We start from the raw sequence: 288358 nt of genomic DNA on the forward strand, positions 1-288358 counted from the left end.
CTTTATTGATTCAGTCACTTCTAAATGAATTTTCACATGTACATCAAAAGATGCTGCACTCATTGTAAGATAATCATTAGTGTCTCATCGCTTGAAAAATTATCTGTAGACTGAGGGTTTTAATTAGGTTTTTTAATGTTAAGTCCATCTTGCTTCATCTTTAGCCATCATCTCCAAACTTTCTAAGCTTTCTTATGTAGAATTTTATTGCATGAGATGGCTGGTCTACTGCTAGACTTTAAAGGTATCATTTAACATTTTATATATATATGCTTTTTTCAGGTACCTTCACTCTGGACTTGTGTTGCACCAAATGAGAATATGCTTTTACTGAAAAATGTATGACTATTTCACTTTCTCAACTGTAAAGTTTTGGGGTTTTTTTTGAGGGTAAATATTATTATAGTTAAAATACCATTCTGTGAACAATATGTAATAATTGTCTTTTCCACCAGTACTGGTAGAGCTATCAATTTAAATTGACTTGGAAAAAAATGAAACAAAGTTAAAAGAAACCAAACCAACCAACCAACCAAAAAAACCCAATAAATAATAAAAGTAGACTCGCTAAGTTTGATGCAGAGTGCTTGGACTGTTTCTTTTTATGACCTCTTAGCTGTTGGGCATTCTCATCCTTTTGTGATTAAAAAGTGCTGTCGTAGTAAATGAGAAGGAGTAATCAATAGAAGATGGCCTATAGCACAGCACACTCAAAATCCAATCTAAAAACTCTCACAATTCATTATATTCTTATATATCCCCATGAACACTATTTTAAAGTTGATAGGCATATATTTGTTTCAGAAACTATGGTGCTGTACTGATAGTACAAAATAGTTTGTTTCTCTCATTGGAACTAACTGTGAAATTCCTTGTAGAGTTTCCAAAAGGATTGTGGATGCCTGCTTCAAAATGTATTGACATATTCAAGTTTATTGGTGGGCTGTTTGAGCAGAATGGTTGGCCGTCATTTATTATTGGCAGATGGAATTGATATCTCTGTGTTACAGATTATCATCAACTCAAACCTTGTTCTGTCCTGATTCTTCAAGCCTAAAAGATACAGTATAGACTAGGCTTACATTCATTTGTTTTAAATGTCTTGAACATTCACTTTTTTATTTCAGTTTTTTAATGATCTTATAGCTGTCTTAGTGTGTTTAAATAACCAAATAATTGCTAAATATTTCTCTGGTAAACTGATGAGGGAGAAAAATAATAAAGAAGATACACAAGAACCAGAGGATCTTATGATAATCTATTTTTATTTTTCCTCATATTTAGTGATAGAAGTGTGAATTGATCTCACAAAGTTAAAGAAGTTAGTGTTAGCCAGTTCAGAGATAAAATAATATGGCTTGTTTTGATGGTAGCTGAATCCAGTGAACCTCACTAGATGCAAGGTGGCAGCTTCTCTCTGTTTGCAGGCAGTCTCTACCAGGCTACTTCCCAGTAGGCACACACGTATACGGATACAACCACACGTATTGCAGGGACATCCAGCCATTGCAGACACCTGCAAAAACACAAAGAGCATTCATAAACATGAGCAAGAGGAGCCAGACAAACCTAATGACCTTTTTCTTGTCTATATGTGTCAGGTCTTCTTTATTCCCTGACTTATCTCCATTTTGCTGGTCTTGTTTCTTGTTGATTCATCTTGATCCCTCTGCATCTCCATCCCTGTCTACCCTAAATTAACAATTTTTATGTAATTACTTCCACACAATGGGTCACCACAGTACCTATGATACCACTGGCTTTACACTCTCTATTTGATAAAATCAGATCATTTTGTTCATCTAACTGGGCAAATTATTTGTATTGTTTTGTCTAAAATGGTGTTTGTAGTTGTTATTGTTGCTAATTGGAGGAAATAGGCAGTTGCCTTAACAATGGAAACAAACTTTGGTAACAACAGAATTGTTCATGTTATTATTCAAGTTTTATTAACCCTTTAAGTGAAACATTAGTTAAAATGTTATTCTAAAAGGCTTTAAAAATATTCTGTGTGACATTTAGGGTATGGAGCTTTGTTCTCAATCTAAACTGCAGTAGTGTGATTTTTTTTTAATATCTAATGTCTTTGAAATACAGTGTATTCTTTATAAGCAAAAAAAAAAATACTGTTTAAAAAGCATGAAATGCAGATGTTTAAAATTATGCAAAATGCTTATTTTGACTCAATGGGTGTTCCGATGGATGATGATGCAGACATTTAAATTTCATAAATGATTGCTTTTCAGAATCACTGTTAATGGAACTGAAAAAATATCAGTATCTCTCTATTTTAGCCTTGAGGAGTACACAAGGTCTAGCTTGAGATGCAGTTAGGAAAAGACTTCTATGAGGAATTATATATATGTTAATAGTAACCCATTTAAATTCAAAATATTTGTAGGAATAATCCACCTATTTCATTTAGTAGTGGTTATGTAGAGATTAAAATTTTTAAAGTGGGAATTAGAAGGGCCCAATAAATAGGTAATATGCTTGTAGATAGCGGGAAACTTCTTAGAATGTGAGGCAAAGTTGAGCATTCCTAAGCAGGTTTCTGTTGAAAGTGAAAGGATAGTATTTTTGAAAGTGAAAAGTCTAAACACATGAAAGAGGAAAAGCTCAGACATAATATTGCAGTACTATGTTTAATTCAAATGAGAAGAGTTTGATGTTTACTATGTGCATGATGTCCCCCCTCTCCCTCCAGTTAAGTCATGGGGATGACACCAGGAGGGAACTCATAGACCACTGGATAAAATTTGAACTCAACAAAAATGGAGCTTACAACAGGCAATGGCACACTTGAGAGTGTCTAGGTACGGATTAAGTGACAAACAAGTAATGCAGATGTCATTGTGGGAGTTACTTATAGACCACTTAGCCAGGATGATGACACTAAGGAGTTTTCTTAGAGGGACTAAGAGACACCTCCAAATCAAGTGCCCTTGTCCTTATGGAAGACTTCAACTTGCCAGAAGTTAACTTTTGACCATCACACAGCTGGCACAGTCAGGTCTGGAAGATTCCTAAGGCATTTGGATGATGACTTCATGATCCAGGTACCAAGCGAGCAAAGTAGGAAAAATGCCTCATTGATTTGTTGATGTTAACAGAGTGGGTCTGATGAGCAAAATGGAGATTGGTGCTTGTCTGGTCCACAGTGACCACAAAGCAATCGAGTTTAAAAGCTCTGTTGACAGAAGGAAAAGTGCCAGTGCCAACAAAACTTCAATGCTGGATATGAGAGCAGACTTGAGGCTTCTCAGGGAACTAGGGAGTGAGTTTCCCTCGGAAAGTGCTTCTGAAGATGCTGGGATCCATCAGTGCTGGTCACCTTCTTAAGGCATGAGACCTGGCAATTCCAAACTGTCCACAGCCAAGCAGGTGAGTTGCAGAAGGCCAGCTTGGCTGACCAGGAATCTTTTTTTTGGAGATAAGGCAAAAAAGGACAGAATATGGCCAGTGGAAACAAATTCAGGTGACAGGTAAGACACACAAAGATGCTGCTTGACAGTTGAGGGAGAAAATTTGTGTGGCCACAGCTCAACTGGAACTGAAGCAGGCAAGAACTAATAAAAAAGTTTTTAAAATATAATTACGTCAAAAGCCAGTGCATAAATTACATCCACCCCTCACAGGATGAGGATGATCACCTCACAGTCAGAGACATTGACAAGGCAGAGGTGTTTAATGGTTTCTTTGCCTCTGTCTTCAACATCATTCCTGGGCTATGGGGATCCCAGCATCCTGAGCAGGAGGATCATGGCTATGAGAGTGATAAACTCCCAGTTGACCCTGAACTTGTGTGGGATTTGCTGCTCCAGCTGGATCCCTGTAAATATATGGGGCCTGATGGGATTAATCTGAGAATATTCAAAGAGCTGGCTGATGTCATTATGAGGCCTCTCTGGATGATTTTTAAATTGTCTTGGGAATCTGGAGAGGTCTCAGTTCACTGGAAACTGGAGACTGTTGTCCCAGTTTTCAAGAAGGGCAAGAAAAATGACCTGGGAGATTTCAGGCCTGTCAGTCTCATTTCAGTGACTGGTAAAATTACAAAGAGGATTATTCTGGGAGGTATTGGAAATCAATAAAGAAAACACAGTCATTGGTCACAGCCAACATGGCTTCATTAAAGTCCTGTTTGTCAGACCTGATTTTCTTTTATGACAATGTAACCTATGCATCTCATCAAAGGAAGCTATCTGATGTGATCTTTTGGTATTTCATTAAAGTTTTCTGTAGCTCAAAGGCAGGGAGGCCCTGAAGAGGGACCTGGATAAAATAGAGATCTGGAAAAATCACTAATTGTATGAAGTTTAACAAGGGCAAGTGCTGGATTCTTGTCCTGGGAAAGGACAACCCTGGATGTACAGATTGACTAGAGAGCAAGAGGCTGGAGCACAGCACTGCAGAAAGAGATCTGGGGGTCTTGATCAACAGCAAGTTGAGTCTCTTCCCTGGTGGCCAGGTGGGCCACTCATGCCCTGGGGGACACCAGGCACAGCATCAGCCATGCAAGGGAGGGGATTGTTCTGCTCTGCTCTGCACTGGGGTGTCCTTGTCTTGAATCCTGTGTGCAGTTTTGGGCACCACAACATTAGATATTAAGCTATTGGAGTTCCAAAGGAGGAAAACAAAAATGGTAAAAAAATCTTGAGGGGAATCAGAAGGAGGAGCAGCTGCGATCACTTGGTCTGTTCAGCCTGGAGAGGGGGAGACTGAGGGGAGACCTCATTGTCATCTATAGCTTCTTTACAGTAAGAAGTGGCAAAGCAGGTTCTCATCTCTTCTCCCTGGTGGTAAGTGACAGCACACTAAGGAATGGTAAGATGTGTCAGGGAAGGTTTAGATTGGATATTAAGAAAAGTTTTTTCACCCAGAGGATGGTCAGGCACTGGAACAGGATCCCCAGGGAAGTGGTCACAGCACCAAACTTGATGGAGTTTGAGAAGTGTTTAGACGTTATTGGGCATATAGTGGTGTTCTTAGGGCTGTACTCTGCAGGGTCAGGATCTGGACTTTGATGATCCTTGTGGATCCCTTCTAGCTCAGTATATTTGATATAATAAGAAACAGCCATAACACATGATACTAAATTATTGTGGTCATTGCTAACTCCATTGTTACATAATCTACAGGAACAATATTCCACTCAGTGAGGAACAAACCTAAAGCATTGCCTCAAATAATGTCTAATAGGTCTTTAATAATGAAGACAGTAAGCATATATAACAATCACAGAATTAGTCTGAGACTGCTGAAACCTGAAATTGTTTAACTGGTAACTGTGGTGTTTAATCTAGAACTGAAGCCAGCCTTGATGGTGTCAGGTAAGTGGCAGATAGCAAAGGAGTGTTTTGTTGTTTGGTTTGTTTTTTGTTTTTTTTTAAAGAGGTAAGAGGGCTCCCAGAAATTTTTTAGAGTGGTACAGATTACATTTGTTTTAAAATTCAGTCTTTAGTGAGGTATATCCCTCATTTTACTTCTAGAGGTGGCTATTAATGAACTGTTTTATGAAAGGTGAGTATTGGGCTATTAAGATCTTTTAGTTTGATCCATTAAGACTATTTTGAGTGGGTTTGTGTTTTATTATGTTGGTTGAATTTTTACTAAACTTTTCTGTTTAAGGGTGAAAAGGTATTTTAAAGATTGAAAGAGCCTATAAAATTTAGGCTAGCAAAGGATACGTCTAATTCTCCATAAAATGTGTCCACTAACTTCTAGTGAATTCATATTTGTATAGTTCCCAGCATAGTTTATATATTAATATACTATATATGTATAGTATTTATATTAAGCATTTCCAGTCCTTCAGGAGATTCCTTATAGCCTGTATAGTGAGCCTAGTAGCAGTTGTAAAAGGATTTTAAAATCTGTAGGCAAGAAAATTAATTACCAGTTCTGGTTCTTAAATATTTGAAGTAGCAAAAGGAGATTGAGGTTCCAGACTGTCATTTTATTATCCACTGGATTGTAAAAGAAACATAAAAAAAACAACTTTTGAATTAACTTGTCCATGGAAAGCATAAGAGAGGATCATTGAGTGCAGGGCATCTAAAAGCACAGCAGCTGAGACATTGATCTTCTTGGGGAAAAGTCAGAAGGCAGAGAACAAAATACAGTCGGAGTAGTTGATAAGGTTTGAAATATGGGTAGGGTATCTGTTTTTTTTTTCTGAACATCAGTTGGGAAAAATGAGGAATGTCCCAGCAAGAGAATGCTACAATTTGGTGATGAGCATGCATCATTATAACAGCATTTGAGTTGCCTCAGGCAGAAAAGGAAAATTGCATCTTCCATTTCACAGGTCAGTGTTCTTGGATTGTACTGTGGTATAAAATAAGTTTTCTTTTTTCTCCATCTGCATTTTACAATAGAATATTTATCATCTAATTATTGAAAGAGAAGCAGTTGGCATTTACCCTCCTGATACCTACTTTACTGGAGATATGCCAGAAAAGGGACAGATTTTTATACATTCTGCATTTCTTAGTCTTCCTCTTGCTTAATCCTAGACATCCTTCTTATCGATGAACATGATATTATATATATCCTTTAAAATAAAAATATTTGTTCCTGGAGTCCTCTCATAGGATCTTAACTTTCAGATTTGTCACCAAGCAGATAAAATTAGGGTAACTTATAGATGCCTAAATATTTTCTTATATCTAATTTTTATCAAAGTATTAAAAAGATCTGAAAGCATACATGAAAATTTAAGTGCACACTGATCTCAAATCAGCAAGAAGCAGGAGACATGGGAGTTACTTGTGTAAATAGTTTTTTCTTAGTCTAGTGCTGTTGTCTGGGAAAGTATTCAAGCCATAAAGAAAGAACTATTTAGTAAGAATCCTTGCTCTTGCCAATGAGCACACACACTTCCATGAACTGACTAACTAGGCCAATTTTTCCTTTTCTTGTTATTTTTTTAATACATTGTTTTCATCAGATCTTTTTAGATATTATGATACAATATTAGAATATAATATTGATAAATCATCACCTATGCATCAGATCTAGATGGATGTATTGAGCCTCACCCAACTGTTAGCGATTTTAATTCCTCTTGTGCCCCTTGCTTGGATTCACAAATGTGTAACTTGCTTCTGAGTCATTTCTGCACAGAGCATACAGGGACCATCAAGCTGAACACATCCCCAGTCATGTGACTAAAACGTCTGATGCATGATTTATCTTGAATCATACGCTGTATTTTTCTGGAACAAACAAGATATATTTGCAACAGCCAGGAGCATAGCAAACCTCACTGGTTTTCTAAACAGACATTGCAGTAAGCTCTTTAAAAGAGCAGAAAAGTTAAAGCTTATCCTAGCTTGTGCCAAGAGATTTAGACTACATTCCCAGTCCTCTTTTCTGTCTTTTTACTTTATATGCAGGGACAACTTAGCCTCCTTGCTTGTTTCACGCACATTTTCTTTGCTGGATATGTCTGTGACTTTGACTGCTTAATCCAGATATTGCTTATGTATTAGGTAATCTGTGAGTTTGAACCACAAAAGATGCAAAATCATTACACTCATGTAGTACAAAGCCTGCCTTGAGTTACTGGGGTGTTTTTTGTTTCCCAGACCTTTGGAGAAAAGCAGGTCCTCATCTCATATTCACTGTTTTTGTAGGCGAGTTCTGGATTGTTCCCTGGTTTAGCCTGGAATACTGTCCAGAGGGTCTGATTCTGACATGCCTTAGGAAAGGAGCTGAGGTGTTTAAATGGGAGAATATTCTATAAATATGTAACATTAAAACAAAGCCTGTAGCAACAGCTCTCAGGTGACTTTAGAAATCTTTTTGTATAGATGATTTCTGGTTTTTTCATTTCATTTAAAGGCTAACAAAATTTTTGGAATCTTAAATGCTTTGTTCTTTAATAGAGGTTTTGAAAATTAATATTCCTGTCACTTGAACAGTACTACAAACAGAAAGCAGTCATACTGCCAAGTGACAGTGAATGCAACAGTTGCTTTTGGAACTGAATAGAGTTCTTTTGATATAGTTTATACTGTGAAACATCTAAAAATGTTAGGTACTTTTCCACACTATATAAGAAGTAGTAAGAGAATGTCAAAATATACATCTTTAACATAAGTAGTGTGTTTACTTGTAGATTTTACTTTATATGCCCCAGAGTGTAAAGACTTTTCTTCCCCTAGTGAAATTCAGTAAGTGTTGAGTTGGAACTGTATTTATAACAGAAAATTTATTTCAGAAACTACTTGGCTCAAAAGAATAAGTATGTTAATTTTAACTAGTCACAGTCAGCTAAGTTTATTCCAAAAGTAAAATAGAAATTTTTGTTTATTACTGTACTATTTTCTGCCTTCCAGGCAAACTAAAATAATTTTGTTCCTTCTTATTTTGAAATTATCACTACCATTGCATTCTGAATCCTAAGAAAATCTACAAAGATTTACTCTAAATTCATTCATTTTCATATTGAAAATACTGTTATATATTTTTTCTATTTTAAGGAAGGATAATGAAATGGCTTTAGCACGTGGTGGTTCATACAATGGTATCTGTATGTATGTATGCTATGGCTTTGTCTGTATTGAATTGTATTTGATTGGAAATATGCAACAGATTATTTTTTATTTAAAATATATAGCTGTGAAAATATCTTTGGAGCAGGTAGACTCCATAGATACTAGACATAGATACTAGAAAATGTTTCTTTTTTGTGTAAGTGCAAATTGCAAGATTGTTATGGTTGGTATTTATATCTGCTCCACACTGGCAAAATATTTTATTTAAATGTTGAATTTGTTAAAGTATTTCTTTCCATCTCTGCATTGCCTGTTGAACTAGTAGCAGCAGAATGCTGCATGTTCAGATATTTTTATTTCACTCTCCAATGGATATCTGAAATTAAAAAGTATTCCAACAACAGTTACCTGGATAAGGGGGTTAAGTGCACCCTCAGTACTTTTGCAGGTTGGACCGATGGGCTGGGGCCAGTTGTACACGGTTCAACAAGGCCAAGTGCTGGGTTACAACAACCCCCTGCAGCACTACAGGCTTGGAAATGAGTGTCTGGAAAGCTGTCTGGCAGAAAAGGACCTGGAAGTGTTGGTCAATGAAAGCAGAATTTATTTGACAGGTATGTGGACCTCTGGAATTTCCTTTGGCCTCCCGTAGAGCAAAAGCCCATGAGGGTCTTTCTTGCATATTTATAAGGTAGTCTAAGTTTCAGTTATTTGTATGTTCTGGTAAGTTGTTTGTGCCCATGATAATTTTTCCATGTATAGCACCTATTAGAACTATAAGTTCAATTCTTACTTACTAATCTTAGAACTATATTTGTAGTCTGAATTTTTTCCTGGATTATCTGAGAATTAGAAGACTTTCTCAGGAGTCCAAGTGGACATGAGTGTCAAATGCCCACATTTTAAAATTTGGGGGCATATGCTGGCCTAAGAGTCTGCTGTCAGAAGGTGCAACTTTCAGGCTATGCCCTGTTCACTTGTCATTTCTGGCTCTATGTGATAAAGACAGCTTAAAATAGGCACTGTTTTAGTTTAACCCTATGATGCCTTGATGCAAGAGTGTTATGGAGAAGGTACTGCGTGCTGTCAGGCAGTCAGTAGTGGTGAGCAGGTAAAGGGGAGCAGGTGAAGTACCACAGTCTGCTGGGAATTCTCAGTATAGACATTCTTGACAATACTTTCATATCAATCTCGTTAATTTTCTCATCATTTCAAGTACAAAGAGCTAGCAGAGCAAAAGACTGAAATTGTGTTCTACTTTAGATATCTTCTATATATTAATATTGATTAAAAATCACAAGGAAAACCCAGATTATCTTCTAAGAGAAGCTCATTTTAAACATGTCAGGCTAAAGTTTTGTCTTCATTGCTCGATTAGAATTCTAGCATCTTTATCTCTGGCCTGAAGGCCTTATTCTTTCCAGGAATGGTCTGCAGGCTATACCTGCTTTTATGTAGCTGGATTACGATGAAACAGATGGCTGGTTGCAAAAGAGAATATAAAACTGCATAGAAATATTCTAAGTGCTCTACTGCTTCTCATCTTGTTTAACACAAGGTCATTTTGTGGTTTTTTTTCCTATCCAAATCCTTCCTGAAGACTAAAATTTGCTGTGGGTTGTAAAACTCTTAATTCCCCACCCTTAATGGCCTGATGAAAGATTGAATAATCCTCATGAAAGTTAGAACATTAACATGAAGTCCACAGAGGCAGAAGGAAACCACGAAAGCCTAAAAAAAGAAAGATCAACAGCTTCTGATTAAACAACATGGTATTTTAATTCTGTCTTGATTTAGCAGATGAGTTAAAATCAGTGGATTTTGAATAAAATCTCTTCTACACTGTAGATGTAGCATGTGTCTGATGCAAGTTGATATTCAGAATAGAGGTTTCATCCTGGGAAGCTGTTTACTAATTTGGGGTGACCCAGCTTTTTTGATCCTTAAGGGATAGTGTTCTTACTTTTAATGAGCTTGAAGATCTTTATGCTTAATTGATTAGTTAGATTCTTAAAGTAGTAGTGCATGAATTTCTTAGCTTGAAAAATTATTTCTGCTGTGGTCCACAGTGTTTTCCTGTATAACCATGGAGGAGGCAGAACTTTTTAGTCTGATAGTGTTTTCCTTTTTTCGCTTCTGAATATGGTCCTCTGTTTTGAGCCTGGGTATCCTGATCTGTTTTTGTTTTAAAATATTATTCAGATGAATTTTCATGCTAGATTATCAATTGAAAAGAGGAGGCAGTGGAAGACTGATAAGCCCACTGCTGCAGTGAATAGAGAAAAGATGTTTACCACATAATAATACTTATTCCTGTTTATCAGGTAGTGTGCTTGGCATCTCATCTTCTAAGACCTATGCATCTCCTGATATATTCACCTGAGAATAATTTGCAGTCTGAAGTGTTCCACATACTTGCTATTTTGTTTTGAAGAATGTAGTACTTTCATCAGCCGTTTTTGTAAGACAGTTTTCTACTCTTCCATGGGAAATCAAAAATATGGAAAAATAAGGAACTTTATTGTGGCTGATTTCACTTAGTTTTGGGGGTTAGCTGGGTCTCAAATTTGAAATTGAAGACAATAAATACTGATATTTTCTCTATAGTTCAAGGAATAAAGTAAAATGTTTGGGGGTTTATCTGACTTGCTCCAAATCAATCATGACAAGCCCTATTGAAATCAATATGGTTAGAGTAGTATAAAATCAGTGTTGAGTGTGTATCAAATTAAAGTGAACAGGATTTAGAACTGAGCACAATCTATGTAATTTCTATAGCCTAGTATTTTACCTTTTTCTATCACAAGGAGCATCACTGCAGTCTCTACAAAGGCTTCCATAGGACTGCTGTGCCTGGCTAAATTCTAACAAAATCATTTTGAGAAGGAGTTGACAGAAGACCTTGTTCATAAGCCTTATTCCACCTCCTATAACCAAAGCTATAAATAACCCACCTGCTCTCTGTCTGCCTGCTGGCATATTTGCTGACTTTCCCTTTCTTTTTCTTAACTGACATAGTTTCTTGTATGATATGTGAACAATGAAGACTAGGCTTTTTTAAAAACAATTTTTGATAGCTAACATTCTAGCTGTTTCAGACTTCCATGATGGTGAAAATTTGATGAAATTTCTCTCAAACAGCAGGTAAATGGTGGTGATGCTTCAAATTAGTTTTGCTAAGAAATGACAAGAACTGTCATCTAATCCTGTTTTCAGAAAGACCATCTCAAAGTGGACTAAAGCTCTCTTGAGACAGGTTCAAGATAAAGTTTTAATACTTTATTTATTTAGTTTCTTGTGATCTTAGGAATTACAAAGTTTGCAGAAAGCTCATTGAGGGCCTGGATTGGTAGATTAAATGCCAACCTTTCAAGGAGTGTCAAGGAACAGATGAAAGAATGTCTTTTGCACTTGTGAGACGGAATTTATAGCTTCATTGATCTAACAATTTTCTGGAATATAACTCTATTGTTTAGCAGAGAACCAGAAATTACTTTTTCAGAGCCTATGGTAAATTTCCTAGTTGAAATATTTATTCTACTTGAAGATCTTCTAGATGTTCTGAAGAAGGGAGATTGAAGATTTTAAATGCTAAAAAAACTAATTATTACTTGGGATTTAATTTTTGAAAATCTGTCAGGAGTTCTGTGGTTTTCAGAGAGAAAAATAAAGGTCAACCCATCCTGACTCAACTTATGTATAATAGCTGATATTGTGTACTATTCAGAAACAATTCAAAATTAACTCAAGGAACATGTGGTTGTTCCAGCAGCATCTCTTATAACCTCTAGGCTTAGTATGTGTGCCCTCGCTTTTCAGTTCCATAAATCCCTCTTTTCAATACATATAATACATGTATTATATCTAAATGTTTCCTAATACCAATATCTTAAAGCATTGAGGAAATATAATGAAGAAAGGGAGATTAATTACTCCAGTTTGATAAGATGGTTATTCTTAAAAATAAGAAAAAATTAATTTTCTGAATTGTCAAACATCACTTTTTTATATGTAAATATATTTTATATATTTATGTATATGTATATATGTATGTAAATATATTTTAGATGTTCCATGAAAAGATAATGATTCTAAGGAACTCAAGGAATATAATCCAGTCTTTCATTTTTAATATTGTGATCAAATAGCTGGGTTTTTTTTTCCAAATGAATTTGATGACTGTGTTTTAAATAATGAAATAGCTTCTGGTGAGGCAGAGCTAGAGATGCTTGTAAATATCAGTAAAATTCTTGGGATGTTAGAAGACAGGGACTGTAATCCCCCCAAATGGAAGGACAAGAGGATTTTGCTGCAGTTACTAAATGGAAGCTCCTGCCCAAAGATGTGTTAATTTGCAATATATACTTTGGAGATGGGAGTGCTTGCTGGTGTATAATTCTTTCAGGCTAAAATATATCTGTATATTCAGTTGCTATAGGAACAAGATTTTAGAGAGAGTTAAGTAGAGAATGAACTGAGAACTTAATGTACAGCCCTTTCTGATGAAAGAGATGTCCTCTAATTCTCACATCTTGATGCCATCTGGACTATAGTTCAATATTATTTCACTATGCCATCTAAGTTTCTTCTAAAATGTACTTTTGATCATGCTTCAGTAATAAATGCTGAGTACAATAAACTATTTGAGTGAAGGAACTGTTACTCTGGGGGTGGATAATTCACAGCTATAAGTAGAAGGCTTAATAACAGATCTCAGTTTCCTTTTACATATGTTGCATATATGCCTGTAAAATCCCTATGCATACATGAAACTTGCATAAACCTTCAAATAAAAATTCTGGAAATAACCATACCAAATTCTATTTAGTCTTCTGGTGGAAGCTGGTGCCTGATCACTGTCTGTTTTTAAAGTTAATGAACCTTTCTTTTAGTTATATTGACTAAGTAATAAATGGCATCAATGACTCTCGTTCTTTGTGTTCGAATATAAGGGCTGATCCTGAGAAATGTGGGACTAGTCATGAAGAGAAAGGTTTCAGACGACATATTTAGATGTTTAAAGTAGAGGAAAAAATAGTCAAAATAGAACTCTGCAGCAGTAAAAGCTGTATGGTGAGGATAATGATAGATTTAATGAACTGAGAATTTGACAGGTTTTACAGAAGCATGGTGAAAACTTAGAATTGAAATGCACCAAAATATTTCTCTTGTTACAAAGAAAATTTCTCTGGGTAATATAGGCTGCTACAAAAGCTTTAGATTCTTCTAAACACCATTTTCCCTGTTCTCAGTCTTATGGATGTCCAACTGTGACTTGAAACTCAGTAACTTCAAGAAAGAGTCTGTGCTCTCTGCTGGATCCCCATTGCCTCATTGCAGGCTCTCTTTTCATTTTATCTTTTCTTTTTAATTAATTTTTTTTTTTTTTTAAATCATAGACAAGTAATGTTACATTTCAGACAGTCTGTAATCTGTCTTATCTTTTGACTGGAATTTAGGCCTTTAGGTTTTTAGTATGTCTATGTATTGCAGATGCCTTCTGCATAAAATCTCCAGAGAATCTTTCCTCCTTTTCTGTACAACTCAAACTTCCAACCTCAATCTCATTTTGAGATGTAACAGAGAGAAAAGTCTTTTCAGTTAAAGGAAGCTTATGTATACTGTCTATAATATAATTTTGCTTTTTGTGATAATATATGATTTTATTTTAGTTTTGTTTCTTTGATTTTTGAAATATCTCTTGTGCCTCAGGTACCCTTCTCATTTTAAATAATGATGTGATGAAGTGGAACCAAGAAATTGAACTGAATTAGTTTTCATTAACTAGGAGCAAGGATTTTTGGTGTACATCAGGGTGTATGTGTTACAGACATGACAGCTGGGAAAAGTATTTCTCCATAAATCTATGGAAGTACTGACTGAAGAGGGATGTTGATCCTTATTAGATTGTGTTCTCGATTTTCTGAATGTGTGTGTCTGCTGAAGGCCCTCTGCAATGCCAACAGGAGATTAAAGACATTCAAGTCTGTAAGGCAATAGAATAACTACTGTGCAAACAGATGCACTCTGAACAAATGGACAATTTGAGAAAGGTGGTGTGGTTAGAGTCCCAGAAAAGGAAAGACACACTATGCATTTTTGAAATGTCAGATCTGCCAGTTTAATTTTTTCTGTGTGGAACAGATTTTATTCTGTTTTTCAGAGTAATTTGGCTAGTGCACATAAAGGAAACAGTGTGTCTAAAATATTAACACCTTGATAGTGTCTCATATCAGCAAAGTGGAGAAGAAAAAGTAAGTACTTTCATCTAACCATAAGATCTATGCAAAGATATTTGAAATATTTTATTAAAAATAGGTAGAATTTGTATAAAAAGTAATCTGATAAATTGAAGAAGACACCTGAAAGCAACAAGTTAAAATCAGCAAACCTGAGGTGGTTTGGGATGTTCAACCTGGAGAGAGAAGCTTTTGGGGAGACCTTAGAGCCACACTCCAGTACTTAAACAGAGCCTGCAAGAGAGAGCTGGAGAGGGACATTTTACCAGGGCAGGTAATGATAGGACAAGGGATAATGGCTTTTCACTGACAAGAGAGCAGGTTTAGATTAGATCTTGGGAAAGAATTCTTTACTGTGAGGGTGATGAGGCACAGGAAGAGGTTTCCCAGAGAAGCTGTGGATGCCCCATCCCTGGAAGTGTTCAAGGCCAGGTTGGATGGGCTCTGAATAACCTGGCAAAGTGAAACAGGAGCTGGGAACAGATGATCTCGAAGGTTCCTTCCAACCCAGACCATTCTAATGAAATTCAATGAAATACATACATATGAAGCACTGCACTTAATTCAAAAGCAATTGAGAACAGCAGAATAGATGGAGCTGTCACAGAAAGTGCCAGTCTAATGCTGGGAGATGCTGAAGAAATCCTTGAATGAATATCCTGAATGTGCTTGTTTCTCTTTAATATTCCAGTATCGTATTAGAGGGCATCTGTCAAGTTTTGTCCTTTACTGCAATGGAGTGATTTATACAAAATGTCAAGGCATAAAAGGAAGGCAAAAGTAGTAATAGAAGGGTTGGATAGAAAGACTCCTCCAGCTCTCTCGTAAGAGAGGAAATGGAGAGTAATGGAAAAATAAACTATAGTTTATGAGAATCAGGATTGTAATAAAATTTTCTCCAAATTCAGTCCTCCCTCCCCCACAATGGGATAAGACACTAAGTTCCAGGAGGAAAAAACAATATACAGAATATTTTACAAATTATGGAATTCAAAAAGCATCTACATTTAAGAGCCAAGTTTGTTCAAAGTAAAGTTGTATGCTTTTTACTTCAATTGTACTCTTAGTTTATATCAGAATGCTTATTACTTTTTTGTTCATATTTATATAACTTGTGCTCTGAAAATTTATCATTTAATATGATTATATAAAACATTGTTTCCATTATAAAATGTATTTGACTTAAAACTATATTTTTATATTATATGAAGATTGTCTGTGCATACTTAGGTGAAATTAGATGGAAAGATGCATAATTCCAAAATATAGGATAAATATATTTATTAAGAAATATATATATATGTATTTATATGTATATATGTGTATATATATACACACATATATATATTTATATGTGTATATACATATATACATATATATATATATTCACTCACTTCTTATTGAAATATATGTTCTGCACAAAGTATAGTTCAGGTTAATGTAAGAATGTTTTTGTTGTGAAGAATATTTTTTTTCCAGAAAAGTACATGTCATCACATTACATTTCTAAGAACAAAAGAGAAACTAGTGAAATATAAAAATTTGTTCTATATATTCTATAATATTTTATTTATTAATAAAATAGTATTTCGTCACATATAGTACACCCACATTATAACAAAGACCCATATTCTTATTCATAATTTGAAAATATTTTTGGACACTTGTAAACAGAAAGAATGCAACTTCTTTTAAACAATCCTGTTTAAAGTTTGAATAATTCTCTTTCATCCTTTGTGGAAAGAAAACTTGTCTTAACAAGTGCACGTATAAGAACTAAGAGTTTCATTACCTGACTCTTTTGCAATATGAATTATTACCAGTCAGAATTATTTCTGTGTGGCAGTGTCTCTTCAGGTATGATTGAATATCTACTACTGATGGAGCACTCATAAATTTTTGAAAGTCAATGAGTTTCTTGTTTAAGAATTAATTTCAGATCATTCCTATAATACTTAATATTATATTGATGTGGTGCTATGATAACTTAGCTACTTAGATACTTATTTAGTATACATTGAATATAAAATAGAAAATATTATTCTGTAGTGGGTCCCAGAGAAGTAAAGTTGTGCTGTTTTTTGTTTATTTGTTTGTTTGGGGTTTTTTTATGATCCACAACAACATTTATAAGAATAAAGTTAGAATTATTACCTTCTTAAATATATAAAACTCAAAATGATTATATCAGAGAGAGCAGAAATAGAAGAGGACAGTTGTAAAATTCTGCCCACAGTGCTCCAGCATGTGGGGTCTTACTCAAGTTAGTTCAGTGGCTTTCTGCTCTACAGTCTGTGGACTCCTGCCTGGTATGTGAGGTGTTTGTTCTCTGAGACTTGGTTGCCTGCTTCACACTCTGCTCAGCACTAATCTTATTCTCTTTGTTTGAAATGCAGCTTGAAGCTCTTTGGTGCCACTTGTACCTCCTCCTTTCTGTGCTGCCTACTTCAAAGTATCTCCACCATATGCATGTTCAGTTTCTCCTTGGGAAAAGAGCAGCCTTTCCCTGCCATCCATTCTTTTTTTTTTTTTACTTTTTTCCCAAAGGGTTGTACCTTAGATAGTCTACTAAAGACATATAGCATAAATGAAGAACAAACCAATGAAACACTACCTGCTACCTATGCATATTATTTTAATTTCAGTATTTTTTAACACCATTATATCAATCATATCAGTAAACAGAATTGCAGCCTTTTGCTTTGGTTCCTTAGGGACTTTACTGTAGCATAATAAAACAAGTAACATGAAAAACCTTTTAACTATAATGAAACTCAAGAAATTGTTTAAACTTTTATGAAGTAAGTCGATCTCAAACTGAAATAATCTGAATGGGTATTCTAGCTGCATCTGGTTATGTAATAAAAGCATCAGACCAGTGATGTTTCCCCCTGGTATTAGAATAGTGATATGAGTGGGAATTTTAGTTTATAAGAGTTGTCTTTCCTCTATTTCATTTCAAGTCTGTTCTGCTATTTTTCATCTCATTTGCTTCTCTGATTCATTATTCTTTTTACCTTTTTCTTTGTACCCTTCTTTTACTGAAGAGGGCTTTACAGAAGGGATTGCTTGAAGCTGTTATGGAGTAGATTTGACTCTTTTTGAGATGTTTCTCACTCCTCATTTTATTCACTTTTTCAACAAGTCTGGATTATGCAGACACTCTTTCTTCCTTTCTTTTCTACTGACTTATCACATAGCTGCCGACTTGGTCTGCAGTTGATTCACTCCACTTTGCCTACAGAGGCAGTTCAAAAAGCTGTTACTTAGCCAAACTATGAAGTAAGCATTAAACCTTAGTTGTTGCAGGTTGGTCAGTGCTAAAGTCAGTCCAGTCTTTTTCTGATTGGAGACGAGATTTGCATTCTAAAGATTTAGTTAAAGTATGAGTTTCAAAGACAGTCTGCACTGACCTGGTTAATATTTAATGCCTTTTTTTTCTTTCTTCTTCCATGGACTTCATTAAATTTTCTTAGTGTAAGTGTGGGTAGTAACTTTTTAGTCATAGGGGGTGATCCCCACAAGGCAATGCTTTACATGTCCTTTTTCTCATGGTAATAGTAATATGGAACAGTAACCAGCCCTTTTCTGTGTTCCAGCGCCTTTCCATGGATCTTTTCCAAATCTAACTTCTGCAAATGTGAAATTCCCCTGAAAAAGATGCTTTCTTTTGTAACATATTCAGTTTGGATAGAAGACTTGCAGGGATGGAGAATAGGGCCAGTTTGGATTGCCATGGGAAAGTACTGCAACTGGAACAAAAATGAACAGCTGCTCCTTGGTATATCTGTGTTTCTGAGGACCAAAGGTGCCGTGACAAACTCTCAGGTCTGTGCACCCCACAGTGCAAGGGCAAACAAAGTGATGCATAAAGTCCTGAAAATAGCTTTACCTTTTTTACAAGTTTGAATCTGGCAAACTGACAATGTGTACCTGCTCTCTGACCTAAAACTCAGACATGGTCTGTGAGGATGTCACAGGAGTTATATCCACAGATTCCAAATAGAATATTCCGAGTTGAAAGGGACCCACAAGGATCGCCAAGTCCAACTCTTAATAGCCTTTACAAAAGAGATGAATTGCACAGTATATGACAGATATAAAGGCAAATATTGTACATCTGGAGAAATAAAATATCCCATCTTTCTAACCACTGTCTCTAGCCACACTGATCCTTAATGCCCAAAACCTGTCACCGAATGTGTGGTCTGGTAGTTTTATGTTACCATAGCATAATTCACATTAACACAAAAATATCACAGATTTCTTGTGCAAATAAAATACCTTTTTGCTATTCTGTGGGGCATCCTGAACTGCACTATAATTAATTTTGTTTTCAGAAAATCTATAGATAATAGATGCATTTTCAATACTTAAGGCCCACAGTATTGTGTAAGATAGGCTACTTAGCCATAGAGTCATGTATCTGAATAATTATTCTATGAAGTTTTGGCTTATACTGTTTCTTTTTACAATTAGTCTGGTGACAGCTTGAATGAAAATTAGTTGAGTGACATTAACTAGATGAATAGCATTCATTTAGTTATTAATAGACCTTGAAAATATTTCTGTCTTCTGGAATCATTCAGCTACTTTTTGGCAGCGAATGTCTTAATGAAAATTAAGTTCATAAAGGGTATGCTTCTGCTCTTACTCAGATCTTTTAGTGCTTTTTGAAAGCTGTGTTTGTGGTTTCAAAAAGTGCTGTACTATTTCCTTTTTATTTTATCACTGGGCTTAATAAATACAACAATAAGCATTTAAAAATAATAATAAATAGTTCTGTTTAAGAATGAACACTACTTGTGTGTGCTTCTGTTTGGATGATAAATGTACATGTGTGTTTGTGTGTATAACAGTTATATGCATTTGAATAAAATAATAATAAATAAAATATTGATCTATTTTTCAAGATTTAATCTTAAATAATATAATTTTATTCACATCTCTCAGCTTCTAGATTGGAAAATGGCATTTGTTAATTATGTTAATCTTAAAATACAGTGAGACTGTTACTGTGGATTGAAGTCAGCTCCTTAGTTTGGCTTCCAAAACGTGGGGATAGAAGGGATATAATGGATATAACTGAAATTGGAATGTGAGCTGATTGTTCTTCCCAGTTCTGATAAAAAGTGATGGAAGTGGATCAGCAGATAGACACTTAAATTAAAACATCTAACTTACACTGGAATTTATTTGTAAAATGCTATTTTTATATATCCACCAAAGCAAGGTTTCCTGCATAATAGTCTAATAAACTGTTCAATAATAGATGAATTTAAATAACAATTAACATAAACACAACCAACATTGCAAACCAGTTGAAAACAGTTCATAATATCTTTTGCTACACCAGCTAACATATATTCATTCAGTGATTATGTAATCATCTCTGGTGGAGGTAACACAATAGAGCACACTGAATTAGAAGGGATAATTGCAGTGATAATAACTAAACAGATTGGTTGTTGGAACCATAATAACTTTTTTATTTTTTTGTATTCCAGCTTTATTTCAATTTTGCAAAAGGTTTTTCTGGTTTTCTTATACTTAAGCTTGCCAAAGGCATGAAGTGAAAAAGGTAATAAAAGATGCAAAAAGCTACAGTTCATATTGCAGTCATAATTTATCTTTATTCACTGCTTTATAGTCTCTTTAGGTCAGAATATGCAACACCCTGTAGAAAGAGTGCCAGAAATCCTTATTAGAAAGATGATGTGGACTAATCTACTTCCTACACTGTGGCTCACTGACATCTACCTTGAACATGAGTATTTATTTTCAGTCTGAAGTTTGGTGTCACTAATTAAATCTCTGTATCTAGATTTGCCTGGTAATTTGTCTCTTTTTTTAATGTTGTAAGCAAGTAAATAATCTTTTGAACTTTGAGAAATATGGGAAAATGTACATTTGCTGAATGAGAATATTCAAAACATGAGATGAAATTCTGATTTCATAATGGTTCTGATTTCTAGAAATGGTGGTGTTGAAACCTGATCGTACACATTTAATAGAAAATCAGGCATTTTTGTAACCTTTGCTTATGGTACGCCTTATAGAAGGGGTACCATAGGGGTAGAACTGTGAGAGAAATGTCCAAATGTTTGATTCTCTAGATTTTCTGTAAAAGACTAAGGGCTTATGTGTCTCAACATTCACACAAAGAAGTTATAACTGATATTTCTCATTACTGCAGATATGGTCCAACCATCTCCACAACAAGGATGTGATTTGGATTCCAATTGAATTATTTTGGCTGTTACTTGTTAGTGCAAATTATTGTACATCAATGTGTACAATATTATGGACATATCCTTATGATAGGCAATAGAATGACAAATATCTATTTAGATGACATGTAATTCTTGCCATAATTTATGAGGAGAAAATTCCTCATGTAGTTTTACTTAGAATAGAGAAATAAGGAGATATGAATTTGGAGCCTGTAATTTCAGTGTTATTTCTGTTAGGCAAACTCACCAAATCACAAATGAGTGTAGGCTGAGATAAAGCAACTCCAATTAACACCATAACAAGTGTTTAAGTCCAGGTAATTTATTTCATGCTTACAGAAGGTGTAGGAGAGAAGTGAGGATTTGGACAGGTAGTAATTAATAAGTGATTATGTACAGTAATATAGCTTGAAAACAGAGATTCAAATAAAGTAACAAAAATGACTGAGGTTTGATCTTGCACTGAGTTTCCTGTTGTAGTGGCAACTTGTTCTGAGTCTGAGACCACAAGTGGCTGAGTATCATGATAAAGTTATGAATATCAAACCTCTGTTATTAATCTTCAGAAGTTTCTAATCTTTCTTTCTTTCTTACCATTCTGTTGCACTGATGCCACACACCCCTCCTTTGATTTTTTATTTTTGTGCCTGTTTCAGAGGATATGCTATTGCATTGCTGTTTTGCTCCTTTTTGTGATAGGGGATTCGTTTTAATGTTTGAAATACAAAAAATACTTTGGGGCAGGTCCATGTCTCTGATATTTTTTCTTTCAACAGTGCATGACACAGCAGGTCTGTGCTACTTCACTGAATTTCTAGGCAGTGCCACATTATAACTGGAAAAATGTTGTGGTTTGCTTCCACTTTCCATGTAATTAACATTCCTGGCTGACTAGGAACTTAACAATATTGTATACTTCAAATGCTGTATAAGAACTTCCAGGGAAAAAAAGATCAAATAAATAGTATGGTATCTTTATCAATATTTATTATAAAAAGTTGTACATATGCTGAAGTGCATATGTTACTTATGTTACATATACTGAAAGTTGGGATCATCAGGTTCTGCTAATTAGTAGACAAGATGCTGCTCACATTACAGTTTCATGAAAATGAAAATTTTGTGTCTCCTTTTTTCACAGGTTATGCCATCTGGCTTCACTTTTATTCAGTTCATGAATAGCATGAGCTTTTAATTTTTATCATGTACAAAGTGCTAAATTAATTCCTTGATTTCCTGTTTCTTCTAAATTGCTAGCCTAATTAAGAGCTCACTTAGCAGAATATTGCATATTAATCACATGGCCTCTTTCACTAACATGCTAATTTATTAGGATAAAATAACACTGTAACACTTCAAGATATGGAACTTCCATAGTGTTTCTATTCATAATATCTAAATTCTCAAAATTATCAGCAGATCTCATCACCCGGTAATACTACTGAGTTAAATATATGGCATCAGTGTTCAGCAATGGAATTTTAACTTTCTTCATGTAAATATTGCTTCCAGTCTCTCTTCTTTGAGGCAGTATCAGCTGCATAATATGAAGTTGGACCTCCTTCAGGAAAAAGATTTTCTGTTACTCTAGTTTAGTGTGGAATTTTATTTGGGGAAATCTGACATAGTGTATATTTGCTTCTGAAATTTAAATCCAAACCCTCAAATCCTCTCAAGTATATGAGATCAAATCTCAAAATTAATAGATTTTTAATGACTATATTGTTTAATTAGTTTTTACTATTGCAGCTAATACTGGGTGTGTATGTGATTTTATTTTTTTTTATCATTATCAAGAACAACTTTTATTGCATTATTAATTGAATAGAATGGTCACAGAAAAAGCTGTTTTTCTCCCCATGCTGTCTAAAACTCATTAAATAATGTGAATTGTATGAATTGAATGGTTCCACCAGAAACAATTGCCATACACTTGAGAATACAGACGTGCTTTATATACCTTGATGCTCCCAGGCTGATTTCTACATGTTGAACTTAAATTGTCAGGATGAATAATTTCAGACCTGGTGAGGCTGGATCTGGAGTAATGTGCCCAGTTCTGGGCTCCTGAGGACAAGAGAGACATGGAGCTTGTGGAGCACATCCAGTGAAGGGTGACAAAGATGATTGATGAACCCGGCCATCTCTCTTATGAGGACAGACTGAGGGAGCTGGGCCTGTTCAGCCTTGAGAAGGGACAGCTGAGAGGGGACCTCATCAATGTCTGTCAGTATCTGAAGGGAGGGTGCCAAGAGGATGGAGTCAGGCTCTGCTCAGTGGTGCCAAGCAATAGGACAAGAGGCAATGGGCAGAGGATGATGCACAGGAAGTTCAAAATGAACACAAGGAGTAACTTCTTTACTGTGCAGTTGACTGAGCACTGGAACAGACTTTCCAGGGAGGTTGTGGAGTGTTCCTCATTGGAGATATTCCAGATCTGTCTGGACACAATCCTGTGCCATGTGCTCCAGGATGATCCTGTTGGAGAGGGGAGGCTGGACCAGATGACTAACTGTGGCCCCTCCCACCATTACCCATTCCATGATTCTGTGAATTTCACTAAGTGAACTGGTCATGAAATAGATGCAGGTTCCAAACGCTGGAGTAGATCCTAAAAGTTGGTAAATATTGGTTGGTGACAGGGTTAGTGTCACAGATTATTGTATATTTTATGTAGTTAGATATGTCTGAAAGTCCAACACTTCGCCTTCAGTCTATTTCATGTGCTATCAGAACTGGATCTTTTAGTTGATGTTTGAGTAGGCTCAGTAAATGATGCACTTTATTCAAACTGTATTAATAATTTTCAGCTTTTATGGATTTGTTCTATGATTCTAGTCTCATTCTCCATGTTTGGAAGAAGCAATACTTAGATACCCTCCTAACTGTCAAAACATGCGTTCTATTTATGTGCCTTTTGTCACTTCTGTCTTATCCTGAAGAGATATAAGAACAGTCTGCAAAAGCCTTTTAGTTTTAAGAAACAACTTAAACCAACTTTTTTTAAAAAACTCTTGTAAAACAGTAGTAGTTCCTGAAAATTGGCATAAGAATTCTAATATTAGAAAAGAATGGGGTGAAAGTAATAAATATTTCTATTCTAATCACTATGATTCTGAATTCAGTCAAGAGATTAAATATTTCTTATGAGACTTCATTAATCAGAAGCTGAAAGAATCCAAAATAATTAATGCAGTCAAGTGGGGTTAAAGGAAAGTAGATCTTGCTTGACAAAATAATGCAATGATGTATTTAAAAGCAGACAAGGGATGCTGGAAATCAGTGTCCTTAAAAATGTGATACACTTTTAAAGTGATGCAGCATAGAGTAGATGTTGGTTGGTGGCTCCCAAATTCATTTTAAAGGGTATATAGACACCTATGGGGTGTATTTTAAGAGGTACTCTGAGGGCATTGATTATAAAATATTTAAGGCTTTTTTTCAGAGATCTGGAACAAAATTTGAGATCACTGGTTATAATGAAACACCCAGAGAATGCAGTGCATCTTTTAGCCTAAAAGAAAGGTTCTGAGATGGTCACATTCTGAAGTATCATACAATAAACAAAAACTTGACACTAGAAAGCTGTTTAGTCTCATCAATATGACATGTGGCTGAAAACTGAAAATGTTTTTCAGGCCAAGGTTTACCAGGCAGGGCTTTAATGGTGCAGGTAGTTTTGTGTTGGGAAAACTTCTTAGTGGCTGTTGTGGTGGTTCTCTGACCATGGACAGGTATGCATAAGTGAGATTAATTACACATCAGGAAAACTTGTTGTTTTTCAAATCTTAGAAAGTTGAGGTTTGTCAACATTTTATTTTAATTTATTTTATAAATTTTATTTATTTTATTCAGTAGCTGTTGAAAAGAGACTTCATGGGAATTCTAAATTTTCCAATCACATTCCTTTAGTGTAAATTGTCCCTTGTTTCATCTGTTATCCATTATTTCTCTCCCCTTTGCACAAGACTTATACCATCATAAGACACCACCGAAAGAGAGTTTAGAAGTCCCTAGAAGTGTTAATTTTGCAATATTGACTTCCTTCTCTCTCCAGGATGACCATTTTTGCCATTTCTTTCTCCAGCTCCAGTGGGAAAGGGCCTGGAGACCTATCTTGTTCTGTAACCCAAAAGGACACACTGCTTTTCTATCCATTTCAAGTGCTCTGCAGCATTACCTAGATGCTGTTTTAGAAAACCTGGATTAGTGGCATTCTCCAATCTATAGAAAACAATTTCTCCATTTGGTGGAAGGTTGCTTTCCTTTTCTTTGTGATCTATATAGTACAATGTCTCAACAGTATAAATGTATATATTATATTAATATTAATAATTTCCCTAAAGTCATCCATGTAATAGATGTGCTAATTCTCTTAGGATTGCATAAATAATTACATTTACTTTGGGAAATATTTGCGGCATTTTTTTGGCATGTTGGCTTGAACTACTACTTGCCCGAGTAGATAGTTGATTCTTGAGTACTTTGGTTCAGGAGGCTGGAATGAGGCCTACTACTTTTGTCTTTAAAATATTTAAGCAGAGGGTTATTCTGACTTTGAACCAGGAGTTATGTGTCCATTATACATAACACCAGAAAAGAATAGGATAGCTGTCAGTCCAGATTAGAATCCGAAGATGGTTCTACAGAGCTCTTCACATTTGTGTGTGACCTCTGTCGACTTCCCTTTCTCATTTCTGCTTGATGTCAGGAGAAGGAGTGAAAGGATGTTTATTCACTTCTCACAGCAATGCTCCCCAACACACATCTTCAGGGCTGTGTTTCTTAAAGTAACCATCGACCAAGCTTCAGCAGCTCTCTCTCAGTGTATTTGCAAACTGTTACACCACTTTTAGCGACATCTTTTCCTTCATGGTGGAAATATAACAGAAATTATGACAATTATAGTGGAATATATCACTGCAAATAAATAGATAGCAGGGCAATGACAGGACTGTGGGAGATGGTCATCCATCCTGGCACTCCCTTCAGAAAATGACCAAATAGGGGAATAATGTCTTGATGGAGCCAAAACTTCATTTATAATATTTTTTTTTATTTTTTATTTTGTCTCAGGTTAAAACTACAAGTTTTCTAGTATGGTCTTCTATTTCTTTTCATGTAATCTTTAAGAAAAAATTGTGGGAGGACATCAAGTTACTGCCACGTCTTAGTTAAACAAATGTCATGGTTTTAACTCTTTTGGAATTCATAAAACTGCAGGATTTGCTATTGCTTTTTTTTTTTTTGTAACAGGTAGAAAAAAGCTGTAGTATTATGCTGTTAGTAGAAAATTAATTCCAAATAATTAAATCATTATAATTTAAGAATTAAAATGAGTTTTATAGAAAACGTTCATTTTTTTTTTGTTAATTTGATATTTAATAAGAAAATCAAACAGGAATATTTGTCTTGAAACTATTTATTCTAAGGTTTTTGTTGAGTTTTTTGTTTGGTTGATTTTGGTTTTTTGGTTGGTCTTTGTTTGTTTTGTTTGGGATTTTTGTTTGTTTTTGCTTTGTTTTTGTTATTTTTGCCCAATAGCCCCATTCCCTCCTCCACTTCTTGCAGAGGAAAATGTGTGAATTCAGGCTTTACTTGAATGTGAGAGATCGGGATCTCTCCATCTTTGCATTGCATATTCCTGTTTTGTTCATTTCACAGGATTTTACCAGAGTACCACTTCTAAAATAAATATAATTTACTGGGACAAAACTGAAATATGGTTGCTTTTGAAATAGAAATTCAGATCTCTTTTATGTTAAAGTGATTAATCCTTTTTGCCTCTTCACTTTTTAGTCCAGCATCTTTCACCAGCATTCTTGATTGTAGTAATCAACGCAGCCCTTGGTAGGTTCCCTGGGAAAAGTTTGTGGGGTTTATGGTGTGTGGTGTGTTCCTCCCCCAGGTTTGCTTTTTTTGTTTGTTTTCCTTGCTGCCTTCTGTAAGCTTTTTCCAAATGAAGGTTGTTCAAAACAACCTTTTTGCTCCCCAAAAACTTGCATTTGTCCTGATTAGCAGCAGCACAAGCAAGGCAATTAGCCTTTCCTCAGCAGCTCAGCCATACTCACAAAAATACAGGTACTAAGTGGTGAACACAAAAATGAAGTGCATGCATCCATCACAGTTCCTAAACAGGACAGAAGCTTCCAGAATGTGATGTCATTGGGCCCAACAGGAGGTTACTGAAAATGAATGGTTGCTTAGAAACAACACAGCTCTGGGCAGGGAGCATGTAGGAAGAGGCCCAAGAACCAGGGCAAGCTGGACAGCTCTCAAAGAAGTTTGCTACTAAAATTGTATTGCTATGAGCATTTCACAAAATACTGCATTACAAAGAGGTTTTTCAGAGTCACCAGATAGCTTGTTTTGACTATTTTTCAGTGAAGATAGCTGCAGGCGCTGTGCTCGTCAGACAACAAAATTGGGACTGTGTTTTAGAGAGAAAAAAAGGAAGCAGATATTGGACTGTCCATACAAATGTGAAGCAGATAAAATGCCCTGAGAAACTCCCATAGCTCACTCACACAAACACTTTAAATAAGAGTTAATAAAGAAGGAGGTCTGAAGTTTCTTTAGTCTTGGTTTACAACTAGGTCTGTTGCATATGTGTAAAAAAATAAAACGCATACGTGTAAAATAAAAAAAAAATAGAAAAGTAAAAATAGTGAAACAATCATATTTTAAAATATCTAAACAGCAATTAGCAATGTTTACCCAGATGTTGAAATTGTTATAATAGACTTATGTATATCTCTGTGTTGGATCAGCTATAGAAATTATTTTCATACAGTAAATTCTAGCTGGTGTTCTATTAGATACTCAAGTTTTCAGGTTGAGGATCCAGTTCCTCAGCAACCCTGTATCTTCTGGTTGTCTTCATGCAACGTTATGAGAATTTGAACATGTTGTCCTTATATTATGTTCCAAAATCATTTTGTCTTAATAATCAGTTTCAAACATTATTTTCTTTAACTCTGTCCGAATCTCTTAATTATAATTTAGTTAGGAAGTTATTTCAGTCTTTATTCTGCCGTAGCATTGCTCATCCTGTTCAGAGGCCATTTGGAAAGATCAGGTATGACTTTTTTTCTAGTTAGATAGAAAAAGCAGTCAGCTAAAAAATATTCAGTTAATGACCCTGATGCTTTGTTAGGGTTTGAGCAGAGATTTTTTAATATAACATAGCAATATATTATAATGATGTAGCAATAAGATGGTTTGTTACTGAAAATTGTCATATATCAAGTCACTGCTGATCATGCTCAAATGGAACATGATAACTCTGACCTAGAGTACATAATTTTTCAAGTTTAGCAGTGTACCTTGTCCACATTCCTTTAAAGTTTCTGCATTTTATTAACAATAAGTAGTATTTTAGGATGGCTGAAGAAGTGAATTTTATTTTTGAAATTAGGACAAAAATCAAGAAAGGGGTAAATGATTTAAAGTGGTCGCCTCACAAGGCAGAGATAGGCATGAGTTCTGGAAATATTGGCTACTGTGATAGAAAATGAAAGAGCAAGAAATTAGAAAGTTGTGAAGTAAGTATTTTGTGAATGACATTGGTAAGGTGTAAAGAGGTGCTGTAAATGATGAAGTTGGATTGGTTCCTGAAACTGTGGTATTGGAAATATATAGCAGACAACTTGGGTCCAGGTAATGTCCAGCTAATGAACCTGACATATAGCTGAAATTCTGAAATCTGGGGAGAATAACAAGATGGAAATATCATTAGGAAGAAGTTGATTTCATTTTTTTATTTTTCTAAACAGTGTTAAGTAAGAGATCATGTGTTTCAACAGGTAAAGCTGGAATGATAATTTTGCTCAGAACAGGGATCTCTGTAAAGGGACAGTTTAGATACAGTTATAGGGACATAAGAAGACTGGAATATTTTGCTTGTTAGGACAGACTGATTCTGTTTCCATTTTTATACCATAAGTGTGTACTTAAATAGATGTGTAAAATACTGGGGGGCTGCCATGAAATGGTTGTGACTGCTACATATAATCAAAAAAGAGGAAGGAATTTTATATATATATATATATATACATGCAGACACACATATATATTAAAATAACAATTTAAACAGTCCCTGAGGAGAAAAATTATATGGACTTGTTTTGTAAGTGAACTTCATAAAGCCAAATAAAATGTGTGTGAGAGATTTCTGTAGCTTTTTGATAGTTTTATAACTAATTTTTGGACTTCTGAGAGAAAATATATTCAGCATTGCATACAATAGCTCTGTTTCCTTCCTCTGGGTACCATTTAGTGAAGTTTTCTTTCTTACATATGAAAAGTAACCATTTGTGTTCCCTTATCAGTTTGTTTATGGGAAGACTCCAGAGAAAGAACTTCTCTGCTTAAAAAAAATAGAGTTAATGTGATGTCTGTTAGAGAAAAATGTTCTTCTGAAGTTTAGTGGCCCTTAATGATGTGTTTCTGTTGTCATGGAAATGAGGTTTTGTGTTTTTTTGTAGGTTTATTTGTTCTGCTTTTGCTTTTTATAGCCTTTCTTTTATAAGTTTAGCTTTGTACTGGCAGTGTTGTGCTTCATCAAAGAAAAATTATACTTCCTTTATCATCCTTTTACTTCCCTTTTATGTCCACTAGAGTTTGATGGCTAATAAGGCTGAGGAAGAAACAAATACTGGGAGATAAGAAGATACTGGGCATGTACTTCACCGTATATGAACAGAGTCTCAATCTGGCAGGAAAAAAAAGGCATCATTGCAATGAGGCATGCAATGGTAAAGTTAAAAATTGGATTGTACTAAATACTAGATATTGTTAACACTTTCCATCTCATACAGATGTGAGCTGCAAAGTGGAGTCCATGAAAGCAATCCAGTTTTCACTGTGTCTGTTTTCTGTCATTGACTGAACAAGAGGTCTTTGTGCTTAAATACAGAATCATGTTGTTTGCAGTTCTTTCATACTTCTTTTTTCTGGGGCTTGATAAGAAAAATTATTCAAACATAAACATGGTTAATGCTATTTACAGAATAATTAGAAAGTAGCATTAATGAATTAATCCTATGTCAATTCAGATGACAGGAACCCCTGAGGCGTGTCAACATCAGACAGACCTCTTCAAGATGTCCATGACACACTACACAGAATGTCCATCCGTGGTGAGGTTCAGCATCCCTCACCACCTGCCATGCTTTTATAGTTTTCTTCCTCACCATTAAATTTATCAGTTAAAAATGGTCTGTTTCATCACAATAAAGCCAATAATTTCTGATCTAATGGGTGTGAAATGTCCATGAAGGACATATCATACGTGTTAGAACATCAGACAGGACCATCTGTACATCCTCCTGTAACATCTGCACATTCTCCTGTAACACCTGCAAGCTACCATGATGGGCCAGAGCACGGGGTCATTCAGAGGCCACTGGGGATGACATATGGGTACTAGCTGGGGAGGCTTATCTGGGTCAGCATATACCTCAGGGTCACTAATTCCTCATTACGTCTTCAGAAAGTTCCCCCATAGCAGTTTTAATGTAAGTATATATTCAAATGAGCTGAAGAGCTGTAAGACAGTGATACCTGTAAAAATAAGCACAGAAACATTTTTGTGGTGATTCAGAGAAAAAGCATGATTAGAGCTGTGAATTATTTGAAGAAATAGGTTCTCTTTGAAGAGGTAAGTTCCTTGCTTTCAAGAAAATGTGGGAAAGGTTGAAAGAGTTGATACTTGAGAAGCAACTATGATCTCTTTTACATAGGGTCTTCCTTCATGGAAGAACCTTCCTTATACATCTACCTTTGTAGTTCACATTATAATGAAATATAAAGTTCACATTACAGTGAAATAGGTATGCAGTGAGTAACAGCTGCAGCTGTGTTCCTAAGAGGCAGATCTTGTAAACTATTATAAGTTACTGTAGTCTGCTAAGAGCATGAAAAATGTGGGGAAAAATCTGCAAAACCCATGTGTATCTAAGCTAGCTTCCACTCTTTCTCAAATCTTTAGCTGCATGCTGTGCCTCCAGTATCATCACTTTCAGGGTTTTTATCCCTTCTCTGAGTACTTAATTTTTTAGCCATCCTGTTAATTTCTTTTTTAACAAGTTTCCTTATTTTTAACATTCTCCATATGAACTTTAGTAAAACAATGATTGATATGGACTGTACTTTTTCTCTGTTTTGTCATAGCTTTTCTGTGTGTTGCTGTGTATTTTGAAATCAAATGCCTCAGTGTTTCACTGATTGTTTTCCTTCTGTATTGATGTACTCAGTTCATCAGTGTCTTCACTTGGGGAAAAATTATATTTCCATTTTTAGATGTGTAAATTACTCTTTCTCTTTAAAAATAAATAAAACAAAGGTATGATATTTTGATGCTAATTATTATTACAAGTATCAACAAAATGTTTAAAAAATTTCAAAAAATCTTGTTAGTGCAGGATAATTAAAAAAAGGCACATAGCAAGTTAGTACTTTATTAAACATATCCTTCAAAAAATTATGTGAGTGGTTAATTCACACCTGAACATCTGAGATGGCTTCATTTGGGTTTTATGTGCTAAGTATACAAAATATTTTTGAAGTGATAAGAACATAGTTTCTGGAGTAGATATGCATTCGTATGATCTACATTGTTAGCAGATAGATTTAGAAAGACAAACAATCTTCATGATTATAAGTCATTACACAATTCAGAAAGGTATTCATGTTACTATGATGCACACTTGAATTCTTAGTGGTAAAATAATAATAGAATAACTGTCATGAGCATAACAACATTAAAAAAAGTCCTGATTTTATTCAGCCCATATTTTTCCATTATTTGGACCATAGTCTGAGAGACAGACTGGAAAACATCCTGAGAATCCATTACCAGAGTAAGTGCTGGCTTTACAATTATTATATTTATACAAGGATTAGTGGAAGAAAATAGTTGGTGATACTTTTATTTGCTAAAATTCCTACAACGTAGGGTATACATTTTAATACATGCAAAGAAGGCTTAGAGAACTCTGATATTTAAAACATATCTAAATCAGTAATCAGTTTACCTCTACTAGAGTGAAGGTGATAATTCAGGAAATGTGGTTTGGTTTGCCGTGTTTTAGCCATCTGACAGCTTTTACTCTCTTTGTGGGAAACTTTTTTTTTCCCTTTTGGTCATCTGAAAACTGATCTGTAATCCATTTATGTGATTTAGTTTTCCAGATTAGGAAGATCCTCTAATTATGTTGTATTAAGAGATTGCAATTAGAATTTGTAATGGAATCTTAGCTTGAATACCACCCAAAATGTGCTGCTTCAAAAAAAAAAAAGTAAGTTTTAGTAATCTTTTTTTCCCACAACATGTCCTGTTGTAATGTTGCTCTGTTATAAGAATATCGAACGCTACTTTGAATCTTTCAAAGGCAGTAAGTAAGTAACAGAGATTAAAAAAGGGATTACAGGATCCAGGGAGTTCACTGAACCAACATCATTAGACCAGTGCTCATGGAAGATATTTATAAACTGTTCTTTTGTAGCCTGTAATTGAACACTCAGTTTTAGTTATGGTTTTAAATCTCTTTCTCTGGTTTCCTAGGAATGATAAAAGGGTGAGGCGAGGGATGCAGTGGAACACTCAGTGTATGTTCTGTCATGATTTACATGCCTTTTGTTGAGGGGCATGCATATTGCATAAAGGTCTCATTTGGACACTTTGCATCTGAATAGAACTACATAGGAGTATATATGTGTATGGGTGTGTTTCTATTCATTAATCTATGTGTATATATATACATACACATTTACACATACGTGCATCTTTATATATCTATGTGCACTTCATCTCTAGAGCATGGAACAGTGTTAGAAGTCTGCCAATTTTCTTTTAAAAAAAATTCATTTTTGGGTTTTTCTTTGGCATGACAGTTTCACTAAGAGAATGGCAATGATGCCTGTTTTAGATTCTTTACATTTGTTGCATTTAAGCTATAAAAGACAGTCATGCATTGCTCATTAGGGGGTATGCTAAGGAGTAAAAAGCTTGCTGGTAAACTGCTATAAGCAGAGTCTAACTTCTATTATTTTACAAATTGTATATTTGTGATCTCTCAAGTTTTAAAAAATAAGGCAACTAAAATTGTCATTATAATAATCATTAAACATCTATGATTTTTTCAGCTTGACAATTCTCCATAAATCATAAGTTTTCTATGCCAGTGGGAGGACCCACACAGCAGCCTTTTGTTTATTTATCTTTTTTTTTTCTCCCTCAACTGCTAATCTCCATTTTTTGGCTTGTTTTTCCTTTCTTACTCCTTTTGGAGCTTGGATGAAATGGAAGCGGTTGGAGAAAAGTCAAGTGTTAGCAAAAATGTAGTTGGCATCTACACAAAGAATCTACTGTAACTAATCCCTATGTCTCACTTCAGTGCCTGGTGAAATCCTGGAGGAGATCATTCTGGGTGTTACTGAAAAAACACTGCAGTCGTAAGTCACTGCCAGTACAGATTCATGAGGGGAAAGTCCTGCTCATCAAACCTGATGATACCCTTTTAGGACAAGGCAGTCCCCCAGCTGAAGAAGGGAAGCCAGCGGATATAATCTTTTTGTATTTCGGTAAGGCTTTTGATACTGTTGCTGGCAGGATCCTTCTGGACAAAATGTCAAGCACACAGCTGGATAAGGACATCAATGCAACAGGTAAGCAACTGGCTCATGGCTCAGGTGGAAAGGGTTACTGCGAATGGGGTGACATCAGACTGGCAACTACTTCATTAATGCCCTGGATTCAGGACTCAAAAGAGTACTAAGTGTGCAGATGCTAGTAAATTGGGATTTTAAAGAAGGCAAAGCCACATCCTGCACCTTGGAAGTGTCAACTGTAGATGTATGCACAAACTGGGAAATAAGAGGCTGGAGAGCAGCACCTTGGAGAGAGATCTGAGAGTCATCGTCAATGACAAGCTGAATCTGAGTCATTGTGCCCTGGCAGCCAGGAGGGCCAACCCTGGCCTGGGGAGCACCAGGCACAGCACGGCCTGCTGGGCAAGGGAGGGGATTGTCCTGCTCTGCTCTGAGCTGGGACAGCCTCACCTCCAGTGCTGGGGGCAGTTTTGGGTGCCTCAGTGTAAGAGGGTATCAAGCTATCAGAGAGCATTCAGAGGAGGGTTACAAAGACAGTGAAGGGCCTTGAGGGGAAGCCTTATGAGGAGCAGCTGAGGTCACTTGGTCTGTTCAGCTTAGATAAGAGGAGAATGAGGGGAGACCTCATTGCAGTCTGAAACTTCCTTGTGACCAGTGATGGAAGCTGAGGAAATGGTCTGAAGTTGTGTCACAGGAGTTTTAGGTTGGAATTAGGAAAACATGCTTCACCCAGAGGGTTTTTGGGCACTGGAACAGGCTCCCCAGGGAAGTGGTCACAGCACAAACATGACAAGACTTCAGGAAGCATTTGTGCAATGCTCTCAGGTACATGGTTTGTGTCTTGAGGCTGTCATGTGCAGGGACAGGAGATGGACTTGATGATCCACTTTAGCCCCTCTCCTACTTTATTTTCATACTGCTAGATTAGCTTTTTCTTACAGTTAGTGTATGTTATATGTGTATTGTGTGTTCTTCAGTGCCCAGCTGCCTGCTTAGCTGCTAACTTAGGAGTCCTTGTCAAAACAAAGGACTTTACCACCTCTTGAAATCATCAGAAGGTGCTTTTAGACATTTCTCAGACTTTCAAGGTAAGACAGAAACTCTATGGAACCAAAGAGAAACTTGAATGCTTTAATAGACAAATAACCTCCAATGGAACAGAGGCACACAGGGAAATACAAATTGTTGTTGCATGTAGGATGGATAATATTTTTAATCACAGTTTTTCAGCTCAATAAGGCTGGTGGGAAGGGAAAACACAGTTTGAGTGTAAATAATTTTTCCATTCATCAGACCCCAACATTCTGAAGATATTTGAAAGAGCACTTTGATGTACAAAGACCACAAAAGTCAAGGGAATCTCAGAGCACATTAAGATATGAAATCTCTCAAAAACATGATTACAGCTTTAAATACTTAAGAGATTAAAAGCCAGAAGGGTCTAATGTGGTCATTTAGTCCAAACTGCTGCATAATGCAAGTATTAATCAGAGAATTCCTATGACCTAATTAACTTAAAGTTTAACTAGGAGAATACAGATTATGATTTAGTTTTGTGTGTGTGTGGATCCAAGAATCCAATCTTGGCTAATTTCTCTAGTGTTTTGAAGAAATAATTTGAATATAATTTCTATTCTCCAATGTCTAGTTTCAAATTCCATTAATATTGACTTAACTTTAACAACTTTCCATTAGATCTGTTTTCTCGCAGATACTCTGGTGTAATGCAGTTACCCCTCACCTTTATTCTTAAATTTACCATACTAACACTTTAAATTTTTTAACTGAAGCTGTGCCTGTGGCCAGTTTTGAAGTACTTCCATTTTTCATCAGCAACTTTGCATTGATGGCACCAAAAACTATATGGAATATTTCAGTGATAGTTATACCAGTAGAAAATCATAGAATACAATCACAGTGATTTGGTTTGGAGAAGACCTCTGAAGAGAGTGCAGTCCAAGTCCCCTGACAAAAGCAGAGTCTGCTAGAACTGTATGTGTTGAGTATGCTACCAAGTGATTCTTTTTAGAATCACTTGATCTAATACATACCTGTATGGGTATTTATTAGTATATCCACTTCCTATAGCACTATCTGGGGTGAAAAAGGCTGGGCTGGATGATCACAATGCTCTGCTATCTCATGGCATCCAGTTTTCAAAGGTAATGTGAACAGCTATCTGATGTTGGGCTTTAAATATAGGCTTACTGCTGAGGTCTAGAGCATCCAAGTGGAGAATCTAGCATAATATTTAGAAACCCATATGTAGAAATATATTATTGGGCATCTCCCTCAGTTACACTGGCATTCATGTTCAGTTGATAGTTCTTTATTAATCCGTCAACCAGGAGCATCTTCTCAGAGTTAAACCTTAGAGAATGAATAGCAGTATCCTTTGGGAGTATGAACAATTAATTTTGATCCCAAGATACAAAAGACATAATTTTCTTAATCTTAGGTTTCAAAATTATTGAAGTTCTTCAGAATTTTAGAGGAATTATATTGACAATGTTATCTAATTTTACTCTGGAAAATTTCACTTATTTTCAAAAGTAAAACCAGTAAGACTCATGAAACATATCCAGTCAGACTAAAGGTTTTAAATTACAGATGATGCTTACAATAACTCCAGATAATAGTCTGGAAGAGAATATTAAGATTGGTATTCTGAATCAGAGATACTGTTAATCATTTTCTATTATCTTTCTCCTCTTGATCGATACTGCGTATATGAAATATATATGTGAATACTGATATGAGCAGGTTACTTCTTATTTCTTGTGTTTTAAGTATATCATATGTGGTGGTGAAAGATCTCAGTGAAAGAATTTTTTTAAGCAAACAAGACTTTCACAAAGTTTCTGAATACGATAATGATGTTAGTATTTATTAGTATGAAACATAATGAGGCTATATGCGAGGTTGTCTTCTTGCTCTTCTCTTCAATAGAACACAGAAGAATGAAGAAAGAAATAAGAATAAATTAAGGCCATCAAGGAAAGGATGTCCATTTATCTTCTGTCAAATGTAACTTCCATTATAAAAAATAGAAAGAGAATTATTTCTATCAGGTGAAGCCCTGTACTGAAATTTCTTTAGGCTATGTGACTATCCTGCTGCCTCTTGATAGCTGCCTGTTTTAAACTGGTAGTTTTTTCCTCTAAAAGAATATAACTTCCTCAGAAAAAATTACTATTGGGAATTAGTAGAACTATACAAATCCCATCAATGGGGTAAGCAACAGTATTCTGATAACGTTACATTTTGCCTTCTACTTTCTTCCTTCCTCTCTTAACATTCCATTTCCCCACTAATTCTGATAATTTTCATGTCATTAAGCATTCCTCCTTTCCCTGGATACTTGTGTGAGTGTCTGCTATGAGTTAAACTCAGGGCCATGTGCTCTTGGTTTATTATTCTGTAAGTGTCTCATGAAGTTGTAGATATGAAATACGCATCCCAGAGCAGACATTTAGAGACATTTTGGAAGTCTTAAAGCTTCACAACGCTTCCTTTAACACCCGTCTGTTGGGATTTTCCAAAAATGAAATAGTATGTGTCATTATTTTATAGTAACATTTCAATTTTGAATATAAAATATAAATTGTGGAGCACTCTAAACAGAAAATTTTAAGTTTTAATTTTTCTGTGCATGTTTTCCAGATTTCTATAATCTGATGCCTAATTTGCATAAAATAATTACTACCTGTGCATCTACTTTAGTGTTTAGGTGAGTTTAGGAGTGAACTTTTAAAATGTATATCCCACTTTTCCTCACCTGCTGTATTTTGGTTCTCACCATAGAATATCCTCCAAGAACATAAATTGTTTTTATCATTTATGTTCTCATAAATGTTTTTATATATGCATTATATTTTTTTATATAATGAAATGAGAACATGCTTTCCAGGAGTGAACTGTACACCACTCCATCTCCTGAAGGGCAGTCTGTCTGTGAGACCTGACTGGCATTAGTCCAAAGTGAATTCCCTCGAAGCACAAAGAACACTTATTGCTTCACTCCCAATATCCATCACAACTTCCTCCTGTAGTCAGAGGCAAAATAGCTGAAGTAATCTGAGCTGGCTTTTGATTTTTCTTACTTGGTTATTGAGGTAGTAGTATTAGCAACATAAATAATTTTGTGCTTTTAAATTATGTATTCATAATCAAGTTCATTATGTTGTCATGATCAAGACTTCACTGCACCACAACATTATCATTATTATGTAATTGAAAATCAATGGGACTGAAGGATGGAATGGTAAACTGATTTGAAGGCCATACAAAACTGGGAGTAAAAGTCAGGTGTTTGTCATGCTGTTTAAAGCTGTAAGTGCTCAGCTACATTTCATAATATCATAATGGACACCAGGGGATCCCTTAATGTCATCAGCTTCCAATTATTCTCTTGATTAACTGTTTATTTAGTCTCATTATACAGTTGGATGTTCTGTCTTGCCTTGCCATTTACAATTGGCATGGTTGTCCAATGATCACTTGCACCAATAATCTCATTTCACATTAAAAGGGAATTTTAGGCAGTTTAATGTAGTTCCCACTAATATAGCTCTTTTCTGTGGTAGAAGTGTTTCCAGAAACAGAGGCTTGTGTAGCTTCTCTGTAGAGTTCTAAAGTAGCTATGTATCACTGGTGGTAAATATGTTTTCCCGGTATGCTGTGGTTGCTGCTCAGAGAGTCACATACAGTTGGTATTTTCTGCGTTGGTTTGTTACTCTGCGTAAGAATTGCAGAGCTTTTCTATTCTTTGGCTTTAGGATTAACATCTATTCATAATTTAATCTTGAAAGGTCCTTGCAGCAGTTCTAAAGAAACATCGAGGAGGCAGATTTATGTTTCAACCTTGTTAATAAAGTGCAGTTAAATATGAAGGAAGCTTATATGAAATCTCTTTCACATTCTCTCTGTTGCTCACTGTCACACAAGCTGTGTGAATGTCCAGTTAATAGCACCTGAAACTGAGCAGAGTTCTCTGAAGAATGAGCTTTGACACTTACATAGTTTGGAGGAGTTGCTGTTTAACAAGAGGAGCTGTCAGTATTTTCATAACAATAATATTTACAAATAAAAATAGTTTATTGTAGGGGTGGGGGTAAAACTTAAAGCCATTTTTTGTCAATGCTATGGTTTGCTTCATCAGTTACAGTGATTTCATCTTAACCTTTGGCATGTGAGTGTGGTAGGCTTTTTAGGAAGTAAAAAATCCTGTCATTAAAATTAGGGTTTGTGCGAATGTGGTGTGAAAATGACCATTGTGGGAAGTAGATCAAGGATTCATTCAGCTCAGCATCTCATATATTTGTGCCAAAAGCAGTCTGCCTTGAAAGTAGTATAAGAAAGGGCTAAAACTTTTTCACAAAATATTCCTCTACTCCCTGGTAAATTTCATCTGAGGGATCTCATATCCATGAATCCTTGTGGTTCAGATTCTCCTTGTTATTTTGTTGGGTTCTTCCCCCCCCTCTACAACAGCCTGCTACAACTTGTTTCCACAACTTAAATACACATTGTGTTATATGCTTTTGTTTACTTCTGGGCTTACTTGATTTGCAGTTCTGTCTTTTTATTGAGCAAGTCGTTTCCTCTTGACCTTTTTATGTCACTCAAGATTGTGCCATCTTTATTGTAGCTTCTCCCAGTTATCTCTTTCCAACCTTTTTTCTTTTTGTTTCCTGTTATACTTGAAAAAAAGTTTTAATGTTTGTTTCAAAGACAAGGTAATTTGGTTTAATCAGTGACCTGTATATTCCATTGTTGCAAACATCATTATTGAGGATGCTGGTCACCCCAGATATTTGGTGCTATTGAGAAATAGAAACATCTTAGAAACAATTTGCCAGCCCAGGTAAAATATTCGCCATTTTTTGAATGGCAAATTTTTAAATATGAGGATTTGTTAATGCTTATGTAAGAAAATATTTTGAAGAGAAAGAATAGCAGAGGAGACTTACACAGGAGATCTGTTTCAAAGGAGATAGGCCTCTCTTAAAAAACTGTCTAAAGGAATAATTCCTAGAAAGATGGAAGACGCTTAGATCCTATGGTGTTTGCAGCATTTCTATAAATACAGACCTTCTCAATGTGTTGATTTTAAATGATCAATTAGATATGAGAACTAAAAAACTGATAATTTTTTTTCAGTTATTTCAGAAAACGGAGCCCTAGAAACATAAACTAAAAGAGGGAAAAAAGGTAGAAAATGTGTTGTCATAAATAATGTTTCAGTTATTTAATTACGTATATACATTTAACTTCATACATGATAATTATTCTGATGTGAACCAGATATGAACAGATTTATATGCAAACAGAGTAAAAAAACAACAAAAACTCAACAATCACACCCCCCAAAAGCCCCTCCCTAAGCAAAACCCCGAACAAAACCCAACCAGCCAAAGTAAACAAGTTGGTTTTTTTTGTATCTCAGAAGGCAGAACTAAGTCAATGTATTTAGATAGCATAAAGTAAATGGATGAGCTATTTATCATATATTAATAGGAATTTTCAGCCATAGTAGTTTTTATTTTTTTGTTTTAGTCACTTCCCCCAGAAGGATGAGAAGTTAAACCTGCAAAGAAAAATTGGAATTGTGTTCAGTTTGCACTTTTGGTGAAATAATGAAAAGTCTTAAAATGATGATGTATTTCTCCGTAGACTAAGGTACAAAAATGCTAATTTACTGCTAGACTGCAGCGTCCAATTTGCATTCCAAATCAGACTGCAGAGCTCCCCAAATTAGTAGGTGCCCTCACAGAGTATTTAACCTATGTTTTTCCAGAGCAAAATCTTAGCAGTGTGTGTGTTTGTATGAGCTTCCTCGTGTACATCGTGTACATGTGTTGCTTCACCATTTTAAGATCCGGTTATTTTAAAAGAGCTTTGAAGAAAGCTAATTTAAGATATGAGGAATCAGAAGAGGAATTGATGCAATAACTGGTTTAAACCTCTTAACTACCTCTAAATTCCTGTTTACAGTGACAATGGGACTGTGTAAAGTGCACAAAATTTGCAGTGATTAATGTCGTGTGTTAAATTGTGCTTGTGTGTACACATATACATACACACAAAATTGCATTGCTATAAAGATATTTTTTAGAATACTGTGAGGGCAATAGTATATATTTGTTGTTAGTTCCTGATGATACAGATATATGAGAAGAAGGGAAATGAAGAGTCATATTATTCTTAAATGTGCTGATACAGGAGGAGGGGGAGAGGCGGGGGGGAGAGAGAGAGAGAGAGAGAGAGAGAGAGAGAGAAAGACAAGTAATACAGCATAAAGAACCCACAGGCATTTGGGCTTTCCCACTTCAGTAGCAAATAGGGGGAATTATGGGTTGGTGGTCTGCTTCCCCTTAGGAGGACACCCCTCCATCTGTTTTCAGTACAGCCTGTTTTCAATTTAAACACAGATTTCAATACAAACCTCGATTTCTTTACTCCATTTTATATGCAAAGTGAGGTTTATGAATCGGTGTCATTGCCATAAGGGCTCAGACCAAATTTCCCCCCAAAATTCACAGGCTGTTCATTTGAATACCTGCTTACAGTGGTACACAATGGGCAGCTTTGAGAAGAAAAATTGATAATCTTCACGGAAGAGTAATTTGAATGAAATTACACTTGACAGCCTGTCTCCAAGCAAACAAGGAGAGTGAGGGAGCCTTAGCTAAGCTCTGAGGACTTGCCTAAGCCTCTGCTGTTGGAGCTTCCCAGGGAAAAAAAAATCCACACTTTTTCCTACATCTGACTGAAGCTTTTGATTAATTCTCTGTAGCTGTTTCTAGTGAAGAAAGGTAGCCATGGAAGAGAATATGGAAGAGGGACAAACACAGAAAGGTATTGTGCTAAAATTGCTTTTTCTTTGCATGGAGATAATTATTTTGCTGTTCCTTATTTGCCTTAGCAGCATGCTGTAAGGCTGGGGAATATCCATATGTGGCAGATGGGGAAAGATATATTATTTTCATATCATTTTCTTCATTTTTCTCTCTGCAGTAGCACATAGCATTAATATAGTGACTGCCAGCTGATATCTAGTATGAAAAGAATCTAGGTAGCAAATTTTGCATCTATACGAATAAGGTTGCGAGCATTTAATGCAGCCTGCTTTCCAGACTAGTCTTTGTTAATGTTCATTTATTTCACGTTTTCACGCCTGTCTAGCTGGGTCAAGGGAGTCTAGTGTGAACTATGAGAGAGCTACTCACACAATATCTGAAGCTGGTTGCAGTTGGATATCTAACAATGTAACCAGTATTTACACCTTGAATGAGAATCCAGACTGAACAAAGACATGGGGTATATTTTGTGTGTATTAGGCAGTACTGAAATTTCCCTCTGCCTTTTTGCCACTTTGGTTTTGTAATGTGTTGCAGAAGACTTGCTATCGTTCTAATATTTGCGTGGCACAGGTTTGCATTTTGCAGAAATTAATTTTGCAGGCTGCAGCTGAAATTGCTTTAGCAAGATGTACACAGCATGTTCAGAGCATTTGTGTTCCACGGCTTCTGGTTAAAAACAACTGAGTGTTGTGGGATGCATTAGCACTTAAAAGTCCAATTTAAAGTGATTGTGGACATTTAATTAATGTGTGTGACACACAGTGTTTTCAGTCTTTTCACTTAAGTGTTATTCTGTACAAGCGACGCAACAGTAGTGAAAGGAACCAAGGCTTTTTTCATTTTTCTTTACTGCAAGCACATAGGGCAATCCTAGTGAATATTTGCTATGTTAACTGTTTATTCTTTTATTTTTACGTTTTTTGAATTCACTTCCTTTTTTGAGGAGGATATAGGAAGTTGCCAAATAATTTAGCATAAATTGCCTGTAAAGGCATATTTTTTCTGCACTGATGCCATATTCTGTTCTTCTGCTCCCTGATCAATCTACTTCCTACATGTAAATGTTGTGCTTTCTCATTATAAGTGACCCATTTAGACAGAATGCAGCTTTGAATTGTTTATGGTCTTGACTTGATCTAAATGCACAGTATATAGTCATGAGAACATTAAAAGAGGATATATGAGCTCCATGTGCATACACACTTATGTTTATAGATAAATAGATTAGTATCTGATTACAGAACTTTCTTCAGTTGAATTCTATTATTTGTGAATGAAAGACAGAATAGGGAAGTACAGGACAGGTCAGTTTTTTGTTTTGTTTTGGGTTAGTGTGGGTTTTTTTCCCTGAAGGTAAAATCAATACTTTTACTGTATGATTCAAATTGTTTAGGGTGTTTTGCACTTAGAAATTGAAGACATGCATTTAAAAAAATTCTGAAAAGCATTTTTTTTGCTTCTTAAATCAAGTAAATTGAACTGTTTGACCAGGGAATCAAAATACGTCATTGTTACCAAACGATGTTACCTGATGAAACAGTGTGAAATTCAAAATGCCTAAGTTCTCATTAGAGAGAGGTATAAAGAAAAAAAAATACAGTGAAAAAAGTGAATAGTTTTGGTATACTGAAAGAATTTGTTATTGATAAACTGTGTCCTCATTGTTCATATGATAAGCAGTTGAATGACCAATAGCCACTCAAAATGGTGTGATTAATAGTGTGATTACAACAGCTAACACTACTTACCCCCACCCCCATGTAAAATGCCATGTGTTCAGCCTTTTTTCCCTTTAGTGGTACCCAGCTGTCATCACAGACAGTGGCACAAGGATGTTAAGAGCTCACAAATCATATGGATTTTTCCTTATTGGTGTGAAAGGGGATGCTGCTTAGTATCTGTGACCATACCTGTGAACTTGTCATTCCAAAATGTCGTGTTCCCTCGTCGGGTTATGACAACTTTTGAAATTTATTTAGAGTTTCAAGAAAATTTGAAATTCAGGAGGCAAATCAAAAAACATTTTCAGTTTTGGATTTTCAGAGGTGCTTGATTACATGATAGGGAAGCATCGGGATGATTATGAAATCATGGATCTCCTTAAGTTTTTCCCTTTTCATTTGAAAAATATTGACTGGTACAAGTATAACATGGGAAGCCTCTTTCATAGCTTCTGGGGGTTTTTTTACTTTCATTTAGTGTGGTCTACCTACTGTGTGTTTAATTAATATCCAGAGGATAGTTCCAGGTCACCCAGACCTATTTTGCTAATTGTAGTGTTTCAGAAGCAGTAATCGTAATTCATATATTCTATTTTTCATCCTCCTGCTATCTCGAATGAAAATGTTTCTTTCTTTTTCTTTTCTGATTTACACAAAATCAATGGGAGTATAAATTGTCACTGCTTATCAGCTCCAGTGCTTTTCACAGCAGATGCTTCGAACCTCCCACTGAACAGCATTACGTCTTGCTAGCAGCCATGATGGAAGGGAATAACTTCATATTGATGCATTTCATAAATATGATCAAGGTAGATCTAGCAGACTTGAAAGTCTTTTTATTTTTTGAGATTTTTATGAAATAAGATATAATTAAGTGCAAACATAATTCTTAGCACAGTGATTCCAAATAATTACTTTCTGCCACAGTCTCTCAACATTCTAAGATTTAACACTTATGATTTTTTTATGTCTGTATCTTGGAAAATTATAAGCAGGGAAAAACATTCCTTTTTTTTTTTTTTTCTTCTCTAAAAGTAATGAATTACTAAAAACTCACTTCAAAGTAAGGGACATCTTCTCCCCTCCCCATTTTCTTTCTATTGGCTGCAGAAAGTCTGCTTTCTTACTGCCATCACTACCCTTAATATGGTAAGATAAGGCTGTTGTCCAGCAGTTTTCATGTGTAAAGCTGTAAACATTGAAACCAGGAATAATTTCTATTAATACATTTCCTGTTTTAAAGTACTGGAAGACTTATTGTGCTTCCTCCACCTGCTTTTTTTCCCCTTGATATCATATTTTCTTTGCTAGGAAGTCAGTACAGGTTGGGGAGGAGGTTTTAAAGGTATTTGCTATGCAGCTTTCTCTAGCTGTCCAAGAACTGAAAATGTGTAGGAAGTCTGTCTCAAATGAAAAGTAAATTAACACTAAAATATATTCTAAAAAGGTAAAAAGTCATAACATTAGAGAAATATATTTAGAAATATCAACTTGTTAACAATTTCTATAGCACTGACATTATGCTACATCCTAGACCTCTAACATACAAAAACACTGGAATGCAAATTTTCTGTTTGGAAAACCCAGGATAATTAACTGGGTTTATTTTTCAAAAAATATCAGGTCCACTAAGAAGCAGAAATTTCACTGATGTCTTTAGGGATGCATGCTAATTTTGAAAACCTCATGCATAAATTGAATGTGGCAGTGGTAGGTCTCAGCTGCCAGGGTTTGAAAGAGGGTGATGTCAAACTGATAGCTTTGTGATGTGGAAAAAGGTGTATGTCCAGTTCCTGCATTTCAGGTTTTCCCTGTGTGACAAAACTAAGATTGCAATGGTATCCCCAGCCCCAGTTATTCATCCCAAAAAAGAACTTTTCAGAGGGCAGGCTCTGTAATTTTTTGCACTGTTAAGGAACTGGGTACAGGAGAGTGCTAGATTATTCTCACCACAATCTGTTTCAGAAAAATAGAGAAATGTTCTGGAGCACAGAAAATCATACTTATATCATTTGCACTAAATGAAAGATGAATTTGCCTTTTTTAATGATTCATCCATAACTTCATTTTACAGTTTGAATTCCTATGCAGAATAAACTCTTGGGAATGAATGGAGCATCAGGTCTTTGTACAGCAGCAAATGTGAGGAATATACTAATTTTACTTAAGATCTAACCTAGGCTCCAACTGTGTATACCTAACACAGTTAAGCTTTCACCAGTAGGATAGCAAAAAAAAAAAGGTAGTGTTATTGTGACTAGAAATGATTGAATGCCAGAAAATAATATTTGGCCTGTATTAGCAATATAAGTAGGCCTGCAGCCTATTATCAGAGCTTTTTCATTTGTTGTCACAGCATACCAGTAAAGGAGGACTTTAAGCAGAGTTTTGGAAGAAAATTATAAAGAAACTAGGATGCTATCAGTAAAACATACACACAGCCTCTGCTTCTTCAGCCATGAGAGAGTAAATAGTTTCCTCTTATTTCAGTACTTTTTGGAAAATGGCAGACTGACTTAGTAGGATAGTATAGAGTAAATGAAAATTATGTGGGTTTTTTTAATATTCGGAAATACCAACAACCAAACAATGCTAGCATTCTTCCAAGTTAGTCTTCTAAATATTCTTACTTACCTCTAAAACAGGAGAATTTTCCTTCTCTTTTGACAGTTGTTGCAAAGTTGGTTAAAATAAGAATGAAGAAGTCCCAGTATTTTTCACTTTGATTTTGTTTGGTGACAATGCTTGTAGATAAAGCAGAGCAGTTATTTTTTGTTCTTTAGTGTAAATGCCACACTGAGTGAGAGCCATGCTTGTATCTTCAGTTAGATCCTTTTTATGTTGTGAGTATTCAAAAATAACTTGGAAATAGTTTTTAAATTTGGCCTTATGAGTAGGAATTAGCAGACATTTGCTGGCTGATATTCTTCATACCAAATCTGGATTTGTAGTGCTTGATTCTTAAAGAAAACATGGTGGGCAGAGGTCAATCTCTATTTACTTTTGGAATATCTTTTCAAGTTAGTGAGCTTAGTTCCCAAGCTTGTGTTCAGATTGGATTCTTGCAAGTTGCTTCAGAGTAGAATGGTCTTAATTTTCACCATGTTTATTGTTTCCTGTTCTTAAAGGCATGTGTGTTATAATAAGAGCAGCACTTAAAATACACAACTGTTACAAAGTCACTAACAGAGTAAGTAAGTTTCCTTTGTAATCAATGCTAAATATGAAAATAAATTTTAGCATTTGGCAAACTATCTCACTGTATTTCCTGCTTAATACTCCCTAGTAGTATTAATCAATATGTTTTATTTAAGAAAAATGCAATAACAGTCAGTATGAATTTGAAGTTCATTGTTCTGATACTGTAAGAGTTATTCTCCTTTATGTAGTAACTACAGGCTACCTTACTTAATATTCTTACATAAGGAGCACTGACTTGTAGAGCTGTAATTTGAATATGTTATTATTCAATACATTATGCTTTTATTCATAGATAATGATGTAAATAAATTTAGTCTTGCTTGCTTATTTAATCTTTAACATTAAAATGTCTCTGTTAATAGTAGAAAACTTTGTATTTCTAACAGGCTTAACATTATGCTAGTCCTAGGCATGAAAATCCAGCATTAATAGGAGTTAATTATAATTTTATATACACTCTTTCAGGGCAAAAAAACATTCCAACTGCCCCAAGGCAGATGGAATTCTCAATTCAATGTGTGAAAATTTAAGTCTTCATGGTTATTTTGACACTTGGATGTCAATTTCATAAATAAGCTATACTAAAAAGATTTTTCATAGGAGATGTAAATGCTTAGGAAAAAAGTGTTGAATGTATTTTAAATTATTGATTTTCACCAATTAGTGAAAAAATACTGTATTGACGAAGCAATATCAATTTATAAAAAGCTTTTTCAACCCTCTGTGAAAGTAAAGGCTCAACTTTGGGGAAAAAAGGCTACTCTGGGTGTCCAATTACTCTAAAAAAATAAGAAATTAGGGAGGATAAGGCAATACTGTAGATACATAAAAATTAAATTTGATTCAGATGACTGCTTAGGTTCCTTATGGAGAAGGATTGAGAGATTGTTATTCCTAATATCCAAATTATTTTCATTTTAGATTGTGACTATGCATTCATTTCTGATAAGTACCTTAAACAATTTGTCAACATGACTTTGCAACCTGTTTTAAGTAGTCTGCCAATGCACTAAAATTCAACATGAAAGAAAGGAGGAAATGCTACTAGCCTCACATATTTATGTTTGCTTTCTTCATAAAATAGTTTTTACCTATTAATCCTCCCCATAAAAATAGGTGAGAGTATGCTATTTTCTCCTAGTAATTTTATATGGAGGACTGAGTAGAAAATTATTAAAAAAAACCAAAACCAAACCCAAAAAACAAAAAAACCCAAAAATACCCCAAAAAAACCCCCCACTATTTTTGCTGTTTTGCCTCAGATTGTAGACACTGCAAATGATTTTATAAAACTCATGAAGAATATAGGCAGCTGATAGCCATTAAAAAAAAGAATGTCAAAAAGGCAAAGGTGAATATTGATCTTACATGAAATACTTTGTCAGATAATATTCTGTTTGGCAATTCTATTTCAGAAGGGTTTTCAGCTGATTCAAGTGACTAAAATGTAAGATTCCAGCCAATATCTTATCACATGGCCGATTTCTGAGACAGGCAGCAAGTCCCACACTGACGGGTTGTCACAAATCTTTTTCACGTGGGAGTGGGGAGTTAGAGAAGCTTCAGTTCCACTGTGCAAGGAATGAGGAGTAAGTCTTGTCATTTTCTCAGCTGCAGAGTAATCAAACTCAGAGCATTGGAATTGAGAGGGTCAAAGATATACACCAAGTAGGAATTAACAAGACTGGGAACTATTGTGTACGTGCTCTCTGGGGCCTTATGAAGGAACAGCACTGACAGAAAAAAATGGCTTACTTATTCTCTTAGTTTGTCCATGGTAACTCTTATGCACCAATGCATTAGCCTCAAGAAGGCTAATTTGTATCTTATATTTTTCCCCCCTCTAAAATTTTCATCTCCTTCTTACTAGTTATCATGTGGGAGTTCAGTACTCCTTCCAAAATTCATGCTTCAGCCATCTGGAACAACATTTTCCTAAATAAAAGTTGCTGAAATACAACTACTAAATGCAAACACTACTCTTCTTTTTATGCTTTTTACACTTAAAATGTACCCAACTTTTGCACTTGGACAGTTTCTGAGGACTTTTATTTGGTTCACACAGTGAAAGTTTTCTTTCCCCAGTAGTGAAAATAATACAATTATACAGCAAAGGAGTATCACAATGAATTAAGTGTCAATTTTTAAAAAGTTCAGTCTTTTTAACAGCATCATGAAGGGAATAGTGCATTTGCTGAGGTCTTGGTATTCAAACTAGACCAACAAAAATGCATTTGCTACACTTTTGGTATATGAGATTTACAGAAAGGTGCTGCTGCCAGAATTTAAAAAAAACTTAAGGGAAAAAATATTTTTTCCCAACATTTGTCAGTAAATTCCTATTTTTACCCCAAGACTGCAATTATTTCTTAGACTTCTTAAAAAAAAAAAAAAATAGCTCTTTTTGATTGTTGTCCTGCATTTCATTTTTCTGTGAAAGCACTTTCTTTACTTTCTTTTTAACATGGAAATGAAAGACATCAAAATTAATTTCTGCAACAGTCTGAAATTTCTCCTAGGAACATGTAATAGAAGATGACAAGTGCTGCATGTTTATTAATTAAGTCATAGATGGTCACATCCTACTTCTCAGGTTGCAGAAGAGTGATTTTATACAGGAAAAATTGGACATTAAGGAGGAATTTGAAGGAAGAGAGTGTAGTAGCATAGCTAAGTGATTAGGCAGGGATTGTTCTGCACTAAGGCACAATGAGAAAAAAGCAGAGATGATTGATGATTGTGCTGATAGAGGTTCAAGAGAGGCAGGATGAAGAAAAGAAGAAAAGAATAAGCAGTAGAATTTGAAATACCTTTGGCAGGCTTCAGAAGTCTGAAACTGGTATGGAAATAGGGGAATCATGAGGCCATTGATGTCATAACAGACCTCTGAGGTCATCAGGAGCAACCATAAACCTAGCACTGCCAAGTCCACCACTAAACTGTGGTGGTAGACAGCACTAGAATTGAAAGAACATTTGAGTTTACATAAGGAATTAAGAGAAGCATAAATTTGAGTTATCTTTTTAAAATAGTGAACATTTAATTTAAGCACATTTTTCCCCCAAGTAAAACAGCAGCTATCTTCATGGCTACTAATAATACCATAAAATTACTATGGTAATACTGTAACTGTGGGCAGTTGCTAGCTATATGAGGCTATAGATGAGGGAAGAGAGAGAATAAGTCTGGTTTTATCTTAAGGTGATAAGAGGAAAGATTCTGTTAGTTGGAAAAGGTAAGTGTATCAGTTCACATTCATGGAAAAGAGTTATCAGAACTGACTTGTTGGCCTAGTTTCTCTGGTGAAGTAAGCTGGTACTGCACCCCCTTGCTTAGCAAGGTGATGTAGCCAGTGTGGGAGGCTCCATAGTGTAGTGGCACACTCTGCTACTGGTGAATCAGCTTAGCTTTCTTTATGTAGTTCATCAAAGCCTCCCACCCCCTGCTTTCCCACCAAATCATCTCTTACTCTGTTAAGATACATGCAATAGTAAGCACCTGGCATAACTTCGAATAGATTTAAAAGCATTTAGAAAACAACCATGGGAACCATGGGAAGAGCTTGGGGTATACCTTTGCAGTTCTCAAGTGAGGATGCTTGACCATAGCTAAGAATTTAAGTTTGCATATTATTATGCGGGAGTTGATCCTGAGGTTCTGATGGTGTGGCTTTGGTTGGTACTACATGATGAGGAAACATATCCGAACTAAGTACTTATCCCTATGCTTGGATGGCACAAAGCTCGGACCCTAGTCTCTCCAGAAGAAAGCTAATACATACACCCTGTTGTGTTCTACTTCCATCTGCCACATTGTTTGCTCCCAGTCTCTCTTGTCATTTTATGACTCATCTCACACCAAACAACCTTCAAAAGATTTTCGGCTCTGAGACAGGGAAAGTTACTGTCGGTAACGGGAGTGCTTTGGGAGCGTCTGTGAGTTACCTAAGTAACAGTGAAATCATTCAATTGAGGACTGCTTTCCTTGCTAGTGAATGATGATAGACAAGGTAAAGTTACCTTAACCTGTCCAGTAAATTAATCCTTGCCTTTTGGCACTTAAATACCATAATATGTCTTAGTTCATATGTACTTAGCAATATATATTCAGCAACTCCTTGCTCTTTACTGGTCTGCTTGTTCTGTGACCTCTGTGATGAAAATTTATTTCCAGCTACATTTTACTGCATAATTTATTTACCATGTTCATGACACAGCTTGGAGTTGGGATCTGTTCTCTGTGATGCTTATGTTTGATTTTCTCCCTTTCCAATGGAGGAGGTGGGGAATGACTGAGACAAATGTGCTGCTGGAACTTGGACCAAGCCAACGCTTCTGTACCCTACTTGAGTACAAGGTTAAACAGGCCAGGCAGATGGCCAGTAGGAGAAGATGCAGTAGCTGCAACTGGATGCAGTGAGCCCAAATTCAGCCTCACTGACTGCTGGATTAGTCCACTGTGGAAAACCTTAACTGAGCAGATGTCTGTGAAATGATTTTTATTTTTACTGATAATGATGATAGTAAAATAAAATAATATTTTGAAATCTTCATATGGTGTGAAAGAACTTATAAATAACACTAAAAATATAGTGTTTTTCAAAAACATTATAACAAGTAAAATACATGTACTTGAACTTGTGGGGGTAGTGGGCTGATAAGTCACTGTAAATAGTAATTCAATATGCATAACTGAGGATGAAAGTGAATGTCTGAAATTGCCTTGAGAAAGGGACCATTGACTACTAGCTACTGTGTTGGTTATGCAGGTATTCAATTATATTATTGAACGTTGTATTATTGATTTTTAAACTGAGTAGCTTTAGCGTGAAATGCTTCCTGCTTAAAAGGGTTTGCCTTTGTTCATGACTTGTTGATAAACCAGTCCTGTATAGAAAAGGAATTTACATTTCTAGCTGATTGACACAAAAACAGTGATTTACTTTATTGCGAATTAGTCTGAGTATATTAGATACATAAAATGGTTTTGCTATTTGTTGTGGTGTTTCAATATAGCAGAACAATTATCTTCAGATAGTTTCTCAGCCTTCTAATTTTTTACTGACACGCTGACCACTGCTTCTGACCAACATACACTTTTGACATTATAAATAAACATAACCATGATTATTCCCCCCACCCTTTCGTCTAGTGGCAGATTGCAATTCCTTGGAAACACCTGCAGACAAACAGATAGACAAACAGACAAACAAACAGACTCTTTTCAGGTCTCTCAGGTAGTCAGACACCTTATTGTCACGTTACTTGACTAGATGGCTGAACTAGATTAAAATGAAAGAGTATCTTGCTTTCCAGGTGTTCATAGTCAGCTTAATATCTACTCCTCTGAGTCACAGAACATGTCTACTGTTTAGTCTTGACTTATGTTTGCTACCTAATGCTTTCCTTTTGCTGGAAAACTCATAGTTCTGATAGAGCATTAAGGACTCCTTTTGTCCACAGTGCCTACCAATGTTGTAGAAAAGACTAAGATTTGCTTGTGAGTAATATGGCCCTTAATTGCTTCCAAAAATTATAGACATCGGTAATTTGAAAATCTGAAAAATCAGTGACAAAAGCTCTGATCTTGCAGACTTAAATATACATCTTTGATGTTATGCACTGTGAGTAATCCCATTGGTTTTATTCCAATATAAACAAAAAGGAAGCACATGAATGTCTAAGATTAAGACCTAACAATGCCATGGAGTAATTTGCATGTTGCTGTCAGGTTTTTGGCAGGATATCTGTTAGAAGACATGATGATGCAATTTAAAAGCATTTGAGAGGAGACTGGAAGGAAGGTTGAATGGAGTTTGTTTATCATCTGAGGGGTTTTTTTGTTTGTATCACATGGCATTACAGTGATTAATATGCTTTGGGTCTCCTGTGGCTGTCTGCAGTTTCTAAAAAATATTAGTCTTAGATGCTTTTTTTTTTTTTTTTTTTAAGGTTTTTGTTTGTAGTTTGCTTTTGAATTAGTGTAATTTGGATTTACTCCCGGGCAGGGTATACTGGCCCTTTTAGTGGTATTGAACAATTTTGCTACTGTGTCCTGTTCACACACTTAAGCCAAGATGATCATCAAATTTGCTGTGCAGATGGAATTTTTCCCAAGGCAGGCTACTAGTGACCTTCTTTTTACCTCTTTTTTCTGCAACATGGTCATGGTCTGCTTTCTAAGATTATCTGGGAGTTTATTTTCATTAAATTCTTGCTTCTAGTGCAAGACTAACAGTGTTGTTTTCCTTCTTGATGTCCTCTTGTAACAAACTATAGATGATCTATGAATGTAGGTCTGGACCAGCATATTGGTTATTTGCCTGTATTTTTGGGCTAGACTGGAGAGGATATAATAAATCTTTCTGAACTGAATATCTATTACAAGGTTTTCTTTTATTAGAAGGTTCTGGACTCTGACAATGTCTAGTCTGATCACTATGCATTTTTTTCTGGGATTTTTACCATATGAACTGTGCTATTAAAAAATTTAAAGGGAAAAAAGATACAATTTTCAGCTATGTGTAGAATTTGTATATCTTCTATTTTTATGATATCACTTTATTAATACAGGTAAAATCAATAAAAAGGTTGCTTATCATTGTGACAATCCCAAGAATTCAGTAAAACGTGTGTGCTTCAATCACACTAGTGACATGTGGTACAAAGGCCAGAAAATGAAAATTAATTTTGTAGCTCTTTGACAGCATATGGAGGCTACCATTTCTCAAAGATGTTATCTTTCAATCTCTCCAAATTATTCTAGATTTATGAACATTGTTCACTACTGACTACACTGCAGTAATTATAACCTAGTGGTGGGTAGGTCTTTTAGGTCAGCTGTGTTTATGCTTGTGGTTCAGACAAGATATTTTTCTCCCCCCTCCCCATCTGGTACATTCATCAAATATTTAAGACACAGGGGAACCTGTTAAGGACATTTGTGCTCTTTTATCTGCTTTATGGCTGTGTTTATCTAATGGGGACTTTTGCTGTTAATATTTTTTCATTTTCATCTGTTACATGTCTATACCATTTGCATTGTCTGTACTTCCAGCAGATATCCCTCCTTTATTACATGTCATATCCCCTTCTAGATGAATATGTCTACTTTATTACATAATTATTGACAGTATGAACTTTTAAAATCCAGTTTGAAGACCTCTGAACTGGATATACTGATTGTAATATGTGGATTTAAAGATTTAAAAGAACCTGTAGCTGGCTGTGGGTGTGTTTTGTGATTATACACAACCAAAAGAGCTGAAATACACTTTTCTGATAGAAGAGGAGCTATGTCCCTGCCTGGGGAGTTACCTTCTAATACACGCTTATTCCTGCTTGTCTGTCTTGATTTATTCCTCATTCTGTTTTATTTTTATTATTATCTTTTAATGCAGACTCAACTAGATTTGATATAGCTGCTGCAGTTGCTGTCTTGTCATATCCTCTGGGATATATTTTTTCTCCTTTGTGTTATTCTTGCCTTAATCACTCCTGTTATTTTTTTTTTTTTTTTGACTCCATACTAACTCTGTACCTCAATCTGGAAAGATGGACTGTCTCCTGCTAGAGGTATGAAAGTACTGCCACTCCAGAATCCCTGATCTGTAATCATTCCTCTAATCTAATACCCTGAAAAGGTGATAGACTTCAGTGTTGTTACAGAATGTGGTTGTTTTATTTCTAAAGGGATAATTTTACTAGGCTTTTTGTGGTCCTTCAGGGACAATGAATTACACAATGGCCCAGATGTAACAAATAATTTGTAGCAGTCATTAAACTAAATTATTGCATTCATCCTCACTGTTCTTAATCTGTTAACATTTTTTTTTTTTTCTTTCCCATAACTATCTCAGTGTGATAAACTGTATAATTTAAAGGCTTTCCTACCAAAGTGTCATTAGGAATAATTTGACTAGGGGTAGGAGTAGGTAGTAATGATGCAGAATTTATTCAGGTAAGCATGGCCATAAATTCTATAATAAATTAAAGTAGTAAGTACTAAAATATAGAATACTTGCATAGAATGCATATAATGAAACAAATTTCTCCTTTGTAAGCAGGAAAACATGTTAGAAACTTTCACAACGATTCATTCACCATTGTCAGAGTATGAAAAACTTTAAATGTTTTTCATTTCAGTGATGTTATGTAAAAAGAGGGTAACTATTTGCATTTGCTTTGTGCAGTTGCTTTGACTCTATGTTTTCATTCTTTGTCCATTATAATTCATTTTATAAAATTGTTTGTTTTACCTTTGTTAAGAAGAATTAAGAAAACACCTCTTTTCTTAGTGTCTTTATGGTTATTGAGGTAGAATAGCAGTTGCTCTGTCAGTGTCACAGTGTTTATTTTAATCTCTGAATTAATTTTCTTGGTTGCTAGGCAATTCTACTTCATAGATTTAATGGAAATGACTAATTCAGTGTGCTCTCATTTCATAACAGGCAATCGTTTGCATTAAAACTCAAACTAGGTTTCTCTATGACATAATGTTTGACAAATACTCGTATCAGTTTACACTTTTATGACTAGGGAACAAAATATTCAAATTTCTATTATCCAGTCGTGTATTTCTTGTGCAATACAACAAAGCTGTTGTAAATATAAAGTATTCAAAAGAGGGAGAATTGGGCTTTTATATATTTGTAGAGGGCAAACATCTGCCCTAAAATCTGACATTTTGGGAATTTTAAGGCATCTTATGGAGATGGTTCTGTAGTATGTATTTAAAACTGGTGTCAGTTAAGTCTTTTTACATCCTCAATGGCAGTGGTGCAATTAATAAGTGCTCGGTATCTCAGTTACTCAGCCTACAGATGTATTCAGGAGATACTGCTTATTATGTGCATGGAGCTTCAAAAATAGGTATGAATATTCAAAGTAGTAATAACCATATTATTAAAGAAAACCTCTCAGTAGTCGGTCGTTCTGGAGATTTTTAATACTGAAAAGCAAAAGGCCTGAGGACAGTTTCTTTAGAACATTGTTTTCTGCTATTTTGATATTATTCCTATTTGAGGACAAATATGTAGGGAAAAGAGCTTTAAATGAAGCTTCTTAGGCTCCTCAGTATCAGGTAGTGCAGAAGCACCATGCAGAGGTGCAGGCCTCTTTCATTTTGTTGCTACCAGCTATGCTTTCATTTATTCTGAGCCACCATCTGCTGAAATAATGCCTTTTAGCTTGGTATCTCGTCTCACTCTTGTGAGTGTTGTAGAGCTCCACATCTTAAAAATGAATGGAATCCACCCTCCTCTGTAAAAGAATAAAGGATTCTGTAGGTCAGACTGTCAGTGGTGTACCCTGGTGCTCTCTGTGCTCCTGACATTGGTTCAGGGTTTATCTGTTCAGCTTCTTTAGCCAAGAACATCATTCTGAATGCTTGTTTGCTCTTTATTTACCTTTTCTTTTGTTTATCATACATTTGTATTCCTGACAGTGGCCACCTTTTTGTACAGTCATTGTGCTGAAGACCACACAGATTTGGTTTATCTATATGGCTTGTGGCCATCAAAACACTAAATTCTAAGTACAGTTCCCAGAGACATAATATTTTATCAAGACAGAGAAGGCTGGGGATGCTGCATATTGTATTTAGTACACATTCTTTCAGTATCTATTAATGCAAAAAACCTCTAAAAAGTCTTCCAGTTGCTATCTTACAACTTTAATTGCCACCTAATGGTGGTAAAATAAACAGCAATACCATGCTATACCATGCAATACCATTTTTGAGCTTTCTAATTATATTTGAGAGAAAACAAATTTCAAAAATCACACAATTAAAAGTATTTTGAGATTTTTTCAAAGGAACATAGGAGGAAAAATTTAGACCACTCAACTCCATTCCTCACAGAAAAGTGCTTTTGTTCATTTTTTTTTTGTTATATTTGAGCTAATTAGATGGCTAATAAGATAGCCAGAATACCTGCAACTGTAATGGTAGTGGACACTGAAAGCAAGATGTTGGCTGATTTGTATTCAATGCATACTTGTGAGACTGTCTCACTTTCTGTAAATGAGAGGTGGAGTATGCAGCCAAAATGAATAAGATTATGTCAGTGAACTCTCCTAACTCCTCTTAATCTATTTTAACATTTAAAGAAAACAGTATTGAAATGATAGTTTTTGGTTTGTGGAACTGGGTTATGAAATTCCTGCAACAGAAGCATGAAAATGTTAATGTGAGTAAAAGCAAAGCTCCAGGGAAAATGAAATAAATTTCTTAATGAACATACTCCATGTCCCTGGCTCCATGAGGTAGAGCACTTGGATAAACTGTTGTTAAAACAATCTCTTTAGTGTACTAACTGTACAAAATACCAACTGCCTTTCAACAAATGGGATAATGAGAAAAAACACCCAAAAATCAAATCAAAGACCTCCAAGTAGTTTCAGCAGTATGCATCTTCAGTGGATACAAGCATGAATTATCTTTTTATGGTGATACTAAGAAAAGGTTCTTCACCCAGAGGGTGGCTGGGCACTGGAACAGGCTCCCCAGGGAAGTGGTCACAGCACAAAGCTTGACACAGTTCAAAAAGCATTTGAACAATGCTCTCTGGTACATGGTGTGACTCTTGAGGACAGAAGCTGGACTTTGATGGTCCTTGTGGGTCCCTTCCAGCTCTGGATATTCTATGATTTTTATGAATCTCAGTAAGAGTACACAATTAAAAAAAAAATGTCACAGCAACAATTTCTATCATGCTTGGTAATTCTGTGGAATTAAATTGTTATGAAATAGTGAAGGTATTAAAAGTTGTTATTGAATTAAAAGGTAAGTTCTCCTTTCAGCCAGTAATTCATAAGTTTCTCATTTAGAGATAGTATTTTGTGAAATTTCTGGGACATCATCTAAGATTCTGGATTGAGTTATGAAATATATGAAATGGATTATTTGTGCCATTTACATTTTTCAGTTTGACTACTACAAAATTATTTGTGATCCTGAAAAATCTCACTGTGATACACTGTGTCTTGATTTTCCATTTGTGAAAAGCCATATAGGACACAAATAAACTTTCATTTCTTCCAAGCATTCTATGCCTTGTTTATTCCTTTAATAAGTGGTTGTCTTTAAAAATCTACAATGCAATCTCAGTTGAATCCTGTAGATATAAAAGCAAGATGAAGTGTGCTAGAGAATACTTAATAAGTTGTAAATAAATAAATTGCAGGCATTCAATGTTCTTTGCTATTAAGGGTGAAATGCAGTGTAATTGAAGATACTTTTCTGTCCCACCTCAATTCCTAATCAAACCTTTTATTTGAATGAGCAAAACTAAAGGAGTTGCATTCATTATGCATATGGCATATGTGTTGTTAAAATGAAGAGTGACAGACCTTTGATTTTTAGCAGTGACATAATCTAAGGCAGAGCTCTGTGATATACATATGGTGGATGTCTGTACAGCATGCCAAGGGAAGGAACAGTTCAGAAAGTTGTTAACTCCATTCCCTTCGAAAAACCTGAATTTCTTAGTGATTATAATATGTGTTATGGAATCTCAGAATGGATATGCCTCTACTAGTCATTAATGTCTTTTTAAACTCATTTTACAGAAGTGATATCCAACAGAGACAAATTAGCCTGTGTTTGCTCGTTTCTTTCAAAAAATATGCATTTTCTTCTAATGAATAGCTATTTTTCTTTAGGAAGGTGATTGCAACATTTTCAGCTACTGAAATGATGACAAAATTTGTTCTGTCTTTGGCAGCAAAAAATACAGACTTTGATTTATCAGCACATGATGGAGTATAAACCCAAATATGAGGAAAATTTCAGGCTGAAAATTAACAGGCCTAACTCTTGACAGAAAAATACTCAAAATACAGTTTCTTAAATGTGTTTGCTTTCCTTGAATATATTAGATATACAGCCCATGCAAAGAGATTCTCTGAGTATCTTCCTGTGTGGTGCATGCCATTTGGTCCCATCATGTCACATCCAGTCTCTCCCCAAAATTGTAAGCACCACCAGCTAATTTGTCTTAGTGGGAAGAATGCACTGTGGTGAGCTCTACACCGTTATCATGTTTAAATGTTGTTTATAATCCCTTCTTTAGGAGTACTCTCTGTTTACAAGCACAATTAGACTAGTTGTAGAAATATCCAGTCTTCTGCATCCCCCGCTTTGTTGCAAGTTTGAAGTGCTCTTAAGCAGCAGCTCCAAAAATCATGTGATATGAACAAAATATCAACAGTTTCATTATAAAAGCAAATTTCTGGCCTTACTGGCTTCAATAAAAAAATTATCCTTAAAATTACATTTATTATATATTTAATCAATAGGATATGGATTTATGGAGGCTCTGACAGTGCTGGTGACACTTTCAGCATGCATGGGCCCTATCTTTATTTTCATTTATGTGCTTCCAAAGAATTCGAAAGGTTGGTTGTTTTTATTTTCTTTCTTTTTAATTTTTTTCCTGTGATAAATGAGAGTATTCCTCAGCCTTTGGTATTTTAGTTTTAATGTCAAAGCACATGATGGACCTAGTGCTTGCCACTAATGCGTTGAATAACATTGAAGAGCAGCTCTGCCCTCAAACAACAAATACTGCATTTAGAATGACTGAAAGCAATGTCAGACTATTGTAGGCTTCCCTAGATATAAAAGTAGTCAGGAAGGACTTATTGTAATTTAAACAGATGAAATGTTTCTGAAGTATAGACTGTCTAATATCTGGGTTGGGAAAAAGTGGAGGGAACTTTTTCTTCAACATCCAGTCAAAAATTGTAGTAGTACAATTAGCTTGCTAGAGAGGCTTAATAATACTATTAGGTCAGTCCACAGAAGCATATTTCCAATGACTTCCAGTCTTTTTTTATTTCCAAACAAGAAGTATTCAAAAGAAAGATTTGCATTAATTTTTTACAAATTTGATTCTAACCTATGAAAATGCTTTTATGAGTTCAAACATTTTATAAAAAGATTTTTGTCTTCATAATTCTATCTAATCTTACAGCAATTTCTTGAAAAGTTTGAGGTTTGGGTTTTTTTTTAATTTCTGTTAATACGTGTAGTACTTCCTATTGTGACATGCTGTTGTGTTTTTACCCCAGCCAGCAGCCAATCCCCACTCAGTCCTCCACCAGTGGGATCAGGGAAAGTAAAGCCAGAGAACTCGTGGGTTGAGATCTAGACAGTTTAATAAGGGAAAACAAAAGCCAAACACACAAGGAAAACAAAACAAGAAATTAATTCACTACTTGCCATGGGCAGGAGATTGCTCAGCCATCTCCAGGAGAACAGGGACCCATCATGCATAGCAGTGACTTGGAAAGACAAACACCATAATTCCAAATATCCTTCCCTTCCTCTTTCTTTTCTCTACTTTATATACTGAGCATGATGTCACATGGTCTGGAATATCGCTGTGGTCAGTTTGGGTCACCTGTCCTGGCTGTGTCTCCTCCCATTCATCCCCCACTTCCCCTCCAGCCTGGCAGTATGAAATGCAGAAAAGGCCTTGGCTCTGCACAGCCCCTACTCAGCAAAAACAGAAACATCTCCACATTATCCACCCTGTCTTCAGCATAAATCCAAACCACAGCCCATGCCAGCTGAAGAAAATTAGCTTAGGCCAAAACCAAAATAAATATATAGAAAACTTTTTGCCCATAAGTAAACACTGTTATTTGTGGGGGAAAAGGCACTAAATTTATAGTGATTTGGTTTAGTCATGAAACAGCCCCAGTTAGAGACAGGTGAAGTAGTACAAAAAGGTGCTTAGAAAATTAATGCAATTTGGGTCTGCAATCTGGGGCTTATAGTCATCATAGGTTGTACTATCTGTGCAATAACTATTTTATTTTTTTAATATATCTATACTGTAGTTAGAAGAGCAGAGTATGTAATGTTTTGAAAAATGGTTTGCTTTTCTCAGTTCTGTGAAACAAATTGCTCTAAATGATGATGAACAAACCTTCAAGAATATATTTTGAGGAAAAAAAAATGCATTTTGTAGAATATTTGCCTTTGCTGCATAGCAAGCATTAGGCCATTGTTCAGAGTCATGAAGTAAAACAAACTCATAAAGTTTCCTGTGCTAGCAGCAGGGCTAGAGCACAGTTGTATGTCAGTATTCCTCACCAAGAGAAATAGGAAAGAGGAAAATGAAAAACAAGTGCAGCTTCTCATGCTCCACTGTTCAGCAAAGCCAAGTAGATCTGAGGGTGAACTAGTCTGGAAGAAATGATCACCAATATTCATTACCACTGGAAAATGAAAGAACAACAAAAGAATGAAGAGGACCTTCAGCATGAGGGAATTTTGAGCAGCTATGCGGTATATAAGGTGTCCCCTGAAGTTATGTGCCACATCTGCTTAGATTTTCAAAATTTAATATTAGGCTTAATGTCATAAAAAAATGAGGCATCCTGAAAATGTGAAGTGGATGCATTCTTAAAGCTCCAGAACAAAATTTAAAAAGTGAATGAATAGAAGACCTGTTAAAAAAAATAATAAAAAGAAAACAAATATACAAACACCTACACTCAATTTTTTTTTTAAAAAATGGCCCAAACTTGTTTTAAGTGTCACATGGAGGCCTGATTTTCAAGTTGATGACAATTAATGTAGTCCTACACAGTTAACTATTTTATGATAGTGAGGCTAGGTGTCCTTCAGAAGTTCCTTTCATTTGAATAATGCATTTCCTGGGTCCTAAAGCAGAAAATAGCAGGGCTACTCAGGATGTGTAATTAGAGTCTTTGTATCTAGGGATGTAGTAGAATGCAGTAGGTGGGTAGAGACTTAGTGTGTAGTGTTAGGTCACTATTCAGTGAAGATCTGCACTTGCAGGAGCTGGACAGTGGAGTACATCTGATGGGCCACAGACAGGACTCTATGGTCTTATGTGGACTGAGAGGGTGAATAGCTGCTGGAATTGCCAATGGCCAGCAAATTAAGTAACTGTACAGGTTGGAAGGGCTTAATGTGCAGAGGGAGCTGTTAGGACAGGAGGGTCTCCATTTTTTATTCTGTGTTTAGGGAATGTGATATCATACTTACATAATATTTTATTCCTGCTACTTGCTATTGAAGCAAGAAGCTGAGAGAAGAAAACCAAAATCACTTTTCAACTAGCTGCAGAATTCCATGAACTCTTTGCCCTGTATCACAGAATAAGCTGAGTAGGAAGGGACCCTCAAGGATCATCAAGTCCAACTCATCACCCTGCTCAGGACAGTCCCAAGAGTCACACCACATGAGTGCCTGAGAGCATTGACCAAATGTTTCTTGAACTCTGTCAGGCTTGGTGCTGTGACCACTTCCCTGGGGAACCTGTTTCAGTGCCCAACTGGTGGTGCTGTGCCCGATACACCTCAGGACATGGTTGGCCCTCCTGGCTGCCAGGGCACAATAAGTCAGATCCAATTTGTCATCAACCAAGACACCTCAGTTTCTTCCTGCAGCACTGCTTTCCAGTGTCTCATTCCCCAGTCCATACTGTACATACAGGGCTGCCTCATCCCAGGTGCAGAATCTGGCCCTTTCCCTTGTTGAACTTCCTGTGGTTGGTGATTACCTTAATTTAGGGGGTTGTTGAAGAGCATAGGGCTGAGGATGGGGCCCTGTAGAACCCCACTAGTGATAGGGCTCCAGTCTGATGTCACCCCATGCATTGTAACCCTTTGTGCCGACCCGTGAGCAAGCACCTCACCCATTGCATGGATGTGTTTGTCCAGCTGTGGGCTGGACTTCTTGTCCAGAAGGATCCTGGAAGAGACATTATTGAAAGCCTTACTGAAAACCAAAAAAGATCACATCTTTTGAAGGCTTCCCTTCAACACCTGGTGGGTTACCTTGTCATAAGAAGAAACAAGGTTTGATAAGCAGGACTTTCCTCTCATGAAGCTGTGCTGAGGACTGTGTTGTCTTTCAGATGTTTTTCAATACCTTCCAGAAAAATCCTCTCCACAACTTTACCAGGCACTGAAGTGAGACTGACAGGCCTGTAGTGGGGTTGTGTTTCTCTCCCTTCTTGACAACTGGGACAATGTTTGCCAGTTTCCAGTCATCTGGGACCTCTCTGGATTCCCAAGACTGCTCAAAATCATCCAGAGGTTCTGTGAATACATCAGCCAGCTCCACCAGGATTCTGGAATGAATCCTATTAGATTCCTTAGACTGGCAGGGATACAGCTGGAAAAGCAGATACTGCACCATGTCAGGGTCAGCTGGGAGTTGATCATTCTCACAGTCATAGTTCTCTAGCTATTTAGTATCACCATCTAGGCTGCAGTGCTGCATAAGGTGTGCACATTAATTTTGATTCAAAAAATATATAAAAACATTGCTTTGAGCAGGAACTTTAGCATAGTCCACTGCTAAGGCTGCTTTTTGGTGATGCTTGCCAAAAGCTCAGTGCAATATGTGCAATGAATTATAGAATGTTCTTCTAGTACAAAAGATTGAATTCTCTCATTTTTGCTGCCCTTGGTCTTTGGCCTTGGGAAATGCATTTTGCAGTGGTTTCTCATGGAGATGGGGAGCACTGGACTGAGATCTGCTGGGAGTTTTCCCTAAGCTCCTAACTAGGAGGAAAGGCTGGATATGTGGGAAGGAGGACTACCTCACATCATACAGCAGAGTGACTTTTCCCTTCCAGATGTGGTTTGAAAGTGGAGAGAAAGCTGAAGTAGTATTTTCTCCCAGTTTGGCATTGACATCATTTGGAACAGAAGTGGGAATGTTGAAATCATTCTCTCACAACGACTCTCATTTAAGGATGTGTTGAGGAGAAAGGTACCTTTTAGTCACTGGCAGACGCAAAGTTACTTGGTGTGGGGAGAAGAGGGGAGCTGGAAGGTTAATGTGTCCTGTAATCTTGAACAGCAGACTGGGCTGTAAGAATTCTTATAGAGTTTCCAGGAGCTGGAAAACAGGGAGAGCATTTGGTAAACCAGCAGATATTCCCTCTTCACAAGGGCACTATAAGGTTTCCATAAGATGCACTCCGTTCAGGATGATTCTTTCTATGTCCTGTTTTGCAGAGATACTGGAGAAGCTGTGCTATGGCTAGCAGACCTGGACTGTATTCTTGACAGCATTTGTTCTGTAGGCACAGCAAATCTCTTGTGTATTTGTGTGTATCACAAATTTCATGGAACAAGTCTGAAGGAATATTTTAGGAATGCTTCAAAAAGCACACCTCTGAGAGTATGCCTGAACCATTGCCATTTTCAAGTCCCTCCTGTAAATCCTGAAAGAAATCTTAAAGTTGTTCAAAGAAAAGCTTGCTAGATTTCCCAACCCTTAGGGAAAATTCATATCTTTTCCTTCAACTTCACTCTTTGGAATAGTGGGAGGTATATTGGCTGTAACTTTAAAGACTGTAGCCTAGAGGGACACCATGCATAGCCAAATCATCCTTAATAATTGATTTTGGAAAATTAGTAAATAAAAACATTGTTTTACATTGGAAAATATTGACATAACAATGCAAGTTCCTACATATGAGAGAAGTAGAGTGTAAGGAAGAGAGGAAAGGAGTGGAACAAGAAAATCAACACGGCTGTGTATCTCTATTACTGGTATGTAATATCTGTGAAGAATGGGAGCTTATGGATTTGATAAAATATATATTGTCTAAAGAACTTAACATATGTAGTTTTATAATATTCTGATATTTTAAACAGCAAATGCAAACATGAATTCAACTGTGTGTGGAATAAGACAAGATTATGAGCAAAGATAACCCTCCTGGGAGATAGAAAGGAGAGCCCCTGTGTTCCTTTTGCATGGCATAGTAGAATGGGCCTAGGGAGCCTTTTCAAGATATGAGACATTTGGGACTTAGTTTTGTGGAAAGCAAGAAAGCTGGAAGAGCGCAGAGGAAGGACTGAGTGGTCAGCAGTGTGGACTATAAAGAATGTGCATGGGAAAGGTGGCTGGAAGTAAAAGGGTGGTGTGGGGTTCATCATATCTCTAAACTAGCTAATCTGTTAGACAGCACTGCAGGGATATTATATATAATCTAGAATTGCAATTTTTTGCCACTCACTGATGCTGAATGTTCTAGAATAAAGTTGTCACCTTTAAGTTTGTCTGGTATCAGTAATCTCATGCAGCCATAAGGAACATTTGCATTCCCCCACACCTCCTGAAAATAATTTTTTAAAAAATGTCATACAGAAACTTTGGGAGTTTGCAAGCCACAAAGGTTTAGAAATATCAGCTTCAGGATGTGAAGCAATACCCACTCTAACGTGTTAATTAGAAAGGTATTTCTGCTGGAGGTAGGTGGTGGAAAAACAATCCAAACCAAGAATTTTTGTAATATCTAATTGCTGCAATATGGGTCCATATAGCCAGGCAACTAATAGAAATACACAAAATATTAAGAGTGAACATATAAATAAACCTTCATTGGATTAAAAAATAGCCTTTTCTACAGATACTGCAGAGGGCTGCAGCTATTTTTTGCTCACTGCATGGTTCCTCAGATAATTCCATTTGGTAACTGGTGACACATGAGTTTAAAAAAAATTGCTGACTTTTATTTAAAGTGACAGGGTAATATTGCTAAGAAACTGAAGAATGTAGGTAAACATATATTAAACATACATTTTTTGCATTTGGTAATATGCCATTATGTATATTTAGTTCTCTTGGTAGTTGCCAGCCTCTTTAAGCAAATTATTTATGTTTGAATAATCTATTTGCAGAGAATGAAAAGACCAGAAGAAAACTGGGAAATGAAGGAAGGGGGAAGATTTTGAGCATGCCTGCAATAATGTATTTGTAAAGGGGCAGAATTGAATGGGAAGCCTGTAACTAGCCTGCACATAGTTAATTTTTAAATATGAATCCGTGATCTAACTGTCTTGCAGGAATCACTGTGGGGGTTTTTGTAACGATTTGCTCCTACGATAGCCATCTGTACAAATATATTCTAAATTAACCATTGCATTCTTTTAGCTTGAAAGAAGGTTTTCAGGTCTTAATTCTGCTCAGCTCTAGCCAAGAATGCAAAATACAAAAGCTATTTCATTCCCATTACTCTTATGGCAATATTGACGTAATTTTGTGATCCGAGTTGAAAAAATAAATACACAAATAATGAATGCAGATTATCATGGTAGAAATTTCTCCTTTAAAGCAACGAATACATGGGAGGATTAAAACATATTACCGTTAACTCTGTTTATAGTGTTCTGGCTTTTCAAACTGACAAAGATTTTTTTCCAGACATCTTTGTAGTTCAGTCCCTGGGATTTAATCCGTGTAATGTGTTACACTCACTATTGTCCCAGTGAATTTGTTGACAGACAGTAAGTGGGTCACTGCATTGAAATGCCCGATGTAAGCCCCGAGTTCTCCCTTTGCGTTGGCAAGGCAACGGCAGTGGTCCAGGAATCATGCGCAGAGCAGGCTCCCAGCCTGCTGCTCTCACGGGGTCTCGCTGCAGGGCAGGGAGGAAAAATCCCTCGGATGCTGAAACGGGCAGAGGATTCTTCCCCCCCTTTTTTAATGTGTCTGTTGTCTTAGAGTGGTGGTGGGAGGGACAGAAATGCAAACTTACAAATAAAATGAAGAAATGCACAGCAATTGACTCTATGTTACTTCTTTGTTCTAAAGTCTTTGGACTTATTTTAGTTTGGTGGGATTGAAGACATTATACATCAGTCAGACCTATTTGTTCTAATGCATAACACAAGAAAGATAAATATTTCATAACTGCTTTAGATCATGCTATGGTTTGCCGTTCTCTCTTTCACAGCTCACTATAGAAAAGCAACTGACAAAGTGCTTTTTCACATGAATCTATAAAGAAGCAGAATTCCATGTGTTGTAATCCTTATGTATGTTAACATTCAAAACACTTCCACAATAGTTAAATTTATAATAGATTTTTGAAAAGTAGTTTGAACACAGAGAAAACTTGAATCTGAACATCCACAAGTTCATAGTCATTGTTGATCTGATTAGCTGATTTCAACAGTTGACACTGACCTCTAATATGTTACCACTAAAACTGGAAGAAAAGGGACATGAAGGGAAAAGGAAGGAATTTTTAGATTGCAGAGACATTCAAATCTTTCCCACTGACCACATCACAGCATGAACAAAAGTCCTGCATCTGGAGGAAACAGCTTTGTTACTGACAATGCCATGGGCTCAGTGTTCATTTGCTTCAGTCAAGCAACTGATGACTGGAAGAGGTATGGACTTTGTCAAAGCCATCTATTTCTGTAAAATAAAAGAGTTGTACAGAGCTGAGGACATGTAGTGTTCATTAGTTACAAAGCTTTTTTTAAAAAAAACTATATTAAGGTAGGAATTCCTATGAGTAGATTTCTCCTGAAATCAGCTGTAGAAGAGGCAACAGTAGCAGCAGCCAGCTTCGTTTTGCCGTTCATGCTAGGCTAACACAGGGAGCCAGGCTTCACTCTATCTTTCACAGAGTTTTCAGTTAATCAAAAAAATCCCCAGTGTTATAATTCTGCACATCTGGACCCGAAATAGCATGTAGCTTTTGTCACCTGCACAACTCGTATGCTTCCCATCCTTGGCTGATCAATAGAAATTCTGGAGAGTAAACTCACATTGCGTGGTAAATATTTCATACTTCATGTTTTGGCCCTGCAGGTGTTTAATAAGTACCAGAAAAAAGTACAGTTTGGAAACCATCTTATACACAAACAAACATTCTAACTACCTGGGAATCTCAGAAACGGTTTTGAAAGTATTTCTAAGTAAATGCTCCAATAAAAAATGGCACCCTAGACAAATAAGAAGTAGGCAGGCTCCAACCCAAAATAGATGAAAGTAGAAGGTGGGAAAATTAGTTATAAAAGTTATTCAAGTTTAAAACTGAAGCTAGATGAACACTGAGTCATGATCTTGTGCAATGCCTTCTAATGCTCTCTAAAGATTTTAAGCGATAGGGAAAAAAAATGTGGAGCTAACAAGTTTTAGTTCTCCCAATACTCCTTGTAGCTTATCTTTCTGTTTTCTCCTTTTCTCTCAAACCATCTTTGTCTGACTTAATTATTTCCCTGCATAATTTAACTAAGCCAAACTTTGAACAGAAGAACTAAAAAAAATAATTATTATACTGATAAGAGAAAATAAAAGGGAGAAGGATGGTAGGTTTTCAATTTTTAAAAAAATGTTATTACAGTTTCTGTAGTTGTTCACTGTTTTAACCTTTCACCTTTATTGCCTAATTATTATGTAGGCAATTGAAGATACGTTTTTAACAAGAAAGTTAAGTAAAACCAGTAATACATAAGCATTTTTAAAGGCTAGCATACACCTAGTAGCAAGTCTATATTTTGTTGGTGGTGAAAAGAGCAGAGAAAATTTTCCTTTTCATTCATTTTCAGTTCAAGTTTGGAGAAACTCCATGGCTTTTGAAAACATTGTTTGTTCCTTGATAAATGGGAAATAATGTCGTGCAAAAAATTTTTCAGCCTTTTAGAATGACTTTTATAAAATAATTTTATTTTTTCTTTCCTTTAGGAAGTTTCCATTTCTTGTAGTCTATTTCATTAATAGTTTCCTGCTGTTTGTTCCTCTTCTGAGAAAAATAACTAGATGTATTGCTGTTCAGTTTGACCCAAGTAGTCCTGTGGTTCTAACTCTCTGTGCTGCTTTTACAGAAATTGATAGAACTGCACAGAGCTCACTGATATATAGTCAGATCTTAAATTATTTTCCCCTCCAGGGCTTTAAATCTCTTCAAGTTCACTAATAAACACTTCATATTTCATTGGAACATGTTAAAGAATGTGAGAGACAGAGCTGCAAGAAAAACCAGGAACAGTAAATAAAATGGCCACAACTTCAGTCACTGGCACTGGGGACTCAGATTTCTAGAGGCTGTGCTTAAGGAGTTTACTTTCAAGTGGGTGCACAAGACAGTGGAGGACATATGGCACAGTCTTAAATCTCACAGCTTTCTTTGTTTTTATTTCCCATTTGTAGCGCTGTTATTTCCAATGTGTTCCATATTTTCCAAAATGAACTTTGGATTGTCAAAAGAAAAGAATGGGAATTAAATTTGGTTCACCTTCAGTGATTCCCTTTTCTCCTTTAGGTTGTATATAAGGAGACAGCTAGTACCTGTAGCAAAGTATATCTTAAACACCCACTGGATCTTTTTTAACAGATGGACTGCAGTGAGAATACAGGAAGCTGGTGCCAACTTCCAGACAGCAAAGTGTGTCAGAGATGAGGATATCTTTAAGATGTTAAGGAAAAATAACTTCCCCCTGCACCAAAAACGCCCAGATTCCCCCCAAAAAATAAGCCTCAAAATCCTATCACTTTGATTTTTGAAAAGTGATTTACTGCATAACTAAAATGACCTATAATTTCCCAGAAAGAGCAGAAATGCATTTTAATTTGGAAATTATTTTGATTAAATATTTTACTTTTAATGCAAGATGAAGGTGCACCTCTTTCTTGGCCCGGCTGTCATCTCTTTTGAGTAGCCTATCAGAAGTGAAAGGTAAAACATATATGTAAGTTAGTGTACAGAGATGTGGAGAAGATGCTTTTACTGGGCTCCAGCTAGGTGGAGCTTCTTCTATCTTTTCCAATTATCTTTGTTTGATTGGTGGCTTTGAAAGTGATAGATTTTACTTCATTCTTAGGGATGTAGAACATAAGCCTAATGGATTGAAACGTCACAGAGAATATTTACGACTTTCTGCATTTTAAGATCTTGCAAAGGTAATAGAATGCCACTAAAGCATCTCTCTCCATGTTTCTAATTTGCATAGAGGACAATGTTATTGTAATTTATCCTGCTGCTCTCTTTTATTTTGAAGTTTTTTGGGGACCCCAAGGTCTCTTCCTTCCCCTGAATTTCTCTTCAGCAGTGGGATGGAAGAAAAGCTGAAGTCAATAAATATGAATAGAAGGCAGCACAATTCTTACTGTGATATGTTCTATGCAGTAGAAGTGCTGGGACCTAACCACGACCTTGTCAGAGCTCATATGCAGAAAAAAATATGAATGCCTTTATTTCAACATGTGTGCAACCTGTGCAACCTGGATCTACAGATACGTTAGCTGTACATTTTGACATTTTCTGCCACAAAATATTCAGTAATCCTCGTCAAGGTTTTGCATCAAGTGTCTACATCATGAACTTCCAAAGAGACTTGTCTTCAGGTGTATCCATGCTTTAAAATGAAGAAAAATGCTCGATTCCTTGTAAAAGAAATTGTGGGAATAAAAACTTTTTAATACCAGCAGGAAGATCTAAAATCCTTTTTTTTTGTGGGCTTTCATTTTTCCCCCTTCCTCCTCCTCCAAAGTTCCTTAGATGCTTGTCCCCAGAGAACCCCCCACAACTCAGTTTTGGATTGGATTGGATTGGATTGGATTGGATTGGATTGGCAGGGAAGCTTCCAGTAGCAGTTTCATGTAGGCTGTGATGGACAGTAGCGCTATATTTTCAGGTTCCCAACCTGAATCTCTTGCAGTTGTCTGCATCAGAGGAGTGGAATACTAAGGACTCATCCAAAAGGGAGTTAGAGTTTAGGTATGTGCATTTTAATCTGATCCTCACTAAACCTCATGACGTTTTGCCTAATCCTGGTGGCTTCTAAAATGTGTATGTACCAAAATACCTTAAGTTGCATTAGAGACATCCTGGGAGTGGAGCTGCCAGTAACTGGCTTAGTGAGTTTCACATCTTTGTGTAGTTCATCTGTGTGCAGTGTTGCTTTGCCTGTGCTGACTTCCAGGTTTCATCTTGAGAAGTGTGATCTGAAAATGCATCAGAGATGAGGAGTGCTAAGTTAATGGTTACAGCATATGCTTGGGATCAAGTCCCTTCTCACCTACATTTCCTACATCCCTGAGTATATTCTAACAATTGATCTGTATGTCAGGTTAAAATGGGGCCATTCTATCTCTGCTGAAACTGTTGAATATAACTGAAAATAATTATAGAATGGGAAGAAAAGAGAGAGGAAGGGGGAAAAAAAGGAACAGTAAAGAGAACATGATGAGGAAGTCTAGTGTTTTCATGCATATTTTAAATAGGCTGTCACTAAATAGATTATTGAAATAAGAATTTGAAGGTTTGCTTATTGTGCTGGACTATCACAGTTGTCTTTCTTGCAATTCTTGTCTTTCCACTTGTAATTCTTGCCCTTGCCCCAGCTAGGAAAACTGTGCATCTTTCAAGAGAATTTCATGTTCTGCAAAAGAGATATGAAGCTAAGGTCATTTTGGACTTGTAGCTTAACATGTAATTCTAGACACCTAAATGACAAAACACCTCCAGCCTTAATATAGGAGCAGTAGCCATTTTGTATCATAATAAGGGTCTCCTTATTTTTATTTTTTAAAAATAATATAATAGTTTGATTTGGAAGTGACCTTTAAAGATGTAGTCATCAACCCTGCCACACCCAGCATGGGCAGGGACACTTCCCTTTAGACCAGATTGCTTAAAACTTCATCCAACCTGGCCTTCAACACTTCCAGGGATAGGACATCCATGACTTTTCTGGGGAACTTCTTTGGAACAGATTGTGTATGACTCAGCACTCTCAAAGTAAAGAATTTCTTTCTTACATCTAGTACAAACCTACCCTCTGACAGTTTAAAGCCATTTTCCCTTGTTCATCATTACATGTCCTTGTAAAAAGCCCCTCTGCAGCTGTCTCGTCAGCCCTTTTTAGGTACTGGAAGGCTGCTAAAAGCCTCCCCAGAGCCTGGAAAACTGTCTCAGCTTGACTCCACAGGAGAGGACTACTTCATCTTCATGGCTCCCTTCTGGACTTGCTCCAACAAGTCCCTGTCCTTCTTGTGCTGGAAGCCCCACAGCTGGAAATACAATATAAGAATGTAAAAATAATACTAAAAATTCAGCAGATACTCCCAGTTGCTGAGATTCTGGGGTTGATGGTCCTTTTAAGTCTTCAAAGAGTGTTTCAGTTTAGCACACATACTTGTTTTCTGCCTTTTCTATAACGTTAACACACATGAGACACCAAAGTCAAGATCTTAATGGGCATACATTTTATATATATAAATAAAGCACTTACAATCTACTGGATTCTATGAACAAAAGAAACCTTTTGCCTAAACAACTTAAATATTGAATATTGCTGCAAAAGAAGTGTGAAAGATGAAGATAAAGCACATAGCTGATATATTTCTATGCAAATATTAGATATTTTAGAATTTTATATATTGTTTTTTTCCACTGAACTATTTGAAAGAAAAAGTGCTAGCTCATAGTAGTTAATGGCAGATAATTTAGGAAGAATGTGCTGGGGGGAAAATGAAGCTTATATAATGAGTGAGACATCACAAAGGAAGCAGTGAAATTCTTTGTTCTGATATCTTCCATGTTTTAAATGGTTTTATTTATATGAAGATTTTATAAGATGTATGTTATATAGATTTTAATTTTTTCCTGTCTGCTGTCTCATTGTCTAGCTAGTTGGATTTTTTTTTTCTTATGAGTACATTCCAGATCACTTTTTAATACATTTCCAGTAGTCAGTATTAAATAGGACAGGAAAAAAAAATCCTGAAAGAAAATGACTTAGGTAACAACTGTATTAACTCATACTGAGCCTACAAAAGAAGTAAACCAACATGAAAAAGGAGGAATATTTTAAATTACTATTTTTTATTATTATAACTACATTTAATAGTTTTCTCTTGGAAGAGATATTAATTTGTTTACACATATTATTCTAGTATAATTCTTGTCACCCAGGTTCATACCACTGTGTATTATTTTTCGAGGAATCATAGAATACCCTGAGGTAGAAGTGACCCACAAGGATCATTGAAGTCCAACTCCTGGCCTGCACAAGATAGCCCCAAGAGTCACACCACACACCAGAGAGCATTGTCCAAACACTCCTTGAGCTCTGTCAGGCTGGTGCTGTGACCACTGCCCTGGGGAGCTGTTCCAGTGCCCAGCCACCTTCTGGGGTGTAACCTTTCCCTAACATCCAACCTCAACCTCTCCTGACACAGCTTCATGCTGTTCCCTCAGGTGTTATCTGTTGTCACCAGAGGGAAGAGATCAGTGCCTGCCCCTCCTTTACTCCTCCTTAGGAAGCTGTAGATTGTGTTGAGGTCTGCCCTCAAAATTGCGCTCTTCAAGGTGAGGTGCACCAGCACAGAGCAAAACAGGACAATCCCCTCCCTTGACTGGCTGGTGATATTTTGCTTAATTCACCTCAGGACACAGTTTGCCCTCCTGGCTGCCAGGGCACTGCTGATTCGCATGCAGCTTTCTGTCAACCAGGACACCCAGGACCCTTTTCACAGTGTTGCTCTCCAGTCTCTTGTTCCCCAGTCTGTAGGTACATCTAGGGTTGCTCTGTCCCAGGTGGTCAGAATTAATCTTCTGCCTGACTGGAGTACTTCAGATGTAATGATCAAGTAAAATATTATTTGATCTATTAATATTTAAAATATACCTTCATTTTACTCTGTGTCAAAAAAAAAATAAATATGAAGCACCCTAAGTTAATTAAACTGAAGATGCTTATTTTTCTAGTAAAGAACACCATGATTAAAATGGTGCAGAAGTTTTTCCAAGAGAAGAATGACTTATTTGATGGGTTGAACACAAATGTTTCATGGGTGAGAATTTCAATATGTCTCAGCAATGTTCACTTGCAGCCCAGAAAGCAAACTACATCCTGGGGTGGATCAAAAGAACTTTGGCCAGCAAGTCAAGGGAGGTGAGTCCGGCCCTCCACCCTCCTGTCATGAGAGCCCATCTCATGAAAACCTGTCCAGCTCTGAGACCCCCAACACGAGAAAAATGTGGACCTGGTGGAACAAGTCCAGAGGAGGACCACAAAGTTGATCAGAGGGCTGGAGCTATTTTCCTATGAGGCAATTTTGGGGTGGTTCAACCTGAAGAAGAGAAGGCTTTAGGGAGATCATATAGCAGCCTTCCAGGACCTGAAGGCTGCCTACAATAAAGATGGAGAGGGACTTTTTACAAGGGCATGTAGCATCAGGACTAGGAGGAATAGCTTTAAGCTGGAGAAGAGTAGGTTTAGATTAAATATTAGGGAAAAAATCTTTACTATGAGGGTGGTGAGGCACAGGACCAAGTTGCCCAACAAGGCTGAGCATGCCTCATCTCTGGAAGTGTTAAAAGACAGGCTGGATGGGGCTTTGAGCAACCTGATCTAGTGAAAAATGTCCCCATCCATGTTAGAGGGCTTGGAACTGGATGATCTTTAGATGTTCCCTTCCAAACCAATCCATTCTAGAATTCTATGACCTTAGCCTAACGCAGCAGGAACAATATTAAATCAAATAATTTTCAATTCTCAGTCTACCTAATATTTAATTGTCTAAGTTGAATCACATCTACATAGTATATGCTTGAATGGGATTGTGTCTCCTTTCTGGCTGCTGGGCTGTATGGCAAAAAATTGTGAATTTCCAAGCCAGATGTGCAAAGTCAGTGTCCCATGTGAAGCTTAATAAAAGTGCATAATAAAAAATGGTTGAGACTTACCTGAATTTTTGGGTATGCTCTTTAACTTTTCTTGGTTTTGGTAATTGCATCGCTATCTTATGCAATTCTTCTTTGGGCTATGTTTCTGTCTTTGCTCTTGAATTATCTGAATTTTCTGATGTGAGCATGCAACAAGAACAATTTCCCTGTTGTTGTTGATGTATGAATTTAATGTATGATACATAAAAAATGTAGATTTTATCCAATAGTTGAAAATAAAGACTGGTTATTCTCTCTTATTTCTTATTTACATCTTTGTAATCTTCACACATTTTCAAACCATTTTGGGTTTGCATTATTAAATTACCTTTATAGTGTTTATATTATGGTTTTGATATGCAAAAATAAAAGAAAGAAATTTTGTGGTAATAAAGAAGATTAAATTGTTTTTACCCATTCAAAAAGAATGGTGTGAACATATATATGTATCTTCTTGTTTTTCTTTTGTGTATATGATGCTGGTATTAGGGGTTCCTCTGTGTACATAGAAAGGGATTCAATAAAGTCTGTTGAAAAGTCATCCGTTTGAGCAAACAAAAATCTACTAATATATCTCTGCTTTTCAGACACTGATAAGCAATTTTCAATTTTAACTTCTTTACTGGTAGATTTTTACTGCAGCTTTAGTATTGTAACTTTAGCATTGCAGTGGTGTTTTGCTTACTCTCCTATTTTTTTATTGAGCAGAACTGAGAGAAGGAGGTTTCCTGGGAACTTAGTGCTTAGAACAGTGGGGAAAACAGGGGTTTTTGGTGGGGGCTTCTTTTGTTAATTTGAAATGAATTTCAGTTTTATTTTCTTGCCCTTGGTTATTGCAGCATAGCACTGATTTTGTGCTCAACTCAGTGTGCTTACTTGCCTGTGTCAATTGATAGAAGAACTAATGCAGAAAATCATACTTCTTGCCATGTCCATCCTTGCACTTTCCTAATTGATTTCATCTCTTCTCCATCAGAGCATCGAAGCCTCAAACCTGCTCCTTAACCCAGTCTATTAGTCTGATGAGAATCGTGCCATGAGGGGAACATGATTTGTCTGTCTTTATTGACTTAAAAAAGCCAGCAACCAGAAAACCTTAATCTTTGCCACATTACAAATCTGTGAACATAGACTTAAATCTCTCTGAAGCAGCCTAATAGATACATTGGTAACTGATATTTTGGAAGAGTTTAGATAAAAATCTGTGGCTTAATTAAGTATTTTGCTTTATATTTTTTCTAAATTGTTCATTCAAAAATGAGCAAAAGAGCATTTTGTTTCCACCCATAAAAGCTATGCAAGGTCAAAGACAAGTCCATTAATTTTTTATTTGGCTTATACAGCTGGATATAGTAAGAACAATTTTTCTACTCAAAAATACTTTGCTCAAACTGGTTATCCCCTGATTTATTCTTTGTCTGTAATGATATATTTTTTCCTTTTAATACTTGGTTTTCTGTTCTTGTTGTATATGATCAGATTTAAATTTCTGTAAATGCATGTGCAGCACAGAATTTTGATAGATATATTGACACCTAAATGGACGTTGTTGCATGGTGATGGTAGAGAGATGTCATACTAACTTCTGTGTTTGAAATTTTTCCTAAGCAGTTTGGTTTGTTTTTGTTTTTGTTAAACTGATAACCTTTCTTGTCTATACCAAAAAAAACTGCTTCATGAGATGGTGACACTGGTGATTTGTACTTACACAGAAGAAGAATCAAATACAGTTGTCTAAGCTGATTTTTCTTTTCATGCAGTCTTCTCCATTAAAAGTATTCTATCATGGCTGTACAATAATTTAAACTGCTAGTGGCTCCTTTTAGGTTCCAAACTGCTGTGGGTTTGGAGTCATGGCCACCAATTAATTTTCAGTAAAAAACCTGACTATTTACATTTTACTTAAGTTTCTTAAGCCACCTTTAGCATGAGCATGCTCATTTTGTTCTGTGGCAGAAACATATATTTGTGGAGGAAACATATATTTGTCTGACTTTCATCACATTATTTTTTACCTGAGGTCTGTATGGTATTGAAATATCTCTCACCTTGCTATACCCACCTTATTTGGGACACCTAAAAATACTGATAACATGAAAATCCTGAATAATCTTGGCATAGAATATGAAATACATTGCATTTTATCACTTGGATTTTTGGTGAATTTTTAAAGTTTTGCTTGTGTATTTAATTCTATTAATATAATTGTTGAATGTGTTTATCTTGGAAACAAAGTTGTGCTGAATCAAACTGGCCAACAAAGCAGGTGCTTTAATTTCTGAGGATGCATGTCTGCTGGAATGGTGTGATGTGGTTAGTGACTCCCCATGATTATGGAGATTAGGGAGAACTTCTGAAGTCTCCAGTGTACTCAGGTAGTGAGTGCAGCTATCTGAGACTCTTGTACAGCCTACTATGCATTCCTCCTACCTGGAGAATCACATTTTGCTGTAATTTTAAATGTGAATGCTAAGGTAAACAGTCTAGGCAAGCAAGATTTGAAAAATCTGTGATTCCTATCTTCATTTAGCAATTTTCATATACTGAAGAAGAATACAGATCTCTGAGTCTTGAGGTGTCAGGAAGCTGTCTAAACAGACAGAGAGTCGTATGTCAGGCCATGATAGCCTTGACTGTACCATGCTCATGTAGCCAGGCATCCCTCCTCTGCTCAGCAGCTGTAGCAAGTCACAGAAAAACATGTGTTTGTCCTACAAATAAGTTGGAGGAAATAATTTTTATAATGAAGAAGAAGAACACACATATACTGGAATGTGAGGCAGAGGAGATTCAAATATCTAAAATAATGTTTTTGAAAGTGTTATTGTTATAGGTACCTAACACTTTTATTTCCCCATTGACTTCTGTCAATTCACTGTCTTCCCCTTGGGAATATTGTAGGTAAAACAACCTTGTGAAACATTTGGTGGTGAACCTATCAGCCTGCCTTTTCAATCACAGCTGTCAGACAATCAGTGAATGCAGTCGTACTGTTGTTAGATATGTATTTTATCTTCTGGCTGGGAGACAGTTGTTATTCAATCTATTGAATATCTATATATCTATATATCTATATATCTATATCTATATATCAAGCACTGGTGCTTTGTTTTTATATTAGTTGTGAAGTACATGTGGTAGTTAATACTTTCAAATGCTTTATATTGCACTTGTAGGTATGTGACACAGCCCTTTTTAAAACATTCAGAACTAACACAAAGCTCCTCAGTGTGTGCATGATAAATTTGTTGGTATTTGAACACTGGCATGATAAATTATTGAATATATTTATCTGGATTGACTTTTCAGGGCTTACTAGTAAAATGGAATAGTTTTTTACCTAAAAGTAGCTTCAAACTAGGAAGGTTTTGAAGGCATTCACATCACAACATACTTGTGATATAATCCACTTAAATTCTGTCTATTTCATTTGAACTGTAAAGTTAAATACTAGGCAGGTCTTGTGCATTAGGATGTCTGGTATTCTGTCTGAATTAGCATGTGATAAAGATACTATTTTGCATATATTTCAGCTTCATATGGGCAGCAGAAAATTCAAGACAAAACCAATTTGCATTTATGACTTATACTTTAAGAGCTACCTCTTCACATTCTTTTCATGTCAATAATCCTTACAGTGACTCTTCTGAGACCCAGAAAAATCACTTGTCTTTGCAAGTACTACTGTACAAGAACTACTGATACTATACAACTCCATCTTGCCTGTTTTTCTGTTCTGTGCTTGGACAGCTCTTTTAGACACATTAGAAAACATTTTTAAGCAGCATTTTTGCTAATCTGTGTGCTGCTTCCTAAAAATACGGTACTCACCAGCAGTTCTTTGCTAGAATCATCTTTGATATGGTTCAATGATTATATAATATTGTATTAACAAAGAACAGTTGTATCCTGGTTAAATGGTGTGCCAATGGTAACTGAGTGACTAGAATGAAGTGTATGGTAAAGTCACTGCCCCTGGCACTAATTAGCTGTATGTGTAAAACATATATTATACATACATTGCAAGGAGGATAAAAGTCTACATTTGACTTTCTAAATGAGAGCTGTACATTACAGTAAGTAATTCAGCTGTGGTTTCTATACCACACTAGGACACTAGATATTACAGTGTGTGTAATTCTTATCTAAATGTGAAAACACCAAATTGCAACTGAATGGTAGTACTCCTTGTCTAATTGTACTTTTCTAGAGGTACTACTAAGATGCCCATTTTAAAGCTTTTCAGAGTGAAATGCATGAGGAAGAAAAGGTAACTTAATTCTTCAGCCTTGAAGGAATGTCCATCTGTAATATAACAGAAGATCATTTATTCAAAGTCAGCTCTTTATTTTTTTTTAAGCCTTATTCTTATAATATTTCCAGCATCTGTACCTGAGGAAGCAATAAACAAACTAAACCAAGGCATTGCAGAGACATTTTTCACATCCCACTCAAATTGTTTAAGTTTTCTGAACTGTGCTAATTAGTCCAAATCATTCAATTTTTTTGAAATTATTTACCTCCCTGATATTCCTAACCAGCCGAGTCACTGTTTTGCATGCCAAATGTCATGATGAATATCCACTTTGTATGAGCTACATGAAAAAGATGTAACATCATTTTCTCACTTCTATTATATGTCAACTTGCACAATATGGTGTGGTTAATCTAAAAAAAAAAATTAAAAAAATTGTGTATTATTACTTAAGACAACTAAATATTTGGCCATGGAAAGTAAAATAACCTTTGGAGAATGAAAAAGAAGTATATTTGTACTTTAGGTAAATACATAGAAATGTATCAAGTTACAAACAATGGTGCCAAGATTTGCAATTCTGTTCTAAGATTGTCATATAACCCTAATGTTTTTTTTTTAAATCTTTTGAAACAATGACTTAATTGCACTTCTTGCAGCTTTTAAAATTAGCTTAATTAAAATAATTATTTTAAGTTTGAATTTTGCAAGGGAGAATTTTCAGTGCTTCATTGATACTTGAATATCCCCTCTTGAATGAGAAACTTTGTTTTTCTAAGCATGCAAATTATTCCTAAAGTGCAGAATAATAGGTGGTTCAGAATTTTAGTGCTCGTTGTATCAGAAGGCATTGTTGTTTGTATCTCTCCGAAGACTGTGGAAGATGCCACTGCCAATGGAAGTGGGTTTGGGCTCAATTATATTTAAAGTGATCTTCCAACCCAGGCCATTCCATGAAGTCTTTATCAGTAAACCATCATCCTCTAAGTTACAAAAAAAGAAAAAAACCCAAACTGATTATTGCTAGATAAAACACCAGGAGCCTAAGGCTGTGAGAATTGCCTAATGAGGGCTGCATTTTCAACTCATATGGAACAATTTGTTTCTGAACAAAAATGTGATTATTATTGAAAAATAAAATTTTGGCAGATTTGGATTATATCTAATAAGCAATAAAAGAGTCTACAGAACAGCAGTGAGAGTTAGATTGCCTTGTGAGTGCTGAGATCCCCATTTACAATAGGGTTCCTACTTGTCCCACATTCTCGAAGAGACTGCATTAGTTTCTAAGGAAAACCACATTTATTAATATTCTCCAAAACAATCCTATGGGCTATGCCACTGCTGCCTGGTATAAACATTTCACCTGTTGGATAAAGAGGGAACTTTATGTATGTGGTCAACAAGTGGAACAACTAAATTTGTTCTAAACCTATTTTCATTCCAGTGGAAACTCTGTGGTTTTTTACAGTAAAAAAACCCATGGAAAACAATGAATTCATTTTCATTCTGTGGGTTTTTTTACCATGTATTTAGGCCACAGATCTGAAAATCTTAAAGCACCTAAATCAGTAAACATTTTAAGTGGAAAGGTTACTGTACTGCCACTGTTTAAACAGAATTAATTTTTTGTCCTAGTTAATGATTTACTTTAATCTGGTTATTTTAGTTTAGAATTATACCTTCACTTAGTCTGAAAATATCAGCTGCATTTTTGTATGTGATGCAGGCATGTTCAGAGTTGGGGTTTTTTTTTCCCCCTCAATAAAACATGCTGTTGGAAATCTGTTTTTTTTTAAAGGGAGTTATATAAATATGGGTTAAAAAGGACCACTTTTTTCCCCCAATGGTGTATACACTTAACAACATGTTTAATTCATCCCCTGAAGAACATGACAGTTCACTTTTATGATTTATTTTAGCTTTTGCACTGAAAAACAGGGGCTTGAAATTTTGATAAGTATCTTTGCACAATACGTGCATATTCTTTTCAGCCTTATGACAGTTGGTGAATGTGCATTAAGAGATCATCTTCCTGTCCCCCACAGGAGATCACCTCCACACAACATATGCAGCATTTATCTGCCAAAATTCAGAAGTCTCTTGAATCAAGCTTTTCAAAAAATTCTTCCATCTGGAGCTCTTAGTGTTTCCCAGAGATTCTAGAAACCTACCAAGAGAAAAATCAGAACCTTTCAGAAGCTATAGTTAAACATCTTTTACAGGAAAAGCATCGTGAAACAAGCAGCACATAATTTTGAAGACCTGTGTGTACATTTCTGTGTTTTAATATAAAAAGTGTTCTTTACATGCATGTAAAATGCATATATTCCATATATAAACAAAGAGAAATAAATGTTATATTATTATGATGATGATGATTATTATTATTATTATTATTACTACTACTACTACTATTACTAATACAAATACTAATACTAATACTAATACTAATACTATTATTATTCCTTCCATTTGTAGAGAGGTTAATACACAGGATCAGTGTCACAAAAAGGGCATACATTCCTTGGGAGGTTGTTATGTTCTCACTACATCATTAATTTGATAATAATACCGATTGCATGTTTTTAGTATTGGCAAGTGAAAAATCTATGCTGCTTTTAGATCAGAGAATTTGAGAAAGAGAAACAAAAATGAAGTGACAAAAATAAATGGAAATTGCAAAGCCTTTATTCTTCTCACACTCTTCCCTTTGGTTTATATACACAGGCTCTAACTCCCTAGCTGCCTAGACAGGGAAAAGTAGGATAGAAGTGATATTGTGAATACTAAACAATCTCTTCAGTACTGCTTTTTGGCTGGGAAAATGTAAACCTTTTTGTGCTAGCTTTGCAAAAGTGTTCTTTCAGTTATGGTGGTCAGCACAAAGAAAATCATTATTGAAGAACAGGGAAGGGAAAAGGATTAGTAGATCTGCTCCCTAGACTTTGACTATTTATTCGAAGACTGACAATTACAGAATATAGTGGCCAGAATTCAAGATTGAATGGGTGAAACTTGTCTTAATTGAAATTATAAGGTAATTTTAGAGTTCCATCATATCAGATGATTTCATTTAGCCAAAGGCTCATATTATAGACTACTTGTTTCCTAACAGATTTTGACAATCAGTTTTCATGAAATGGTTGTCTTGGTAACCCATTCACTTTGCTTCCATCTACAAAAAAGCAAATGAGAAAACAGTTATCTTGCTTGAATTGTTTCTTAAATCTTTCACCACTCTCTTGTTTTCATTTTTGTGTTAGATGATGCAAACTGGAAGCCAGAGTAATACAAATATGTAATATGTAACCCTGAATAATGTTGTCTGTATAGCTCACAGGCAGATAGATATACTATCCTCAATTACTCAGTATATAATTCACAAGGGGGTTAATTATAAGCTCTTCAAGGCAGTGACCTCATTCTTGGAGACATCTGTAAAGTGCCAAGCATAATAATGGTGTTATCTGAATAATAACACAAAAACTCTGCAAAATAATAAATGTCAAAAATAATTTTTGAAATAGAAAGCAAATTTTCATTTGTTCATTATATATATATATATAATGCTGTCCTTGGTTTGCATACTTACTTAATGGCTATTTTTTTCAAAATACATTTGCACAAGTTGATTTGTTTGTATCATGTTTTCAACTTATGTGGTATGGTTGAGTCTCTGTAGTATGACTGAGCATTTGTTTTCATAAGGTACAAGGATTTAGGAGGTTTAAATACCATAGTAAAATTTGATAACAAAAATATGTAAATTACAGAAATGTTATTGAAAATTATCAGAAAATAATCTGTTATGAGTTCGCTTAAATTGCTTGCAATCAGGGATTCATGATTTAACATCAGGGTCAGCAGCTTTTTTGGATTCAGCCTAGAAGAAATAGCTCAGGCTGCTTATAGCCATGCAGGAATTTTAGAATTTGGGAAAGCAAATTTGAAATGCATTGGGAAATTAAGTTAGTATGTGAAAAACGAGTAAGAAAATTCTGCCAAAATGGAACACAGATGAACAGTCTTAAAAAACATACTGGTTATGGCATGACTGATCACATCTCCAAATGAACAGAAAGAAAGAAACAGGAAAAATGCCATGTGCCTTCATGATACTGTTAAAGATGTAAGGCTGAGGAAAAAAACAAAGCTCCCAAAAGAAAAGGAAAACAATGAAATAATGTGTCAGCATTAGTTAAACTGGAAAGGAAGAAAATAAGGAAAGCATAAATGGAAAATTAATTCATTTTCATAAAAATGCTAGAGGATTTATGAAAAGCTTGTGGAAAAGTATAATGAGATAAAGAGAAAATTAGAACCAGTATTAGGAAAGGTTCTAATGAAAAAAAAGAATGAGTTTTTTCATTTTTTAATTTTTTTTTAAGGAGAACTGAATCCCAAATCCTAAGTTTTACATCAGTTAATTTTTAAAATTATATTATTCTTTTAGAAATTTTAACAAAAATAAACCTTGTTTTTCTACTTTCTTTCTTTTCTCCACTAAGTCCCACAGGAATGATAGTTCCTAAGAATTTTAAATAAAAAAGAAAGAAAATAGTTTCACATGTGAGGCAGAAGATTTGCCTTCTTGGTTTTATTGTGACATAGAAAATATTTGATTTTCTACTTCTTGTTTCCTGAGATGCGTGGGCAAGTGGTTATAAAAGTTTGATGCCATGCAAGAGTTCAGGATCAGCTTTTCTTAGGTCATGTGTGATACCTTACCTTAGTTTTATATGGTGGGCTTTGTTTATTTGTTTGTTTGTCCTGAATATGAGAAATTGTCATGATTCCTCTTTATATGCAAGTATTCACTTCTCAGTTCAAAATCACAATGAAACAATAGAAACTGAGAAGAGGGAGGTCCTGTAGAAATGCAATTTGCAAGTTAGTCTTCTTGGTTTTATAATTAATTGATAATATTCTGTCTCCCAATCTGAATAGGACATGCAGACTAAGCGTATGTTTTCTCATAGTTGTAGTCACCCTGTGTGGTTTAACTCGCTCCAGTGCTTTGTGGACTCCTTGGAGTGAAGATCTCCAATATTTATGGAGTCACAGAATGTCCCAAACCTTACTCCAGTCACTTTTGCTCCTCCTGACCCCTGCTGTATCAGCTTTCATCAGGCCTGTGCAGTTCCAGAGAGGTCCCACTCTGACACCTCCTTGATACAATGTTTGGGATACAGTTAAGGACTCCCAAGGCCTTAAAAACTATAAATTCTCCATGCTCTTTTTTGTGATGAATTTATTGCTATTTTCCATTCTCCGAAATAATATTTTACTTGAAGTAAATTGATGAAAAATGCAGGTACACACAATTATTTATAACATTTAATTCAGGCAGTAGGGTTCCAAATTATTATAAAGTGCTTAGGTAAATAATGGTAACAAAAAATGTTCTTAAATATTAATCTAGCTGTATCATGAAATAGCTCTTTTTTTTCCTTCATCTAACTTTGTTTTCTTCTTGACCAAATGATAATGATAATTTCAGCATATTTTCATGCCTTTTCATTCATTAGATTTGATTGTTTGTCCATTCTTTCAGGTCTTCTCAGATTTAAACTTTTTTTTTTTTTTTTCCTGAAATTCCTTTGTTTGTTTCATTCAGTGAGAGAAAATTGTCATTTGGCATGACAATGAGTTTGAATGACTTTTCCCAAATTCTTCCTTTAGTGAAAACCACCCACATTTGATGAAAATCTTAGTGCCAGTAGCATTGCCATAGCAGGGAATTTTCCAGGTCCCTCATACAGATTTTTCTGTGTTGTTTCCCTTCCCTGTTTTGGTATGTCCCCACAAAGCACCAGCAGTCTCTGGATTGCTGTGGGCACCCAAGTCATGTGTGAATGTTGTGTATAGCTGGCTGGGAGCCCAAAATCATTGGTCTGTGGACCTGCTGAATAGGAGAAAATCCTGGTGCCTGAGCACATGGCTGTACATTATGTTGTGTAGTCGGTAAGATTTTGGCTTTAAGCACAGATGGATAACACGAACACATGCATTTTTTATGCTAATATTAATAAAATAATAATTGTAAAATGTGGGACATGTAATACAAGATGACATGTGGTGGATTAAACATATTAATATTCATTTGAAAAGACCACTAGTACTCAGTGAGACATGAGACATCCTGCTGATGGTCTTTACACCACTACCTCATGTATATGTTATCTCTTTCCTCCCCTTAATGGACCAAATTTTCCAGTGTCACAGAACCTTATCTTCCTGGTCAGCTAGGGATATAGAATAGACATGTAGTTTTGGTAACTTCCTTTCTGGTACATATTTTAGGTTCTAGAAGAATTTTTGGCATGAGTCTTTGTAGTGGTGCTCAGTTTTAAAAAAACAACAGAAATTGCATCCCTTTCACAAGGTTAATTACTGCCCCCCAGATATGTAGAGAAGTATTCATTTTGCATGCATGATAGATTGCTAATTGTACTGATTAAAAGTGTCAGCAGAAGAAGCTTAGGTAGTAGAAATAAAAATGCCACAAATCTCTATTGTTGTTTTCTGAGTTACACAGTAATCATGGAAATTAAGACTAAGCAAACATTTATAATTGATACTCAGCAATGGGTCAGCCTTTCTTACTTATCTTGTAACTCTACAAAGCTTATGAGATACTTTATGAATATTTGTCCTCTGTGTTTTTCCCTTCTGTTGTAAATTTTTCTTGGTAGTTTTTAGAAAACAATTTGTGTTTGAGAGAGGCTGATTACTGAATGTGGGAGTCAAAGATGCCCCTGTATTCCTGACACTCCACTAACATTTCATTTGTGACATACTGCAGGCCTTAGAGAAGGGCTGAATTTTCATCTGATTCCGGTGTTTTGTCATGAAGTAACTTGATAGGTACAAACAGAGTTTCAAGTTGGCTGTATATGGATGCTGCAGGAAACCTGAGGTGGATTTGACCTAGGTGGTATATACTGAACATCTTAAAATTTTGTTATGCTGAAATGCTACTGCAGGCTGCTAATGGATTAAGGTGACTGTCTAGAAAAGCAAAACAAGACAAAGCAAAACAAAACACCTGAAAGGTAATTTGCATTTATATAAGTTTATGGATGGCAGAATGAATTTCCAGTTTGTTCTAACCACATGATGCAACACTGTTGGCTCTCTAAATTATGTGGTGGTCATCTGTCAAGCTCATGGAGTCGCAGCGCAGTGTGACTTCCTCTGGATGCATCAACACTCTCCCCTAGCTGGCATACACCTCTCATGCAGAGACACCATCAGGGAAGCCTTAAGGACAAAATAGTTGCCTTTCTGGAATATCTGACCTTGAAAAGATAATTAATCTTACCTCTAAAAGCTATGAGGAAATTCCTTTAATTGCAGTGAATGGGTCACTCAAATTAAATTATAAATTCCATATAAACTGGATTTCACAAATTGTGATATGCAATGAACATGAAAGCCTCTTTTAGGACTTAAATGAGGTTCTCATGGCTGAAATAATGGTATTATTCATGTTGCAGCTTTGGAACAGTACTTAAATCTTTTGTCATTGTTCTTTAAGTTATGTATTTGAGCAACCCTTGTTTCTCTCTATGGTTTTGGACGTAATATTTGCGATGTTTTTCAAGGAATTCTTTATTTTGAAGGAACACAAGGCCTAGTTTTACGAGAATCTACAGGTGGGCAGATAGTATTTTGTACGTGGGGCTGAGAAACACTCTTAACAACACCTGATGGATTGGTGGTCACACCTCCCTATTAAATTAGCTAATGTTTGAGTGGAGTGAGGGCATGGTAAGGGATCAGAATAAAAGGTGAAATGATATCTTGTATCTACCAAGGCTCTTAGCTGGATTTGTCCCCAGGCTCTTTCAGTTAAAATGTTCCCCAAAGGAAATAAATTAGTCTGAGTTTCTCTGTTGCTTCTATATGGGCAGTTTCTGGAGTGTCTGCAGCAATGCAGCAGCAAGAGAAAGAGGAGATCTGAGATGCAGGTGTCACCGTCTAAACATTGTGCAGAAACATGAGTCATTCAGGCAGAGATTTTTTTGAATTCCCTTAATTGATAGGCTTGGAAGCAATGACTTGATTGTTGTAACAGAAAGTGGTCAGTCTCTAAGTCTCTAAGCAGCCAGAAACTCTGTAAATAAAAATATCTTTTTTTAGCCATGATCTCGGGAAGCCTGTGTCAGTTCTTTCCAGAAGGCTCTCAATACATTCTGGCAGTACACTGCAGATTCCTCTGCACTTCTGAGATCCTACAGCTGTGAAAATCTGTGAATCAGGAACAGGAGGGCATACCAACAATCATCATACTTGAGCAGAATACTGATAAGACTCAGAACTGAATTTTTCCTCAAAGTTCTGTTGTTGCTGCTGTGTTTCATGTTGAAATGTGTACATAGAGGAAAAACTGGTAAGTAATAAATATGGCTACTGCAGTATGTGACTAAAATATTGTTCAATATATGCTTTAGTAGAATCCTCTGTTTTGTAAGGCAGAAACTTTAGCGTTTGTTTTTTTTTTTTTTCCATCATTTAAAAATTCTGGCTATGTCCATTTGTATTTTACATCAGAGTATATGCTTTCTGTGGTTGAAATTACTTGCATTTAAAAAAGACACAAGAATTTTACATGAAAGTGATATGCAGATATGGTACTGATACCATAATTATAAAATATATAGGATGCTTAAGTTTTTAAGTGCTTACACATGAGATTCTATAAATAACTTATTGTTGATTTGTTTAAGAACTAACTAAACCAGATTTTTCCCAACTTATTTATCTCTCTCACATTACCCCTGTCTCCTCAACAGAGATGCCCAATAGGGATATTTTCACAAGATCATGCTTCCCTTGCACAGAGATTCCTGCTCTTCCAGGAGGATTGGGCAGGAAGCTGCAGATTTTCTGCTGTTTGTACTTACTCATCTTAGGCATTGCTAGCCAAGGACCCTGGGTGACCATAACAATTGTCTCCCTCCACCTACCTGATCTCCTGGATCTTCTCTCACTTCCAGGATCTTTCCTCCAGCCAAAATCTTTACCACCTTCTCTCCAAGTCCCTTTTCTTCCATCCTCTTTTTCTTTCCACAGCCCCAGGGCCCCAGGCTTCCCAATTTAAACACAGTCAGCATTCTAATCTGTGGTTTTGTCTTATGTGTTTACAATTGGAATACTTGGGAGATGCCACTTTTGTACCAGATGTTAGAAAGATTTACAGAGTGTACATGTAGCTGGCAAATAGCAAACTTCTACTTAAAAGTTCAAACGCTGAGGTTTTCACATTCAGTCCTCCTCCACACATGCACCCAATTATCTGCCACCTGTTAGTTTTCCCAGCTTAAGATGGAAGATTTTTTTTGTTTATCACAGGTGCTGACACTCCTAAAATATCTGCAGTTGAATATCCTGCAGACTGACCCAGTCCCATGCTGTTTTCTGCAGCTCTGTCCTTCCCTAGAACGGGGCTGTGAGCAGGATCAGTAGAAGGGACAAGACTTTCCAAAGTACCTTTGAGCTTCACCTTAAAGTTGTAATAGTGTTTTAAAGGGAGGTGGTGATATCAGACTTTCAAAACTGCATATGAAAGATTAAGAACATTTTTGCCCTCATTATGTGGTTATGCAGAAATTAACTCCCATAATCACTCTCAATGATAATATGTTGTTTTACCCTCTTACCTTGAAGTTCTTGGAGCATTTTAGGGAAGAAATGCAAACATTCACATACCTCTGGTCTGGAATGTTCAGTGAAGTTAGTTCACATTATTATCAAACTATAATTTCAATTTTTTTTTCACTTTTGTAGTGTTAAGCCAGAGGTGATGAAATGCGGAAAATTTTTCATATTTTGCAAGGATAACAAAAATGTATGAAACTTACTTTTTTTCTAGTTTCTTCTAAATACAAAAAAGCACTTGTAATTAAAAGGTTTGGATTTCTCTCTTCATTTAATATTATGTGATAAAGAGAAAATTTAATGAAGCACTGTTTCCATTTTAATGGTTTTCATTGACTTAGATTTAGAAATCTTCATTTATCTCAGACACGGTCTTTATATGGTACAGCAATCCTTTGTGACTTTTATAACTGCACGTGCTTTTATGCTTTACAATGTGCATTTATAAAGAGCTTTTATAGATACTTTAGTGGATTTGAAAGATCTCTGATGTCCAAAGAAATATACAGAAGAGCCCACTGACATCAAGCGAGTGCATAATTTCTTTGCCAGTATTTTTGGCAGTCAGTGTTTCATTGGAAATCTATTTATTCATAAGCGCCTTTTAAAAAAAAAAAAAAAATACCACTGTGTTACTACACATCCTGAATTCTAAATTTCAATAAAGGAAATGAAGGGATATCTTATAGGAAAAGCTCATACAAGTAGTTCATGTTAAAGAGAATTTGTATTCTGGCCATATCCACAGTGACAGCTGAAATGAACCCAGTCAAATTATTTCAGGCATAAAGCTGTGCTAGTTGCAGCTTGTCTACAGATTTAGTCATTAAGAAATTTTAGATTAATGGTAGTAACTTCTACTTCTGAATTTTTATATATATCAAGCACTGGAGGAGGATCTATCTGAATAAATAAGCATTAAAAAATGAGTTAAAGTTTATTTACGTTAAAAATTATCCAGAATTTGTCTTTTATGCCTGTTCTGGTGTTCACTGACTGACAGACTTTATTTTAATTTACATTAATATGTTTAATTTACATTGTGTTCCAACTTTATTGATATGACTAAAAATCTTAAATAATTTTATATGGGATTTCTATTTAATAAATAATTTCTAAATCAATACAGTATGGAAATATGATTGTGATATTTATTTCTCTTCATTAATGTCAGATATAAAACAGATCCTACGTTTTCTTGGTTTATGTCATTACTTGCCATTTGATTATTGAAGTTAAATAAATATGACCACGAGTAATTTCTACGAACATTATGATGGTTTACATCTGTTTATGTGGGACAATAAAATAATTACCATTACCAGACAAGTTCCTGAATGCAAAATAAAACCCAAAATAATCCCCAGGTTTGATGATTTCAATTTTGTTCCTCTTCATTTTCTCCTTTAAACAGAATCTCAGGGCCACAGAATCATCAAGGTTGAAAAAGGCCTTCATAGTTCATCAACCTAGCACCACTATAATCTCCCCTAAACCATATCGACAAATGCAATTTGTATTGGTCCCAAATGAAGACAAATACTTGTAAATTCTGGGAGGTTAATTTTGGTGTGAGGGGTTTTGTTTTGTTTTGAATTACAGACTTTGTTGCACGGTAATGCCACATGTCAGAAAGGCTCAAGCACACAAGAAGCATTATCAGGGAAATTTATAGTGTTGGTAGTGTCAACAACACTAACAGGGATTGTTACCTGATATTTTCTGAACTTTTCTTTTAAAGCTACATTTCCATTAAGAAAAGACTTGTTGCAGAAGTACAATGATGACAAATATGTGAAGGCTTGATTGTGTGAACGAAGCTGAAACAACTGGCATTAAGTAGCATATTTTTTTCATTGGACTCTGTTCTCTCTTCCTCAGTGTTTGGAGACAGTTTTATTCTAATGTTACCCTGAGGTTTCTTTTCAGCCTTAAAATTCCTAGAAGAAAATGGCCTTGCATCGTAAGTGTTGGGGATTTTTTCCCATAGTTATGGTTTTCAATTAATGGAAGAGATATTTTGGCCTTCATCAGATATTTAATGGGTATAAAAATATTAGAGCAAAATTGGATGTTGCAACTCCTGTCTGTATGATGTGAGCTCATGAAGAAATTAATGTGGCAATAAACTAAGGAGTTTGACACCAACTGGATAGGTTTTGGAGCAAAAAATGTTTCAAAATTTTCAGAACAAGATAGTTCAAAACATTAGTGTTGCTACAGCTGAGGAGTTACGTAGAAGTTTTTCTAACTGTTCAGGAGAGATTTTCCTAAGTCCTGCTCTGTATTTATTGTAAAGCAGGTAGCATTGTGGTTTATTAAATATTACAGAGCAAAGCCTGGCGTCTTCAGCCTCAACTTTCTTCTATCATGTGTTCTTCCTGCTAAAGAACTTCTTTTAAATACCCTGAAGTGCAAATCACCCAATACAAATCCATACTGTTTATGTTCCACTGTGGTTGTTGACAGTTCTGATCATACTAAGGAATTCAGTAGATTCCTCACTTGTGTGTGCTACCAACGCCAAAAACCCAGCCCATGCTTTTCATTGCTCTTGAAGGATTGTTTCTTTATCTTCTATTTAACCATTAGGTGCTAAGACTTTCTCTTCATTCAACGTTTTTCAACACAATTTGGCATTACTCTGCCAGTAGATTTCCCAGTAACAATGGGAGTACAGCTGAAAAAGCCTGTCCTTTGTAGTGAAGCCTTTTTCTAGGTTGCAGCTATAGATAGAGTTTAATAAAGCAGCTCTTCCATGAGAACATCACCTTGGACTGTAAAACTGTCTGCACTCCATGACCTTCTGGATATTCCTCTGGAACTGATGGTTCCAGATCTGACCTTGCATTTAATGTGATTCTTTAATGAAAAAGCAAGTGCCAATGTTTTAGTTGTCACTTCCTGGAACTTTCAGGAGGCAGTAGAGACTATTTCACCTTTGATATCCTCTATTAGAATGAGCCTACCTTGGGACTCTATAATAATGACAATTTTTACAATTTTTTACACTAGATCTACCCACTTTGAAGGTCATTATGAGGACCTCTCAGGCCAAGGTATTATTATTCTTATAGGCAAATATAGTAAGAGTATTTGGAAATTACAATAAATTTACAAATAAGATTAAAAAAGAACCCTGTTTTTTATCTGTATTACCTCATTTAATACAATAAAAAAATGCCAGTGCTAATGGCTTCAGAAACTAGCTGTACACCATTTGGAAGCAAAGATGGATAATTTCTTGTCTCTTTCAGTGTGTACTTCTCATCTTCTTTTAAGCTGGTGTAGAAAGGGAGATCTGACACATCAAGAAGCAGGTGTCAGGAAGCTGTTTATTTATGACACTTCAGCTATGGAGAAGAGAAGAGTTTTCCACTCTCTGGTTCTTTTCAAAATAATTTCAAAATTTAATATGTTTTGCACCAGCCAGGTGAAGGAACATTTTGGCACCTCAAATACCATTCTGCAGTAATTGTAGGGAAAATTTTGAGAAAATGATGTTTTGTTTTGTTTTATTGTAGCAATGACTTTTAAAGAGTAACAGAAAAGCAACAGAAGGGCAAAGATCTCTTAAACAATACCTTATTTCTTGCATAACTGAAAAGAAATTTTGTTTTTTGGAACATTCTTCATCATTTTAAATTCAAGGAGAACGGATTACTGTTACTTTCAACTGTGTTGTAGTTGTTTAACACATCAGGCTATGTGACTATAGGCATCCACATATATATAAAATTATTAATATGAAAAATATTTTTTCAAATTTCTAGGAGTATGTTTTTGATTCAGGTAGTTACCCTAAATACTGTGTTTTGTTGATTTGTAAGATCTTGGGTACCCCATTTTTTCACTCTGGTGAAGTCCTCAGTTAGTGGGTGTAGAAATATTGGGAACTGAAAATATTTGTCTGTCTAAAGAAATAGCTTAAACCTGAAAACTTGTTTAGTGACTCATTTATGCTTTGTAAATTGTTAGTGAGGAAATGATGCCATATGAAATGCGTGAATAAGTTATGTGTCTTCTCCCTAGCTTTGCTATTATCTTCCTTTGTGTTTTGACACTATATGAATTTCATATTTCAATTTCCTACTACATCGTATGTTAGATATGTCCTAAATTTAATATAACTCATGAAATTATATAAATAACAATATATGTCAGTAATTTTCGTATCTAAAAAGAAATTAGTAATTATAATAAGTAAGACATTATTTATAGTATGGTGATTTACCTGTAGTACACTTGGGGACAAAGTAATGCTTGGATCCTCAGTTCACTTCAATTTTTTTTCACCTTGAACATCTCTTTGCCACAACTATTCCTTGTTAATTCTTAAAACCTTTGAAGATTCTTTTCTCTGTTTTTATGTCTTGAATTGGAAATAAGAAGAAAGGACATACTTTTGTTAACTCTTACATGAGTAGATGCAAATTATGGCTGTTAGATGTATGGAAAAGCTAGTCCAAATAAATCTGTTTAAAGTGAAGGTATAGAATATCTGTTTGCAAGTGATTTTCTGATCACAATACCAGAAAGCTGATTTAAAGACATTGGGCATTACTGGTTTCTCTCTGATAGATGCAAATGGCCTAGATAGCTTTCAGAGGCCTCTTCTTTCTCATTTTGTATCATATGATAGAAATTAAAATCTGCGCATCTTAAATATTGTATACTGTTTTTTATAGAGAAGTTCTAGGCAAATACTGTTCCGTTCTGGGTTAAAGCAAGCAGACAAAAGAATAAAAGGGGAGAAGGGAAAATTCAGTATATTTTACTCCTATACTTGCCTCATGTCGTCTAGCAGAACACTACAACTCAGTGTCATCAGAGAGCTAGGACAGAAATAACCCATATACTGTACCAGCTTGGTGGGTCACTATGTTGTGTTTTTTTAATCTCATGGAAAGAAGGAGAATGTTAACATAAATCTGCTTGTCACTGTTTATGAAGTTCTAGGAGCTACAATAGACCAATAGAACTGCTTTGGGCAGTAAGCTGCTAAATCCTTGTGAAATGCAGAAAATTAAAGCAAAAAGGTATTCAAATCTTCGGTTTGATAAAATGGTGCTGTAAAGACTAATATGAAATCAGCTTTATGAGGCACTGACAAGGTTGATGCAACTAGAAATCCATACAAGCCGAAATTTGAGCTAATTGCTCAATTGTGAACGCCGAAATATCTTTAGGCCATTCTCTTTAAAATCGACATCTGCCCTACTGATCTCACATGGTTACTGAGAAATTTAGTGTTCTACTCCTGTAGTGAAGGACGTGTAGTTAATTGCCCAAAAGCAAATAGTAGTTTAACCAGACTAGAGGAAGCCTTTACTTTAGATCAATAAACCCTCCAGCATTTCCTCTCTAAATTTGTCAAGAATATAAATAAATAAATTTCTCAAACTCTTTGTTGTTTTTTAGAAGCATCAAATCTTTTGAGTTCAGGGCAGGATATTCTGTAAAGCATCCTAGTGTCCCTGAGAGCTTTCTCCTTGGCTGGGAAGTCAGTCTTACTTTTAACTTGACTTCAGGGCTCCGATGTTCAAATAAAGTAAATAAAATAACTCAATAATCAATAAGACAAACAAATCTTATCAAGAACTAGATTTCTTGTTAGCCTCTTTATTTGTAGGAGAAAAACTCCCACCCTAAACTTATGGAAGTAAACATCCATATTCCTCTCTCAATTATTTCTACAAGGTTTTGTGTTCTTTTTAAAAAAGTCTTGTTCCAGATTTACATGCCAGTGTTGCATCTTGCACTCAATTGAACTCTGCAATGATCTGACTTTGCAGTCATTGAAAGCACAGATTGTTTGTTGAAGAAATCAAAGGAAATCTCATTAGAAGCTGTGTCACAGTCAAACCAATACACAGAAATAATATGTGATGGAATTTCGCTAAAACTTTGGTATCTGACCATTGGTTGAAGACAAAATGTTGGTCAGCTAAGCAAGCTCATGCTTTAGTCTTGAATATGCCAAATACTGTCATGAGGAAAGAGGACAACCTTTAACAGTCTTCCATGTTCAATTAAGGAAGAGCAAAGAACTTCCTCTTTAGAAGGAAGCTACTGCTATATTTAATACTTTTCTTTATAAACAGTAAAGGACAATGCCTATTTTTTGATGTGTTCAAAACAAAATTTAAGACTCTATCACATTTATGGATGTCAAGCAAAAGTCCCAAAAGTTTGTGTTCTTTGCAAAATTCCAAGCTAGGTGCATTTCTGAAATGCGACTTTGTGCTGACAGAGAAGATTTGGTATTTAAACAAGTATCAAGCTTTTTCTGTATTTAAACATTTTTGAGACAGGAAATACATTTTGAGACAGGAAGCATAATTGTAGCCTAATGTCTCTAAGCTTCATCTGTATTTCCTTTTGATATTGAAGTTCACTTTTCTTCTTTCAATTTTTTCTTTTCCAGTGTGTTTTATTATCAGAGCACATGCACACAAAAGAAAAAATTAAATAGTCAAAATTTGTTTGCATATATAATTCAATATTTTTAACTTGAAAAAAAAACAAGGTCTTAAGGGATGTTTTGTACCAGATTTATGCCATCAAATTCAGTTTGTTATAAAGAACTTTGAGCAATTTTTTGTCCCTGAGGAGAATAATGAACTTATGACTCAGTTCTGACTGAATCATTGCTCAGTGTATCGACAATATATTTCTGGCTCTTTAGAAGTAGTGGAAAAGAAGAAACTCAAATATTGTACTTGAAAAAATTATTCAAATGTATTTTTTATGTACATTGTTGGGGTTTTTTTCCCACTTTGACAGGGTATTTTGTCTTTTTAAGACAAATTATTGACAGCAGTTTTAACCTGTGCTTCCCTGGAAACAAATGCCTTGGCAGCTGGCCATTGTAACAGATTTTCTGGGCGACACGCATATTCTACACTGATCTTGCCAAAGCCTGGTGTTTCAGATGCTGCTTCCTTTTCAAGAGCAGGTGTTCATTTATTCCACATCATTCTGCAACCTTGGCAGATGAGATAAAATTCAGAACTAGTGCAAAAGAGCTCATTGATCCAGCTCTATAGAAATAAATCTTAACACTTGGAGCTTGAAGCAGAAAATCCAGAAAGAGGCAGGGTGTGAAGTGGTGAAGTAGCTGGTTGAGTTTAGAAAAAAATGGTGACTTACAGCTGGACATATTAATTTTCTGGATTCTTCACTTTTCTATGGAATATAACAATGGTTTCTCAGGACAGGAATCTTACAGTAATAACAAAAATCTCCTTGCATAAATAGTTGTATCTGATTGCAATAGTTTTATTCTTAGTTAAAATAAATCTTATTACCTCTCTTAGTTTCTCTTAATATCTTGATGTCATCGATGTTACATATAATGTAAATGGTCAAAATCCATCCTTAGTGCCAAACATGTGCATGGGATCTGATAGTAAAACTGTGCTTGAGAACTGAATGTGTGCTAAAACCCCCCCAAATAATACAAAAAATATTTTCAGCCTGTTTAGTTTTACGGATAATTGTACACTTGAGGGAGGTAAATATTTGATATGTTTCATACTGTAAGTAATAGAGTAAACTCTATTTTCATTTACTTTCATTGCTACCACCTCTGTTGCCCTGCTTAAAAAATGGTAAATGCATTTTATCTTTAAATTATTCCTTCACCCTTGCACAGCTACAGAAAACATTTGTCTTATGCATTTCTTTACTCATCCCATGGTCAGTGTAAATGTTTGAAAGCCCTTTATTAGACTTACATCAGAAAAATAAACAATTGCAGATTATTAAGCTTGCTGAGAGAAAATAGGCTCACTATAAAAGCCCATAGAGTGTGCATATAAAATAAAATCCAATTAGAGCCACCTAGATGACGCAGGCTGTGGACTGAATACCTTCTGTGGTGATTCAGAATCTTGCCACAATGATAAAAGAATGAGCTGTGTGTTCTCAGAGGACCTGTTGTAAAATGATAGTGCTTTTAAAGGGGAGAGGAAACAAGAAGCTGCAGCTCCTGAGGACATTTCTGATCTTGCTTCATGCATAAAAAACCAGCTTAGGTATTCTTATCAGTGTATGCTGGAGAGGATGTAGGCCAACAGCTGAGTGGGTTTCTCAGATGGATTATGGAGCCTGTGTTGCTCTCTGATAGCACAACTGCTCTGATGGAGATACCTGAGCTTACTGCTGTGCATGTCTGTATGATTTAGAAATACAGAAATTTACTGTCTCAAAATAAAACTTAAGTTCTCCAAATTATGAAAAATTAGCAATAGTTCTGTGAGAAATAAATATTCACTTTCTAAAATAGATATACATTTCTCATCTGAATGTAACCACTAGTCAAATCTTTATGTTCTGCTGTGTTTTTAAACAGATATTCTAGATAGAGTCTAGAAATGACAAAACTTCATTTAAACAATATGTTTCTGTGAAATATTTTATTCTCATTGAACTTACCTTTTCACAATGATTTTTAAGAAAAAAATTACTGATCATCCAAACTCTTTTTAAGAAAATAAATTAATTATTTTTAGATTATCACCAAGATTGTAAGCTTTTCTTCAGTGGTTCAAGACAGAAATATGTCTAGGCATCAGAACCATGCTAACATTGACTAAACACTGACATACTTTTTCTTCTACAGTCTGGAATCTTTTCTCTTGATGGAAAAAGACACTGTGTTATTATGTGTTTTGGGCAGACTTGATTTGATTTAGAATGCTGTAGGTTAATTTTGCATCATTAAAAAAATGAATTGCCAAAGCACTTTGACATCACAGTGTGAAGGTGCATATGGGATGATGAAGGGGAAGGAAAATCAAGAAAAAAAACCATTAATACTAAGTATTTCATACATAATATAAATATTATATTTTGAAATAATAAAGGACAAAAGAATCTCTGTTTGTTCTCTCAACCTAATTGAATATTGGTAATAGCCATGGCACAAAAATTTTTCAAACAACGTGAAATTGTTTTTGAAATGTTCTAAAAAATTTTTGTACAGTGGAAATTAAATGTATATGCATTCATTAGTATTGAGGATATTAGTTCTGAGTCTTTCCTTCTATGTTTTTTTCCTCTGTTCTCTCTTCTTGTTAAGATGTTTCTTTCCATCCTAAAAGGAAGTCAAAAGCAACACAAACAACATCATGCAGTCTTAAGCACAGGTTTGAATGAAAAAACCGGCCAAAATAGTTACATAAAATTGAATTAACACTGTCTTGGTTCTGTCCACGGAACAATCCTCTCTTCTAAGTTGTTTTTTGCTCCATCCCTAGCTGCCCTTGCAGCCCTTTTACTTTCATTCTGTGATACATTTGTTCAGGACATACATAATCCATGGAAAATGCTTCTGTAGCTAGGGAAGATAACCGTGGCTATTGGAGAAACTGTAAATCTACTTACGAGGACTCTAGAGAGGAAAGAAGGGATCCCAGGTGAAAAACAAATGGGATTAGGGCAAGGTAAAGTGCTGAGAACCTATACTTTGACAGCTGCCTATGATCAGCCCAAAAAAGCAGTATTGCTCCCTTTCTTGTTCTGCAAGTAGGGAAAATATTGACATATAATCCTGGGTTTGGTGATAAATATTTTTTCATAGCATAAATCATTGCAATGTGTATATTTGCATTATAATAGAGAAAATTGTGATGATCTATTGAGCCTGTGTTTTTCTTTTAGGAACTTTTTTAATGCAATCTTATCTGAAACTCTGTTCCTATGGGTGTATATGGTAGTAGAATAAAACTATTCCTGGAGATTTAAAAACTAGTCCTCTAGATTATGAAGTTCTTGGAGACTTTTGATACTGTACATCTCCATCTTACCTACAGCTGGCACACAAATGTCTACAGCTAAAATACAATATAGTGAAAGACAAGACTATAGATCTGGAAATGCAAACTTCACAATAGAAGTAGGTTTTAACTGATTTTGACAAGCAGTAAGATCATATTTTGTTGCCAATGTCACTGTTAGTATTTTTTCTCATTTAATGAGACAACCACATATGGATTTTGCTAGAAGATTCTTAAAATTCTTATAAGTTTCCCGTGTAAATAACTCACATTTACTTTCCCTGGTTGTTCTGAATAGTTGGAACCTTTGAAAGATGCTATTCTTTTGAAAGAATTTATTTTGAAATTTTATTTTAATTAACAGTATTAATAATGGTTCTGCAATTTCAACAATGTTCTAGTCTAACTTGTTCCTTAATACAGGTTAGCTTTCTTTTTGTTCAGTTGTTGTCATTTTTTACTGATCCTATTTTTAAAAATTTCTGCATTTGTATTTGTCTTGTATTTGTAATACTAGTGCACTGATGACTGCAGAAATATTCATCTCAGGAGAACCTGTAATGTGCTACTGCTGACCTTTAAAATGTCCAGGCTTTTTTGGATAGAAGTCAAGTGGAGATTTTTCTTTGTCCCTCAGAAAAGACATTCCTAGAGGTCTTGAGAACAGAAACCAGAAATATCTATTAGTCAATTTTGTGTGTGTATGTGACCAGGAAAATAAAACTTTTGTATATGTTTCCAATGAAGAATTATAATCCCTTTTGTCTTTATTAAAAGGTTTGTTTCTAATGAGTAATTATAATCTCCTTCAAGAAAGTGTGTGAGTAGATTTTTTGTTAGAAAAAATTAACTGGAACGTGTTCAGTGATTCTTGAGGCCCATCTGGCATTGGACACCAGTATGATGGCCAGGAATAGCTTTTCAGGCTGGGAAACTATGTGTGACAGCGTACCTTAATGCTGCACGAGAAATAAATGTTGCACCAGACTCCCAGGCATTGCACTGGGTGTTTACTCTGATATAAAACTGCACATGGAGCAGAACGTGAACAAACACTTTGGTGATACTTATCCATCCTAACTTTAGGTGTGTGGGAGTGGGCATCATCTAGAAAATGAACTGTCTTCTTTTTTTAGTACAATTTTGGAGCCCATTCAGCCGGCATAGCTCTTCAAAAGCTTGTTGGTAGGAGTCTTTCAAGCTGTAGTAAGGTTTAAAATAAAAAAGGCCAAAGCGAAAAAAAAAACAACTACCAAAAACCTTTCATCAGCAGAGCTGCAAATTGTTCCATGCTGAAATACCATCTGCTCTCCAAAAGAAAGGATTTTTACTAGAATGCAGTATATTTGGATGAAGATGCACCCTGCTGCATGTTTTGCAGTTTTCCTTTGTTGTATTTCCCCCACCATATAAGATACTTTCTGAAGTCTTTGACTTCTTTATTGAATATTAGTTGAGTGGATCTGAAATGTACACTTTCTGTCTGAAGGCATGGCCAAGCTTTAGAAGGGTTCTTAGGTTCTTTATTGTCATCATCTAAAGCATTATATTGACCTTTTCATGTCTCTTTAGAGTGATTTTCCTCAGAAGATACTATTTGAGAAAGCAGAGGAAAGTCTTCTAAGGTCGTTTAGATGAGCTCACATAAACATATTGCCATTTGTTTTGTGGAAATGAGCAGTTTTCTGTCATTTGAGGACATATACTTGAAGATTCATTAGTGTTTTTTTACTGAGCTCCCTGGAATTTATTGGCAAAATGCAGTGCCAGCCTTCATGTTTTTGTGCTATCCTAACCTACAGAAATGTTGAGCTTGTGTGAGGGTCTGATGAAAAATATCATGCTTGTTTGGCCCTGTTCTGCTGGCCTCTCGTCAGAATTTTAAATGTATGAAAGTTAGACTTATTTGCAAATGCAAGATTAAACTGTCTGTGACTTTGTAACCAAATGTTTAGGAAAAAAAAAAAAAAGCATGTGTCTTCTATATGGGCAGCAAATACAAGTTCTTGTATTTGGCAATTTGGAAATTGCAGCTTTTTTCTTTGCTTTTCTCTTCAAGAAGAATTTCCCTTTAATGGGAATTTATTTGCATAAAACTGTACAGTTACTCATATCATGCAAATTGCTTTGTACTGTATATGTGTCATTCTTTTGTGGCTGAGAACCCAAGCAAACTTGAAAAAAAAATCCAGTTGTGAGTTTACTGATTCTAAAGAAGGGTTTCTGGAGGCCACTGTATGTGATTGCCGGTAATGTTTATTATAGTTTACGCAGAAGACCATTGGTTTATAAAGTGAGTTTACTGTGCTGTAGGAGAAGCATTTGTACTCTCAAATATTACTAGCAAATGATAAAAAAGAGAAAAAAAATAGTGTCCATTTCATCTGCATTATCTTGTATCTTGTATTACCTGGTCTCTTGGCTTACACTTTCAGTTTCTGAAGTTTCTGGTTATTGAAATTATATTCAAAGGTCTTTGTAAATATCTTGAGAATTTTACTTTACTCAGATTTTAGATTGTCTGTAAAGCAGAGTCCTTTGGAAGTGGCCTGAATTTTCAGTTTACCAAGTTTGATAAATAGTTCTGTAGTGTTTCCCATATAGAAAAGCAATAAATTTCTTTTTCCCAATGTTCATATTTGGTTATGTAAACCCTCATTGGTGTGTAATGTTGAATAAGGATAGGGACAGGCAGATGAGAAATTATGTAACTGGAAATTAAGATGCTGCCTGTGCTGTATATAGTGCCTGCATGTGCTATTTCATGGAACCTAGTCAGTAATGTCTGCTTGGAGTCTTCCAGGTGTTATATGTAAGGTAACTCTGTGGCATTGCTGGAACTCTAAATATTTACCCTTTAATATACTCAGTAAGTACACATCTGCTTCCCTGACTATGCATCCTGCATCCATGCTGAGATTTGCCCACCAGGAATTCTCTAGCTATTCAAAAAGCTACTGTACTCACAGCGCTCAGAGAGTTTTGTTAGCTACGCAAGGGAATAATTTACTATAAGTTGATTTTTTTTTCCATCATCTCTTTGGAGGATTTCTACTAGGCCAGGAAACAGATGAAATCCCTGGAGGCAGCTGAATTCTTTTTCCCTCTGCTGGTGTCTGTAACCTAGCCTGGTTACTATTATCCTGTGGTTAAAAGCCGATTGGCAAAACCCATGTAACACACCGATATGCTCTTTGCATTAAAATGGAAAAGAATGTCAGGTTCTATTTTTTATAAGAATGCAGTGGATTGACTAACAGTGATCTGAGCATAATTTTGGAAATTTCCCATGATATTTATCTGCAGCATGTGGAATTAGAGTCAATTATAGTTGTTACAATAGCAGTTAGAATGATTTTCGTAGTGCTCCCTAATGATGTTTGCCTGCAGCATACAAAGCTCTGAAATCTTCACGTGGGGAGAAGATCACTGATTAGGGAGAGAACTTTCATGCCTTCATCTGCTCTCAGCCACTGTTAGATTTGGCTCTGTGAAATGAAAAAGACTAAAGAATTTTTTTCAATTAACTAAGAAAAGTGCTGTAAATCCATACCAACAGTATTGCAATGTTAACATCATTGTATAATTACAATATTTTTATAACATTGTATACATGAATTGTTTACAGTTTGCTCATGTTTTTTGTGTCTTAGCAGAGAGAGAATATTGCAGCTTGCCATGTTAGATCCTGTTCATAAAATGGAAATTCTCAATCCAATGTTGTTTCAATAAATGAAATAGTAAACCAGTGTCCTGATTTCTGCTGTCATGTATGACATCTGGTTGCAAACTCTCATCAAAACATAAATGAAAATAACTTGCATATTTCCCTTATGCATAGTTAATCAGTCAAGCCTCAGCTTGCTGGTAGGCTCTTTATGTCGACATCTAATCAGAATATGTGTAGTTCACTTAAAATTCAGTATTTTAGTTTACCTCATTTCACATACATTGAGGATTTGGCCTGCAAAACAGCTCTCTTCCAAATCCTTGGGTATGTCCCTATATGATGTTTACTGCTCTCTGTTTCATTTCATGTGTTGCATGCTCAGAGAAGGCTTAGTCCAGGTACTTGGCAAGTGAATCAGAATAAGCTTATGCATAATTCAGATAACATATATAATTACAAATGAAAAGTTCAGAACTCTTCAAATACCTCTGGGTAGAAAATGTAATGCAAGAGGCAAAGTAGGAAGGCTGTTCTAATCTTTAGAATTCATTGGAAAAAAACAGAAATGTAAAATTATACAATGAACCAAAGCCTGCCCCTCTCTTGTTTCTTCAAAATCTAAAAATACTCTGCTCTGCTCTGTATACTACTTTTCTCTCCTGAAACAGCTGAAGCTGGGAAATCTCAGTTTATACTATTAGTTGTTACTTCAGAGAAATGGCTTTATAAAAAGCCATGTGTATTTTCATTTTGGCTTTATTATAATCTTTTATATAAAAATAGATAAAGAAAGCTTAAATTTACACATCCATTTGAAAATGCTAAAGCATTTTAAAAACAACATTTTAAAGTTTTTTAAAAACTTTAAAAAAACTGTGGAAATCATAATGTCCCTTCCAACAGATGGTTTAAAGGAACATTTTTCTGGAATGGGGCAAGTGGGTAAAGTTGCTCAAAATACCTGTTAAAGTAGTCAAAATTCTTTTGCCTGCTTGTATAGCTCTGTGCAGCCCCTTCATGACTGCAAAAAGAGGTGTAGTGGCAGTCAAAATAAATTAATTATCTGCTTGCTGTTTGTATGGATGATATCAGATCACAAAGAATCTGGTTCTTCCTTTTTAAAAATTTTGTCTGTACTCCCATAGTGAGTACTGTGACTGTGGGCTGTGATCACAGTGCAGCAGCTGTTGAGTAGAACACAGCTTTGCTCTCACACGTGCGTGATGAGTTCCCCATGTAAATGTAGGTGAAGGTGTGTGCCTGGAATAATGGCATTGTAAAGCTTACCAGAAATCCCAGACAGAATGGCCTAGGCATAATTGTCGTGGACATAAAAATTGATACTGTAGAACAGACATATTCTCCAATTGTTTTTCAAAGAAACCTAGAGTTTAACCTAAATTAAGTAGTACAAATAGTTATACCTAAGTGTGGTATGGATACCCATAAATCCATATCTTTTACATTAGCAAATTATTTTTCCTCCAATGGGTTTGTCTTTATTTTATTCCTTTTTTTCTTTTTTTTTTCTTTCTTTTTTTTTGTATCAGACCTCTCTGTCTGTTGACCTTTTCACTTCTGTACATTTTTATTTCCCAGGAGTAAAATATATTGCTCTTAGCATAGTGTTACAATGAAGAGATTGTATAGGAGCTCAGTAAGACTTCCTGAGTCTGTGACCTTTTTTGATGCTAAATGGCTTACCTCTGGAGATAGATGTGCTAACCTAATTTAATTAGTGCAGAAAAAGCTGCAGTGGATTAATTTTGACAGTTTCAAGTCTAAAAAATAGTGGTTTATGACTATCATGTCTTTAATTTTGGTGTAAAAAATTTACATCATTTCCTCTAAAAAGCTTGTTTTTCAAAAAAGTTAGATATAATGTTAAACTGCTCTTTCAAACAGGCCTTACTTTTTATTTTGTTCATGTTTTTTGAATGAGTAGGAAGACTTTTAAATTGAAGATAATAAACTGAAAACAAATTTATTCACCAAATGTCACTGCAGTTGACACAGGACATAGCAGTCTCTAGTAAATCTTTGGTAAAAAAACACTTTTGTAAAAGAGACAAATGTGTTTTATTTGTATAGTAATAACTATGTGTTCCTAAAATATTTGTTCCCTTTCTATAGTGATCTTGCTTTAAATCACCAGCAAATTTCATAAGACATTTTATATATATATTTACATTATATTACATTATCTTACATATATTACATTAGAAAACTTTAAAGTTCAAACCTTTTGAGAGTATCTCAAAGAAAAACATACTAATTGAAAATTTTCTATTTCACTGTAATAAAAAAACTACACACCTCTTAAATAAGGAAAATCCAATATAAACCTTACACTACAAATATCATTTGAAAGACTTTTTTTCCACTGCCAAAGTACTAATACTTCTGTGAAATATTCCTTTGAACTTATTTTATTGTATCCATTGTTTCTATGCAAGTGTGATATACCATCTTGGTTTTTGCTTTGTTTGATTTTTCTCTCTGGAGCTCCTTCAGAGAAATAATGTTCTGGAAAGTAGATATTTCTGGCTGTGAAATGTGAGATTAGCAAGCACTCCATCACAGTGGTGTAGCTGTGAAGAACTACAGAGATCTCCAGCTGTAGAGCAAGCTAGCAGAAAAGGAGATGCATGAGGAATGAGAGCCAGTCATCATGGATCCTGGCTGCTGGACAGTGCTTCTTGATTTCAGGATTGGCCTGTCTTTTCCTGTTTCATGTAATACCTTTCCTCTCCTTAGCACTTGGAATTTAGGAAAAACAAAATTTATAATAATAAAACAGTCTAAAGCCAACATAAACTGTACTCTGCAGGCATTTCCTATTTTAAGGTTAAGGCATAGGATGGGTAAAATGGTGTAAAGATACCAGATGACATCTATATCTAGAGGTATAGGTGAAACTGTGTGTATTCAGGCTGTCAGGGTACTGCTGAATTTCATGCAGTCCTGTAGTTTATATTTTTTGCAAATCACATGGAGATAGGTTTCATTCTGCGTTATTTGAAATTGATTTCTTTCTAAAGAAATGTTAAAAATAAAACCCAAATTGTAAGTTACAGTCTTAATGAAATTTTGTGTAGGAATTAGGTTGGTTTGGCTTGGTTTCATAATCAGTGGTTAAAAAAATGACTAGTAGATGTCTATCACTATTAGGATGAAAATGCTATATGGCAACTCTCCTTTTATTTTTTAGCATTTTTCCCACTTTGTATTGCCTTTGGTCTTTCACAGATCTCTCCTTGCTTTCGTGTGCCCATCTTAAAAATAGTTCCCTAACCTTAGATTTCTATGAGAAAGAAAATAATTACATCTAAGTATCTTAAAAATGAAATTTTGTGAAACAAAATGAACTGTTTTGTGAAACACAGTCATTCTTGGCAAAGCAGCAGGTGAGTTAGAGCAATATGAAATATGATTTCAGAGTCTGTTCTTGAAATGGAGTTTTCTTGTCTGCCTCCCATATATTATTTGTAAATGTCTTTTAGTATTTTAATGTATAAGTATAAATGCTTTTCCACTCTATGTAGAGAGTGAAAATGAAATGCACGCTTAATGCAGATTGATCTTGTGCTAGATTCTATTCTGTTTAAGAGCCATTTTCCTCAATACTGTTATTCACTCCTTTACTTTAAAACTTGTTTTTGCATTTAATTCTTGTTGAGTTTATTGTTCCTGCTGGAGTCAGTAAGAAGGGCTATTTAACTCCAATGGGAGACAGCTTAGGTTTTATTTATATAGGCTTTTTGAAGCCATTAGAAGTGGCTTGCAGATATTTCTGTTCAGAAGAAATGCATGACTTAATTTGAGGTCTTGGTAGAAGGAAGCTTAATGCCTCTGTTCCCATAAAAAAACTTCAGTTTTATATCACTAAGATTTTCAGTTGTAGACTTGAGAAATCATGTAACACACTGGTCCACAGAGACTTTCTTTATGACCTGCATCTTTCAAGTTATTATCTATAAAAAAAAAAAGTGTAGATTTGCACCGAGTAAATGATACCTATAGATTGCTTTTTCCAAGTTAATTAACAAATACTTATCTTTGTGTTTTATTCATGTCTGCAAATTGATTGATTATTGATAGAGTCATTGGTTTGTGTTTTTAAATCAGATTAAGCCATTATATAGAAGAGTTCAAGTAGCTCATTTTAAAGTGTTATACGTATTCACATATATATATATATTTAAAATAAGTACAATGGAATTAATTAGTTTCATGGAGCAGTCTTCATAAGTAGTCATGTCTTGAAGGATAACAGTTATCTGCCTCATCATGATCTATTTCTTCTTTTTTTTTTCCTTTCTGAGGTGTAAAAGTGACAGTCGTATAATGATTCCATTAAAAAGATTAAAAGACATTTCTTTCCAGAGAGAAATATTCAGAATATTTTTTCTACTTCTTTAGTTGAAGATGTTCTACCCTTTTGGATAGTAAACATGACAGCCTGTGCATGTCTGTTTCATTGAGGAATACCTCAGTGCCTTGCAGAGGGGTGGTGAACAAGGATGGGGAGAGAAAGGGGAAGCAATGCTGTGTTCCTGCTGCTCATTCCCCAGAGCAGATGAGCTTTCTGTCTCCTGGCTTGAAGAGAACTAGCAAGATTATCAGCTCTGAGTGTTTCTCAGGCAAGGAGGTGTTCAAGGGAATAGGAGTAGCCAGCATGAAGACAGCCTGAGGGTAAAGGGAGCAGATGAAGCAAAAAGAGGCTTTTGAGATAAAAGTGGTGTAAAATACGAGGGCATTAGAATCAGAAGTTGCATATGATGTAGAATAAAGGGAAAGGGCTATATAATTCCAATTAAAGTTTTAATTGATACCATTTCCAAAAGTCTGGGTTTTTTTGAGTTCTCTAAATCCACTGTTTTCAGCTAACAGCTATAAAAAATACACACCTCTTCAGCAGTGAAAAGATTTGTGAGGTAAAAAAGATCGTTTGAGGAAGATAAATATTTGGTATTTTATTCATATGCTTTTGACCACTATGCCCTGCACAGCTGCCGGAAAATTTCCTGAGATCAAAGTGTTTACATTTTACCTCTGCTTGCATTTTTTTTATTTCTGAGTTTTAAACAGCAAGGATTGGAAATGACAACAGCCATGTGTGCTTTGATTATATAAATGTAAGCATTCTGAGAAGTCATATTAATCTTATTCTGAGTACCAAACTGAAAAGCCACTTGGTAAATAACCTGTTTCTTCCTCTGTTCCTACACTTGAAAATAAGAAGTATGCTACCATCTCTAAAATGAAGGTGTGCAAAACCCACAAATACCTATTAAATATGTAAGAGGTTTGTAGAGCATTCCATTTAAACAGATGAGTGCACAGAAAATTCAGGAAATAATGTTTTCTGGGTTTTCAAGGTTTGAATAATGCACTAAAAAAAATAAAAAATATGTAGCTTAAAGCCTTGTATAACTCAACCTATTTGTGAATGAAGAAAACAGTGCAGGATTATATTTCAGAACATACTTCACAGTAGTTTTTTTTTTGGGATGAATAGTTCTGTTCAAGGCTGAGGAAAAGAGCTGAGGGATTGATTCTATGAACTCTAGATAAGATAGATGAAAAGGATGCTTATTTGCTGATTTTATGATCCATGGCATTGTCATTCACTTTGTAATTAGAGTAGTAAGTGTTGCACAGAATTAGTGTTACAAATTATTGTTTTCAATTGCATCAAACAATAAAAATTTATAATTGTTTCAATCATCATCTATGTATTATTGATATATACAATATGCTTATAACCCATCTATCAACAATAATAACTTGTTGATTTATTTAATGTATAAATCTTAGATACATGATCTGTGCAGTCATGTAATGGGCAAACTCTTTGAATTAACTGACCCACATACAAACATTTGTATCATGTTTGTGAAACCAGTTTGTTTTATTCCTGTCCCTTTAGATTTAGAGTGATTTTGAAGCTGACTAAAGTTGTCTGTGTTAAATCAGCCAGAAAGTTTTTTTAAGATTATAAAGATTGACTATGTTATGCCTGAATGATTCGTATTTTAGGCAGTGACTGCTCTGTGTCAGTAACTTTAATACTTATTAACTGCTAGATTGAGATCTGTCTCATTAAGCAGCAATGAACCTAATGTACTGAATACTCTATAACAGCTAATTACAACACAGTTTTCTGTACGTTCTTGTAACCATCAATGTCCAAAATATGAGCATTTGTTTCTGTCCAAGGTGTAAATGTATAAATTTTTTCATGTGTATAATTAAATTATTTTGATACATTTTTTTCTGAAAAAATTGCATTGGTTTACATTGCGAGCAATACCAATACTGGTAAAATCAATCTTCCCAAGCATGAACAGGTGCCTTTTCCAATATTTTCTCTTAACAATGTGTTTCTTTTTCACCAGAAGCATTACCCCCTTGGGCACAGATAAAACCATGGACATTTATAAATATCTTATATGAAATATTTTCTTTTCTACATGAGTGTGGAACAACAAAGGTGTCATACCAGCTGGTGTAATGTCATCTAGTTCTGGATACCTACATGATATTTTGTATATTTTATTGAAGTTACGGTGTTAATTTGATTTTAAGTCAATCGGACAAGCTACAGGTTTTCAGCCAAGCACATTCTCAATACCTTACTAAATGGAGCCTTGTGGAGGTACCTAAGTAGTAGCTGAGCCAATTTCTTTGACAAGCTGTGAGGTGTTGAGCCAGGAGCTTTTGCTTAAATTAGTTCTTAGAATTACAATTGACAGGGCTGGGAGCGGTAGCACTGGTACCTTAAAGGAAGCATACAAGCATGCAGGATGATCATTTACCTGTCCATCAAAGAAAAGAAAAGAAATCAACCCAGAGTGATGAAAAGGTTAGCTTCCTGTCTAACTGGCAAAGCAAATGAGGTGTTTTGCTTTAAAAAAGTATTTCCAGTCAATTCAAGGTAGTTTCCCTTTGTTGTTGAGAGTTACAGAGTAGGAAAGAAATACAGACTAGCTCTTCAGGATGTTGTGCAGTCTCTGCTACAGCTTGGAATGTACCTTCACTACATGAAATCTAAACCTTTGATCATGACTCATGATGAGTCTTTTCTGCCAAGCCACTGTTTCTCTGGTGTCACTAAACCTTAGATCTGCATTTTGCCGGAAGGTACTAATCAGGCGTATTGCTTCACAGCGCTCTTTTATAAATGTGTGATATCTAGTGCTTCTAACATTAGAGAGTTATCCAAATTTAACAAATACTTTGGCAGAATACTTTGGTGCAACAGAGGAAGTCAACAAACTCTTTGATTATTAATAAAAGAGTACAGTCCACTATGATGGAAATGGATTTTTGTATGTGTGTGTGTATATATATATATATATATATATATATATATATATATCCATCCATATTCAGCTATCCTAATCTGTAGGGAAAAGAAGCTATAGGTAGCCTGTTTGGCTTATTTTTCCCTCCAGATTTCAGAGCAGTTAAGATGAATGGAACACATGAACCTTGTTTGTTGTCTTGGTATTTGTGCACACATGACTTCTAAACTAAGAGAAGGAGAGGATTTCTTCTTCTTTGCTGTTCGTTTTCATGGTTTGGGCTTCAATGAGAATTAAAATCATGTTTCATTATGTTAGCCGTGTCTTTCAAATCAGCTGAAAAATTATTTTGAATATAATTTAGCTCAAATATAAAATACACCTTTAATTTGGCCTTGAAAGTCTGATATATCAGTTGATGGTAACACAGATACAGGTCACTCAGCAAGGTGGATTTGCAAAACATATTTGTTTTAATAGCTAAGTGTTATAGATGAAGGCTTCTTGAAACAATATTTCTTCTCATTGGCAAGTAGCTTGTTTCATTTTACTCCAACTCTACATTAGGACAGGGAAGTATTAGGTATCTATATAAGCAATCCATTTGAAATTTAATTGCCTTGAGTATAAGTGAAGAAATGTGTTCAGTGCATATGATAAAAATGCAAATCTTAGTTATATTTCTGATACAGGAGGTACCATGACTATTTGTGGGCTTGCTGAATAACTTTATTTCCTGTAGTGAGTGCAGTTTGTTAAACTCTACAAATTGAGCTGGGGTATTGAGTGCTTGATAACAACAAGGGACAGTTCTGGATGAAATCATACCGAATATTAAGCAGCGTACAAAAAATGTACTAATTCTATTACCCTTGTTCAGGTCTAATTGTTATCTGTTACTCAGATCAAGACACCATCCATGTGAGAAAGGGAGGGAGGGATTTTGAGTAATGTACTGAATTTTATTAAAATACCGTGTAATCCCCAGATCCCTGTTATTTCAAATGAAAATAACTGTGAAAGAAAGAACTTTAAGATTTGCATATGGACTAAGGATAAAAAAGTTATTCATAAATGAATTTGTAAATTAGGTCTTTGAAGGCCTTAGTAATTTTCTTTTTGACAAAAATATTTTGCTGCACAATTTTTTCTTCTAAAAATATTGATGTTGCTACCAGGAGGTTTTACAAACTTAAAAATAAATAAAACACTGGCATTCCAAGAAACCCTTGAATTTACGTTGGACTACTGACTTAGGCTGCTATTAGAGTCCTAAAATCTCTAACTGAAACTTCTCAAACAATTCAGTTCAGTTTAAAAAAGTTTTTACAATATATTTTCCTTGTACAAGTACTGAGTAATCTTGTATTGTTATAGGATAAAGTAAATGAGTAGTTGATTATTTCAAAAGTTTTTTTTAAAAATGGTAGATAAAACTGAACCAAACTCAGTTATGTTCCCTGGACTGTGACCACTCTATTCCTTTTGCTTTAATAATTACACTGAAGATTCCAAATATTTTTGCATTTCAAAACATATTAAAGGATCAAATATTTTATCTTTTTTGCTTCAATTTCAAGTATTCCAGAATTTAGCCACATAAGAAAACATTATCTCTTAAAGCTGTCAATAAAGGGAATTTTTTGTTACTAAAGAATTCTTGACATACAAATTCAGCTCTTAATGCTGCATTTTCAGACCGCTTTATTACAAGCATGAAATTTTTCTTTAAATTTTTGTTTGGAAATCTCTTTGAAGGATTTTAATGGGCTTTTTTATGTTAGTGAAAGTCTTTTGTATCAACCTATAGACAAAATATAGTAATAAATAAGATGGAAAATTTTTGGGGTTTTTAGGCTGCAAAATGATCATTTTTGTTGTTGGCCTAGGGCCACTGGGGGATATCTCTGTGCAGACCTGATATGTCCATGATGAGATAATCCCAGTATCATTAAAATATCTGAAGTCACATTCCTCTTATGACTGAATATTTCTCTAAGTTAGAGAATCAGAGCATGGGTGGGAAGGATGATGCATAGGTAAATATTTTGCTGCTCTTTTTTTAAGGGGGGAATTGCATGAGATGCTACAGAGCAGTTTCTGGCTGCAAGTTGCAGATATTTATCCTTCATATAACTCCCTGGGCAGCAATGCTATCCTAACCAGTCCACAAAGGTGGTTTCTGGGATTTCAATTTTTTTTTAATGCAAGGTAATATAAGCACAGTGATCTAACTGGTGAAGGGCTGGGTTTGTGGGAGCTGCTTCCAAGATCCAGCATAACCAGACCATATCTCCACTGCTAAAAGTTGTCATCTTGGCCAGTGGGATTCTCATGAACAAACACACATTATAGTGATTTTGACAATGCACAGTGTTAGGTATGTCAATTTAGCTTGAGGCATTTTACATGTAAATAAGAAAACATTTTTATGATTCCTCTTAGCCTTGGTCCCACGCTGAGTGTAGTAAACGAAGCAACTATTAACTATTAATATTACAGAATGAATGTAAAAGCCTGAGGACTAACATTTTAATTTTCAGTATTAGCTGATATCTGATTAGCTAATATCCAGTCACACTGTGGAGATAAGCCCAAGTAGATCCATTAATGATACACAATTTAATGTGTAAAAGAATATCTTCATATTTGTTTTTTACTTTCATGCAATTAGTTGCCTATTTCCTAGAATCCCTTTGTTCTTGTTGAGGCATTATTGTTGCTTTTCTACATGTGTTTCTTACAAGTATTCAATGTCTATTTACTTTTCCACTGTAGTCATAGCGGTCAGGATATCAGAATTAATTTTGTGGTAAATGTACTTTTTGTTGCTTTCTAGGTAATTCTGTAATTGTAAGCATTCTTATTGAAGGCTAATCTAAATGAGAAATCATCTCCTGAGCAAGACTAAGAAAACTTCAGTTAGTATTACAGGTCTAGTTTCTTGTATAACGGGAGAGGGTGGAGCAGAGTGGGGATGTATTCCATTCGTGAGCCTGGGAGCAATCACATGGGATTGCGTATGCAGCACTTCTTGAGCAGGTTTTCCAAGTCAGACTACAGGGGTGATCTTTGGTGATCCATTCCCAAATGTTGCTTCACCTCATCTGCAGCTCTGTAAAACCACATCCTGAATGTCTTGTCTTTCTGCTGTCCTCGGGATAGCACTGAGGGAGCTGGGTTGATTCTGCCTGCTGCTATACTGTGATGTTGTGGAGACCAGTTTCAGATCAGGAAGTCGTGCCATCTGTTGATTAATTTCAGGGTGCAAGATATAAGTAAAAAATGTTGCTTTTTGCTCAATACATTTTGTTTTGATGGCTGTATTTATCAATTAAAATATTACATAACAGTAGCTTGACTTGAGGTTAAGTCTAGCTTAATAGAATTCAGAAGTAAATCTGCATGTTTCATGATGGGGCTGTGAAACTGTATTTGAGTTGATTGGCCATGAAAGCTGTGTGACAAGTGGTACAAATTTAGATATGAAGAAAATGCATGCCTAGCCAGGCATGGAAGACACAGAAGATTTTGTTATTTTGTTTTCTATTTCAAGTTTATGTAGTTCTCTGGCATTTTACTTGTACTCTGCTGTCTTGTCTTCTAATATTAGATAGAAAACTCTTTAAGAAAAATAATTTAAGAAAAAACGTTAATAAAATGTTGTATATTCTTCAGAGGTACTTGTTCCCATTGGAGATGTAATTATCTGTGATTAATCAGTAATTCTTTGGACATGTAGCTGTCTCTGATTAATCATTTAGGTGTTCCAGCTGCAAATGAGTTGGAAAGGATGAAAAAAAAAAAAACAGAATATCCTTCTGTATTTTGTATGTTTACTTTTCATAGATATTTTTAAAACTGATTTTCTTCATGGTAATATCTCAGGTGAATGGGTTTTCTTAATCTTTTATGTAAAAGGAAGTAGCATAACAGCCTTCTGTAACTGGTTATGATTTCATTGGTTTAACTTCACTTTTACAGACAAAAGTGGCAAGAGATGTAAGTCTTGAATAAATACACTAGCCAGAAATGGATTGAGTATTTTATTTTTTAATTATAGATCCTGATCTGCACTGAGGAGAAAGAGTTCATGTATCGCTAACACACAAACAAAGAAATTATTGTAGTGATGCAATTTGTGTGTATAATTAGATGTATATCACATCAAAAAAAAAATCACATCTAAAAATTTCTTCTGTCTGATACCTACATTTTTTGCCTTCTTAATGTAGAGATTGTATAAACAGAAAGACAACTTATTTTTGGCTGATGCCCTTGAAGATATAATATTTACACCCAAACCCCAGAAACTAGAAGATATTTGCAGATTTGCCTGTATAAGGCAAGTTCAGATATCTATATCAAAAATATTTCTGATATAGACAGTAATAATTGTACTAACAGAGAGGTAGCTGTCTAGGAGATGTTTGTTGACTGGAAATGGATGGGTGTAATACAACATTAATTGTGTTGCATTTTGATAGCTGAATAGAACCAGTATTTGGAGTTTTATTTTATCCTTGTAAAATAAAATTTCTGGTCTTGTCTTCTTCTGTGTATTTCATGACTAAATTTTCTCTATGGAATGATTAAAATAAAATAGAGAAAAAAAGAACGGTACAGACCTTCATGTTGAAAACCACTGAAAAAGACAGTGTTTTTGATAACTTCCACAGTTTTAGTGAAGACACGTGGTCCTAGAAGAACTGGATTTTTACCTGAAGGAAAAATTTTGGTACACATCAGCAAAATAAGAATGGTAGGTGCTGAATTATATAGCACAAGCTTATTGAGCAGAGTTAACAGTTTGAAAAGTGCTGAAAACTGTATTTGAAGAGGAGAACAAACATCAAAGAAGCATACAGCCTTTTTCATCTCCGGCAGTAATTATTTCTGTGACTGTATGTGTTAACTGCCTTGTGAAGAGGGTGTTCTGAGAGGTGAATGAGTGCCTGTCTCGCACAGACATACACACATATCTCACAGCTGAGTCACACTGTGCTGGTGACTCAATTTCACTGTGCAGGTTAAAATAGCATTTCTATTGTTCTGGTATTAAACAGCCATTTGCACATGCTGAACAGCTGAAAGGAAAGAATTGGAGCAGATATTACCTATAGCACATTACCTTGTGTGGGGTATGAATGATGTGTAATATCCATTTTGAAATCATAGTGCTGATTCACTGGTTTTCTTTAGTTTTGAGTTGATCTGACAGCACTCAAAACTCTAGTTACTCATGAAGTAAACAGTGAGAAAGGTAGTAGTAGGGCTATGGAAGAGCTAAGTAAATGAGAAAGGCTTTGACATGGAAGAGCTAAGTAAATGAGAAAGGCTTTGACATTGTATGATTATATGAAAATTTCACATTGTTGAATTTTTCCCCATAATTATATGAATTAAAAGATCTCAAGTTGGTGGAATATACCACTAAAAGCTTCCCTCAAAGACTTATGAACATGAACAGTTTTAATGGGAGAGATTAATCTTCACAAACTATAAATTTGTTTCAGTTATTTTACAAATTTTGAAGCAATGGGGGAAAAAAACGGATTCACTTTTGATTTTGATTTTTTGATTTTGATTTTTCGATTTTGATTTTTCCTGGGATTGTACTTGGATTGGTGTTATTACACCTATAATTGATACTGTTTTTATTTTATTAGGCTATTTTACTATACTTTTACAGTATAATAAAGCTCAAGTACTATCACTGGCCGTGGGTTTGGATGACATCTGTATTTGTGACACCTTAGTGTGTGCTCAACCCTCACTGGACCTAGTGCAGCAGCTTCAGGAGGTAATGCAGATATCTGTTCCCAGACAACAGTGCACACAACTTTCTCTCTTCCACTTCATTTTTCTCAGAAGGGGAAAAAGAAATCTTTACAAAATATCTTCCTCTTCTCTGCCCCAAGCTATTACAATACTAAGAAATACTCCCTAAAGTTCAGGTGTCCCTGAAAATATTTAGGTCTATCTTATTTTTTCATCTTTGATTTTACAAGCCCACATACATAATTTCTGTTTTTACCCCCTTGTCATCTCTCTCCTTTCTTTTCTGCTTTCTCATATAATGTCAATAGATGTACAGTCGTCCTAGTTTTCTGAGGCTTTTTCTGCTGTTATTTGTGATAAACTCTGATGTCAGGTAACTGTGTGTTGTCCAGTAGTTGTCATTCAATTAACTTGTTTTAAATATTTATTTCTTAGGTTTTTTGTCCTTAAGACAGTAGGTTTTCCAGTGAATGATTTTTTTTCTAATATTCGTGTAAGCTTTTAAACACTGAAGGATTAATCAGAGTTTTTATTATTGAGGGTAATCTTAGAAAACAGGACCAAAGGAGTTTTAAGTGTTTCCTGCAGTTGTTTGCATGCAGAATTAGTTACTCCAAAATAATTTATACATTTTTTCTCGTCTGTTCCTAAGATCTTGCACTGATGAAAAGCACACAGAGTCCCTGGGTATAAAACTCTCATAGTCTGTCACTGAAGAAAGACCCAAAGTGATCGCTGGGCATCCAAAGCCTTGTGCTGCTGAAGAGGAGAGCTGCCTGCTGCCAGAACGGTGGAATGGCAGGGATTGGAGTTTGCTCCTCACCCAGTAATGCAGGGGCTCAGAGATGAGGTGGAGGGTGGGAGATAGATGCTCTCACCTAAAAGCCTGCAGGGTGTTACACCCATGGGCCTGTGTGGTGAATGCTCGAGGTGGGTGACTTGTACAACAGGTTACCTAAGCAAGACTTAGGCAGCAGTTTGAATGGATGGATTTGCACATTTTACCTCTGCTACTTCACAGCTGGCTCTGATAAAGTAAATTGTCCTTAAAAAAAAATAATCTCAAGCTATAACTTTCTTTTTATACAACTATCATACATACTTAGGTATTGTTTTGTCTTTTTTATATTTAGTATATTCACTATTTAGTATACTTTATTTTTTTTTTACCAGAAGCTATCCAACCATTTGAGTACTGCCTTACATAATATTACCTATATTTGCAAAAAAGCAAGGGGTTTCTATTTGGGTAAAATGTGTACATATTTGAAAGTGGCTTAAACTGTTCTCGTCAGGGAATCTCATATATAAATAGATGTGTATATATATAAATGCTGAAAATACATGTGGTGATTTAATATTTGTTCATTAAAAGCAGTAAATAAAGGTTTTAACAGACAGAGCAAATTATTACCTGGATTATCTAGGCTAAAGGAAATAGAAATATACCAAATTAAAAGACAAAATATGAAATTACATAGAGAATTTACATTTGAGAATTAGACATAATGAAAGTAGACATATTGTCTTTAAAGAATGGCTTTTTACTTTTATTATATCTCTGGTATTATGATTTAGCATAGTATAAAGCCTTCGGAACAAGTTAAAATATATTGAATTATACCTATTGAACATCTTATACATAATTTTTAATTGGTCTTTGTCTGTATAAATATTTTATAAATATTTTAAATCTCTATGCCTCACTTTGTTTTCTATCCAGGTCCTTTTTGCTATAAACTGGTAGTGTTTAGGAGAAAACACAGCTCCTGATTACTGAGTCATGCCTGTTTGTCTTCTCTCAGCCAATGATTCCCACCTTCTCTGTCCCTTCAGAAGGCAATAAGAAGGGTTCCATGGGGTGTAAGAGGTCTTATGGGATTGATGAGATTTGGAAGAGTCAGAGCTGCTGCATTCATGAAACCAGGCAGGGTAGTGCCAGAAACTTGAGTACACTTCCTGAAGAAATGTCTTTTTGTGGAACTGGGCATTGTTTTAGACACTGTGATGGCAGGACATGACGTTGGTCTTTTATAACTCAAGAGCAATTACCTTCACTTAAGAAACATCACACGGAGTAAAATATATTGAGAGAAAACTCAGCTATATGATTTTTCTAATTTTGTGCTCTTTTGTGGATGCCTTTATTAATTCTTGTGAGGTATTTGAGTGGTGCACAAGGAATTGGTCTTGCAGGCAGGATCAATTCTGTTGTCAGAAGAATATGTCCAAGAAATTGGATAAACCTGTGATGATGGAAGGAATTGGACTGAATTTGTGTTTTTTATGATGGTTTTCCTGTTATTGAGAGTCATCCTCAGTAATCTGGTAGGTGATCAGCAGGAATCATGCATATAGGTATAACCCAGGACTGACACAGTAACCTGCCGTGAATAAAAACATGAAGCTCTGTAAGGACCTAACTGTTCATGTTAATCAGGTGGCATGTCTACATTTAATAGGTCAAGTAGCAACTGAGAAAACTCAGAAGTTGCATTAACCTTTCACAGGTTTTCTGACAGTCTGAGTTGTTATATTTGACCTAAACCCTCTTTGGCCTACAGTCTTTAATTTTCAGAAGTGTTCCTCACGAATAAAACATTCTTTTTGCTTTTTTTTGATACAATTTAGTAGCATATAACCTTTTTTTGTTTTTAACTTTCTTGTAGGATGCTTCGAGTGTTGCATCAAATGCCTGGGAGGCATTCCCTACGCATCTTTGATTGCTACCATCCTGCTCTATGCTGGAGTTGCACTGTTCTGTGGCTGTGGACATGAAGCACTTTCAGGAACCGTCAACATTCTGCAAACCTACTTTGAGATGACAAGATCTGCAGGAGATGTTATTGATGCCTTTACCCTGTGAGTTCTCTGTTCTTTTTACTTGTTTCCTTTTAAAACTGCTGAAAAATTCCACAAAGGATATAAATTTGACTCAAGAAAGTATTTTTTTGTGAAAATCTTAGAAAAAATTGTTTGGATAAGCTTAGCAGATGAAATTTGACCATGGTGATCTTTTTTAGTATTTAGAAGCAATTTATAATAATATTACATATTACAGTTTTAATTAATTGCTAAAATCTATTTCATATAACACTGATAAATCTGAACAAACAAACAAACCCCAATGTCCACAAAACTCTAAATACATAAAGCACAAAGGCTAGACTGATATTGGAAGTTATCCTGTTGATTTTCCTGCTCTTGATCTTTCCTTATTTTTATTGTGTGACACAGAAAAATGAACAAGATGTCTATATTTGATCTGACTAGGTATCACTTCTTGCATGAGAGCTAGAAATGAAATCTGAAATTTCTTAACTTCTCTTGGGTTATGTCATCAACATCCTTTCCAAAGCTTCTCTGCAAATTTTAGGTGTATTCACTGTGGGATTAGTAGCCAGAAAGGAGTATGGAACAAATAAGTATGTCACTACTACGCCAAATTAAAATTTCTTCTTTGGATCAAGGAATTCTTATGTCTTTGCATATGCTGGGTTGAAGGGAAGATGTATCTTCTACTTTGCCTTTTTGGATTGTCATTTAGAATAATGAGTCTGGCTTGACTTGGTGGCTAAGGTTCATTGTTATCCTGAATGGAAGATCAGTCATTTTATTAGGCTCTAACTTATTTTATTAGTCCCTAGGAAGCTGTTAGTGTAGAACAGCCACAAATCAATGCTTTCTCTCCATAGCACATTTTCCAGCGTATCTCTGTCACATACTAAAGTGAAAATATCAGTCAGGGAATATAGTCCAAACACATATAACTGACCGTAAAAGATTATGGAATTGTAAAGGTAATTTTTTTCCCCTGGCATTTGTTTTTCATAGCTAGTAGCTTTTGGATCTGTTTGTGTCCTTTGTTTACTTAAAGAGTTATTAAACCCAGTTCTTCCTTTGGCAGACCTATTGTAATGAAATTTGATTTTATTCAGTTGTGAAAGGTATATCTAAACTCATGTGGTAAAGGCAGGAAGAGAAAATATTTTGGCTAAAAGCAGATAAGCTGTTGTTTTGAACTGGGTAAACTGTGTGACTGGCAAAGAAACTTGCCCATATTAATTTTCTACCTGTTTAAGTAGATATTACACTGCTTTTAAAATAATTTTGTAGAGAGAATAAATTCTTGTTATTTTCTTACAAGTATTGATTAAACATTGGCTGTTCAAAAGCTCTATAGTAATTATACTTTTGAAAGGCCAAAAACCAGAAAAAAGAATATGTATGTAGAAATAAAAGTTGTAGAGCCTACATTCTTAAAACAACACATAATGAAATGGAATTAAAACCTAGTTTGGGTTTTTTTTCTGATTAAAAATTATATGAACTTTAAAAAAATCTAGCAGTGTGCCCTACTCAACTTTGCTTTTTTAAGGGTTATTTAACACATTTGGGCTCTTAATGCTTCTAGTGCTGTGAAGTGTCTCAGGCTGGCCTGGAGTCTGTCCTTCTGTAATAAATGTACCAGGCAGATGCTGCAGTGGAGTGAAGTGTGTTAGATTCTGTTTAATCATACTTATGGTTTCTGTCTATATTTTTTATTAGCATGCTGGATTTCAAATGTCATTCAGCATAAAAATCAACTCCTATCTGAGAGCTATTTACGTGGGTGGCAAGAGATGAAGGCTGTTTTAACTGTGTCCACAAGTGTTTGTTCTGAATGCAAATTACACAACTCAAGCCACCCTGTATCTTTTATCTCTGTCCATGCAGTTGCTGGCTGTAATTTAGAAGAAGCAGCAGACCCCTGTAGAGAAAGCAGGGCATAATGAGGGCATAAACAAAATCTGAAACACTCTCTAAATGCCTAAAATAAAAGCCAAAACACCTAGATCCAACAATGCCATTCAGAAACGCCCATTTCAATGTCCCTGAGGGCATCAAAAGCCCTGACTGTCCCTGCCTGGTCTCTCCTGGGGCCTCCCCTCAGCCTTCCCATGTTCCAAGACAACATTTCAGTCAAGCTGGAGGGGTTCAGACCCTCACCACTAACTCTCCTGGTTACGGGGTCGGGGCTGCTCTGGGCTGCCCATGCTCCACATGATGCCCTGACACTTGGGGAGAGATTAATTAATTAACAACCTGCAATGGGCAGCAAAGTTCCCCTGGAGCATTTGGCCCTTGGGGATTCAGCCAAGAGCAGCAGCCCTCTGGAATAAAAGAGGTGATCTGAGCGTGGGTCCTGCAGACTGCTCCCTCATCCCATCTCTCTGGTCTGAATTCAGAGAGCATATACCAGCTGCAGGGCATATTTGCTGTGGAAATATTGAGAAGTAGTAAATATTTGCAGTTTAAAAATTATAAGCAAGTTTTGCAGCTGTCATTTAAATTCTGTAAATTCCAGTCACATAAATTTCCTCGAATATATGATTTTCTTTCCAAGTTGCAATACAGAATGATCATGGTTAATAATTCCAAAGTTATGGGAGCAACCTAGAGAGATGCTGGATAGGGTTTTTTTGTTTGCTTGTTTTTAGGGGGAAAATACAACCCAAAATGCAGCCTGTAATAGGATGCAAAACCCAACAACTAAACAAAACAAAACGAAACAAAGATTTTTTTTGAAAGGTTTTGTCTCAAAGCACTGGATTATAGCCTGATTTTAGTTTCCTCAGGGGAGAAAGGTAAAATAGTTATTCTAAATGCTTGAAAGCTAACATAAATCAAATGTGTTCAAATCCATGAGAACACATGCTGTAGAGGCAGGTATTCATTATGGAGAGAACATATCTTCAAAAACCACATAGCTGAAGGGTAGACTCCTCTCTCTTTAGGCAGTCATTTTTAAATTCATGAACTTCTAATAAATTGGATGCCTATAAGAACATTTGGAATTGTCAATGTGTGACCTTTTCATTGGGACTAAACCAATGAAAGTGAAGGAATGCCTGTTTGGGAATTTGCAGATGTCATAAACATTTTTTGGGATGAGTGGCTGTAGAGTAGTTATTTTACTTCTTTGTGGTCCAAAGGAAGACAAAGAAAATACATATGATGCTTTAAATTATCCTGAAAACTGTTTTTATAATATTGAACTGCAAGAGGTGAATGTTGCTGATTTTGTCAGCTGAGCAGCTCTGTAGGTTTCACTAAAACTGAGTAATCTGTTTGAGGTAGATGTGGTATTCAGTCATTCTCCTAATAACTTAATAAAATGCAGTGAACACTATCTGCAAAGTACCAGGTATAACTAGATTTTCTTACTTAATCACTGTTTTTGTGCAGATTACAAAGTCAGCAGAAACAGACATATGCTTATCAAGCATGTATTGCATGAGCTGGATTTTTATATTTTTCTGGTGTTTGGAACAGATTCCAAAAGAAGATTTTAGAAAATCAGAAGCACGAGGTGTGTTTTGTGTTTCCCAACAGCATCCTTTTCCAGTTCTTTCTCTTTAGTGCACAGGGCCAGTTAATGCCATCTGTCACATGTTTGTGATATATAGGCCATGGAACAAGGGAATCATGCTCTTAGAGTGGAAAATGAAGAAATCTTGCCTGATAGTAATGTTAAACCCATTTTCCTACTACAGTCAGAGCTAATTCAGGTCGTTGTAAATTCACTTTCTTTAAAGGTGTGAAACCAAATAGTAATCTAAATGAAGTTGGAATCAGTAAATCTGTTGTCACTGTGCTCTCTACAGAAAGTTTCATAGACACTATATTGGTACCACCTTCCTAGGTCTAAAAATTTCCTTCCTCTCAGGCTGAAATCTGTGTTTCAGGTACTGCTGTGGCCAAGTTTGATGCTTGCTGGTGACTTTTCTGTTAGTGTATAGTCAGGGTTTATTAAGGTGGTATTGTTTTGTAATATATATATGTACGTACAACTGTTTTCTTTTGAGTGAAACAAAAAAATTGGTGCAGAATCTTTTATATCTTCCCTCTCAGTGATAAAAAACAATGTTTTGAGAGGTAAGTAAATGGATGTTATGATTTGCCTTTTTTTTTGCTGTTGACTTTGCTGCTATCACAAGTTAAATGCTGGTAGCACTAAAATATTACTGTTATCATCAATATTTCTACACTTATATTAGTGGAACACTGTGAAAGTTATTACAATGTGACCTGAAGTAAAGGACAGCTAATATGAAGTGGGATATTTATAAACATTTTTATTAGACTGTGTGATGATTCTGTTTGAGGCATCTGCTTAATACACAATGGTAGTAATCTGAGTTTTCCTATACATTTTTGATATCTTACAAAAGCTTGGTATTCTTTAAATTTGAACATACATTATGTTTTAAATACCGTTTGTATCATGGAAAACAAAACATATAAGGCTCTCTATCAAACAGTTGCTGACTTATGCAGGCCTGTGCCATAGCATGTTTGGAAACAGCAACTGACATTGTGTAGAAGAGTGAAGTTATCTCTGCATGAAATATCCAAACTTGACCCAAGTGTCTTCTTCGGGTATTATAATTTTGCAGGAAACACCAGGGAGAGCACAATTTCATTGAAGATGCACTTTACTTAAGGAGAACATTTTTTATTTCACTGCAACAACTGAGTCACATACAAATAGCAACACTGGACAAATACAACATATTAAATATTAGATGCAGAACATAGGATTTTAGATTTGGTATCATGGGCAGATGCAGCAAATCTGAGAACATGACCTTTACAAGATTATACAATGCTGAAAAATCACATTTACCACCTACTCAGCTATATTATGTAGCCCAGTCTTCTGTATCCCAATAAAGGCAATACCAATGAGAATTTATGTAAGTAAAATTTAGGATTTGTGAATTACCTGCCAAGACACAGTCCTCATTTTATGAAATTTAATAAGGAAATTTAGAGCACTGCATGAGAATAACCAGTGGAATAATCTGGAAAATTCATAGCAGTGCATGTGAATACCAGCAGAGTGATATTACATAAAGAATTTATTGGTCTTCTTCTGTGCAAATACAGTCTCTTACTTTTCGGCAGACATCTGTATTATTTAGTACTGCGTTAAGTAGCTTTCCTTCCTGGTTGACTGGAATCTTAGATTAGCTATAATCACTTCATGTCTTGTGATTTTCCCTTTCTCAATAGGTGGTTAATCTCCATAGAAATATCTTTTTCTTTTTTAGCTGCCTTTAACTCCCTTTAGTCTCAGTTCACTTTATAAATAGATAAAATGGAAAGCATATATTTATGTGTAATATCCAGGTTGCTAAATATGTTTTATGTGTCATGTTAGTTTTACATCCTCTGTTCCACAGGATATCTGAAAAGGGTAAATTCATTATAATGATCCCAATCTGGACATACAGTAACAAGCTGTCAGTCTTACACTGTCATTATTTACTTTGTATGTCTCCAAGTTTATAGTTGGACTAAGGAAACACTCAGAAATCCTGTGATATACTTGTGCCACATCTTTTTGCACTTTATTCCTATAGAAGGTTGCCTGGGAATTCAGTCTCCAATAGTGTATAGCAACCATCATGTACTTCCACCAGAAGTCAGCACAGTACTCTGCATTAGTTCCAGTGGGGCTTTTGCCTTCTTCAGATAAAGAAGGTTTCTGATTTCTTCTGTAATTAGCATCTCTAAAAATGTTTCTAAGAAAGTAGTCTTAGAAAGAGCAAAATTAGGTTATAAAAAGCCCCCAAATAATGTTGATGAGAAACCTTGTCTTTTAGACGTAGTAAAAACTCAGTGTTTTGTACTCAGTTTTCATGATTACTAAAATTCTTATGCTAGATCTTTTCCTATTTCAAAAAAGTTACAAGGTTCATAGAGCAGAGGTGTGGTTTGTGCTGCTTTTGCTCTTCTTCCATTACTTTGAGGATTCTGTATGGCTCTTTAGATATTGTGTAAGAAATCTCCACTCAACTGTTCCATTCCAAGGAAGGAAACAAAAAAACTTTTAGAGGATGATGATCTAGGGTTCTATCCTGCATGCCTGTAGAGAGTTGTACATCACAAATTAAAACCAATGGGTTTTTATGTCACATCAGCTTTGTTTCAGAGTAGAACAAGAAAATCTGGCCCTTGCAGAATATGAAAGTAACTTGCATATTGCAGTATGATGATCTCTTCTTTATATAAGACTAACAATCTGGCTTTAGTTTTGATCAAATGTTTTGTATGATTGTACACAATTTTTCCTCCAGAAATAGATAATCAAAGTCTCCATTTTCTTTCTACTGTATTTTGTTTCTGCTTTATTAAAAAAAACTACTTTTCGGTCTTATCCTTTCTCTAATGTTAATTCCTTGATCATTTAATGATAAATTTTAGCTGAACATTATATGCACCATTTTTATTTTCTTCCCACCTGAAGTTTAGACTGCTTATTAACTTAATTTAGAAAAAATTCATCATGGTCTTACGCTGACATTTTCATAGAGCTCTCATATTATCCCTTCACCGTGAGAGTATTTCAGTTTCTTTTGCCTCGTTTGGGCTTTTATTTGGGGGTTTTTGTCTTACTCTGCTCATAGTACATGGCTATCAATAAATTCTTCCTTTTCTCTGTTTGTTTTCCTTCTGTAGTTTGTCTTTGCTCTTCTCCCCCTTTTCCTAACAATTTCTCTCTTTTCATGGTACCAGCTATCTTCATTGCTCAACCTGTTTTTGGGAATAGTAGAATAGTATCATGAGCTGATACCAAGAAATTGTTCCCAGCTGGTTTGCAGGAGACCCTGAGCACTCCTTTAGAAAAGTTCCACGGGGCTTGGTTTCTGCATAGCCTAAACAGACCTTTTTGCTCACAAACATCCCCTTATATCTTGTCTGTCTTCTAAAAACACATTTGCAAAACTATTTCTACAAGCTTGAGACAGCTTGAGGGTGGAGGCTGTTATCTCAGTGTCTTAACACCCTCTTAGGATCAGTCCCCCAGGGGGCAAGGGGATCAGCATGGAGGCCAGCATTTCTGGTTTACAGAGTAACAGGGATTATTGTGTTCTAGATGGAAACATCAAGTATTCAAAATTTCCTGTGACTGACAGAGAAAAAAATTTTAAAAAGCCAAACAACCCCCCAAAACAGGAGAAGCCCATCTACCCCAATGGTAACAGTTGCAGGTGTTTCTTGTCCATCTAAATTTTCTTTGCAGGCTGAAAAACATAAAGGACAATTTTTCATTAGATATTTTACTAAGGTAATCTTATTAACATTTCAGTACTTTGCCTGCTTTGGTATTTTATTTTTCTTATTATGTTTGGGTGGTTTGGTTTTTTTTACACTGGAAATAGATGTAGTTTCCTGAAACTACTTGTATTCAGACAGTATAGGTACAGTTTACTGGCAATCATATTCTATTTAACATCTGTAATATATCATTGTATGTACTAGAGAAGTTATGTTATAAATTCAGGAATAGAAACGTGAGACAGAATTATAAATTCAGGAAAACTAATCCCACAATTATATCTGGTATTCTGGTGGGCAGGCCAATGAAAGCCTTTGAAATATTAGGTTTTTGTCACTTGTTCAGGCTGAAGTGCACACACAGTTTATTTGAATATAATGGTTTTCTGGGAAGCTTGAAAATCATGACACAGGGCAAACTAGTGTGAACTTTAGCAGTTAATTACAACTAAATGTCTTTACTGCATTCCAATATGAAGAAAATTTCTATATATATATATATATATACACACACCTAACAAGTATGTAGATTGTTCCAAAGCAATATTAACACACTTTTCACACAAACCTGCCGAACATAGACATGATCATTCATCAAATTATTTTATTTCTTGCTGATTGATTCTAATTTTTAATAATTCAATTTGCCAAAACGCCATGAAAATACACAGTAGGAAATCTGCAACATTGGTCTGACACACTAGGAATGTTTCCACTCACCTCTGACTTTGCTGGAATAGTCTACTTGGTACTCAGTTTCAACCTGTTCATTGAGAAATTAGCACTGATGGCTTCCCTGAATGCCTTCTGCCAGAAGAAGAAAGTGTTTTCTCAAGAGATTTTTTAAAGAGGCTTCTTGTTGGATATAATCCAGATTCAGACAAATGAATTGAGGAGTCCAGTTAATATGGAATAATTAATTATCTAGCAGCAGAGAAAGAACAAAAAATTGAAGGATCAGCCTGATTTAAATTGCAATTTAAAAACAGTGATGTTTTTGTTTTTAACCTTTCTGCACATAGTGTTGTGAGGGAAGGCAGATCCAGAATCCATGGAGAATCTACCAGATTAAGACAGTATGCAAAATATGGTTTAGATTATTCTATATTTTTTTAAAAAGGTTTTTACTAACTTCAAGATGCTTTTCACAATTATTTTATATTTAGATAGATAATCATTCAGCTTATTCTACTCAGCAGCCTAGGTCAGAGTAGCTTTAGTCTTCACATAATGTATATTTTTCCAATCCTGTCAGAAGAACAAAATTTCATCTTTATCATTTTTTCTCCTTTCTTTACTAATTACCCAATTCTTTCCTTCCATTCCAGCTTGGACAAGTGTAAGCCCTTCTTGTTCATTTTCTTTGTCCTTACCCATCTTGTCCATTGGCTCACGTTCATCACCCCTTCTGCCGCTCTCTTCTACCTCCCTGGTTGCTCTCATGCTCTGTCTGCAGCACTTGAGAATTTGCTGAAGCACAGATGGCAATTAATCTCTGTGAGTTCATCCACAAAGAATCACATTTTATTTTAAAGAAAGGCAATCTCCATTTTACAAGGCCTATCTTTTACCTATAATAACTTAATGAGGAAATAAAAGTTTATATGTACTGTATTAGATGCTGCAGAATAACTTAATAGCAATGCTATCTTCATAACTATATATATATATAAAGTTATTGTTGTAATACACTTTCTTTAAATACAGCAGATCCTAAATATAGCTATACTGCAATACAATTCTATCTGTCTTTTAAAGAGGTAGTTGAGTGATTGTCTCACAATTTTCCTTGATCTTTTTACTCTTTCCTTTATAGGAGATCCTTTTCCCTTGGAATAAGTCCGTCTATTTCATCCTGTGTAGTCTGATGAACAGAGATTTTGTGACCTCTCTGTAACGAGTGGATGAGGAAGAAATAGATTTCTATATTTGGCTAGTGTTGGGCTATATATATTTTTTTCCTTTTGTGAAAGGAAAGCTTAAGTGAAAGTTATTCCTGTAGATGCACATAAGGCTAAGGAAAAAGCAGAGATCTCTTAGTACACTTTTTGACACAAGCAGCTCAGTGGGAGACTCAGCACAGATGGTTTAAAGGGCTGTTGTAAGGACTGAAATAGTCTCTGGACTTCTCAAAAGTCCTAATCTCTTTAGGGCAATGAGAGCTTGTAACTGAGCACATAGAGGTCTGAGAGGAGCAGCTGCTGGCAGAGCTCCCAGACTTCAACCACTGGTGAAGGTCACAATTGTTTAAAGTATATAACACAGGAATTAAAAGAGTTTTTATGGAATAGGTAAGAAGTTGGTGTCTATTGGTATTTGTAACTTTTTTTTTAATCACTGATGGCAAGATAGGCTTAAAACACAGTTTTGATGTTAAAAAAAAAGTGCTATAATGGTTGAATTACTGTCAAATCAGGGACATGGGATTTTTGCGATGTAATCAGAATTATATATATTAAAATAAATTTCATCAGCATCATTTCATACCATCTTCAGTGTTACATTTGTTTCACCCTTTTGAGCTGTTCCAATATCTATTCCATACAGAAATCTACTTTAGTTTTCAGTTGAGTATGAAACAATAAGCAATGTAAAAAAAAATAAAAATAAGGCTGAAAGTTCTTTGAAATTAGAATGTTACGGGAAAACATAACCTGTCTCGTTTCCAGAAGCATTCATTTATAGTACTTCTCCCATCCCCAACTATGTCAGAAGTTTAACTGCATTTTTATTGCATTTTTTAATGTAGACCTGAGCCTGGCTTTGAATCTTTTGAAAACCATTCAAACTCAAAGATATTTTAACAGGTTTTTGAGCATTTTTATTGTATTATACATACAAAATGTGTATTGTGAGTTGTCTTTTGAGTGATGATGGATAGTGTGCTCATAAGGAACTGTTATCATTAAATATTTCCTTTCATAACAATAAAAATATTAATCATTGTCTTGAAAAAACATCCAGTGTGGGTAATGGCATGTCAAAATTCATCTGGCAGATCCTAATGGTTCTCAGCCTTATTTTTGTCTTTTGCTGCTAAGAGGTATCACTATTTTCACCTGGAGAATAAGATTGGAATTTAGTACCATCTTAAATCTGCATGCTATCATTTTATAAAGAGTTGCACAGCTCCTGCCTTGTCATATCAACAAACTGAAAATTTACTGTGACTTATTTTTAGAGAGGTTCAAGGAGAAAACTTTGAAATCTGCTGATCTAAGACTATGGTCAGTAGGAATGTTTCCAAGTTTAGGTGACAGAGCAGATAGGTACCAAAGAAAATCTTTTCAGAAATGTTGATCATGAGAGAACATTTAGGAGGCACAGTCTCCTTGAGCCAATGTTGAACCTCTAGGCAGTGCTGAGCAGAAGAACCACACAACCCAGGTAATCTCTGTAGTGAATTGAGCCTCCTAGGACTCTGCATGTTGCACTCAAGCCATCCCTCCTTTGCCTCAGCTGTGTGTCTGTGAAATGATGTTTTAAGGCCTCATTATAGAAGAATGTCAGATGATCTGACCTCATTACTTCTAGAATAATATGTTTCTGGTTTCAAGTAAGCAATTTCTCTTGATGACTTTGTTATTCTGTGTCAAACACTTTGTCCACCGGAGAATAACAATGAAAAGATGGCACAGACTGACATTGCAGTTTGAGAACTACTTGTATGTGCAGAATGTTTTATTAAAGATTGTAATTAAATATCTTCTATAAACCAAGGGTTGGGTATGAGGGAGATGCTTAAGAGACGTGCCAGATTTTTGCTTCCTTTTCCATTTTTTTTTTTTTTCTTTTTTTTTTTCCACTTCATTTAGAGGAAAAAATTGAAAAGCAACTGACTTTTAAATTGATGTGCCAACTTTTGGTGTCTCACCTGAACAGATCCATTTTTACTTTTAATTAGATTACATGACCCAGTGTTTCTTCTATCAATGTTATTTTATTTCAGAGTTCATTCCTCAGATTTACCTGTCATTATGGCACATTAGCACTTACACTGACTCCAGTCATCCATAAAGTCTGAGACTCAGGGGGTCTGATTATCTCACCCTGAAATTTCAGAGTCAGCTTTAAATATTTATGCAGATAATTAATTTTTGCTGTTCCTATACAGGATTGACATCTTCAAGTACGTGATATATGGTGTAGCAGCTGCATTCTTTGTATATGGCATTCTGCTGATGGTGGAGGGATTCTTTACAACTGGTGCCATCAAGGATCTCTATGGAGATTTCAAAATCACCACTTGTGGCAGATGTGTGAGTGCCTGGGTAAGTGGCTAAGAAAGCTTTTGTAATTATGACAAATTCTATATGCTTTGTATGTTTTTTTAGTGCCTTGTGACATTTATTTTTTGGTTTTTGTTTTTCTTCAATATTTTGTGATACCTCAATTCAGTATTTAAAAATTATAGCAAAGGAGAACACAGTGTTACAAATATTCTCTGTGTTGGTTAAATGTTAAGTAATTCTTGCTACTCAGGAGCAATGAATTCCACCAGCTGAAAGAGAAATCTCGTTACCTCAGCAACATAAACTGTACTGAACAGGACTAAAACTATAAGGCCTCCAGCTTTACTGGGAATGAAATATTTCCCTCACTAATATTTTCAATTATTTTAGGAATCTTGCCTGTTCCTCTTTGGAACAAGCTGAGACCTGTCACCAGGTTCTATTTTGTTTCTAAATGGTAAACAGCCCATTATTTACTCCTGTGTCAATCTCTGGTTTGGAGAGACCGTTCACTTATGGCCCTGGAAAACTTGGGTTCAAAAAATTCTGATTTGTACTAGGACTTAAATGGATGTTTATCAAACTAAAATTGCTGACTGTTTCAAATGGGATTATTTTAACAGTCCTGCTCAGTGTCAGGTAAGTAACTAATTTTTTTTGGTATTTGACTGTTCTGTGTCTAAACTAAGGTCTGTGCACTTGGTAGCTGTTGGATATTTCTGAAAACACAGTCTGCATCAAAACCTCCTATTTTGTGATGAATACTAAATGAATAAATGCAGCCAAGTAGAACTGTACAGTGTTGTATTATCTTGTAAAAAACAAATGTACTTATGCTATATAAATAATATATAAATTAGTAGGCAGGGCTGGGTTTCCCACTGTACTGTAGTACAACTGTCAACACTTAATTAAGTGGAATACAGTCTAAACAAATTAAGCAATAGATACTTCCAGTCACACAAAGACTATCAAAATTAGTAGTTTGGATATATTTGTATTTAACTATCTAAATATTTAGACATTTAAGGTTTAACTGGACACAGATAATCTGCATCTTGTAAATTGGGGAGTGCAGTGAGTACGTCATCCCTGCATAGATGTAACCTGCTCCACAGTAATGCTGTGGTCTTTTTCTCTTTCGTTCTTGTCATCATTGTATGATTTTGACACTTTGACTAAGATTGCTTTAAAACCTTTAAATAAATACATGTAAAAAAAACTCTGAGAACGTTTTATTTAAAGAGCAGTCATTGCTTATGCCAACATCTTCTGGAAATAAGTCTCTAATTTGTATTCACTGAGGACCTACTAAGTTAGTTCCAAATCTGTATAGAGTAGTAAGATTTTCAGAACATATTTTTCTCCACAGCTCCCATGAATGCCTGTCCTCAGTATTGCAGCAGAGCAGTGCTACATCCTCTCACAGTTTTGATACCTATAATTCTCTAGCACGTGTCTAGAAGAACGGTTAAGCAGCTATTCTATGGTTAATGTCGTTGTTGTTACTATTATCAATTCATTACATTATTTCCTTCAGCACTTTACTTTTCCCATCAGTAATTTACAATGTTTGTGTTTTACTTTGAGAAGCCCTGGGTTGATACACATTGGGCAACTAAGGTTAAGGCTGTGTAGTATTTATGATCACAATTACAATAATCCATCAATTATTTTGAGTACGTTGTTGTCATTATTCTTGAAGTCAGTGGAAGTTTTTTCTTTTTCTGGTGGAAAAACCCCATGAACCTGCTGTTTGATTGTTTGTCTCATTTTGATGATGTGTCAGTAATATTGCTGTACAAATATCGGGAGTTATTTTGGATTATTGTTCTGGCTTTAGTGTCTGTGCTCTAGAGAGTATTTAAGTCAATTAAAACTTGATATCCTTTTGACTAGGTTGATTTTCATTATCTCATACTTAAAATTTTTAGGGAAAAATAACATCTTAGATTTTATATATTTATATATTTGAAATTAGAAAATATTTCAAGAGAGACATGTTTAGCATTTATTCAGCTCCTTAATACATGCAATGATATAAAGATATAAGACCTAAGAAGAACAAAATGAATAGTGAAGAGGTAAATGAAACCAAATCAGTGTTGTGTGTCAAGGCCAGATTGTTCAATTGCTAAAAATGTGCTGTAATAAATTTTGTTGTGTACAGTTGCCAAAATGAGATAATGCTATTGAAATGGGTTGGCAGATACTACAAGTTGTGAGAAAGCTTTCTTGTATACAGTTTTGAGCTAGTAATTTTTTAAATATTAAAATCTAAACTGTCAAGGATTAAATGGTTTCTTTAAGCAGCACCTTAATACTAACAGAAATGTACACAGAGGATCTTTGTTGCTTTGAAAAATGAAAATTACAAAAATGGCTCCAAATCAAAAACACCTTTATAAAAACTCCAGTTGTGACTACGACTTCACATCAAATTTGTTGATGTCTTTCTAAATAGACATTTAGCACGTTAAAGTCTGAAAATGAAGTCCTTCAGCTTTACCATTGCCACCAGTTGTTTGTCATTAATATTTTGCATGAGCAAATTTTTTATGTCTGTGACTAAACCTATTATGAAAATGGAGGGAAAAAAAGCAACAAAAAATTTCAAGAAGGAAAAATTTATTTTAGCTTTGTATGGATAAGCTGTATTTCTATATATGGAAATATGAAAAGCAACATTTTTTTCTTAAGAAATGTTTTTGAAAAGCAGGCTTTTAAGAACACCGACAGCCAACATCTGAAGGAACTTTTAATGAGCCCTTCCTGACCTCCCTCCTTAGCTGCAAATCGCTCACTTTCTAGCTCCAAATGGGCTAGATTTTTTTTTTATTTTTGCCAAAAGGATTTTTTTTTATTTATGCCTGAAGTAACGGAAGAAGAAATAACTCAGCCTAACCTTTCCAGTGGCTGTATAGTTGACTTGTCAGCTGATATGAGAATTCAGAGGCTTAGCATCCAAATCATGTCAGTGCTGCCATGGAGTAGAGCCTCTCACATCTCCGAGAGGCCATGTGAAAGTGACAGTGACGACTCTCACTGGCAATGCTGGCAGACTTAACTCACAGTGAAAAGTAAAACAAAAGCAGTAAAACAATGCCAGTCACACTCGAGGAGGGATGACTTTGTTTCTAGGCTTCATTTTTCCATGCCTGAATATGCTTTTAGAGTATTAAATAAACAGTCATATGTAGCTGTGCTGCAGCATGATTAGTAAAGAATGGGAGACAGACCTGAAGCCAACTGTAACGCTGTTTTCATGTTTGCAGTTTGATACCTTTCCCATTTATATTCTTCTGCCTTTGCCATAGAAAAGGCTTTCCTCATTTACACCTTGTTTTAGACTATCTGCTTACAGAGTAGATGAAAAAAAATCCTCCTCCTATGTTATGCTATAAAATGGGAAAGGAGGTTTGGTTTTTTGTTTAATTTCATCAGAAAACATTATATAAAGAATTCATCGTGGCAGTTGTATTTCTATGTCCTTCGCTTTTCAAAAGAAACATGTTAAGAAGAATCTCTAGAGAAAGATGTTTTATATTCTAAGCTGCACTTACATATACCTTCTGTATCTTTATTTTTAAGAATATTTTATTTTAATTACTGACAAGGATTTTTTTTCCTTTGAAAATTATTCTGGGTACTTGATTACCTATGTGCTATTTCACACATGCTTCTTGAGTGCCTAAACCAAAAACATGAACTTCCTAAAATCTTTCCAGATTTTATTTTGCAAAAAATCCATGGGAGCTGCACAAATGTTTTGAGAAACCATCTGTGAACTTGTCACTTCATCTTTTCCTTACCAGACCAGTTATTCTAGAGGCAGTGAAACTGCATCACATTGACATTTGATTCTTTGTGTAGCAGGAGGAGGAGAGTTCAGCGCAGGCTCAGCTGGCTTTCCCACCCAGAACAGATGTATTATTTCTGAATCTTACAAATGAAGCTCTCATTTCTGAAAATTAGATACCATATCTGGATATTCTGGGGAAAAAACGCTGAGCTGACAGACAGGGAGGTCTTGCTTCTGATTAAATCCTGCTCCATCTGAGGATTGAGATACCATATTTGTGAGAAATAAAGGACCTTCTCTCCAAGACAGTAGATATACTTATGGGTACAGAATCCTTTAAATCAATCTTAACAAGGGAAAGTATCTAAAAATCTTCTGTGCTCATATATGTTTAGTTGTGTATGCTGTCAGTAGCTTCAGACAGTGATATGGGAAACGGGGAAGGTGAGATTCAGAGTGCTCTGACCTTCCAGATTGCTCAACTGAAACAGAAATATCATTTTTTTTCCCCACAAATTACCCAGAAGCTAATGAAGTAGTTAATTTCAGAGGGAATATATTATGACACAGATATATCCCACCTAATTAGGGATGTCACTAAGGTTGTCAAGAGAAAGGCCTATGCTCCTTCAGTAGTTAGAGGAGAAGGAGGCTTAAGCAAACTTTGTCAGATGAATTGAATTTTTTTGTGGCTGTCCTATTTTCTGCAAAGAGAATAACCCTCAAGTCTTTTAAGTTGTCTTTTATATTAAGTTCTTCAATCAACTATATATATTTAGTTGGATGTGTCCTTCCTGACCCCTTTAGCTGGAATTTAGGTGAATAACATTTCCTACCTAAACACTGCTGGAGTTAGTAGATGAAAGAAAACATATTACCAATTTTATAGGTTGTTGGAATTCAAGTTATTTAGAGAACTGTGTTCCATGCAGTTTTCTGCTCTTGATCTTGAAACAGGAAGAACAAGCCCTAGCAATTGTTCAAAACTCAGTTGAATGGTTTAGAGAGTAATCTTTATGTCATTCTCTCCCAACTTCATTGTTAGTGTACATATAGCATCCTGACAAGAAAGAAGAAAGCAAGTTATTTTTTTCACTATTTGCTATATTTTTATAAATATTTTGCAATGAGCTCAGGAATCATTTTGTTATGCATATCTAGGTGCTGACTCTACCTTTTTCCCTGTCTTATTTCTCTAATCTGTCCAAGCCTTTATGTTTTCCTTTATTGTATGGTTCCAGATTTTCTCACTCAGGAATACTGCACGTATAACCTCACACGTGCAAGGAATTTGATGTTCCTTTTCTCCCATAATTTCCAGTGTGTTGTATATGCAGCCCTTTTGTTTACTGTGGTATTCTTTACTCCCTTTAATAGAGGAGTGTGCCAAACATTGTAATGTACCTTGCCAGTGCCTTCTCTTCTTCCCTTGGTCTTGCTGCTCGCTGACAGCAATGTTGGTGGTGGAGATAAAATGCATGAACTGGATGGTTTTGCTTCAGATTGTGCTTTGTGTCTTGCACATTGATGACAGATTTTTTTCTTGGCATGTGAGCTCAGTCAGTATTTTTTGTTAATTAAACTGCTGTCATGCATTTCCAAAGTAGGCTTAACTTTGGGAGCAGTTGCACTTTCTCCATGGGCTTTAACTATCCGTTATGGATCATCATAAATTGCTCAAGATAATAGCTTTATTTCCCCCATGTTCAGATAATCCACCTCAGCTTTAACTTGAATATTTCATCAGATGATGACAGTCTTCCATGATCCTTGTTCTTACCTGGCTAACTTATTAACTGCATCTAGAGATTTTACTCTTTATGTAGTTATTTAAGCCTTTGAATATCAGTGGAATTATCACAGATTAATTATATTTATGGTGAAAGGAAACCCACAGAAGCCATATACCTTTGCCCTTCATATGAACTGCATCCTCATGTTGATGTCTTATGAACTCATAATTAGTTTTGTAAATACTTTTTTGGCTTTACATGCACAGGAAAGAGGGAAACTTTTAAATTTATTTAAGGTCACAATAAAAGATTAAAAAGGCTGTGTTATTGATTTTGAATACTTGGAAAGACAGGAAACAAGCAAGGAAGGTCCCTACCCCTTCATTTTCACATAGTATTCTCAAAGCCCATTAAGAATATGTCAGGAAAGAAAACACTTTTTTTTTGACAGCCAAATATTAACCTTGATTGACACATTTGTTTATACTTATAACTATTATTTCTACTTTCTAGTTTAAGCTTCACTGCATTGTGCCCAATTTCAAACCATAGAATCTTCCTGAAAAAATGTTGCAATGCAAATTTAGTAAATGTGAAAACTGTAAACAATCTGTATTGTTCAGTCCTTTCCCAGTTGAGCGTTATATCTTCCCCTGTGTATAAAAAAATTGTAATCACTGAAAACAAATAGAATATGGTTCAGGATTTTATAAAAAAAAAAAAAAAATTATCAGCCATTTGGTAGCATAACCTAGAAAATTTACTACTAGGACCAGCCTACATTGTCAGGGAAAAGGTAATGATGGAACTGATTGCTTTTAGTATTTTCTGTCTTCAAATTGAACAGTTAAGTGGTATGAACATAGAAAGGAGAGCACATGGAAAAGGAGCATTTAATGAACATATCTGTATTTTAAAGAGCCATTTTAAAGACCAAATTATGTGTCTTTAATCACATTTAGATACAAAGCAAATAGTTTAGCTATGGTCCCAAACAGTACCTCCTAGCATTAGAAAAATACCACCAAAAAGAAAAACAAAAGGAGGAGGATAACTTTATGAATGTGAAAATGTAAGCATATGCATTTTCAGAAAAAATAATTCCTGTCTGAAAGGTTGTAAAAAAAATTACATAGGAAATCCTTCTTTAGTCAAGCAGCAGTAAAGATCCAATGCTTTCTATAGGGCTTCAGAAGCCTGTTAGACTACAAAAATTATAGTCTTGCCTGAAGGATATATAAAACAACTAATGATAACTTTAGGCAACACAGTGCTACAACCCATCAACATTCTAAAGAAAATTCAGTAATAAAAAATAAAATAGAGAATTTGGTTTCTAAGGAAGTACCAAAGAGACAAATTATATCATCTTAAGGTAAAACTTAGTCTTACATCAATGTGAAACCATCTTCTGCAAACTGATATTTCATCAATTTTTTTACTAAGCCATATTTCAAAAAGTAAATCAATTTGTTGGAGAATCATTTCTGATGTGGCTGTGGAAATCTCCTCCTACACTTCTACCAGCGAATCAACAGTGTAAATCAGAAAGTAAGCCAGTTTTTTACATGCATCTAAATGGTTTCCAAAGCAATAGAACATGAATATTTTAACCTTGAAATACACATTTAGAAAATTATATGTGCAGATGAAAAGGAGAAAGCAACAGTGACAATTGATCCTAATTTTGACAAGTTAAGTTTTTCTTCCATCTAAACTGTCTGCAGAAGAAAAATGTTTAAAAAAGAGAAACAAAACTGTTCAAAAATATAATTTCAATGTTCTAGGGTTTTATATTTTCTGTTAACGTATTTTAATAATCAGAGGAAATTCTCATTAGGTAGTATTCAGTATATGAATGGATTTCAATCAGATAAACCTGAGAAGTCTGTCTTTCTATGGAGAGAAATTTGGACCAATATTGGCTATTTTTTTTCCTCTCAAAGCAGTTGACTTGAACGCAAGCCAAGGAATATCAACCACATGACAGTAATAACACACCATGAAATCTATCCATGTTTCAACAAGATTTTTGGAACTGTGCCTGGGAGTATAATATGTTAGAGAGAGAGGATGAACATGTTTTGTAGAGGCAATAAGAAATGCCCAACAAGTGATTGTTAGCAATGAAAGTGATGTTATAGAAAAGACTTTACATGTGTGTATTTTCTGTGGTTTGCAGTGCATTTAGTGATAATATCGGAATAACAGTCTCTTTCAGAAGCATTGTATATAAAATGAGACAAGTTGAAATGTTTTTGCTTCATCTTTTATTTCTCTCCATGAATGAGGTATGAATTTGGAGATGCTAGTTCATACAGAAATGTAAATGTTAGAGGCCATTTCCTTGTGAGCTACTCAACAGTCCTTCTTAAACATATTAATGTAAAATATTTTTTTTTTTAATTTTCCCATTTATTTACATTTAAATAAATAATAGAATTTTTGGTTCTAGACAACATTTTAAGATAAGCAGCTGAGGCTGTTTTAGCTTCTGCATTGTTGAAATGTTTTCCAGAGGAACTCAGCAAGTTTTCTACTTTCTCACTTTCATATTTGCATTTGGGGAGCTATATATGTAAGATGCTGTCACAAGAAAAAAATCCATTGGGAAGAGGTGGAAGTATTTATATAGGGATTCTTCCTTAAAAAATAAAAAAAAAAAATGCAAACATCTTCTGGATAAAATCTGAACCTCTGAAAAGAACTAAACTCCTGTGGGACAATACAGGTGATGAACAGGAACAAATATATAATCTTTAAACTACCCTGTCATAAAAGTTTATTGATAAAGAGCCCTTATAGAGTCTGGACTCTTGATGTAAGGTGTAGTCAGAACCCTGCATTATAGGAAATTGAATGCAAATAAACAGCAGGCCTGAGGTGGGAACACGTGTAGTACTTTAAATGTGACTTCTTGTAGCCTGAAGAGAGAACTCTGCACTCTATCAGTGCTCCCAGTACAGCTGCATCAAGACAAATTTCAGCATTTGAGAAAATATGTGTCAGCTGCAATGAATAATTTAAAAAGAGTATGCAAATGCATTTATGCAGAATGTGTGCATGGTAAAGAGACAGTAGCAATAACTGAGACGAATTTTTTCTGGGTAAAATGAGCAAGATGAAGCAGAAGGCCTGAAAGCCAAAGGTCAGTTATGAATTTGAGGATAGGCAAAGTGTTAAAACAAAATAAGTCTTTATTAGTACTGAAATCAAATATATTGTCAACTGAAAGTGAAGATGTTTGAGAGGCAGGACAATTCGGAAAGAAATTGAGAATATCTTTCTGTTCATACTTCTGTGTTGCCAAAAACCCCAACATGGCGCCTCGTTCTGGCATTTCCTGTTTGGAAAACACACCCAAAGCCAGGACTAAACTGTGCTGCAGAGGCCAGCTGCTTCCCAGTATTCCCATAAGAGACAGCCAGGCTAACCCTGGGCTTATCCTGGGTGATGTCCAGCACCGCCAGGGTTTCATAATGAAACATGATAGGCCTTGGGCAGGATGGGTGCACATGATCTCTGTAGGTATGGTTTTGATCTCTGGCCAAAACTGTCTAAGAGAATTCCTGAGGCTGTGAAGATGTTTGGAAGGAACCTCTTAGTTCATGTAGCTGAAAATACACATTTTGTGTGTTTGTGTGTCATAGAATAATAAATCTAAATGTGATGCAAACACAGCAAAGTGTACATCTTTGCAGCTCTCTGCGTTGAGAGCTCACATCAGGGAGTTCATATAAAATAAATATATGATGAGCTTGAGAGAAAGTGTAAAAGTAAGTACTGAGCAGTTTGGAGCAAACATAAAATTACATGGCAATGTGAGTTTTCTGGAGTTAAGTTTTATTTGGGCACTTAATTTGTTGCTATGTTTCTGTATTATTTTTTCTTGTTGTAAGCAGTAGTGTCCTCATAAAATGAAATGAACGAAGTTTGTTTCCTTTTCATTCCATTCCTGTTTGTAGAAACTGTACCTTCTGGATAAGATTTCACTGTCTCTGTCCCTAGGGTCACTGAAGCCATCATACAGTGTTTCTTCAGGGGTTCTAAATTATTTATAACAAAACTAAAACAAGAACAGTGTTTGAAATTTAATGAATATGCTTTTCATGGGACAAGTACCCATAAATTAGAAAGAAGGAAGGAAAAAAAAAACCCCAAACCAGTAACTGAAATCTTGATTTTATTAAAATAGATAGGATTTGGGTAATTTTTTCAGTGGAAAAAGTTGTGACCACCAGGGAAGTTGTGCTTCACACAAACAATTTCAGAATATGCTCTGGAATACCTGCTTCCTGACTTTGGTCTGTTTTGATTAAAAAAATCACTCCAGAAGGTTGATGATTCGCCTGCTTTGATAATTTATAATGTAGAAAAGCCATTACAGGCCCCAAAAAGCTTACAAAATCTGGTAAGAACATTTTGCCAGCCACAGTGATGATATAAAAAAAATAACCACTAAACAGGTTAAAGATTCGTTTGTTCAAGTAATTATTGATTTCATCTATTTACAAATGTGATCTGAGCTTAAATTAGTGATCTTTTATTTTCATGATTTGCTGGATGAATTTCGCTATCACTTCTAGTTTGTTTTATGTATTTGGTGTCTCATAGTGAAAATAGAACTGATCAGGAAAAGTAATTCTCACTATAAACACAACAGACAGGATGCTAAAGAACAAACTGTGGTACCTCTTTAAGACGCTATACTGCTATTTCAGAAATCTTCAGCTTGTCACGTAGCAGAATGCTACTTCAAAGGAGAAAGATCCCTTTGAATCTCAGGAGATTGGGTTCTGAATTTAATTCCTGGAGTGAATAGGCTCCTTAAGCATTCCTTGTAAATTCTCTTGAGCAAAGAAGGAAGGTTGTAATAGCAGAGAAAAATGATCTAAAAAAAGACTTTATTCTTTCCTGTGCCTTTTTTTAAAATCAAATAATTCACATTTTCATTCAATTATAAAAAGAATTTATAAGCTACCACCTGCTATGACAAGAAACTAATAATTTGTTGTGTAAAGTTAACCTTTTTTCCCTGCCCTTACAGCAGGAAGTATATTACAGCCCAGATTACATTTCTGTGGTTTGCTTCACTGATATCAGTGATAGCAGCTTCCAGGCATAACCATAATTACCACATGGTTTAACTTGAAGCTTTGTGTTTTAGTTATTCTTACATAAACAAAGGAAGTTTCCATATTTTTTCCTGTCTTCTTGGTACTTTTGGTGTTATGACATGAAATTAGGCATGCCATTGGCCACTGGCTCTTCAGCTGTAAGCAACTGACAGAGGAAACATGAAGTTCTTCCTTTTCTAACATATGTTTTTAAAAAGAAATCATCATTTGAGCAGCTACTTCTGAGATACTCAACCAATCAAATTCAGGTTTTTAAAGAGAATCCGTTCCATAACAGAGCAGGCAGTTCTCTCTGAGAAGGCAGCCCTTGTGACTCACAGCAACTATCATCTGACAGATTTCTATCACTTTATGCCCAAGGCAGACTTTTTAGAGGCTAATAAGCTCTGTTTTCCTCCTCTTTGCTATATTAGTGCTTTGTATTATCTCAGTGGAGATTTTTGAGTAGGCTACCTCATCATTACTGCAGATCAGAAAACAAATAGATATTAAAAAGAATTTGTAATGCTCATGGTAAGGCCTATATATTTTTTTCTCCATTTGGTGCTAATCACAAAATAGGAAGATTCTCAAATCTATACAGAGCCCAGACATAGAAAGAGTTATTACATTTCAGTAATGTAACTAATATAAAAGATTTAGTACTGCATTAAAATATAATGGGTGTGCTACACTGAGACATGTACTAAATTTATTAAGTATTGTTTATTTCACAAATTCTAGAAGGATCACAAGACTTCAGACTTATTTGTTTTTGACAAGCTAAGAATATAGTCCAGGAGGCTGGTGTACTTTTAAAACACTTCTAAATAAATGAGAATTTAAAGTCTCTATCAAGACAGTCTTCTTTCTTATTTATTATTCCTGCCTTAGAAAGAAATGATTGCAACTCTTTAGCTTGACAATAAATTAAGATTGGACATAGTACTTTAGTTGGGAATTCATATCCCTGAATCTACATTTCTAAGTAATTTTCCAAGTAATTATTTGTAAGTGCAAGCCTGGGGCTGAGCCAGATGTTTTTTCATTACCTTTAACACTGTAATATGGAAAGAAAAAAACCCACAAAACAGCAAAAGAAAAATAACAAAAAACAACAATAAAAGGAGCATGTACAGAACAGTATTTACTTGTGTTGACTATTTCCTCTGCAATAGATGGAATAAAATTTCCAATATATAAAGCATGGAAATGTCTCCATGGGTGAATATTTATTTTGGACTTGGCTATCACTGTCTCTGTTTTACTAGTTGGGTTTCCAGTAAGTGGGTTATTGGGAAAACTTGGTAAGGAAGACAGCTGTTACCTGCATGAATGCATTTTTAGAATTTTTTTTGTATAAATTAGACACATCAAGCTTTTCTTTTAAACTAGTTGGAAGTTGAGGGAAATGTTAAAACAGTTTGTAAGTCACAAACTGGTAAGTATGGATGTAAAGTATGAGTATTAAAGCATGGAGTACTAACTCAAGAAAGGGATAGAAAGCTGATATCAGAAGTATTAAACAGCTTTTCAAACTACTATTACAATTCTCATTTACCTAGGGACAATCAGGAAAATTAACTGAAATAAATTTTAAACTGGATTAATTAAACTACATTAAATCCCTATGTAAATATTCTTTGTCAGAATTAAAATTACTTTTATTTAATAATATTTGGAAATGAGTTAAAGTAAATCTAATTAAGATTTCTTTAATATTGCTTGAGAACATACATCTTATAACTTCAAAGCAATAAAAGTACCTCACTTAAAATTCAGATCTTTTCTTGTTTTGGATTGCTTTTCCTGATCAGATCAATGTGGATGAGCCATCCCGCTACAGTTTTTAGTACTATTTAAAACCTTTAAGATTCTGACCCTATTTGATTTATATAATAAAATCTGTAGGTATATTAGGCTTTTTTCCTATATTACCTGAATTAAGACATCTTACATTAAAAAAAACCCAAAATCAAACAGGAAAATATCTTCCATTTTCCCCTTATTTACTTTTTAAGTTTTAATTTTAAGCAGATTTTTTATCAGTTTATTCAGCTTTCAAAAATATTTATTTCTTATTCTCAGAGCCAATATTTTTCTGGTGTAAGCAGCTAGAAAAAATGTTAGTGTGATGATTTTTTTTTTTTTTCCTGTCATGTATTTAGATTCCTCAGCATTTCTGAAACCATCAAATGCTGGGCCTATTTGGATTCAATATTTGGAGAATATTTTCCACATTTTACCATGTAGCCTCCTATATCCTTTCCACAGCATAGAATGAAACAATGGTTTGTTATTGTGTTTCCCTGTTGTCAGACCAGCAGAGGAGCAGCAAGGTACCATGTTTACATATTTATAGAACATTTGTTTACTATTTTTTCTGAATGATGAATCTGCTTATATGTAGACTCCAAATATGCAATAACAAAATGGCAAAATATAGTCTCATTGGTTTAATGCAAAATGGATTTGCCGGTTAGATTTTGTGGCGGCCATAGACTAAGGTTCATTTTTATCAAGAGCCCAATTTTAAAAGCAAAGGAAGCAAAACCTACAGTATTTAATTTAAATTTTTTTCATCATGATTGAAGTGGAAGATACAACCATAGGGCTTCTTGTCCTAACTATGGCACAGTGGTGATGGGAGAGGGACAGATGGGTTTCACAGAGCATGCAGCTGTCTGTACTTCAGGTGCTCCGCTTTGCATCCAGCATTGGCACAAGAGTGAGAGGAACATGAAGCAATCTTGCACTCCTGGAAGCATAATTCTTGTTCTTCTGAAACATCACTTTAATGCTCTGGCATCATTTTGACCTGATCACTAATGGATTATCAGACCAAAACCATAAATTAAATAAGGACAGAAACAGACAAAGCCAGTCATAGATGCATTTGTTACTCTCTGTTGTTCCTTTTTTCCAATGGTGTATCAGTTAAGTTCTGACTTACCACTGCTATTGTTTTTCCTTCTTTTACTGCAGTTTATTATGCTGACATACATCTTTATGTTGGCCTGGCTTGGAGTTACAGCTTTCACTTCTCTGCCTGTTTACATGTACTTCAATCTGTGGACCATTTGCCGAAATGCCACCGTAGTGGATGGAGCTAATCTCTGCTTGGATCTTCGCCAGTATGGTATGTAAATAAAAAGGACTAAATGAAAAGCAAGATTTTGCAAAAGAAAGCATTCCACTGCTTTGCTTCCACGTATCTGAAATGAGCTGTTCAGTGTTTCTGAAGCTATTGTTAAGCGTCTCTCTCTGCCCTTTTACTCACTAGTTTAAGCAACACATAAAAGATGAACGGCATTTCCAGACCTGACAAAAATTGAGTCAACCTTGTCCATCTTCCCAGAGCAATGAAAATCCAGCATGGAGCTTTTGCTTAGTGTCTTCCTTAGTAATTGCTGGAATTCATCTGAAATGCTTAATTAGTCATTTATCTGGAGAATGACTTTTAATCTTGTGGAAGGACACTGACTTGGAGATGTGCGATCCTAGGGTATCGGCTGTCTCTGCAGAGGTGATCTGGGACAAGATTCATTCCTTTGAATGACCTTGATGAGGCTACAATACTGATAGTAACACTCTAAGAAAGAGGTGGTAAGAGAGATAGACAGAGTGGGGATAAAGCCTGAATGGTGGAGGTTAAAATAATGTGGGGATATGCAACTATGTGTGTTTTGAGAGGATGCAAAACTTGGATAGAAAGGGATTTGTAATCCTAAAGTGTCTGAGAATTCTTGTGTTGGTGATGGTAATTCAATTCCTTCCTTCTGCTACACTGGTTTGATTTTATATTTGATTCCTGTAATACCATTCTGATTGTCTTAGTGATTTCTCAACCCACAGAGCTTTGTGTCTCAACAGACAGTTCCTTATCTTTCTTTTGTTTCCTTGGCCTAAAATAAAATCACAGTATACTTTTAATTGTTATGTGGAGATCTAAAAGATTCTGCTTTTCTTGCCAAAGAAACCATTTCATTAGTAGTAAATATTTAAATTAACCTGAAATAAAAAATTTGACATTTTTCTTTCATGAAAGGAAAGAAAAGTTGGGGTTTTTTAATTATTCATTGGGTTTTTTTTCCTACACAGCATGGCAGATGAATTTAAAAAGCAATTATCCGTATAGATCCCATCAAGTGTATTAATTTTTTTCTATGACCTTTTATTTTGTTAATATTCATTATTATTATTATTTTAGTAATTTTATTTAGAATGTTTATAGAACACTAATATATACAGTGTGTATTCTGTGAATGTAGCTGTTCCCTGTAGATTCAGTGCAAAAAACACTGATTAACATTAGGAAAGAGCCATTTTTCATGATAACTGGGTTAACTGCAGTTTTTCCTTCAAGTTAGTCTTTGGTTTAGTATCTGGACATTAGCCAAAGGAAGCAAGGTAGCAGATTCAACTTATTATTGCTGAAAAGAGAAACAATTAAGTGTAAGTTTGCGTAATTTTTTTTATAACTTCTGAAAGAAGCTTTATACCAGATCAGTATGTTTGAAACAAATATACAGCACATTTCTCCACATGAAGGTAGAGAAGGTTTGTGAACATTTTTAAGTGTATAAACTGGTTGCAAATAATATCTGTTTTTTAATCATTGTGCTGATCAAAATAGGGAATAAAGATATGTTGAAAAATAGCAGAAAAATTGTTTCCTACATATATCTTACTAGGGCTTTCACTAAATAGATAATGTGTTAGTTTTGTGCTGGCTGAAATAGAATAGAATCCTGGAATGGTTTTAGTTGGAAGGCATCTTAAAGACAAGTTCCAACCCCCTGCCATGGGGCAGGGAGACCTTCCTCTAGATCAGGTTGCTCATCATTCAACCTGTTCTTCAACACTTCCAGGGATGGGATGTCCATCATTTCTTAGGGAAACATGTTTCAGTGCCTCAACACCCTCACAATAGGGAATTTCTTCCTTACATCTAACCTAAACTTACCCTCTTTCAGTTTAAGCCATTACCCCTTATTCTACTGCAGCATGCTCTTGTATAAAATCCCTCCCCAGTCTCTTGACTGACCCTTTTAGTTACTGGAAGGCTGTTGTAAGGTCTCCCCAAAACCTTCTCTTCAGCAGGCTGTGCAATCCCAACTGCCTCAGCTTGTCTTCACAGGAGAGTGGCTCCAGACTCCCAGTTGTCAACTAAACCCAAATATCATTGTTAAAATAAATTCTTAGCTTTTCACATATAAAGGAAGTTGATCTGTACCAGGAATTCTAAATAATGTGAATATTTATTCTTCTCCAGGTATTGTAACTGTTGGAGAGGAAAAGAAGGTTTGCACCTCATCAGAAAGTTTCATCAAGTTGTGTGACTCTAATGAGGTAAGTAAGTATAGTATTCTTGGCAAATCCATAATATATGTTGTAGTAGGAAGTAGCTGATCTATGTTTCCTTACTGTTAATGGTAAAATTATAGCTCTGATGATGAATTAAATCACAGTGAAAAATATAGTCAAGCAAGTAGTTTACCTAGTCTTTTACCAAGTACCAAATTTAGTCTGTGCAATTTCTCCATCCATTTGTTTTCTAAATACGCTTGTGTTTTATTTGTTTGGGGTTTTTTAATGATTCCAGTATCTAGTTCTTTGTTACTGAGATGTTTTTGAAAGCTAATGCCCCTGCTGCACAATGAATAGGTGCATATAATGAATCACTAATTGAAGGTCTTGTGATTACTGTTGTGACAGGAGAGTAATGATTTCAAATGGATTTGGTCAAACCTTGTTGAGCTTTAGAATAGTAGCACTTAGTACATTTTCCTTTGTATTTTTTCCCTTGGGCAGTCGCCACCTGTTTCAGTGCAGCTGTGGGTTCTGGTTTTGCTTTTAAATAATAAAGGATGAAGACAGGACAAACAAAATTACATCTGCCTAAAATAAAGAGAGGCTAAAATGTTGATCCCTCTGAAGCCAGAAGGATCAACATTTGCTAATTGTTTTACTGGATCTTATTATGCTTGGATAAATCTTAGAGGGAAGGTACACAATCTGCCCTTATACCATAACCATCTTAGAAAATGCAGCTCTTATGGTGCAATTGACTCACTCTGGCTGCTGTGTAAACCAGGTCACTGAAATTAAGAGCAAACGTAGTCATTTGGTTTGGGGTGAGGTGAGGAAGGTGGTTAATTTGAATTATGTAAGTAACCTGGTTTATATTGTATCACTATGAACAAATTTGAGAGGAAAGTGGATCAATATATGAAGATGAAAAGCTACATTTAATGAGGGGGAAATGGGGTTTCTTAGACTGTCTCTGCCACTGGAGAAACCACCTCAAACATAATTCTTGTAAGGTAGTGTTGTAGTATTGCAGCATAAAAAAATCCAACCCAAAAACCCCTCAAAATGTACTGCGGTGTTGATTTTTAAATAATTAAATTTTTTAATATTTTATTATGTAAACACTGTATTTTTAAATAGAGTTATGTTTTTCCTCCAATATGAGCCTTGTAACAAAACAAGCACAAGCACAATTACATGTAGTGATATCAATCTCTTGGAAAAATATTCCTATTAATTTCTTCTGTGGAAGGGTGGCACCAGGAAGGTAATTATTTGTTCTATGTTGTTCTGAATTTTTGTTCATTTTCTGTTTGCTGTACAACCATGAGAGTCCTTTCTTTACCTCCCTTTGCAGCTAAATATGACATTCCACTTGTTCATTGTGGCACTTGCTGGAGCTGGAGCAGCAGTCATTGCTATGGTAAGCTACCCAACACTCCCATCTGAATTGCTGATACCTTCTGGTTCTGACTTAGGATCAGCTGTTCAATTTCCTTATTATCACTCAAAGTTATTGTTAAAATGTAGTTCTGTAATTCGATACTCTTTCTTTTTTTTTTTTTAAATATATTTATGTATCCCCTTTGAAGTAGAATAGAATATGATGATTACTTTTTTTGAATTAAAACAAACACTTTAAGCACACGCTAAGAATTTTTACTATTCTCTTGCTGTATTCAGACAAGTGTCTGAATCATGTGTCTATGTTGTAACCATAGTATTATACTTTTATGATCTCTGCCTTTCTGGGTATTCATAGGCTTGCCACGCTGCTATTTTAGGAGCAGAATCTTTTTGTCAGTACTGTGAATATATATGAATGTGTTGATTTTTCTGTCAGGACTAATTTTTCTGCTCCTTTATAATGAAGATTACTTTAAATTTAGTGACATTTTTTCAATGAGAAGGTTCCACTGAGAAAAAAGTGTATGAGCTAGTGCCCTGCTCTTCTGTCTTTTGTCTGCTGTATTTGCTTAAGCATAAAGATATTTTTAGACTCGCAATTCTGTACTGGTGTAGGTTTGCATTATGCATGCTGGAATGGGAAATGAAAAGTGACTGTTACTTGGTGCTGATGCATTCGTAAGTGTTAGTGGTGGTGATTACTATATACTGCTTACACTTGGAATTTTTTATGGATCATAGGGCCATGATTATTTTTTTATCCTTATAATTGCATCTATAAAAAAGTACAGTCAGAAAATAATAATTTGGTTTTTTCAGACCAAAATTTTTCTGCTTAAAGTTCCAAAAATGGTGACCAAATAACAACTTTGATAATATATCATTGGTGTTAGGAAATTTAATCCAAGAGATCATTTTGCCACTGTATGATTATTTTGAAGTATATTCAGTAGACATCATAAAATGCTATTTTGTTCAGATGAAAATTCTGCATTTCAAACAAGAGTTTTGAATCCAAATAGCCACCAAAAGGTATTCAGTAAAAAAAATAACACATCTGCAATGAAAGAAAATTAAGTACATTTTGCCACATAGTTTAAATATATAATACTTTCAATGTAGATTTTAAAACGAGGTGATAGTAATTCAATTACCATTCAATTACCTTCAAAGCTCAGCATATCAAAGATACCATAGCTGTATTACAGCAGGCACAAACACCCTTTGAATTCACTTTGATGGTGCACACTTATTCACACATTTTTGAAGGGTTGCCCATATCCGAGTGGGCTTTCAGTTGAATTCTATAACTGCACAGTGCAGACAGGATAACGCTGTTCCAACAAAAACAAAAATTAATGTTCTAGGCGCTAATAAATTGCATACTGTCCCAGTGCTGGTAGATGTATGTTTCATTAAAAGTTTGCAATGGTTTTATACACTTTTTCAAGTTTGTCACTGTACTGTTTGTTTTTAACCTACTATTCTAATCTGTCAAGTACCTTCTAAAGACTAGCACACTCCATTCTCTGATAGTGTAATTTCTAAAACCAGCATACCAGACCACATTTGTAGGTTGAGATTTGTGCTTCTCACTTGACACTGTAGCCCAAACACAAGGATAGGACATGAGGGAAAATTCAGAATTTTGTGTTTGGACATGTAGATATTAACAGGTTCTCCTTTAAGGGAAGTTTATTTTCTCAAGGTAAAAGTGATTTAAGGAAGGAAAAATTAATTTGGGGTCCTAACTATCTCATCTAGGAAGAAGAAAAAATCTTTTTTCTCCAGATCTTACACTCAAATTAGTAGACAGAGCTAATGCAACAGCAGTGAGAAACTGCAGAAGTCATTTCAGTCATTGGAGAACCAGTGCCCTTCACTACATGAGCTCTTTCAAGAATAATCACAAATATGAAATTTGTGTATATCCAGAACATTTTGGTGAAATTCAACAGGAAAATTAGATTAAAATACCTGTCTTTTACAAAAGAAAAAGCTTATTAATATAGTGCACTCTTAAAACTTTTCTCGCAAACAATTACTTTAAACCAGAATTTTCCATCTGACTAAAGTGGTAAGTATATTGTATTTATGGCCAGCCAGTAACACTAGTGCAACATCAGGGACACTGATAAATATGATCTCTGAATTGACATTTAAAGTTATGTCATCAATATACTCCACTGTATATTCACTTCTGAAATTGTAAGCATTTGTAAGTGCAGGACTATTTAATATCTGAAGATTTCCTAAACCCTCCAATGTCAATATGTTCTATAAAATTCACAAAAGAATCAGCTTATTCATAAATGTTGTCTATCTGTCCCCAGGATACTTTTCATGAAACTGTATTTTAAAAATATATTTTTTTTAAAAGTAGTCACTTATTACAAAACCATCACAAAATTTGTTAATACCTGCAAAACCATTTGGTCACAAATCACAAATTCCCCATATCTCTTTGTCTCAGATTTGCATACGAATTTTTTCACAATTCACTAGATTCCTCTTTAGTCTGCAAAGGAGAATGTTGTTTGGGGGTTCAAAAGGAGAATTGTCTTACATATTAGGTCTGATATACAGAAAAACTCATATTTTTTACAGTATATGTCATGGAAAGTTTTGTTTTGCATCAAAGAACACCGTTGAAGAGTTTATTTTAAAAATGCATCATTCCTGTTTCAGCCCAGGATGGGAAAAAAAGAACCAAAACCTGATACAGTTATTTATGTTGTAAATGCTTTTTGAGAGTCTTCGTCATGGAAAATATAGCCAAGCTTTTGAATCGTATTTAATTGGTACCATATATAATTCTGAGAAGTACTGTTCTTTCTGAGGTGTGAATGGATAACAAATGCATATGGAAAAGATCATTAAAATCAAGAGCTGATTGTAAAGCCAGTATACATTCCACCTGTGATGTTTCCCCAAAAATACTGTAGAAAAACTTACTTATGAGATATAAAATTCCCTATCTCAAAAGTTACCACATGAGCTGGTAACTCTTTTGCCTTAACTTCCACACAAATTATGTCCTGCAAGGTGGAGATGCAGTCAATTATCCTGAAATAGGAACAAGGGAAATGTAAAGTGGTCTCTTCTTCTCCCCAGTACGATTGTGCCCTTCTGCAGGGTATGAGATGCATGGAAAGGGAGGAAGAAAAGTTATTTAGACTTGGGTCTAAAGTAGTGACATGTCTTGAATGGAAAAATACACCCACCCCCCTCCAAATACCCTGCTAGGCTACCTGCAGTTCCACAATTTCTAAACACTGAAGCATACTTTCACATTATGAAGAAACCTAAGCAGAAATAGGTATGGAAAGACCCTCCACTCTCTTGCATATGTCTGTAATTGAAACCTCCTGAGGCAGACTGTGGAAGCTGCCTGGCTTCAATTTAAATAAGCCTTGATGAGGGCCTCACTGGCTTCAGGCTATTCAGGTCATGGAATTGTGAAATCCAATTACACAGCCACTTAGAAATGACCTCCTTGATGTGGCAATTTTATCTAGGAACTTGGTGTTAAAATAAAAATAACAAAGGTGGCGGGACTGTTCAATGTATATATCATTATAAAACATGGATATGTATTTGAGATTATAGAAGTTAAAGTAGGTCTTTCCTGGCATGTCTTCCTACTTACAGTGAATATAAACTCCAAGAGTTTTCAACAGTTACTATAGTAGTTTGATTCAGTAACTTCATAAAGAAGGGATGGGCAAAGAATGGCTGTTTAATGAAGGTCAGACTGTTACCAATATACCTTCAAAATACTCTTTTTTTTTAACAAAGAAAAATACTGAGTGAAGCTGCAAGACATTGAGTTTAAATTTGTCTCTCACTGGGTCATTACCAAATATTCTGTGAGGATAAGAAAACTGCCTACATAATCCCATTTTCATCACAGATTCTTCAGTTGTGAGGATTTCTGGCAAATGTGTTTTAAAATGTGATGAAGATGTGAGTACACTGCTCAGATGCCCCCCACTTTCAGGATTCTCATGTCTGAGATTTAGGTTTAACAGTAATTTCAGACTCAAAGGACCAGTATTCATGTTTTCATTGTGTGAAAATTGCAGTTGAGATGACAAAATTGTAAGGATTACCAGCTTATTTTGATTTTTTTTTTAATTTTGATTTTTCTCAATAGGTTTACTGTGGAGAATTTAAGGTGTTTCATTCAGTACAATGGGGATCCAGGATTAGGATCTCTCATTTGATACAGAAATGCCTGATCCAGAAACTACCCATAGTGAAAGATTTTGGAAGAGCTGAGTTAGGATAGAAGGTGTTCCCTTTTCCTGTGCACTAAATTATGACTAAAGAGTGTTCCAGAGTGACACACAACATGCTGCCATCTCCAAAATCTATACTCACGGATTGCATTGCTAGTGTTCTCTAGATTATAAGAAAATCCTAAAGATGTGCAGAAATACTACTCTCTAATTTAGGTTTTTTTCCTAGAGAACAGATTCTCTGAACAACTTCTATTTTATGCCTCCTCAAGTCAGACAGTATTCCTCAAATGAGGATTAATTGGAAACTTGGCATAAAACATGAGGATAAAAAACATAGCAAAAATATCTGGTCCTTTTAAGGGCTTCAGAGTGCTTTCCTTGATCTTAATTGTCCAGATAAAGAAATATACTTTTGTATATTTCTTTGTATAATTTGTATATTTGCTCTACTAATCAGCAACAATTGCCAACAAACATTTGTGGGAAAAAAGAAGTCCAAATAACATTGGATATTTCAAAAGAGAAAAAAACGTATTAGAATGGATCTGTTCATTTAATTGAATCTAAGACACTTGTATCTACAACAGTACAACATGAATGGGATAATTTACATAATCTCAAGGTGTTTTCCTATTATTTATCATATTATTGTTCCATTTTCCATTAACTGACCCCCCATATAATTTCTTTATTTCTTAGGGAGGGGTGAAATATTTTGGATCTCACAAAATCATCCATTGCTTCTGAGGAAGTAGATTAACATGAATTAAAAAGATGCTCTCATCAGAAAGTGTCTAAAAGCCTGCTAGGGAAGGAATAAATGTCTAGAGAGTCCCAGCATAAACCAGTTGATTATCCCTGTGGAACATTTTTATTTTCTGACTGAATACAGAGTAAATAGAACATCCAAGTTCTTATTTTTTTTCAGTTATATTTTATCACATTTTCCCTAACTGAATTTATTTTTCAGTTACTAACAATTTTTCCCCAGATTGGTGAATTAAATACAAAGCTAAAATTGTAGTTGAAAGAAGTCATAGCTAAATGGAAAGACAATTCTAACTTTAAGAAATTAAAAAGCAAAACTAACTGTAGTTATTTATATTAGGTATGTAGCCATAAGATATGTCTAAGGCATATTTTTATCTTAAGAACTACTTTTACAAACACTTCTTCAGCAGGGAAAAGTGTACAATAAATAAATAACCAGGGGACATTTTTACATGCACCTTTGCAGACTAGCTGAAAAATAATGCAGGAATGATTTGTGGATTTTTCAGGTTTTAGATTCTTTTTTCTTATATCTATTGTTACCAACTACTAATTATAGTAACTGTAACAGCTACCAGATGAGTAATCTGAAGATTAATGAAGCCTGAATTTGCCATCAATGTCCTATACTACTTCTTGACACAAGAATGCCTAGTTCATGCTGCTGAGAGCCCAGTCTCTGTCCTACAACCTCCAGGTTTGCACTTGCTCTATTCTGACTGCCTCGATTGCTTCTTAAAGCTGTGTTACCTCTCTTACAGGTTCACTATCTCATGGTCTTGTCTGCCAACTGGGCCTATGTGAAAGATGCTTGCAGAATGCAGAAATATGAGGATATTAAATCAAAGGAGGAACAAGAGCTGCATGATATTCATTCTACTCGCTCTAAAGAGCGGCTCAATGCTTATACATAAAAGAAACCTTGTCTTACTTCCTAACATGTGAATGCTTTGTTGTTTAACTAAAGGCCATCCTATCATTTTAAAAACAATTGAAAGTGCTTCTCACAAAAGATAGTTTGGGTGACTTACATATCACCTACATACAATTCTTGGTTGTCTAGCACTTGGTTTCTTAATTAGTTCTTACTTTGTGTGATCATTCTATACCACAAAGCTCCTAAATAGACTTTCCTGAATCCCTTTAAGCTAATTAGTTCTGATAGGTCAAGGATACTAAACTATTGTCAAATACAACTATGTGTTTGATTTTTTTAATCACTTTGTATGTGTTATGCATAACACCTTTTGCATTGTTTCTTATATGTTTTTGGAAAAAAAGAGTAGCTTTTTATACTTTTTAGTTTTGAGTTCAGTAACTACTTTAACTACAGGTATACTTCAAAGGGACCATTGTACATGATGTACAATATATAAAGAAAACATTCTGATGACTTTCCTTTATATATGGAAAACCTGCCAGAGGGACCCTGATCAACTTGAATGAAGGTCCTAAGAACGTTTTAAACAATCAAAGGTGCAATTTCTAAATTTGTAATAGTGGGTAAAAAAAATTAAAAAAAAAGCGAAAAAAGGAAAAAAAAAAAGAAAAAAAAGAAAAAAGTGCTTCTTATCTTTGTTAACATTGTATTATTGATGTTTTTAAAGAATATTCTCTTGTTTCAAGTTCCATGGGTGATAATTCCTGTTTGTATTGTGAGCATGCAGTCCGTGGTGCTAACAATGCATGGCCACTTGCCTTTTGAAGGAATTCAATACCACGGCTACCTGTTAACGAGTTATGGTATATAGACAACTGTTAATTAAGTGATATAGTTATTCATAGTTTTCTACAGAATAATCTCTCTTTAATTCAATGATGGTTATGCTAAATTGGAGCTGTCCATGTGATGATGTAAGAAATTACTGCTTAGCTACATTTATGAAAGTAATATATCAAAAAATGCAGTGATCATAGGAGTCAGATGTCTTTTTACCTGCTTTAAAAATTTAAATGGATTGCACCTGTCTGAACTGTAAAAGATATATTAAAGGAGACTTCCATAAATGTTATAGCTTGGCTTCTAGCTTTCCTACACATAATGGTTTACCTGTATTACGTTGAAGTAAGGTGAAAGACCACTACAGAGCTTATTATTTCAAAGTGTAGTAATATATTTGAACCTTTATTTTGATAGGAAAATGTTATCAGAAAGATAGGTCATCTTAATTTGAAAGAATTACCTGTATCAAAAACAGAACAAAAAACCCTATTTAAGAAAAGTCGGTATTATTGGACCAAATTTGGTGGATTTTTTTTATTTTATTTTGCCTATTTCTAATGCTACAAGAATGCTGTAAAGTGTCTTTTAAAGTGATGTAGCCTGACAAGACATTTTTGTCAGTGTTAAAAATCTTAGGTAGTTTTGTGCACTTATTGGACCATTGTGAATTCTCTCTCAGTGTAAGTGCATTTCTAATAAAACTTCTTGAGTAAAACTCTTCTTTGTACTATTAATAGTCATGCATCATCAGTAATTTTTAACGATTCTTGTAGTAAGTAGAAGGTAATACTATAGTTACTTGTGGCATGATAATGCATTAAGTAGTATTAGTTGGTTGAGTTTTTTTTTCTTTTTCTTTTCTTTTGCTTGTTTTGGGGTTTTTTTGATTGTGTTTTTGATTTGGGGTTTTGGTTTTGGTTTTGAATTTTTTTTTTACACTTAAGCTGTCCTACGGGGTCAACAGTTTTCTGATAATGTGCAGTACCGGTATTACAGTTCTGCAAAAAGTATTAGGAACCTCTTTTTGGATTCTATATTGTAGTGTTTCAGTTTTGTGTCTTAAAATGTTTGTGCTGATTTTTAAAACTATGTCTTTTAAACTCATGTAATGATGTTAATGCTTTTGGCTCTTCTCTGGTATTAGAGTTTGTATTTTCACAAAGAATGCTTTGTAGCAGGCATTACAATTAATCTGTTTTGTACATAAATGTGCCAACAGCTTGATGGTGGCGTTTTTGAAATGTAGAACAAAGTGCTTGCAAAATGTAATAAACACACTTGTGTACTTTGTGTTCTTGTTAATTCTTTGTGTAGTTTTTCTTTGCCTATACTGGACAGGTCACTGTAACCAAAAATGGAAGAAGTTTGTTCCTCCCATAGACCTTGCTACTGCACAGATTGCTTTGAATATGTCTCCTAATAATGTCAGAAATCATATATCCTAGGACTAAGAGAGCAAAATATTTTCTTAGAGCAGTTTCATATTCTAGGAAGTGCCAGGTAGCAGGAGCCATACTTGCTATATTTTTAACAAATCAGTCAAAAAGAACAGTTGGGAAAGAATCCCATTACTACAGTGTAGTTTGGAACAGCTCAGCAGAAAATGATCTGACAGCAGTTTGAATATTCCTGATACTGATTTCTGGATGTCACAAGTAGCTAATACTTTGAAACCTCAATAACAATACTACATTACTTATGTGCATGCAAAGTAATTGAAATGGTTAAGAGAGATCAATAGCCATGCCAACTAACCTGATACCACTAAGGAAAATTATTTAAAATACAGTTCCATAATTTGTTTGTTTCTCAGTTAACTAGCTGTTATGTAGCTCTTTGTGTGCTCTCAATGAGAACATGTGCCATAATGGCAAACAATTTTTCAGAAGCAGCACAAGCCAAGGGAGTGGAGGAGCTTCCCACAGCACACCAGTCATAAGTGATTCACTTCAAAGTCTGTGCATATTTGGTTTATTCCAGAGTCTTCTCTGTTTGTTGACAGCCTGAGCTGATTTTTCCTGAGGTAGGCTGAATGAATCTTGATTTCTATAAACTCTTCTGTGCTTAATCTAAACTTTTGTCTTTTAAAGTGCTTTTAAGAAACAAGAAAACCATTGTAGACTAATCTTTTTGGTGCAGGTCTTTGCTGGACAAAAGGCTGCAGTTAAATGAAAATTTTCAGTTTAAGAGGATTCTAGCCTCAGATACTGTTTTGCATGTTCGTCACAGTTTACTATGTCCCGTAAATACCACTAATAGCATGTTACAAAACAGATTAAAAAATGATTTGAGGTAGACATCTATCCCAGTCCCTTTCTCCCACTCACATCACCCCCTTTTCTTTTGCACAAGATTATTTTATCCCTCAGCAGGACTGTTTCCCTCAGCAACAGCGTTTCTGCTTTGAGCACCAGCAGATAGAACATTGAATCAGCGTGATTTAGACAATGCACAGCAGTGCATGGCAGACGTGGGGCTGAGTGTTTACACCTTGGTAGAGAGAATGGCAATTTTTAAACCAATGCAGCGTATAGTTAGGTGACATAGTTAAAAACAGGAGACACTGAAATTATATGCCTATTTAATATTTCTAAATAGCTAATGATATTTTTTTCCACAGGAGCTAAAGTAAGAGAATTTCAACTACAACTGGAAATATATATCCATCCATAAATTAAATTAAAATTATATATGCAACCTTTAATCTTAAATTAATGCAATTATTTAAATTGTAATATATATGCATTGATTGTAAGTATTTATTGAACATTATCATGATTGCAACTCACCTTCAGCTGATGTAGTATATTTTAGGACAGAATATTTCTGTACTGTATTTCCTATAATAGCCAATGACAACAGTTTCTGGAATCTTTTCTATCATCACGAACCAATGCATTTTTTAATTTTTCACTTCTGGGTTACCACAAGCATTAATGTAGTTGGTTTTCTGAAGAGCACAGCTCAGTTTATAAACCATAAAAGATCTGACTATAGTAAATTTCATGTCAGGAGGAAAGGGGATGTTTATACAAGCTCTCTCTTATAAAAGAGAGATATAAAATGTTAGAAAACATTTTACTTTCATTGGGTTGCACAGAAACCCCACATATATTGTTAAGCAGCAAGCCGATTTATGTCTCACATTCCAGTGCTGCCTCCATTTTGGGTCGATATCAATTGGGAAGAACAAGTCCAGAGCGCTCACTGTCTTTAACAGCTTTCTGTCCCACATGGGTTCCTATAACTTGTATTTTCTACAAGGGAGGAAGGAGCTCCAGCAGTTTCTGAATTTTGAGATTTTCAGCTATAGTTTCTTGTTCTTTCAGGTGTCTGCAGAGGACCCCAACACATCACAGAGTTACTTCTGTGTTTAACAATTATTAGCAATGATGGAGACAGGTAAGCGTTCCTGCCGGCACACCAGCAGGGATGGTGACTGGTAGAGATGTGGATCATCTTTGGCTTGCAGTAGTCTGAGCATCAGCCAGATTTGCAGGGAGAAATTTATCCTGAGAAAAAGGTTCTGTGAACTCTTTCTTTCCCTGTGTAAAGTGGATTTTGGTCAGATAAATGTGAGCCCCAGAGAAGATCATTTGAGTCGGTCTTTGATTTAGCACTGCTTGAAAGGGAATATTTGAAAGGGATGATTTGGGGCCAGGTGTACCTACTTTAGGAATCATTAAAAAACAAAGCAAAAACCCCAAAAGAATATCCTTGCATGAATATCCTATGGTTCTACATGATATACTCAAGACAGAAATACTGTGAAGGCCAGAAAAGAGATTATTAGAGCTAGGATTTTCAAAGGGTCTAAATAAGTTTTCTTCTCAGTTGCCCAGGAAAATGACACTTAGCATGAATCACTTTCCTGTGGTTAAAAGAGAATATTTGGCCTCTGAGACTCTAAATCCTGCAATTTATTAAATATCTTTACTCACATGTATTTCTTCATAAGGATAAATATTAATTTTAGAACAAATCTCATGGGGAAACAAATTTATCCACAACAAATTCATGTCCCTGTTAAAGCATGCAAATCAATTCATGGAATTTTACAATTCCGCAAGATTAATTGTATGTACAATCACATCCTCACCACTTTATCCTTTTGTGATAATAAAATAAATCACGTGGTTAAACACAGAAGAAAAGTGTCAGGTTCATCAGCTGCCTGGTTTGAACTGATTAAGCAGATGGAAACCTTTCCCAAGACAGCAATGTTGAATGCTTCATATTGATGCCATCTTCTGAAGTATGAAACATGCTAAGCACAGTTACTTCTTTAAGGTGTTTAATTAATATTTCAGCTTTCCTTTCATTATTTGCTTCTCCATGACAGCTGCTAGGTGATAAGCTGGGCTTGAGACCTGTACCTCAGTTAAAGCATTATATACAGGTATGCCTTTCAGGACCAGGGCTTTAGGAGTAGTGAGAGTTTCTGACAAGGTACAAGGGGAAAATGCTACTGGGAACATAGCGATTTTGGACAGTCTAAAGCCAAGTTTCTCCTAAAAGGAGCAGATGGCTGGGAGAAACTTGTAGACCTTTAATTGTCACAGCAGGACCTGGTCACTGGTCATCTGGCCAGGCACTCTCAGGATCTGTTTCCAGCATGAGTAACATGGTGGCAGAGCTGATGTGTCACATATGCAACTGCATGGAACTACGGGGTAGAGTTTGTATCACTTAAAACAGCTCAGGGGATGATGCAGAAGAGGACCTCTGCTGCATTTGTCGTCCTGGCCCCACTGCAGCAAGGTTGTTTTTCACTAACACAAGGAAGAAAAGTAAGGATTTGAAGGTGATCAGTCTGATTTTTGTATGTGACATATGTCAAGAGTTTTTGCAATGTAGTAGTTTTCATATATTTTAAATATACACACACATACATTCACGACATAGTCCAATATTTATTTATTTATTTTTTTAAATGAACCTCTGTGCTATAAGAATATATATGAACCTCTGTGTTATAAGAACAACAACCTTAAGGAAAAATAGTGAATTCATGGATTAGGGGAAATTTTTCACATAAAAAGTGGCATAAATTTTACTCTGCTGCAATTATCAGATACTTTGCAAATGATAAGATCATCTACAGAGATATTTCTTCATGAGCCTATTCAACTTGTTTTGTTTTTTGGTTATAGCAGGCCTCTGGCCTTCAGAGTGTTATTTTTTTTTCCCTACAGATCTTCCAAAGATTCTGATGGAAATGTTAAGCCTAATTCTCAGCATTTAACACATGGAAATACATGCACGAGCAGATATTTTTGCCTGCCTTTCTTCAGCAAGCTCAGTACTGCTCTTTCTCTCCCTGCACAGCCTCCATAGTGTATCCACAGGTGCTGTGCCATCATGTTTGCTTTTCCCTTTTCCTGGTGCTCCCTTCACCCACAATCCCTGCCCCTGGGCAAGCCCCTGCTGGGCCCAGCTTTCCCCTTCATGTCTGTAGTCTGCTTTGCTCCAGCTGCAGAGGCTGAGGCTGGCACTAAGGTTAATCTTACCTGCCTTGGATCAAAGGCGATGCTGAGCCCAGCCAAGCCCCCGACGCGGTTATCCATCGTGCTCCTCCTGGCTCCTCTCAGCCTCATTATCCAAATGTGAGGTACCCTGTGAAGAACAGCTATGGAGAAGATGTTCACTAGGGAGGAAAAACCTGAGCTCCTTAGAGAAATTTCTATCATCCTTCAGTATTCCCGCTGTAAAGCCAGGCAGTTGGGAGATATTTAAATGTATAGTGTTTCCATGAATCCTAGCTTGTGCTATACAATGTTTTTCAACTGTTATTCAAGATTTATTGTTGTTTTTCTTTAAGATCAAACAAAACAGTAAATAGCAATATTAGACAAAATAATATTTCCCTAAACTGGGAGGGATGTTCATCTGTTACAAAGAAGTTGACAACAAAAAAAGAAAAAAAAAAAAAAAGCCAACTCAAATAAGTCTATCAAAAAAGAAATTAAAAATAATGTGAGTTCATACCATAATTCACGGGATATAATTAAGTGAACAGTAGGAGGTGATAATCCTTAGGAAAAAAGTTGATTAAAAGAAGAGATTAAAAGAATGTCCTTTTTAAAGTACAAGACCATTAAACATTACTCAGAAATTTTCTGGTAATTTGTGAGCGGTGTGAAATTTTTTGCATTCTGACAACAAATACACAGATTCAGATATCCATTTGTACTTAACTTTATTAAAATATAATTGAAGACCATGTGCATTGAAGGAGCCATTGGACTGTGAAAGTCACCTCCTCTTACCAAAGGCTTCCCTGTGTGCCGTGGGGAGCAGTAAGAGTTTGTTATCTGCATTAATCTCTTTAACTGGATTAAATTCTTGAGAACAAAATCCACTCAGTTCCTGGACTAGTATTTGGCCAGATCTGTCCAACAGGTATTTATGAGCAGACATGCAGACAATTTGACTATGTTCCAGAAGATTAAAGTTGAACTCTGTGTCACTGGTTTTCCCAGGAGGGAAACTGAAAAGACCGCACTTCTTTCTAGGGTCATAGTCCTTCTAACAGTTCTATTGTTTTGTTTTCTTTAATCCAAATGGAAAAAAAAAATAGATTAAAAAATTATAGAAACCTAATGGAAACAAAACTGTGTTTCATCCAGCATTGTTTTGTCTACTGCTTGTGAGTTTTTGGGTTGATATTAGGCAGGGGCAGCATAATCTAGTGCCACATTTCAATTTGATAAATGTTTCGGAGTTTATTTTTACTTGTTCTATGTTTTTATTTTGGCACATGCAGAATTGATTTCATGTACTTACAGGTGACCCAGCTTAATTTCTTCTGTGTAGTATAGAGAGAAAAGTTTTCTATATAATTCAGTTTATTTGGTGTTAAACTTTTGGTAATTTTAATTTTTTTTTTATTATTTAAAAATACTTTTTTCCTTATACATTTTTGAAAATGCAATCATTTCAGCTCTATTTATTTCTAGGAATTTGTTCAGACTGAGAAATCTAACTAAAGTAGCTTAATGTACTTACCTTTTCTTTCTGAAGTGTTATAAGTTTCAAAATGCCTTAATCTCAAAGCAAAATCCTTCTTCTACCAAAATAAGTAGATTTAAAAAAAAAAAAAAAAAAAAGGAAAAAAATAAAAGTGGAATCAAGTACAAGTGCTGTGGTGACACTTAAATTGGATATTATAAATGTTTTTCTGCCCTGAATTACACGTCAAGATGTGCTAAAAATAACTGCAAGCAATCTTCCTATTAAATTCTGGCATTCAAGTTTATTTTTTGATGACCAGGCTCTCTGAGGCCACCATCACACCTCTCTAATACAATTTAAGTAAACATCAGTGAAAATCCCGAAGGAAGAACTTATTTATTTTTTTTTTCATGGTGCCTGTATGACACAGCTGAGTGCTCTACCCACAGACATAGTTGTGAATAAATTGAAAGCATGCTGATTTTCCTGCTTATTCCTCATTAAATACATTAAATACAAATATCTTTACATATAAATATCACCACCACCTCCAAAAACACAAAACAAAGAGGTTATCTATGTAAAGTACTATTTTATATATATTTATATATATATTTTATGGCTTTTAATGGCAGTGAGGAAAACAGTTAAAGGGGATGACGATATGGTGGATCTCACACTGATATGTGTGAAGTGCTGACATCTGGTGGTAAAGCCGTGTAAAACAGAAGAATGTGGCTAGTAAATCCATTAGAGAGCGTCTGATTTTAAGTAATAGCTTTCGTAAGACCAACCTGTTTCTTTTCTACGTCTGTATGTTCAAAAATTATCCTGTAGCACAGCTTAAAAACAATCAAACACTCTGCCTTTGTATATATCTATATAGATCTATATATGTATATGAATAGATAAAGCCCTTAAATATCAGTCACAAGTGGGAGTGAATTAACAGAGAGTGAATAACTAAAGGAATTCAGTGGGGAACCTGACTTCTTGGCATTGCTCATTATTCTAAAGGGATTTTTTTAATCTTTAGCAGAGTTTTCCACCTACTTTAGAAGTGGCATTTCAACATAATTATGGTTGCAAGACAGTAATGTGAATCACCACACCACCACCCCCCACTTCAAATGACACTTACTTTTGTAGTACAGTGATTTTTTTTGCATGTTACACACAAAATTTATAAAAAAGGTAATTATGATGCCGACTTACCTAAACTGATGGGAAAACAAGGATGCTAGCTTCTTATAAATGCTGGTCTCTTTCTAGAATAAACATATTTTTAATTAAACTACTGAGTTTCCAATTGTAGCTAAGCCTTATTCGGCATAAAAGTGACAAGCACAGCTCTAAATTCCAGTGGAGCAGAGCTGTGCTTGGTTCAAAAGCCTTGGGATCCTGAGGCAACCCAGCTTGGGAGTGACTGTGGTCAGTGGTGTTACCTCTGCAGACATGGAAGTTGCATGTTAAGCTCCCTTATGTCTAGCTAGCCAAGCAGCTGTCAAAAAAAATCTGTGCTACTGCTAGAGTTTAAAGCATAGAGGAGGATAGACCAGATGATATTTATGATAATTCTAGGGGCCTTAGGATATCTCTCCTGGTCTTCACCTACTACTCCAGGAGTGTCAAACATGATATCTCGCACCTGCTGTCCCTGTCAAGGGTATCAAACACCCTGAAAAATGAAAAGTACCACCTAGTTACTGGTCTTAAGTGAGTCTTACATGTCTTAATCGCCAGTGTTTTGGCTGGGGCTTCTCAGAGTAGACATCAGAGCCAGCCTTGTGCCACTGTCCCTGGCTCAACCCTCCAGTCTTGTTCCTTGGCAAGAAGACAACACAGTCAAATCCACCTCTGTGTCTTCCAGCTGGAGGAACAGGTAGGGAATCCTTCCAGGAATAAGTCATTATCGGAACAAAATTCTACTAAGAGGAGCAAAGCCTTAAAAAAAAAAAATAAAATTTTGAAGTAAATGCCTTACCAAAGATGTAACTTTCTCAGTTTTTTTCTTAATTCAGTTTAACAACATATAGTCCCTTCCCCAGAAGAAAATTTCAAGCTAAATAGTATTCTTGCTGAATTTGTTCTTGATATATTTAAGTATGGGAAATGTGCCTTGGCCACTGCTTAATTTTAGGAGATGCTGAAGTTTATTTTCATATAGACATCATCTGGACAACAATAGCTGCCATAAATGCACATTGTTTTCTTGTTTGATTGAACCAATTATTAAGATTCATTGTCGAGCTTCCTCAGAAAAACTTTTATCCCCCAAAACAAGAACCTTTTAAATATGTATTTATCACTTCTTTTTCTCTTAAAAGTAACTCATATCTGGCTGCACAGTCAGTTAATCTCTAAGTCCAGAAAAAGGCATCAGAATAAGTGACTAGGCAAATTCAAAGACAGAATATCTCTAGTAAAATTTCTGACTCAAGTGGAAACACTGGCAGTGTTTAAAAGCATGTTACCTGTCAAAGACTGACTTCACTGTTCCCCTCTCTCATCTGCCAAATGTGTGAAATATCTTTCTGCACACATTTCATCACTATTTCTGCAGTATCTGCAGTCTGGAAAGAGTCTTGGAACTTGGCTTCTGACACTAAACAGAGGAAAATGAATTGTCAGCACGTAGTCTTATCATATACTTACCTGAAAATTTTATTTGATTTTTTATTTTAAATTACCAAATAAATTTGGTAATTTATTTTATTTATACATTTTCCACATATCAGTACTTGTGCTTGTGGTGACAGTGTCTCTCCTTAGCCACCACACAACCACATGTGCTACACACAAGGCTGTTAATCACTCTGGTAGCCTGTGTGTGTCTGTCTCAGAGCCAGTGCTGAGAGAGGACAGCAAACTGTTCCAGAGAGCTGGTGAAAGCAATGGAAGGGATGGACATGAAAACCAACTGATGGGAAAATGGGAAAATGGGTGTTGCTACTGGGGCAAAGAGGATGTGGTAGGAGAAAGAAAAGACAAGACAAATTGGTGACAGGATAACAACAGCACAAGGACAGAATCAGAACGTGATGCCATGTGGCAATGAGCCCTGAGAGTGGAACAGAGCTGGGATGGGTCTTGAAGCATCAGACAGGATGGGAAAACCTGAAACTGAGGAGATAATTTCCAACGTGATGTGAGACTACAGCACAGATCTGAATGCGCAAGAAAGATTTTGAAAAAAACCTGCACTCACAAATACATATTGGTATAAGAAAAATAAGTCTATTTAGCACTATTTGGTGATCATGGATGTGAGTCCAGAGAGAAAGTAGTTCTGTACAAACTTACAAACTCAGAAGGACTTAGATAATAATAATTCATGCAAATGTTTGCTTTTAGGTTCAGAACATATTACACTTTCTTATTTCTAGTGTGACATATCCTTTAAAGAAAATGAATTTTCCTACGCTGCTGTCCAACCAGGAGGTAACTAATGGTCTCCTAGGAAGCAGAAGCTTCTCTAGTTTTCAGCCAGAACTAATGCAGATGAAGCCTCCTAAGTCCATCAAAGGAGACTCTCTGATATGAGGTGAAGGACAAGGCAAAATCAATACATTTCTCATACCTTTTCATTTTTAATGTAATCATTCCAGTTGTCCTTATCAGCATCTGTTTTGTCCTTTTGTTTTGGGTGATGGGAATTGTCTGCTGTGTTACCTGTCTCTGGAGAATGTCATTAAAAGGCAGGGGATGGTGGTGGCTGTGCTCTGGCTCCTGATAGATGAGGACATGCATATAGCCTTTCATGTTAGCTAGACCTATCTCTTAGTTTCCTTCTGTCCATTCCATCTTCATTTCTTTGCAGTTTTCCAGCTCTCAGAAATGCATTTTTCATCCTATGTTTGTCTAGAAGCAAACAGAAAAATGAAAGCCAGGCCACACAAATAGTGCATACACAACAAATTAAAGTTATGAAAGATCGCCAAGTGTCTTGCAAGTGTTTCAAGTCTATTCTGTTCAAATTGCCTGGAGGATACTAAAATAGGCAGAGGGAAGTGCTAACCAGAAATTAGCAAAATTCAGAAATACTGCTATTTCAGTGTGTGTAAATTTAGTAGTTTAAATTCCAAAATTAAAAAAAAAAGAAAAAAATAAAAGAGAAAGCCCTAAATAAATTCAGTTATGCAGCCATCAAATTATTTTGCCTTCCTTAAAAGAATGAAACTTGAAGTCACCAGTATCTCCTTGCAGGACTGGGACGGCGCAGTGCTGATTTGGCTGTCAGTGCTGGTTGTTCCATAATGTGGATGTTCACACAGCTCTCAGAGCATTCAGGGGCTTAGTTAAGGAGATTAAGAAGGCTCACATTCCATCTTTTCCACATGTCCTTACTTAAGAAACCGTTTAATGTCTTGGAATTTTTTAAATAACTTGAAATTAAATAGGCCATGTATGGGTATTTCGAATGAGTAAAACCAAACCAAACCAAACTAAGGCCAGGTATGGGTATTTAGAATGAGTAAAACTAAACTAAACTAAACTATTTTATTTTAATTTATAAAAAATATTTTGGGAACACTCTCCCAAGTAGCAGTTTGGATTGGAGGAAACGATTTCCATAAGAGGAGTTGCTCCTGTAGAAAATAACTTGTCCCATACTGTGTTCATATTTTGCCAACCTTAGTTGTTTTTTTTCCCCACAGTCTAAATCCAGATCCCTTGCTGCCACCTGCTGTTGTCACACAGAGTAGTTTGCAAGTTTTGTAATACTGTTTTTGTAAACAAAGAGAAAATATTCAGTATCTGATGCAGTGTTCAAGCAAGTATGGGGGAGTTTTTTGTGAGATTGAAAAAGAATATCAAACCCAAATAATCAAAACTTCAGACTGATTTAACAACAGCCATATAAAAATGGCAATAATAGAAAACTTGTGTTGTCCTTTTACTTGTGCAAATTCTCAAATGAGTGAAAAAACAAGTGCGGGATTAGATGCTATGCCAGAATGTCAGCTGGAGATCTATTTAGGTCTCTGCTCTACAGATGCTTACATAGCTGCCACTCCCAAAATCTCTTGCTTACATACCCACATAAAAACCTTTACATAGCTGTGCTACTTAAAAAACCCAAAAAACAAACAAATAAAAAAAGGCAGCTGTCAGAACCTTGCTTTAGCCACAGTGAGGATGGCATACATCCTCAGCAAAGAGATGAAAGCAGGGATTTCTCCCTCTCTAGTCTGTCAGGATATCAAAAGGCTGTAAATGTCTTACAGGGTGACTGAAAAATTTGTAACTGAGGAATAAAAAGCAAGAGGTTACTGTTTAAATCAGTAAAACAATTGAATAGGAATACCTCCAGATCACTGGTCCTGATGATTACATGTAGTCAGAGTTGCCTTCAGATTTTCTGCAGATTTAGGCATACAAAATATGCTTTTAGAAGTTTATTACAGAAAAAGAGAAAATAAAACCTAGGTGTTCACTGTTATATAATAATAATAATAAAAAAGATCATTGATATTGTGATGCATCAGAGAATCATAAGCCTAAGCCCTAAGGTTTTTCTTTCCTCTGCCACCATCAGTACACCCAACACTGATGCTTCATCAAGCTCATAGCAGTGCACCAATGAAGTACTTGCTTTCCACACCTGAAAATATAATTCTGGTGTCCCACAGGGAGCCAGTTTATCTGTTTTGCCCTTAATATGGTATTCTATAAGGTGAAAGGTGAACATAAGCACCAAATGTCTGGTTGTTCATTTTGTTTAACTGCTAATTCAGTTTGTCAAATATATTTTCAGCCAATGCCAACCCTTGTTTTTGTGGGATGTTGTGCACTAGGCAAAATGGATGAGCCTGTGCCAGGTTCAGTCTCTCAAATGAAGCAATAAAAATCTTATGAAGCCCCTGGTCAGTCCCTCAGGAAGCTTGCTGCTGTTATTTCTCAATGGTTTCATAGTAAATATATGAATATTCATTAAGCATTCATCTTCAATTTCCCATATAAAAATATTCTGATGAACTACAATACCACCTTCATTTTATGTCTTTCCCTCTGAGGTTTAAGTAACTAAAGAAATAACAATTATGCTATATCTGTACAGATTCCATATCCAGGCTGGAGGAGAGGCCCAGCCCAGAGCTGTGCAGCACAGATGTGGCCAGTCTGTACTACTTGAGCTCACACTGAGATAATGGTCCCTTGCTTTGTTCTATTTGTTTATGTGTTTACATAATCTTCCTTTTGTTAGCATTTATGGTGTCAGTAGCTTGTGCTCTGTTCTTTTGAAAGGTTTGACATTCTTCCATTAAGATACAGCTTGGAGCACAATATTTAAAATCTACTGGAAGGCTTTATACAAGAGGTAAAGCACTGTCTCTGACCAAAGTTAGAAAAAACGCCAACATTTTAAGGTTTTTTATTTGTCTGTAAGATGAAATTAAAAATATCTTGTAAAAAATGGCAGAAAGAAGCATATTGATTATGAAAGTATTAAGACTAGTATTTCAGTCTGTGTTGTTTTTGTTGGGTTTTGTTTTACATGACTCATAAAATTGCCTTGCTTTTGTGGACTTGTAAATAAGCAATACCATATATACTACATATATTGGATTTGAAACCTCACTAAATGAAGATTGGTAAAAATACCATTTAAAATACAACGCTTTTTAGCTAGAAATGGATGTGAAACTTCCTCCTCCTATTTTAATGCTGAATATTTCTCTTCTGTCCCACATCAAAAAAATAAGTTTTACTAACAGAATGAGGGAAAAAAAAGGTCAAGAAAAAGAATTTTTTTAAAAAATTGTTTTTTTCTGGACGTATTGAACACAGTCAGAGTGTACAGAGCTCCTGCAGAATTGTGATTCTGTTGTTATCCTGAGAATAAGTGCTTCAGTATGATGACAGGACTGCCTTGTGTAAAACCTTAGCTGAGACACTGTGTGAGGGTACTTTGTGCAGTTCAAGGGAGTTGATTTTGGGAAAAAAAATGCATGGAAATATTCCAAAGATGACCAGGTAAATGGAAAAGATGCCATGAAGGCACTGACATATTCAGACAAGGAAACCAAGGCTGAGCGGTTTTGATTCCTGCTGTTAAAAGAAAACATGAATGACAGTGAACAACTCTAGCAAAGGACAAGTAATTATTCAGTCAATGAGCTAGAACTAGTAAGAGAATAAATAAGCAAAAACCAAACAGCTTGAATTAATGCTGGATATTAAAAAAAATTATAAAAAGATTCCTACTCTTTTATATAAATCTTTTCTGTAACAACCTTCTAGTGGGAAAATAGAAAGAGAAAAAAAAAAAATTTAAACAGAACTTAGCAGTAATTTTGAAATTATTCTATGCTAATTTTAACATTAGTAGAGAACCAATTTCCAGGGATCACTTTACTTCTTCATTTCTGCATTTCTCCAGACTATTAAATGCAAGAAGATAATATATTTTCTCTTCCAGAAGAGAACAGGGAGGAATAGGAACTGTTAATCTCACCTACAGATCAAGGTAAGAAGTCAGATTTTAATTTTTGAATTTATATTATTTGTCCATGTTCCCTGTTTCTTTTTGCATAAATTAATTATTCACTGCTTCAGTAAACTCTTTGTAGACTGGATGTGATAAATGATCAGAAATATAGCTCTGTACTACAACATCAATCCATCTTATTTCACCTCTTATTATCTATTTTTCAGATTAAAGTTTGGAACCACTAATCTTTGAAACAAAGCCTGAATGTGAATTTTTATCTGCCCTGATCTCCTTCCCTCACTTCTTCTCTCCTGGCATTTCTGATAAACAGATTCAGCTCATGCTTACCTAATTGCAAACCTAATTTTGGAGCTATAAAGCTCCATGACAAGGTAAATTCAAGAGGATCTCTATGGATACACTCCATACTTCAGCTACATTACTAGAATTGTTCAGATCACACCCATGAATTTATTTTTGAACTAAGGAATAACATATGCCGAAAACTTCCACAAGGTGGGGATAAAGTGATGTTTCACATCAAGGAGTTTGCTTTTATAAAACTCACTTTATACTTTGCACTTCTGTATGAAGTCTGTCGAAGAGAAATTTCATCTTACAAATCAGGGATGCAAATAAAATATTCATGAAAGCACAGTAGCTTTTCAATGAGTGTTTGAGGATAAAATGTAGGCTTGTTTAAATTACTTAAACAGTATAATCCTAAGGATTATTTAGCAGTGGTCCCAAGAGGGTTCAATGCAATATTTTTTGCTTTGTTTGATTTAAAATTATCAAACTTATGCTTTATTCATACTGGATGTTGCTTGAATGCCTAATGTTTTGTTATCCTGCATTTAAGTGTCAACATTCTAGTTTTATAATTATGGAAAAATATGGGGTTTATAAAAACCTCAGCTTCTAATGCTCAATCCAAATAAGAATGTTTTTTGCAGCACAGTATAAGAAAAAATTAAGTGCAAAAAATTATAATACATGTAAATCAGATCTGGAGAAATTATGAACTACGTATAATTAGAATAAGAGATTTTACTTCTTCAGGGTATTAATAACTTCTTTATTAGGAGGTTTTGCCTAGTTTTACTAGTCCTCAGCTCAGCAGAGCCAAAAATTCTTTCAGAACTCACCCACCTGCTTGTCTGAAAGATTTTAAAAGCTTTTGTTGTTAAGGAGGAAGTTAAGCAATGGCTTGATTAAGAGCTACAGGAAACAGAAAGTTCATGGGTTTAGAGTGAGAGTACTAATCACCCATGCTAATTTAACTGTGTGTTGTGTTACACACAATTAGAAATTGAAGAAATACTGCATATAATGTTTTAAATCAAGAGCAATTGCCCAAAATGAAATCAAGAAGAGACTTGCATACATTTACCTGTTTTCAAATTGAACACACAAGTTTCCAGTTTAGATTAATTGTACATAACTGTGACAGGTTATTTCATGGTCCAATATACTTTCTGAACAGATATCTTAGATATTCCACACAGGAAGAGTTTAATGTTTTAAAACCCAGCTTGCATTTTCGAAGATACTTGACTCTACACAGGATTTAGATTTAGCAGAATGTTTGGGTAAGTTATTGAAATCACAACTTGAACACAAGGGTTACAGCTGGATCACAATTCAAATGTGATCCCCAGGACTAGTGTCAGTGTGCTCACTCTCGAAATGTTATCCCCATGATTGCTGGGAGGAATACATAAGCTGAAATTTCCTTAAGTCCTCTACTTCCTTCCAAAGGTCATTTTGTAGGTGCTCAGAGGTTGAGCTAGGTGCTCTGTGTTGAGCTGAGCCACTAAACGCTTCCCCCTGAAGGTCTTGATAGGTGAGGAAGTACATTCACACCTCGTTTAGTATGGCCAAATTGGTTCATCAGCAAAACTCCTCTTGGCATCTGTTAAAACCTGATTATCAAGAGATGCCTCAGCCTGAATTAAGGTGCAAAAAAGACCATATTCTGAAGTCCATAGTACAGATTTTAATCAACAGTAAAATGTGATGTAGAGGGACAGAAAGAAAAGAGAAGAGATGAGGAGGCAGATGGTGGGGGGAGACAGAGAGAGGTTTAGGAGGAGATAGTCACTACCTGTGGATCCAGAGTCTTTTCACCTCAGGTTTCTCAGTGATGTTCACTGTTTATACATTTATACATTATTTATTTAAAAAAAAGAAATTAATGCACGTTGGCTATACAGTTCCCTTATTCTACTGGTTAAATTACTCCCTTGCTTCTAATGCTAATTAGTCACATGCTCAGTCTTTCTCTTCTTTTGAGTCAGTGGGTTTCTTGTCTTGGGTTGGGGGGTTGTGATCTCCCCCCTGATGGAATTACATTTTAGCCAGTTGGAGCTGATTTCAACACAGCTGTTAAATTGAATTTCCCAGTGGCCAATAAATTCCATATTCTTTGTAGCACATAAATTATGCATTCTCTGTGTCCCCTAGTGGTAATACATTCTTCTGCCCCAGCATCATTACCCTCTCCTTAGGTCTGAGATAACACCCAGTGCCACCTTCATCTTATCTCAGGTTCCTGCTGTGGTGGCTTAATTTACAGTCCAAATTCCAGGTATCCACAGAGAATTGTCAGGGGGGCTTTTGTTGTCATTGGTGTTACACATGCCATCTGTTCCATAACATGGAGTGGTCTTTGTTTAGATGGTGATATAAATATGAGCAGTTACTTCACTTCTAGTTTGCCACTGTGGGAATTTTTGTCTGGATTCATTACCCAGGATGTTCAACCAGATCTCACTTCTTCCTGGTTGAAGTTATTGCCATTCTTTTGCTCCCTTTTTTGTTTATCTCATGACAAAGTCTTTCTGTGTCCTTAACAGTGTCTGAGACTGTGCTCTTTATGTCCTTACAACCCCAGAGCCACCATTTTGCATTAGGATGATAAACCAGGCAGGAAGTGTAATGTCTGGTACCTGTGCTGGTGACTCATTCTGTGACAAAAATTGACAGGCTGTGAATCCTAAACCAGTGACTCTTGATCTATTCTTCCTAAATCTATTAATTACACATTGTGTCTTAATAATTTCTATTGATTTTATTATTTTATCTGGTTCCAAGGGACATTCTCCATTTGTTAACAAGCACCATATGTTTACATCAGCTGTACACATTGATATGCTGCATTTGTTTTTCTATTCCTTTCCCTACAACACTTCGTGCTTTTCATGGTTTTTAAGCCCAGAAACTTCTTTTTCACTATTCTATTCTGAAGTTGCTTATAAATTACATATTCAAGCTTGGATCCATAATGTGGTTTTATCAACTAGTATTCATATTTTTCAGGCCTGTGTATCATTGCTCTGTCTTATACATTTGATTTTAAAAGTGTTGCTCTTTGTCTTCTGAATCATGGTTTGTACAAGCCAATTCTCTTACTAAAAAGATGCATCACTATACAACTTCTGCAATTCTTCTCGTGATGGAAGTTCATTGTAGATGGCAGAATACTTTTTTTTTATCAGTAAGACTAGCACATTAATTGGATCTATTTAATTGCATACCTTCCTTAAAATAACACCTTTATTAGCTGCTAGCAACTCCATTCGTACTCTTGGGTCATTAACTTTGATGCAGCAGGCAAGTGCAATTTCGTTGTAATCAAGAAAGAAATAAAGGATAGTTTGTGCACCACAGGACAGTTTACAACAGCAATAAACCCTAATGAATTCTATTATTCACTCTCTCCCATTAAAGTCTGAGTTTAGATTCTGATATCAAATATCTAGGGAGTGAAGCAGATCAGAGTGGGACTATTCTGTCCTAACACCAAATTTATAGTTTGCACCTGAGAAATTAAAATGAAGCAATAGAAAATAAGTGGATTCCCATGGGTATTTCTGTAAGAACAATCTATTGTGTCTCTAATGAAACCTATTGTTTGACATGATTGTGAATCAGCAAGATTAACTTCAGCTAGATTTTACTCTGACTGTTTATACAGCACAAGATCCCAGTGATGGGGAAGAGGAGTCCAAAAAGTAATTATTTGATTTATCCAGGATGGGCTGGCAGCTTTTCTCTGTGTTTCCCTGTTTTCCCTGAGTATGCATTAGGTGTTGGCACTTGACTTGGCACAACAGGCTCCCTTATCACAAGAAAGGGAAAGCTATGGAATTTCCCATCAAGTTTGTACCAACCTACGTCTTATAACAGTTCTTTTGGAAATTTGTGTCCTGGATCAGATTCCAAAAAATGCTTAGAGTAATAAAGAATGGTGGAACCTGAATTACAATAAATAGAAACATAATAGAAACTGCTTTTCAAGGACTTGTCAATTTTAGGGTTCAAAGAGAGCCTTTGAATTCTACAATACAAGGAAGACTCCTGTGGAGGTTGCAGTAGATTTGGAAATCTCTTAGAAATCTGTGTGGTTTGTAGGAGATCTTTTGAGGTGTTGGGGAAGAAACTGAGTTGGCTTGAAGCTGTTCTCTTCCAGATTATACTTTTATTTAACTAAGAATTTAAAATTTTACAAATTCATCTGCAACAGACACATGCCAGAAATGGGCTGTACCTCCTCAGGAATGTGCAGTAGCAGAGTGTAGCATCACACTTAGGCATATGATACTCATATTCTGAGCTACACTTAGTACATTCAAAACGTAGCACAAGGAAAATGCATAACACTGTATGAAGAATGGCCTGGTGACTAGGAAGATCCCATGTTTCCTTTATTCCCCATTTTCCCACTTTTTGGATGAGTTTTACCCAAATGCTGTTTACCTTGGCATTTGTGTACATGGTGCTAGTCCTCCCCTTTCACAGCAACAGTAACCCAATTTCATATCATTTCTTTCCTCCTCAATATCGTTTTTCATGACTGCAGGGGTAACTCAAATCATGCCTTCATCTAAATCTTGCTTCTAGCTTTCACCACCTCACCAGCACAATACTCCCTGGATCCCATTTTGGTTTCCTGAGGGGGAATGCCAGCCCAGGACTGCCTGCACTCTTTTACCAGACCTTGTGAGTAGCCTGGATGAGAAAGTCAAGAGCTTCTAATGAGTTGATTGATGTTAACTGACAGTCAACTGACAGTGGCAATCTATTGTCCAGCAAAACAAAACAACATATGCACAATTACTGTAACACAAGACCTCCCTGTACTTGTGCCTGTTCATGGATGACAAGAGGGTGGCTGCGTGGGGCGGTTTGAAATCCCTGCATAAGGCTGTTCAGCAAAAGGTGGCCTTTTTCTGCCTAATCACACAATTTCAGATAAATTCCTTAGTGTGTGTTGGTGCATATTGGATCAGTGTCCTTAGGGAATGAAGGTGCAACCCTGTTCGTTTCCTGAATTTCAATGTGCCTGAGGCAACTGGATTCCCATCTCTGCCAAAAGAGTGACACCTTCTGGCACATGGCTTAGTGAAGACTGCCAGCGGATGTCTGAGGCATCTCCAAATGCAGTTAGACAAATTTTGCTCTATTTTTATTTTAGTTGGGATGTCAGTTTAAGTAAATGGACAAAAAATACTGCAGCTGCATTTTGGTGAAAACCTTTTATGACTTTTCATTTATTAACATAGGAGCTAATAAATTTTTGCAGAAATAGAAAAAATAGAGAAATTTAAGTTAACTGCAGAGGCAGTGAGGTTTTCTTTTTTTTTGATCTGGTGAAATACTGTCAAAGATTGCCTAGAAAGGCTGTAAAATCTCCTTCCTCAGACTGAGAATGGAGCAGCCTACTTCAACTTGACTTTATTTGAACCGGAACTTGGAATGGGAAGACTTCCAGAGGTCTTTTCCAACACATTCAATTCTGTTTCTACAATTTGTGTCTGATAACATTGTTGCATATGCTACTGATCAGCTCAAGTTAGCAGCTAATACAAATGGGATTATTCATAACAAACATAAGCAGTTAATTTATTTTTTTTTTAAGGTGTTCAAGCCTGTACTTTGGACTTTAAAGCACACCAGTAGACAATGCAAATAATTCTTGACACTGGTAATTTCTAGTCCATCAACTGCATGCCAGCAATGTTTGAAAAACTTAAATTCCCTACCCAAAAAAGGATGTTTATATTAGAGCTAGAACCTGGGTCTTACAATAGGTTTTTGGAGAAGTTCAGCTAGAGAGTTCACCATTCTTTCCACTCTTACCCACTTTTTTATGTAATGGGTGTATTTAGCCACCTTCACTGACAATGGTTGAGGGAGCAGCGTTCTCATCATGCCTCCTCTTCTTTTTACTGTTTACTGCTGTACTGCAGCCTTCCATCAGCTTCCTTTTGTCAAAATCCTTTTGCTGCCTCATCCTTCACCTCATGCTTCTGTTAATCCTTAAAGCAACTGAAGATTCTATTCTCAGTCTGATGTTGATTCTCTTCAGTGAGTGCTCAGCCATTGCCAAGTCTGGGCTCCACAGCTCATTTCCATCTTGCCAGCTGATTTCCTTTCCTGAATTTTGCATTGTACTGCTGGAAAGAGTATAATGCTTTTCTTCCCCACCTCAACCAAATGACGGCTTCCCCCTGAGCCCAAATGCTGTGTTTTGCATCAGCAAAAACCCTGTATGAAACTATCCACGTGCAGTGAAGAGCAACACGGAAGCCTTTAATCAGATTTGCCTCACGTAACGTTCAGGTAATCGAGCACTTCTGTGCTAATTATAGGTTTAATAAAGGATAGGCAGTGATCATCTTCCAAAATTCCCTGAAAGTCCTCCCAGAACATGGGCTTCAAATGTGTACATGCTCATATTCATATATATATATATGTGTGTGTGTGTGTGTGTGTGTGTGCATATGTATATGTGTGTACTTATAATACACTACAACCTAGTACAAAGGGAAAGGACTCTGGATTCCCTTTATGGAATTGTCCTTCAAAAGTAAGAGAAAAAAAATTAAAATAACTTCAAGATCCAGTAATACTCCAAGTTATGCTGCTGATGATTCTGCAGTGAACCATGAAGACTTTTGTATTATTATAATTTTTGTGAAAGTATATCGACCTGCAAAATGTGAAATTAGAAAGTTGCTGTTCTATCCAAAAGAAGACAAAGGGGAAATATTAAAATGAACTTTTGCAATGAATCCTCAACTTTTATCAGGAATCTTCAGTTGAGAGGCTATGAGCTAGCAAAGGACAGGAAAAGTTCACTTGAAATTAAGAAACCACTGGAGAAATATTTAAGGAGGCAAAAGTGTTTTAGTCAGAGAAATCTGTAGAGAAATAACATAACAGTCATGGTTACATGAATTTATTTGCATAGCTTTAGGTAAACATAGATATCCCAAGAAGTTTATTGTAATTTGTACTTGCAGAAAGGGAAGTGAATGAGAATGGATATCTGTTTAAAATATTTGAGGACTGATCCTAAAAAAAAGGTGCAGCTGGCAAACCATTTTAATGGCTAGCAAAAAAACCCCAAACAAACAAACAAAAACCCATAAAAAACCCAGCTAAATCCGAACTCTCTGAAGTTTGTGCAAAAGGATTTATTTTGGACCTGACTTAGTAAATCAGTCCCTTAGGTTTGGTTTCCTTCTTCCTAATGTTGCAGATATAAACTCATCAATCACAACTTGATAGCCTCAAGACTTTCAGTTGTCACTTGCACAGTGTAGTGTAGCCACTTTTACAGATTTTTTATATGAAAAGTTAATTAGTTAATTTTCCACTGACAGAAAAATGGAGCAACTGGAATGATTGCTAAGGATTAGAAAGACCACTGTGACAGGCAGATGTCTTATGCAGGATCTTCACTGAGGATAACTTTTCTGTTCATGTGTAAAGGATTATTGAAAGTCAGAAGATGTGTTAATTTTATTAATCATTGAGTCATCAACTCAGAGTAGCCACAAGATGTCATTGTGGTCCTACTATGACAAGAACTGTTTGGGTTAAAAATATATAAATAGTATAAATTAGAACCACACCAAAACACAACAATTTATTTTATCATATATAAAAAATATATTTTGAAACATTTTTCCATAGGTTTTATGTCATTACTTTAGAATACAAAAAACTTGAGTATATGAGTTCTTCACACCAGCACTTTAACACTGCCAGCCTCTGGAAGGCATCTGGGGCAAAAACTGTTTTAGATGAGATGAAACATATGCTCACATGAGGTTAAAACAACAGAAATAAAATACTAGAAAATAAAATTTTAAAATTACAGAAATACCATGAATGCTTAGGAGTTTTTAAACTTTCATTTCATGCCATCTTGAATTTATGTTATTCCTTTGAGAGCATTTCCACACACGGAAAATTAAGATTTCATGTAGTACAAAGTTCTTGAGAGAAGAGATTTTCACTCTTTTTGAGTTCTTCATGAAGATGAAGGTGTAATAAAGACAAATTTTTACAGTGGACTATGATATTCACCCAAACTATGAACATTAAAAAATGTGATGAAATTACTTTTGGTACAATTACATAAAAATTTCAGACATGATTACTTTTAATTGTGCTCCCATGATCAATTTCATTATGAGACAAGAATCTGGAGGAAAGCTTAGGCTCTTTAATCAATGTTGAATATGCCACAATATAATTTAGGTGTTATGATATTTAACATTTAGATCTCTCACCATTTATAGAATTTTGAAGTGACACAGATTGGAAATGGGGGGGGTTATGTAGGAATTCAGGGATTCACATGTAGCTTCACTCTTGGAACACAGTGTTGCTGTGGGTCAGTATTCTCCAAAGTGCAATATAGAAGTTCACTATTGAGAAATTCAGTGCAATTAATGCTGGAAGAAGAAGAAGAACAAACCAACTAAACCAAACCAAAATCAGCTAACCAGATGTACATTTCATATATTTATTTAGAAAAGGAATCTGAACAAACACACTGATGTATAGCGAGTGGTTCTCAAAGACCACGACTGGAATGCATAAGGGAACAGGCAATTCTTTGATGATGCTGCAATACTGCTCTTCTGAGAATTTCGATTCCATAAAAATTTGTGAAATTCCAGAACTTTCTACCCAAAAATAAAAAAATGCAAGTTTTCTGATTCAAAAATGTGTACAGTGTAAAGTTATATTTTTTTTCTGGTATCACAGACATTTCTGATCTAATTACTGTACATGACCTGGGTCGCTGTATCTTTGCTGAATCTTCAGTGTTTTTCCCTAAGTTAACCAATGTTCTGTTAATTAGTGAGCAAGGCTTACATCTTAGAGAAGTTTGCAGTAACTGAATGATCCTCAGAGTATGTGGTCTTGACTTCCAGTACAAGAATTAGGAGAAATTTCAGAAGGACCTATATTTCTAAATAGAACCCTTTATTTCTGATTAAATAATTACAAATTTGTTCAGCAACTCTCACACATTTTATGAACTTAAAATAAATTTAGTTTGTCTATGTGAGGAAAAGGAAAAAACAAAAAAAAAGTTTACTCGGAGCAACAAAATTCCTTTGGCACTGAGAGGATTAAGACAGGGTCACTATTCCTTCTTGAACATAGAAATTCTACTGGGAGAGTGACAAATGGTTTTAACATTGTAAAGAGGAGTACCACTGCTTTCACTATATGGTGTCGCTTTATGCTTTTTGAACAAATATTTTGCAACTGCTAATGATCCTTGAGATCTCACTTCCTTGTATAATACCATTATAATCTGGTAATAAAACAAAAAAAAATAGAAAGAATGCTGATCAAAGTTTTAGCCATAAGGCACTTATTAAAATCTTACAGTTAAAATCAAAAGTACCTGAACATTTTTACTGTGATATGTGAAACAGAAATAAGCCATTGGATGTTTTCAGTAATTTTTGCCTAAACATATTTTAGAGTCTAGAAAAAAAAAAATCCATTCTTATTTATTTTATTAATTTTTCTTTTTTTTTTTACTTTTTTCTGCACCCATGTCTAAATTCATCAGTAGAAATTTTTTACATTGGTGGGAGAACATCAAGGGTCTTCCAGTCAAATTCTATTTATATTTTGGGCTAGATGGTAAGGATCTAAGCATATTCAGAATGTAACAGAGAGAGTCAAAATGAAGTCATCACCAGATGATAATGATTTTATAGAAAGTTATTCGGTAAAAATATCTGAGAAAAGGAGGAGGAATGTTCAAATAACAGCCTCAAAGGGACTACTGTTGTGGTGGGAATTCTTGTTGGTGGGATGATGAGACATGGATGTGGGATGGTGGCAGACACCTTGTGGTTCACCCCCTGAGATGTTTAAAGTAGTGGCATTGAGAGAATTGAAAGACTGTAACAACATAATTGTCTCCGCTAGAAAAACAAGCAAGGGATGAAAAAGGCAGGTAGCTCCTTTGAATTATTTTCAGTGGGAAGAAAATATGTATAAGGCCAGTGATTACCTGTTAATGATTTCTATGAAGGAAATGGGGAAGGGAATTACCAAAAAATAAGGCTTCCTGAAACACTGAATCACTGATAAAGCAAAGAAAGTAAGTAAAGGAAATGAGGTTTATCTATGTTTTTTGATGAGGTGATGTCAAGTGAAAATCTGTTCATCAGGTAACATGAAGATTAATATAGGAAGAAATAAAACAAAACATTTTTTGGGAAAAATACATCTAATGATTATGAGTGATCATTCACCACATTAATTGTTGAGAAAGTTTGATAATGAGCTTCTTCTACCAAAACAGGAATATTATTTTGAATGCTGAATAAGGTAAGTCTTGGTAGGCCATGAAATAAATGATGCACTGGGTTATTCTCATTGTGGAAAGAATGAAATTTTTTGGCTGAGATACCTGGATTATGCTGAGAAATGAAATATATTATTTGTACAAGTTTTCATGAAATAATAAATAAAAATAGAGAAAGGGAAGCTGGAGGGTGTGAAACATTAAGCTGACATCACATTGCTGAGCTCATGATAACACATAAAACATTGATTCAATGCAAATGTTTATTGTCTGATGAAAATATAATGCTTCTATTTGATGAAAATAAATGCTTCTTTGACAGGGATTTCCATGATGTACAGCTGCATCCACTACCTGAATTAGTCAGATTCCTCATACAACCTGTTGTAGAGCTGAGGTCTGGAAAGTCTGCCTGATGGTCTTCTGGGTCCTCATTCATCTGCTAAGAGAATGTAAGGAACAAGGACCTCAGGTGTACCTAAGCTCAATTTTATTTGAAAACTTTGTAAATGAAGCAAAGTTATACAAAATAAAATTCTTGCTTGTTAGAAAATTTCTAATGGATTTTTTCTTCTACAAAATTGAACATTCCTGCCCTGTTCTTCCCATCAAGTTTCTGTAGAGTGGAAATTCTTGTCAGCTCTAATCACAAATTTCTACTTGAGCAAGGAAGACCAGTTTGGCTGTATTATGCTGCTGTAGCCTTGCAAAACAATTTAAATCTGTATCCCTGAATTTTTCATGGAATTTGAAAGCTCTATATAAAAAATTGTTTCAGTTCACCCTCCTTCTGATTTGAGTTGATTTGACACAGAAGCATGTGTAAGTCAGGGAGCAGGATGGGACCTATACATTGAATCAATGAATTTTATTTTGTCACTGAGTGTTGTTCTGTTATGGGTACTCCTGACATCTAACTTATCATGCTTGAAACTTCCCTTTCTAATAAGCTATGATAATTCATATTACATTTATCTGAAAAAGATTTCAACAGAGTACATTTCCTCTTCTTTCCTCTCATGATAAAATATTCTTTTCACTTCTTGTTCTCCAACTATGAGCAAATAACTGTATTTGAAATATATATATCTACTGAGATAGTTCTATCTATATGCATATGTATTATGTATTATGTATCCAAGGATAAAATTATGGTTGTTAGTATTTTTACCACTGTTCTCCATTCTGCTTCAACTGTGAGAGTACAGGGAAGTATATAGACACTATGTTTTAATCTATATGATTTAGAAAAAATAAAATCCAGTCAGATAAAATTCGCCTCAAAAAATTTGGGTCAGACATCAAACAGGATTTTTCACTTCAGAAGCACTTTTTAAGGATTGATCTCTTTCTGTCCTGGCTCCTTGTCTTGCTTTGTTCTTTTGGTTTCCCTCATGTACTGAATTGATTAGTCTCAACCTTTCTCATTCAGGTTAAAGTGCTTTTATATGATGATTGACTTAAACCAAAATTTTCATCCTGGTAACATTATTTAAAAACACACAAGCAATACCAAGTCTTCTCTGTGAAAAGATCTTTCCAACACAAAGCCCATTGATTACAAAGGAAAAAATTTCACTGTTCTCTTCAGGGAGAGAACATGAGGGTGATCTTTCTGTGATCCACTGTGTATATTAATCTACATTGTTCATATATGGTTTGTATGTTTGGGTAAAGAGTAGGGATACCCTGTGCTACATGTCTCTATGTGGAGGCACCAAATTTATTGCAACTGTGGGAGAGATGAAAATTAAATTATTAATGTAGTATTTAAGCAAGGATTTTTTATGCTAATTGCTCTGTTGCGGTAACAATAGCAAATAGTAGTAACATAAAATTCTGGACTTAATATTTATAATTTATATTGCATTGAAAGAGGTATATCTGGCATACACAAGGACTATTTTTACAATCAAGTGTTGAGGTAAAAATTTCAGCTTTCCATTACAAAATTAAATTTTTCCTTATTTCATTTGGTGGATTCTGGAGTGAGCAGCATGATGGAGAAAAGGAGAAATCAGTGAAATACACAGAAAGAAGGGAGGTCAACTGGTTATGTAAGGACAGAGAATTTTTGTGGGAGGTCCACTTAAGGCTAAATAATTGCCTGTCTGAAATGGTCACTCTCCTTTCTTAACCCATACTGGAAACACTTAAGCTCATTTTCATCCTTCCAGTACTTTTCTCTTGACTAAAGAGTGTCGCTCAGTTAGATAAGCTAGCGTTACTAATAGAAATATTATGCTAATCCCTAGTGACATTCAGTATACATGAGTGTCTGTATATTTAATGTGAAAATTTATCTTCTGCAAAATATGAATAGTAATCATTTGCCTCAGCTCCAGACCTTACCTTCCAGTCCCATACTCAGAGCTGTCGATAATCCTCCATCCCTCTGAGAAAATATGGGTAAAAAGAAGGTCTTATATTCTTGTTTTATTTCCTCATACTACTTAGAATCTGAATTCTCTAAATTAAAAAACAAAACAAACCCAAAAACCGCTGTACTGATACTTAAAATTTTTTTCTACATGACCTTACTTTTATATAATTCAATTTTATCATGTCAAATAATGAAATGTCTTTGGTCAGTATTGCACCAAAATTAATGCGGTTGATGAAAATTATAATGTTGGCATTTTAATACACAATTGAAGAAAATTAGCTTTTAAACCTCTTAATTTTGTAATATGAATTTAATTTTCTGATTTTATAAATGTGTTTAAGTATGTATTGACAGTGATGGGATTTTTTTAATGTAAGTATTATAAAAATCTTTGTTATGAACTACTTAGATAATAAAGTAAAAAATAATTTTTTGAGGCAAGTGTCTTGAATCTGCAGAATGACTGATTGGTGTATAAGATTTGGAATTTATTTCTTTAGTTTTGGAAATTATGTATGGAGGTAATTTAGATCAAAAGTCCTTTTGCTTTTTCTGATTTGCTTTCAGGCTTGAAAGAGTAATTTGTATTTTGCTGGTTTTAATTTCTTTACATATTTTGTCATCACATTGTGCTTGTGGTCAAAATTGGGAAAAAAACTCCCAGAAACAACCATCAGCACTTCATTTGAGGGGAGGGATAATACAAGATTTTCTTCTAGTTATTACTGCATAACTGTCTTCTTGCACTCTTTTCCCCTCTTTGATTTTGTTTGCTAATTATAGGGTTATAAAACTCTACAATTTGTTTCAATATCTTTTCAGGGTAACACTTGTTTTGTCTTTAAGCAGCTCATATAGCATCATAGATATCTTCTTGTTTTTCAAAGTTTTTTATTTATTCCAAGATTAAAAAAAAACAATCATTAATATTATCAGAAATTTTAAAAAATAGTATTAGGCAAAGGACAGCTGTTAAAATCTGCATCTCAAAACTTATGCAGAAACTAGTCTTGACTAAAGAGTTACTGTGGGATTTGGAACATGTGTGTTAACTAACATAGCTAGCTTCAGAAGTGGCAGGAAGAATGCACTATACCCCACCAGAAGTTAAGGTAATATATACACAATCATTTGAAAAGTAGTTAAGGGTTAAATCAGACGTTGTACTGTACTTTAGAAGGAACCATGTGTTCCCTTTAATTCTTCCCAAAGGTTTTGCACTTAAAAGAGGCTGAACTGAGACTTGTCAGAAAAGACAGTGACAGGAAAAATGAGAGAAAAAGCAAAAAAGCTGATATGAGGTAACTAACAGGAGGTAAAAATCAGAAACTTGTGATTTTTAAAATTTGGGGGTTTTACAGACTGATAAAAACCCTGATGAGGGTTTTGCTTGAATGTGTGCATAGCAAATGACAGCTCTGGTGCTCTTAGCTGGGTGCTAAGCAGAAATGACATCTGTAAGTCCTGGGTGGAGGGAAAAAGACAGGAAAGATAATGGCCCAGTCATAAACAGGATGAAGGTCTATACCTTTCCATGCAGTGGCCTTTCTGCTGAAATACATGGTTTGCCTAACTTGTACTATATTGTTTAGAAGAGGTATATAGAGGAGAGAGAGAGAAAACAACACACCCAAGAAATCTAGTTGAATTATTTTATTAGCTCACCTCCAAAACCCTTTAGAATCCACCTTGTACAGCTGGCATCATCTGACACAGATGGTGTCAGATTCACTGGTTTTCTCCATAAAGTGTAAGGTAGCAGCTGGCTGGAAACTGAGGGAAGCACACAGTAACATACAGAAAGCTGTTAAGGCACACATAAAGCAGACTCCTGGAAAAAATGAACTCTAGGAGGTAAACAGGGGAGAGCATCAGTAAAACACTCTCTTTGGACATCCACTGCATATGGATGTGTACAAATATGCACCAACATAAAACAAACAAACAAAAAAAAGCAATAAAAGATGTAAGTATCAAAATGTCATCCACAGATTGAACTACATGTATTTGATAAGTAAAAGTGAGATTATTTTATCCAGCACTAATAAAAAATATGTACTTCCTTCAGCTTTGCATTATCTGAATTAACCAGAGATATTGCATTATGCACGGAGATTAGACCAGAACTGAATTCAACAGAAAATGGAGAAAGAAGACATAGAATTTCAAGTAGTTCTGTGATACTGCAGCCTGTATGACTGCTCTGAAGATTTGCTGCCCCTAATGAATAATGCATAGAGTATGATTTCTTTCAAGGGAATAATAGGCTATCTAATGAAAACTTTGAAGGAGGTTGCAATTTACCTGCCTGAAGTAAGCTAAAATGAAAGGAAAAAATCTAGATATATCATTATCAAACAAAATAGTATCAGCCTAGAAAAAAATAGCTTATTCTTTTATTTTCCAGTTATTCTCTCACTCTTTTTTTTTTGTCTGAATATGCTGCATTAAAAATAAGACCTTTCCCTTGTTAAAAACAAAATAAGTTTTCAACTCACTAAATAAATATATTTTTTATTTCTATATTGAGGTAAAATAAAAATGACAAGATGTTGTAGTATGCCCCTAAAAGCTAATTTCAATATGCTGTCTATCAATGATATGACATAAAATATTTATTTTATACATTTTATTGCTTTGTCTTTTCTTCTTCCTTAAATCAGGGGTGAGTTTATTTGAATGTGTTTATTGTTTCATATTACACTTGGCACTTTTAATTTTGTCTGAAATGTATGGATGGTAAAGTGTCAGGGAAGTAAAATGAAGAAGAATCAATATATCTGCTATGTTTAATGTGAAGACTTTTATTCATCTATAAAGAGCTGGAGGCTCTTCAGTGACTTCATGGCATATGTGTGTCATAGAGCAGTAGAGGAGGGAACGCAATCTATAACATCAATCATTCTGGAAAAAATCCTGAAAGGATTAATGTAATTACTGAACAGTCTAGAAGGCTGAAAGAATATGCTTGTGTGGGATAGCACAACTACTGATTCTGAGTGAAATGGATGCCAGGTACTTTAATACAACAATTATGACTTGTTTTGGTTTTGTAATTACTGTGGTAAGAAGTAAGCATTCAAAAGACCTCAGAAATCTACACTAAATTAGTGTCAAAACAGAACATATTATTTCATATGGAAGCACCATTGCAGTGCTGATTGGTACAAAGTAAACTCTGTAATCTATTCTCCATGCTCTGCCTCTGAACATTCTAAAAACTCAGCTTTGTACTGCAATTGATTGGAAGACATTTGGTGATTTCTTGGTTTGTCAACACACAGAATATTTTGCCCATAGCAATGGTTTTGCTAAAGGGCCTACAAAGTAGTCCAGTTCTTGCACATTTTCAACTGCTTTTGTCAGCTCTAGTATTATGAAATCTGGAGTTATGGAGATCTCATTGCAGGACCTTGTGTCGAAGCTGTGGCCAAGTTTCTTACTCTGGAAGGATGTAGTTCCTGGACCATCATTTCTATGTGAAATTTAGTAAAGCTATCTGTGCAAAAATCAACCATACCATCCTTCCTTATCTACATTTACTCAAGTATAGAAAAGTAATAATAAGTGGCCAGAATCTATTTTGCAAATTAATATTAAAAAACCCCATATTATTTTTAATGCAACACAGACATTCATTTCAAGATTAAAAAAACCCAATATTATCTGCATACAGCTAACAGAAAAATAGAGAGTTTTATAATTGATTGTAAGACAGATTCTGTGACAATGACATTAAAAGACTGTAGAAAATTTTTTTTTTTTTTTTATAATAGCTTCAGCTAGAAACAACTTTTCCAATTGCAGAGCTGCACAAATATTTTATTTTTTTAATTTGAAAATTACTCTTTTGCTCTTTATTAATAATTAACTACTCTATGACTAATTTTCTTAATGTAATATATACAATATATTTTCCTACTCTGGATCAAGCAAGGTATAAAGAACACAGAAAATGATGAATAAACGAAAAGCATGACTTAGAAATTATAGTAATTTGTTTTCAGCTCTATACTTCTATGCTGCAGATTTCTGCAGAAAAAGGGACAGGGGACACACCAAAATGAAATACTCAGGCATTGGGTCCTAAATGTGCTAGAAGTGGTCCAGGTTGTTCCAGAATCATTCAGGACCTTATAAGTGACTTTCAAAAAATGACTAGTTTAATTCAGTTTGATCTTTTATCATATTTACTACATTAATGAATATATGAGAGAGGATTAAAATGTATTTTTTCTATATTTACTAAAAAATAACCAAAGAAGAAAATTGCAGCTAACATTGAGAAGATATATATGTTATTCTTTATAGGTGAATAACCTATTTGGTATTTTGAATTTTATATATCGGAAGTTCTGCTCTATGAGAAGTAAGACTGAAATGGAACATGTCTGAGGACAAAGCACGGCACTATGCAATATGTGGACTCTACATAATTCCTCCTGAAGTACTGGAATTTATTAAGCATGTTTTTCATAAATAACATTTAAATTACAACTCCTAAAAGAATGTATGAGCTAGTGTTCCCCATCAAAAGCTAAGTGGGTGATTAATTATCAACAGAAAACATGAGAAAAATGTCATCAGTAGCTTAGGGTTGGTGTTAGATGGTTGTTTATATATAGTAATTTAAATTTTATATATTATCTTGCTGTATCTCTACATAAATTGATACAAATACTAAAGTTTTATGTAGCTAAAAAGCATAATTAAATTTATATGGCAATTCTGAAATACACTGATAATATAATTAGCCCTGAAGTGGATGAACTTTTTTCTATATCTCCTGGTATATCAGAGTGTGGATAACTCATAAGATTGAAGATATTTGATAGGAATGATTCAGAAAAAAGTAGCTGATGGAGTTGCTTATTTTTACCAGATACATGTATTACTATTTACCCTCAACTCCAGCTTTTTCATTTGATATGCTCTCTTAAAGGACAGGCTCCTATACAGATGTTGAAATTGTTTGCTGTCATGGTAACACATTTTATGTAGCGATATTTTAGGAGTCCTGCTGTTATACTCTTTTCTCTGTGTGTTAATTAGTGCACATAGGCCTCTTCATGTAAGTATAGCTTAGTCATCTCTAAAGTGAGTATATGAGTTGAAACCCCAGAGGTGCAGTTTCAAGTTGAATCACTGAATGTGGTGATGCAGTGTGTAATACAGGCTGACAACTAGGAATTTACTGTTGTACTCACTGTCAAGCTGTGCTAAACAAAAGAGAAGGAAAGGTGTTGTTTGGAAAGTACTCACATGTCAGGCAAGAGTGGTGGGCCCCCCAGAAGTGTTGGGTTCTGACCTCAATAGCCACTGAAACCAATGGTAGAACTTATGAACTCCAAACGAATTCCTTCAAAAATGAGAGGAGCAAAACCATCAGTGTTATCAGTGCTGCATTGTCAGACAACTTGGTGTGTGCCAGACAATGGCAGTGACTGCCAAGTAATAAAGCATAATCTCAGTGTTGCCTCATGGCAGACCTGAGATTCATGGTCTTCAACTTATGTCTCTAGCAGACTTCCTTTGATAAGGTATTAAAATGTGTATTTTTAACAAGGCACTGTCATGAAATCCTGTCCCATGGGATAAATATAAAACTTTTATTGTTTCTGTCTGAGCTTTTAAATAGCGATCAAAACCAATGACATAGCAAATTACATTTGCATACCAGCTTTGATGCCCACATTTCATTCCTGTCTCAGGGAGCTGGGCCACTTTGTAGTCAATGAACATTTCTTTCTACAGGACTGCCCATCCTGTACTATCCTCCTGACTCTGCCAGTCTAGTCCCCTGCAGACCATCCTTTCTGTATGAACTGATATGATAAATATTTTAACATTTATTTTGAGGATATATCCAGTGATCAGTGTCATAGAAAGATCCCTTAATTCCATCCCCCTCCTGCCTTTTTAGAGGGAACGATCCACTTACTATCCTGAATAGTCATGAAGTAAAGATAAATCAATGAGCCAGAGTTTGTTCTACAGCCCTCTGTAATGTATATAGATAGACATGAAAGGCAAATTTGTCTGTTTCATTGATCTACAAGTTTGCTCATGTGATGTGTAGGCTGTTGTTATGCAATTAATTTGTTCTGAATATCTTTCTGTTTGCATTTAATGAATTTACAAAGCTGTTAATAAATATTTACAAGAATCCCTCACATCTTAAACAGTATCCACCCTTTCTAGTTATATAAAATCTTGTCCAGAGGTTTTTTTTTTCAGAATGTTTTGTTCTCTAGTCATAGATTCCTAGAATGGTTTGGCTTGTAAAGGATGGTAAAGATCATATAGTTCCAACCTCCCCAGTCTCAACAATTCCTGGGCAGGAAAAACTTTCTCTAAACCAGGTTGCTCAGAGCTCTGTCCAGCCTTGCCTCAAACACCTCCAGGGATGCAACATCCACAACTTTTTTGGGCAATCTGCTTATGGTGCCTCTTCACCCTCACAGTATAGAATTTCTTCCTGATATCTAATCTAAACCTACTCTACAATGGTTTGAAACAACTCCCTTGTTCTGTCAGCACATGCCCTTGTAGAAATTGTCTCTCCATCTTCATTGTAGGTTCCCTTTATGTACTGGAAGGCCTCAATTCAGTAACCCTGGAGCCTTTTTTTCTCCAGGCTGAACAACTCTCTCAGGGGAAGCCCTGTAGAGGAGGTGCTCCATCCTTCTAATCATCTTGGTGGCTTTCTCTGGACTTGCTCTAACATATCAGTGTCCTTCCTCTGCCTTTTGTAATGTCATTTTTTCTTTTCATACTAAAGAATAAGTGGGAAGTAGGTTCCATATGTCTTTTTTTTGTCTAAACTATATTTTTTTTTTTTTCCTTTCAGATTCCATCTAGTCATATAAACAGAATAATATGAAACATATATTACAGAAACTTGTATATTGGAATCAAGCCTATTTGCCTGCTTTCTAATTAATTCAAAATGGTCAGTTCAGGATTTGTAGTAGATTATTAATGCACAACAATAAATCTGAAAGTGTGTAACAGTTTAACCCTGGTCTTGCATAGAGTCAGTCTTCTTCTACAGGTCTAACTGCAGTGTCAAATTGCTGTTCCCAGAGCTGTTACTAGACAGGTATGTACAGGTGCATGTCTTCAGAAATCCAGCAGATATTTTTTCAATTACAATATAGCAAAGGTTTGTAGGAGTTTATGAGTGGAGGCAACTAATTTGTTCTGATTAGCTGAGCTGCAAACAGCATTCACTTCATGTCCTTTTGACTCTAAAATTCTATTTAGCAAGAAGAACTAAAGCACAGGTCTTCAGAGACAGAAAACTTGTTGAGATATAGTATTCTGTAAAAATATTGAGGGTTGTGCTCTTCAACAAGATATTGAAGAACAGTGCAATATCGTTTTTTCAACAAACAAATTGCAAAAATAAAATATGCATACTGGCACAACATCAGGGATATAACCTTAGATCACTAGCCTTGCTTCCAGAATGCCATAATATATCTTACCTGTCTTTCTCTTGCATTCATTTTATTCAGGTAATAGCTCCCAACATAGACTGAGTCTCAAGTCTCTCAACCTATGGTCTGTAAAATGAGGATTTAAGCATTCCTTATTTAAGCATTCTCTCTCTTTGTTTGCTATTTACTATTATTTTTTCTTGTTTATGTGTGTTGCACCTGACTTAACCAGGCTCCATTTTCTCATAGGTACATATGTGTGCAGCAATGAGAAAAGAAAATTGTCTCAGCTTCTTAAGGAATGGCTGTATTTTCTTATTTAATGAAAACAACATATTATTAAAGCTAATTGAGTAACTTTGAATGATGATGGTCAAATCTTTGCTGCAGACACAAGAGTATAAATGCCAGCTGTATAATCAACACAGTCTATTTGTTACTGTGATTATACCCAATGCCATGTGAAAGCTTTTAGCTCAAAACCTTAGCCAACAACTATTTTCATGTCTAGTAGTACTTGCAAATTTGAGTAAAAGCTCTAGAACATTTCCTTCCTTCCTTCCTTCCTTCCTTCCTTCCTTCCTTCCTTCCTTCCTTCCTTCCTTCCTTCCTTCCTTCCTTCCTTCCTTCCTTCCTTCCTTCCTTCCTTCCTTCCTTCCTTCCTTCCTTCCTTCCTTCCTTCCTTCCTTCCTTCCTTCCTTCCTTCCTTCCTTCCTTCCTTCCTTCCTTCCTTCCTTCCTTCCTTCCTTCCTTCCTTCCTTCCTTCCTTCCTTCCTTCCTTCCTTCCTTCCTCCCTCCCTCCCTCCCTCCCTCCCTCCCTCCCTCATTGGGAAAAAATCAAAAAGAAAATGAAACACTGTTTGGAGGAGTGACAACTTCTGTGCACCCCTAAGAGTTTTTGTCGGTTTTGATTTGTTTATTTATTTGGTTTGCTTGTTTTGAGAAGTTCATAGAAGTAATTTTCTTCATTTTGAGTCAGTTTTCTACATGACCAGTGAAATGAACAGTCAACTTTTTGCATAGCACCTTTCTATGCCAGTTGTCAATCTGCCAGTATGGTACTAATGCTGTTTAAACAAAGCTGGTTCTGTTTCCTTGCCAGAAGCTGAGCCAGTGAGTTGTAATGATGGGAACTGGAATTGGCTGTTCCCTGGAAAATGAAGCAGTGACTCTGAACAGGAACTTGGCTACTACATAAATGTGCCATATTTGCATTATGAATTTTTAATGTGAAGCATTTCAGATAAAAATTCATTATTTCTATGAATCATAAATAAAAAATATATGGCCAATTTAAATGTGGTCAGCAAGAAAGTGTTCTTGCCTGTATAATAAATGGTAAGAAGTGTGAATACATAATTAAAGGCAGCTTATGGTACCATGATTTTCAGAAAAGAAGCCAGCCTGGTATAGCAGCCAGTGGCAAACCCACTTTATTTCATTTAATAAGCTTTTAGTTGTTGGATCCAGCCCAGTCTCAAAGAATATTAGACTTTGCCAAACACATTTCTTATTCATAAAATAAAAGCAAAAACTCTGGGACCTCCTTCTCATTTAAACTTTTCTAATTAGATGGTGGGCAAGACAGCAGAAGTGATCCATAAAAGAAGTATTTTGAGTGCTGAATCAGGGGAATTAAAACTCCATTAAGTTATGTACAAAGCTATAGCGGTAATTTAGAGAAACATAAGCATAAGAGCAATTCTTCTCATGCTGGGAATGGCTAAACTTCATACTCCCTGCAATTTCTCCCTCTTTTAGCTTCAGATTCAGATTTCATTCAGCTACAACCAGGTGGTAAATATATACTTCTGGCAGTGCTTATTTGGGTTAAATGACTTAATAAGTGACAGCAGCTAATTGAAAACAGCTTGGGATCACCCAACACACTCTAAACTAATCTAACTTAGATTGTAAAAGCCTGTAATACTCTGCTGTCTGATGTACAGGCCAGTTGTAGAGGAAGTCAAGCAAGATTAACAGATGGCTCAGAGATTGCTGCAGGGAAGAAGGGTCTCAGATGCTCATATCTTATAAGGCGAGCAGAGTGTTCTCCTGGTCGATAGATTTCACCTGAGTACCCAGGAGAGCTTTCCAATCTTCAAGCTGGCATGAATGATAAGAGCTGTGAAGGATGCTCCTGTACCTGCCAATTTTACCACAAAGGATGAGCTCGCCTTTACAACATGTTATAGAAAATACGCAGCCTTTCCCTTCCTTACAGACTTCACATGGTGTTGTGTGCTGGAAGATGAATCTTACTTGCTTTTCATATGAAAACCATTTTATAGTCTTGATTATCTTGTCTATTTTTAAAATAGATCTTAGGAAAAATTCCTTCCCTGAAAGGCTAGCAAATCATTGGAACAGTGTGCCCATGAAAGTGGTGAAGTCATCAACCCTGGAGGTAAAAGATCTGTAGATGTGGCCCTTATGTCCGTGGTTTAGTGGTGGACTTGGCAGTGCTAGGCTTATGGTTGAAGTAGATGATCTCCAGATGCCCCTTCAAACTCCAGTCCTGATTATGTGTGAGTGCAGTAATATCTTCTCTTGTAGTGGGGAAACAAACCTTCACGTTCAACATAAAATTACTCCACTTACGTTTACCTTTCTATGCTTTGTTTATTTTCTGTTCTCTGTTTCTTTCTCCAGGATTGCTAAGTTGTGGGGGGTTTTTTTAGCTCTTTTGATGCTGAAGAAGTGAAACATCTTTTGTAGCCTTTTCTGTTGTAATAGCAGAAGGTTTTTCTAATTTATAAATTATTTGAATATTGATTATCTGTTCTGCAGATCCAGGTACTCTTAGGTTTGTGTTTTGAAACAGAATTTTGTAGGTTTGTAGGAAGGGGTATAATACACTGTATGATTGAATGAAATTATATGTGCTGAAGGTATGCTGTGTTTGCTACAAAGTTTTGAAATTTCTTGGTTTTTTTGGAAGAACATGAGCTCTTTTAACACCAGCCTTTGCAATGCCTCTGTTGCCAAAAAGTAGTAGACACTTGCCCTTGTTTAAACAAATCACATTAATGTGATGTGAGTACTTTTATTCCTATATTAGTAAAAGGGCAAAGCCTTGAAAACATTGAGGAGAGTTTCCTCAGAGACCAATACTGCAAATCCTGTTGCTAGGAAACCATTTTTATTTGTTTTCCTTCAAAATAACTAAATCATTTTATGCCTGGTTTCCCAGACAGCTGGGAAGATGAGAGAGGAAGGAATTGTGTTTCAGAATTCTTACTTCTTCTCCCCTTTTCTTTCTGATATGAGGAGAGCAGCGAGTTACTATGATGTGGTGGGATTCAGGGGAACACATGATTAAATGACCCACCAGCAGTGGGGTGTGTGCATGCCTGCCTGGTGTGAAGCAGGGTGAATATCTGGGTGAGCCTCTGTGGCTCCCTCTCTCAGCATCTCTTTTACCCTGTCCTGTCTCCTGCTCCTTGCCCTGGGAATACCCCAGCTATACCTAATGGCTCGTTTCCATCTGCTTTTTGGGGCTCTCTGGGTCTTTCTCATTCCTTTCAGCCTGTGCCCTCAGCCCAGGTTGCCCCAGTGGGGCAGGGTGGGTGGCAGCTGTGCTGGCTGGCCCTTGCAGCAGGTGGGATTGCCAGGGCCAAGGTCTGGGCTGCCCTTTCAGGCGAGCTCCAGCAGCCTGGTGAGTGGGAGTGTGGGCTGCAGTGGCATGGTTTAGGCCAGAGGGAAAGCAGGGAAAGATGGGTCCCTATGGGGCAGCTCTGGGGTAATGGGAGGAGGGAAAAAGCCCTGGCTCATTCACTTGCTCATGTACCTTCTGCTCACTGAACTCCCATGGCTTCAGTTTTTCTTCAGATCAGGAGTTTCCTTTCCTTCTAGCTTTCTCCTCTCCCGCATTTTCCTCTCTGTCCTGCCACATCCTGCGTCTCTTCTGGTGCACTCCAGCTTGGGTGGACCTTGAACCAGAGATGGCAAAGGGGATTCTCTGTAAGTGCATGGTAAGCTGGGTCCTATTTGGCACCTGAACTGGAAAGAAAAGAGAAAATTGCTTATTACCTCTTAGTTATTTCTTGGAACTTGACTCCAGTAGCTTTACCACTGAGGAAAAGCTGCAGTATGAGCCAGCAGAGGAGTAAAAGGTTCGGCACACCAACCCCCTGCTTCCCACAAGTATTTTATACAGAATGACTGCTCTCCACATTATCTCCTGTTTGAACAGATGGGCTTTGGGTGGATGGTGAAGCTTCATGGAAGCAAAAGCACTTCACTGTCCTCTTCCCGCCTATCCAGAAAAGGGACTCTATTTCTGTTTTGGTCTGGACAATCCCTTGAATGTACAGACTCCCTGGTGGTCGCTGCAGATCAGCTCAGGAGGTTCTCTTCTGTCTGTGCCTAAATGTGCCTAAATAGTGCACTGAGATGTTTTGGGATATTTTGGTTCACTTCATGCACTGGATAGGAAAAGTTTTCGATTGACCATCTTATTCATAGCCTGCCACAGTTTTGGGCATCGCTAAATAGTGGTGCTTAACCCAGAGTTGGGGAGTTTTTGTTTTCAACAGGCTCTGGGTATGATCCTGAATAAATCTGTATCTGATGAGAGGAGGAGCTGCTACTTCTGTAACCCACATAGACTTTGAAAAAACAGTGCTGTAAATAAAACATTCTGAGGGATAAGCTAATTAATAAAAATATTTTCTCTTAGAAATGGTATGTGTTTCATAATGCACTTCCAAAGTAACTGTGTGAGTTACTTCATGTATCAGGATTGTTAATATCAGCCTTCCTAAGTGGGCACCCCAGGACAGGATCTGACTTTAATTCTGTTACTTGCAGTTGCACTGTTCGCTGTTGCAGTTTATAAAACAGGTTCCTTCTCACTGTGTTGCTATGGGTTTCTCCTTGTATTTACTGCGAAAAGATAGGTGATTTATTTGTCTAATTTCAGAAAATTCCTTCCTGCTCTGTTTTGGGGAGGTTTGAATCTGGTCTCTCTCAAATTATGAGGAATGGTTTTCTTGGTTTCTAAAGCATTAAAAATCTTCGTGCTTGTTTATAGATAGGAGTTGACGGAAGTAGGTTATCTCAGCTCTTTTTAACCAGACTTTGTTTAGATCAGCTCAGGAGGTTCTCTTCTGTCTGTGCCAAATTGAAATAGTGCATTGAGATGTAGAAGAACCGAGGAACATTTTGGTTCATTTCAAGCAATGGATGGGCAAAAATTTCAATTTTTCTTATTCATAGCTTGCCACAATTCTGAAATCACTCGCTGAAAATTTAGAAACAATTGATAAGACAAGTTTCTGTAAAATGTGAAAAATTTAATAGCTATTGGTGTACAACATTGAGGAATAATTTAACTGCTGTTTCTTGTTGATAAGACACCAGTGTAGCTCCAAAAAAGGGGAAGAGGCAGGAAGGAGAGCCCACAAAGGAAAACTGACAAACTTTAAATACAAATTCTAAGCAGAATTTCTCTCATTTCCATTAAAACTTTTCCCCAAATGTAAAAGGCTAGACATGAAAATAACTGTGTCACAACATCTGTTGACAATTTTTTTTCTGTGGCTATTATTAATATTTTCTGTCAGTGTTCAATAAGACTGAAGAAGTTCATCCTGACACCTGTAACATCAGTGTCTCCATTGCAGCCTTCTGGCAATATACAGTTTCTATAACAAATCATGGGAAGTTTTCCAAGAAAGATGGAATGCAGAAAGAGAACATAGGATATAGTTGGATATGAACCTTACTATAAAGCAGTGGTAAAAGGAAAACAGTATTTATATGGTATGTTTGCATATAAAGTTGCAAATATTCTACATAATTAGGATGCACTTTTAACTACACTTTTTCATTAATGCTTCCAGAAAGTAAGTACTTTCCGTGAAAGCTTCCTCTTTACAAATTCTTATTCTGGACTGCTGTTTCTTGTGTTTGACTTCCTATACATGTCATCTCACTTTTCTGCTATTTAGAGACTGGATGCTGAGCTCAATTTTTCCTTCAGATACGCAAACAACTTTCAAAGGATATAGATGTAAAGATTAAAGAATTCTAGAGCTGTATTCTGTCTAAAGAAACCCTGGTCCAATACACTATTGTATTGTAATCTGTCAAGAAGATGGTAGAGCAACTGTACTGTCCTCTGTCCTGGGTTTCTCTGAAGGTGAAAAAAAAATGACAAGATAATTGCTTATCATGGCAGTTTGGAGCCTTTTAGAACAAAGAGCCTTCATGAGCACAAATAAAGTGATGGTGGCAGCAGCTTTTGATTACAAAATGTCAAGGGACAGGTTTTGGCCAAGGTCTTCAAACTAATTGGGTCAAGCTAGAGGCAGCAGGAGAATTCAGGCTGTCTTCATGTGGGTTGATGTGTTTAAGATTTCACTGAATCTGGCACTGAATGACGTTCCAGAAATGGGTAGTATGCAAGCTTTAAAAAGCTTAGTAGTGTTCCTATATTTTCAGATGCATTATCTAATGAAAATATTTCAGTTTGCCAGTAGAATGCCTTGCTTACTTGTGTGCTGCAGATTAATTATAACAGAATGTGCAATACGGTGAGTCCATTTGCTGTTTCATTTTTTTCCAGAGAAATTTCTTAATGTTTGAAGTTGTCTCTGTGATATATTTAGTTCTTGAAATCAATTCAGTATGAAAAACTTTGACTTTGGGTTTTATTTAAATATTCTGAAGATTCCAGGTGCCTCGCAGACTAACTAGGAAATTTTATTAAATTAAAATTCATTCCTAAAGAAGAAGGATTTTCAGCAGTAACAAAATCAAGTGGCTTTTCAATAGTCTGTGAATTAGTGTCAGGTACTAAAATTTGGGGATAGGATCCCAAAACTAAAAATAAACAAATTAAAGAGTTAGAATATGTTGGTAGTTTCTAAATAAATCTTTTGACATCTTTCATGTTTTGAAATTCCTTTTCAGTTTAGAATTTTTTAAAATTATTTTAAGAGGGTCAAAATTCAATAGCTATATTCTCTAAAATCCAGAAAATTTTAAGTTTTGGAAGATTACTGTTGAAGTTAAGAAAGAATCCTGACTTCTATAGTCTACACTAACATACTCATCTTAGACTTCTACTGATTCCTTGCATTTTACTTTTTTTGTCTTGACAATATGATGGCTGCTATTCCATGAAGAAATTTCATAACTTTGGCACTGAAAATGCATTTTTGTTACATAAACACATTTGAAAACAAAACACTTGTTGGGAAAAATGTGATATAGTTTAAGCAGAGACAAAAAATTTAGCATTGGAAAGGAAATGTCAGAACTCAGCTGGAGAACCAGAAGCAGAACTCAAGAAATATGAGAACAATCAGCATGAACAAGAGAACATAGGCTTTGAACTTCATAACATTATTTTAATTTTAAAATCTATTTATCCTTCTATGCTATGTCTCATTCTATTTCTGTATAGCGAGTAACCTTCTCTGCTTCAGGAAAATTATGTGGGAGGAGAGGACCTGTCACTGGTACGAATTCAACATAGTGACCTCCTTGTCTGTTTTCATTTGAGCTGTAGAAAACAGGCATTTTAAAAAAGCATCTGATTCTTAAGCATTCATCAAAACATGTTTGAAAGGAAAATATCTCAACAGATCTGGAGAAAGGATATAGAATCTGCGAATAGTACCGTCACTGAAATGGCAATCAGCATTCTAGTGCATCCAGTGATGCTCAGAACAGTTTAACTTCTATACTTTTGCAGTCATATGTAATTGTCATTAAATAAAGTCCTCACTCAGGAAAAATTAAGATTAATTTGCCCCAAGGCTGTAACCTTTGAAAATATTTTCATTTCTTCCTGATGCAGCACTCATGCACCACAACAGAACTGGTCTGTCTGATTTCAAAGGCATTCACCCTACAACAACTGGTGCCAGGGAAAAGACACCTACACTTTCTTGCCCTGTACTTTTTAGTTTTCCTTTTTTTCTGGTATGTATTCAGTTCTTTCCCTTCTAATCTACAGAAGGGAATATATTCTGATTTTAAACATGAAATAATTTTCAGTATTGGTGTGGTATTCCACCATACTAAGATTCAAACTGGAAATTCAGTTTAGAGACTGGTTAGCTGCTAGATAGAAGGTGAAAGATGAAGAATCCTCTTCCTCCCTCATCTTAATGTTTAATTCCATTCCAATGCCAAGGGAAAACACATTTTCTGATTATTAACTTGCCAATGAATGCTACCTGTTGGTAGGCATAGGACTGCTAAAAAAAACCTAAAAATGTATGCTTATATTTAAAGTCACTTAAGAGCAGAATTAGAAAGCATTGCTTCTCTCACTTTTTTCAGGAAAAAAACACCAGATAAAAACCTTCTGCAAAAGCTCATGACTTCCTCTGTGCTAACAGAATAATGATTAACTTCCAGTCATTGCAGACTAGTCATGCAGTGTTCAATTAACTCCTTTATGACAGAAAACCTTAGCAGAGATTCTAATATTACACTGTAGGAGTAGCCTAACTAATAGTAAGTGCTTAACTTCACAGCAGTACAGATATAAAAATTAGTTCATTTGGTTAAAACATGATGTTAACAATGCTAAGATCGTGGGTTTGATCCCCATATAAGCCAGTGACTTAAGTGCTGGACTTGATTCTTTTGGGTCCCTCCCAACTGAAAATATTCTTTGATTTGAAATAGATGTAAGAGAGTAAAAAATTAAAAAAAAAAAAAAAACAAAAAAAAACCAAAGGAAAGATACAAGAATTAAATATTAAATGTTAGTTCTGGAGTAGAAATGTGAGAAACAATTTAGCCTTTGAACAACATGACTATATAAGTTATGCATAAATAGATACTTGTTTGCATATTATTTGTCATATATATTTGTATGTTTAAGTGATTTTTGAAGTCTAGATTTTGCATTAAGGAGAAACATTTGTTTCTTTCCAGCTGTATTTCATATGATTCAGAATAGTCAGAATAATAGATTCAGAAATGAGTCAGAATAATGCTTTAAAGAAAAAAATCTTTTGCCTGATAATCAGACAATAGGAAAAACAGTGTCTCTCAAGTTCCTAACGCTCCTTCTGAAAAAAAAAAACAAAGGTACCTACAGATTGAATAACAAGATTGTTGGGGTTTGAGGCATTTTTTAGGAAACAAAGAACTACACTGATCTCCTATAAGAATATTTCAGCAGCCTTTCCTTAAAATTAGGGTCTAAGTATTGTACCCAAGGACTGTCAACACATTCTGTAGCAAGGCAGAGATGAATTATTTGTTCAATAGCTGTACTCCCCTTCACCATCTGGAAATTTTCTGAAATACAACAATGTTAAACTTATTAACTAATAAAAATGCATTGATTTCTCCAGCAAACAGTTCTTTCACTGCAGATTAATTTTGTAAATTTACTGGGATTACTCTTTCTGAGTCTGGCTTCACTGGTTAATTAAGCAAATCACTTGATGTTACTGTTTTTGTCTGAAATAGAAATGTGTACAGAGAGGGTAAATCTGCACATTTTCTGTCTGATGGCTGTAAGGAGGAGATTGAAACCTTCCAAATCTGTTGCTACATTTGTAGAACCAGGCTCATTCATGTCTTTAATGCTACCATTCTTTAGACTAAATGGAATGCTTCGAAGGATCTTGCTTTCATGGCCTCTTTTCTCTCTTTTCTCCATCCTGGAGTAAGGAGATAGAGAAAGAAGCTGGAAGAGTCCAGATTTACTATTTTTCTTCAAAAGCTAATACTGCTACCAGTGACCTACCTCTTAACCCTTAGTCTTGTGCCATTATTAGATATGAATAAACTTTGAATGTTCTTGTGAGGATTTTCACTTGTGCCTAAGTGAGGTAGTTATTCAAGATTAATATGGAGTTATAGCCTAACTAAAAGTCTCCCTGGGAGGTTAACATATTACTGGAGAAAATGGGTGAAGCATACTGTTAATCTTCACCCCTTTCCAGTTTTGGCTATGCAGATGAAACTGGTGGGGACAAATAAACAAGTCTGGCCCATTTCCTTAAATTTCATGGTGAATGACCTTCCTTTTTGCATTGCTAAATTTTCTTTTCTCTTTCATCAGTGATGATATAATTAGTATTATTTTTTCTCTGATATAACTCTGTTTAAATACCTCTTTTTCAAATGTAATTGCTGTGTTTCTCCCTTCTGTTTATTCTGTTTTCCCCATGTCATTTATACTTCAGTGAGAGAAATAGACAGGTGCTCATTAGTGCAAAATTAGTCTCTATAGCAGAGAAGATTTCAGAGAATATTAGGATGTTGAGCAATTGATATTCATCATGACCAAGACCTTCACATCACAGTGTGTTGTTTTTTAACTGCCTTCTAGAATTGCAATCTGAAAAGCCCTCTAAAACTGCAATATATTGATTTATCTACTGATAAAACAAAATATAATATATGGGTAAATATACTGTGTCACTAAGAAGCACCAATAAACTGACATTTTTACATAAAATAGAGAAGGTAAACAAGATGTCAAGGTGATTCATCTTACTGTAGCTGATACAAATTATCATAGGGTGAATGCAAGCTCAATGAAAACAGTGTAAATCACATTTATTGTCCTTGAGTTAAATCTGAACATCTCATTGCTGTTTGGGACATTCATCTTGCTGGTCTTTCTTAAGGTCTCTGTGTACCTCCTTAGAATTTTGACTGGATTTTCACAAGCTCCCTGCTCTATTATAATAAGGGAAATAAAGTTGAATATATCTTGCATATTATTTATGTAGGTAAAATTAATTAAAAAAAACACAAATTATTTTCCTCTTGTATATGCTAAGAACAAATTCTCAAGGATTTTTCTTTAAGTTTCTTTGCACATTGCCATTTAAATGGTGAACTTCTAGAAACTGTAGCTAGCCTGCAATTCTGAGTTCCAAATCATTCAACAATGGCTGGGGAAATAGTTATATGTAGTAGACCAACCTTGTTTGAGTTTTTAATTATCGCTATTTATTCAACTGTTGTAGCACAAATAGTTTACATAAAAATATTTAAAATAGTGTCATGCCTAGGCACAAATATCAGTAATTTGTTTCAGTAAAGTGCATCAGTAATATTTTCAGAGATTTAATTAGTTAACTTATTTTAATGGAATGTGTGTACTTTTTTGTTGTTTTTATGATGAGCTGGATATGGAAAGAGCTCTACTTTCTGCCCTGTAGAATTTTGTAAATGTAGATTTTTGTAACATAATCTGATCCTGCATGTTTTACTCATGAGGTGTTTTTATATCAGTAAACTTGTAGCTAAATGGTTTATATGTGTGTTCAATAGGTGATCCCATCATCAATAAATCCCTGAGGGTTTTATTCAGTCAATATGTACCTGTTTTACAGGTACAGCACACTAATAAGTCATAACAAACCTTCCCACTCAAGATACTAAGAGTGGGTTCCAGATGTTTGTGAAATAAATTCTATCAGTGTTAGTTCTAATGGTAGTCTTTGTGTGTCTTGACTGGAAAACAACATGATCAGAATTTCATTTATGCAGAATGTCAAATGAAGAGAGAAGAGCATCCGACTTTTTTGGAATTACAAGATGCATCTTGTAATTGTGCTTATCCTGAAAGGAATGAGCAGCAGCATTTAGTTAGGCATGGCCTTAAGTGTTTACTTTCCATACAAATTTGAACTACAGCAAATATCAGGGAAAAAAGTTCATGCTGGCTGTAAATAAATGCTGACAATACTATATAAGCTTGCAAAATAAACCCTTATTTTTTTGTGTATTCCCAGTACATATTTCAGCTTATAACATCAAGGATATGTGAAATATAAGAGGAAAGTGTATTTTTAATAGATCTGCATGATAGTTGTTTGAGTTATATGAATAGCTCACACTGTTTAAGATTTCAGCAGCAGAACTTGCCAGTCATCTCAGTTATAATAACAAATTCCAAATGTAGAAATATACTGAAAATGCAAACTCAAATAATTTCTGATGTGCATTGTTGTTTTTGAGACTTGTCACTTCATTTGTAAATATCAGACTTATCCTTCAGAAAAATTAAAAAAAAATATGAAAAGCTAAATTTTTTTTCAAGCTGGTACTTTGCATTAAAACATTTCATGCCTGATGACAATCATGCTTTCTTGGCTATACCTGAAGGGAGCCCTTTATGTTGAGGAAAGGAAACAAAAAAAATTGTCTTGAATTAACTAATCTAAAGTGTGACAAATCAAATACTATGCAAAGATTATTTTGTTCTGAGAGCTAAGAGGGGCTTAGGAGACCCATTGTTGTCCAGATCAGAAACAAAAGCTACTCCTTTTAGCAGGATGATTTTTCCAGCAGGAGCTTTCTCCTGAAAAGAAAGGACATTGAACTGGATTAACAATAGTGCTAAATATTTGCATACCTTTAGGTCATGCAGTTCTTAGATGTGCATTTTTATTGCCCACAAACCCATAAAGAACTGTGTGGAAACTTCTGACTAGACAGTGTCCTTAAGGGCCAATCATTCTGTAGAACTGAGTATCTCACCTTGTTCCTCATACCTGAATCACACAATGATGAGCTGAAGCGACCAGGAAGAAAGGATGCCCATATAAATCTAATTATTTAGAAGAAAGTATAGCAGAATCCAAAGTTCTGGTTTGTTTCTTCCCTCTGTTTTGGGATGTTTTAAATGCAGTTTACCTTCCCCTAATGTCAAAGCTGTTGTACTTTCTTGCTTTATCCATGGGAATCTAAGTAGATACTGTCACTGTTGCTGAACATATTCTCCTTCCTGCAACAAAAAAGAGACAAACACCCTTGGTCCCAGTGAATGCTTTTCTCACATCAAACTAAATTTGTTTTAAACTTGTTGCTTTTGAACTTGCAGCTCTGAGCACTGCAATGTCTGGACAGACCAGCTGATATAGTGCCAGTATAGTTCCATTATTGTAATACTCATTAATTCCTGAAAGCAAGCTAACTGCTATAACAGGGTATGCTGGTTTCAGCTGGCATAAAGTTAATTTTCGTCACAGTGGCTGGCATGGGGCTGTGTTTTGGATTTGTGCTGAGCACAGGGTTGATAATGTGGGGATGTTTTTGTTCTTGCTGAGCAGGGCTTGCACAGAGCCAAGGCCTTTTCTGGTTTCTGTTCTGCCAGGCTGGAGGGGAGACTGGGGGTGCATGGGAGGCTGGGAGGAGACACAGCCAGGACAGGTGACCCAAACTGACCAAAGGGATATTCCAGGTATTCCAGACTGCATGGCATCATACTCAGTATGTAAAGCAGAAAGAAGAAAAGAGGAAGGGGGGAATGTTTAGAGCGATGGCTTTTGTCTTCCCAAACAACCATTATGCATGATGGAGCCCTGCACTCCTGGGAATGGCTGAGCACATGCCTGCCCATGGAAACAGGGCATTAATTCTTAGTTTTGTTTTGCCTGTGTGTGCAGATTTTGATTTCCATATTGAACTATATTTATCTCAGCCCATGAGTTCTCTGGCTTGTACTGTTCTAGTTCTCACCCTGATCTCTCTGGTGAGGGAGTGACTGTGTGGGGCTTGGCTGCTGGCTGGGGGTAAGCCACGACACAAGCTTATAATTAGCCTGTGAGAAATGTGGTTCTAAGATGCTTGCTGCTTATGAGAGCACAACTTACTTGGGTATCACAGCAGGACACTGTTTTATTCCCCAAAACACAGCCTATCATCAGTCTGTATTTGACAAGGTTGGTTTGAATATGTTGTTGTGCCTGCTATTGTCACTGTTTGAAGTGTCAAATATCACGTTGAAAGGCAGGCTTTAACTAAACAATTTCTTTCTAAATTTTAACTAAAATAATTGTTATTATCTTAATGTATCAAAAGCAAAAAAATTTAAAAAAAATATTTCATCATCCTAATCTCTAGCTCCTTTAATTTTGACAAATGAAATCTCCCTTTATTAGCTTAAATTTCAGCATTGTTCACTTCCCATAGAGTGAAATATTTTGCACATTTTTTGTGTGTATGTAACAGAGATTTTCCTACTTGCCTTTTTGTTAGTCTTGCTCCTCAGACTGGCATGCTTGCCAAAGAATAGGTCTTCAGAAAAAAGCCAAAATTCTGGTTAAAAGTAAGCATTTAGAATATTCCAGAATATATGGAAAAACACCAGCATTAAATGATTAATCAGTGTCTATTTTTATTTGAAACCAGGGGTGTCTTTTTTCCTCATTTTTTCTTGAGTAGGCAAATACATCAGCTTCTGACTGAAAGCATGTAAACTCTTTGTTCAGTGTGCAGGCCCCATGGCCACGTCTCATTACATGTACTTCACTTTTGGATTAAAATGATTCCTATCCCCTGGTTAGTGCAGTAATCTGCATGATAGAGTATGTAGCTGAAATGACCTTTGAATAGCTCCAAAAGGCTCAGGGTCTGCCTGTAGCTTAAGGATATTTTGAAAATTTTAAAGGAGATGGTGAAGAAGAAAGATTCTAATTCATCAGTTGGACAACTTATTACTTTGATGCTAGATTTGGTTCTTTAAACAATCATTTACCCTGACGTGAGTAAAAAAATGAGCTTTTCAGAAGCTTAGAGAGCTATTGTTTCTACTTCTAAAAATGTCAGTAGTAGCTCATCATTTTCTTTTCTTTTTAATACAGCAAATGCCTTTTTCTGAAAGGTCAAATGATGTCATTCTAATTTAGTTCTGTAGTTTCCTTTCCTCTTCTTCCTTAATTTTTTTTTTTAAGAAAACAATGGTGTGAGAGAGGTCCTTTATTTTTTTTGCCCCTCTTCATTTCTGCTGGAAGTTGAAGTAATACTGCTGCACACATTAATCCAGATTTTGATCAGTATTTGATGATGAAACATATCTACATAAATTACAGTTTGATTTAGAAGATATTGGGCAATACTAAACCACAGTTTGGAGTCTGTTAATGTGAGTCAGAAGCTATTAGCTTGTAAGACACTGCAAATGAGGTTATATAGGACTAGTATGCAAATAACTAGGATATGCAAATTAATGAAACACAGAGGAATGGATTTTGAAACAGAGAATTGATGTTGACTATGGTTTTGAAAGCTGGAGTACTAATAACTTCAGAATTTGATCATTAGGGTATAGCATGCTCCTAGCCACTGTTACTCTAAGTTCCCACAGTCTGAGTCATGCCTTTGGTATTCATCTCACACTTCAATCTTTGAGATTCACATTGTGAGCAGGAACAAGGATACAAGAGGGAACAACTCTGTAAAATCTGCTCTGCTTTTGATTCCAAGAACACTAACTTTCGTTGAAATTACATTTCTTTAAAAGAAGAAAGTCAAATATCAATGATACCGTTGAGGACTGCACTGCAAATACCTCATAATTTATGGAGACACTGTGGGACTGTTCTTTCTTAGGTGTGCCCATACTGCAGAGCATCTGTGGAAATGTGACCTAGGACACAACCTTTCTTCTCTCACGTATTGGTCCACTGATTCCACTTCCTCCTTGTGTCTTCTTCCCGGTTCTACCTTCCCTCCCCACAGTGGTACGAGGGAAAAGGCTTGATTTTCATTATTATCTGCCCTAACAGGAAAATTAAGCAGGACTAAGTCTGTCAGTCTCACAGATGTTGACTATATTAGCCAGAATATTTATCTTTAAATTAAATACTTGTCTGCATAGACTCAGCACTTCTGAATGCCTTTACACAGCATTTTGATTATTCTAAATGTTGAAGACATCTCAAAAAAAGTACTTTACCAATCCTCATAAATAAAAGACCTTTTATAGATGTACATCAGCATGATTAGGAGTCATCCTTTCTCTCCAGCCTGATAACAAAAGGGGATGTGAAGTAAATATGGACATAGGTCAGACAGAATATAAGATATACATAAAGAGGGAACTCACAAATAAGTTATTATTGTCATCCTGAGAGATCTCACCCTTTTAGTAGAGCAGAAGCAAGAATGGGAATAACGAGCCTAGGTTTTAGTGTGGAAAATAAATCTAGTTATTGGATATGGATTCCTTCTTTAATGTGTAGTCTCTGTAGCCACTGGAAAGGTATTTTGATCTATTGATTCTGTAAGAAAAAGCAATACCTGTCTTGCCACATATGCAGTGGTTTGTTCAACAACTGTGTGGTGAATGTGCTTTATAAAAGCATTTTCTAACCCCCTATTCTCAGCCAGGAGGAACAGCTAGGCTGTCCCTGTGTGCCCCATACCCCTCACTGTGTACTGTCAGGGTGAGAATGTAAATACTTTGTCAACTACTCTTGAAAACCCTGGACAGGATTGTTTGCAATGCCTTTCCAATGGGTGCCAAGAAAACTGGTGTTAATGGCTGGATTCCTTAAATCCTGGCTTACAGTGGTGATGAGGAAAAGAACAGACAATGCTCTTTTTGAGGCTAATTCTTGAGGTGAGTCCAGCAGAGAGAACAGTGAACTGAGATAAAGGAAAATAGCTGCACTGGGTTTTCAAGTTTATCTTCTGTTTGCCATTGAAAGGGTGACACAAGTTTTGGTTCTGGCCGTGGAGACAGCCTAGACTTTCAGTAATTGACAGTATGATCTAGAGCTCCTGTGACAGGTTGGGAAAGGTATGAAATGAAAAACTGACCTTGGACTGTCTAAAAATTATTTTGTCTTGTCTCAATGTATTTTAGTGTTATCTTTGATTGTGCTGGTCAAGGATGCATGTTGGTGAAGGGAAGCAGCACCAGTCAGGAGTGAAAGACTTTAAAACACTCAGATTTAAAGTTTTGTTTTCCTGAGTTGGTTTATCTGGGCCTCATCCAGGAAGTCCTTGAATGTGCTCTGGGCTTAAAAAAAGTTTAGTCAACAAATATTTACAAACCTGTGGAGGTATTCTTAAAATGCAGTATAGGCAATAGTTTTTCTGTGCTCTGTGAGTAGCACAGTAAATGCATAGGGTGAACTAGAGATTTTGCCTTCTGTACTGTCATAATAGCTGAGTTAATACTCCTCATTAGTTTCCCAAGTGCCAATTGTATTGTTATTCTGTGTGTGCAATATCCTGGTTAATTACAACAGCATGAAGGTGTTAAGCTACTAGAAAAATGGAAAAAAAAATTAAATGAATCCTTAAAGCTCTCTAGGCAAGAACATATTCTGAAATTAGAGCAGTAAGCTTTATATTTAGTAGCACTTGCTTAAAGCCAAATTTTGTGCTCCAATTTTTAGTGTTGTTGAGAATTTAGCTTAAGGACTGGAAGCACATCTAGGGATGTGCTAGAGGGTTGAAGTGGTATAAGGAACAAGTGATTCAACTTGTTGAAGGTGAAACAACTTTGGATTATATTGCTAATGTGTTGAAACAAAATTTTTCAATGAATTTCACTGTTTAAGATGGGAAATTCCTCACAAATCAGAGGGGAAAAAAAGGATACAAACTATTGGGAAAAATTCTGCAGTAGGAGAGATATCTAAGAACTCAGGCAAAACAGAGACTGCATTAATTTAAAATAAAAGAAAAATGGACTATTTGAAAGGCAATGTATGAGTAATTTCTTGAATTTTTACTGCAAATTCATCTGTCTTTTGGTCCATAGTCCTACCAAACATAGATTGTGAGAATGTAATTTATTACAATCAAGTTTAAGAAAACAAAAAATATTACATTTGATTTCACTTCAAAGCTTCAACTAGAAAGTATCAAATACATTGTAGACATTTGAAATAGGGGAAAATTAGTGTCTTTTTAAAGAAGAGTTTGGAGCAATATATGAATATTGCATGAATTTCATCTGCTAAGTTCTTGAAAACAGAAACAATGCCTGATATTGTGCTTGCCTATTACACTTGTAAGTAGGTGCTGCTGCAGCACTCAAAGCTAATGTGTAAAATAAATTGCCATCGAGTTTAGAGGTGCTAACAGTTTATAGAAGCCTGTAGCTTTAAAATCAACTGCTCTTCATCTGCAGATTGCTGTGTATGACTCTATACATCCCTGCTACTCTGTACTGGCAGAGCCCCTGTGTGAAACAGTTGTATTTGCCAAAGGAATCCCCTCTGCTTGAATAGCATTTTACCTCTTTAATTGCATAAATTAAAACAAAATTTGTAAAACAAAGTCTACTTACAGGATTTGTAAAGAGCATATAACTGATGATTGCTGCAGCAGCAAAAGCTTGTGATAAACTATCCTTGTGAGCAGAGCTTTACTGAGCAGACCAATGTCTTTGCTCTATCCAGATCACACTTTATTCTTGTTTGTACACAAAAAGTGTAGATACTAGAGTTTTGGGGTTTTTTTCTTTTATAAATTATCTTTCTAGAAAGATAGAGCTGAATTTAGAACACAGCACCGCTCTAGGGTGCTGAAATATTGTTAAGGTAGGTTTATTTAGTGGGAAGTAAAAAGCAGTGCAAGCAGTCTCAAGGAAATAGGCAAACTTAAGAAATCCAAAAGCCTGAGGCAGTGCCTTAAGGTGAACGTCTCTGTGGGCCAGAAACAAATGAAGTCTACTGATACTTTGCTGAAAACTGTCATTTCCCAGACTCCACTGGAGGAAACTTAAAAGTTTTGTAATTATTCAACACAAGTGTCATGCAAGTCCTCTGTCAAGCAAAGGATAGAGTTAATGTTTATAAATTTCTGTTTTGAGCTCTTGCCAGTACAGCAGTGCTTGAGAACAGCACTGCAGTGTGAGTAAAATAGATGAAAAAAGGCAGGCTTCTAGAGGGACTTTAGCGTGTCAAAAATGCAAATCAAGGATGTTTCATAAATGACAAGCACAAATTTCTATGCATATTTCTTAGTTTTATGTGCATTCCTCACAAGTAGTATGTCTTCTTGCTTTATCACTAGATACTGCTAGATACTACATACTACTAGAATGGTAGTTCATGTCTTTTCAAAAATAGCTTTTCTTTGGTGGATATTAAATTTGATGCAGCCCAGAATGCATCTCTATTTAGATTACACTGTAAAAAATTAATTCACCCTTTCCTCCAAATGTAAGAGGCCATATATTATCAAATGATAACTGCAAGTCAGTGTTATTTACAAAGGATTGAGAACTCAATGTATAATTTTCACATAAGCTGATAGAGCTTTTATCCACTGTACTGAACTGTGCAGGCCACATTTGAAACTTGTTTTCAGAATTCCAATTTATCATTTCTAATGGCTTAAATTCTGGTTTAAGTTGTTCTGTTCAGACATGTATTTCAAAAGTACAACTGCTATGTCATAAGGATGTTTGATGAGTTTGCCCATCATCACAGTGTATGGGTACTTACCTGTTTTATATTTAGTTTTAGTAGATATTCCTTGGTGCAAAACACTGAACAAGAATTTGTTGTTTCAAAATCTGAGTCATTCTTTTCAAGGCAATCCTATTTATCTGATACTTGAATCAGTATTCTTCTTTGTAGATTTTTCTGTTCACAGCACTATTTTTTATTTCACTGGTATTTGTGAGCATATGTGCATGCTTGTGAATGTGCACGATTGGCTTCTGATTTCCCAAAATTCTTTTTCATAGAGAAACATAAATATGTGGAAAGATACAACCACAACTCCTAGTGCTATGTGAGGAGACCTTGTGGCAGCCTCCCAGAATCTGGCCTATAAGGCAGCCAAAGAAGGACTCATCTTAAGGAACTGCAGTGGCAGAACAAGGGTACCTCTTGAGACTGAAAGAGGGCAGGTCTAGGTTTAGATTGTTAGGAAGAAGTTGTTTACTGTAAGGATGTTGAAACACTGGAACATACTGCCCACAGAAGTTGTAGAAGCCCAATCCTTGGCAGTGTTCAAGGCTAGGTTTGATTGGGTTTTGAGCAATCTGATCTAGTGAAAGGTGTTCCTGCCTGTGACATAGGATTTGGAACTAGATGTTCTTTGAGGTCCCTTCCAAACCAAACCATTCTGTAATTCTGTGACTTTTTTTCCTTGAATTTCCACTAATGATTTGCATTAACTTGGCTATTGCAGTAGTGAGGGGCAGTAAGCAAGCTCCCTGTATGTGCTGCTCACACTGGAAACCTTGCATTTGGGCACCTCCTTAGATCATCCACTGAAACAGACCTTGGCAACAAGGAGCTGAGAAATACAGACTATAAAGAAAGTGGCTCTGTTCTGCCGCTTTTGTAAATTCACTTGTTAACTCTGTATATGAGCTGCAACAGGACATGGAGTTTAGTGCTGTGTTTTATGGTGGTAGGAAGCACAAAGACCTGAAATTTTCATTAAAAGTTGTAGGCTGTAAATTCTTCAGTTGAGTCAGCATTAAACTCCAAGTGTGATTAGATCCCCTAAATAAATCTTTCATACTCTCACACTGAACATGGAAGTGCCCTCTTTAGTTAAGCAATGGCTGTGGAAATGCTCTGTGGTTGACACAGCACATGAAGCACAGTGGAGTTAATCAAACGTGCCCTGCTACCCCTGGGGACAGGGTTAGCCTATTTCTATACAGTCTTTAATATGTGTTAGCAACTAACGGGACTAAAAACTCAACAACTCACCTTACTGATTCCAATTCACAAGAAACCATAGTCAGAATGAAGGATTTAAAGAAAAAGGTAATGATAATATAGTACATATTAATATAATGATAATATCATATATCAATATGAAAATAAACCAAAGAACTCCCTGGCTCTACTTTTCATAGTTGGTGGCTAAGGAATAACTTAAATTTGGCTTCATACTACATTATATAGAACTAGTGAATTACTAAAAAGTTGATCTTAATCTAGATCACAAATTAATGATTATGTTTGATTGTGACTTTAAACAATGAATGCTAGGATTACTTCCAAGAGCTGAAAAGGAATTATGGAACATCCATGGCAGAATAGTTTACATAGTGAGGCAGGGAAGGACCAAAACCAAGAGTAAATGACTGTTTTCTTGATTATTTTTGTGTGTGATTATCTTGATTAATATACATTTAAGCAACCTTAATTCTAAATTTGTCCTGTCATCTGGATAGGATATAACATGAGCTGCACAAAATAAACAAAATTATAGATTGTTTTTGAGTTAATTTAAATAACAAAATAAGCTGATCTAACCAGGAAATTTAATGAGATTATTTAACTTGACTACTGTACTGCTTGTTATTTTAGAACGCAACCTTTTTTTTAAAGGTTAAACCTTTAATTTGTAGTTTTGGAAAGTCTAGTCTTTCTCAGTTTTTTGTGTGGGTTTTGGTTGGATATTTGGTAGTTGAAATATTTTGAAGGAGTTCTCTGAACTCACTGATCTTTTTTGCCTATTTCTCTTAAGCCTGTATTTATATTCACAGTCACTTACAGGTAATTTACAAAGAAAGTGGTAACACCGGTCAAAATGAACCCTCTGTATAATACAAAGTCTTTAACAGATGTGTATTAAGTACTGATTTGTCATACAGTTTATTTTCATACAAGATTACAGAAGCCTATGTATTCTTAGGTAGTATCTGGAATAAGAAAACAGATGTTTTCCCTAGTTTCACATTGTAATTTTTTTTTTTTTAAGTTCTAGGATATAAAGCAACAAAGTATGAAACAGCATTCCCTACACTGCCTATTCAAACACTATTTTTTTACTGTATTAAGATATGTTCTTGATTATGAAGGAGTTGAGGGATCATTGTCGGGCCAGAAATTAATTGCAGAAGTCATATCTCTGTTGAATTTCAGTGTTACAGGTGGTTTATAAAACACAGAAGTACCCATAAAATAGAAAAGGAATTATTTAAAAGTATATGCCTATATAGATACTATTTATTATCCTGGCATTTTCTTTGCAGTTAGTGACTTACAGCAGCTTATGATAAAAGATTAGTATTAAGAAAAATACTTGGAACAACTATAGATAGAAGCCACATTTTTTATCTTTGTAATCTGTTTACAGCAGTGTCATAACAGAGAAGCAGAAAAAAGCATTTTTGAGATGAGAGGTTATTTTCTTAAATTTGCTTAAATATCATATTTTTCTTAAATATGATATTAAATTGTCTTTTTGAGTCAATTTTCATAGGCAATTGGTGCAAAATTCTTTGGAATTATTCATAATACATAGATACCTAAATATATCTAATAACCTAATTTGTGGTTTAAGGTGTCCTGTCCAAGAATACATACATTTTGAGAAATTAATTTTGGAAGTTAAAATGGGACATAAACAAAAATTGAGTTAACTAGAAATGATGGTGATAAAAATGAAACAGTTGTCAAGAACAGTAGGAACGATCAAGGGTGTGTAAAGCAAAAATGGCTCACCTGAGAATGTTAAACTACAGGTGTAACTTAAAATGGTACATTTTCAAGATTTGGAAGCATAGAATCATGGAATAATTTGAGTTGGAAGGGACCTTTCAAGGTCATCTAGTCCAACTCCACGTGCAACAAGCAGGGACGTGTTCAACTACCAGATTGCTCAGAGCTCTGTCTGACCTTGACCTTGAATGTTTCCAGGGACTGGGCATCCACCACTTCTTTTTGCAACATGTTCCAGTGTTCCACCACCCTTAATGTAAAAATTTTTTGCTAACATCCAATCTAAATCAAACTTCCTCCATTTTAAAACCATTAACCCATATCCTTTATCAACAGACCCTGCTAAAATGTTTGTTCCCATCTTGTAAGCTGCTTCTAAGTACTGAAAAGAAGATTCTTTTTTACTATATGGTACTTATATATTACTATATAGTATTTACTGCCATAATAGTGTCTCAGAGTCTTCTCCAGGGTGAACTGCCCCAAGTCTCTCAGCCTTTCCTCACAGGAGAGCTGTTCCAGCCCTCCAGTCATGTTCATAGCTCTCCTCTGCTCCATGAGGTCCATCTCCTATTAAATTAGGGCCCCCAGAGCTGGATGCATACTCCAGGTGGAGTAGGGGGTCACAATCACCTCCCTTGACTTGCTGGCCATGCTGCTTTGGATGCAGCCTAGGATGTGGCTGGCCAGTGGGCTACAAGTGCACGTTGCCAGCTCATGTCCAGTTTTCCACCCCCAAGCACACCCAAGTCCTTCTCAGCAGGGCTGCTGTTGATCTGTCCATGCCCCAGCCTGTGATGATACCAGGGGTTGCCCTGACCCCCGTGTGGCACCTTGACTTGGCTTTGTTGAACCTCATGAGATTCTTGGGCCTGTCCAGGGCCTCTGTATGGCTTCCCATCCTTCAGTTCTGTCAGCACCACTCAGCTGAGTGTCATCTGAAAATTTGCTGAGGCTGCAATCAATCCCAGTCCTTTCATTGGTGAATATTTTAAACTGTCCTGGTTGAAATATGGACCCCTGAAGGACACCACTTATCCCTGATCTCCATCTGAGTACTGAACTGTTGACTGCTGCCCTATGGATGTGAGCATCCAACCAACTCCTTATCCACTGAGCTGTCCACCTATCAAATCTACAACTCTCCAATTTAGATAGAAGGATTTATGTGCTCATGTGCCTTACAGAAATGCAGACAGATGACATCTGTAGCTTTTATGAAATGAAAGTCGATGAGATAATGCATGGAAAAGTCAGTGCAGTGCATACAGCTGCTCTCTTTTGAAGCTTCCTCTCTGATTCTCTTAAACAGAAATTGGTAGGGAACTCTTTGTCAGAAAATACAGAAACAGTGTAGTAGAAAGGGCAAATCCAGGGGCTGCTACTTTACCCTGTAGCACTCTGTACAGATCTAATTTTATAAAGGTCATTGTGAACTGGTGGAGGATTAGTGATCTTTCGTGTAAAAAATGGAATTTTCCTGTAAAACTTGTTGATGGCCCTTACTTCTGTCTTTTGCATTTCAAAGGAGATTAATCACTGGTTTTGACCTTTGAAAATATCTTCTCATGGTTGGTGATTTTTTGCTTTCCAATACCTCTGTTAGTATTTCTTAAAAAGTGATAAATTTTTTCCGTTAAAGACTTTCATCTGATTGTTTTATTAAAATAAACTTAATGTGTGACTTTCTACTGAATACTTATTAGGGGAAAATGCTGTAAACTACAGCATCCTAAATCTGAAGTATAAATTGAGCATAAATATTAACAGTGAGGAGATTAGTCACAGGAGAAAGAGCAAAAGGAAATGAGTTTTCTGTCTTTTGTTAGCAAGGGTAGATGACTTTTTTTTTTAAAGATGCATTTCAGCCAAACAGAAGGTTTTTTGATCAATAATGAGATAACTGGTGGAAAGTTGCTACCCTGAATCATACAAAAAGCGAAGCTAGTTTGAATATTCCTATCAGTGCTATGAATAATGTATATAAGTATCAGGAAGTTTTTGCTTATGGCTTGCATACATTTCCCCTTTCATAATCATCTTTTATTGTGTCACAGCAAAAATACTTTTTTTTATACTGAGTAGTATTTCTCTTACTATCAGAAGTACTAGAATTTATATTTACTTTTCAGTCAAAAATATTTTTCACTAGAGAAATTCTGTGTCAGTATTTGGGGATATTTTTAAGATAAAAAATATCAAAAACTTCTGTAACATTTTGGAATTTGTTACTTTTTATGAAATATGCCTTTTTTCCTTCTTTTTTAGAGTAAAAAGAAATTTTAATTCTATTCATATCCTATGTAGTGCTGAAATTTGAAAGCTGCCTGTTACCCTAGCTATTTCATTCTTGAAATGCACAGGTTAGTTATTGCTTAAATAAGAATTGATATTGTAATTTGATCATATCTTGCAGGAAAGTATTTAAAATTGCAGCTTTCCTCTCTTAAGGGACTTTTCCTACCCATCCATCTCCAGAGAAAAACTTTGAAGTTCAAATCAAGGTGGTGGAGATTGGAAATTTTCATTCTGTGAATAATCTTAGATTTTTTTCCTGTCTCCTTTCAGAGGAAATCAAAGACACCTGAGTGTTCCCTCTGTTTCAAGCGGTGATTTTTAGGATTTCCAGCTCTCTGCTGAAGAGAGAATTGAATGCTCTTACTTCACAGCATGAATAAATCCTTAATATATATAACCCACAAGAGATCCACTTAAGTCTGAGTGTTATGATTTTCTGTCTTCCTGCTGCAGAGGTGAGGAGCCAGCCCTGATTAGGACTGCCTGGAGATATGTACATAGGCCTCATTTAAATTTCACTAACATGAAAACTGTAATGAGTCCGTGACTGAAAATGAGAGAGTAGCTGAATAGAAAATCACTAAAAGCTATATCGGTTAAAATAATTCAGAATTTAAGTATTTTCCCATATCTCTGTATTTAATCAGAAAGTACAGGCTTCCTAATGCTTTCAAATATGTATTTGGAAGTTTACACCAGTGGCTTATGCCTTATTTGTTATTCTTATCAATCCTAAACTACTCTCAAATTTTGAAATGGAGAGACTTGTGTTTGGGAGAAATACACGTTCAAATATATGCAATATGTGTACACACAAATATACGAGTAAAACATTTATGTATAAGGAAAAAGAAAAATACAGGAGATAGGTGATGAAAAATACAGATGTGAGAGTGTAAATTTAAAGATAGAGGCAGGTTTACAGGTTTGATCTGAATTTGTTGTAGGAAGAGAATTGAGGCCAGTGAATTTACAGGAGACACATGCGTCTTTTGCATGTAGGCCAGTATCTTATTTCTAGTATGTAGGCTGAGATAAAGACATTCTTATGGCTGAAAAAGTGAAGTTCTGAACCAGCAGCTGAGATTTAGTTGTTTGTTGTTTAGTTGTTTTTTCTGTTGTTTTTGCAACCTCATTCTTGCACAGATTTAATTTTGAGAGGCTTTTAAATAACCTTATTTGATATTTCAACATGTAGTCCAGATTCAGACAAATTTAGACTGAAAAAGCTCTTACCCTAAGGATGCACATGCATCCTTTTTTTGTGTGTGCTGCAAGTTCTTCCTTTAGGGTTCATTTTACACATGATCATTTAATCACCCATTTCTATCTAGTCATATTATAGCAGATGGGAGAAAAGAAGTTGTTGAGCTTGAGGGTGTGCAGCTGAGCCAATGGGTGAATGTCAGTTGTTGAATCGATTCTGCCTGTTGTTTACGAGTGCTTTTTCAGAAATTTATATTTAATAGAATTCAAGAATGAGTGATCATTGAAACATGCATCAAAATCTGTAGGATTTTGTTTTCTTAGGATAACTGAGAGCCACTGAAACTCTGTTCCTCTTTCCACTCCACTAAAAGACTATGAAGCTAACATCTTCTGTAGGTAAATGGAAGATAGCTGCAAAATCACACAGATAATTTACCCTGAAGAGAGAGAGCTTTCATTTTAAGAACTGACAGAAATTCATGTTTAAAATTCAAGCAATTTGTTATAATTTTACTATCTTCAAAATGAAGATATTAAATTAAAATATTATTCAACTCAGACTAAGTCAACTAAGTATCAACAAGTATAAGGGAATTTCTTTCTAATTGTCTGGTCAGAAATAACCATCTGATTCAAAGTGACATCTTCAAAATGAGTGCTGATGAGCATCTGTCACACTAAAACCATTCTTTTAAAAATAAACTTTAATAATTAGTTATATAGGTTTGGGTTTTTTTCAAATGTTAACCAGTATCAAAGAAATTATTTTCAGAGAAAATTTTTACTTATTTTTCTTTTTTTTTAAAAAAAAAAATAAAATTGGCTATGCCCTGTGTAATGACCCTTGTTTTGAGAAGCAAATTATGACGTATTAAAATAATAATACTGAAGAGTCACCTGTATTCTTTCAAAAGTCAAGTGATTCTGAATAAAGGCATCTTTCTTTTTGAATACAATGCAATGCACATTTTAGAATTCATAAATGTAATTAGAATGATTAGACTCTTGCAAAGAACTGTGAAACTTGTTACAATCTATGTATGAACTAATTATTTTCAGCTTTTATCTATTCCACTCTCCTGTGGTCATTAGATTTGACCCAATCCCCCTACAAGCACACCATTTGGGTATGCTGTATTGACTTGCAATTGTAAAGGCCAATAAACTGCTCTCAGTTGCAGAATAAAAAAATAAATGAAATTCAGCAGTGCACATTTCCATTAAAAGGCAGAGTTACCCTGTCTCTGTGATGTTTCAAAGGACCTTAGGGAATGTGTGAATCTTTACATTTCATAACACTTGCAGCTCCTAACAGGGGAAGAAAAATAAATGGAGACAATGTTTTATTTTCTTGAGTTCTGGTGGATGTGGAACAGTACATCTGCTCTTTCCATTTGTCTCACACTTCTTCTAACATCCAATGTCTGTTATCAGTGAATGACTTTTGCCAAAGAACCCCCTAAACCTAAGAAGGTTTCCTCCTTCTTACTGAAACATTTTTACTTATATATGTCATATATATTTTTGTCTTCCTATGCTTAGGAAGAGGAAGGAATCTCACTAAATTGATTTTACAGCTATTTTGTCATTACAAACATGAGGCAGTCAGACTTAATTTAATAAAAATCCAAAAATACCTTACTGATTGAAGCCCATGGGAATTCCTTGTACAGAGATGAATGATCTGTACTTTTAAAACTCCTACTGCAATTCTTTCTAAAATAGGAGAAATAAAAGCAGTATCCTACTTCCTAGACATACTGATCATAGATCTGTCACATTTTCATACACACAATTCTTCAATCCACACGGTGTGGATTGTCTGTCAGTTTTAAAGGTAATTTCTTTGTATGACCAAGCATGTGATGCAGCATCTACAGCTTCTTAAAAAATAGCATCTTAAATAAGAATCTTAAAAATTAAGACTTCTTCACCTGCTCTAAAACCATATTTTCTTCAATATGCTAGAGGCTGTTTTGCTTTCAGCACCTTCCACCTAAAATCATGTTTCATAAACCTTAATTTTGGTATCCTTTCTGGATATATTGATGCTAGTGCAAGGTACCATGAAACTGTAGCAAGATGTAGTATAAAGCTTGTGGGTATGAAAAATTAAGGTACACCAATTTAATATGTTTATAAAACCTTTCTGCTTTATATTAAGTTGCAATTTATTGGGAAGAAAAAGATTTATTCACTTTTAATACATGATGTATCACATATTTTAATCCATGTAAGTATTAAAAATGTGGTGAGAACTGGAAGTAAGCAGTAGACTTATATATCTATATATTTAGAGATATTGCTCTTCTTACATGTGTCACTGGGAGAAGGCAGAGGAAATCTCTGCATGGATGGAGTCAGATATCCAGGTAGATCAGTTTGTTCTGGAAGATGTGAATTTCAGTAGCTACTTAACAAGAATTTAATGTCTCTAGTGGTATAACTGCAAATAGATTTTATTAACTTTGAAATATCTTTTTAATGAAGGTAGAAAAATCTGTACAATTCACAAGCTGCTTATGGTCTTTATTCAAAGTGTGTGATGAATTAATAAATTAGTATTCCTGCTGTACAAGTTACAACTATCTGATCTGTAACTACTTTTCTTTTTTTTACTAAGCTAAGCATACACTTAAGAGCAGAATTGAATTCTGAACCAAGGGTTTGTGACCCAGCATGATGAGTAACTTGCATATATATTTCTCTTGATATAAGTACAAAAAAATTATGAAAAGTGATATGATAAGTTCTGCTGAAGATTTACTTGATAAAAAAAATACAATTTTTCATTTTCTAAAATGGTGTAAAGAAGAGTTCCAACATCATATGACATAGTGAGTGATATTTCAAAATCTATTAGGAAATTCAGTAATTTTAAATGTGGGAAAAATTCCAGAAACAGCTATGAACTAGAACTATATTTTTTAACTCTTTTAAGACTTCAAAACTATTCCAAAAAACTTTATGGACTTCTTTGTCTAACAGTAATCGACTTATCTTTATTTTTATCTTTATTATTTTACTTTCTGCTTAGGTTACAAACTAGTACAGAAAAAACCAATATTTATTTATCCTTGAAAAAAACATGGCTAAAGAGATTTTCTCTTTAAGCTATGTTGCCGATATTGCAAATTTTTCTGCTGTTAGGCAGACACATTATCAACAAATAATTTGTCAGGACCTATTGTAAGATATTCTGATATTTAAGCTTGTTACTGAATGAAGATGACCTGAAAGAATACCATGGTTAAACAAAATTCGTATTTTCACTCCAGATTTTCGTATCTTGATCAAAAATTTCACTTAAATGTAAAAAACTATATTTATATAATTATCATTATATTTATTTATATTTATTATTTAGTAAGTGTTCTTCAGATTTAATAATAAATAATAATGTTGTTTTATATTTCCACGATCAGCTAACCTCTGTTAATAAAGACAGGAAAAAAAATGATCATAAATGCTATGCTTTCTTTTTTTTCTGGCACAGCTCAAACAATAGATAACAGTGTAAGACACAGAAAAGACTTTTATGGAAAAAGAAGTATGTTCTGCCAAACAAATCACAGTGGGCACTTTAAGCAAATTTAACAAGTAGGTAGAATAAATATGGTGCTGCATGATACATATTTTATGAGACAGTAGGCTGTTACATATTTTTTCATAAATTTTTAAACCTGTGCAATTTTCCACTCCAATAATTTAAAATGAAAAATGTTTTACCTTTAGAGAAAATTAGTTAAAGGACTGAAAACCATTGTATGAACAAAGAAATTTTGCTTAAGAGAAAGAAAATAGATTTCTTAAAGCAAAAAAGCCAATTTATATCATTTTGCTAAATGCTTTAAGTAGGAAAGTGCATAAGTAATTTAGAAGTGCAGAGTGCCTTCAGTTGGTTAGTAAATTACAAAGATGTTTTAAAAATGCTCCCCATTGGTCACAAAACAGACTTGAGTAGGAGTCCTGGAATTGGTGTTGTAGACAGAGCACATCAAGACTTTCACTGGTTAAACATAGTAGAATTTAGCTTTTCTGTGAAAAGCAGGCTGAATTTGTTGGTTGGCATTGTCCAGTAATGTAAACTAACTGGAAACTTTTTGTGATGGTACTATCTTTGAATAAGCCTATCCTATTTGTTCACAATTGATTCAGGACCGTGGCAGAAGTGGGCCAATGTCAATAATTTATTCGTGTAGAAGTTTTTATAATAAATCTATTGTCTATGGCAAAAAAAATACTTTAGAAAAAAAAATACTTCTGAAATATTTCAGATTATGAAAAGATTATTTTCAGTTATGAAAAGTCTCAGGATCTTAGTAACTGTAAAATGATAAATTAAAATTGTTTCTAATTTTATCACAGATTTTCAAAGTTTTGGTTCCTAAAAGAACACCAAAGCTGTGTGTTTTGTCTTCTTCTTTTGAAAGTCTAACTTTAAAGTTTTTAGAAGCTAGAGTGTGTCCCTTTGGGACAAAATGACAAATACTGCTAGTCATTAAGAAGCATATGTCAAAAAATTACCTTAACTCTGAAGGAAACTGTGACTATTTTTTACATGTATACAGATAAATGATTCCAGGAAAAAAAAAATCATATCATCAGGACATTAAGCCTTAAAACATATTGTAGAATTGTGACTCACAAACTCAGTCACTGAAGATGTCTGGGATGTTTTTAAATGGTCATGTATGCATCAGAGGCTTAATAGGTTGTAGACATATTTAAGGTCTAATATAATGTTGCAAACTGCATTCAGTCATGAAATGTGATTTTTCTTACAGCCTGACAGTTCCACATCAAATCCCTTTTCTGCATAGCAGTTTATAATAGGAAAACCTTGGGAGCTACTGCTTGAACACAAGTATTAAAATATAAAAATTCATGTTGTTGCTGAGATAGAGATAGAAGAATACTATAGAAATAGAAATACTATGTGAAAAGGGTTAGTTAAAAAATTCATCAATTCATCAAAATATAAGTATTGTATAATAGAATAATACTGTAAGGAGAGCAAAATATATATATATATATTCATGAGCAAATAATGATTGTTTCAAGTAAGAAACCTAAATCTGGAGGTTGATTCTTGTTTCTTATTTATGTTGTCATAGTGTTCAGGAGTTCTTGCTATTGACTGGAGCCTTCCATGCCTAACAGTATGGAAGCTGAGCTTCATGGGGTTTGTAGGTTTTTGAGTATTAGTGTGTGAAAATATAAAATCTTGAGGACATGGGATCGATCAGTAGAGGTTAACTATGTAAATAATTGTCAGGACAATCCACACTAAGCTTCTGTAGGTGTTACAAAATGAAACGTTTAAGTAGAATTAAAGGGAGAATAACTAGTTGGTTACAGTAGTAGGAAAGAAGGCAAAGAAAATTTGTTAGAAAACTTGGAATCATAAAGGATAGGTTGGAAGGAGAATTATGGAGTCAACTACTTCATTCCCCTCTTCAAAAAGTAAATTGGTAGGTGGCAGAGTCTAAAAGTTGAGGAAATTTTGAAACAATTTTAGACTGAATTAAAAGGTGTTGGTTGTCATTGCAGAATGTTCTGAAGGGTCTGTCCTTTCAGAGTAAAGGTCCTGAAGGGTCTGTCTTTTCAGAGTAAAGATCATAATCTGTGTTCAGTGTAAAAAAATATATTCAGGTTGGTCAATAGATAGGAAGGAATAGGTACATTTGCAATCCAGCTAGCAAATGATGGGTACTGGAGCAGTTTGAAAAGATTGGAGAGCATTCATTTGGTTTGTCAGTACCAGAAAATAGGGTGCTGCAGTTTTTGAGATGAGAGTGTAGCTTGGGTAAGTGGCCAAGGAGAGCCACACAGGGAGAGTCACTGAGGTGGTACTTCACAGAAAGGATCAGTCAGCAGTGATGGCTGAAAGCATAGCTTGGGGTCAGCAGACTGACTTTGCAAACAGTGGCTGGGAAAAGATCAGGAGTTATTGAAGGGTTTGAAAGAGCATTTCTTAGTCATGTTCACATTTAGCTGATGACAAACCACTGTGGGGAGGTCATACAGGCAGAGAATAAGATTTCAGGTCAGAAGAGACACACAGATCCCTGAGTTTCTGTCCTAAAGGTGGTATCTAATTTGTGGTGATGGATGAGGCTGTAAGAGACACTGTGTTAACACATGATCTAATTATAAAATAGCAAAATTACAGTTTCCCTCTATGTTATTCCATTCTGAAAAATTATCATATAAATTTTATTTTTACAAGTCATTGAATTCCTATGTATTTTCACATAAATACTTCCATGCTTTGTATGTCAACCCTTTTTTGTCCCTTGTGAAATAGATTTTGCAGCTCTAAAATGACCCCAGACTACTTTCATCAAAGACATCCCTCATAAAGTACATATTTACAGCGGTAAATATCCAAGGTGCATACAGCCTACTGTTTATTAAATTCAGAAAGTTCTTATTTAAAATTTCTATTACTAAATACTACAGAACTGCTGGGCATACTTGCTAAGTGTCACTATTCATATAAGAAACAAACAAAACAGTGTTTTGGAAGGTCCTTTAACAGATATTAGGGCAGGCTCAACATTGAAAATCTGCTGCACTCCTTAATGTATGATCGAAAGGCATTTGGGGACCTTTCAGCCTGCTATTGATTTTTTGGCACTTTGAAAAGTACTAAAACATTTAAAAGCCTTGGTTTAGGTAACCATCTATGACTCACAATATAAACAAAGATAAAAGTTTTTAAAAGAGCAAACTATTTTTGGATGACCCTGGGATGCTGCTGTGGTGATAAAAGGAGTTGAAAGAGTATATTAGATCACTTCAGCAAAAAATATATTTAAAAAAAAATATAATCAATCCTGTAGTGCCAGTCATCTTTAAATGATATTATTGAATGTTAGTATGTAAAAAATACATGTTAGTTGGAATCTGGGCTATTCCAGAAAGTATTTTAGTAAGCTCTAATTGTCATTATTTGTAATTTTTCTTTTTAACATTGTCAATCTAAGGGTTCCTTATATAAGAATTAAACCATTTTTTTGCCTTATTATTGCTAGAAAATTTTCTATTTTGTTATTTTTCACATAGTGCACTGCCCTTGTATAGAATCTTAAATGTATTTGTTTAATGCAAAGAGAACAGAGCAGTCTGAATTATTTATGACTAATTTAGCTAATTACCTAATAAAAGGGTCTGAAGGTGCAGTCATTCATTTAGGAGAAGGAAATTACACTGGCAAAAGCAAAAATTCAGTTTCCTATTTAACTGTAGTATAATTTAATGAAAGATGAAATTTTAATGTGAAAATATGCAAAACCATAAACTGGTTTTCTCAGTACTTGGTTGTCTTGTTTGTTCACTCGTGCATTTAGTTTCTTGTGTTTGTGATTTGCTCAGTTTTGTTTGTTTCATTTCATAGCCTTTCTACATTAATTTGTTTGAACTGAATATTGAGAGTGCTTTCACAAATTAAACAACATCTCTAAATATAATATTTTTGTTATTTCCATGCAGAGCTGGTAATTTAGGTACTCACGTTAGCAGCTATCACACTGTTACATGCTGCTGCCTACTGAGGTCTCCAATCATCCATTTGAACTCTACTGAATTGTGGTAAACCCAGTATATTTTAAAAGTTTGAGACAGGTATGAAAGATTTGTTAACAGTATTAACTAAAGCAGTAGGAACAAAGAAGAAACATATATTAATTTCTCTTATTAATTTAGCATTTTGCTACCAAGACCTTTCCTTTCCTGACCATTATAAAATCTTTTTTCTTACAAATCCTCTCTTTATTTCCAGCTCATAATTGAAACTTCTGAAGTTCATATACTGTGTCTGTCCAGTCAGACATATGACCAGCTGATGATGCTGTTTAATTGGTTACTCCATAAAATTTGGAAGCACATGATTGCACCAAATTCACAGATTTCCTCATTCCACTATTTTCTTTTAGCAGGGAACATCAAATTTTTTTCAAGTTATTTTCTCTCTAAATAACTATTAAAAAAAAAAAAACTGAACATTTTTTTTTTTTCCGAAGTAAAAGGAGCTTAGATTATATATACTGAGTTATACTCTTACATATATTCTTATTCTCCCTTTTTTGTCAGCTGACAGATTGAAGCTGGAGATGTATTTTCAGGTGAATGACAGATTAACTGGCAACTTCCTGCAATGAAGCCAGTCAGTGTATTTGGCATAGGAAGTTTACTTATTAGAATTGTAAATGTGAAAAAGATGGAAATAAAAATAAAATATAAGAAATCACTGATGTCTCAAACTTTTAGAGAAGGAGTAGGAAATACTAAGCCTGCCAGTCTTTTTTTATATATATATTTGAAGTAGCCTGACCTCAGTTCTGTGGTCCAAGTTTTGTTAGGCAGAAATAAAATTCAGAACTTAAGTTGCTTAGAGGAAATATTGTCCTACTACAACATAGAAAATAAATATTTTAAGTCCTTTATCTATGGTGATTTTAAATATTAACTTGTTGCATGATACCTGTATTTATTAACTTATTTAAAGCAGTGTTGGCTTTGAGAAATCAGAGTTGGTCTTACCAGATCTCTCCATTTTCTGTTTTTACAAAGAAATATTTTAAAAGTTTTAGAGATCAATTTAACATCTGGCAAAAGCTTTTCATTTGAAAATGAAAACAGAATTTACTTAGTGACCTGCTTACAAAAATAACAAAGCACCATCTGCAGGGTGCAAAAATATTTGATCTTTCATCCATAGCAGGTTGCATCAGTCATGGATCCTTTACAGTCCTCAAAACAAAGAAAGGGAAAGTTTCTAAAGAAGAAGGTGTTTTTTTTTTTAATTTGAGACTTTGCTGAATTGGAACATGGTATAATCGTTGTTTTTAACTTTCAGTAAATATTGTCTTTTGTTGTTTTGCCTGTTTACATAATAAACCAGATGTATCCTGGCAATCTTTTATTTTAATTTTTATTATTTTGTTTCTTACTACTACAATTAGTTTATTTTAGTGGAAAAATATAATTCCTGATAAGCATATGCAATAGAAGATGACTATTGGACTGTGATTGTGTCTGTACAGCCCATAGTAAAACAAATGTAAAAGGAAATATAACTCTTACCTTGCTGAAAGTGCAAATGATTATACATTTTCCAATGGTGAGGTGTAAGTTCTGCGGTTTTTAATAGGGAATAACTAATCACCAAAGCAGAAATCAAGACTGTTGATTTTTGAAGAGCATCAATGACCAATTTATGAGAAAAATGAGATATTGCAGAAACAAACACATGTGATGCACAAGGTCTTAGATGGGTGCTGTTTAGATCAGCTCCAGTGCCTTCTGTTTTTAAAACAGAACTCAATGAATGGGTGGTGCAGACTGACTACTGGTGAATGAGTAATTATTAGGGTATACTGTAACATTTGTGCTAAGGGAATAACCAGTATCATTAAGTTTAGAAGGTCTCCATGAAAGAGATTCTTCACAGTTACAAAAGTACAAGCTAAAAACAAAGATGCCAATAGAAGCAGCATTAGTTTGTTTGGATTCCATTCAATTACAGCACAGCCCAAATAAGGCAGTCAAAATCTGTGCACAGATTTTGGCTAAATGCCATTATTCCAGAGTTCTGTCAGAAATAGTTTACTGAGAGATATACCTATATCTAACACGTGGATCTATCTGTATAATAAACCATAAAGCAGAAAAAAAAAAAAAAAGCACACTCAGAGGACTTGAAGATAAAAACTGAATTTCTAGAGTTTTTCTTTTCATGCTATAATACTATTAATTAAATTAAATATACCTACGTTCATAGCTTTGACGTTAATATTTCTAAAATTAGAAAGTTGTAAGCTCTAAGACTGGATAAACTAGTTATCAGATAGGGAAAATAGATGTACAGAAAGACAGTTTGCCTATATAATGTTGGGATGTATCTGGAAAAACAGAGATAAAAAGCAAAAGCAGAAAACAAGAAAAAAGAAGAGCTTGAAAGACAGATATATTACATATTTTATTACTCTTGATACTGTGCAATAAATTATTTCTTGTTTCAAAGTGAACCAAATCCTGATGCATTTTCTCACTGTCATTGTTTTTCTATATTAGGACAATAAATTCATGTTTCGATACCAGTCTCATTCTATTAACAGTGTATTTTTCCACAGTATCTGATTTAACAGGAAATTCACTTTAGGCCCTCCTCATCATCTTCAAAGGCATCTTGTTTACAATGACTGCTCAGTAAGATTTCTTTGAAAAGTGTGCTTAGTTGGAACAAATAACATTTGCATCTGGTTAGAATATCTGAGGGAATTTCCACAGAGTGGCTGTATGTAGGTGCTTTTAAAGAAACATGGAACCATCTCATGGCCAGTCTATTGACAGATAATTTTTTTTCCTTATCTCTTAACAGGCTTTATCACATACAGACACTTTGATTTATGTTATCTCTTACCATATATTTACTTACTTCCAGTTTTAGACTTTTAAATAAAGCTTAGCATCAGATGCATCCTTTACCAAGCGTGAAAAAGGATTATCCTTTGACACTTGAAAATCCATTCTCCTATGTTCAGAACAGATTTCAAACAGTAGTCCCATCTTAAATAACCCTGGATATTGTTCCTGGAAGCAGAGCCTACCTGAAATATTACAATATCAATATATATGTATGTATGTATGTATGTATGTATGTGTATATATACACACACATATATATACATACACATATATATATATAATGATATATATGTGTATGTATGTGTATATATATAGATATATACACTCCTTATGCTTTTTGGTTTTGATTAAATATCCAGTCTTATTTTCTAGTAAAATTAAACAAAACCAATGACATAAAAATTTGTTTGTAAACATATACACACATACATACACAGACATTAATTATTGCTCCTCTTTGCAAATCAATAGCTTGGAATTAACATGTGAGTTTTCTTTCTAGCCACAGAATTATGGATTTATTTTTTTTTATTAAATTACTGAGTTGGGTATCTATAGTCAATGGTGCCTCTAAGGAAGTATTGCTCTTCAGTAAGCTTTTCTCATCACACTCAATAAAACAGACTGATTTGTGGTTATTTTGAAGTAGAGTAAATTAGATCTCCCAGTGGGAATGCTCATATCTGGATATTAAAAATATAAGTGCTCTAATTTTGTTATGTAAGTATTGATAACACCTTTTCTTCCTGATCTCATACTTCTCAATAATATTTCATTGCTATGGACTGCCTGTGTTGCTTTGGGACTGTTAAACAAATGATTAGAAATTATTAATCTTTGCATTTCTATTTCTCTTTTTCATGTGAGTCATTAAATCCTTCATTGTTGAAATGTAGAGATCATCTATGAGACATTATATTTTAGTACATTAGGACTTCTTACTTTGTCTGGTAGAAATCCAGTGGGTATTCTGACTCCTAAAGGGCAATATTCAAAAAGGGAACAAAATTGGTTTTTAGTTTTTGTCTAATGCCAAATGCTCGGCATTACAAATTGGTGAGGGTTTCCACAGAGATGTGTCTTACTAAGGTGCCACATGCATGGTGGCACTAATTAAAATATCTCACTAAAATGTCTTGTGAAATGAGATGCTATTTCATATGACCTTTTTTGCTATTCCTCATGAATCTCTGTAATACTTGTCATCTTACCTGCTTTTTGCAATTTAATTCTCTCTTCTCTTCTGATTATCTCCCTCTTGCTGCTGTGATTATTCTTACTTGGGGTACCTCGTCCCAGGTGTTGCAGTCCTATAAAAGAAAGTCTGAGAATCTAAATTTCTTAACCAATTTCAGGTGATATTTTTAGGAGGAGAGGGACAGAGTAGGTATTTTCATGTGCCTGTCTCTCTGTGACCTCTCTGAAACTGATAGCCAGTGCTCTTGTTTGAGGTGGTTAATTCTCTTCACAGTAGGTGGAATGGGATTATGTTTTGGATTTGTGACCAAAGTTGTGTTGATAACACATCAATGTTTTAGCTCTTCCTGAGAAGTGCTTAAACATTTAGTTCCAGTTTTAGAATTTTAAATAAAGTAAGTAGGCTGGGGGTGCACAAGAAGTTTGATGGGGACACAGCTGAGCCAGCTGACCCTCACTGACCAAAGGATATCTGACAGCATATGACACTGCAGGAAACAATGGGAATATTTGAAGTTGTGGAATCTGCCTTTTCAAGTCACCATTAAATGTGATGAAGCCCAGCTTAGAAATGGGTGAGCACTGACCAGATCCTGAGAAGCAGTGAATGGATGGCTTTGTTCTGCTTTGTTTGTGCACAGCTTTTCTTTACTTCCTGTACTGTTTCATCTCACATCATGACTTTTCACACTTTTATTCCTCAAGTTCTCATCCATCCTGTGGAACAAAGTGAGTGACCAGCTGTGTGGGGCTTGACTGCATGCAGGGCTAACCCACAGCATCCAGGTTTCATTCTCTCACTACATACCTGGCCCTGGTGTTTGCCAGAACTCTCCTCCAGCTGATCCAAATTGCTAATGGAAAACAAAGCTGCCATCCCTTGTTCTCCCCCACCCTGTTCTGCTTGTTTGCAAGGATGGTTTTCTACTGTTTGATACCAGCTGGTGCCAGAGGTTCTGCAAATGACAAGGCAATGGTGAGGTGTCCTTTGTGATTATCTTCATCTGGTGAAAATCAGCTGCTGGATTGGCACCTGCTTTCTCGCTCCGGCAAACAGAAATGAAAGGAGCAAAACATATAACAGGTCAGCTGTTCTATATTCTCCAGATAATTTTCTCTCTTGGTTCCAGTACCTCTGTCTCAGTCTCAGAAAGGGGAACAATGTTGCTAGGATCAATGTTAACAGGATTGTACCCCAAATGGTTTAAGCTGTGGCTGCGTAAGAGTATGTAATATTACAAATATCTCAACAGTGGTGGTGTAATTATATTAATATTCATTGGGCTTAGCTCTAAGAAAAATGGTAGTATATTTATGGATTTACTTGAAAAGCAGCCTGTGAAAAACCCATATACTGTTTTATGAATCTCCAATTATGTTCAAAGCTGCTTTATATAGAAGGATTTTTTATTACCTGTGGGAGTATATATTTCTTGGCTGCTCTCAGATGAAGCTGCCTTTGGAAAAGTATAACCTGCTAGTCATTAAAATTCCTTATTCTTTTCTTTATTTGAATTTTTTTTTCAGGATCAGCCTGCATGCCCTGAAATGCCTTTTTTACACTCAGATCCTCGTATCTAGCTTATTCTAAAAGCTAGAGACAAAATAATTATGACTTCTGTGGCTCTGTGCAGAAACAAAGATTGTTTACAAAGAACTGGGAAACTAGAAAAAAATTATTATTCTCAATTTTTCATAGGAAGCTCCTATAATAAATCCACCAGGTCTCTAGGAGTCCCTGACAAGTGAGTAGAACAGATCTCAGTCTTTTTGTTCAAAGTTGTTTCCTTTATGTCTCAAGGAAGATACTGCATCATCCAACCTTCCACATGAAACCTTTCTTCTGGCAGTAAATGTTCTTTTTCTTGTAAGGAAATAAACGAGGTTTACCTTATTTAGCTCTTTCAGCACAATTAAGAATCAACTTTTTACAACAGTGTAACATAAATTAATTTATAAAAATAAATAGTTTTTTCCAAATAAAAATAAATATCCCATATTTGCAAGGGAAGCTGGGTCAAAACCACATCTCTTGCCCATTCCTAGAAGAGACTTTTCTGTAGCCTGAGGAGGACAGAATTTCAGCCAGCTGCTACAACAGCCCAAATCCAAGGGAGCAATACTGTAGCAGAATTGATAGACAGACATTCTTCTCGTTTAAATTGTTTTCATTGCTAGATCTGGTCCATGTGGCATTGGATCTGTCAGGCATGTGCAGGATTACAGCCATGTCTCTGGGATTTCCAAGCATTGGCTATTCATCAGATCTTTGTTTATATGGAATTACTATTTGCTTAGTCTTTAAATGACAATTCTAAAAGAGAATAAAGAGATTATTATGGAAGAGAGCCTATAGAAAATTTGACCCCTTGACTGGGCAAATGAATATTGAATTAATTTAATTAACATAATTAATTAAGCAGAAATTTAATTTGTATTCAAATATGAAATACATGAAAGGGTGGATATGAGGTCTCAAACTGCAGATGAAATATAGTGTGGTGCACTAAGTTCACAATCTTTTGTAGTGTGGGTAACTGAGAGCTTATTTCACTTTAAAAACCTATAAAGAATAAAGACCACAGAGAAGTGTTTCTAATTTTCTAATCTTAAGAAAGATAACATACTTGTGATAGAAAACTTTCTAATAATGAAAGGAAGTATCTGCAGGCCTTTAGCAATGAGCCTTACTGAATTTTCCACTTTTCCCTTTTGCCTTTTTTGTGTTTACCTCTTTTAAACTTCAAGAATGTATGACATCTAATGGATGACGATGATGTATTTTCTTCTCACAGATGTATCTGAGTAAAAAAACATCTGTGTCTGGTTGGAGTGGATTAACTGAATACACAGGGAAATGCAAATAATGATGTAATACCAGCTACACAGTGTACAAGTATTTTAATTTCTCTGGATTGGTTATAATCCTCAGCCCACTGAAACTGACTGCCCATGAAGTCTTTGGTTCTAAAACACACATGAAAGCAGAAGGAATTTTTTGAAGTGAAATCTGAGAGTCAGGGAGTCCTAGATATTTCTTATAGTTACATCCAAAATAAAACAACTCTGAATTTAGGCTGACTATTTCAGTGAAAATCCTATCTTAAAATAAATGCTCCCTCTTTTTTGAGTTGTTTCTGAATTACTCTCTGCATGTACTCTGTGAATGCAAGAATTTTGAAAACAAAAAGAAGTAGGAGAGGATACTAATGAGAGGAAAACTTTGAAATAAAAGTAAAAATCTATTCCTATTTACTAAATACCAGCATGTAAAAAAAAAAAAAAAAAAGCAAAGCTCTCTTATTTAAAAACTGGAATTAAGCTTCTGTGGTAGATCTGCAGTTGGTTGAGCTGGCAACCCAAAGAATTTTTCAATAAGTTTAGTCAGTTTTTCCTTCATCTTGTGACTTAAAGTCACTCCAGTGATGCCATTTTACTTTTTAATGAAGTGTGTCAAAGTCTTTATGAAGGTTTAATCTAACCTTCAGGGCTAACAACGTGAGAAAAAAAATGCCTGGTCTATAAACATGTTTAAAAAAGGATGTCAACTAGATCTCAATTCACATAGGCATATGTCTGGTGAATTTGTTCTAAAGTCCACAAGCTAATTGTTAAAGTTTTATATGCACATTAGTTCACTTATATACAGTACATCTTGCTGCTGTGTTTGCCAGAACAGAAAGAGTAACTTTCTATACACAAAATAATCTCACAGCCTGACAGCATTTCTACTCACTGAAGTTTATACAGGCCTTATGTCCTTGTTGAAGAGATTAGAACTGGCCCATGTCACCTAGTTTAAAAACAAAGTAAAAAAGCAATATGTTTTTGCTTGTTCCTAAAGTTAAAAAAATTTGTGGTAAGTCATCTGCAGAGGAGCTATCATATCTCCTTTAACTGCTGCCACTGGTTACATCCAGAGAAAGAGAGTCTTTACACTGTGTTCAGACATGAGTTGGCAAAACTCCCAATGGTTCTTCTTTATGCTCCTGGAATGTTTATACAAGCATATTAAATAAACTTTCCTCAAAAGTACATTCTGCAATATAATGATGCTGTCAGAGTACAGCATCTCATATGGATTCAACTCCATTGGGTGAACTCTCACTGCTTCTAGGGTTGCCTTTCTTCTACTTGCTAGTCTTGTGACAACTGGAAGAAGACACAAGGAGTAAAGGCAATGAGAAATAATATTGGTAAAATGCAAATATTTAACAATGTTATTTACTATTTCTCCCACTCTATACTTAATAGCTCTCTAAATTGATTCTTCTGGTACAAAGTATCGTTCTAATGTGTTTTTGTTATGTCTGAGTGCATTAACTTCTTTTCATAACAGACAGAGAGGTATAAGAAATAAAAAATTACAACTACTGATGGATGTACAATCCACTTGACACAGACCTGGGGCTTTTTTGGTGTTTGAAGGGAATTTCCTATAACTGCTATTTGTGTCTGTTGCCTCTTCTCTTCTCTTGTCTTTGGGCACCATGGAGAAGAGTCTGTCTCCCTGCTCTTTACTACCCTCCACTAGATTTTTGTGCACATTGATAGGATTCCCTGACCCTCCTCTTCTGGAGGATAATTTCCTGCCAATTTGCTGCACTCAAATTTCTCTTTTGTGCAAGTTGGGTAGCACATTGTATATGTAAGTCTAGGATTTATTATTAATAACTGAAATCTTAGCAGTTCTAATCAAAACATTACTATTAGTCCAGTTTTGGTACTGCTAGGACTTAGAGTTTTAAGGAAGTACAGTTAAAATTAATATTCACAAACTTCTGCAGAGTATGCACCTCTTTCTTTTATAGGTACCTTCCTTCCACTCATTTCCCATGTCCTGACATGGAAGTTTTTGGGCTGCCAGTGGACAAGCCAACAGCATACCAAGTTAATTGCCAGGAGTATGATCTTGATTTCTTCATCTCACATCCATCATGTGAGAACTTAGTGGAAGTTTCTACACTTTTGCTGGCAACCTCCACGCCTTTGTCTTTCTTCCCTTGCTCAGGGCTCCATGGCGTATCCACATTTGCTGTCCAGTAAACGTGTTCCATACTTTCTTCTCTTTGCTGTCCCAAGCACTGCTTTTCTCATTTCCCAGAGCTGCCTTTCTTTGCTAACCAGGGAACTAGCTCTGGTGGGTTTCTAGCTCTGGTGCCTCCTTCCTGTGATGGTTCAAGGCTCCTGCTACAATCGTCTGTCTGTCCTGGCACACACTGTGCTCCTGCTGCAGTCAGGGACAGTTATTCCACACATAACAACTAATTGTTATTAGCAGCCATCTCCTGCAAACCCCAGATATCACAGCAGGTGTTATGCCACACACATTTCTGAAGCCAAAGCCACCAGCTCCTCCAAGCCAAATCACCACTCCAGACAGGCCAACACAAGCCCAAAGTCAGAGATGGCCTGAGGCCAGTGCTGATAGTTCAACAAGCCTAGAGCCAGATACAGTCAGTATCTACTAGGCCACAAGGACTGAAATACTTTTGAAAAACCATATGGGTGTTTCTGAAACACCCATAGCTGTAAAAGATAAAAATATAAAGTTATGTTCCTTACTTTCTGTGGTCTTGTCCTAAAGTTACAATAATAAACCCTGTTCTTTCCTAATAATGAGGTTTGTGATAAAGTGGAAAAAAGCCTTTCAACACAGATGTTGAAAGTGAGATTTCTTATTACCTGACTTTTGACCTTAGCAGAAATCTGATTGAAATTTTGTGAATATCCCAGTCATGACTTTATTTGTGTTGCCATCTTCCTGTTTTTAAACATGCTTTATTTATTAAACCAGGCCCTTATTTAAACTTGCAAAACACAAATGGGAGCAGCTCTTTCTCAACTATGCTGCATCATCCTTGAATTGTTAACTGATAATTCCTTGTATCTACCCATGATATATTTTCACCTTTTTAGTTACTATGTGGTTTGCACATTTTGTCTATTTCTACAGCTGTGGTAAGCTAAGTTAAAAAATAAATATACTATTTTTATTTTTAATACTTCTCAAAACTAAAAAGCCTATGAAAACTCCTTTGCAATTTATATAGTGTTATGAGTAATTTTCTCTTGGGATTCTGTCTTACTTGTTCTAGAGAATTAATGACTCTGGAACGTAAACAAAACTGCTTGGTTTAGATAACCAAGGAAGACAGCCAACCTGTAGGAAGTATTTTGTATCTCCTTGGGTTTTTTCCTCAGGGCCTGTGAAGTTTCTTTGTAACCTGAAGATGGAAGATCTTACTAGATGAGGAAAGCAAGTGAGCATTGACCTCCAGCACCAGAATGTGTAATGTGAAATTTCTTGGTAAATGAAGCTGACAAAAAGCTACTACACTCATTGAAATTAACTAAATCATAGGAAAAATCAATTCTTAATTCTGCCTTTAAAATTGTGCCATAGAATCAATGTTTAGAAAACCTTTAAAAATCAAAGAAACATTAACTTCCAAGTAGGTTCATGGACATTTCAACCTATTATTTATTCATTGATCTATTTTAAACACATAGTGTACATAACAAAAACAATGGTAAGCAGTATGCCTCCTTACACCTTTAGAAGACTCAGAGAGATATAAAATTAGCTGGTGGAAAGGCATGAGTTAGGCATTTGGATTCTGGCTTTGTCCAATTAAATCAGAAATTGTTTTTATGTTTTTTCAGCCTCCTGTGCGAAGTAACTAAATGACTATCCTATTTATCATTAATCATGCCTCCTTAATTCCCTCTAAAGCATTCTGTCTTCTTGATGATATTTACTAAAATGCTACTCTGAAGAAAATTTGAATATTTTAATATAAGGTACGATCACAAAAGTTTCACTCTGATTTGGGGATGTTGACCATAACATTGTCTATTTAACATGAATTTTGGACAAGTATGATGTTTTCAGTTCATTTTTTTAACATAATTTAAATCATAGGATGTCCAAGATATGCAGCATTATAAAGGTTTAGAGGGCTTTGCCTTTGGTCCTGCTGCCATGAAACCCAGTTATTAACATAACATTTATTTCAAGTCATGTTTTTCTTCATTGCTGTTTTAAAGAGTCCGAATAATCCCTGAGCATAAGAGTGAAGAAAGGCCATGTTGTATACATGGATAGCATTCTTCCTTCTGTACCTCAGACATTCTTACTTGCCTTTAGTAATCTGTCCTGGTTTTGCACTAACTTAATTTTTGATGAACAAGAATGAATCACATCAACTCATCACATAGCCTAGATTGAATTTATTTTTCTTTAATAGCTTATATAAGTCTTTAATTTGTATCTACACAAATTTGGAATTTCTTCTTTATGAAAAAGGTTTTTTTTCTAACTTTTGATCTAGGAGAAAGCTTTTCTCCATCTATTTCCTCATCTTGCTCATGAAAAATTTACGGCTGTTTTTCTCTTGTATCAGAGTGAAATTTGTTTTCTCTTGGTTTCTGCTATTCTTATGATAAATTTGTTAAATTCTGCAGGCTTATAGGGAATATTTTGACTAGGAAGTATTTCAGGTAAATGAAGCAATTCTCTGGAAGAGACAGTATGGTTCTCTGAGAGAGACATGTCTCCAAATACAACTGCAGAGCTGCTGCCTTTTTTGAGTTTTTTTTTCCCCCCAAAAAAGATAGGCTGCTTCAGCTTTACCTATACCAAAATTTTCATTTGTATGATTTCCCCATCTGATATCAGAGAAATTTTCTGTGAATATCATTTTCTCCTCTGGGTGTCAGACTCTGTGTGACCTTCACTGAAACTAATCTGCAGTGAAAGGGTTGTAAAAATGAGCAGAATAAATGGGGGAATAACAGCTGTGTGAGAATTTGTTTCCTGGGAGTCAAAAAAAACCCCACAGCTACCAGTGGGAAATTGTGAGGCACATCTTAATTTTATGTTTAATGCTCTTTTATATGGAAAAACTTGATCAATAACTTTAAAGTGCTGGTGTTACAGTGACATTCATCTAGTATTTTCAGGTAGGAAAAAATTATTTCCCCTGTGGGTAGATATATGTTTTCCATCTTTCTTCTTAAGGCAGAAAGATTACAGGGAGAAGGAGTCAGAGAATCTCCTCACTTTTGCATCCAAACACAGAAATAAACCAATGAGAAAACTTTGCTGGGACAACAGATCTCGTGCCTGTGTACATGCTATACTATGCCTTATTTTTGTGGCTAATTTAAATGGTCTTTTGTGAAGACATTGGGGTTAGATGCTGATTAATATCAATGCTGATAAATACATTTTTATTTTGGGATAAAACCACATGAAATCTATCAGCTAAATGGTCAGCTAAAAATTACAGTATGCGTAATGTATAATCAGATATTTTTGGGCTTCTTTCATGTTCCTAAACATTTCAGAGAAATAAATAGATAATATTCTGTATAAAAGAAATCTGAAGTGATGTTAGAAGGCAGAGTAACCTTGTACCCCCTGTATGGTGTTTCTGCTGTGCATCTAAACCAGGCCTTTGCCTGTGTTTTCTCTCTCATTGGGCTGATGTTACACAGATAGGCTGAATAGACTCTAGAGAAAGCAGGAGCAGGTATCAAGGGAATGGTCATATGGGAATATTTGTCTTTTTTGCTATTCAAGCAGTTCAAATACCTCCACAATGTAAGTTCACATTACACTGCATCCTTTAGGATGTAGCATCTTAGTTTCAGGTCAAGAATAGGGTCTAGGGAAAGCATTCCCATTTTGCATTCATCCTGATACTTTTAATGACTTTTTTTAGACTGCTGCTCTGTTAACCCCATGTGCAGAGTCCTCCATAGTATCCACCTTGATTTGTGATAATCCCTTTTAAAATTACAAGGAAGCATTTCATGAGTTGTCTCATAATTAAGTATTCAAGTGTGCATAATTGTTATTTGGAATGCTGTTGAGTTGATTAATAATTATATTCTGGAAAAATATGTGCAGACTCAGAAAAAATAGAGGGATGAAAAACTTCCAGTGTTCCATCTATATGCCGATTTTTTTTCTAAAGCAAACTTAAAACTGGGAAGTCATGTTGATATTTTTGACTATTCAAATAAATGCATATTACAATACAAATATGCCATTTTAATATTAGTTATTGAGCAGATGTTTTGGGAAAAATACCAGTTTTGAATATGGGAGATAATAGAATTATATCTCTACTTCCATGTTGGTCTCTAATTCTGATAAGTAATAAATGAAAGAAGAGGGGACTTAATAGCCAAGAACAATAACACCTTCGGCAGTATTAGATCCTTACAATTAAAGTGCATTTCTGCACTGCTACAAAGCTGAAACAATAATAACTTACTTTTTCTGGCTTGCATTATATGTCTGTAAGATGTACAACTTTTTACTCATTTCATGAAGTTTTACATGGTTTTTTGCACTCTTAAAAAGATTTAATATTTCAGAGCAATTGATGATGACTTTTTCAATTCTGCTACTTGAATTCAGCTCAACTGTGATGAAGGCAATTTTCTCTTCTAAACACTCTATTTTTTTTTTTTAAATGTAATTCAGGTTACACTGAAATTTGCTGCATTTTGATAAAGGGTTTGTGAATGAATACTATTATTAACTGACTAAGGAGTTATTAAGGTTTGTAATGGCTGGCTTCTCTGTCCTCCCCAGGAGCAAAGTACAAGCACACCTTCCTTTGATTTTTGCATAATGAATTTCAATTCTAACACCTGTGGTTTGAACTGCAGTTTTATTCCCATTCTGAATAGCTTTCACCACAGGGTTCCAGCTGAACAAGTACCTATACCCCACCACCCCCAACACACTGGGGGTTATCTGTAAAGAGATTTCAGTAATCTCTGAATTAGTGAAGTAATGCTAGAGTGTCCTGAATGAACCTCACCTCTTGTCAAGGTGATGTAGGGTTAAAAAGTAACTTGAAAGGACAGCTGCTGTGGCCTTTTTATCATTGTTTTGCACAGATTTAATTTTTTGGAAAACAAAATCAAAAGGTAGTTAGCTATTTTTTTCATGAACTAAATAATATGAATATTGAATGGTGCACTGAAGAGAGAAGAATTGTGGAAATAAAAGATGTCCAGAAGAGAAATAAATGATGAACAGGGTTGTGTGGGAGAGCTGCCTCAGGTCAGGAAAACCAGAGGAGTTTGGAGAGTGTTAGAAGTCCATGTAATTAGATCTGAGGAGGAGCATGCAGAGCACTCAGGAAAGTCTCAACACTGATAATCAAGTAGAATTACATTTATTTAACAATCCACAATGAGAGATCTTAGCTTTTGGCTTTGTAATGCACATTCTATATACTCTGTGAATTTTCACACAGAATCACACTGACACTGGGACTGCTGAGAGAGGTATTGAATGTACACATTCATGTAGCATGAAACAGCAATAAGTCAAAATCTGCAACAGTCAAGGCTCAGACATTCATGATTCAAGAGGAAATTACAAGTCAACTCACTAAACATAATCAATCTAAAGGTAGGCTTTATTCAGTCCAGAACAGGATGCCTCTGGGTTTGCCTAGTCATAACACAATTTTTGCTTTCCTCATAAACTCTGCCATACCCATGCCTTAGCTGATCTTCATTTGAGGTGACAAGCATCAGTGTTACTTCAGGTCACAGTAGTTTGGATTTTGTGGATCTTTGAAAATCTGAGTCTCAACTCAGTCAACAATGTTTGACGTATGTTCATCCCTAATGAAATCAAAATTGAGTTAACCTGACATGGACTGACTCTAAATGAATAAGAAGCACAAATTATTGTAGTGAGACATAATTATTGTTAAAAATGGATGGGAAATCCCACATTTAATCCTATCTGTATGCATTTTTGTAGAGCTAAACGTTAATGAAATGGCAAATGTGGAGTTTTGAGGTAATTCATGTGCCAGTGTTGTTCTACTCTTACTGACATAGTTCATCAAATTAGTAAAACCAACATTGAACAATGACTGTACATTTTTTAAATCAGTCTGTGGTTTTCAAAGACATGATGCATGGCATCAGTTCCAAAGAGTGTTCATGAACATCAATAAGTACCTCATCTATTTTAAAAGTGAGACTGTCATTAAACAATAAATTAAATTATTGTCATTAAATGAGTTATAATTAACTGATAAGATAATGAAATTTTCTCATTCTCCAACAACTAATTTAAATATCTAATCCTTAAACAGACAATAAAAGCAAGAAGGAAGTCTTATTTATAACACAGGAGATGAAGGAGAATGAATTTTATCTTTCATTCTTCTTGAATCAAAGAAAAAAATGCTTTTAGTTTTATGTTTGACATTGAATTGGCTCTCTTTTAGCACAGGTGGGTGATTAATTAAATTGATGTATACAAATCCATATAGGAAATTCAGTCAGAACAATGTATGACTTCTAAAAGACATAGTGAAACATTCTCAGATGTCAGACGTTTGCTTATGTTTTAATAACAAAGAGATTACAAGTAAAAAAAATTGTAAAAGCAGAATTACCATTTTTATGAGATGCAAACAAATAAAATTGGCTTATTTTCTTTGTCACAAGGTTCTACTCTTGAAAATATCCGTGTAAATTTTCTTGAGTACTAGATCTAAACAAATGTGAGTGGAAAAGTTTAGATAACCAGCTCCAAAGGTAATGTTTTCTGTTTTAACAGTCTTTTGTTGTATAGAGTGGGTTCATATAAAGGTAAGATCTTCTGCACTGAACTCCTTCAAATTGGAGATTAATTCATACCATCAGTAGTAGCTGTACACTGAGCTATCGTGTGCAAATGTAGCCCAAGTATACTAAGATCATTTACTGATTCTGATGGGAAATTGTAGGAAAATTATCTTAATGTCTACTATGTTTGTCAATCTTTCAATTTGTTAATTCTTTCAAGTGGCTGTGGCTTTGAAAGTTCTTTTGTGTTTTGTTTTGGTTTTTTTTTTAATTTACTTGGAAAGTTTCCTTGTCACCCTTTCCTTGTTCTGTGTGTTGTTATATTTTAATATCACAACATTGGGGAATGTGGATTGTTGAAGACCTAGTGACTTAATTTCTTTTCTTCTGGCCTGCATCTGGACCTGCAAGGTAGAGCTGATTTATGCCTTCATTTCAATGACTTCCTCTAATCTTCTTAGCGATATGAAAAGGAAGTAATGTGGATTGTCACATGAATAGTGTAACAGAGCAGGTGCTAGAACAGGTGTTACAATGGTGAAAGTCATATTCAGGTCTTGGCCACTTAGCAAAGGGAAAGGAACACAACAGAGAATTTGAACAGAGGAAAGAATACTCACAGGAGAGTTTCAGGAACATTTAAATCCTGAACCCTGCTTCAGATAGAGGAAGGAGCAGAAAGCTGTCCAACAGATGAGTTATGAAGAAACAGCCAGTGGTCCTAGGGAGATTCTTGTCAGCTTGATTGAACTGTATGACTGTGTGGATTTACAGCTTTTTTTTCCTGACAGAAACAGAGATTATGTGAAATTTGTATCATCACCTATGTGTAAGTAAAGCTGAAGAGTTTTTTTATCTAATTAAGACTAATGTTTGGGAGTTTAAAATTACTTATATTTGCGATAGTGTTTGATTTCCTGAAGCCATCTCTTGGTATATAGGTAAACTAAATTATGCTTTGATGTCTCCTCCAGACTTTATACTGTGATACAGAAATTCTTATATTTGTCATAAGGAATCTGAAAATTTTAATTTTTTTTTTTTCAAATTTCTGTCTCCTCCTAAATAGTTCCATTTGTCTATGTTGATCTTCATGTTTATAAAAATTGATTAGGGAAAAAGACAAGGTGTTATGGTTGTGTCTTTGATGCTTTTCAAGGTTTTTGATAACTAGAACAGACTGGATGCAAACAGTTTGACAATATCAAAAATAATACATGTGTTTCAAAATTAAACAAAAAATAGAAGATGCTTAAAGACCTTCACATTCTGAATTATATTTCACTGGTTTACATGTTCATTATTTTAGACAAAATTACAGACATTGTAGACCATTAAATACTTTAAGTACTCCTTTTATCATTTAATTAGGGAAAATGTTTGTTACTCTCACACAGTATTTCAATTAAAAAAAAAAAAATAAAAAAGAACCAGCCCAATTTCTTAGGTTCTGCTTCTTTCTGGTGAAAAGGACTGGGTTCCTGTACTGAGGAGCGTGGTAGTTACAACAGATTTGAGACAACTGTAACTTGTTTGATTGTTTGGGGAGCTTGGCTTTTTTATAATCATGTAAAGAAAAAATATGACAACGTAAAACCATTTGCTATTACAAGTAGTGTAGAGCCCTGAAGCTTGATAGTTTTCCAGAGGGCAACCTAAGCAGGACTAGAATGCAGGTTTTTTTGTGCTCAATTGTGCAACAACTCTCTTCATCCCCTTTGTAATAATGCTTGACTACATTGCCCTGTTTCCAGATGACTACACTTGAACTTAAAATGTTTTAAAGAGTGCCATTGTTGCAGGCAGAACTAAGTTTATAATTGAAGTGGATACTACTGTAGAAGTTCAAGGACAGGACATGAAGATTTCAGTTATTTAATTGATGTATCAAGGACTTTACATATACATATATATACTGTAAAGATGTTTGATTTCCAGAGTATTATTTTCACTTTCTTTTGAAAATCAGTGCTTTGATTAAGAAAATAATTTTCTCCCTGTTTCACAAGTGACTCATTTATTTGTTTCTCAAAGATATTATTTGCAACTTTGGCTCCCAACAGTGATTCACTTCTTTATGTTTCTCAAAGGCTCAGTTTTCAATTTCCAGTTCTTTCAAAAAATTTCAAAAAATTATCTACTGTGTTTTAAAAGATCATTCAACAGAGCTCATATTTTCTTCAAATACCGTGTTACTCTTGGGATCACAGTATATTAATAATTTTGTGTTTTCTGATGTATCGAGCTTTTTCTACTGACTAATTGCAGTAGATAACTCTTCAGAAAATAATTTTTTTATAAAAAGGCAAAGAGATACTGGTCAGCTAAAGACTGAAAATTAAATTATCATAAATAGTGTATTTGAGCTTTAAAATCAAACCACTATAGAATATTCTAATGTATTATTCTTGTATAGCTAAATTTTTTACTTGCTTAGGATTTCAGTTTCTCAGAGATCCACTCTGAGAAACTCTCCATATTCTGAATTATCACTAGATCTCTTTCAGTCTTTAAAAATGTTCAGACATAACCATAGAATCTTGTACATCGAGGACTCTCAACTTTTAAATATAGACAAGGAAGTGTGCATCTTGTTATTGCTTTGAATTCTGCAACATCTTCCATTACTGCTTACTGTAGCTCCAGCATTGAGAAGAGGGAATAGTTTTACCTCAAAGACACACAAAACAGATCTAGATTCTAATTGCAGCCTGTGTTTATTTCTTTCTGGTGACTCTGCCACAACAGATTTTTCAAGCTGCTGAGGAAATACAGCAGTATTAAGGGGGTTGGGGAGAAATAATGCTAATTTATGAAATAATTCTTCATGACAGAACAGTTACATTTTGGTAACACAAGGGTATCATGGTGTTCTGTATTTTTAGTGTAACACAGCATCAACATCTCTTGGTTTGCAGAGAAATGTTTCTCTCCTGGTGTGTCCAGTACACCGACTTAGGATAAGTGAGTCTGAGTAGGGTAGACCATACATATATCATGAAGAGTTATAGAAGTATAGAAATAGATAATCCTATTAAACAGAATCTGTATAATAAGCAACAGATTGTAGAAACTGACCTGCGTTATACATTGTAATGCATTAAAAAAAAAATTTATTGCTTCCTAGAAATCTTGTTAATCAATGCATATGAAACATTTTTGAATTTGACACATTATACAAAATTATTGAAAACCACTTTAATATTAAACATTGTGATTTGGTGTTCATTATTGCTCAAAAATTATATTTTTTTCTAACTGGACTATTTTAGCATGCAATACTTGAGACATAGAAAGTATCTTGATGCTTTCTTTGCACTGTACACAAAATTTACCCTGCTAAATAATAAACTATTAATTGACTTAGAGATTGAAATGGATGGAGGGCATATTACTCCACTCAGATTCTTACAATATTGCTTTATTCAGATAGGACACCCACATGGCACAGAGTCCTTTATGGTTCTATTCTGATGAAGGCAGAAGGAAAATATATATAGTGGGTAAATCACTCTAATTTGCATGTTGCCCTGAAACATTTTAAGCAAAGTTGCAATAATTTTATTTCTGGGACTCTAATTTCATTCAAATTTTAGATTATACTTGTTTAAAGATTAGCTTTTAAGACACTGTCCCTAAAAAGAGCCAACACCATTTAGTTGAGGACTCAAAGATTTTCTCTTTAAATGCTTCTAGTGCTGTGGCAATTGTACCTTTACTTTTGAAAACTCACTGAATAGTTTATATTGAAGTCGTTAAATAACATTTCCTGAAGTGCATGTTTGCAAGACTATGCAAGTAAATAAATACACAATAAGAATTTACAGGAAGATCTTTTTCTCCTGATTAGGTGAGATGCAGTATCTGGGAAGAATTTCTTCATAAAGGACTTTGAGAGCTGTGATAGTTTTTAGTGTATAACAGGGTCACAGCAGTACAATTGTTCTGTAAGACTTTGCCTGTGCTTTTTCATCTTTCATTTTCTTACCTGAGAATATGTTGTTGAATTTTATTTAGCCTAAACCTTAATAATTGGAGGTATTCTGTGTTTACACATACAAAGCCTGTGGGTTTTCTGGAGAAATAACAAGCACACTGGCTGATTGGGGTGACTGGTTGATACAAGGTGAAGCTCACCCCAAATCCATTTTTACCCAATAGCTTATCAGGCTTTTCAGCACTGTATTCACTGTCTCTCTCCCAGAACAAAGATGTCACTCCCAAACACTGAACTTTCCCCTTGCAAGAAATATAAAATTTTTCTATTATGACTAGGGCTATAGTGCACTAAAAATAGTTTTCTTCTAGTCTTATGAAATACTGTGGATTATGCAAAAGTAAGAGCAATAGCAAGCCACATTGAGATACCTACTGCATCAGACACTAGTTCCAGTTTCACTATACAGTGAACAGAAAATAGGTATTCTTAAGTTATTTCTGATATGAATCCAAAGATTATATTTTTAACAGGCTGAAATCATCAGTGGGTTCTAAGGCATGGAAAGGTCAAATGAAATAGGGTATGGTGCATAAATATATAAATGTTCCTTCCTACAGGACTGTCTGGTCTACTGCTCCAAGGACATAGAGAAGGGCAACCTTCTAATTAGTGCCACTGCACATTTAGTTCATGCAACCACTCACATTGTACTGCAATGAGGAAAATAATCCTCATTATTCTGCTTTGATTCAAAAGAAATATTGAATGAGTAGGATTTAGAAGTTTGTGACTCCACATCTGACCTAGTAAGCGTCGTTGTTGTGTTTAATTACTTTCGAAATACACTTTGAATTTCTGATAGTTTAATGAAAATTAAGTTTTCCTTTGGTGTTTGCTGCAGAGTTCGAATATCCCTAAAGTGACTAACACATTTTCGTCATCACAATAATAACAGGTAATCTATTTACTAATTCTCCTTGAAAAATGAGAAAGTACTTTCTATTTAAAAATTTAGGTACCCTTTCAAATTATTCCATGGTCACAAAATTAATCAATCTCTATTTTAAAAGTCATTACTCACATGAGAAAAGTGACAGATTTGCTGTTTTCCTTAAAACTCTTCGAGTTTAGTAAAAGTTTCCACTAAGCAAAAACAGTACAGAGGATTGTCATTTGCCTAGACATTTCCTTTTTAAAAAGGAAATGTTTAATATCAACAAATATGCTGAAGGTTCTCCAAGGAAATATGTATGTATAAGGCTGAGTGACACGTATAAAGCTGAGTAGTTTAGCCTATATGGTGTATCAAAGCAATTTATGACCCTTTGAAAATAAACGCATATCTTTGAGATGAAAGAAAAAGTAGAGGAATGTTAATATGCATATACGCTGGTTTTAAAAGAGGCAGAATGACATCAAAAGAACATGCAAAGGTAACACCTTTTTCTCCACATAAAACCTTTGATGCTAACTGAGTTGTAACATGAAAAAGCCAGAGGAGGAAAAAGAAAAATTGAAAAAACTGAAAGCACTTTCAGACCTTACTCTAGATACACTGAGCTCTGTAAAACTGTACGAACTAATAGCCACCTTAATGTCTCACATTTTATTTTGGGAAATACTGAATTTAGTACTCAGTTAATAGCTTTAGATTGCAGCTACCATCAGTAGCATGAAATATAGGAAGTCCAAATGATGGATTGTGCACCTGGGACAGAGAAACCCTGGGAATGAGTAAAATCGGGAGAGAGCTGGCTGGAGGGCAGCCCTGGAGAAAGAGATTTGGGCGTGTTGGTCTCAGTGGGAAGGGAACTCAGAGGGCAAAACCCCATCCTGGGGTGCATCGAGCACAGCACAAGCAGACAACCAGCAGAGGTGACTGTCCTGCTGCATTCAGCCTTGGAGGGTGTGCTCTGGGCAATTCTGGGCCCCACACATCAAGAAGGATGTGATGGTCCTTGGATATGTCCAGAGAAGGTGGCAAAGTTGGTGACAGGGCTGGAAGGCATGTCCAGGGAGGAGGAGCTAAGGACGCTGTGTCTATCCAGCTTGGAGAGAAGGAGGCTGAGGGGTGACCTCTCTGCTCCCTGCATCTTCCTGAGGAGGAAAAGTGGAAGGGGGCTGCTGAGCTCTTCTCCCCAGTATCCACTGGTAGGATGTGTGGGAATGGTTGAAATCTGTGTCAGGAAAGGTTTAGGCATGCCATTAAAAAACATTTCTTTACTGAGGGGGTGGTCAAATACTGGAATACGTTTCCTAGAGAGGTAGTTCATTCACTGGGCTTTTCAGTGTTTTGGAGGTGTCTTGACAAAGACCCTAATGATTATTTTTCAATTTTTGGTCAGCCCTGAAGTACTCAGGCAGTCAGACTAGATGATTGTTGCAAGTCCCTTCCAAATAAAATATTCTTTTGGTTGTATTCTATCCTGTACCTGCAGCTTTGAAAAGCTGCACACTGATGACAATAGGACGTAAAGTCTGTTTACGTAAATTTAGATTGCAGGCTGTGAGCACATAAATGTGTCTTGCAAAGCATTAGAGAGATTATAGATGGAATGTTCATCAAGTTTGAAGCCAAATATGTCCACATAAAAAGTCAAGAGAAATAATTCCATAAAAAATAGTAAATAAAATGTAACCAGAAAATATCCAAACACTTTGTCATTTACTGAAGTATTGAAGTGTTATGTGGAATGAAAATATAATGAATTTCATCTTGTATGATCTAGAAAGAACAATCTGTAGTCAGTTTAACATCAGGGCTTTCTGTCTGCCAGCTATTACATGGTAGGTAACATAAAAAAATCCTCATTAATTCGTATCTCATGCTGATAACCTCTCTTTTACAACAGTTGCAGAGGGCATGGTGAGTAGTGCAAAGCTTGATATTTGTCTGTACTTGGTTTTTAGGCTGCAGGTGTTATAGTTTTTTGACTTTAATGCAGGAAGATACCACATAAAAGCTGCCTTTTCATTTTCTGACTTACTAGTTTCCTCCCAGCTCATGCCCAAAGCTTTTAGCTAAGTATTTTGAAAGTGTCCGATGCAAATTCCTGTAGACTTGTCTCGTGGACTAGCTCTCATCAGGATAAGAAAGCAGAAGGCTGGAAGACTGTGAGTATTCTTTCTGTCATCCCTTTCATGAGCAGCTTTCATCATTCTTAGGCACCTCCTTCTGTGAAAAAAATGTAAATGTTCACCCTGTTAAGCCACTCAAGCTGTGTGAAGCCATTCCATATTTGGTAGAAACCAGCTTCTGAATTTGACTTAATTTTTGTATATGTTACTGCTGTCACCCATAGGTTCAAAAGTGACTGACCTACAAAACAGTCATGGTCAGATCTTATTAATCTAAAGAAGCTGATTCACTTCTTCCAGATTTATTCCTCCATTTACTAGGACACTGAACACAACTAAATCTTGTTATATGAAGAAATATTTGCTCTCCAGAAAAGAGTTCTTCCCCCTTTGTAAAACTTGGATTATAATTAAAAGCTAAAATTTATTAACAGTATTGTTTGCTTAGATCATAGATGGGTTTTTATTCTACCGATGTTAAATAGCTTTGTTAAATAGCTAAATTGTTAATTGCTGTCTGATTTAAATATATTCAGCTTGTCATGTAATGTACAACATATGCTCAAACTGAAACATTGAGAAATATATGCGTGGTTGTGAAAAGCCTAGAAAATTCAGTTTTCCACAGTAGTACCTTGGGGTTTGTAAGCTTTCTTGATACTAGATGTAACCTCATTTCTTTCTAGGTTTTTGCACAAGAATTGTGTCTCATTATCTCTTCTGTTCTCATTTATTAGGTTTCCAAAAACATGGGGTGTTAAACTCATTTGTCTTCCAATTCACTAAACTAAAAATAGAGTTTCATGGTTAGAACTGTTAGGGAGAATGGAGATTTCCCCAGCTGGGAGGAAGAATGATGTTTTCATAGACCTTTTGAAACAGATTTAATAAAAGTTAATTCTTTCTCTTTAAGCACTTACAGTGAAAGTGTCCCTACAACCTCTGAGTTGATCTCAGTATTTATTTCTATATATTGTTAGGGTTTTTTTGGTTTATCAAACCATAAGGTTTTTTTAAATTAGAAATTTAGCTAACTATATGTTCCCATTTTCCTCAGTAAGGAATATCCAAATCTTTCGATGTACTTTATTTTATAGATAGTCTTTTATCCCTTATAGCTGTTCTCTGGACTCTGCATTTTTTAGAAACAGATTGGCAGAAACAGCCATATTTCTGAACTGGCTGCCACATAACTTCTGCCAAGCAGGCTGGTAGCTCTGCTGGTACTTGTTGCTTCATTCCATTTTCGGCAAGTAATTTTAGTGAAATGTGGTACTGATGTTAACCTCGAATTTATTTCCTCTTCCTCCACTCCTGTTACTGTATTTTAACCAGACTAGTTAGTGTTTTGTTTTCTTTTCCTCAGGTTATATTTATTGTTTTTTTGTATTTACATTTGGTTGGTTTTTATTTTGTCCTTCTTTTTTGGGGGTTTTTCTTTGAGCTTCAATTTTGGCTTGGCAAGGAGTCAGAAGAGTTATCACCAATATTAAAAAAAAAAGCAACCATAAAATTTTAATCTGGTTTTCAAAGAGTAGACATCCCTCTTTTCTCAGTTTAGTAGAAGTATTTCAAAGTTATGTTCTGTCCTTATTAGGATAGTTATAATTTGTCAGTGAGCTATCAATAACTACTCTGTGAGCAATTTCTTCCCCACTTCTCTCAGTTGGAATATTTAGGTGGTTTGTAACTTTTTTTTTTCACAGTTTATAAAACTGGAAAATTTAGTAACCTGCTAAAATTTTTAAAAATAGTTCCTAGTGGTGTAGAGGTTACCCTATCTAACTTCTTCTGCACTCTACTGTGAATTCTGTTGTGCTTGGTCATACTTACCCCTTGTGTTCTTTCCTTAGTTGTTTTCCTAAACTGCTCTGATTTTGTAATCCTTTACAAATACAATAACATGTTGAGAGGAAGGTTTACACACAAAATTAAAGATGTCAGTTTTTTTTCCTGTGTCATTTATGAATTGCTTTCTAGATCAGGAACAATCAGTTTGACTACATTTTATCAGCACACAGGATAAGTAACATGACCATTTAACCTGTTAGCATGCACTGGCTTGTAAAATCTTTCCCAGTAATGTTTTTCCCCCTTTTTCTTTTACATCTGCCCTTTTTCTGTCCTCAAGTATCTTCCAAAGAGTTTTTAAAAAAAATCGTGAGAGCTTTGATTCTTTAATAAACCACAGGAATAGATACATTACAAAAGTAGAAAATTTAATCTAAAATTGGTATTTTTTTCCTGTCTCAGCTATACACATCTACCTAGAGATTTTTAAGACTCTCACTGTATCTTCAGTTTTATAACACTGATCTGTTTCTCTGGGTAATGATAACACAAATACATCTGGCTATAATTTTGTGATGGGAAAAAATGATTAAATCCAGAAACTTTGTTTAGAGCACCCTCTCTTTTGTGTTTGGCCACTGAGGGAAATGACCAGCTTTCCAGGGCACAACAAAAGTGATAAAAGGACAAATATTATGCTCAAAAATTCTAATGGATAGATATTTTTTTTTTGTTCTTTCTGTGCTCATCTAGCCTGCTGTGAACCAGGTAAAATATTTCATTAGTTTCTAATGTTTCAGTGTAATATAAGTTCTCTTCTCTTTTTTTATTTTTATCTAAATTCTTTTATTGTGGATTTTTTGCTTTGATTCTTTTTTTATTCTTTAACTGAATCTATCTCTATAGATAAAACAAATTGGCTTTTTTTCATGGAAAGAATGTATAAGCAATTTATGAAGACTGATAGAAAATCTTTAGGGAAATATACATTTTCTTCATAAATAAGCCATCAGATTTGTTATGAAGCTTTCTCATTGACAAGATAACTCTGATGTATTTCATATCAACTATCTTTACTGTTCAGATTACTGTAATTTCAAGTGGGGTTTAAGAGATCTTCACAGGGAAGGCAGCCTTCCTGCCTTTAATAAAAGTAATTTTATTACTTTTTGGCTAGAATGTCCTAGCTGTGAGAGCTATAGTTATATATAAAAAGAGAAAATTGTAATATGTGGTTTTTAGAAGACAGAATTCATGTTTTTATCTTGTCAAGCACTTTGGATTAGATCCCATTTGGGACTTTGGGGACACAAACAAAGGATTGCCAAATTTAGCTTCAGAAGGTATTTGACTCCAGGGTAAAACCCAGGATTCAGTGAAAAGCCTAGGATTTTTTTAATGTGTAACTTTACAAAGGATTAGACACTTCAGAATAAGAGCCAAACTATACTAAAAAAATAAAAGAAAATAAAAAGAAGAAAAGAAAAGGAAGAAAGAGTTTACAGGCAGAGTGACTTGGAAGTTTATTTCAACTGGTTAACAATGGGCATGCTTGAATTTATTCCCTAGATCTTTGGTTGCAATCATTCCTAAAGTTCAAAAATAAATAAGCTCATGGTACTATTTAGGCAAAATAGGTCAGTGGCAGGTAGGCCCAGACTCCTTTTGGTATCTTCTCCTCTCGTCTTAAGCCAAATGTACAAGCAGCCATAGGAAACCACATAGAAGTAACAGTTTCTTTAATTTTGTGGAACACGGAACAAATTCATTGACAACATCAGACAATCATTTGAATAAGGAATTCTGTGGTCTTGATTCTTGGTTTTCCTCTAGATTAGTTTTTCCTTGATTTTTTAGATCTTATACATGCCTTTCATGCAGAAAGTGGGTCTTCCAGGTGAGCACTCTGAGATGTTGGATAATTCTTCCTACTCTGTCCACCATGAGGGCCAGGTGAATGAGTGTGTATGAGTAAAGTGTGATGCTTTACAGAAAAAATTGAGACCTATGCTCTGAATCGTTGGTGTGCTGACTGTGCTAAATTGGATGATGAAAATATTGACAGCTTTTATTGCTGACATCAAAAATAAACTGGAAGAGATGTGATTTGTGAACTGAAATATATTAAAGATTGTCATAGCCAGAGAGAAAAACCCTGTTCATTCAAAAAGCTGAGTGATTTAGTAGCAAACATGTAGATTGAAAGAACTGTCTGATTCTCATGGTTTGTGAGCTGAATAGGTTACCAGATATCAGAATTTTATGGGGATAAAACACGTATGCAAAATACCCATCTGAGGCTCACAAAAATACAGTATGAACCACAAGAAACATGGGGCGGAGATATTAAAAAAATCACTCACCTGAAAGTGGCAAGCATTAAATTAGGCTCCTGAATATTGCTTAGTGTGAAACATTGTTGCATTGTGTGATGCATTTTTGGATCCTCAGAAATACCACCTACCTGCCAAATTGAAGAAGCATCATGAAAAAACAACACAGAAATGTACCCCCTGCATAACAAGCAAAATAATCTGAAGAACTAGGGCTGCTCCAGGGCAAATCTCCCTGTCTGATCTCAATGGGATAAAGTGGAAAGAATGCATTCATGTTTTATGCAACATCTGTAAGAAAGGAAAAGGTTTTCCTACCAGAAGAATGCCATCAAAGAAACACTGAATACTTGCTTTTATATTTGGGAAAGCTCTGTAGAATCAACATCAGAATTATAGGGGGTCAGAACCTATAATAGCGTTAAGAATCTCGTAAGATTAAAACCAATTAAAAATAACTTTGCAATTTATATAAAAATGAGCCACTTTTGCTGAAAGAAATTTCACTTTTGTTTGATTCTGTGTATTTTGCAAAGTGCTTTAAGCAGCTCCACGAGTTCAGCCTCTGCTGATTACTGTTATTAAATAAGATTTCATTTTTTATAAAGGTAATTGTATGTTGCAATCATACCTACAGTACTGAAGCATTTTCCAGTCCTGGAAAACAATACACTTCTTTTTTAGAAAGCTTCTGGAGTAACAAAATAAAGAAGCAGAACAATGTGAAACAAATGGGAGGAAAAATGAGCAAGTGTAAGAAATATGGTGATAATTGCTCCCCCAGGCCCTCCCAGAGCTTTGTCATGCAGTATTCTATCTGGAAATAAAAAGAAAAAACAGAAAAGGGAGAAGGCTAGGGGAAAACGAATAAATGAAAAAGAAAAGTCAAAGACTCTTCTCTTTCCACAATTTAGCCAGCTTCACTGACACTGCATCAAGCTGAAGAACCACTGTTGTCAGAAATTATATTCTTGTGGTTGATGAACATTTTCAACACTATTATTCCAATAATTTATTTTAAAATAAATTTATTCCCATCCAGTAAAAAATGGGAATAAGATCAGAATATTTAATTTTCTGTTAAGAAAGAAATACTTTAGTTTTGCATATTGTGATAAAGGGCGGAATGTATTGTCATGATATTTGATGGATTAATAAATTCAGGAAAGAGTTTCTGGATTATTTTGATCACTGATATAAGACAAGAGTGGAACAATAAATTGAAATATTTTCTTTGTGTATGCGTGTGTGTGTATATTGCAACATCAAAAAGATTTGATGTCTAACACATCATGTCTTTTAAATGGAATACATGTAAAATTCTTGGTAAAGTGATTCAGTTCATCAGTAGATGCTGCATTGCCTCCTACTAGGTGTTACAGAGGGGAATAAACTAGTTTGCTTCTGTTAGACTGAGCTGTCGCATCAGCTCTCTTTGCTGCCTTATCATCAAGAAAGAGCTGTAAAATTTTCTGGTTTTTGAGGTGAACTTTCCCTCCCATAAGCCCAAAGAGGGAAATCTGATTCACTGAGATTTAAATGTTTGGTAATGTGAGTATCATTTTTCTATGAGGTAATCCAATTAATTTTAAACAAATGCAACATTCACAATTTTCTTCTTTTTTTTCTCAGGTGTATCTATTTGGAAAGTGCTAGCTAAATTATTTCTCTTTTGCCATTTCTTGAGTGATAAAGGCACTCATGATTAAATCCCAACAGATTTTACAGCTGTATATATATATAAAGCTTTTTTAGATGGTGAATTTTCCTTAGATCAGCTTTTTCTTTTTTAAATGGTGAATTTTCCCTAGATCAGCTTTTTCTGTAATGTTAAAGTTTATGTTGCTTTTGTGAAGTTTTTTGATGGTTTTTTTTTTAGTTTGTTCACTTCTTTTTACAGTTTTGGGTTTGTTTTTTTTTATTGCATGAATGTTAGTCTAGAGCAGAAAGGCCTTTAAATAAGCAATCAAAGAATAATTTGTAACCCAAAGTCTGAGGGAAAAGCAGAAAACAGAATCTTGGGTCTGTTTTCCTAGCTTGAAAAACAAAGACTTTCTTTGTTCACTATCCTGTGTTTCTCCATTTTAAGAAAATTTCTTTGCACAAAATAATTAAACAGTTATTGATCCAAAACATAATAAATCCAAATTTGGAGCATGACACTTGACAAGTGATGCAGTCTGTGAAAAATATGAGCTTTTTTGCTCCAGGTGAAGTTTTCAGTTTAAAAAGGGTGCATGAAATTCCATCAAATTTAATTTTCAAAGCAGATTTAACAGTAGTTACAAATCTCAAACTATGATTCCTCCCATCCAGCACTGCTAGATCAACATGTACACTTACTTCCTTAACCATGGAATGCAACTGGAGGCGTGTAAAACACAGTAAAAACAACCATAGGACTGATCAAGGACTAGGATTATTCAGTTCTTCTTGAGTACATCTACATATGGGTCTAATAAGAAATTTGAAAGTAATTTTGGATTTGTTTTCAATGCAGTTTAAGTTGTCTGAATACAGTTTCTTAGCATCTGTGGATAATACTTTTGTTTTCATTGGTTTGCAACTTTAGTATACTCAATACTGTATCCTTGGCAAAATGTGAAGGACCAGATATGAATTTTTTTTCTATAGAGAAACCATGATGAAAAACTTGACCTTGTGTACCTATTATTTGTTGTCCTCTCCATTGTTGTTGCATTTAACAATATGTTTGTGGCTAAACAGAAATACAAATTTTTACTACAATTCCCTTCTGACTGCTTCACACCTAAAGGGCTTCAGTGTGTACATTTAGCTGATCTGCAAAACAACTTTGGGGAAAATACCAGTTTTTAAGTGAAATGTTTGAAAATTGTGCAAATAGTCCCCTTTAAACTGTGTATAGTGATCAGATATCCACTATAGAATCAAATATTTGATTTAATTTTTTTACTTTAGTCCCTAGTTAGACTTAGATCTTCCTGTTTGTAAACTTTTGCTTTACCATGAGTGCTCAGGAAGCATATATAGGCATATAGACCTGGAGAAGGCCAGTGAAAAATATATGTCTTAACTGAAGAGGTAGGCAATGAAAGATACTTGAATGGAAAGGATATTCCAGGTGTTTGAACTGCTGGATGTAATTTTGTGGTGTTTTACACTCTCCCAAGTGCGTGGGGAATTAACCAAGGTAGAGCTAAACCATGGTCGTACAGAACTACTGTAAAACTGCAAGGGAACTGTAAGAGGAGGGGAGAATTTATACTGATCTTTGGAAAAACACACATAGAACAGGTCTCCTTAGGGAGAAATACCGTTTTATATTAGCAGCTGGCAAGGAGTCAGTGGTGTGAGTGCTCCTCCACGTATTTTGGAAAGGGCAGAAAGGAAAAGAAAGCAGACTACACTATTTGACTGTGGCCAGAAGCTCTCAGAGGAGAGATCAAGGCCTGGTTAATCCAGCCAAAGGAAACACAGAGGTAAAATATTTTATTTCTCCACTGGGAATTCACAGCCTAGAACCCTGTGATAAATGTGAGTACTTGTTGCAAAAGAAAGCATTTTTCTTGCTGAAAAATTCTGGGTTTTAGCTGGAGGAGGATCTTTTTCTTCTGAAATTAAAAATATAAAAAACATGGATTGAACTCAGAATACAAAGTAAAAAAGTATTGAAAAAAAATTGAAATTTAAGTATATTACAAATTCAGGGAGCTATCAAAATCCCTCAGATGAGACTGTGACTGGAATAAAAATCATATTCTAATTAGAGATTAAAAAAAAATAAACTACAATAATTTCAATGCAGCTTGAGTGCTGCAAACATTCTGCTTTCTAGAAAATTGAGTATAACTGAGCAATGAGTGATTTGAAGCTGTTTAGGGAAACTGTATATCAAACATGGATAACCTATAATCAGCATCCTGGGCACTCAAACAACCTCATTCTGTTAGTTCAGCTGCAGCTCTGTGAAGGTCAAGAATAAACACCAGAAAAATTAATTTACTACCTCACATCACCAGTATAATTTTAATAGCATTTCAGAGACTGCAAAGATACCAATGTTGCTTTACTGTGTTATGAGTTTGATAATTTGATTTTACATTTTTCTAAACTGAGTGCTACCCAGGTGTTAATGCTGATAATTCTGAAAATTTATCGTTGGATATTTGTGTTTTGATGTTGTGGGGGTGTTTCTAGTGTTTTAGTTAGTGGTGTGGACTGTGAGAATGTTCATGAAATCCACACATGTGGATTGTGAGACTATTAATGAATTTTTTCTTAAACAACTGGTAGGTCCTAATTTACTAAATAAAAGTATTTGTGGTTCTAGTAGATGAACTAGAAAGATAAGCTTTAAAAATTAATGTGTTTAAGAAAAAAACAAAGCTTCCCTTCTCTTCCACCTGTATCCTCCCCTCATTGCCTCATGCAGTTGAAAATATTTTTGCAGCAGATGATGATTCAAGGTTATCTGGGAAATGATTCATAAATATTTATATTATTTATATTATTTTATTATTCATAAATAGTTTATATTATTTCTTTAAATATGTGTTTTAAATTTAGCGGAAAACTATTTTAAAATTAGTAATTTGTAATTATGGCAGCATAATTTATCTTACCCTAGAGGAAAGGATGTTGTTCATGCTTGTGATTCATTTTAAAAAAGGATTCTTAGATGGTCACTTAAACAAGAATTTCAGGTCAGTACTTTTGTGCTAGGCAGAGATAATGCAAGCAGGCATCCAGAAAAAAGAACCTGGGGGCTTGATGTGCAAGTCTTAGGAACACTTAGTGATAAACTTTTGTTAAATGTACTCTGAGCCTATATCTGTGAGCTTTATACCCTGCTGAATTATATTTACTCTTAATTTATTCATCTCAAGCTGAAACATTCCTTAATCAATGTAATTTAAGGTATACTTGAGGATTTTCCTGAAGACAATTTTTAATTTTTAGTTTATATTTTAATTCCTTTTCATTTATTGTTTGTTGGCAAAGTACCTCTTCCTGAGGAATGAAAAAGACTCACAATCAAACAGCAGATCCTTCATTCCCTTAGTTTATATTAATTTATATAGATTCAATTTTGAGTGCATATAATGAATTTATATAGTTACAATATATGAACAAGTTAGTAGTTGATCTCAAAAGCAAAATGAGTGATACAGGAGTTTAAAAGGCCTGAACTTCTATTGCAGCTATATTAATATATGTTTCCAAGCACGTCTGCTCTAGAGCAGGAAGAAAACAAACAAATTCCAAACCGGAAAAACCTCAGGACACTTATCTCTAGAGAACAGATCATGCTAAGACACTGCTTTTCTATATAAAATTTCTTCTTCAAGGGAAAACAAAATAAACACAAGCCTTGCAGCAACTGCATGGGGCCACCCACCAAAGCAAAAGAAACGGGAGCACATGAAGCCTTCTCAGACTTTCTTGCTTGCGTTCCAAGGAAAATAAACAGTGGTGGAAAGGAGTGGAATTAATTAGTTTTAAGATAAGTGAATCTTCCTTCTAAAAATAATTTTTCATTAGCCCAGAAAACAAGATTGAGAAGAGGATTGAAGGAAGAGAAACACTGGAAAGAAAAGCACCGAAGAGAGAGCAATGACAACTTGTTGAAGTTGAACTGAAGAGTTATTTGTCAGAGTGAAGATGAGACAAAAATAGACCAGAATTCTAAATGCAGCCCTGGGAATGACAATAATTTAAGAGAAATGGGGAAATAAAGAGAAATTTGAAAGGAGGTAGTTCTACAGCCATAGAAAGACTAAATCTCAGATGCCAGCAATATTCAACAAGTGATACCTCAGATGCATAAGGATGAAAATTCAGGAAAAGGTCTGGGACTCTGCACAGGATCTTACAGTTGCAATTCTAGAAATCTGGAAGGTTCAAAAAAAGAGGAGGATGATATCAAGAATGAAAAACAAGTTGTAATACTGAAATCATACTAAACCAGTGGGCAGAAAAAGTCAACTATGATAGAGAGAAAGATTATTTTTTTTTTTTTTATTTTATTCCAGTGGTGAAACAAGTAAAAAGGTTTTTTAAATTAATGAGGTAGGTCTTCTGTATCAGAACAATTTAAGTTCTCTTCATTTTTCATTCTTACAATCTTTTTTTTTTATGGAAAACCTCATAGATGACTTTTTTTGCCAGAAGGTGATAATCAAGGACAGAATAAGCATACTATAGACAAAAAAACAGCCAAATTAAAGCTTATCAAAGTAATATATAAATTCACACAGAATTAATTTTCAGTGTAAAACATCTGTAATGTACTGTGAGCTAAATTATGAATATTCAATTCCATCTTGCTTTAGCTTTATTAATAGTACTAATATTTACTATTCCATATGCAAAGATAATTAGAATAATAGTATTTCATTAATATACATGAGTTGTCTTCATTTGCATGGACCATAAATGCTTTCTGAAACCTAATATTGGGAACAGATCAAATTCTGTTTCAATTATTCAATTCAATTTTACATCTGTTGGACTTGCTTGACTTTCAAGTTATGACAGAGAATATACCTTGTCATGATCCACATGGGAATCACTTTGTTCACAAACGAAGTGCAACCATCCCTGGAGGGAACATCTGCTAGTCTTAATAGCACACTGCAGCGTTACACAGGCAGAAAATCAAACTGTAAATTAACTGTAGAACTAACTGCTGGAGGAGCAGGGTGTTTGATGCACAGAGTTTACACACCGTGTGATCTTTGTCTCCCAATTGCCTTCTTGGTAACTGGTTGGCATCAAAATTACACCCAGTGGTGTTTAAAAGAGTATGGTTCTTCTGCTCTAAATAGAACTAAAGCATCATGACACCCACCCCTAGACTGAATTTTAGGTAACCAGTAGGGCTTGAATTTCAGATTTTTCAAAATCAAAATTCTAGTGTGAGAAAAACCTAGCTATAAATAATGTTCCAGAAGTAAACAGCAAATAAGAGAAACACGACTGAAAGAAAATGCCCACTATGTTCAGCTTGCCCCTGATTTAAAAAGCATGATCTCATGTATTCAATTTTGACTCCAAAATAAGGAAAAAACACAAATATAAAAATCTGCAAAATATTAAAGGCAGTGTTGACTGGTGGTTATTGCTCATAGATGTTACAGACACTGAAAATAATGTGAATCACAGTCTACATTCACCTCCATGCCAGCTTCCTTTATGAGGTAATTTCTTCAGGCAGTGATATCCTCTAAGTACTGGTGAGAAAGCCTTGCTCTGACTCTGATAAATGTAATGGAAGAACACAATTATCTTCTGAAATTTAAGATTCTATTCTCAAAGCTGGAAAGTGTGTAACAAATTAGCTTTCTCACACACAAGACAGAGAATTTCTGAATTTTCTTACACCCAGAATCACATTTTACTAATATTCTTCCTGTCATTCTGTGGCGGCCTTTCTTTATTTTTGGGCTTAACATAAAATTTTAAGTAAATGATATGGTCTTACTTTTAAAAACTAGCACAAATTAAATTTCTCCACATCTTAAAACCTTCCCTGTTCTTTTATGACTTTCAGCTGTTTAAGCACTCTGAACTACATAGAAAAAGACTTGATTATGGGCCCTGAGGGAAAGATACAGCCTTTCTGCAATCTTTGGTTTGTGCTCAGGCTTGGTTTTTAGCAAGGAAAGATTTTAAATACAATACTGAGGGATACTGTCACAACAACATTCAGGGGAAAAATAAAGAGATTTAAATGTTACTTGATATTCACATGATAATGTGAAAAAAATGAACAAATTAATGCATGCATTTACAGAGGAGCCCCAGCAGCAAGAACTCTCCTGTAATAAATTTGGGCCTGCTCCAGCCACATGTTCAGAGTCTTTCACTTGATAGATTTTTGGAGGTGGTTCCACATTTCATACAAATGTCTTGCTACAGCTTACAACAATTAAGCACCTGAGAGTTTGGGTACTGATTAACCACCAAATCTGGGTGTTGTAGGAAAACCAACACTGAGCAGCTGTGCACACAGAGAACCTGCAGCTGATCTGTGCCCTTTGCAAGGATGTATGACATGTAAAAATCAGATGATGTCTCCTACACAGATATAATAATAATAACAAAAAAGGTTGGGATTTACAAAATTTCCAGTTATGTGAGACTTATGAATGCTCCCAGAATGAAATCAGGGATCTGATATGGGAGCATGGAGTTGTGTTTGGGGTGTCTGCAAGAACACCAAGTATCTTCTAGAATGTAATATGAGTGTTTGAATATTGAATTTCTGCTTGAAAATCAAATGCCCAGTGACATGACCCAAACCAAGAACTAAAAAGCAACTACAAAGAATAAGCTTCTAAATAAAAACAGTATTTTATACTTGTCATTTAGTTATTTATGAAATTTTCTGAATTCTAAAAGGCTTGAACAAATCCCGGCTCCTAGAATATATAAGCATTGAAGTGGGGAAGTTTCAGCTCACCTTGGCAGACTTTTCTGAAACAATTGTAATCCACACCATCCTTCAGATGCTCAAGGTGGGTGAACAGTGGGGAAAGAACTTTGAGTACAGCACAATCAGACCAGCCTGATAGGGCACTCAGGGTCTGTGTGGACTGCATGGGGGACAAGTAAACAAAAATCTAACCTTATAGACATGCTTAATATCATACCTGGGTATGTAATTGTACAATTGTATTTCTGTTCACTACTCTCACATTAAGAAAGAAACACGCACCAAAGATCTGGTTTGTTAACGAGGAGTTACCAAAAGGGAACTTAGAGGGTGTACAAAGACAGGTATTCCCTAGGACACAGTCTCCAGGGTGAGCTCAGGGTTAGGGTAACGCACAAACGCTTCAACTTCTCTTTCTCTTCAGCCTGATAGATTTTCTTTCTTTATGAATAAGGCCAAAGTAGCTGAAAACAGGCAAAATGGGAACGCCTACCTTTAGCTAAGAGATGAATTTCCTTGGGAAAAGGTGTCAGATTTCAAATACCTTTCTACACTAGATGGGTTAGCACGCAGCTAGACAGTACCTTTGGGAGATACTGGATGCCTAAACTACCGTATGGGCACTCTCTAATGTCTGAGGAAACACAATATGTGTTATGGTAAAAAAAACCAAATGGATAAACATTTGCATTTTAATGAAAAACACTGAAAAACAATGTAGCAAGAAAGAGCACTAATAGTACCAAAAAAAGAAAAGTAATAAACCAGTAGAAATTACCTGAGAGCATTATTAAGAACATGAAGACTACAGTGTGCTTGCAGTTGTCAGCATCATAACCATACTCCTTTTAAAGCAGTCCAGAAAAGCATGGAAAAGCTGTTTGGGGAAAACGAAACAATATTCCTAGCTCCATTTTTAACAACTCAGTTTTCAAAAGTAATGTGAGAGTGCAAATATGAGAGACAACCAAGGGACACAGGATGTACCTCAGAGAAAGCTGTGAGAAACTGATCAAGCTGGTGAGCCCCTTCTCTCCCCCAGGCTCTGAGATACTGCACAGCAAGCAGGAATAATCAAATAACTCACAGGCACTTACAAGGAGTAGGCTGTCAAGTGTTCTCGCAACAGCACGGTCAAAATTATAAGCCTACTTTTTCTCTGCAATGAGCATGAATGAGGGCTGAACATTTTTAGTCTGAAACTCAGAAAAAGACTTTCACCTCTTTTTAGCTCAAACTCTTTATTGATTTCCAACAAAGAATATTATGACTGACAATGTAGAAGGCCCATCCATCTGCCCTCATCTCCTTGCCAATTATCTTTCCCCAAATCCTGCATTCTAAATAATTGCCTCGTTTCTTATTAATCTGTTCAATATCTACATTCTGGAGTTCTGAAAAACAAATTATTTTTTTCCTGAATAGACACTGAAATAAAGGTCATTATGTTGGACCTTTTCTTAAGTCTCTGCAGAGGGATCAGGAATTGTGTGGATTTATTAGTTTAGTTAAGTACCAAAACCATGTTTACATAACTTCCTTCAATTTGCTTGTGTTCCAAAAGAGAACAAAACAAAAAATAGCAAAATGGTATTTTTCCTCAAAGGTAAAAGACAAAAGATACCCAAGACAAGAAATACTTTGCACATAATGTTTCTTTTTAACCAACTTCACTCATAATTAGTCATGCCTTATAAAATTCTTTATACTTATTTCCATCGGTTGCGTGAGAACATCAGACTGCTGTGGCACGGATAAAGGTCTTCAACAGCCACCAGCCCTTCCATTTCTCCTCCTGCATCTATGCTATAGAAATTTTGAGAATCCCCAAAATAACTTTGATGTTCTTAGGGCTAAAATCACTGTCATAAAAGTTTCACATCTTAGAAGCATTTATGTGTATAATTGTTACGCTTCTTTGTTTCACAGCTCTGATGTAGAAAGAGAGAAGTGTGTATTTATCATACCAAAAGAAAAAACTTAAGTGCCTGTTCTAGTATCCCATTATGTGACTAATCTACCAATGATGAAGTGAGACAATATAGTCAGGGGGGCAATGAATGGATGTTACTACCTCATGGAAGTTTCAAAATGCTTAACTGTGGATAGTAAACAAAAAAATCCTATATTTCTATAGGAGAACTTTTATGTGGTGCCTCAAAACTCATTAGAAATAGGTGTTAATAGAAGTATAAAGGATTTTTTTAAACTCACCAGCGCCCTATCCTTTCACCTGGTTTGGATTCTGTCTCAGTAACTGTCTCAGTTTAAATTCTCTCTGCAGTGATATTCTTATCCTCTCCTTCTGTTCTGGGCAGAAGTTCACCATCTTTCTTTCCCTTTCACTAACAGTGTCCCTCCTCGCTCTCCAGATCTATTTCAGCACTCTCTGAGGTAATTTAGTTTCTATTCTGTGCCTGTCAAAGACATCTCAGCTTTGTGCGTTCCAGCTGTAGCTGTCTCACCTTCCACAGGATCAATAGTTTATTACATTGCCTGTTCTCCAGCAGCTGCCTTACCTATATAAACCACCTGCTAATTTTAATCCAAAAACCTTGTTTCTCAGCTCCTCTTGGTAGCTGTTGTTCTCTGCCTGTGAATAACCTCAGATGGTCAATTCCTAAAATTCGCTGTCTGTGGTGGCAGAGTTTGGCTCCCTCTCAGCGTCACTTCTTCCCAGGGAATAAAAAAGGGCTTTCACCACTTATTGGCCCAGTGGCCAGCAGCTCAGGCAGACCAACAGCCATGGCAAAGTCATATTCTGTGAGCCAGCCGTGTTGTGCTGGTGTGGGGTTCCAGTGTTTTCCAGCATCAGCTCTGCCCGAGGTCAGCAGCAGGCACCCGAGGGACTACAAGAGGAGGACGAGCTTGTAGTGCCATGGTTCCTGCCACACTGTTTCCAGCAATCTGCAGTCCATCAACTTCCTGATTTTATTTCCTTTGGTTTGGTTAAACACTTCTGAACCTTGGTAACACACGAGTCTCTGTGGAACCCTGTGAATGTGGCAATTATTGTGGAATATCAATGTCAGCAAATAATTAACTCAGTTACTGCTAAGCACAGCAAGTTGTACTTTTCCCTCCTCTCTCTCAGATGTGAACACAGCCCATTTATGAGTTACCTGAGGCTACAACTGCCACATTTTGTCTTGGCTGATATGTTCAATAGCTTGGGATGCACTGTGCTAAACAGATAAAATGTTTTGAAATGAGTGGTTTGGAAAAAAGAAACAAACCCCACATAAGACAGTTATGTAACTGAGGGGGTGGTAAAATTAAATAAACAAAAAGAAAAAATTGAAAATGCAGAGTTTGCTTAGATTGGACACTTCCGTGCTAAATTATCAACATAACAAAAATGTTTCAAGCATCATGAAAGAAAAAATAAGGAGAAAAAATTACATATATTATTTTAAATGTCAGTGATATTGGGTTCAAAATTTGAAAAAGTATTAGCCCAACAAAAGATGAAAAAGATCTACTTAATAATAATCTTTCAGAGAAAAAATGAAAAGTAGAGGTGATTAAAAAAGATCCAAATTCAAGAAATCCCACCTGGTTGTCTTCTCATTGCATTGCTCACTTCTCAACTTCAGGGCTTAAGAATGCTCCCACGATGTTCATTTTTGTTCTGCTTAAATTCATGGTTTGCTTCCTTGGAAAACAATGCATAAAAGTACATGATACAGTGAAATTTTGTATTAAAAATTGTGAAGATCTTCCTCTCAGTACTTCAGGACGCTGATCACTGGCTAAAATTGCACACACCATGTGTTTCTATCCTTGATGCAATTTCTTGTTCAGTAAAAAAGTAAATTTGTACAAAGGTCAGGTATCTGCAACATCTTAAAGGCCCTAAAGTCCTCGTGCTGGTGTTGGATGTGTCACCTTGTGCATTAGTTTGGTATTTCTGTTTTTGTCTTGGAAGAGACGATGACTATTGATACCTACAGCCTCTCTGCATCTGAGCACATTTCCACAGAGTGCTTCTATCTCTTCTGCTAGCTCTTCAGAAACCCTCCCTGCTTCCCTGTCATTCTTTGTATGGAAGCTATTCCATGGCTTTGAACACTCATTTTGTTCTTCTCTAAACTGCTTCTATTTCTACCACACAATTTTAAAATTAAAAGGACTATGTCTACATAGAGAATTTAGTAATTTAAAAACAGGAACAAATCACATAGACACTAACACAATCAGGGTGATTGTGGCTGTGTGTGTGTGTTGGCTTCTTTTCCTCTCATAATTATTCCTACTTCTTACCTTTCCTTTTTCTCTTTTTGTGTTTTAAAAGTAGTAATGATGAAACCTCCCTTCTTCTCTTGCATTCAGGTTATTTGTCCTTGAAAGTTCTGTGTTAGCTGCTTGGTGGTGGTCTTTTATTACTGAGCTGTGAGCATGTCCCACATGACATACCAAGAAACAGGATAAGAAAATGTCAACTAGAAAATACTGAATATTGGTAAAATGTGATATGGCTTTTTAAAAATCCAGATTCTAGGATAAAAAACTTGGCCTGAAATTTTTCTTTACATGTACTACCACACATATCACACATATAAACATGCATGGACACTATTGCAGAGCTCATGCTACTCCCATTCTCTACCAACCCACCATTACTGTCAGTTTGATTCTTCACATACCAAACCACTGGCAAAATTAAGATTTTAAAGAAGTGTACACATTTGTTTATCTGCCTTGACTGGTAAAGGGTGGGTGGTAAAAATATCACCAGGCATAATTCCACTGACTAATGGTTTGATGCTGTACACACAAGAGGGCATTACAAATATTTAAGTGCATTATTTTTGGAAGGTTCTGAACATTTTTAATATTCTGAAAAACTCAGAGAGAAGTAAAGGCAAATAGCAAGACAGGCGAGAGAGTGAGGGAACATCCAATTAAGGATGTCAAAAGGATTTAAATGCTCTGCTTTCAACTGCTAGAACTACTTATGTGTTTGGAAGCCCTGGCTGAAAACTTGTCTACCCTCCTTTAAAAACCATCATTAAATGTCACTGCTTTCTTTGACTTCACTCAGAATATATCATGTTTTCACTTCTGCTTAATGAAAATACATTGAAAGCTACTTTTAAAACACATTTTCCAGAAATTGTCTTAACATAAGAAAACACAAATTGACATCTAAAAACCACTCTATCTTTCCTCTCCCTTGGAATAACAGCAGCTATTTTCTAGCTTTTTAAGATTTACAGTTTAAAATTAGGAACTTATTTTTAAAGCACAGCTGTCACTGTCCCATAGTGAATAATGTGTCACAGAATAATTTTAAACAGAATTGTAAAAGACTTTGATTGATTGACTGCTATATGAGTCAATAAGTTCTGGTGGGTACAGTGTGTTAAAATATTTCATTAAATTCTTACAAAACAAGAAAAAATAAAACAGTTGTATCAGTTAAACAATCTACAGTCCATACAGTGAATTAATAGACAGACTTTGAAGACATATCTTCTCTTCTGATATTTGTCCTTGGGTGACCCCTTGATGCTTGCAATGCCTTGAGCCTTGTTCCCACTTGTGAAGTGTGGATAATGATTATTATTTATGGTGTGACATGCTGTAAGATCTGCATATCAATAATAAATTTAAACAGATTTATCTCACTTTCAAGTAAAGCACATGTTCAAAATAAATATCTTTGGTCTTTAATCTGTAGAGAAATTTAGGATCCAGGGGTCAATGGCCATGAAATATTTTATGTTCACAGAATATAAAATACCTCCACTGAATTAACAATGACCAAACAAACAAAGGTTTAGGCAAACAGAATTTAATTACCAGCCTGGAATTTTGCCAGGACAGAGACTGATATATCTGTGACTGAACTATTTATTTCTAGCACCAAATAAGTTAGAGCTTTATGCTGGATGTCTTTTCAAAAGGCAGCAATTCTGGGTGCAAAGCCATGGCAATTATTCACAGCTAAATGAAGAGTAAGAATTTATCTGCTGCTACTAGATCACCCTGTGAAATGTAAGATATTTCATCCAAGTATTGACCTGGATTTATCTCATTTTATTGATTTAGGAAAAGCTACAAATCCAAAGCTATTAGATAAAATTGTATACCAAAGTAAGACTGCATACTGTAGAGGTGCTAAGTCCCTCAAGGTTCTAACAGACAGGTTTGTGACTGGCAAGATAGGCTTATAAAGTTTGTAAATTTGGGTTTGGTTAATAATTACTTAAGGAAAGATCATCATCTGAATTATTCTAGAAGCTTTGTATAATTTAATATGACAGAGAGAGAGACAATGAGGCTGATTTTTAGCCAGTAGTGTCAACTTTTTAATTTTTTGCTTTGATTTAATATCAGCAAAATAAAGCAAAAAAGGAGTAGGAATACTCTTTTTTCTGTATTCATCTGTGTGTCTGGTGATCACTGACCTTAAAAAACCTACACCAATGTAAGCTGTAGGGAAAGCTTCAAGCAACCTCAGCATCACTATGCAAACTTCAGTAAAACATCTGTTAAGAAGACTCAATTATAGAATTGACATGATTGATATGATACCAATATTAATTTCATAATAAAAAAACTATTTCTCAACTTTTATTAAAATGAAAGTCTGGCAGGTTCTATGTGTTCATTGTCATCAGACAATTGAAACCATATATTTAGTTCATTTTATTTGCTTGCTATCCAAGTGTGGCATATGCTAACAATGCAGGATGGAACACGCTTCATTGCTATTTAGAGCAGCACACTGATTACAAGTTTGTAGGTATTTGAAGCATCAGCTTTTTTTAACTCAGAGTAATAAGGGAAACAGAGAAATAAGGTAAAAATAATTTTTTAAACTGTAGTGGTCTCTCATCTGTCATGGGCTCTACAAATTCAGGGTTTGGTTTGGTTTGTTATTCTAAATAAAGAATGAAGAACTTTAGGTTGGATTGATATTCTGAGACCATCAGCTCTTCTGCTTATATACCTTGTACTTCAACTACTCCATCAAAAGCTTCAGAGATTTCTCTGTTATACAATTTTTGATAGTTCCACAGAGTAGAGCCATAGAACAGTCAAGACTAGAGATATTAATTCACCAGAGCTACAGTGCAACAGGATGCCAGACTTGTCAGGCATAAAAAAAAAATCCACTTACTTACACATGTCTTGTGTTACATTTGATAGCATTATCCATGCTAGGATGTTTTTACTTTACAGCTCTCCTCTGACACTATTTCACCAGCACAGAATGCTCACTTTCCTTCACCATAATCCTTTATGTTTTCAACATAACCTCTTCTTTCCTTCTACCCTGGCCAAAAATGTAAGGTAGACTAAAATAGCTCCTGTTCCACCCATTTGCTTTTAGTTAGAAGCTCCTGTTGAGATACTTTTCATTCCCAAGTGAGTGGTGTAGAGGCTGGGGACTGTACTGATTTTCTTGTACAGGTATAATCTGCACCTTCGTAAAAGCTTTATGGAAGAGTAACAGGCATGTGTAAATCCCATCAAGGAGGACTTTTTTTCACTTACAAACAGCTACAATATCTAAAGTCATTGCTCTTATGTTTGAATGCAGGTTTCAAATTCAAAATGTTTATTCTTTCAGAAAAAAAAAAAAAGAAAAAGCCTATTTATGTAGAAACTAAAACTCTGTAAATCAAGCTGAATTTTATCTATATACTTAAATCAGGTTTTTTAATCCTGCCCTCAGACTTGGCTACCTACAATATCTGTGCTCTACTTAAAATTAGAAGTGTGTGATTTTACAAACTTTGATGGTATAGAAGTGCATAAAAGGATCAAATACTTTTTTTTCATGGCATAGGTTAACCTTAAAGTTCATTAACTGGAAAACAGCAGTATGCTTTCAACCCACAATCAAAATCTGGAAGATTATTATTTCATTATCAGGACTTGAAAAGTGACCATTAAAGACAAACAATTAAACTAAAAACTAAAGGAAACATCTTAAAACTTAAACTAAAAACTAAAGCTAACATCTGAGCACAAGCTCATGGCTTACAAGACGAAGAGGCTGAAATACAGAGTAGTCATGGAAATACTCCTTCTGCCAGAGTCTTTGATCATTACAGTTCAGAAACTGTCAGAATTAAAATAAAAGGCTCTTTAAGCTGGGTGACAAAGCCGCATTTTGCTTTTCCTTCTTTCCCAAAAATATTTATAAAATTGATGAAAGACTAACAGGAGGTTTGGAGTAGCTGTATAAGAGGGTGGGACTGTTCCCAGAAATCCTGCATGGCAAAGTCAGGGCAGATTTCACTCTGTCCTTGTGTCCCCACCAGAATTAATTCTACAAGAGGCAAAGAAGGAGGGAAGAATGAAAAGTGCAGGAGATACCTCTCACTGAGTACAAGAGTCTTTCCTGAAGCCCTGCTGCATGTGTTGCAAGTTGAGGTTGAAGCTCCTGGCTTGGCAAGCACCAGGTTCTAGTTCCCCATGAGGCTCTGTAGGTGCTCAAATTCTAACACATAGAGAATAAAAATACAAATTTCAAAGTCCTTCAGTGTATTTTAAAGCTGAAAACAGACAGTCAACAGTCTTCCCATCCCATACCTATTCCTCTCATCACAAGTATTCTTAAATTCCTTTCTTTCAAGACAAAAAATGAACTCCTTGACCTTCCTCTAATAACACACTTGATGCTTTCTGCCCTGCTCCTGCTGTTGCTACCCAGCCTAAGCAAATTATTCCAAGCTAAATTACAGCCAGGAAGTTCATTATTAGTCTCCATTCCTCTTTCTCAGTTTTTTTTTCTATCTCCGTAACTTTTAAGGTATTTTTTCAGACAACTATTAAATTGCCCTATTTAGAATTTTTTTAATTTAATTAAGAATAATTTCCCTATGAAACACAGTCTATTTCTCTTACATAAATGTCACATCCTTTCATTGTATGCTACTGGCACCACAGGCTCATACCCTACCAGAACCACTCAAAGTTTTGAAATAGAATCTTAGGGGAAAAATAAAAATGACAGTGATTACAAAATTCTCGGTTGGCCTTAAGTGGAGAAACAAATGTGTTTTGTTTAAACACTCTATAAAGTGTTTATGAAGTATTGCTTAAGTTTTTTAGCTAATAAAGATATTGTTCTAATCAAAACTATATATATATACATACATACATATATTTTTTACAGATTGTCTATGAATTAACTCTGAATGCATTTCCATTTTCCAAAATGAAAGGTACAATAAGAGAGATCTCCTCTCACCCAAAAAAACCTTTTCAATATATGCAGAAAAAAGTCTGCAACAACTATTATTCTGACTTTTGAATAACCCTCAGAGCAAAAAAGATGTTGACAATAGAAGCATATGGATAAATTAAGTTCCCCTACCAGAATAATATTATCTGGAAAGAATGGATTAGGTATTCCAACCTATGTAAAGTAGGTTACTGAAAATATATCTATTAAATTTCATTTATGTAAAAAATGGTTAAAAGCAAATCAAATTACTTTTTTTATGAAAGGCATACAGAAATATATATGTTAAGGTCATCTATTAGATTTAGGCCTGGTGCTTGAAGCCTTCTTCCTGACCATACCTGAGAGCATTGAACACCAGCTGCGACTGAGGGCAAATGTTGAGTGTCTTGTCATTTCAAAATGAAGAACACTGAGTCACAATGTCATTCTTCAATCATTTCAACTATAGATGTTTTCTATTTCAATAACTTAAGGAAAGAAAAGTACCCTCTCTTTTCAAGGTAGAGTATGCCGTTTTCTGCAGTATCTGCAATCTCCCAGAAATAAAGTCTTAATCCACTGGAGGTTTTAATCATCTTACACATTTGAACTTTTTAATATAAAATTAAGCTGTGATGATGAAGTAGCTTCCTGGTGGAGTCTGCCTCTTCCAGCTGTGACAGAATTATAATGATGTCTTAAATTTCCTTCCATATACTCCATGCATTGTCAAAAGACATTTTCCTCAGTCTCCTGCTTTTAGGGAAAAAAAAAATGGAACTTTTACAGTTATTTTCATGTCAACACCTTTTATTATGTTCCTTCATATGCAAAAGCAAAGAAGCAATTTCACAGCAGGAACACAAACACTGGTGAGCTATTTTCTAGTCTTTTTCAGGATGACTCCCTCTTTTTCATGTCTGTGGCTAAAATTCAGTTGTAATAACTTCCTTTTTAAATGACGAATCAAGCAGATAACATAACCCGCTGTTCAAGCACATGAATAAATCAGATGATGTCAGATCTCATGTTACAACACTTGCTCCTATCTCCATCACTCTGACCCCAAGAGGACTATATGCTAACTGTAAAAATTTGTAATAGCAAATGCTGTAACCTTTAGTCAGTTTTCATGTTGGTTTTAATATTACATTCCAGTAATAACTACAGTTCCTGTGATCTGTTCTGTATAAAAACACTTGCCTGTCTAAGAACTATTCTGTACTACAGCATGTAATACCAGACTTGGCACTTGTAACACATCATGTGTCCTTCCCCAGCAGGCCTCCAGCTGGCTGGCCCACAAGTGGGTTTGGTGGCCCTCATAAAAAATAATGATATGTTTTAATATGTTTTAATAAAAATAAAAATATGTTTTACTCTTCCTTGACTTCTCTGAATCACGAACACTATAGCAATGCATGGGTAATATTTTATTTCCATTTGCACATGTAGCCACAGAAAAGGGACAGTACTTTATTTACATTTTATTTTCGGTCTTTTGTCTTTTGAAATTTTGGATTATTTCCAATTTAATTCAGATACCTGCTTGCAGGAACTATTTAGGAATTCAGCCAAGGTACCTTCCATAGGGAAAGGAGGCCATGCACTGACACCCATTTGTTGTGTCTACATGTTCACAGTGGTCCCTAGTTTGGATGTCTCTGGCGTCACATGTCACATCTGTGACTGGGAACATAACCAGACTTTTATCTGGATTCCCTTTATTTTTGGAGAGAGATACAGAGTGAAGCTTTGAATATAAAACCTGTACCTATAAACTGTGCTCTGAAACTGCCTGTTTCTCTTCACCAGTGAAAAAGTTGATTAACACACATATATACAACACAGACAAAAAAAGGATTGAAGCTGAACCCCATAGCACAATCCCTGTGCAGGCCCTCTAAACATCAGTGGTAGTACAATAATGGTAAATTATTGCTATTATTATAGAAGAGTACACCAAAGTGTGAAGTTTTTACACAATTTTGCCATCCTCTTTTGGTTAAAAAACACCAAGGAAATGAGATTGGACAAATGCTGTGGTTTATGAGTATTACAAGTCTAAACAAGAAAAATCCCCATTATTATCATAAGCTGATATATATCAGCTTTTACTGCTGCAGGAAGAAGGAAAAAAAAAAAAAGGATTTACACTGAAAATATCCAAAACTTTACTTTTTCCATAACCAAAATTAACATAAATTATTTTGCTGCTGTTACTGTAGCAGGACATGGCACACTTCAAACAAACCAGTTCTGGCTGATTACATTTTCTTGATGAAAATAAAAAAAAAATAAAAGAAGTTAGGAGCAGAAGCATGCAGAGGGAAGCAAGGTCAGCTCTTTCCCATCAGACAATCTCAGCAACCAGCAGGGATCTGTGGAGGACAAAGGAAGCAGAGCCCTTCAGGAGGCACCAGAACTCTCCACTGCCTGTGACTCAGCAGCACAGGTTGGTCCAAGGAAAAGTTTCTTTCCTTTGCAAAGCAAGTGGCAGGAATGGGAATTCCTGCAGAGTGCTGGGAACAGGCAAACGAAGTATAAGGGATAAGGTGCTAAAATAAAGATCCCATGCTAAATTTCATACACTTTAAAATTTATTAATTATATCCTTCCTGATCAGTTAACCACTGGGTAGTGTCTCCCAGCAGGATATAAAGCCTTTCTGAGTAAACAACACTGTAGGAGAGACTGCAGGATGGAGTTACATCAACACTGGCATGACTAATTAAGAACTTAGCTGTAGAAGTTTTTTCATTGTGTCATCCATATTTCATCCACTTAACTACTTAATATCTGCTAGACTTACTACAGTTCCTTTATCTAATTAAAAAAAATACCTGCTGATTTTAAATCTCTACTAATATGTTTAAACATCTGAGCTTTTCTAATCCGTTTTTGTTTTCTCGATATGACATATTTGTTGTCTCTGATATTTGTCTTCCAATTTAGTGTTTCAAGCAATGTTGTGGGACTGTACAGACTGGCATAATTCTGGGGAAAAACAATGCCAAAAAACCGAGCGCACATAAATACACCAAAATAATCTTTTACATTTAGGAAAAATATAACTTTTCCTCTTGATTGTTAAAATGGAAGATTTGGCATTGGAAAGCAAAATCTGAGGAAACAGATTGACTTTTTCAGTTCATAAATTACTTATCTTTACTGCTAGTTTCTCTTTCACTTTATCAGAAAATAGCTATAAAATATAGTATAAATATGATAATTTAATCCTTGACTATGTGGAACAGTCAAAACTGGATCATGTTCAAAATAACAACAGAATATACTAACTATAGTATTTGATTGGTAAGATCAGCATGTTTGAAAGGATGAAAATGTGTTACAGATGAATGCCTTTACCACCTGGGTTTCCAGAAACTTAAAAAGTGCAGCACCACTCCCATAGGAAACTTCCACATTATTTTGTGAGCTCCCTCCTCACTGAGCTCTCACATGAAGGTCAAACCTACAACTATAAGGGGATGAAAAATGTTTTATAGAGGTTGAGATTACAAGCAGTGTGTCCTCGAGGATGACCTGATTTGAGTGAATAATCCTTGGGATGTTGAGATATACTGATAAAGAGGCAGATATTTTTAAGGCTGATTTTTAATCCCTCCATCATTGTTTTTCTGAATTCCCTTTTGCTTAATTTGTAAGATGTGGTATAAAACCAATTTATCAAATTTAAAAATTTATCAATTCATCCATTTCTAATTTTCAGGCCAAAAGAAGTTTAACTAGTCAAAGAAATACTTTTTTTTGTTGTTTTTATTTGTTCGTGTGTGTATATATGAAGAGGGTTTTGAGCTGGGGAGGGAGAAGGGGGAACATGGTTCAGGATTTTTTAGTATAAGGACTGAATTTAAGAATAAGATGGGAAGATTTCCAAACTTCAGGAGGATTTAATGGAAAAAAAAAATTCAAGAAGCTTACAGTAACATGAGGAAAACATTATGCCAGTTTCTGTATGTTCATGTGATCTTCAAGAAAAGTATTTGTATAAAAACAAATAAAAAGTACACCTTGAAAAACAGACATTAAGTTTAAAAATTAAAATAAATAAAAGGAATGTACAATAAAGAGGAACCTAAGATAGTCCATAAAAGAAATATTTCTGTTTGGAATTGAAATAACATGTTGCTTTACAAGCTGAAAATGCTCATAATATTATGTAGACCAGAGGTACATTAAAGCACTCTAGTCTTAGTCCTCTAAAAACACATGGCTTTGAAAGCCAGTAGAGGTCACATCTGTGAAATTATGTTAACTCTGTAAAGAGAAAGACAGGTTTTAAAATAAAAATTATTTCCCCTTCTTAATTCAGCTCTAAGTGTATTATACAACCAACAACTGCTATGTATTCTCCAGAAGTTATTTTTGTGTTGAATACAAATTGCCCTGTTTTCAGTGTCTTTTTTTGGTGTTTTGTTTTTTTTTTTTGAGGGAGAAGGGAGGAGGAGAAAAGGGAGATTATTCTTGGATTCTTCTATCAGTTCTGTCTGGAGAATTTTTTTTATTTTTTTTTTTTCCAATGCTCTCATTGACATAACACATTATGAAGCATTGTGCTGTGAAGTGTAACATCAGCTTGTATCAGTCACACTGCATTACTTTACATGCCCAGCCTAATGTGTCACTGCACAGCAACAGCAGAACCACCCTACACAACTGAAAGCAGCAGCAGCAGCTTGCAGATGAAAATATTGTACAATAATTTCTGTGCCCAGATATACTGCTTTTACAAACATGTTTCCAAATCTGGGGGGTAGCACCACTCACACAGAACTTCCTTAGCACAGCAGGAGGTTATCTGAAATACAAATCCGTAAGAGAATAGACCATCTCAAAAGGAAACATCTCTTGTGGGTGTTTTAGAACTATCTACATATTGAAAAGCAAATCTTTTCCATTCATACAATCCTCTGTCAGTCAAACATATTAGAGTAAAAGGTTCTGCTATCACAGATAAGTTTCCACTTTGCTTTGAAACCCTTATTTTCATGTAAAAGGAATTATGCCTTTTCTGTATATCTGTAGATATAAGGAGACTATTTTTGGATGGACTAACACTCTCTTCTGCTCCTTCTGTCCTCAAGAGCTGAAACAGCTTTTATTTTTAGTTACATTTTTACATCCTGACTCTAGAGGAGAGGATTTCGTTTAACCCTTTGGTGCTTACGTGTTACTCATGAGGAGTAATAATTGTCTAAGCAACCAAGTTTCAGTATTTTACCTATGTCAAGTTCATAAGCAATACTCTACTTTTGAATATCAATACAAGAGATAACAAAATAAGTTTTTAAAACAAAGGTAAGTTATTGTCTTTTCTTTTAGGTCTGTGATTCTCTGATTTGAAGCTGGTTTACTGATTGAAACATTTAGTGTTAAACTAAATTGACCTAAGCAATGAAATTCTGTACCTAAAAATCAGACATTTAGGAGTGGGATAATTTTTCAAAATGTCAAGTATGTCCTTCATTTAGAAAAAGAGTTATCAATTTTAAAGGCTTGTGTTTCATCATGTGAGATCTAAACATTGTTTTATTGAACATTTCTCAATAGTCTAATTAAAGAATTGAGTCATACAGGGCTCTGTTTTGTTTCTCTTTTCTGTTCAAGTTACTGCATATATATTTGCATTCAGTAGTAGTTTTGTGTACTTTATTAATTTTAAATGGTAATGTAGATAAAATAAACATCTGTAGGCCCACTAAGTGTTTCTATGAACGAGTGCCTTTTGTATCTTTAAATAAAACCAGAATGATCTTAAAAGAAAGCAACAGGAGTTGAAAGTTGAACAAGAGCTGAAGGACAGTAAGATCCCTTTTGCCAGTGCACGTGGCACAGTACACATTTATAGATTCATTCCTACCCATAACACATTTGAGCAGAAGTAAAATTGATGGGGCCTGAAGAATTTTTCCAGTAACTCAGAAATTTCAAAGCACATTTGTGTTTCGACAATTAACAACCCAGAAAATATTTTCCATTATTTCAGAGGGAGCTAAAATACACCACACAAGTAGTAAAAAATGGCAACACAGTCAGCCCTACACGTGCTACAGATCACAACAGACCTCTGACATAGTTTTCTGCCTTCTGCCAAATTATGTGGACAGACAGATCATGGCATACATACTCTTGGAAATAAAAAGAGGCAATAATCAAGTGTAACATGAGCACATGGCACCAAGAATCCAAACGTTAATTGCATTTATAATTCACGCTGCTCAAGAAGCCACACTTGCAAGCCTCTACGGAGAGAACACCACCTTTCTCTAAAGGAGAAACTTGGTTTGGTTTTTATTGAACATTTAGTAGGAAGCTAAGAATTGCTTTTGTTTCAGGGAAAAACATAATTTGGTTTGGTTCAGAGTATTTCAAAAGTATCAAATAACAGTTTGAAGTTACTACTCATTTTGCCTGAAATTATTTCTTCATGGAGAATAAAATGAAAAATGGCAATATAGGCATTTAAAAATTGAGGGTTTCTAAAATTTTGCTTTTTACACAAAAACTTTCATTGACTTTTATTGAAAAATACCTTTCTTTCTGCCTTTATTTGAATTAAAATAGGTTTCATTTTATCTTTTATGTGAAAAAAAATTATGCCAGGTTCATCCTCATGAAACCTATATATTGAAACAGCAAACTGTAATAATGTAATGATGTATGAATATATAAAAATGCATCAGTATGCACTGGCAAACATATCCATCTATACAAAATGAATGGATAAAATTAGGTAGTGAAAAATGCCAATAGAATAGTGTTTAAGATTTTACAAAAAATTACATGTAGGATAATTTGCAAAGAAATTGCAAAAACCTGATGTTTTTATGGCTATATGATTTTATTTTACTGGAAATTAAAACAAATCTTTGTTTAAGTGAACATTTAAAATGTGTACCATTTTGAAGTATTTTGAACAGATAAAAAATTGCATTTTTCAAAACTAATTCCATAGAAACTTGTAGCTTACTGAGTAGCAGCTTTGCTTAACAGCAGTCTTAGGATGCAGTAGTTTAGCATCATTTACATGTATAAACATGCATGATCTTGAGCACTTGTGTTCTTAGAGGCTGATTCTGAGATAATGGGTGATGCTATTGCTGAATATCCAGTCATTTTCCTTCCTTTTTTCATGGAGATAAAATTACGTTTGCAGGAGCTGGAAATTTTACCTGGACAATTCTGTGATTAAAACAGGAACTGAGGTTGCGGCTGGCTTGGAAACACAGGCTGTAATTTCTTCAGGTACTTCAGCTGTTTCTTTTGAAGTCACTACTGTTCCTGTGTAATTAGGTATTTCTCTATGCACTAATTAGCAAAAGAGCTCACTGCTGTTGTCAGCCCAGCAGAGCTGCTGGCTTGGCTTCCAGATGAGTGGAAGAGATGTTAGGCTGTGTTATTTCACCAGGGCAGCCTTGGCATTGCTGCCACGCACTCCAGCATGTGATCATAACCAAAACCAAGTGTGTTCCTGTGTGCATGGCAACATCATCTCATACTTTGGGATAAAGATACTTTGCAGCTTTCAAACTATAAAAATAATTTTTAAAATCTACAATTTTTTTTGTTCATTTTGTTTGTAGTTAATTAGCTATGGATAATAGCCAGTCCTGGTGGGTAGAACACCTAGTGTTTTACTTTGTCAGTTATTCCAGAACTTGAGATTAGTTCCTCCATAGAGGCAAAATGCCACAAATGAACTATTTTATCTGAGATTTTATTTGACCTCTTTGCTAATTAGTGCATATGAAAATGTCAGTTTACCCAGGGGCAGCAGTAACCCAACTAACAGTTGCTGAATTACCAGAAAATGTTTCTATATTTTTATTCCAGTAATTTGCAGTGAGTTGTGGTTTAGTATATTTTTTACTGTGTTTTGATTCTTCCCTCATTATTTCAGAATTAATTGTTTGCTTTATTAATTCCATCAATAGTTCACAAAGAAAGTTATTCCATACAGTGTGACAACTACTGTCATCATAAGGGACTGTGAAGATGGTCACTGACAACAGGATAATTTTATTTCTTTCTTTTTCCTGCTGTACCCTGAAAATATGTTCTGTAGAAGTTTGACAGCAATTCCCCACATAGAGAAAAATAAAATTCTATAACAATTACATAATGGAGAGATAATTTAGATATATGTACAATTTAAATACCTAGAAAAAATATATTGTGCTATAAGGACTTTCTCATTTATATAGCAACAACTTTGCTCAAAAAAGCGAGACTGCTACACCATATTGCAGAATAAATAAAAGAAGGGTGCAGCAGAACAGCCACAGACAGGAGGCTCCATTCTTTCTTACTGACATTGGTAGCATCTGTACTTGCAGCTGTTACTTTAGCAGAAACATGACATTCATGCAGTAAGGTGAAGAATGGAAAATAGTGTGATAACAACAATTATTGGAGCAGATTTTTTACAGGTGGTGATGGAACTCTGCAATGGCAGACAAGTGACTCTAGTCCTGCTGTAGTACTTTGGTCAAGGCCTGTGAGTGATGCCAATAACAGCCAACCCTCATCTCAGGGGAGAGAAATGCAGTGAAGTGTGATATGCAAAAGTAATTTTCAGTTATTTTCTATGAAATCATTCTGAAAATAAAATAATAATTCAACATCATTAACATTTCATGACATAGCACACACCTCAGGGATATATGTCTTCAGCTATTCTCACGTGCATGCATTCATTCATTTTTTTCAATAGCATGGCAATTCTTTGTTGCTCTTTCCTTCCTCAAATCATTAATATCGATGCTGTTCAATGATCTGAGTCATCTTTCATTTTAACCTCACACATGAACACTAAATATTTTACTATGAACTTCAAACTTGTTTTCTTGTGTCTGGGTTTTGGATTTCATTTGTTTTTTAAGTCACGTGCACAAAACTAATTTCTTTGACTATACCTCTGCATTCCAAAATCAGGTACTTACTGCTTCATCTCCTTTCTGTTGCTTGAAAAATGGCAAACATTTTTCCCACAATTACAACATTAATTATGTAATTTTATGTGAATTTCAATGTGCTTAGGAAATAATAAAGAAGAGTCAGAAAAGTGATGGGATGCAGTATTCAGGATTTACATCAGGAAACAATAAACATTTGTTCAATTGTTATTCTAATTTTTTTCTTGATTAAATAGTCTAATTTAAAACCTACCTACATCAGAGGAAAAATAACATTTGCTAATTGATTTGTTTTTCTCTTCCTTTTGACACACATTAACTCACATGGCACACTGCTATTATTTTTCAGTATGCTTGTCAGAAATTTTGTGAAATCTTTATTTTTGAGGTTCCCAACTAAATGTATTCTCTGGAAACTTTAAATTAAACATGAATCTTAGGAGAAAAGTATTGGCTCAGAATTTTGCAGAAATAAAGCTTACTGGTGACATTTCAATAAGTTACCTGCTTTTGTTCCAGGGCATGTACAAATACAGAATACAATTGCTTTTGACCTGAACATCTTTCAGTCAACAAAATTTGGTTTAAGAGAATGACTTGCCCAAAATTATGCATGAAGTCAGGCATTGAGATAGGTACACTGAGTCTTCAGGTGACTCCTTTAATCCCATGAATTGCTCACCCACCTTTCCTGGTAAGAAAATGAAATAAACCTTTTTCAGATATCAGAAATCAGTTTATTGCATCCTCTGGGTTTTTTTTTGTTTGGTTTCTTTTTTTTTTTTTTTTGTTTTGGAGTTTGTTTGTCTGTTTATTTGGGTTTTTTTTGTTTGTGGTTTTTTGTGTCCTTTGCACCTATCTAACCAGATTATTGAAGAAAGAAATATACCTCAATTACAGGTGTGACGTGCTCATAAGTCTGTTTTCTTTTTTTTTTTTCTCCTCAAGCTGCTTTCTTAACAATTCCTAATTATATTACATGTGAGATTTAGCAATAGGGTGAACTATGGGACCTTTCTAAAGTTCTAAAGTACTTCTAAAATAAATATAAAAAGTTGGTCAAAGCACAGACTGAAGAAATTAAAAATTCCTAAAATATTCCTTTCCTTTGAACTTTGCAACAGGAATGGAAAATAAAACCATGACAGCACATATCAAAGTGCATTTCTTTGACTGATGTGTATTAATTTCACATAACCTGTTAAGTTGGGGTTTTTTCAGTTTTTCTATCAATAGGTGCAGCTCTATATATGAGTTCTAGCAGTAAAAATACAATTTATAGCACATTTTTAATGTAAACAGTACCCATTACAGAACACAGGGAAGAAAGAATGCACAAGCAGCATACAAGCAGCCCAAGGCCATTAGCAGAGCACACAAATAACCAGTGTTTGCAAGGTTTAATGCCCTGTCCAGGAATAATGCACCGATGTCAGCTGTAACAGTGGTAAAACAAATGACAAAGAATAACAGAGAGAAAATGTTTAAGACTGCTACATGATTAGATTTCTAACACAAATGGCAGTACCTTAGTATCTGTTATGAAATATACAGATGCACTGTCAAGGATAAATTAAATAGCTAACAACTCTGTCACAGCACACCTCCCAAATATGAGGTTTTTATTTAAAATAAGACCATGACTATTGCTCTCAAGAAAAGGCAATGGAGTATTAATTCTCCATGTGATGTAACTTCACATTATCCTGACATAAATGTAAATTTATTAATCTACACCTAGATAAAAAATGAATTTTTTCTCAACAAAGAGTAATTTTACATTAGACTGCCAACAGAACTGAAAACAGTAAGGGAGTTTTAGATACCTATTTTGAGTTTCTGAGTAACAAGAATTCACCTAGTAGCTCTTGTATCAAGTGCAAAGTTGTTGTTAAAATAAAGCAAATACTTAAAACCTGATTATGACTGAAGCAGCCATAGCTCCATGCCTTCAGAGGGATGCAGCCAGGGGCCATGGCACAGTCCTGTCCAGTCCCTCGTCCAGCACTCAGCCAGAGATCAGACAGTGTGCTGCAAAGATTGGCCTGGCCCACATCCTGCTGTGGGCTTTCTGCGAGGTTCCTACAGCCAAGGTAAAATCAGGCTCCCTTTTTCCCCAGGTAGCCAAGGGCTGGGCCACACAGGAGCTCCTGGCACCAGACCTGGCTTCCAGACCAGTGTGGTGACTCAGGGTGCAGTGGGGCTGGTGGCACAGCTGGGCTAGCAGAGGTGTCTCCTGTGTGTCGGTGACACACAGCTGGGACAGCCTTGGTGTGGGCTGGGAGAGCCCCAGACAGGGCTGGCTGCTCTGTCCTCTGCTGCTCTGGGACACACATGTAGCCAAACAGGGTCGTGACCAGACCACTGCACACACCTGTCCCCTCCTTCCTCTGTCACTCACCTGGAAGTATTGGCTTAGGTATAAGCAAACACACAGAGCCATCGTGGTCCTACAGGCAGCTGGAAGCTCCCCATATCTTTGGACAAAGGGAGATCCACACCACCCCTCATCTCTGTGTGAAATCTCAAAAGAAAGTTTGATATTCTTTTATTTTTTTTTAAGTTCAGCTCAAAGCTGAACATGAAAAGCTAAGCACTGATTTTATTAACTTCCATAGGAATTTCATTTCTCATTTATCACTGAATTTTAACTGATGCCAAAGTTGTTCCTACAAAAAAAAAAAAAAGGAGCATTAGACACCCATAGAGAAATCAACAATGCAGTTTTCTAATTTCATCTGAAGGCATTGCAGTTTGTCGGTTTTATACTATCTACAGGCCGTGAGCTTCAGAGGAAGACAAAACTCTATTCCATCAAATAAACCCGGACTTTTCTGGCAAAAGTTTTTAAATATATTAGTGGAAAAGTCAGCAAAAGTTACAGAATTGTTTCAGATGAAGGGCTACACTTAAGCAAAATGGAACTTTCCAATATTTTTCTGAGCATGACTTTTCACACACAAACAAACTCATAAATTAAATAGTGGTCCCTATGTCAAAATCCTGCAAACTGCAGGGGTCCTAAACCAACATAAATAAACATTTAAAACCCATTAAATAAAGTTCTCTAGAAATTGGTCAAACCAGAACATGGCTTTACAATTTTTTTAATTGAAAACATAAGAAGGTTTTCAATTAGTTTTACTCATTTGTAATATAAAAAAAATAATTTTCTGTTTTACAATAATGTATGTTAGTATGAATGCATTAATTATATAAACAGACTAGAAGCAATTAGAATTTCCCAGAAGTTTTTGTTGCTGTACATTGCTGGTAAGTAGATGTCTGTGACTATTTACATTCAATTAAAAAAAAAAAAAAAAAGAAAGAAAGTCTGCTTAAAAATACTTGTTCATGTTGCAATTTCTATTTATATTCCTTTTCCTTCAAAAAAAATCTGTCTTATTGTGTGCTCAAAGTTGTGTACCCACCAATGAACAACAATAGCAAAAAAAAAATGCAGGCAGAAATTGGTAATTTTTATATAGTTTCATCACACTTGTCTTGGATATGTGCCCTGAGAACTTGTGATGATTCCCTTGCAAATTGTTCATAAATGTGCCCTGGAAAACATCTGTAACCCTTCCTGTGTGCCATACTGACTCCTGAAAAGGCACTGACAAATTTGAGAATACTTTTTTACTCTCCATAACTTCTTATTCTTTATCTCTGGAGTCTGCAGTTAACGCCAAGAGTGGAACTCATGAAGGTTGTGGGCTCTCTCAGAAATGAGACAGATAACAATCAGAGACTTGTTAAATATAATAATATTTGTTAACTAACAGTTTCTGTATTCTGAGTCATTGCAATGACATAAACAAATTGTAGTATGAATAGATTAGGAAAATTAAGAAATTTGCCTAACATTGGGAAAAACATCTTGAAAGGGAAACAAATATTGTTTCTACTGTCATAAGTGTATGGAAAAACTTATTCAGGTATACATATGAATGGACTTCTGGCAAGGAAAAATAAAGATACATTTGCAAATGCAATCAGTCAGTTGTGATGAAATTATATGTCTCTTTTACTTTCCATTAGGTACAGACAAGTTTAATTTGATAACTAACAACACCAGGCATAATTGTAACTGGGATGATTACCTTACGTTTTATCCTCAAGCATATGTTATTTTCTTGCTTCATACTGCAATTGTGACTTATCATGCATTGTGTCATCTGGAAAGTGGTTCCAGGCACTTACTCTAATGAAATGATTTAATTTTTAAGCAGTGCTTCCATTATGTCAACCTTCTGTAATATGAGATAATTACCTTTGTGCAGGTCCACATTCTACAGGGAGAAAGCAAAATGCTTATTAAAGGGTGACAATTATATGATATCTTCAACAAAATGTTTCCACAGATGAACATCAATAAAAAATTTTCTCTGACCCAGATGAGAAGTAAAAAGCACGGAGGTACAAGTCAGAGTAACTGCAGAATAAAACCAGGAAAATAATTTCTTACCCAAGAGTACCGGTTCCATTGTAGCAGATTTCCATTGCAGCACTCCAGAAAAAGTGGAATCTGTGTATTCAGATAAACTGCAAAGTCACATGTTTCAGGAAGTTTTAGTCATGGCATTAGCAAGCTCAAATTCTCAATTTGAGAATTCTCAAATTCAAATTCTCAATTGTGTTCTAGCAATGCACAGGAATATTTAATGTATCCATAGGTAGGCAGCTTCTCTCACATCCTTAGTGCCTACTGGCTGTGTCTAACGTATCAGAAAATTGTGTATCTAAATAATTAATTTTCTTATGTCATTTCACTATGATTATCAAAGGTCAATTCAAAGTGCACTAAACTATTAGCAAATATTTTTATGATAGCTTATTTTTTAATACTCATTATCTGATTACTTGTTTTTACAGAGTAGGAAAATTTAAAGCTCCAGCTGGGATCATTTAAGTAAATTTAAACCTGAATAATTACAGCACAAACCAGTTAGATTTCTAGGGAACTTGGAAAAGCAAAAAGCACCCCAAATCAGGACATTTAGGGGTATTATCTTATTGTAAAAAGTTTAAACATCTCATAATGAAAATCACAGCCTAAACACAAACTAAACCAAACCTCTTGTAGAAATGTACTAAATTGCTTCACTAAATTTCTGTGGTATATCACAGAAAAATAATAGTTCACAAAATATTTTATTAGAAACCCTTTTTGAGTGATTATTGCAGTATGTTTGCATTTCAGCACATGATTCCTCTATACACATTTTCAGCCAGTGAAAGAAATCTGTTCTCCTTCACTTTTAACTCCTCTGTTTCATGACACAAGTGCCAGCAGCCAGCATTTCCAGGTTTTAAATCTATCTTCACTTTTATTTTCAGTTATTTTTCACAGAGCAATATTTCACAACACTTTGTAAGTGTGTTTAGGGGTTTCAGTGTGTTAAGCAGTTTCAGTGAGATATTCTCAGCTCTTATGAGTAACAGAAGGAAAACCAGACTGACCACAGTATTGCAATAGACAAGTTTCCATGTGTATTTAACCATTAGTGCAATGCAGCAGAGTCTCTGCCCATACCTGTAGTCTGCATTCTTTTCCCAGACTTGTAAACATTGATCTTTGGTACCCTGCTGAGGGCAATGGAGATGACTGAGGGGCTGGAGCATCTCTCTTATGAGGACAGGCTGCGGGAGCTGGGCCTGTGCAGCCTTGAGAAGGGACAACTGAGAGGGGACCTCATCAATGTCTGTCAGTATCTGAAGGGAGGGTGCCAAGAGGATGGAGCCAGGCTCTGCTCAGTGGTGCCAAGCAATAGGACAAGAGGCAATGGGCAGAAGCTGATGTGCAAGAAATTCCACCTGAACTTGAGGAAGAACTTTTCTATCATGTAAGTGACCAAGCACCGGAACAGACTGTCCAGGGAGGCTGTGGAGTCTCCCTCACTGGAGATGCTCAAGAGCAGTCTGGACACAGCCCTGTGCCATGTGCTCTGGGATGATTTTGCCTGATCGGGGAGGCTGGAGCAGATGACCCACGGTGGTCCCTGTCAGCATTTCCCTGTCTGTGATTCTTTGATTACAAGAGCACACAACTGGGAGTGATGGCAGCTCACTACAGCTCTCTGCATTGTCTTCTCAAGGAGAAAGTTATTGGTGACCTGACCACCAGGACAGTCACCAGAAGGGTGAACATGACACCATTCTTATAGAGGTATATATTAATAGGTTTCTCACTAAAAATTTACACTTGTATTGCTATTGAGTTCTGTTTTGTGTTAATTAGATAATTTGGACACTGAATATCAGCACTTGGACAAACCACAATAAAATTTTGCTGTCTTTTAATTAACTTTCAAGGACTTTAATTAGACTAACAACATAATTCGACTTTCTGCATGAGATGCAATCCCACAATAATCTGTTAAGTACAAAGAAAAAAAATTTGTACTTAAAAAAATTATCTGTAAACTTTTTTTTAAAAAAAATAAATCCTCACATCAGTTAAGAAACCAGAGTAAGCTTTTGTTTTGTTTTCCAGAGGAGTGGCTATGATACTTAATAGAAATGTTGTTTCATGCATAGTTGCTTTCATTAAGAATCAAGGTTTAACTTATGACTATTACTTAGTTAAAATATATTTTTTAAATCAGTCGGTTGCACCTCATGATTATGACAGTCTTAGAACTTATTATAAATTGTGACTTTATGTACCTGAGAAGGAAAGACCTTTTTTTCTGTATCATACATGGTGGGCAAGGCAGAAACAGTGATTAAACTTAGAATTGTTCTAGTGAATTGCCTTAATCACAAGATCATTTTCCAATGTTCAGCTTTGGATAATAAAGATATAATATGGATTTTTCAAGCTTCATTTCTAATGACTTGTCTGTAGCCAGGGTGCAACTTGATTTTGTGTCTTATGCAACATTCTATATTTCAATTTGTTTTGAAGTTAATGGATCTTTTGTATGCAGTGAGAATTTTTTTTTTTTAAGTGGTATAGATTATTCAGAATCTCATCTGTAGTGAATAGACATATTCAGTTGTTAACACTGTACTTTCTTCCTCTTTGATTCAGTGAGTACTCATGATCAAAATATTTCCCATCTTCTTTTTCGAGTTCAAAATTGACTTTGAATTGTGAACAAAAGCATTAGGTAAAAACCAAACCTGATGAACATTTTTGACAATGAACTGATTAGATGAAATACTTGTAGAAAGTGGATCACCAATTTTGCTTGAAATACTTTCAAGTATTCACATGTGCATAATCTTCAAGTTTTAAGGATTTAATATCCTCCTAGGTCTTTACCTTTAAAAATCAGCTGTGTGAAGTAGTTAAATCAATGTGCAATAATTCAAACACACAGAGCCAAAGCCATCCAGTGAAGTGCCTGTAGTTAGACATTGTGGAAGGCTGCAAGTATGAACAGAATTGCTTCTTTCCCAAGTGCCACAGACATTTCATGCACTCAGCAGTGATCCCTCTCAGGTGTCAGGAGAAGTGCAATTATTGTCAGCAAGTGGCACAGCTGAAATCTTTCTGACTAATTATATCAGATTTCAAAATTCCCTTTCACATCACAAATTAGAAGAAATTCACATTCTATGAATATAATATGAAAAAAAAAAAACCAAACTCTACATCAGAGCTGCTTTCAGTCTTACCTGTCTTATCAGCTCTAGAGGTCTGACATGACCTATCAGCCAAAATCTTCAGACTACTTGAGACATGATTCAAGTAATATTTAAAAAGAAATCAAAACCACATCAATACATAAATCTATAGGAACCATTACTCTTCAAACTGTGAAAGTCTGAAGATTAGCTTTCTAAAAAAACATTCTCTGTAGAATATACTAATTACTGTAAAAGTGCATAACTGCAAAATGGTTACAATATAAAAAAAATAAAATGCCTCCATCAATAACAAATGTCTTAAAGTGCAGATAAATATATGTATTTATAAATACATTGATATCATTCTTTTGAACTTCTTCCAGTTGTCAGGACTCGGATTATAGTGAACAATCTTTTTCTCTAGTTTAATAATGTTAGATCAGGAAATGCCTTCAACCTTGGAGAGTGCATTTTTTAACATGGGGCAATATGAAATCATGTTTTCATGTCCTTTTTTTTTGCTTGCAAAAGTAATTAATCTCTGCCTCATGTTATTATTAATTTTATTACTAATAAAGTAAATGGGCTTGTCTCTCTTTTGGTCTTTTACTGACATCCCCTTCAAGTAATTTTTTTCCAAGTTAGCAGAGTAATCTGGGACACAGCATATCAGAAGGCACAAGGTGGATTTACAGAATAACATGTATCTCTTCACTCGTGTGTTCAGCACAGAGAAAATACACTCATTAAATTATCAGTTATGGCAATAACAGTCAAGCGATAACAATAAATTTTGTAGGCAATGTACCAATGTGCCTACAAAATTCAAAGGATTTCAAGAAAAACACCCAACAAATTCCAGAACCTGCTTTAGAGGCATTGCCTAGGACCAAAAAGTGTTAAATTAAAATTTTTATAACTTCAACATAACGTACAAATAGGTGTATGTGGGGAACACTGTATTTCCAGTGGAAACATAGCAAGTAGTGCCCACCTGCATTCCAATCCCAGGTCATTCCTAGGCCTAAGTCAGCTACTTGACCAAATATCTCTAAATGCAACTGATCTCCACATAAAAATTCAGCCCTGAACAGTTTCAACTTGGCAAGTCCAGCTCTATCCTTGCTATGCTGCTAGCAGAGATCTGTAATAAGTCATATATAATAGGTGCAACAATCTTAGACATTCTGATGATTTCCTTATATTGTCAAGGTAGGAAAATGTGAATTATTTCTAATCTCTGCACTCTGACAGCCCCCTTCCCAACAAAGGGAATATACAGGTAAAATATTGTCTAAAAATCTACATTTATTTGTCCCCCATAAGAAAAGAACAAGACTGTTTTACCAAAAGGTGTAAGAAAAGAAGCTCCCTTGCAGCCAAAGATTTCTGATAAGCAAACAGCCCAGTTCTCAATCTGCTCTTCCTTAAACTAGAGCAACTCTTTCTCACCAGCTCCAACAAGACTAAATTTGTCTATTTTGTCTAATAAGTAGCACAAAAGTAAAGCTAAAGTCACTGAAACAAGCACTGGGTTTTTTTTGTTTTTTTGTTTCCCCAGAACATCTCTGATGTTCTTAGTGTGCTGCTGAGGGTTAAAGGTGCTGTAAAACATGAGATTATTCCAAAGAATAGCAAAAAATTTTAAAAGTTAGGAATCAGAAATGCAAAAAATCCTGCTGGCTCTCTTTGGTAGCAATTACTATATAATTATCCATTTTATGTTAAATGGTGCATTTTTTTTTCTCTTAAAGGTCCATTTTGTTTTCTACCTTCTTTAGTTAAAATAATTTCAATATATTTAATTTATGTTATAATTTCTTATTAAGTAAGGTTTGTCACTTTTCTTAGTGGAAATACAGAGCAAAAAATTTCAACCGGCTCCAGAAGAACTTTTTAATTTTTCTAACACTGAGTCTTCTGAAAACACTAGGAATGGAATCTCCATAATAAAAAATAACATTTTTTATTTATGCCACCAAACACATAGATAAAAAGCCAGTGAAACATCAGAATAGTCTTGGAGTCCTGCCAGGAATTTCCAAGATCAGCAAGAAGAGTAAAAGCTGTTTCTCTGTGGTAGGTTTTAATTTCTTTTCCTCTGTCTTTACTGTTCTCATTTCATTATTATTTACATGAATTCTTAATTTTTTATGTCAACAGTGCATTTAAAATTTTTATACTTCATAAATAATTACATAAAGAAAACACAAAAATATTATTACTGTAATAGGAGTTGGTTTTTCAAAGGCTAATCGCTGTGAAACTTTCTACTTTCCTGACATATGTCATATTTTCTTTAATCAATCACAAAACAATACCTAGCAGATCTTCCTATAAAGCAGATGTAATGCCTCATTTTCTCAGGGGCTGGGAAAGGTATTACTTCTAATGAGGATGAGCATGGATGAGTGAATCGTATCAGGGATTCATAGCTACTGCTGTCATTGACGCTGGTGAAACACAAGTTTCATTCAGCTGTCAAGTCCTATGATTCCTGAACTTTCTTCCATAATTTGGGGTACTTTTACAGGTAGCACAATGAATCAAAACTCCCTACCCCCCAAGTCATTCTTCGATGACATATTGGAGTAGTCATGCAATTTCCCTGAGCGACACAGCTAAATGCTACAAACACACTGAGTGTGAAAAAATGTTATCTGAAATGTCAGCTTGCACACACAGGTGTTAGATCTCATTTATATTCTTCTTCCATCTAACACAGATAAAGCACATCTGGCAGTTAATATTTTGTCTGAGAAAGTCTTGCTGAGCCTCATCACAACCAAGTGTGTCCAATTTCCTCTCCCTGCACGAACCATGAAGTAACTGTGCATCAAAACTTACCACATGTTTTTTCAGCTCATGAGTGTTTATTCTTTTTCAATTGTTGCTGTGTTTAAAATACAATTGGTTTAACAGCACGGTGGACAGGTGTTGAAAGCTACTGCCAGCACTGGAAGAAAGAATTTTTTCCTTTTCAAACTACAAACATGTTTAGTTTTTCTTTATATGTAACCACAAGAACCACTCCAAACGGGCAAATACCTTCGAGAGACACACATAACCCCATTTCTGTGGATCATGGGAGCAATGCCACCCTTGTCTTGTTGCAGCTGGCCTTCCAACCCATCCAGGAGGTAAAACCAGGAATTGCTTGAAATTGAAACCAGCATTTTAAGTCAAGAAAAATTTTTCAGCATGACCACAGAAGAAACTACAACTCCAAGAGAAATCACGATCCTCTTCTATGTCGTGTTTAAAGAGCTGCCAGGACAATATTATGCTGATATTTCATTTAAGATGTTAACAGTGTTTCTATTATTTACTGACAGCTCTTTTAATCTCCCTTTCCCCTTTGCTGTTTCCCCCCTTTCCTTCCTCTGTTCTTTCCCTGGATTACTACTGCCCACAAGTACATATAAATGTATATTCACAGAACATATGAAACAAAAAACTTAAAGAAAGCTAAACATTTGATTTCTAAAGCTTTTTGTAAATTCAACCTGACTACAACTTTTCTGACCTTATTTATATTTTATCTGTTCACTTAACAGCAAGCCAGTGAGATGGGTTTCTTTAAGACAAAAAGGAATCAGAATTGAAACAAGATACTTTTATCATTATAAAAGTTTTGACCACGTATGTAGCTAAAGTGGAAATCAATTATATGCCTGACACTCCATATGCTATGGGATTCCCCATGGTGTTGTCAGAGCATAGAAAAAAAGAGGGATACTCCTCTTTGTCACAAAGAAGGCTGACAAAAAGTGAAAATCATTAAAAGTTTTGATGAAAAATCTGAATAAACTCCAATTACCTGGTATCAAATTCTATTTCATACTTGGAATTCACTTCAGATTTTCCTAAAGGTTAAAATCAGAAATCATCCTTTTTCTCTTGTACTTTTCATTTTTCATCTGCAATTATCTTTGCTTCTTGTTCTCCTAATAGTGATATTTTTTTCTAAGCCTCCCACAGATCATTTCTGATTTTATGCCTCCATGTTTTATGGCAGATTGTGTCAGCAGTCAATGTGATTTGGAACAAAATGAGAAATTATTTATGCCAAATGAAAAAGTTTAAAGTGCATTGTCCCAGAAAATAAAAAAATGCAGATATATTTCTAAAAGAAATTTCTGAGTAATCTGCAATAGGGTTTTTCATAAGCTTTTCTTCCTTTCAAAAAGAGAAGGAAAAAATAATCCAGTTTTTTGTTACTATTTCAAAATCTCTGTTTACCAACTATTTTTTAGGAGATTCCAAAAGTCTTCACACTACAAAAATTTTACACAGTCATTATGATTTTAACCCCTGTAGGCAGCTCAGCACTGCACAGCTGCTTTCTCACTCCCCTGCGGTGGTATGGGGGAAAGAACTGGAAGAGTGAGAAGAAATGTGTATGTTAAGTAGCTTAGTAGGAAAAGAAAAAGCTTTGGCTTTGCACTCAAGGGAGGCAAGAAATTCATTCACTAATTCCCATCAACAGGGATTCAGGGCTACATCACATGTCCTTTGGAAAGAAAAACATTATTATGGTATATATTGTGATTGAACCATGGTAATTCTTCAAAAAGGACAAGAAAAAACTGTATGGAATTGTGGCTGCTTCCATAAGAAAGGAGGAAAGAAAAAAGTATAGTTTCATGTTTTAATCTGTACAATTTCACTTGGAATATAAAACACCAGTCATTTTGTTTGCAATAAAGAGCAGAAGGGAACACTGCTAATGTCAAAGTTGCTTAGATACATAGCCCTACTTAAATCAGTATGAATTAAGCTTCTAAAAACATTTGTAATCTGGGCCTATGGTGCTTGTACATCAAAATAATCAGGAGAGATTTAGTATGCATGTTTTTTTTCCCTGAAGGTTGAGCAAGAGTTGTGGTCAGCCAGCATTAGAAATGACTTGAAATGAATGGATAAATAAGTTTCACAGATTTGAGCTTCTGTTGCAGACTGAGGCACTTGGACAGAAGGACAACACTTCTATACTGATCAGTGATCCTCACCTATTCCAATGGCAACAGGCTTCCTATGGGATTTATTGTTTTATAACATTGCCATCTGTGCTGGTGTCATGTTGTGGCTAGGTCTGAAATCAGAGATAGGAATTACGGTGACAATCATTTTTATGTGCAATATTGCTGGGCTAATAGAATTTGGCCATATTCTCACTCTTCCACAGCTTCAACTGCTCTAAAAATCAAGGAACACCCATCACACTAATGTAAACTGACTTTATTGTACTGTTATGGACAATGAATTCTCTCAAAGGTAGGAAAGGCAAAGTATGACAATTAAAGAAACAAAGGCTTTTCTTAAATGTCATCTGTTTGCAGTTGAGGGTTGGTTTTTGCTTTTTTTTTGTTTCTTTTCCTTGTTATTTTGTTACCTATTTATTGAGTAATCCAATCAGAATTGGGAGGGATGATGACAACAATAAAACACAGTAATTTTGACATTTTTATTAATAGAAAATGTAATTCAGGAATCATTTTGCGAAATTCCACGTAATTTAACTCTTTCTTTGAACAGTCTGTGCTCTCTAACACTGAGGACAAGGTATCATCAGCTCATCCTTAACCAATCATTCCAAATTCCAGAAACAACACAGGAAAAGAAGCTAAATAACACTCATTTTGTAATTATATGTATTTGCATGAAATGTATTTAACCTGTGATGGCATTTAAGAAAGATTCATTTTGATTCCCTTGAGGAACTAGTGTGCTTTGTGACAATTCAATATCAAATCTGTGAAAATTGATTCACAAAGAAAGGTAGAAAAAGAGAAAGAAAAAGAGAAAGAACAGGAACACTGAAAAGAACGGAGTAGAATTCATATAGTAGGAAATAAAACCATAAGAAGTTAAGACAGTCAGAACTTGAAAAAAGATTCCTGGGTGGGGGGAAGGGGAAGCCAAAAGGATAATCTATATTGGAATAGATTTTAAAACAGACCTTTAAAAAAAAGAAATTGAAAATATACATAAATGTCAGAGAATCAAAGGACAGAAAGAAAAAGCAGAGTGAAAGCACCACTGCAGAAATTCATGGTATGAGTAGCACTCTAGACTCACCAGACAGATCACAGCACTAGGAATGTCTAACCATTTTCTGAACTGCAAATATTGAATCTTCTTTTTAGTGCCTTTTTTTAATTTTTTTTTTTTTTTACATTCACTCCATTCTCAGAGAGTACCTTACTATCCAATAATCTGAAGCAGGAGGAGAGTTTGGAAAATCAAAGGTGTTCTAGGTTTGTTAACTACTCCAAATAGAGAGTGAAAATAGAGAGCCACAGCTGTGCTGAAGGCAGAGAGATGAAGCTTTCTTTGCTTCTGCAAAGCCATCTGCCATACCCTGGTCTGCAGAACCGTTCCAGGTGGTGCACAACCTGGTTAATCCAGCCTCCGTCCAGTTGGATACACAAATGAGATGTTTATGCTAGGAGGGATTTTCAAGGTTCTTCACAGACAGCAACTCAGATGGCATGTTCTGCCTCACTGCTGTTGGAGCAGAGACTGAGGCCACCATGGCACAGCCTCTGCCTTCCCAACCAGTG

General features: G+C 35.3%; 1 protein-coding gene and 1 long non-coding RNA gene across 3 annotated transcripts; both read left to right on the forward strand.

Annotated features, from left to right (window-relative positions):
- The first annotated feature begins 33440 nt into the window (after window positions 1–33440).
- GPM6A (glycoprotein M6A) lies at window positions 33441–154059 on the forward strand. 2 transcript variants are annotated; one of them, XM_023924994.2, is made up of 7 exons: window positions 33441–33645; window positions 116978–117170; window positions 128530–128686; window positions 142285–142438; window positions 144575–144651; window positions 145970–146035; window positions 151796–154059. In XM_023924994.2, exons 1-7 carry the CDS (start codon window positions 33606–33608, stop codon window positions 151946–151948), a joined length of 840 nt encoding a protein of 279 aa, XP_023780762.2. In that variant the 5' UTR covers window positions 33441–33605; the 3' UTR covers window positions 151949–154059. The 2 variants fall into 2 exon arrangements, with proteins under 2 accessions (XP_023780762.2, XP_023780763.1); XM_023924995.2 differs by lacking the exon at window positions 33441–33645 and adding an exon at window positions 40899–41448.
- Window positions 154060–225823: 71764 nt separating this feature from the next.
- Window positions 225824–233960, forward strand: LOC111928374 (uncharacterized). The gene is made up of 3 exons (XR_002864068.2): window positions 225824–225992; window positions 226608–226653; window positions 231113–233960. It is a non-coding gene; the product is annotated as an uncharacterized LOC111928374 (long non-coding RNA).
- The last annotated feature ends 54398 nt before the right edge of the window (window positions 233961–288358 follow it).

The sequence above is a fragment of the Cyanistes caeruleus genome, chromosome 5 (assembly GCF_971803275.1).
Source record: "Cyanistes caeruleus chromosome 5, bCyaCae1.hap1.1, whole genome shotgun sequence".
NCBI classification, from domain to species: Eukaryota; Metazoa; Chordata; class Aves; order Passeriformes; family Paridae; genus Cyanistes; species Cyanistes caeruleus.

What these genes read in the sequence shown, in the direction of transcription:
- GPM6A (XM_023924994.2), top strand. Translation starts at nt 33,606, where the DNA reads ATGTCAAGCACACAGCTGGATAAGGACATCAATGCAACAG. An exon ending in CTTGGATCTTCGCCAGTATG is followed by an intron (nt 142,439 to 144,574) that starts GTATGTAAATAA and finishes ATTCTTCTCCAG; the next exon opens with GTATTGTAACTGTTGGAGAG. An exon ending in GAGCAGCAGTCATTGCTATG is followed by an intron (nt 146,036 to 151,795) that starts GTAAGCTACCCA and finishes CCTCTCTTACAG; the next exon opens with GTTCACTATCTCATGGTCTT.